General features: G+C 45.0%; 1 protein-coding gene across 3 annotated transcripts; it reads left to right on the forward strand.

Moving 5' to 3' along the window:
- The first annotated feature begins 5,926 nt into the window (after positions 1-5,926).
- On the forward strand, positions 5,927-236,446 carry MAGI3 (membrane associated guanylate kinase, WW and PDZ domain containing 3). Of its 3 annotated transcripts, XM_033918275.1 has the most exons (22): positions 5,927-6,462; positions 140,904-141,020; positions 149,543-149,662; positions 156,672-156,881; positions 157,356-157,530; positions 161,718-161,797; positions 173,949-174,006; positions 180,188-180,285; positions 187,763-187,951; positions 193,721-194,329; positions 196,184-196,215; positions 196,795-196,957; positions 198,876-198,967; positions 206,576-206,768; positions 212,268-212,453; positions 215,768-215,953; positions 218,644-218,746; positions 219,463-219,571; positions 221,600-221,743; positions 226,176-226,314; positions 231,549-231,639; positions 234,811-234,946. In XM_033918275.1, exons 1-21 carry the CDS (start codon positions 6,186-6,188, stop codon positions 231,596-231,598), a joined length of 3,330 nt encoding a protein of 1,109 aa, XP_033774166.1. In that variant the 5' UTR covers positions 5,927-6,185; the 3' UTR covers positions 231,599-231,639; positions 234,811-234,946. The 3 variants fall into 3 exon arrangements, with proteins under 3 accessions (XP_033774166.1, XP_033774164.1, XP_033774165.1); XM_033918273.1 differs by lacking the exon at positions 231,549-231,639 and having other exon boundaries at positions 5,930-6,462; positions 234,811-236,446; XM_033918274.1 differs by lacking the exons at positions 193,721-194,329; positions 231,549-231,639 and having other exon boundaries at positions 5,930-6,462; positions 234,811-236,446.
- Positions 236,447-242,044: the final 5,598 nt, after the last annotated feature.

Raw genomic sequence — 242,044 nt, forward strand, 5'->3', positions numbered from 1 at the left:
CCCCCCACATTTTACTGAAAACTTCACTTTTTCCCTGTTTTTAGGGAAAAAGTTCAGTTTACAGTAAAATGTGGAGGGTTACAACCCCCCAAACCCCCCATAACGCCGGCGCGATGTCTATTAAGTAAACTGGGGGGGTTCCCCAACAAAACCCCCCGTCTGAGCACCTAAAAACTGTAATTTAGAGTGGCGCGGCGGCGCGCGCTGTGCTCAATTGTCGGCGCACGCTTTTGTCTTTCGCGCCATTGTCTATGAACCGAATATATGCGCGCTAATTTTATTTTGAGGGGACATGATGACGCAGAGAGGAAGGCTACTACAATGGGGTGTGGTCTTCGTGATAAGGCGTGTGGGGACAGACTTAAAGATCTCAATCTGTATACTTTGGAGGAAAGGCGGGAGAGGGGAGATATGATAGAGACGTTGAAATAGCTACGTGGCATAAATGCGCAGGAGGTGAGTCTCAGTTGAAAGAAAACTCTGGAATGAGGGGGCCTAGGATGAAGGTGAAAGGGGATAGATTCAGAAGTAATCTCAGAACATACATTTTCATGGAAAGGATAGTGAATGCTTGGAATGGCCTCTCGGTGGAGCCAAATAGTGTATCTGAATTCAGGAAAGCTAGGGGACAAATACGCTGGCTCATTAAGGGAGAGGAGTCAGGAGGGGACCCTTAACCCTCATTCCCCTGCAATAAACTAATTCCCGCCCTCTCCCCCTCCTTCTACTCTTCCCCTTCCCCCCCCCCCTCCCCTCCTTTGGTTCTCTCTCTCTCCCTCTTACCTTCCAATCCAACCTTCGTCGTTGCTCGTAACCCTGATAAAATTCTGATAAAATGTTCCACCATATCCTTCCTCGTTGCTTGTAACTCCGACAAAATGTTGTAAATCCGTGTTCAGATCGGATCTTAATTAATTGATGTGAACCGCCTAGAACTCCTTGGGTATGGTGGTATACAAGAACATAATAATATCAGATGGCATGATTAGGCAGACCAGAAAGGCCATGTGGTCTTTATCTGCCTTCTTTTCCCCCTTACATCTGATAAGCTAATATTCCCACACAAGGATGCCCGTAGTGGAGGAACCACAAATAAGGAAAACCCTAAGAAAATCATAACCACAGATAATGCAAGATTATAAAACCATCTTGCAGCAGATATTAGGTACCTTGCCCCCCTTGACTCATCTCTTTGGGAATGGCCAGCCCTCAAAGTTGTGCCAGATCTTCATTCTATTACGAGCAGGTGAGACCTCGGCCTTTGAATCCCAGGGAACAGTCTAGAAACAGGGTCTTTCTATCTGGCATGCTGAGATATGACTGATGTATAGTGAAACGATATTGCCATTCTACATATTAATTAAAAAGCAAAGCTCTTTGCTGAGTGAAGGGACAATTTGTGGAGCTGCATTTTCGTCACATTCAACATGACTTTCATATCAGACACATGGATAGGACATGAATTAACTCCTCAGGGCCTTAAGCCCTCCTCCAAAATATGAACTCAGCTGCCTCGAAGCCCTTGCTAAGGGAAATCAGAGAAGAAGCATAAATTATTTAAAAACCTTGAGCTGGTTATATTATACTCCAGGCTTACAGACTGTTGTGAGTGTTATCCTTAATGATAATAAAATTAGGGAGGTGAATAGGGGAAAAAAATGTTTTCCTTTTTGGATTTTGGTTGCAATTTGCGACGTATTTTCCATATTCACACATTTGTGTTAATGCAGACAATGTTAACACGTGTGCGTGTTGACTTTAAAAACATCACGTTATAGGTTAACTTGCATTAAACTGCTTTTGCATGTGCTACGTTTTTAGAGGTTCGTATAACATAGTAGATGACGGCAGATAAAGACCCGAATGGTCCATCCAGTCTGCCCAACCTGATTCAATTTAAAAATTTTTTAATTTTTTCTTCTTAGCTATTTCTGGGCAAGAATCCAAAGCTCTACCCGGTACTGTGCTTGGGTTCCAACTGCCGAAATCTCCGTCAAAACCTACTCCAGCCCATCTACACCCTCCCAGCCCATCCTCCCCCAAACGGCCATATACAGACACAGACCGTGCAAGTCTGCCCAGTACTGGCCTAGTTCAATATTTAATATTATTTTCTGATTCTGGATCCTCTGTGTTCATCCCACGCTTCTTTGAACTCAGTCACCGTTTTCCTCTCCACCACCTCTCTTGAGAGTGCATTCCAGGTGTTCACCACCCTCTCCGTAAAGTAGAATTTCCTAACATTGCCTTTGAATCTACCACCCCTCAACCTCAAATTATGTCCTCTGGTTTTACCATTTTCCTTTCTCTGGAAAAGATTTTGTTCTACGTTAATACCCTTTAAGTATTTGAACGTCTGAATCATATCTCCCCTGTCCCTCCTTTCCTCTAGGGTAGACATATTCAGGGCTTCCAGTCTCTCCTCATACGTCTTCTGGCGCAAGCCTCCTATCATTTTCGTCGCCCTCCTCTGGACCGCTTCAAGTCTTTTATGTCCTTCGCCAGATACGGTCTCCAAAACTGAACATAATACTCCAAGTAGGGCCTCACCAATGACCTGTACAGGGGCATCAACACCTTCTTCCTTCTACTGACTACGCCTCTCTTTATACAGCCTAGAATCCTTCTGGCAGCAGCCACTGCCTTGTCACACTGTTTTTTCGCCTTTAGATCTTCGGACACTATCATCCCAAGATCCCTCTCGCCATCCGTGCATATCAGCTTCTCACCTCCCAGCATATACGGTTCCTTCCGATTATTAATCCCAAAATGCATTACTCTACATTTCTTTGCATTGAATTTTAGTTGCCAGGCATTAGACCATTCCTCTAACTTTTGCAGATCCTTTTTCATATTCTCCACTCCCTCTTCGGTGTCTACTCTGTTACAAATCTTGGTATATCAAAAGTGTATCCCTATAGCAGAAATAACTACGCTGATCTGACGATTAATAACGCAATGTTATCTTTGGCATTTGACTCTTGTCTTCTAGGCCAGTGTTCTTCAACCTTTTTACACCTATGGACCGGCAGAAATAAAAGAATTATTTTGTGGACCGGCATCGGTCCGCGGACCAACGGTTGAAGAACACTGGGTTAAGTCGTGGGCCAGACCCCGACCCCATAAAAGTATTAATTGTAACACTATTTTTTCCAATCATTTTTCATAGATACACAATATAATCTTATTAACAAGACATAATGGTTAACCACAAAATCAAACTACACAAAGCACACTGACAGCAGATGTAAATTCTCAAAATTGACATAATTCAATCACTAAGTTCAAAAATAAAATCATTCCCCCCTACCTTTGTTGTCTCCCAACCTCCATGCTATGCCATACCTTCTGGTCTGCTCCCGCCTGGCCATTTTATGCCGCCCCCCGGTGTTATCTTCAGACCGGCTCCCTCTGCCTCACTGTTGCAGTTCACAAAGCTGTGGGCAGCGGCTCCTTGCACGTCCCGCGTCTCATCTGGAACCCAAGGCTTCCGGTCCAGGCGCAGGACGTGCGTAGGAGCCACTGCCCGTGGCTTTGTGCACTGAATCAGTGAGGAAGAGGGAGCTGGCTCGAAGATAACGCCACATCGATCGCACCGTGGACCGGCAGTCGAAGAACACTGTTTTGGGCCTGATGCACGTGCCGGCCCTGTGGACAGGCAGGAAATTTCTGTGGACAGGTACTGATCCACGGTCCGGTGATTGAACAACACTGATTTTTTATTCTCCTTCTCCTATAATATATGGTAGCAGAAAAGCATCAATTGGCTCCATCAGTCTGAATGGTTCTTCCTGTGTTCGCTGTTCTAAGGATATCTTCCAGCTGTACTGTTACTATCACTACTTATAACTTCTACTGTGTACATAAACATGGAAGAGACAGTCCCTGCTTGAAAGAGCTTACAATCTAATTATGACAGATATACGTACAGGAGCGGCAGGAACAGGAAGAGCCAAAGCATCTACCACCCTTTCTGTAGAAAAGTATTTCCTTAGATTATTCCTGAGCCTGTCGCCTCTTACCTTCATTCTATGCCCTCTCATTCCAGAGCTTCCTTTCAAATGAAAGAGACTCGACTCATGTGCATTTACATCATGTAGGAATCTAAACGTCTCTATCATATCTCACCTACATGAGAAAGAGAGAGAGAGAGACTGCAGGTCCCATAATGCACCAGAGAGAATATGCAGACATGCAGGATTAGCTTAAAATCTATCTCTTTGGACTGGGTAACTTGACAGCTCTGTTTTTAAATTAGTGTTGTAGAAAGCATCACTTTTTTTTATTTTAAAGAACCTTTATTGCTGCAGATGCATTATAAAACTCGCCCTGCTGGTGACTTCAGATGAAAAAAGCAGGAAGAACAAATGTCCCACAATGAAACAGGCTGGACATATCATTTCTATAATGCTACTAGAAGGTCACAGTGTTTCCCTCCAGAAAAGCTGGTCTTTTGGACAGTCTGCGTTATGGAACCTGTGGACAGATTGCAGGTACAAAAACACCAGACAACAGTGTTGGGACACTGATGCCAGAATATGCTGGGAACCAAGCAAGAACCTACAACCGGGAAACTGATGCACTGGACTCCTCAGGTGTTTGAGCATGGAATGTTGCTGCTCTTTGGAATTCTGGAATCTGGCTATTCTTTGGGATTCTGTTCGGAATGTTGTTGCTCTTTGGAATTCTGGAATCTGGCTATTCTTTGGGATTCTGTTCGGAATGTTGTTGCTCTTTGGAATTCTGGAATTTGGCTATTCTTTGGGATTCTGTTCGGAATGTTGTTGCTCTTTGGAATTCTGGAATTTGGCTATTCTTTGGGATTCTGTTCGGAATGTTGTTGCTCTTTGCCATTCTGGAATCTGGCTATTCTTTGGGATTCTGTTTGGAATGTTGCTGCTCTTTGGAATTCTGTCAGGTATTTGTGACCTGGATTGGCCACTTGGAAACAGGATCCTGGGCTCGATGGACCACTGATCTGACCTCTATTATGTTGTATTTTTATGAGCAGATTGCTTTCACTCTGTCCATGGAGGGGTAGCGCGTAATGGGTTCAATACCCTCAATCATTTTCAACAGCAGCTTAGGGTGGAATTATAGTTTGAATGAAGAGGGTGAAGAGAAAAGAGCAGCGCTTTCTTTTCCCAGTGCATTCACACTCCCCTTTCCAAAAAAAATAATTGCCCATTGACTGCATTTGTTACCTCACTGTAATGGTCACCTATTTCTCCTTTTCTTAGATTTCCTTACACATCCAGGATGGGTGGCTAATGTATTTTGAGGATTAAAATTACTTCATTATAATATTGTAGTTTTATTGTATTAATTATTGGGAGGAGGGTGGGAGAAAATGATTGTTTTATGTATTACTTGTGTAATTAATAGTGCGTTTTATGCAGTATTTTATGTTCAATTAATTGTATTGCACTGTAAAAGCTGAAAATTAATAAAGATTTTTAAACAAAACAAACAAATAATTGCAATGTGTGTGAAAGGTGGTTTCAAAAAACCTGTGTTCTGGTCACACTGAAACCACTGCACTGTTTTGCATTAGCATTCTACCTGCTGTACGTTCAGGAGCGAACCAGAGCCAATGAAAGAAAACCAGTAAAGTAAGCGACGCTCCGCCTTCGTCCCTTCTCCAGCGCGAGGGGCGGGGCCCGAGCCGTGACATTCGAGAACCTGGGCGGGCGGAGGAGGGGCTTCAGAGAGGAGCGAACCCCGAGGTGGTCCGGGAGGCGGGGGAACTTCTGCGATGGGCGGGGTCGAGACGAGCCATCCAGAAAGGAGGTCGAGGAGGAGGAGCTTCTGCGATGGGCGGGGCCGAGACGAGCCATCCAGAAAGGTGGTCGAGGAGGAGGAGCTCCCAGAGAAATGGTCAGGGAGGCGGAGGCCTTTAGTTACTGAGCTGAGGAGGAGGAGCCTATGTTGGGGCGTGGCCCTAGTAGCGACGTCCTGCGGGGCGGAGCCGAGGATTGCAGTCTCGGCGCAGGTTGCCCTTCTGTAGTGCGCTGTTGTGTTGCTTCGCCCCTCCCTCGTCGCACCGGGGGTTCCGCCGCCTCCCGTGCGGGTGCCAGAGCGGCCTCAGCCGGCCAAGTTGGAGGCACGGCCGGCCGCTGTTAGGCGCGGGATGCGAGTCCCGCGGTCCCCGCCCTGAAGAGCCTCCTGGGCGCCAGAAACGGGGGATGTCCCGGACCCTGAGGAAGAAGAAGCACTGGCAGAGCCGGCTGCAGGAGTGCGTCCTGGCCGGGGAGCTGGAGGTGCGCGGCGGGGCCGAGCGCGGAGAGTTCCCCGTCCTGGGCCGCCTCCGCGACGGCTCCTGCTTGTCGGGCAAGGCGCCGGGCCCCGGCGACGTGCTCCTGGAGGTGAACGGGACCCCGGTGAGCGGCCTGACCCACCGCGACACGCTGGCCGTCATCCGCCACTACCGGGAGCCGGTGCGGCTCAAGACCGTCAGACCAGGTGCCTACTGCCCTTTCCTTTTGACGGGGTTATTTGCTTGCATGCGTTCAGGCTGTCTCCTTTGGGGGGTTGTTTCGTTTGTTTGCATTGCACTCTAGCGATTCTGCCTCTCTCTTTTGGGGGGTTGTTTCGTTTGTTTGCATTGCACTCTAGCGATTCTGCCTCTCTTTTGGGGGGTTGTTTCGTTTGTTTGCATTGCACTCTCTCTTTTGGGGGGTCATTTCGTTTGTTTGCATTGCACTCTGGCGATTCTGCCTCTCTCTTTTGGGGGGTCGTTTCGTTTGTTTGCATTGCACTCTGGTGATTCTGCCTCTCTTTTGGGGGGTTGTTTCGTTTGTTTGCGTTGCACTCTGGCGACTCTGCCTCTCTCTTTTGGGGGGTTGTTTCGTTTGTTTGCATTGCACTCTCTCTTTTGGGGGGGTTGTTTCGTTTGTTTGCATTGCACTCTCTCTTTTGGGGGGTTGTTTCGTTTGTTTGCATTGCACTCTGGCGATTCTGCCTCTCTCTTTTGGGGGGTTGTTTCGTTTGTTTGCATTGCACTCTGGCGATTCTGCCTCTCTCTTTTGGGGGGTTGTTTCGTTTGTTTGCATTGCACTCTGGCGATTCTGCCTCTCTCTTTTGGGGGGTCGTTTCGTTTGTTTGCATTGCACTCTCTCTTTTGGGGGGTTGTTTCGTTTGTTTGCATTGCACTCTCTCTTTTGGGGGGTCATTTCGTTTGTTTGCATTGCACTCTGGCGATTCTGCCTCTCTCTTTTGGGGGGTTGTTTCGTTTGTTTGCATTGCACTCTGGCAACTCTGCCTCTCTCTTTTGGGGGGTCGTTTCGTTTGTTTGCATTGCACTCTCTCTTTTGGGGGGGTTGTTTCGTTTGTTTGCATTGCACTCTGGCGATTCTGCCTCTCTCTTTTGGGGGTTGTTTCGTTTGTTTGCATTGCACTCTGGCGATTCTGCCTCTCTCTTTTGGGGGGTCGTTTCGTTTGTTTGCATTGCACTCACTCTTTTGGGGGGTCGTTTCGTTTGTTTGCATTGCACTCTCTCTTTTGGGGGGTCGTTTCGTTTGTTTGCATTGCACTCTGGCGATTCTGCCTCTCTCTTTTGGGGGGGTTGTTTCGTTTGTTTGCATTGCACTCTGGCGATTCTGCCTCTCTTTTGGGGGTTGTTTCGTTTGTTTGCATTGCACTCTCTCTTTTGGGGGGTCGTTTCATTTGTTTGCATTGCACTCTGGCGATTCTGCCTCTCTCTTTTGGGGGGGTTGTTTCGTTTGTTTGCATTGCACTCTGGCGATTCTGCCTCTCTTTTGGGGGGTTGTTTCGTTTGTTTGCATTGCACTCTCTCTTTTGGGGGGTTGTTTCGTTTGTTTGCATTGCACTCTGGCAATTCTGCCTCTCTCTTTTGGGGGGTTGTTTCGTTTGTTTGCATTGCACTCTGGCGATTCTGCTTCTCTCTTTTGGGGGGTTGTTTTGTTTGTTTGCATTGCACTCTGGCTATTCTGCTTCTCTCTTTTAGGGGGGTTGTTTTGTTTGTTTGCATTGCACTCTGGCATTCTGCCTCTCTCTTTTGGGGGATTGTTTTGTTTGTTTGCATTGCACTCTAGCGATTCTGCCTCTCTCTTTTGGGGGGTTGTTTTGTTTGTTTGCATTGCACTCTGGCGACTCTGCCTCTCTCTTTTGGGGGGTTGTTTTGTTTGTTTGCATTGCACTCTGGCGACTCTGCCTCTCTCTTTTGGGGGGTTGTTTTGTTTGTTTGCATTGCACTCTGACGACTGCTAACAAACAAAACAAAGCCCTACAAGAGACAGGCAGCAGTCGCCAGAGTGCAATGCAGCTTGTTGCGGTGGGCGTTATTTTCTTGCATTGTTCTGCGTTGTTGCCATGGCTGTCGATTACTTGGAAGTGGGGAGGGGGGGAGGCGGGCTTGGCCCGATCGGTATTTCCTGGTCGTGTGATCCTGCAGCCTTCCAGTTTTCTGGCCCGTGCCCTGTTTAGGGAGAAATGACTGGTTTGGTTAGTTTTTAGGTGATCTGCAGAATTTTCTTGGCCCTTATCTGCCGTCTATTTCTATGTTTCTATGGTGCCTAATCCCCACTGCATGTATCTCAAAAGGGCTGTGGCCAAGGGAGGGGCATGGGGGGCGCATTTACACCAGGTTTCAGGAGGCGTAAGTTTGACGCCCAAAGTTAGGAAATTGGTGGTTTTTTTTTTTTTTTAATAAAGGGAGCATTCCCCCACCCCATTTTTTTTTGCGTATCCATTTTGAACAACATTTAAAGATTCCCCCCACCCCCCTTAGGGCCATATACTGTATTAAAAATATCAGCGACGATTAAAATATCGGTGCCCGGTTTTATAAAAAGTGTGTGCACTTTATAGAATTACGCTAGTGCGCATCGCAACCTTTAAGCACAGCCGTTTAAGCCAAGGAAAACCAGGCCTAAATTCTTGCACCTAACTTTTGCGCGCATTGGGCGTATTCTATAACAGTGCGCATACATTTTAGGAACGCCCTCGATCCACTCGGGCTCCTCCCCCTGGCCACACTCTCTCTTCAGATTCACACACTTGAACTGGGGCTCACCATTTTCTGGAATACTCCTGCCAAGTTGTGCGCGTAACTTTTAATTGGTGCCACTTAGGGCTCCTTTTACGAAGCCGCGTTAGCGGTTTAATGCGCGCGCCTGTTTTGCCGAGCCGCTACCGCCTCCTCTTGAGCAGGCAGTAATTTTTCGGCTAGCCCTTAATGCAGGGGTGCCCAATACGTCGATCGCGATCGACCAGTAGCTCAGGAAGGCAACGTGAGTCGATCGCGGAGCCCATCCCGGGCTCTGTGATAGACTCGTGTTGCCGTCCTGATCTACGGGCCGATCAGCCTTCCTCTCCAGTGTCCTCCCTAGGGCTTTTTAGCTGGGCGGTCCGCCAGCTGTCATCTGCCGCTGCTGAACATTAAAATCCCCCCCAAAAAACCGGCTTGGAGATTTCAGCCCGTAGCGAACTTATGCTCCGGGCTCTAACGTGTGCGTGCCGGCTTCTCTTCTCTTCCCTCCGAAACCGGAAGTTATGTCCGGGGGGGGGGAGAGAAGGGAAGCCGGCACGCACATGTTGAGAGCCCTGAAGCAAGCGTTCGCTACGGGCTAATGTGGGAGACAGGTTAGTGAAACATTTGTTCTTCTTCCTGCCGGGTCCTACCTACTTTCTGTTTCCGCGAAGGCAGGACCCGGCAGCATTTCCCCCAATAGGTTGATCACGATCTTGGGCTGATCAGCCTTCCCCTTCCCGACGGCAGAATTGACGTCGGGGAGAGGAATGCTGGTTGGCCAAAGCAGGGAGAGCTTGGGGCCTGTTATTGGTGGCGTTTGGGTCCTGGTCCCCGATGGCAATGGCAGTGGCAGTGGCTTGGGGGAGGGCAGGCAGGGAGACAGAAGGAAAGAAGAGAAACAGAAAAAAAAGAAAGGGAGGCAGAGAGAAAGAAAGGGCAGGGAAGAGGAAGGAAAAGTTGGGGGAAGGAATGAGGTCTGGAAGCATACAGGCTAAAAGAAGGGAAGAAAGATTGTATGCACAGTCAGAAGAAGAAAGTACAACCAGAGACTCATGAAATCACCAGACAAGGTAGAAAAAATGATTTTATTTTAAATTTTGTGATCAAAATGTGTCTGAATTTATATCTGCTGTCTATATTTTACACTAAGGTCCCCTTTTACTAAACCGCAATAGAGGTTTTTAGCGCAGGGAGCCTATGAGCGTCGAGAGCAGCGCTGGGCATTCAGCGCAGCTCCCTGCGCTAAAAACTGCTATCGTGGTTTAGTAAAAAGGGAGGGGGGTATATTTGTCTATTTTTGTATGGTTGTTACTGAGGTGACAGTGCATAGAGTCATCTGCTTTGACCTCTTTGAAAAAACCCCGGAATAGGAATGATAATTAACATTTTCTATGCGTACAGTGTGCGTTGTGGTTTTTTTTTAATTTTATTGTTGGTAGATCATTTTGACTTGGTCATTTAAAAAGTAGCTTGCGAGTCAAAAAAGTGTGGGCACCCCTGCCTTAATGTAACTAGGAGGTGTTGCCAATTAGGCTTATTAAGTTGTGGGCACCAATTTGTAAGGCACCATGTACAGAATTTGGAGGTTAGGGTGTAAATTTGAGGGAGCCCATAAGTGGGCAAATTATGTGCATGTCTTTGAGGTATGCATGTAACTTATGGAATGCTATAAGTGACGTACACTTCAGGGTTGCACTGGGATGCCAACTTTTACGACGGCCATTGTCTGCCTTATTAACGATAGACGCACTAGTGCTAACTTATTCTAGCTTGTATAATGGAATATTGGCGTTCGGATGCTGTTACAGAATTGGTGGTAAGCGCACAGCACTGGACCACCTAAATCTCGGTGTCAGTTTATAGAATTGCCACCTTTTGCTTTTATTCCCCACCCCCTTCTGGTTTTGTCACACTTCGTCCCTGTCTTTCCGTTCTTTCCTCGGTGAACCAAGTTCTGTCAGGCCGGAGAAAATATTTCTTCAAACAACGTATAATTAAACTTCGGAATCTGTTGCCGGAGAATGTGGTGAAGTCAGTTAGCTTAGCAGGGTTTTAAAAAGGTTGTGGGTTCCAACTCACGCTGCTCCTTGTGACTCTGGGAAAGTCACTTAAGCTCCCCATTGCCCCAGGTACATTAGACAGACAGGGAAGAATGCTTGAATACCTGAATAAATTTATGTAAACCGGTCTGAGCTCCCTTGGGAGAACGGTATTGAAAATTGAATAAATAAAAAAAATGGTTTCCTAAAAGAGAAGTCATTATTGAGATGGCTTGGGGAAATCGGTGTCGGGTCAAAAGTGCGCCGGGACAAAGGCGCGCACAGACAATTGAGCGCAGCACGTGCCGCCGCGCCGCTCTAAATTACTGTTTTTAGTGCTTCGACGGGGGGGGGGAAACCCCCTCCCCACTTTACTTAATAGACATCGCGCCGCGTTGTGGGGGGGGGGTTGTAACCCCCCTCATTTTACAGAAAACTTCACTTTTTCCCTGTTTTTAGGGAAAAAGTTCAGTTTACAGTAAAATGTGGAGGGTTACAACCCCCCATAACGCCGGCGCGATGTCTATTAAGTAAACTGGGGGGGTTCCCCAACAAAACCCCCTGTCGGAGCCCCTAAAAACTGTAATTTAGAGTGGCGCGGCGGCGGCGCGCTGCGCTCAATTGTCGGCACGCGCTTTTGTCTTTCGCGCCGTTGTCTATGAACCGGGGAAATCTACTGCTTTTTCCCAGGATAAGCAGCATAAAATCTGTTTTTACTTGGGATCTAGCTGGGTACTTGGAACCTGGGTTGACCAATGTTGGAAACAGGATACTGGGCTTGATGGACCTTCGGTCTGTCCCAGTCTGGCCATTCTTACGTTAAGATTCTCTGCATATTTGGAAGTCGGCTTCATTTCCTTTAAATGAAAGCTAACGTTGGAATATTCTGATCTGCAAAAGGCATCTCGAGTCTGGAAAGCTGGTGTTTGTGTTTTAATTAACTCTATTGTAAATACATATGCCATCCAGAAGAGAAACAGAAGCTTATAAGTGAAATGACAGAGGAAAACAAAAAAGGTGAACTTTGCAGAAAGTAAACAATTTTCTGTATCTTTGGGTATTCCGTCCAGGTCTGTGGGAGGTGATCATGGAAAATGTTATAGATAAAAAAATGGGAAAAGGGAAACTACTGGTTTTATGATGTTACTAGGATGCAGGAAACATGAGATCAGCTCAGCAGAGAAACAAAAACTGAAATGCTGGGATGTTCCTGCTGATCTTATGATGGTCTGTAGAGTCTTGCATCCTGTACGCAATCAGTTCTTCACAGGATGTGGCCGGTTCAGGGATACGGCCTGGTAAGAATGACACCGATTTTTGTGGGAACTAAGGGGCTGTAGCTGTGAAGCTGTAGCTGTGAAGCTGTAGCTGTAGCTGTGAAGCTGTAGCTGTGAAGCTGTAGCTGTGAAGATTGCGAGGGACTAGTTCTCCAGAGAATAGAAATTTGGGTGGGTCGCTCTCCAGGGATTGGGAAGAGTTTGCTTTGCTTTGTGAGGATTTTTGCCGCGATTGTTAATGTGGAACTCTTTTCAGTTTTGCATTACATTAGTGATTTCTATTCTGCCGATACCTTGCGGTTCAAGGCGGATTACAAAAAGGATCTACCTGGCCATTTCCAGAGGAATTATAGAAGAGTTAGGGAGTAGTCAACTTGGTTCATAGAGATGAGGTGGTTCTTGTGGTGTTAGGTTGTTTTAGAGCAGTGGTCTCAAACTCGCGGCCCGCCAGGTACTATTTTGCGGCCCGCGGCCTCTACTAGTGCTGCTCGCTCTTTGCAGTGTCCTCTGGCTTCCCCCCTGGCCTCCCACTCTTACCTTCAGATAATTAACGCGGCCTGCAGAGAGGATTGCCGGTGCTGCAGCGATCCTTGCAGGCTGCCGTGGTCCTCGGCAGCATGTTCTCTCTGCCGCAATCCTGCCCCTGACGTCAGAGGAGGGGGGCGGGACTGCAGCAGAGGGAACATGTTGCGGAGGCCGATGGCAGCCTGCAAGGAACATTACAGCACCGGCGATCCTCTCTGCAGGCTGCGTTAATTAGCTGAAACTAAGACTGGGAGGCCAGGGGGGAAGCTGGAGGACGCTGCAAAGAAGTGGGGAACATGCAGGCCTTCAGGGGAGAGGGGGGAAGATTTATAAACTATAAGGAGTTTTACCTCATGCAAAATTGTCATTTCTTTAATAAGACATTAACTATTTTTTCTGCGGCCCTCCAAATACCTACAAGTCTAAAATGCGGCCCTGCAAAGGGTTTAAGTTTGAGACCACTGTTTTAGAGAGTGGGGAGGCGTTAGGTTGCTTTCGATTTTTAATGGATGAAGTGAGATGTTAAGTCAATTTGGGGACAAATCAATGTTGTCCTTGGGTCATCGATACCAATGACTTATGAAGCCATAATTTGTGGTTCTCTATTACATATCAAACCTTCTTTGGATCGACATAAAAGCCGGCTTTTCTTGATAATGACGGGAATAGCCATCCAGATCGACTGAATCACACTTTCTGGTGGTTAAACCTATGTTCCAGTTACAAGTATGAAAGAACGAACGCGGAATGTTTGGGATATAGTAACGCATTCCAAATGGCGTGGAGCCCATTGACTGCATTTATTGAGCCACAATAAATTTTTATTTGATTTCCTTACACATCCAGGGTGGGGGGGGAGGGGAACGTATTATTGTTTGCTATACTTAATTATCTATATTATTGAAATTAAATATGTACTTCTATTAATTATGGGGAGGGGGGAGAAAATGATTGTTTTTTGAATTATTTGTGTATTTAAAGTGCGTTCTGTGTAGTGTTTATATTTAAATTCATTGTATGACCCTGTTAACATTTGAAAATTAATAAAGATTTATATTAAAAAAAAGCATTTACGTGAAATTACAATAAAAAAGTTATACAGGATGAAGTGAGATGTTAAACTGATATAAATAGATGCTGTTACCAGAAACCTTCTGTGCCTTGGGCTTCTTAACTTTGTTTTCCATGTTACTTGCCACTTTTGCTTTGGGTCATTCCTGTGTTCCTTCAGTTCTCAAATGCAGTTGTGCGTTTCCTAGATGGAGGTGCTTCCTGCCTTCCTTGGCTGAAAAGCACACCCCACTGAGTGTTGTAAATAAGCCAGGCACAGGATGTGTTTGTGGCTGCTTTTTTTATCTTCGGCTTTAGTGCAGGGGTCTCAAAGTCCCTTGAGGAGCCGCAATCCAGTCGGGTTTTCAGGATTTCCCCAATGAATATGCATGAGATCTATGTGCATGCACAGCTTTCAATGCATATTCATTGGGGAAATCCTGAAAACCCGACTGGATTGCGGCCCTCAAGGAGGGACTTTGAGATCCCTGGTTTAGTGCTTCTCTTTAAGTTTGTTTGTTTTTTGTTTTAAGTTATCAATTTAACCTCCCCATCTTGTCCCACAGCAAATTGTAGGCCGAGTTTCATAATCCTCACCTCCAACGGACGAGTTTCATAATCCCCACCTCCAACGGACGCCTGAAAACAACATTGGAAACTGTAGAATAATGGATGACGAACCACAAGTTAAAACTGAATGCGGAGAAAACCAAATTCCTACTACTAGAGAAGGAACAAAAACCATCCCTAACAGAACTAGATGTAAACACAATCAAATATCCAATACAGAATACTCTCAAAATTCTGGGAACACACCTAAATTCTGGGAACACACCTAATAATTGAAAATATTCCACTTCCATTAATTTCAACTACAAAAATTTTAGGTGTTTTAATTGACAATAAGCTAACATTCCGTCCTCAAATAAGTGCAATAGTAAAAAGTTGTTATTATAAATTAAGAATGATTAGATCACTGGCCCCTCTTTTAGATATTAATTCCCTTAACATTCTGATTCATTCACTAGTAATTTCAAAAATGGATTATTGTAACTCTCTACTAAATGGTATCTTTCACAAAGATTTAAAACGCAGCTTATTCAAAATATGGCCATTAAAATAATCTCGGGAGCAAAAAAATACGATCATGTTACCCCTTTGCTTCAAAAGGCCCACTGGTTGCCAGTCTCACACAGGGTAACTTATAAAATCGCTCTTCTGGCATTTAAAACAACGCAGACCAACACACCAGCTTTCATAGATAGACTTCTGATTCCATACGACCCCCCAAGAACTTTAAGATCCATCTCTCAATATAACCTTAATGTTCCCTCTTTAAAAATCATTGGCACGCGTCGCACCTCCAAGTTTTCTGTTACAGCCCCTACAATCTGGAACGCTCTCCCTTTGTATATAAAAATGGAAAAAAACCTAAAAAATTTTAAAAGCAATTTAAAGTGCTTTCTTTTTAACGATGCTTTTAACTGAGCTTCTTTCCCTTAACTATTAATTTTATACTGCTCCCCAGTTCCTAAGTGTTTTTCCCTTATATGTTCCTCACTTTTCTATTACAAGTGTATTTCTTCCCCCTTTTCCTTATGTTTCTATGGCCTACGGGTCAACATTTACCCAGTTTGTACGGTCTGTTGTCTTGTAGTTTACTATAGGAAAGTACGTTTAATTGTCATTTTTGTTAAATGTTAATATTTTTTACTTTGTACAACGCTTTGTAGTATCGAAAAGGCGTTTAATCAAAAATTGAATAAACTATAAACTATAAACCCAGACAGAGGCTGCACAGTGCAAACACAAATACACAAAACCATAAAAAAAAAAGCATTCTTCACCATGCGAAACCTAAGAAAAATAAGAAAATTCTTTTCCAAAGAACACTTCAAGATCATTGTACAATCCCTCATACTCAGCTCCTTAGATTACTGCAACAGCCTCTACCTACCTTGCCCAAATACTATGATAAAACAACTACAAACCGTTCAGAACACAGCCATCAGACTCATCTACTCTCTCAGCAAATTCGACCACGTCACACCCGCCTATGTAGACTCTCACTGGCTTCCGATAAAAGCAAGAACTCAATTCAAACTCTACTGCTTACAAAGTAACCCATGGTATGGCCCCCAATTACCTGAACAACCGTCTTTGCCGCTACCGACTACCCAGATCAAGAAGAACTCAGAATCTTTTCACCTTCCCCCCTCATAATGGTACCCGACGTAAGAAACTTTACGACAGCCTTCTAGCAACTCAGGCAGCGAAAATTGACCCCACCATCACCAAACTGATGATCAAAACAACAGACATCAAAGTGTTTCGGAAAGAAATCAAAACATTTCTTTTCAAAAAACACGTCCTTACTTAATATTCCCCTCCCCAATCGCACATGCACTCTCCCCAGCAAATAACACACTAGTCATCCCCTTGAACCTCATTTACGAAAAATATCCAAACTCCTAAATAAGCATCTCCCTTAGGTATCCACTTAACTGATTCCTTCAAAGTTAGGTATCTTTCTTCAGTTGCCTATATTGTTTTCCCCACTGAACCTTGTAACTACTTGAACCCTGTCAAGTTATTCTATCGATAAATCCAGATATCTTATACTTGTATTTCTATACCACAACATGTAATTTACTTAAATCGTTGTAATGTAATTCTCTCGGTAATGTCCTGATCTCTTTTAACTGTAATCCGCTTAGAACCGCAAGGCACAGGCGGAATAGAAATCACAAATGTAAATGTATGTAAATTTAGAGATGGTCTGGTTTTGAATAGGAGGCGTAGCCTCGTGCTTAGTGCAGCAGCTTGAAAACCTGGGGACCTGGGTTCAATTCCCAATGCAGCTCCTTGTGTCACTTCGCCCTCCGTTATTGCCCCAGGTACCAAAAAACGACCTCCATATAATTGGTGGCGTAGCAAGGGGAGGGGGCACTAATTAGAACTTAGACACACAACTTGAACTTCAAAAGGGGGCGGGTCCAGGAGGAGGCGGAGCATGGCCATTCCTAAAGGTTAGGCGCACTGTTATAGAATATGCCTGATCCGTGCACTACCATTACTACTACTGTTGCTGTGTATTATTTTTATAGCGTTACCAGATGCACCCAGCGCTGTACATTAAATATGCAAGGGAAGGTCCCTGCTCAAAAGAGCTTACAATCCAATTATGACAGACACACAGGGTTGATCAACTTAGGTATTTAGGCCTGGCTTACATGGAAATTTCTAAATGTGAAGTCACACTTGTGGGCACTAACTGTGATTCTGTACATGGCGCGTGCAGAGTGGCCTGGTGGTAGAGCTGCTGCCCCAGCGCCCTGAGGTTGTGGGAATGATTCCCAGCACTGCTCCTTTTGACCCTGGGCAAGTCACTTAAACCGCCGTTGTTCCTGGTACAAAAATAAGTACCTGTATGTATGTAAACCGCTTTGAATGTGTAACCACAAAAAAGGCGGTATAGAAGTTCCATTCCCTTTCCCCCTTTATAGAATCATGCGTTCTGATTTGCCCTGATATTTTTTTTTTTTCCTTTTTTTTTTAAGGTGTCGTATATAAAATTTGGCCCTCAGTGTATAGGAAACATCTGTGTTAGGACGTGCTAAGTCAGTGGTCTCAAACCCTTTGCAGGGCCACATTTTGGATTTGTAGGTACTTGGAGGGCCGCAGAAAGAATAGTTAATTTCTTCTTATTAAAGAAATGACAATTTTGCATGATGTAAAACTCTTTATAGTTTATAAATCTTTCCTTTTGGCTAATAATAATATTGTAATTTATAGGTAGAGAGACATATGATCAAAACGGTTTTATTTTACTTTTGTGATTATGATAAATATACCGAGGGCCTCAAAATAGGACCTGGCGGGCCACATGTGGCCCCCGGGCCGCGAGTTTGAGACCACTGTGCTAAGTCCATTTAAGAGCACAGCTTAGGAAAAGACCCCATAGTAAAAGACACCAGAGAAACACTAGCGTAGCTCATTGGTACAGAAACATGATGGCAGATAAAGGCCAAATAACCAATCCAGTCTGCCCATCTGTACCATCTACTATCTCCTCCTTCCTATAGGCTAAGGCTCTTTACACCTGCATTGTGATGTCATAGGGCTTTGTGGTTATAGAAACATGACGGCAGATAAAGGCCCATCCACAGCATCCACTATCTCCTCTCCCTAAGAGATCCCACGTCCCTGTCCTACGTTTTCTTGAATTCAGATGATTATTTAAAAATTGTATAGGCCGCCCCAGTTTTGCAAGCTGCACCCACTGGGCTGGCTTGCAAAATCCATATATAGTCCTTGGCCTATATATGGGGAAATACAGTATATACCACTTATACTCTACTCAAGCATTATAGCACTTATAGTACTCAAGCATTTTTCCCTATCTGTCCCGAGGGCTTTACACTCTTATCTAATGTACCTGGGGCAATGGAGGACTTGCCCATGGTTACAAAGAACAGCATGGGATTTGAACCCACAGCCTCAGGGTTCTGAGTCTGAAGCTTTAACCACTGCACTACTTAACCATCATAAACCATAAATTCCTCCCTCGGGCCTGAGGTGAGTCTAGGAGTCCTGATTTTACTAAAGCAAAATCTGGTAACCCTAGGCCAGGGGTAGGCAATTCCGGTCCTCGAGAGCCGGAGCCAGGTCAGGTTTTCAGGATCTCCACCATGAATATGTACGAGACGGATTTGCATGCGCTGCCTCCTTGAGATGCAAATCTAGCTCATGCCTATTTATTGTGGAGATCCTGAAAACCTGGCCTGGCTCCGGCTCTCGAGGACCGGAATTGCCTACCCCTGCCCTAGGCACACAGATCCCCAGAGGTCCTGAAAAGCTCTCTTGAGGCAGCTTTCTAACAAGGAGCTGGGCAAACTGAGTGGCTCGACTGCCAAAACATTGCTTCTTTCAGTCATCAGAATGGCATTTCTTCCTCCCACCCTCTTCTTCATGTTCAAATGATGTACTTTGCCTGCTGGTTTTTGATCTTGGCGTTCTGCTTTTTATCTTCTTTCTAGCTAGGAACAGATATTCATCTGGGACCTGCCTTGTGTAGCTATTTCTACGAAGCTGCAAGGCTGGCTGGGGCTTCCTTTTCCCATTTTTGGGTGGAACATGGTGTACTCGTCAGGAAATTTTGTCAAGACAATCTAATGCCGTCCCTTAATTATCCCCGATTTTGAATGTCGCAATCTTATAATTAGGACCTGATTCTGGAAATGTCCAGTGAACCTCTTTTGTAATCCGCCTAGAACTGCGAGGTTAAGGCGGAATAAAAGTCACTCATGTAATGTCATGTAGTATTTGTACATGGAATATGATTTCATACAAAAAATCCTGCTGTTGCATAATTTTCTTCAACTTCAGTTGATAGTACAATGGAGAAAAATTCATATTTTTGCATTAGGAGTAATCTGAATTTTGTTAAAAAGTGTAACTATTTTAACTTTGATTTTCATTCACTTGGGGGTCCTTTTGTTAAGATACGCTAAATTCTAAGTTATCCATTATATTCAGTGGATGCCTTAATAAAAGGACCCCTTGGATAGCATTGTTTAAACGCTGTGGGTACCCTTCCTATACATGCAAACCTAGGGCTAGATTCACTAAGCCCACCGACCAAGTTACGACCACTTAGCGACCTGATTTCCCTCCAACCCGATTCACTAACCTCTGTCCCGATCATCCTCCAATCCGCGCATGCAAATGAGGGGGAACGGCGTTCAAATGTAGGCAGGCAGGGATTCACTAAAAAAACCAACAAAAAACCCTGCAACACCGACTGGGCTGGCCGATCAGCAAACAAGAGACTGCTGGAGAGCAGCAGTCAACCAGTATGGAGATGATATGGTAGGAAAGAACCAGAGCCACAGAGAGCAACCAACAGCTGTTGAGTCCGTTATCCCCTAATGTTTCCACTCTCCCAACATCAAATAAAGTATAAAGAGCGTAGCTGAGGGTTATTAAAAAAGGGAATGTTATAATTCCCCTGTATCACTCCATGGTGCGACCTCACCTGGAGTACTGCGTTCAGTTCTGGTCTCCTTATCTCAAGAAAGATATAGCGGCACTAGAAAAGGTTCAAAGAAGAACGACCAAGATGGTAAAGGGGATGGAAAGACTAAAAAGGTTAGGGCTCTTCAGCTTGGAGAAGAGACGGCTGAGGGGAGATATGACCGAAGTCTACAAAGTCCTGAGCGGCGCAGAACGGGTACAAGTGGATTGATTTTTAACTCCGTCAAAAATTACAAAGACTAGGGGACACTCGATGAAGTTATAGGGAAATACTTTTAAAACCGATAGAAGGAAATATGTTTTCACTCGGAGAATAGTTAAGCTCTGGAACGCGTTACCAGAGGATGTGGTAAGAGCGGATAGCGTAGCTGGTTTTAACAAGTTCCTGGAGGAAAAGTCCATAGTCTGTTATATTGAGAGACATAGGGGAAGCCACTGCTTGCCCTGGATCGGTAGCATGGAATGTTGCTACTCTTTGGGTTTTGGCCAGTTACTAGTGACCTGGATTGGCCACCGTGAGAACGGGCTACTGGGCTTGATTGACCATTGGTCTGACCCAGTAAGGCTATTCTTATGATTTTACTGTTTAACCCCCAAAATGGCAAAAGGATCTCCGTATAACTAAGTTTTACCTAGCAGGATAAAATGACAGGTTGCCCCTGTATCTGCATTCCATGCTGGTAGAAATTTGTGTATAGGGTCATGTTTGGGTAGGCTGAGACCCCTCCACTTTGGAGTCAGGCCCACTCAACTAGCGGCCGCAGCACAGGCATGAAAGCATATAGGAAATCAACAGTGTGTGTGTGTGTGTGTGGAGGGGGGTAGTCTAGCTTTTCTGTCCTTCTCCCCAGTCCTTTTCTGCAATCAATTGAAACTCCCAGAATGTTTTGTTGTTTTTTTTTTTTACAAGTGAAGCAAAAGCAGCCCCAAGAGACAGAGGCCAGGGACAAACATCTTGTTTCCATTCTAGCCCTGAAAAGAACCTCCCGGGTGACAAATGCCAGAAATATTTCCAAAATGTAAACAGAATAGTTAACATAATTCTCTGAGAATGTGGGCAGCTCTCCAGATGCATAACTCTCGCTCTTAATAGTAATGTTGATACGGTGAAGTGTTTTCTCTAGGCCGTATCGCTTTCCATTCACAGGCCTTGACAATGTATAAGCAGGAGGTGAACGGTTGTAACTAGTAGATTCTGTTGTAAATAATCATTTCGGGGTTGATCAACCTTGCAGTATTTGGAACATTTTTCACACCTTTTATTTTATATATATATATATATATATATATATTTTTTTTTAATCAACTGTAGGGTCAGTATTCAAAGTGAATTAACTGCAGGGATCTCAAAGTCCCTCCTCGAGGGCTGCAATCCAGTCGGGTTTTCAGGATTTCCCCAATGAATATGCATGAGATCTTGCATGCACTGCTTTCATTGTATGCTACTAGATCTCATGCATATTCATTGGGGAAATCCTGAAAACCCGACTGGATTGCGGCCCTCGAGGAGGGACTTTGAGACCCCTGCTTAATATGGTCTCTTAACGAGGAACGGTAACTGCATTGGGCCAACTGTCCATGCATGCGATAAGCCTCTGTAGTCCTCACGAGGCTCACTGTCCTCTCATGTCAAGGTTAATCCTACAAACTATAAACTATTGTGATTCCCCCTATCTGTGCATCGTCTTGTAGAGCTCTTGTTTTCCATGGAAAAGTCTGCCCTTTGGCACTGTTGGCACTGGGTCGTCCACGTCTTTCGCATCCCTGGAGAATCACACGTGCGTCCATCTCAACAGCTGCTTCTTTGTTTCCCCCTCTCCCTGTTTGCTTCTGTCTCTGACTGGTTTGACGATAAAAGCTGTTTTCTTGATTGTCTTACTTGCAAAAATTAGGTAAAACAATGATCTCCAAACCTGGTCTCAAGGATACCTGTAACTGCAGATCTCTCTCTTGGATCGTGTATAGTCGATTGGGGAGAGGGGATTACATTTGTAGGTTGGAAATATCTAGGAATGGGTGGCGGTGAAGCCCCAGGTTCGTCACCTTGAGAAGTGTTTTTGGTTCACCGATGCCCTCGACGCATTCAGTGATCTTGGCAAATGATTCTTAACTTAAAATTGTTGCCCTTTGTGGCAAGGCAGGCCTGATGGGTGTTTTCTAATTTACTTCATATTAAAAAAAATATATAGTTTAGACTCCCTGTCTTTTTACAGGAATGCAAGGTGACATCCATAATGATCAAATTGTAAAAAGCGATGCCCTCTGAGAAGTCCAGGTTCCTTCTTCACAAGCCAAGGCTCCTGTCGGCTTTGTCTCGGCTGTGGCAGTAGAAGGGCGTGTCCGCCCCTTCACCACTATTGTGCCAAACCTCATTGAGCGATGCTTTTTCCCCCCCTGAGGTTTCACAAATTAATGTTGGTTAAAAGTTACTTCATACTACTTCCAGGAACGTGTAAAGTACGTCGTGCTTCCGTTCTGCGGGAAAGGAAAAAGGCCTGTGCCAGCCCTTTTATGTGGGCACAGAGTGGAAGCAGAGGGGTTTTTGATATCTGAACAGCGCTGGCTATTGAAGCAGAGCAGTAGAAAACATTTTTCCCCAGTAGAATAATTGGCGCTTAGTTTTACAGAAAGTTGCGCGCTCATGAGCAGGTTGGCGCTGTACTTGTCCTAATGGAGAGTATGAGGTGGGGGAGGGAGAACTCTCGACTTTAATGGGAGTTTGTAACTTTGATGGTTCCTTTAGCCTTTGGTAGTCAGGAGTCTAATTTGTTCAACTGTTTCACAGTGGTCTGCGCACTTTATATATAGGGAGCCCATAAAAAACACTCTTTGGTTTTAAATGGTTCCAAAACCAAAATGTATTGGAATATTCTTTTCACCTTTGAGGCGACAGTTTCATCAACTCATAAAGTTTCATATGGGACGTGCCAGAGTAAATCAGGGCAGTAGAAGGCCCCGAAGCAGTGTGTGTACAGTGCTGCAGACGCTGCTGGAGTTGCAGGTTTGTTGGGACCGTGGGAATGGAAGGGGGGGGGCGGGAAGGGACTAAATGAGCCGGTCGGATCGCGGGAACGAAGGGGGGGGGGGGGGCGGGAAGGGACTAAGTGAGCCGGTTGGATCGCGGGAAGGGAAGGGGGGCGGAAAGGGAGTAAGTGAGCCGGTCGGATCGCGGGAAGGGAAGGGGCGGCAAGGGAGTAACTGAGCCGGTCAGATTGCGGGAAGGGAAGGGGGGGCGGCAAGGGAGTAAGTGAACCGGTCGGATCGCGGGAAGGGAAGGGGCGGCAAGGGAGTAAGTGAACCGGTCAGATCGCGGGAAGGGAAGGGGTGGCAAGGGAGTAACTGAGCCGGTCAGATCGCGGGAAGGGAAGGGGGGGGCGGCAAGGGAGTACGTGAACCGGTCGGATCGTGGGAAGGGAAGGGGCGGCAAGGGAGTAAGTGAGCCGGTCGGATCGCGGGAAGGGAAGGGGCGGCAAGGGAGTAAGTGAACCGGTCGGATCGCGGGAAGGGAAGGGACGGCAAGGGAGTAAGTGAACCGGTCGGATCGCGGGAAGGGAAGGGGTGGCAAGGGAGTAACTGAGCCGGTCAGATCGCGGGAAGGGAAGGGGGGGGCGGCAAGGGAGTAAGTGAGCCGGTCGGATCGCGGGAAGGGAAGGGGGGGGAGGCGGCAAGGGATTAAGTGAGCCTGAAGCCGCGAGTGTGGGACCGTTTCTGCAGCCGCGCGAGGTGGGAGCAGAGAGGTTTCTCTGGCGCGCATACGCACTCTGACGGCCACATCCCGACAGATCAGGACTCAGGGAACACGGGATAAGAGTGCGCCTGCGCGCTTAGCATATTATTATATAGCTATAAATTAGTATACTCAACCTACCTCAGCATTCTCCATTTTTCTCCCAGCACCCTTATATATATATACAAAGCCACTTTCTAAATTGGACTTTTCTGGTCCCCTAAGAGAGAATTTGTGAGCCTACAAAAGTGAATGATTTATTTAGCAATCAAGTTAAGAACTTTCTGGCTCTTAGCTAGGCCATCGGGAGAGTGACTTGGTTGAGTCCACACAGTGTCCATAATAGAGCGGAGTTTTTTTTGGCAGTCCTGTCCCAGGTCCTTCTCTTGTTGGAACTGCCGAACTTGGCTGTTCTTCCTCTCCCCTCCTCACGCTGTCCCGTACGTTGACGCATTCAGCTAATATAGCGGACGTGCTGGTGTAAGCAGAATCTGATTAGGGCACTGCTTTTGGTTATCTTTCACAGGCTCAGAATTTTGCTCATAAAGAACGTTCCGACATGACAATAACAGCCTGACTGAATTAGTCATATCAGTGCATTTCTCAAGGGCATGGAAGCATTTCTCGGTTCTGTTTACTTTAAGCTGTAATCGGAGTTAAATGGTTTGGTTTTTTTTTAAGGTTTAAGCAACAGGAAGCCACTGTTGAATTTTTCTTTTGGGCCTTACAGTTTTACTTGTGCGAGAATAAAACCTTTTTATCATTTTAAGATCAGCCTCTCCTGATGGGTTGATACTCGTTCTGCAATGCAGAGTGAAAGACTCCCCCCTACTCTCTGCTCCCCCCACCCCACCTCCCACATTTCCCACTTTCTGTTTTCTTTCCTGACCGGGGCCAAAGTGCCTAAGATTTTGGCTCATTGAGAGCCTGAACTCCAGACTATTGTTGGAAGTAACTTTTGAGGGAGCTGCATCTTTAACACAGGTGGTTGTAGTGGCACTTGCTTGGATGGGAGGGTATCAGTACAGTGGGCAGATAAATAGTTTTTTTTGCTTCTTTTCTGGCTGAAAAAATACAGTCAAATCTCCCCCCCCCCCTTTTTTTTTTCTCCCAATGGTACAATAGTAACTGGGGTTTATTGTTCTGGTTTTAATTGGCAGTAATTACATGACATTACATTAGAGATTTCTATTCCACCATTACCTTGCAGTTCAAGGCGGATTACAAAAGAGTTATAAACGGTGGGTTACAATGAAAGATCATTGGTGATTTCTAGAGGAGGTCGGGAGTAGAACAGATAGTATCTGTGTGGCAGGAAGAAGGAGGGAGGAAAGGAGATATTTTGATGTTAGGACTGTTTCAGGAATTTCGTGAAGGGTATAGTTTTTATTTCTTTTCTGAACATCTTGTAGTCTGGGGTAGTTATCGGTAGATTGGAGATCTGATTATCTAGTTTTGCTGCTTCGGTGGCTAGGAGGCCATCGTATAGTTTTTTCCATTTAACTTCTTTGATTGGGGGGGGTGGGGGGGTTCGATGTCTGGTTGAGGTATTTTGGATGAGGCGGTTGTTCAGGTAGGTTGGGCTGTCTCCATTTAAGGTTTTAAATAATATACAGTAGAATTTAAATAGTAGAAACATAGAAATAGATGGCAGATAAGGGCCACGGCCCATCCAGTCTGCCCACCCTAATGTCCCTCCCCTACCTTTGCCCTGTGAATAGATCCCATGTGCCGATCCCATTTGGCCTTAAAATCAGGCACGCTGCTGGCCTCGATCACATGTAGTGGAAGACTATTCCAGCGATCAGCCACTCTTTCAGTGAAAAAGAATTTCCTGGTGTCACCTCGTAGTTTCCCGCCCCTGATTTTCAACGGATGCCCTCTTGTTGTCGTGGGACCCTTGAAAAAGAAGATATATTCCTCCGCCTCGATGCGGCCCGTAAGATACTTGAACGTCTCGATCATGTCCCCCCTCTCTCTGCGCTCCTCGAGCGAGTGTAGCTGTAATTTGTATTCTTTCTTGGGCTGGTAGCCAGTGTGAGTTGATGTATGTTTCTGTAATATGGTTGTGTTTCCCTTAAATTTACAAGTTCAATTATGGGGTGGGAGGGGGGTATTTTTATTGTTACATGTTGTATAAGTATTGATTATATGATAGATAAGGGTGGGGAGGGGGAAGATAAGAGAATATTTTATATGTATCATTGTTGATTATTAAGTGATATATTTATGGTTATTTGTATGGATATGTTATCACACTTATTATAAGTTTAAAAATGAATAAAGATTAAAAAAAATATATATATATGGTTGTGTTTCCTCAATGAGTAGATGAGTCTCAGGGCTGTATTTTGGATTGTTTGTAGTTGTTTAGTCATTGTAGCAGGGCAGGGGAGGAAGAGGATGTTGCCTAGTGCAGAATGTTCTGGCAAGGTGGAGTCCTCTGATTTTACCCTGAATTATTTTCCAGTTTATTCTCTAAAGAGTTGTTTGGGAGTCAAGAGTTGCCTTTACCAGGTTTTGTGAGAGAAGGTATTAACCTTGTCATATTATGTTATATGTAATCTTATATCCCACAAAATAGTCACCAAGTGGAGTTTCAGGCGGGTTACAATCAGCATTATCGCTACACTCGTATTTATTTAAAAATTTTCTTATCCGCATTAAATCAAAGTGGATTAAGAAAGGTTTGGACAATTTCCTGGCGGAAAAGTCCATAGTCTGTTATTGAGAAATATACGGGGGAAGCCACTGCTGCCCTGGATCGATAGAGCGGAATGTTGCTACTATTTGGGATTCCGGAATATTGCTACTCTTTGAGATTCTGCATGGAATATTGACACTTTTTGGGGTTCTAGAATCTTTTGTTACTCTGGGATTCTAGAATCTTGATACTCTTTTGTTACTCTTTGGGATTATTGAATGTTTCTACTCCTTGGGTTTTGGCTAGGTACTAGGGACCCGGATTGGCCACCATGAGAACGGGCTACTGGGCTTGAAGGACCATTGGTCTGACCCAATAAGGCTATTCTTATGTTCAATAAAACATCCAAATTCAAATATACATGCAAAACACACTTACATAAAAGGCATCCTAGAATCAAGTAAACATACTCTAAATTATAGATCTCCTTTTCTGCAGGATGTCATTAGATTTCTACAAATGTAATTCAGTTAATAAAAGGCCTGAACAAAAAAGTGTGTCTTTAACAACTTTTTAAAATTCATCTTGTCAGCACACAATCATAAAACTCCAGGCAATAAATTCCACATCTGTGGACCTACAGTAGAAATAGCAGATGTCCATGGGAGTCACATTAGACACTCATTTGACTATGGTCGAACACACGGATATAGTGGTGAAAAAGTGCTTTTATGCACTATGGAAATTAGAGACCATTAAAAAATACTTTGACCCTTTATCTTTTAGATTATTGGTGCAGTCTTTGGTTCTATCAATATTAGACTACTGCAATATCGTTTATTTGGGCGTACCTAAAAAAAAATGGTGATAAAATTAAGAATAGTACAGAATACGGCTGTCCGCCTGATATTTGGATTGAAGAAAAGCAACCATGTTAGTCCCTACTATAGACTTCTGCACTGGTTGCCAATGGAGGCGCGAATAATGTCTAAGTTCTCTTGCATTTGTTTTAAGCTGGTTTGGGGATTAGCTCCTACCTATCTTCTACCTCATTTTGTGCTATATAGCCCTACAAGGACAACCAAAAATTGTAATTTATTTGCTTACCCAAGGATCACTGGCTGTAAATACAAGTCCTTTTTGGATAGGTCTTTTATGTTTCAAGCAAGTAAACATTGAAACATAGAGTATGACGGCAGAAATGGGCCGGCAGCCCAACAAGTCTGCCCACTCCAGATCCCACTCTCCCTCCCTCAAGCCTACCCACTTAAACAATGCGAACCCTCCTCCCTGGGGTATCCATCTTTAGGCATAACTCTGTGGTACCCCCACCTGTTTGTCCCATCGACTCTTGAAGTCGAGCACGCTACTGGCCTCGACCGCCTGGCGAGGAAGACTATTCCATCGATCAATCACCCGTTCGGTGAAGAAGTATTTCCTGGTGTCACCATGAAATCTTCCCCCCTTAAGTTTTAGCGGATGCCCTCTTGTCGTCGTGGGACCCTTTAGAAAAAAGATTTCTTCCTCCACATCAATGTGACCCGTGATGTATTTGAATGTTTCTATCATGTCCCCCCCCTTTCTCTGCGCTCCTCGAGAGAATATAAGCGCAGTCTGGTCAGACGTTCTCCATATGGGAAGTCTTTAAGTCCTGAGACCATCCTAGTGGCCATTCTCTGTATCGACTCCATTCTCTTCACATCCTTTTGATAATGTGGCCTCCAAAATTGGACACAGTACTCCAGGTGAGGTCTCGCCATGGCTCTGTAAACAGCAGTCGTGGTTAGGTAACTACATCAATGGTGCCAGGTTAACATAGAAACATAGAAGATGACGGCAGATAAGGGCCATAGCCCATCAGGTCTGCCCACTCTACTGACCCACCCCCAAGTCTACTATCCTAGGGATCCCACTCCCGGTGCCAGGTTCCCTTGACTTATCCCTCTAAGGGATCCCACATGGGCATCCCAAGTCTACTATCCTAGGGATCCCACTCCCGGTGCCAGGTTCCCTTGACTTATCCCTCTAAGGGATCCCACATGGGCATCCCATTTGCTCTTAAATTCTTGCACGCTGTTTGCCTCGATCACCTGCACCGGGAGCTTGTTCCAAGGATCAACCACTCTCTCGGTGAAGAAATATTTCCTGGTGTCGCCATGAAATTTCCCACCCCTGAGTTTGAGCGGATGCCCTCTTGTGGCTGAGGGTCCTTTGACCTATGGCGCCTTTTGGAAAGAAATTAAAACGCTATTGTTTGACAGATGTATCTCCTAAACAGAAGTCGGACTAAACTTAATTTTATTCTGCCTATTTCGTGAGTAATATGTTGTACTTTCACTCTTTGCAGTTTGTAATTTGCTGACCGTCCAGCTCTCTTCAGCGTGAACCGCCTAGAAGTCGTCTGATCATGGCGGTATAGAAGAACAAAGTTATGTTATGTTTTCATATGTTTTCGCTTCCATTGTTTTCAATTTCATCGCACTGTCTGGTGTATATCTCTGCAATATCCAAACGTGATACCAGGGCGTGACCCCATAAATCACATGACGAATTATCATCAAAATTTAGCAATCTATACGGTATAGAGCCGGAAGCCAGTGCAGATGTTTTAGTACAGGGGTAATATGTTCATATCGTGATACCCCTGTTATTAATCTTGCTGCAGTATTCTGGATAATCTGCAAGGCGTGTATCCTCGTCTTGGCCACCCCTAGCAGCAAAGAGTTACAAAAATTAAGTCTGATAATCACCAAACTTTGTACAATCGTTCGGAAATCTTGGCTAGGTAACAGTGGTTTTATCTGTGAAAATAACTGTAGCTGAAAAAAACTACTTTTGATCACCTGTGGTATATTTTATTTATTTCTTCCATTTGTGCGTCGCACATGGCGACATTACAGAGGAAGGGGTTGGAAGAGGGTAGGGAGGACAATGGAGGGCAGGAAGATACAGGAGGAGAAGAGGATACAAGTGATTAAGTGTCAAATAGATGAGTTTTCAGTTTCTTCCGGAATTTGATGTGGTTAGGTTCCGTCCTGGTCATTTCAGTAAGGTCATTCCTAGTTTTTACGCCTAGAAAGGTGAGCATGGAGTGGAAAACACGCTTGTATTGCAGATTTTTTGTGGAAGGGAGATTTAGAAGTACACTTTCCCCTTCCCCATTCGCAGTTTCCACACTCACGGTTTCACAAATTCGAGATTTTTTTTGTTTGTTTGTTTTGGGGGAGGAAAACCCATATTTTATCATGTTCCCCCCTCTCTCCCGCCTTCCTCCCGGCATCCCGGCCTTACCTGGTGGTCTAGCAGGCTTTCAGGGCAGGAGCGATCTTCCTACGCTCCTGCCCTATGTAGATCGCCAATAGGAAATGGCTGCCCTGAGCTCCCGCCGTAGTCTCGAGAGGGCAGGGGTGGGGTGCCTCTCGCCCTCACTACGCCATTGGCAGTGATCAGTCTTTGATGGTGAATGAGACGTCCTTGCACTTCCAGATAGAACACCTAAGTGGAAAGCACAGAGTCAGATGTCCTCACTGGGGAGGAGTGTAGATTAAAAGGAATGAGCCACTGAATGAAGGCACAAGTAGAGAATGACACAGGAACAAATTTGTCCCTGTCCCCGCAGGAACTCAATTTCCCCGTCCTGTTCCCGCACGTTTTGTTGCCTGCCCTGTCACTGCCCAATTTCTGTAAGCTCTGAGCTCTAGAATGTTGCTACTTATGATTTTAAAGTCTTTGAGGCTTGTGCGGTTGAGAACGGAGCTTAGGCATTGGTGGAATGAGGCATTATGACATCACAATCTGAGCTCTAGAATGTTGCTACTTAGGATGTTAAAGTGTTTAAGGCTTGCGCATATGAGGACAGAGCTTAGGCATTGGTGGAATAAGGCATTATGACATCACAATCTGAGCTCTAGAATGTTGCTACTTAGGATTTTAAAATGTCTGAGGCTTCTGCAGATGAGGACAGAGCTTGCAGGAATGGGGCAGGAAAAGAACTCATGGGTCCAGGATGGGAAAATGAGTTCCCATGGGGACGGGGAAAAATTTGTCCCCGTGCCATTGTCTAGGCTCAAGGTGGTACTCGTAAATATGAGAGGAGAGATAACGACACCCCCTGGCACCTGCTCCTGTTCACTGCTGGAGCTGAAACTTTTGGGCCTTGTGGACGTTGTCGGCCGTCCTGTCCTGTCTGGGCAGCTTTGAACATTCTTATCCTTTTTAATCTGAACTGGTAACAACCTGCTTTTGTAAATTAGGACTCGTCCTGTGGAAGGGTGGGGTCTGCATTCCTAGGAGCTTTGTAGGCTTTGCCTTGCTTTAAATCTGCCAGGCAGGTGTCCTGCCAAACTTGTTTTCTTTTCAGAAGCTGTGAATGGATTTAGTGGAACACCATGGCTTAGAAAAATGGGGAATCCGTTTCCTAAATACCGATATTCGTGTAACTCATCATTTCTTTGCAATCATCCAGTGAACAAGAGTTTTTGAGTGAGGCTGGCCTCCCATTCCTCTTTGTGTGAGTTTATTTTGAACGGGAGTTATGTCTTCCTGTGGCCCTGTAGCAAAGAAACACAGGCTGAATGAATTTAGCTGGATTTCATTTTGGAATCCTGTCATAAAAATAAGAGCATAAAATGATAGTATTGTAAGCTCACTGGGACCAATAGGGAGAAATACTTGAGTACCTGAATGTAAACCACTCTTAGGCTATAAGTCAGGGATCTCAAAGTCCCTCCTCGAGGGCCGCAATCCAGTCAGGTTTTCAGGATTTCCCCAATGACTATGCATTGAAAGCAGTGCATGCACATAGATCTCATGCATATACATTGGGGAAATCCTGAAAACCCAACTGGATTGCGGCCCTCGAGGAGGGACTTTGAGACCCCTGCTATAAGTGGTCTATAAATACTTAAATATAGAAAATATATTTGCACCTGGCAAAAATGGACCTATGAGGTTGTTTTTTTGACCAAGTTTTGTTTCGTAGCCAGAGCATGACATGGGGATGGGGACAGAGCCTGTGTGGACAAGGCAGGGATGGGATAAGGCCTGGTCCCATGGGGACAGGGACAAACTTTGTTCCTATGCCATTCTCAAAAACTTTAGACTAGTATTGGTATTTAAAAATGTTAATACATCTTAGACAATTGGCAACTGAATTCAGTGATTTAAAAAAACTTCAGAAGTTGCTTTTGGATTTCAATGAAATCATTCGTGTCTTGTCTGCCATCTGCAACGTCTTTCCATCATGTGCCCAGCTGCTCAGGTATTTTACTGTTACTGCAACAGATTCATCCATGGTTGCTGGCATCGAGGAACGTTTCCAACATTTAATAGACACTTATTTTCCTGTTCATCCACTACACAGTTTAGGTTCTCTTCTACATCGATGTCTGAAAGACGATCCAATCACCTTCCCAGATGATGTAAAAACATAGGCAACGGAATCTTTGGGAAGGTTTTACCCAAACCAGATAGAAATGGTGGAAGGCTCTATTGTGATTTATGAATATTGTCCATTTTTTATACTTTAATAAAAATATTTAAATATAAAATCATAAGTGTTCGAATCTTGTACAAATGAGGACAGAGTCCGCGGGGACAGGATGGGGACAAATTTTGTTTTGGAAAATCCATCCTGGAGCCTGGACAGTCCTCTAAAAAGAGCACGCGTCTGGGTTTTCTCAGATGTCTGGTAATCCTAAATATATGCATTCTGAGTTTGGCCAGTGTGTGTCGCCAGAGTGTAATAGGTTAAACTCCCTTGCTGATTCCTGTGGTTGTTTTCCTTTCTAGCATTCCTGGTTTGATGATTTGAATGAACTTTCCTGCATGTCAGCAGGCCTCCTGCCCATCCTCATGGCATTCCTATTCCTTCCGGAAAGGAGACTCTGGCATTGTTTTCCCTGAATATGTTTTTCATAAAACGATGAGCTGAACACATTGTTCCCTGAATTACGTACACTGAAATATTATTTTGCAGCAGCTGTGTTGGTTGATTGGTATTCTAACCAGGTTTCCTTTCCAGTTGCTAGCATATGTCTCCTGAAAAGGAGGGGGGGGGGGGGGTAGAATTTTAGTCTGTGCTTGACATCAATTTGGGCTTACAACTAGGCAGTTTTATAGATCTATAATCTTTTCTTCATATTTTTATTCTCCTCACCCATAACAACCATTTGGGTTGCCTTTTTAATCACATATATATGAGAGGGAAGATTCACAGTTGGGTTTTTCTTTTTTTGTCATTGTATATCATTTGTTGAGCTGCTTGTGCTGTCTGGGCCACCCAAGGGCTGTTGTGTGCATTGAACAATTTGATTTTTTTTTTTTTTTTTTTTTTTTTTTTTAAACGTCTGGCCTAAATTTTATATTCCTAAAGACAGCTGGTACTTGTTAAAAAAACAAAACAAAAACCCCCCCCAGAAGATGAAAATCTGCAGGTAAGACTCGGGAGGAAGATTTGCAGAACGGACATTTTAATGTTGCTTCAGACATGCAGCAGAAGATCCAAAGCTGATTCTTTTTTTGACACCCTAGGTGCAAATTACAACTGATACAGACTGGTCGGCCAAAAGGCCGTTTATTTACAGAGGACTAATGTGTTATGAAAAAAGACACATTACCTTCATCCTGATCTTGCTTCTGTAGCTTTAACCTGGTATTTGTCGATGTCTGGTTCCCTTAAGCATATCTGAAGCGTTGATTTGCTGTTTTATGTATCCATTGGGCAAGTTTTCCGTATGAAAAAGGAATTTTCATAAGTTTCACTACTTACTTTTGCCTCCCTACTACTATTTAACACTTCTATAGCGCTGTATTTTTTTGACATTAGACAGTCCCTAATCGGAAGAGCTTACAATCAAATTTGGACAGACAGACGTGACATAGAGGGTTGGGGACGCAGAACCCAAAGTGACAAGGAGTTAGGAGTCCAAAGCACTCTCAAAGAGGTCAGCTTTTAACTTGGACTTGAACAAGGCCATAGATGGAGCCCGCCATAGGGATTCAGTCAGCAAGACACAAAGGACGGAGTCTGGAGTTGGCAGAGCAAGAGAAGGGCACGCAGATAGGAGAGATTACCAGTTGAGTGGAGCTCGTGGGGAGAACAAAGGGGGAGAGAAGTGAAGCGAGAGAATGAGGGGCATTTGTAGGACAGTAAGAGGATTTGAATTGTACAGTATTTGGAAATGGATGGGAAGCCAACAAAGTGACTTGAGAGATGGTTTCTCACGGAATATGAGCCATGCAGCTAAATTCTGGACAGATTGAAGGGGAGAAAGATGGCAGAGGAGAAGACTTAAGAATGATGACCTGAGAACATGACTTGAGTGCGTGTCTTTGGGATAGGTGTGAGGTTACTTGGGGGAGGGGGCAGGGCTGGGCGTGAGCAGGATGAAAGCTGGTGAGGGAGGGTCAGGCCTGAGATAGGGAGGAGCCAAGCTATTATGGTAGGGGAATTCATAATATTGATCTATAGTACCAGTCTTGTGGAATAATTTGCCGATAGAATTGAGAAATGAAGATTCTTGGTAAGGTTTAAAGCAGGGGTGTCCAACCTTTTGGCTTCGCTGGGCCACATTGGCCGGAAAAAAATGTTTCTAGGGCCGCACAAAACGTGCAAACGCTACAGCAAGACAGAGGAGGGAGCCGGCAAGACGGTAAACACCCGGGGGGGGCAGCAGAGGAAAACACTGCATCGCCCTCGACCGGGGTCGCACAAAATACTTCACTAGGCCGCAGGTTGGACACCCCTGGTTTAAAGGGAGTTTAAAATCAGAATATTTTAAGCTGGCCTTCTCTGTAGACTTGACAGTCTGAATTTCTAGGTACACTCCCCCCTCCGTATTCGTAGTGGTTAGGGGAAGAGCCGGCCTGCCAATAACTTTTGGGCCGACTCTGACCCATCCCCGCCTCCCACCCGCGTCCTCTAGCGGTGACGCGGGGCAGGACAAATCTTCTTACACTCCTGCCCCGTGAAGAGCTGTCATCGAAAATGGCCGTTTAGTCTCCGCTAGACCACCAGGTAAGATCGATTCACTAGGGGGGGGGAGGGTCCCGATACAAAAAACCCCATTAATAGTCAAATAAGGAGGGAGGAGTGTATCATCTCCATATGAATGTTTCTGCTATGTTTGATTGAGCTTTTCTATCTGAATGGAATTAATTTATTACTATATTCTATTATTTTTTTTAAACTACTTTGTTCTTATTTATAGTTTAAGCAGTATAGCGAGAATTTTAATAAACATAAAGCCAAACATTTTATTCTTACCTATTATTAGGATTTAATTTGCCTGTCTCCAAGCTCATCTATTTCATCGTATTTATGCTTAGTTTGTCACTAGCTTTGAGTTGTAAATTGTAAGAGTCTTATGTGGCTTTTTTTTGGTTTGTTTTTGTTATAACTCAGATTTTACAGAACAAATGGGTTTACTTTACATGTCTTACCCTGTTAACAAAATGTACCTGATTTTCACCACCTTGTGTGACTGTAAAGTCAATGACTTAAATTCTGTCATTTTATTGACTTGAGATTAGCTTCAGTAGTTTAATGTCTTAGAACAGAAAATTTTGCTCTTTGAAGGACATCCCGGGGGGGAGGGCAAGGGTTGAGGAAGCTTGACGTTGCTCCCGTGTTCCTCAGTGTAAATTGTCTGTTCTGTGTGCGCGAGACGAGAAACTCGGGTGCCTTAACGCGTCGGCTCTGCTTTCTACTGATATAGGATTTCGCAGGTGAAAGGTTTAAAAAAAAAACCCCATTTTTCTCACCTATCTGAAGAGAGGTGAGGAGAAGAGGACAGTCTTCTGGACTGATTTGGATTAACTGCATCATCTGGTGACGTCAAGATTTGAAAAGGGGTGGAGGTGGGGGGAGGGGGCATCATCCCAGATCAATCAGGCACGTCATAAGAGTGAACAAGCGATTCACATTTACCATTTCCACTCCACTAGCATATCCCCCCCTGAGCCGTTTCTTCTCCAAGCTAAAGAGCCCTAGCCGCTTTAGCCTTTCCTCATAGGGAAGTTGTCCCATGCCTTTTATCATTTTTGTTGTCTTTCTCTGTACCGTTTCTAATTCTGCTATATCATTTTTGAGCTACAGCGACCAGAATTGCACACAGAATTCTGAGGTGTGGCGATTATAAGGGCATTATATCATTTTCATCTTTGTTTTCCATTTTTTTTCCTGATAATTCCAAGCATACTGAGCTGAGGGCAGACTTGCAGGTCTGTGTCTGTGTATGGCCGTTTGGTGGAGGATGGGCAGGGGAGGGTTTCAATGGCTGGGAGGGTGTAAATGGCTGGAGTAAGTCTTAACAGAGATTTCGGCAGTTGGAACCCAAGCACAGTACCGGGTAAAGCTTTGGATTCTTGCCCAGAAATAGCTAAGAAAGAAAAATGTTTTTTTAAAAAAATTTAAATTGAATCAGGTTGGGCAGACTGGATGGACCATTCGGGTCTTTATCTGCCGTCATCTACTATGTTATGTTACTATGAGGGTTACAATGTATCCTCAACCATGACACCTATATTTTTTTCCTGGACAGCGACTCTCGCATAGCTGTAGTTCGGGTTCCTCTTTCCCACATGCATCACCTTGCACTTGCTCACATTAAACATAATCTGCCATTTTGACGCCCAGTCTTCCAGTCTCACAAGGTCCTCTTGCAATTTTTATAATCCTCTTGCGATCTAACAACACTGAACAACTTTGTGTCATCGGCAAATTTAATTATCTCACTAGTTATTCCCGTCTAGATCATTGCTAAATATGTTTAAAAAAGCAGCGGTCCCAGCACAGACCCCTGGGGAACCCCACTATTTACCCTTCTCCTTTGAAAATATTCACCATTGTGACGGGGAAAAGCACGCAAATGGCTTAAGGTGCAGGCTGAGCCTAGCCCTGTCATTAAAGAGAAGCCCAGTAAGAATGTCACTCAGGTTAAACATGAGGCTTCCAAAGTCAGAGACGACCCTGTAACAAAAGCTTATTTGCCTTGAGTCAGCAGTTTATTCCAAAGCCCACTTCTCCTTGTAAAGGGAAAGCCCAGAGAGGGGGTGGGGTGGAAACAATTACACCTAAGAATACACTGGGGAAAACTTTACTCAAAGCAGGCAGGCTAGTTAAGGAACAACCAATGAGAACTCTAGCTGTGCCTTCAGGTGTAAATAAACAGACAAGAGAACAGAAGCTAAGGGGGAACGGCTCCCATTCCCAACCATGATTTCATTCCTGAAACGGCACAGGAGTCGCAGGGTAGAAGCCTGTTGTGCTCAGGAGGTCAAGCGACCGGAGGAACTAATCAGGACTTCTGGCAGGGAAACTTTCCAAATCCAGCTCTCTAGAAAGGTCTGGTCCAGGTTTTAACCCAAGCAGCAGGTGGCCAAATATAGACCTAGTTTCTTTATCTGGGGAAAGTGATATTCAGCCAGAGTGTGACGTGTGCATGAGTGAAGGGGAATGTGATACAATAAGCTTGTTAGAAGATACTGGCCACTCAGGCAGCGAAGATAGACAACCAAGTCTCCAACCTATTGACAACAACCCCAGACTACAAGACATTCAAAAAGGAAATAAAAACTATACACTTCAAGAAATCCCTTAATAAAGTTTAATACCATGATAAAGCTTAACCCCCCTTTTACCATCCCCTCCCTAACCCCAGATCCTACTTTTCCCTCTCTTGGAAACCTTCTCTGATCTAACGTTGTAACCCTTCTTCCATAACTCTTTTTGTAATCCGCTTTGAACCGAAAAGTAATGGCGGAATAGAAATCTGTAATGTAATGTAATAATGAAATGCAGTGGGAGCCAGGGATCTAAAACATAAGGAATGAGTGTGGTATTAGTTTGAATGTGTACTACAGTGAGAAACACTGAAGAGTAAAACCGATTTACTGTGGGGGAAGGCAATCCTTAACTCTGTCCCTCTTTCATCGACAAGCACAGCTGCAGCACTACTAAAGCTTAAAGATAAAGCCCTATTCTTAACTGAAACTCACCATGGGGTTTTGTTTAACGTGAGGGATGCAGCCAGGCAAGTTTGCCCTCTTTTTGAACCCAGGCATTTCCAATTAAAGGCTCAATGACTAGATTTGCCAATAATCGGGCAAGCTTTAGTGCAAAGGCACAAATGCTGTAAGAATGATTCAAGCTTAGTTAGCAAAACCTAAAATGAACTGTCTGAACAGCACCATTGCATAAAGTTTGGCAGAAAGCCACCATATTTGATGGACCTAAGACTCATGGGAGTTGTAGTCAAGTTGCTGAATTGAAAGTGGAACCGAGAGGAAAAGTAATCCTGTGTCTGCAGATGGGAAGACTGGATGGGTCATTTGGCCTTTATCTGTCGTCACGTTTCTCTGTTTGTAGCAACATGCCTTTCATTTATGACGAGGAATTTTATGTTTTTGTTTTGAGACGTTTTGAATAAATCGGTGCATGGTGGAACCACTGAACTGAATGTGGTTACACTTGCTTCGGCACCCCAGAGTTTGGGGAAATAAGCCTTTAAGATTTTTTTTTTTTTTCTGAGTTTGCAATCTTCTTTGCCACTCCAGTAATACCGCTCAGCTGGTGCAGTACTGAGGATTAGACTGTCCTTACTCCCCGCCACACCGTTTCAACCCACTCTCCTGCCTGGCATTGGGCTTTCCTTGACTGACTGGTCTTGCCCTTCATGTCCTGACCTGAGTTTATTTAAATTTCTCCATTGTTTTCCCTATTTGACCGCTGCAGGGATTGAAAACTTAAGATCATTTTAATCTGGTGTGACAGTCGGCATATGTTTTTCGTCTCCTGCTCCTTTGCACTAATCAAGTCAGCTTTACTCATCATTTTGCTCTTAATTGTGTGGGTCCAGCTACTCGGCTGGTTTCCTACAGTTTTGTGTTGATTGAAGGTTAGGGGGTGGGTATTGCAAATACTCAGCTCGTCATTCTCTGTGATTTGTGTTCTACATTTTTTTCCCTTAATTTTATGGTATGGTGAAACATTATATCCCACACAGTTTAAGTCATTTTAGAGAGTTTGAAAGAGACTGCCTGTTCATACTGCAGATTTCTCCTTAATTCTCCTTCCCTTAGCTTCAGAGTTCTCAGTTTAACACATCCCTCCTCCCTTTCCTCGGCAATAAGCCCACTTCACTCCTTAATTCTGCTCAGGGTCTCCTGATGTCGCTGGTTTCGCTCCTCTTGTTCCTGCCTTTAACACTCGGGGTCTTCTGATAATGTCGCTGGTTTCGCTCCTCTTGTTCCTGCCTTTGACGCTCGGGGTCTCCTGATGATGTCGCTGGTTTCGCTCCTCTTGTTCCTGCCTTTAACGCTTGGGGTCTTCTGATGATGTCGCTGGTTTCGCTTCTCTTGTGCCTGCCTCCACCTTCAGTCCTCCGTCTTAGTTTATTTGAATTTCTTGATATTTCCACATCTAGCAGTATTGTAAACTACTCACTAGAGCAAAACGATGGCCGTGGCCAAGGAATGAGATTTTGTGTGTTTGTGTATAATATGAGAGAGAACTTGAGCAATTGATTTCATAAGGGCATTCAGTAGTTTATCTACCCTAGTATGAAAGAAAGTGGCAAGTGTGTTGAAACAACCCCTCCTCAAGTCCGTTTCCGTACACGCTTCAACCATCTCTTGCAGGCTTGCAAGCGCAGTTGGAACCCAAGCACAGTACCGGGAAAAGCTTTGGATTCTCGACCAGAAATAGCTAAGAAGAAAAAAAAAAAAAAATTTAAATTAAATCAGGTTGGGCAGACTGGATGGACCATTCGGGTCTTTATCTGCCGTCATCTACTATGTTACTATGTTACTATGTCATTCCACAGCTCCTCAGTACCATTCTACTCTTCTCTCTCCTTACGTCCTTCCCTGGGAGCTCTGTTCATTAGGTAAACCGCTCCCATTCCTGCAACACCATCTCCAGACTCTCTTCCGTCTATCTTGCTTCCTGACTCCCTGCAGCATGCTATGTTTCTGGCTCTCTTCAGATCTACGTGAAAGGCCCACCTTCTTGATGTTGCGTTTAGCTCTTAACCCCTTATTCTTTTAATCATTCCCATAATCAGCGAGACCCCCCTCATCTCTTCTTTGTCCTATTTGTTGAGCAAGGACTCTCTCCTATGTATTTGTGGTAAGTCCCGTAGCACTATGGAAATAATTCATAGCCGTAATCGTTTCTGAAGGTAAATGAATCCTCTTCGGCACATGAGGATCATGTACACATCTGGAATGTGTACATGATCCTCGAGCACCCCCAACTCAACACTCGCTACAGCTGCTCCCTGGATGGGTGGCATGGAATGCTGCTACTATTTGGGGTTTTGCCAGGTACTTGCGACCTGGATTGGCCTCCGTGAGGACGGGATCCTGGGCTAGATGGACCATTGGTCTGACCCGGCAATTGTTCTTATGTTCTTTGTATTCAAGCAAAGGCCGTGGTTAGAAAAGTCCATTGTTTGAGTAATTGAACCTTAATTGGGTGGTAACAAATGGTGCACTGTCGCTGTTTCTCTCTGGGCGGAAGCTGTTTGTCTTGGCAGCGAAGCATTTTTATCAAGTCGCCCCACCCCTTGGTGAAAAGAGCCCTAAAATTCTGCAGTTGTAAATTGTTTGGATGTTACCTGTAACCCAATATTATTTATTTCCTTTGTCTTAAGTAAAGCCTGAGGCCAGAGTATAATTGAATTTGTTTTAATTTCATTCTGTTTGTTGTTTCTAGAATGTTTTGATTAAAAATACTGAACAACTTCGCCACTCAGGCAGGTGAGATTGCCTAAGGTGTAGGAGATCCCTAGCCGAGTCTTACAATACCAGTCCCTTGTCTACAAATCAGGGCCTGCTGTTGGCTATGTCCGCGCATCCAAACTGGGTGGATGTTTGAGTGGAGTTTTTTGGCCAGATCAAGCTGAACTGAGGCCTTTTTTCTCCACTTCTTTTCGTTTTCCTTTTTCCCTTTCTCTTTGGGGAGTGTGAATGTTGTGGGTTGTAAGTAAGGCCTTGTAGTGTTGCTGGGTGTGTGTATCGTTTGTCCGTGTGGGGCTTGTTTTTGAGTGAATAAGGGATAGATTCGGGCCCTAATCCTTGAGTATTTATTTCTAGTGGATGTTTGATCCCCATGGAACCTTGAAGGTGGTACGATATCCAGCCACCACCCTAAGAATTTATTTTAAAATTTTTATGCATCAAATTTCAATTATTTATCAAGCACTAGCTGATGCCCCGGCGTTGCACGGGTATTTAATTATAGCAATAACACTGTAAATGGATTCAAATAAAGATACTTTATAGTGGTGAATGAAAGTATTTTTTTACAGCTTAATAAAAAGTACAATATTCAAATTATAAAGTGAAATATTTGACAAAATGAATACAATACAACTAACGCAAAACGTGATTATAAACAACAATTTTAGTTTCACCTCCTGGAGCAAGAACATATAAATTGTTGGGTGAACCCACCCTTGAGTAAGCAAAATAGAGTTGTGGGCCGTGAGACCCCCAGAACATATCACCCCAGGTAGTGAGGGATCTGCATACCAAGTTTTGTCCAAATAGGTCACAGTGAGAATGGCAGCTTTTTACATTTTTTCCATTGACATGAATGGGTGAAATCTGATTTTCTGTTTGTAGCTCTGCCCACGTGTGCAGGAGGGCCGCGAGACCCCCAGAACATATCACCCCAGGTAGTGAGGGATCTGCATACCAAGTTTCGTTCAAATCGGTCAAGCCGTTTGTGAATTACTGTGAGAATGGCAGCTTTTTACATTTTTGCCATTGACATGAATGGGTGAAATCTGATTTTCTGTTTGTAGCTCTGCCCACGTGTGCAGGAGGGCCGCGAGACCCCCAGAACATATCACCCCAGGTAGTGAGGGATCTGCATACCAAGTTTCGTTCAAATCGGTCAAGCCGTTTGTGAATTACTGTGAGAATGGCAGCTTTTTACATTTTTTTCCATTGACATGAATGGGTGAATTCCGATTTTCTGTTTGTAGCTCCGCCCACGTGTGCAGGTGGGCCGCGAGACCCCCAAAACATATCACCACAGGTAGTGAGGGATCTGCATACCAATTTTTGTTCAAATCGGTCAAGCCGTTTTTGAATTACTGTGAGAATGGCAGCTTTTTACATTTTTTCCATTGACATGAATGGGTGAAATCTGATTTTATGTTTGTAGCTCCGCCCACGTGTGCAGGTGGGCCGCGAGACCCCCAGAACATATCATCCAAGGTAGTGAGGGATCTGCATACCAAGTTTCGTCCAAATTGGTCACAGTGAGAATGGCAGCTTTTTACATTTTTTCCATTGACATGAATGGGTGAAATCTGATTTTCTGTTTGTAGCTCCGCCCACGTGTGCAGGAGGGCCGCGAGACCCCCAGAACATATCACCCCAGGTAGTGAGGGATCTGCATACCAAGTTTCGTCCAAATTGGTCACAGTGAGAATGGCAGCTTTTTACATTTTTTCCATTGACATGAATGGGTGAAATCCGATTTTCTGTTTGTAGCTCCGCCCATGTGTGCAGGAGGGCCGCGAGACCCCCAGAACATATCACCCCAGGTAGTGAGGGATCTGCATACCAAGTTTCGTTCAAATCGGTCAAGCCGTTTTTGAATTACTGTGAGAATGGCAGCGTTTTACATTTTTTCCATTGACATGAATGGGTGAAATCTGATTTTATGTTTGTAGCTCCGCCCACGTGTGCAGGTGGGCCGCGAGACCCCCAGAACATATCATCCCAGGTAGTGAGGGATCTGCATACCAAGTTTCGTTCAAATCGGTCAAGCCGTTTTTGCGTGATCGCGGCACATACACACACACATACATACACACACACACACATACCTCCGATTTTATATATATATATATATATATATATATATATATACATATATATATATATATATATATATATATATATATATAGATTTAAATCCTTGTACATAAAAGATTTATACAGTCACATAGGATTCAGGAAAATACAAATACATAAAGGAACATTATTGACTAAATCATTCTCAAGTCCACAATTAGGATCCAAGATTAGAGTAAAGCAGAATTTTAAAGGTATTACTAGAACAATCTAGGAAAAAACCCCAAACACGAAGAAACAAATCATCTGATGCCTGGTTCCGGAGACCACAAATCTTTTTTAAGAGCACCTACTTGGTTCTCCCTCAAAACGTTTCATGGATAGGAAAGCAGTGAAATGAGAAGGTTCAAAAAACCATGTACTTCATAGATTGATAAGTATCTAAAAAAAAAGACCCTCCTGTGTGACTTCATATTTCAAGAGCAAGAACTGACGCCCTTCAGTTGGATATTTCAGCTATCTTGAAGACCTTCGATAATGAGGCAGCCAACCCTTCAACACTGGTGGCTTCAGTGGCGCTTTTGCCAGACAAAATGTGGATTTTGAAAATGTTCTTCAAGAACAGACATAAGGAGTTTCTAGGGCTTAAGACTCAAATCTTTCCCGATGTATCCTGCGATACACAAAAGCAAAGTCGTCAGTGCCCTAAGAATTTAAGTGTTTGGGTTTTGCTGGGGCCTTGTAGCTAAAGGTGGGCTCGGACATGTACACAGCATGAGCTGCCCTTAACAAAGAACCGTGTGTGATCCTAGGTGTCTGTTCTTTGCAGTTCTGTTGTCTGTGTTCTCCACCTTTTTCCCCAAGACAGCTCTTTACGGCTGTGTTAAATTTCACAAGTGTTTGGTGTGAGCCCTGAACGGGATGCAGTAAGGATTAATAGACCTCCGTCTTCATTTAAGCTCGTAGTGCACAGAGCAGTAGAAGGCGATCTGGAAGAAGCACGATCCACGTCTGAAGAATTCAATTAGAAAAACAGGATGAAGAAAAATGTTGTGCTTGCTTGAATGGTCCGGTTTGCTTTGTTTTGGTACTCTTGCTGTAGGTAAAACTGACAGAGTCTGGCAGAACCTTTGTCCTAATAAAAAGGGGGATCGCTATATTTTCTTATGCATAACACAAACATTATATGCGGGTTTTGCAAAGCAGCAGACCTCCCCCGCGCACTATACAGAATTAATTTTTTTTATACAGCTGCCAAGTATCTTATTCTTTTCCCTTCTTCTCCCCCCGAAGCCCTCCAGCTAAATCTAGTATCTCCTCCCTTTCATTTCATTTTCTTCCCCTCCCTCCCTCCCCAGAGTTCTGTGTCTGACATCACTCCCTTCCCCCCCTTCCCTACAGTCCTTTGGTCAATTCTGGCATCTAGTATCTCTCCCTTTCACTTCCTTTCCTACCCACCTTCCATTTCCTCAGTTTTCCTTCCTTTCTTTCTGGTTCACACTTTCAGCCTTGGCCTGTGGCTTTTCCTCTGGCACAATGCAGGAAGTTATGTCGGAAGAGGCGGGACATACTAGAGGAAAGACCCCTGATATCACTTAAAGCTGAATGTGCACATGGGAAACTACGGAGGACCGAGGGAGGGAAGGAAGGTGGGTGGGAGAAGAAACAGAAGGGGGAGATACTAGATAATCGAGAAGATTTCAGGTGGTGCCTGATACTACCAGACTTATTTTTATTAAATGACCACAATTTGTGGGTACACTGACAATTGCGCACATGGACAAGTGTGTGTATGAAGAGAGCGGAATTGTCTGGGCGCAATTGTAAGTTTGTTTTATTGCGGCAATCTTCTAAAGAGCCCGTCAGCAAAGCATTGCACCCCGCCCCCCAAATGAGAGCGCAAGTGTAAGGGGGGGATTCCCCCACACTCCCCACACTCAGAGCACAAACGGAAAAGCATAGGATGGCAGAGGGAGTTGTAAGTGTAGTGGGGGGGGTTCCCCCCATGCCCCCTGAACAAGAGCTCCAGGGAACCCTCCCCCCCCTCCCCCCGAGTGGAAACAGGAAGTAAAAAGGCGGTGCGCATTTGTCCTGCACGCAAATGTTGGGGTGGGATTGGCAGTGTACCAATATCCTGCGTGCATTTAATGGGTCACCAAATTTGTGCAGATTATAAGGTAGTCTATGAGCTTTAGAGGACCAGAGTCCACTTTAGCAGAATCCGGTCCTAACGTATGTCTCAATAAATTGATTTGTCTGTAGGTGCCTCCTGCCTCTCTGTCCCTTTGCTGCTTCAGAGTAACATGGCTTCTCCTGTGGAAGTTTTGCTGCAGGGTAAGGGTTGAAAGTTTTCCTAATTCTCTCTCTTCTTCCTGCCGAGCTAGGCTGTTCTCAGACAACTGATATTTCTGGTTGGCAGAGGTAAACAGAAACCCAAGCTCTGCTTTAATAACCGCCTTACGGTTGGGTGTTGGAGAGGGTGTGTCCTTACAGACAGTCGGAACCTCTCGGACCGGTTTCAGTGTTGTCGATACAGGTATTAGGTCAGAGGTCATCAGGCAGCAGAGACTGTCCGTTCCGGGTTGTGTTTGTAGGTGAACTGACTGCTTTTCACGCCTACCCTGAGGAGTCGATGCCACAATGTTTAAGCAGTTTGTGTCCCCCCCCCCTATTTTCAGGAACTCACCAGGGCTATGATAAACAGAAGTGACGTTACTTGGTCTACACTTTGGGTTGAAGGTTATCTCATATGTCTCGTGTGAGGGCTACTCAGTTCGGGTCCTCGAGGTTCAGAGGCAGGCCAGGTTTTCAAGACAGCCACAATAAATATGCATACCAAGGAGGCAGTGCATGCAGATCTCCCTCATGCATATTCTGTATGGATATGCTGAAAACCTCAAGGACCAGAATTGAATAGGCCTGATATACAGTTTATGCTATTATGAGTGTGTGTTTCTGGCTACTTATTAAAGTGATTGCATTTTTTAAATAAAATAAAGCCTTTGATAGGGGAGACACTACTTGGAATCTAGCTAGTTACTTGAAAACAGGATGCTGGGCTTGATGGACCTTCAGTCTGTCCCAGTATGAGAATTCTTATGTGAGCCAAGTATAGGACAATGAAGTTTTGCTCTTAGCCACTGGTGGAATGAGGCATTATGACATCACAATCTTGGTTCTGGAACGTTGATGCTCTTTGGGTTTCTACCTGGGTTGGCCACTGTTGGAAACAGGATACTGGGCTTGATGGATCTTTGGTCTGTCCTAGTATGAGAATTCTTATGTGAGCCAAGTATAGGACAATGAAGACATTGTGATATCACTGAGTTTTGCTCTCAGCCACTGGTGGAATGAGGCATTATGACATCACAATCTCGGTTCTGGAACGTTGATGTTCTTTGGGTTTCTACCTGGATTGGCCACTGTTGGAATCAGGATACTGGGCTTGATGGACCTTCAGTCTGTCCCAGTGTTTCGGACAACCTTCATCAGGGGTCCATGGTAGAAAAGGGAAGAAAAATGTGTCACAAAACGTTTTTTTTACTGCAATCTTTTCTACTGCAATTTTTTGTGACATATTTTTCTTCCCTTTTCTACCATGGACCCCTGATGAAGGTTGTCCGAAACACGGACCGTGTTGGGTCCCTTGTTTGGTAAAAAGGTTTTTAGATATATTTTGGTTGTCACAATACATTTTGCCTACATCGTTGTACATATCTGCAGTTTTGGTTTGTTTGTTCCTTTTGATATACAGTAAATGCAACTTTGAAAAGATTAAATAGTATTGGCTTCCCTGCTCCCCGACACCCCGTTCATTCTTTTTCCAGTAAAAAAAAAAAAGAATGCATCCTTGCTCTCTTCTGGCCTTTTCTTCATTACCTGTCATATTTTTTTTTTTTTCCTCCAGGGTTGGACTAAACTCAGATTCTAGACAAGTCTTGTCATCTACAAGAAGTTGAATCGGTCGATGCCTCTTGGTGGAAAACGCTGAACTTTAATGATAAAGCCCATTCAGAATGGGACTTTTTGCGCACTAGAAGCACTTATTAAAATCTCTTTGGTTATACTACAGAGAGGCAGTATAGGAAGAATTTCATAAACCTACACCCAAGCTTCACTAACTCCATCTACTTTGGGCCTTGCTGTTCCCCAAGGCTACAACTCATGTTTTGGTCCTTGTGATTTTATGCAAATGAACAGCTCCTCAGTAGAATCTGGTTTGCATACCTTGATAAGATCCACAAACCCTTAGCTCTATAAATAATAGAGCTCTACCAGACATTGCAGCGCTGGATAGAGTCCCAAAGGAGACGGTCTTGGTTCAAAGAGCTTCCAGTCTAAACAGACAAAACGGACAAGCCTCATCCAAAGAAGCTCTTCTCTAGTTGTATCCCCCTTAACTGCAGGACCATTTCCACTTATGCCTCCTTTGGACACTTCCTCGTTTGCTAGATTTTTCAGCTGCCGAGATACTGGACCTGAGCCAATCATTCTTCACCTCTCGACCGTCTCTTTCCATCCATCTCTCAATCTTCTCATTCTGTTGGGTCTTCTATTTCCTTGTATGACTCCTTTTCACCTATGGGGCGACGGGATAATCGCATGCCAGCGCGCCGACAGTTCGGCGGAAGACAGAAGCGCGTGGGGGAAAAAGTAATTTTTAAAGAGCTCCAACGGGGGTTTTGGGGTGGCAACCTCCCCCACTTTATTGGTTAGTGTTCGCGCTGCCGTTGCGGGGGTGTGTGTGTGTGTGTGAAACTCCCCACATTATAGAGAAAACGGAACTTTTCCCGAAAAAAATCAGAGAAAGTTCCGTTTTCGCTACAATGGAGGTTTCCAACCCCCCTCCAACAGCAGCGCAAACACTAACCAATAAAGTGGGGGGGTTGCCACCACAAACCCCCCCGTCGGAGCTCTTTAAAAATTACTTTTTCCTCCGTGTGCTGATGTCTTGCGCTCCACTGTCTATGAATCCACCTATGGTCTTCCTATTTATCTTACTTGGGACTACTGCCTTCTCTAAACTCTTCTTATCATCCAGACCTACCACATGTGCACTTGACCTGTTCTTCTCCTCTTGGCTATCCTGGAGGAAAAGTTCATAATCTGCTATTGAGACAGACGTGGTGGAAGCTACTGCTTGCCCTGCCTCGGTAGCATGGAATGTTGCTACTGCTTTGCTTTACTTGGATTGGTCATCATGAGGATAGGCAGCTGGGCTAGATAGACCATTGGACTAACTCAGTGTTTCTCAACTCAGTCCTGGAGTACCCCCTGGCCAGTCAGGTTTTCAGGATATCCACAATGAATATGCATGAAATAAATTTGCATATAATGGAGACAGTGTATGCAAATCAAGTTTCTGCTTATTCATTGTGGAAAACCTGACTGACCAGGGGGTACTCCAGGACTGAGTTGAGAAACATTGGTCTAACTCAGTAAGAATATTCCAGTAAGGTTTTTGTTTAGGGAAGGATATCGATGCTGATTTTCTTAAAAAAAAAAAAAAAATGTTTTGAAGTTTATTAAGTAATTGTTTTAATGTATTTGTTATAAATTATATATGTTTGTTGGAATGTTGATAGAGCAGAATATACATTTTTTAAGTAAATAAATACATGTTCTGTTGGAGATAGTTTTCAGATTTATTACATTTTAATTAACCGCCTAAGGGTACTAGATCCATCCACATGAAATACAATAAAATAAAAAAGGAGCTCCATTTCACAGCAGGACAGAGAAAGAAATCAATGTCTGCTGTTTCCGATCTCCTGGGCCCAACTCACACACTTACCGACAGGTGCAATCAGGATAAGAAAAGCTCCCCAAAAGTAATGCATCTTAAGATCACGCATTGCCACTGGAAGCTGACTCCACAAAACTGGGCTTACAGCAGGGATCTCAAAGTCCCTCTTTGAGGGCCACAATCCAGTCGGGTTTTCAGGATTTCCCCAATGAATATGCATTGAAAGCAGTGCATGCACATAGATCTCATGCATATTCATTGGGGAAATCCTGAAAACCCGACTGGATTGCGGCCCTCAAGGAGGGACTTTGAAGACCCCTGTAATGTAGCAGGTGTTGCTGAGTTGAGCAAAGAGCTCTGGATGAAACATAGGGTGTTCTATATTGGAATGAAAATACTGGGGCATTACCGGTACGAATCTGAAACACCATGACCAGAATTTTATATAAAACTTGAGAACAGACTGGTGGCCATTGCTCAGTGTTCAGTAGGGGCATGACGTGTTCATACAGAATACTGGGCTTGATGGCCTTTGGTCCCATGACATAGCCACAGGTGGGCATAGGCCCACCCACGTTGGACTCTGGACCACCCTGCAGCAGCACAACAGCGAATGTGGCTAGTAAGGATTTTCAGTCCCCACTAGCTGAAGACTAGCTTCTCTCCATCCAAGAGATTGGGGTGGAGGGAGGGGGATTGTCACTTAATGCTACTCCCCTGACCCTTCATCGGCAGTGAGCAGGAACATATTCCCTCTGCTCATGTTGGCCTGAGCCTTCCTTCTGATAGTACTTCCTGTTCACGGGACCAGGAAGTTATGTCGGAGGGAAGGCTCGTAGCCAGTGCCAGGAAGGGAAATGTGTTGCCGGCAAAGACCCAAAGGATTTAAAGGTACTGAAGGGTCAGGAATGTGGAGGTAAATGATCTCCTGATCTGAGAGGGATGGGGGGGGGGAGAGATGCTGAGCGGAGACTGGGGTTGTCATGCCCCCACTCACTTTGGGCTTGGGCCTGCCCAAAATTGAATATCTGGCTACACCCCTGCTTTGCTGTGAGCCAGCATGGGAGGTCTTAATTTTTAATGCATGCATACCAACCTGAGGTGGTTGAATATGACAAAACCAGTTCTGAATTGGAAGCATTACATTACTGATTTCTATTCCACCTCAACCTTGCAGTTCTGGGCGGATTACAAAAGAAACAACTGGTCATTTCCAGGAGAAGTTACAAGAATAATGGAGCTGTATATTTCAAGAGCTACAAGATGCTGTACAAATAGGAAATAGTGCAGATCCAGTATATATACCGTTAGGGAAGCAGTTGACATGCTTGAGGCTAAAGAGAAGGGAACTGGTGAGGGGGGGGGGAGTTGCGTTGAGGGGGGTCCGGTTGGGGTTAAGCCATCTGTATAAATTTTTTGAATAGGTGGGTTTTGATTTCTTTGCGAAAATATTCGTAGTCGTTTGTTATCAGCAGGTTGGAGATAGTGTGGTCCAGTTTCGCTGCATGTGTCGCCAGCAGACTGTCGAATATCTTCTTGCGCTGGGTGCCTTTGAGTTGGGGGGTAGATAAAAGGGGTCTTAGTTCTTCTTTGCCTAGTGGTGGCATTTTGGTACAGGCGGTTGTTTAGGTAATTGGGGGCTGTGCCATTTATTGCTTTGAATCATAGACAGTATAGTTTGAATTGAATTTGTGCTTCTATTGGTAACCAGTGTGAGTCCAGGTAGGCCGCGGTGACGTGGTCAAATTTTCTCAGTGAGTAGATTAATCTGAGTGCAGTGTTATCTGGCAACTGAGATTTACGCTTAGCAATGTGGATTGGGTAACCTGTCATTCTCCGTGTGAAAGGAGGTTGACTTTTCCAAGCGTGATAGCTTGCTATCGCACTGGATGCTGAAACTGCATACTGCGGTGATTTGGCTATATCAGAAGAAAGTACCGTATTAAGTTAAGTGCTCCTTCTTTTTTTACAAAATACAAAACGTTGAAAAACTACGAGTTAATAAGTGATAAAAATGAAACTAGTGAGAAGCGGGGTTGTCTGAGACCAAGGATGTTTTTCTCTATGACAATTTTATTATTAGAAACATAGAAACATAGAAATAGACGGTAGATAAGGGCCACGGCCCATCAAGTCTGCCCACTCCAATGACCCTCCCTATCTATCTTTGCAGATAGATCCCACATGTCTGTCCCATCTGGCCTTAAAATCTGGCACGCTGCTGGCCTCAATAACCTGAAGTGGAAGACTATTCCAGCGATCAACCACCCTTTCGGTGAAGAAGAACTTCCTAGTGTCACCGTGCAGTTTCCCGCCCCTGATTTTCCACTGATGCCCCCTTGTTGCCGCGGGACCCTTGAAAAAGAAGATATCCTCTTCCACCTCGATGCGACCTGTGAGGTACTTGAATGTCTCGATCATATCTCCCCTCTCTCTACGTTCCTCGAGTGAGTAGAGCTGCAACTTCCCTAACCGCTCCTCGTACGGGAGCTCCTTGAGTCCCGAGACCATCCTGGTGGCCATTCTCTGGACCGATTCCAGTCTCAGCACATCCTTGCGGTAATGCGGCCTCCAGAATTGCACACAGTACTCCAGGTGCGGTCTCACCATGGATCTATACAGTGGCATAATGACTTCCGGTTTACGGCTGACGAAACTCCTGCGTATGCAACCTATGATTTGCCTTGCTTTGGATGAAGCTTGCTCCGCTTGGTTTGCAGATTTCATGTCTTCCCTGACAATCACCCCTAAGTCTCTTTCTGCTTCAGTTCTTGTCAGGATCTCGCCATTTAGGGTGTAAATCTTGTATGGATTTTAGCTTCCCAGGTGCATGACTTTGCATTTTTTGGCATTGAAACTGAGTTGCCAGGACCTAGAGGAATTTCCTGAGAAACACTGAGGTCTCTTCCGCTGTCATATCTTGAAGAAGAGAAGTACTTGTTTTCTGATATTAGAAATTTAAGAATATCATTTTGAGTGGTTATTATTTTTTAAGATATTCAGCTTGTACTACGAGAACAGTGATAACTAATTCTTCTTTTCTGCCATCATCTACTGAAATCAGAATTTAGCGATGGTACTTGGCTGAGGCTTGTAAGATTTGTTAAATTCACCAATTTGTATTCTACCAAAGTTCCTCCTATAACCTGCTCTCCCCCCCCCTCTCGCCCCCCTCCGTCCACCCAAGAAGACAGGAGGAGGACAGGAATTTATTAAAGGAAGAGTCTGTTCTGAGAGGTATTGAATGAGGGTTAGCTGCATTTACTGCCTTGGATATTAACTGTGACACTTGGGGGCTGTGTCTCCTACTGTTTCTGTAAAGGACTGGAATGAAAAATGACTTTAATATATTGCAATGTTCTTCTCAGTTCAAGCATCTGCTTGCATTCCAGCTGAAAAGAGGAATTTTCTGCTAAGCTATTTGAACAAAAACAAAATAAAATACTTAATTAAGAAAACAGAGTTAGGCTGCTGTGGTTGCCTTAGTGATTAAGACACATTTCTGCCTCTTATATCTTTAAGACCAGGTTTAAGATTTTGATGCCTGTAGACAAGATTGGACAGTGCATCCCGGGGGAGGGGAGAGAGAGAAAGGAGCAGTCGGTTTCAAAAGACTAGAGAGCCAAATAGGAGCAGCATTCAACAGCTAGACTTGGGGAGTGTTGATCGATGAGTTGATGAAGCCGTCCACACAATGCGTGGCGGCGGCGAAAAGGGCGAACAGGATGCTAGGAATGATTAAGAAGGGGGGATCCCGAACAAATCGGAGAAGGTTATCATGCCGCTGTACCGGGCCGTGGCACGCCCTCACCTGGAATATGCGTCCAGCACTGGTCGCCGTACATGAAGAAGGACACGGTACTACTCGAAAGGGTCCATAGAAGAGCGACTAAAATGGTTAAGGGGCTGGAGGAGTTGCCGTACAGCGAAAGATTAGAGAAACTGGGCCTCTTCTCTCTCAAACAGAGGAGATTGAGAGGGGACATGATCGAAACATTCAAGGTACTTAGGAGATAAGGACAGGTTGTTCACCCTCTCCAAGGTAGAGAGAACAAGAGGGCACTCTCTAAAGTTAAAAGGGGATAGATTCCGTACAAACATAAGGAAGTTCTTCTTCACCCAAAGAGTGGTGGAAAACTGGAACGCTCTTCCGGAGTCTGTTATAGGGGAAAACACGCTCCAGGGATTCAAGACAAAGTTAGACAAGTTCCTGCTGAAGCAGAATGTACGCAGGTGAGGTTGGACTCATTTAGAGCACTGGTCTTTGACCTAGGGGCCACCGCGTGAGCGGACTGCTGGGCAAGATGGACCACAAGTCTGACGTCCTGTCATTCTCAGGTGCACACTCTGGAAGAAGGGGGGATTTCTCCTTGCGGAGGGGGATGATCCTACAGCGGCATGCTTGTTTAGGAGAGAGGATTTGCCATCCCTCATAGTGCACACATTGGAGGTGCTGAAGATTTCTTCTCCAGAGTCTCTGACGCTGACGCTGTGCTCAGTTGTCGGCGCGCACCTTTGTCTTCCGTGGTTTTGACCTGACTCCGAAACTTCAAGTCACATTTAAAGGCCTACTTTTTCACAATGGCTTTTGAGTGGACATCTTCACAAGCTCAACTTTACTTATAAACCGGAGGGGGATTTTTTTTTACTTATCATTTTTTAAATTTTTTTATCCTTTTTATGTTCAAATCTGTTTTTATTACGAATAAAAGATATACAAACAACATAGGTTAGAACAAACAGAAACAAAACAAGCAACAAGGCAGAACAGTTCCAGCATAACACAACCCTCCCAGGTCCCCCCCCCCCCGGACACCCTCCCATCAAAACAAAACACCCCCCCTCCCATGAGAGCAGAAGTGATGGCTACCTATAGGTGACAAAAACGCCAGAGGCCCAAACTCTTGTGGCCCCTGGATGACCAAAAAAGTGGCTCAGGGGAAAGGGGAGAAGAGAGAAAAAAAAAAACTGTGTCTGGTCCCGAACTAGAGCTCAATAACCACCTATGAAATAGTATTCAAAATGAGGCTAAGCCCTCTTGGGGACAAAGAAGCTAGATAAGCTCCCCAAATGAGTAAAAAAAGACTTCATTTTTTGTCCTTTAAAAAAAAAAAAAATTTCCATTCTTTTTTAACCTAGGATATTTTGTCATCTTTCCTCACTTCTTACCCCTTTTGCGTTTGTTGGTTTGATTTTACTAAGGGCCGTCCGAGCTAGCGGCTGCCGCACGGCAACGGCCCCAAAGCCCTTTAAATCTCTGGGGGCTTCGGGGCCGTTACCGCGCTCCAGCCGCTAGCGCGACTTTGTAAAACAGGCCCTATATCTCTAGTGTTTTTAGAAGCGTCCCCTACCTCGCTTTTTATATTGTAAACTGCCTAGATTTGGCTTTTGTTAATAAATGTGGTCTATCAAAGAAACTGAAGCCAACGTGGTTGCTTGAGGAATCTGCTGATTCTAAGGAGTCTCGGCTTAATTCGAAAATTAAAGGCAGAAAGGTGCTGTGTCCAGAGCCTAGGTGAGCATATTACTTGAGGACAAGATTTTTTTTTTTTTTTTTTTTTGGGGGGGGGGGGGGCAAATTAATGTTATACTTGGGTCATCGATACCACTGATTTATGAAGCCATAATTTGTGGTACTTTATTACGTTAAACCTTCTTTGGATCGCTATAAAAGCCGACTTTTCTTAGTAATGAGGGGAGTCGCCATTCAAATGATAACACGCAATTGCAAGAGCTATGACCGACTTAATTATACTTTCTGGTGTGCAAACTTATGTTCTAGTTATAAATATGAAAGAATGAACGCTGAAATTTTCGGTTATAGTAATGCTTTTAATATGGTGTGGAACCCATTGGCATCATTTGTTGAGTCACCATAGATGTGTACCTTTTTCTTTTTATCTGACCTCCTTACACATCCAGGGTGGGAGGGGGGTGATGGGAAATACATTATGGTTTGGTATACCTAGTTCATCGGACCTTTATTCCCATAGAAGACGCACTAGCTGTACACAGTGGACCAGAACTTGGAGGATAGGGAGGAACCCATGCACTAAACATTTCTCCATAGAGACACAGTGAGAGAAACCCTGGGGAGTCCTTTTTCGGGCGTCAAACAGCTGATCTGATTGCTGTTTTGAACTGGCATGCTGACGAGTCCCGACTATGAAGCAAGTTAACTGTAATTGACAGTGAGCAAAATTCCCGACACCCCTCTCCGTTTTAAAAATAGTGGCGACATCTAATAACGAAAAGAAATTGCTCTAACTGATTTCTTAGTAAGTGTACGTTTTGCATGATAAAATATTTGTACAGCAACATAAAATGTACAAGCCCTCCTTTTTTTGTTATGCTTTGATAATGTATCATTAAACTAATTAAAGATTCCTCCCTGGGATCTTTTAGCATGCAAACAGTGTGTGCTCAAAATGTTTTCTGAGTATTCATTATAAAAGAAAAAGCAGCATTTTGCTTCAAGGTGAGTTTTGTTATTAAAGAGAAGGCTCATAGTCCCACTTCTAATGGTCAGACCCCGCCCCACCTTTTTTTCTTTTTTTTTTTTTTTTGGGGGGGAAGCCGGTGTTAGAGAAACCTATCTGAGAGCAAAACTGAGAATTTTTATTTTCAGTATTAACACATTTGACATTAAAATGCATTCTGATAGGCCTTTACCCGCCCTGTCCCCCTCTTGTGCGAGTTTACCTATAAATAATAGGGTTTTTTCATTGCAGTAATGCAGGGGTGCCCAATAGATCGATCGCGATTGACCGGTAGCTCGCCAAGGCAAAGTGAGTCGATCACCCAGGACTCACTTTGCCTTGGCGATCTATCGGGCCGATCAGTCTTCCTCTCCCCGACGTCAATTCTGCCTGGCTGGGCGGAACTTTCTCTCCGACGGCAGAATTGACATCGGGAAAGGAATGCTGGTCGGCCCGAAGCAGGGAGAGCTTGGGTCGGCGTTGACTTTGGGGCCTGTTATCCATTGGTGGCGGTTTGGGTCCAGTTCCCCTATGGCAGTGGCATGTGCCTTGGGGAAGGGCAGGGAGACAGAAGAACAGAAAAAAAGAAAGGGGGCATGAAGAGAGAAAGAAAGGTCAGGGAGAGAGGAAGAAAAAGTTGGGGGAGAGAATGAGATGTGGAGGAGAGGAAGCATACAGGCTGAAAGAAAGATTGGATGCACAGTCAGAAGATGAAAGTGCAACCAGAGACTCATGAAATCACCAGACAAGGTAGGAAAAATGATTTTATTTTAAATTTAGTGATCAAAATGTGTCTGAATTTATATCTGCTGTCTATATTTTACAATATGGTCCTGAGTTTCTGTCTTGTTATGCTTTGCACCTAGAAAAACTTGTTGACACAGGAATACTGTAATTTAATTCTTCACTTCCCTACGGTAAAGACCTTATGTTACAAAACAGGGATAAACATCATTTTTTCACTTACCAAGCTGACTTATTTTGGAATATCTTGCCCAGAGATCTTAAATTCTCAGCTTCTGTACAAACGTAAGGAAGTTCTTCTTGACCCAGAGAGTGGTAGAAATCTGGAACGCTCTTCTGGAGTCTGTCATAGGGGAAAACATCCCCCAGGGATTCAACAAGTTCCTGCTGAACCAGAACGTAAGCAGGAAAGGCTAGTCTCAAATAGGACATTGGTCTTTGACCTAAGGGCTGCCGCGGGAGCGGACTGCTGGGCACGATGGACCACGGGTCTGACCCAGCAGCGGCAATTCTTATGTTCTCATGAGAAAGACATGGGGGAAGCCTCTGCTTGTCCTGGAATGTTGCTACTCTGGGGATTCCGGAATCTTGTTACTCTTTGGGGATTCTATTTAGAATGTTGCTACTCCTTGGGTTTTGGCCAGGTTCTAGGGACCTGGATTGGCCACCAAGAGGATGGACTGCTGGCCACGATGGACCACTGGTCTGACCCAGCAGCGGCAATTCTTATGTTATTTTCTGCTTTTTACAACAAACTAACCCCCCCAAAAAAAACAAACAAACAACCCCCTTTTAATTTAATAGATTTTTAGGATGACTTTTTCTTCCTATCAGGCTGAGCTGTTTTTCATGTTTGGACCTGATTAATATTAGTTGCTAAGATTTTAGTTTATTGATCCCCCTCCCCCTTTTATGAAGCCGTATTATGCTTTTTTTTCTCGCCTGCCGTGGCGGTATTAGCTCCAACACTCATAGGAATTGTATGAGCGTCGGCGCTAATAACCGCTGCAGCCGGCGATTTATAAAAAGAAGCCTAACGCGGATTTGTAAAAGGAGCCCTGAATTTGGTTTATTTTTTCTGTTGCGTTTTTTTTGTTCTGTTTCATCTGTAACTAGCTTTGGGCCTTCTAATAAAGAGTTGATAAAATATAAACATACTGATTGGACTGGAATTGTTGAAACCACAGGCTCAAGCAGCCAGGATTGTTCCCAGAGGTGGCTGCGTTTGGAAACATGAGTTAAAAACTGCCTCTAGACTCAGGACATCGCTTGGTGGCTTCTGCTGACCCGAGATTTGTCTCTTCCCCTGTAGGATGTTAGAACGAGTCGTAAATATTCGGAAACCTTCCTGAGTGCGGCCTGCTGGGTTGTGTTGTGCTGGCACACTGCCAGCTATTAGAATCTTACTCGCAGGGGATAGCTGTTGTTTTGTTTTAATCCTTTTCTGTGCATCTTGATACTTGCGAGCAGGGGGGATTTGTTTATTCTTTTTTTTTTTTTTTTTGCTCTGCAAAGCTCATGGAAAAAAAAGTGCCAAGTTCCTCTGGAAAAGCAGAAACAGATTCGTGGGTCGCATTTTTATATGTGGTTTGCCTGTCTTGTCTTTTCAATCTTACTTTCTTAGATTTAAAAATACAGGTTTTGATATTCCACCAGTGGCATTCCACCAGTGATTTTCTGGCTGCCGCTGGCTTTATTCCCGGTTCTGGGTCATGTGTGGGTACTGGCATTGACTGGCCAGGTGTATGTGGGTAGCTAAAACATAGGCTAAGTTCAATATTTAGTTCTTACCCAGCTACGATGAGCTGCATAAAGACAGGACTGTGTTTTATGCGGTTATGTTGGTTGGTTATGAGTAGAATACTGGTACTTAACCGCTTAAGTGCTGATTCTACCCCTGTGCCCACATGCTTGGGCATTAACTGGGTATATTTTATACCCAGATGTTGTTGGTTCAAATCCCCCACTGCTCCATGTCGCAGAACAGAAAATAAAAAGGAATTAATACATAAATAACATACACTTCCCCCTCAATATTCGTAAATTCTGTATCTACGGATTCGGTTATTTGCGATTTTTGACCAAAAAATAAATTTTAATTTTTCGGGGTTTTTTTTGCCCTGTAAGCCTCCCCCTTAAGTCTTACCTGGTGGTCTAGCGGGTTTTCAGGAGCGATCTTCCCACGCTCCTAATCCGTGCAGATCGCTCACAGGAAATGGCTCGAGAGACTACGGGAGCTCAAGGCAGCCATTTCCTGTGAACGATCTGCACGGGGCAGGAGTGTGGGAAGATCGCTCCTGCCTGACCAGTGGTTCTCAACCCTGTCCTGGAGGACCACTAGGCCAATCGGGTTTTCAGGCCAGCCCTAATGAATATGCATGAGAGAGATTTGCGTATAATGGAGGTGATAGGCATGCAGATCTGCTCCATGCATATTCATTAGGGCTAGCCTGAAAACCTAATTGGCCTAGTGGTCCTACAGGACTGGGTTGGGAACCACTGTGCTAGACCACCAGGTAAGGCTTAAGGGGGGGGCTTACAGGGCTAAAAATAGTCGTGGGAATCTGGAGATAAGGGCTTAACCGGCCCGAATATTATTTGTGGTTTTTCCATATTCGCGGGCCGGCTCTGCCCCTAACCTCCCGCGAATACGGAGGGGGAAGTGTATAATAAATAGTGCCGTCAGCATTTCACTGCATGCAATTTGGGGGAAGCCACTGCTTGCTCTGAATCGGTAGCATGGAATTTTGCTTCTATTTGGGTTTTGACCAGGGACTTGGATTAGGCACTCTGAGAACGGGCTACTGGGCTTAATGGACCATTGGTCTGATCCAGTAAGGCTATTCTTATGAGCCTTTTAAATCACTCTGGATATCGACATCCGTTTTATTGTACCTTGTGTATGTACACAAGAAAATCATATGGAAATGTGGGATACCCCTTTTAGGGCGCGGCAGGGATCTCTGGAGCAGCTGCTCCATTTCTGATGCCTTTACGTAGTGGTTCTTTAATCACGGGGTGGGGTGTTTTTGAAGAGAGCAGAATCCTTGGTACAGGCATCAGATAACTCTGTTCAGAGAATGTGAAGTGAGGCTGAAAGGCTGTGTTTGGTACTTGTGCCACCTGCCAAGGAAAGGTTTACGACAGCATTTACAAACCTGATTGATTTTTTTAAAAAACAGATGGTGTGTATATGAACCTCATGTCTGCAGCAGTGTCAGCCAGGTTTGGGCTGGGTAACCCTCTCCTGAGAAACAGAACCAGCTGGAGCCTGCAGCTGTCCGACTGGTAGCAACATTGCACTTTTATAGAGTAGGTTGAATGTTGGCGCATTGGGCTCCTTCTCTGGTCATTTCAAATGTTCCCTGAAACACTAATTTTTAGGTGTCTCACCTATAGCTCAGGGCAGGGGTAGGCAATTCCGGTCCTCGAGAGCCGGAGCCAGGTCAGGTTTTCAGGATATCCACAATAAATATGCATGAGAGAGATGTGCATCTCAAGGATGCAGTGCATGCAAATCCATCTCATACATATTCATTGTGGAGATCCTGAAAACCTGATCTGGCTCCGGCTCTCGAGGACCGGAATTGCCTACCCCTGGCCTAGGGGCAATGTATCTCAAAAACTTTTTTTTAGCTCTGTCACACTAAACAGAGAAAATGTTTTTCACAGCACATTATAATTGAAATTATAAAATTGGAAAACCAACAAAAAATTAAATTTGAGAGTTATTCATTTAAAGTTCTTTAAGTTATGTATGGCTAATTGTGACAATGGTGAAACTAAAGCAGATAGAATAGAATTGCTAATCAATGCGACGGATGTGCTTGTTTTTGAATGCAAATTAACTCAAAACGCGGCTCAATAGTCGACAAGCAAACACGCATTTCATCATCCACCATCTGCAGTCGTTCTCTCTTTTTTTTTTTTTTTTTTTTTAATTTAATTTTTGTCGGAGCCGAAAATCCGAGTTCGCAAAGATAAGAAGATCCGAACGGTAGCAAAGCCTCGTTTGCATTGTTGCTCAAGTTAGGACCAATCACGTCAAAGAATGATGCTTGTCTGGGTGGTTGTATCCTTACACACACGAGCGCTAACATTGACGATCTCTTGCATACCTGACATACGCGTCATCTATTCTAATGTATATTTCCCTAGCAACAGATGAATCCAGAGACCAATGGGATAGCTCACATCTACCAGCAGGTGGAGATAGAGAAACTGATTAACAGGTGGTCCTATTGGCTGGCACTCCTCCTGTTTATCCAGTATTCTCTATCTCCCAACAGGAAAAGGTCGCTATTCAACTAGCTCCTGAATTCTGGCTGTGACTGGAACTTTATTTTCTCCTGTTGAGGTTTCTCTTCAGTGAGACTGCCATTCTGTTTCTCCTGTTGAGGTTTCTCTTCAGCGAGACTGCCATTCTGTTTCTCCTGTTGAGGTTTCTCTTCAGCGAGACTGCCATTCTGTTTCTCCTGTTGAGGTTTCTCTTCAGCGAGACTGCCATTCTGTTTCTCCTGTTGAGGTTTCTCTTCAGCGAGACTGCCATTCTGTTTCTCGTGTTGAGGTTTCTCTTCAGTGAGACTGCCATTCTGTTTCTCCTGTTGAGATTTTCTCTTCAGTGAGACAGGGGTGTCCGGCTGAACGGTGCCGGCTTTAGGGGTTACACCTGGGCCCCCCCAGGTCCCTGCCTCACCCTCCCTCCATTGCTAGAGGGTCTGACTGGGTCTCAATTTTTTTCTTCTTTCCCTTCTCTGTAAAAAAAAAAAAGAGACCACAGTTGTTACATTCTGCCATGCTTTTGCTGCAGTGGGGGTGACATATAAGGGGTAGAAGGTTGAAATATACAGTGGGGGGGGGGGGGCAGGGAAGAAAATACCTAGAGCCAGAAAACACACAAACAAACATAGTCCCTGCTCTATGGAGCTTACTATCATTGTGTTCCAGTGGAGTACACTGGGACCCAGTGTGGTGATTTATTAGGAAGAGAGATTATCAAAGAGCACAGTTATCCCAAATAACCTTTGAAGGTGATTGTGAATTTCTGCTCTCCCTCCACCTTTTCAAGTGAGTGACTGGTGTGTATTATTTAAATAGCTCTCCAAATGCATTTATTTTTATTCTTATTATTTTAAAGTGAAAGGAAGTGCTTTTGATCTTGTCTCGGGATTTCTTTATTAGAAGAGACGGGTGCGTAGATGCATTTGCTGGTGAAAACGAAAGCATTGATTTTTGGGAAGGGCCGAGGAGAGGCGCATGCTTCAGGCTGCGCGGCATGTGGCCCAAGATGCCATCTCGAGATGCAGCGGCCAAAACCGCAAAAGCATCTTGAATGCTTTTTGCTAAAGGAAGAAGGAACCTTTTGTTTTCAATAAAGGGTGGGGGGGGGGGAGGAACCTGGAGAATGAAATCTCCTCGTCAGTCTCTCCCTTTCCTGGCACAGAGAGTTCCATCAGGCACAGTTATAAATGTTTAAAAGGTTCCTAGGAATCGATGTTCCAGTCTGCAGCTTTTGCTAAACTCTTGCTTCTAGCTTGCTTCATTTCAAGGCCGGCATGCTCAGAAGTATTGGGGATGCGGGGGGGGGGGGGGGGGGGTTTCAGTAGAGGAAAGAGAAAGGAAGACGGGAATGTGTAGTAGGCTCCAAAGAAGAGCAGAGTTGTGCAACCTGCCATGGGAAGAAGGCCAAGGACCTGTTTCCCCCTCAAGAAACTTACCCTCTGTTTTACAATGGTGCGCAAACCGCTAACGCGTCCATAGACTAACATGCATGCGTTAGCGTTTAGCACACGCTAATCGGTTAGCGCACCTTAGTAAAACAGGGCCTTAGAAACACGGCAGATAAAGGCCAAATGGCCCATCCGCAGCATCCACTATCTCCTCCTCTCCCTATTGGCTAAGGCTCTTAACATTTGCATCTCCTCTTCCTATAGGCTAAGGCTCTTTACACCTGCATTGTGAGGTCATAGAGCTTTATGGTTATAGAAACATGATGGCAGATAAAGGCCAAATGGCCCATCCACAGCATCCACTATCTCCTCCTCTCCCTATTGGCTAAGGCTCTTAACATTTGCATTTCCTCTTCCTATAGGCTAAGGGTTTTTACACCTGCATTGTGAGGTCATAGAGCTTTAGTAACATAGAAACATGATGGCAGATAAAGGCCAAATGGCCTATCCAGAGCATCCACTATCTCCTGCTCTCCCTGTTGGCTAAGGCTCTTAACATTTGCATTTCCTCTTCCTATAGGCTAAAGCTCTTTACACCTGCATTGTGAGGTCATAGAGCTTTATAGTTATAGAAACATAGAAACATGATGGCAGATAAAGGCCAAATGGTCCATCCGCAGCATCCACTATCTCCTCCTCTGCCTAAGAGATCCCACGCTTTCTTGAATTCAGACACGGTCTTTGTCTCCAACACTTCTACTGGGAGACTATTTCTGTAAAAAAGTATTTCCTTAGATTACTCCTGAGCCCATCGCCTCTTAACCTCATTCGATGGCCTCTCATTCTGGAGTTTTCCTTCATTTGAAAAAAACTCGCATAATAACATAAGAATAACCTTTCTGGGTCAGACCAAAGGTCCATCTACCCCAGTCCTCGCAATGGCCAATCAGATCACTAGTACCTGGCCAAGACCCAAAGAGTAGCAACATTCCATGCTACCGATTCAGGACAAGCAGTGTCTTTCTCAATAACAAACTATGGACCTTTCCTCCAGGAACTTGCCCAAACCTTTCTTAAAACCAGCTACGCTATCCACTCTTACCACAACCTCTGGCAACGCATTCCAGAGCTTAACTAGTCTCTGAGTGAAAAAAATATTTCCTCCTAATGGTTTCAAAGGTGTTTCCCTGTAACTTCGAGTGTCCCCTAGTCTTTGTAATTTTTGACGGAGTGAAAAATCGATCCACTTGTACCCGTTCTACTCCACTCAGGATTTTGTAGACTTCCATCCTATCTCCCCTCAGCCGTCTCTTTTCCAAGCTGAAGAGCCCTAACCGTTTTAGTCTTTCCTCATACGAGAGGAGTTCCATCCACTTTACCATCTTGATCGCTCCTCTTTGAACCTTAACTAGTGCCACTATATCTTTTTTGAGATAAGGAGACCAGAATTGAACGCAATACTCTGGGTGAGGTCGCACCATGGATCCATAAAGGGGAATTATAACATTCTTAGTCTTGTTTACCATCCTTTTTCTAATAATTCCTAGTGTCTTGTTTGCTTTTTTGGCTGCCGCCACACATTGAGCAGAAGATAGTTGAAACATCTCTATCGTATCCCCTCTCTCCCATCTTTCTTCGGGAGTATGCATATTAAGGTCTCAAAGTCTGTCCCCGATATTCGTGGGGGTTCCGTTCCAGGAACCCCTCGAATCTTGAAAAACCGCGAATACGGTTTTTCATGGGGGAGACTGGAGAGGGCAGTGGGAGAGGCAGGAGACAGCAGCCGCAGCGCCAGCAGCTCAAAGCAGCTCCTGATTGGATAAGGCCCGACTTAGTGCAGGAAGAGGCAGTCGGAGCATACAGCGAGTGATTTCCTTCACTCGCCAGCGCTCCGGCTGCTCTCTCCTGCCTCTCCCGCTGCCCTCTCCTTGTCGGCGGTTTGCAGTTGGAAAATACCACGAATGACCGGGACCGCCGACCGCGAATGACCGGGGGAACACTGTATGACAAAGACCACTAACCAATTTAGTATCGGCCCTCTGAACCGACTGCTTCCAACCTGGGTGGGTTATGGCTTGAGATTACAGATCTTTAGCTATAAGAAAGGGCAGAAAGCAAGAGAAATGAAACACCTTCACTTTTCCTGTTGACAGAGCAGAGAACAGCAAAGGAAAATGATTTTCTAATTTCCCCATGTTCAGCCAGCGTAGCAGAGGCCACCTTTGATGCTGCTGTTGGCTTTCTGATTGAACTTTTCTCTTGCTGCATTCTGATTGATTGCTTTGGCCTCCAAAGCCTTATCTCGGGAGATAAATATTTCTTTTCCCTAAGCTTGATTGCATTCCACGCCTTCCTATTCCCCCCCCCCCCCCCCCAGTGCTAACTCTGGAGCGTAAAAGGAGCAGCATAAATGTAGTACCGGGCCCCAGAGATAGGAGGCAATAGGGTTACCTGCCAGTTGCATGCCACAGACTGATCTAGGTCTGATTTTTATCCCAATCAAGATGTCCAGTGTTTGTTTATTTATTTTTACTTTTTGCCATTCTGAGACCGACTTAGGCCCTGTTTCACTAAGGTGCGCTAATCGATTTAGCTTGCTCTTAACGCGTGCGTGCTAGTCTATGGACGCGTTCTGAGAACTTGGCCTTACTGACGACGACTGTGAATCCAAGGTTGGTCGATACTGGCAAAAAGACCTTTTGTTGTGTAGGAGTTAAGATTTGGAACTCCCTGGTAGGGCAGATACGGAAGTGTTGCGAGAGGGGTATGTTTAGAAAATTAAAGGACAGTTAGTTGTTGATGCTTTCTTTTAGACATATCTTTTTTTTTTTTGGTGAACCTGATAAATTGTTTATAATCTACAGATACGCTATTAATCTCTATCTATGATATGCTATTAATTTTTACCCATGTCTCTTAAGCTCTGTTTTTATGCAAATTTATGTTAGTATTTTTTAGCTATGAATTTTAAGGCTTGTTTGTATGCTTATTTTATGATGTTTTTAAAACTATGTATCTATATCCTGTTAACCGTTTAGCTGTAAAAGGTAGAGAAATTTTTAAATAAATAATGGGTTAACACACCTTAGTAAACCAGGGGGGTAAATGTCCATTAAGTCCAGTATCCTGTTTCCAACAGTGGCCAATCCAGGTCACAAATTAGAAACATAGAAATAGACGGCAGATAAGGGTCACGACCCATCTAGTCTGCCCACTCCAATGACCCTCCCCTACCTTTCTCTGTGAATAGATCCCACGTGCCTATCCCATTTGGCCTTAAAATCAGGCACGCTGCTGGCCTCAATCACCTGAAGTGGAAGACTATTCCAGCGATCAACCACCCTTTCAGTGAAAAAGAATTTCCTGGTGTCCCCGTGCAGTTTCCCGCCCCTGATTTTCCACGGATGCCCCCTTGTTGCCGCAGGACCCTTGAAAAAGAAGATATCTTCTTCTACCTCGATGTGGCCCGTGAGATACTTGAATGTCTCGATCATGTCACCCCTCTCTCTGCGTTCCTCGAGTGAGTACAGCTGCAACTTATCCAGCCGTTCCTCGTACGGGAGATCCTTGAGTCCCGAGACCATCCGGGTGGCCATTCTCTGGACCGACTCCAGTCTCAGCACATCCTTACGGTAATGCGGCCTCCAGAATTGCACACAGTATTCCAGGTGGGGCCTCACCATGGATCTATACAATGGCTTAAGGACCTGCTCAAACCTTTTTTAAAAACCCTGCTAAATTTAACGCTTTTACCTCATTTCTCTGGCAACAAATTCCAGGATTTAATTATACATACTTTGAAGAAATACTTTTGTTTATTTTAAAATTTACCACTTAGTAGCTTTGTGTGTCCCCCTCGGTCTTGGCCAGTCAGGTTTTCACGTTATCCACAAGGAATATGCATGAAAGAAATTTGCATATAATGGAGGCAGTGTGCAAATCGAGTTTCTGCATATTCCACGTGGATCTCCTGAAAACTTGACTGGCAAGGGGGGACTCCAGGACCGAGTTGAGGAACACTGCCCTAGTCTTTACGCTTTTGGAAAAAGTAAGCAAATGATTCACGTCTACCTATTCCGTTCCACTCAGTATTTTTTATAGCTCTCCGTCACATCCCCCTCAGCCGTTCCTTCTTCAAGCTGATGAGCCCTAAAACCTCGTTAGTCTTTCCTCATTATCCCACACTGTGTTGCAGTTAAAAATACCAATCTAAAAAGACAGAATGCTACCGAGAGCAAAGGCGAACAGCGTAATAACATTAAAAGACTATTTATTTAAGTATTTATATACCGCCTATCAATGGAGGTTGTCTAACTGGTTTATGTTCAAGTTCTCAAGCATCTTTCCCTGTTTGTCCCAGAGGGGTCTTGATCTATATAATCTGATCTAATCTGGGATTTATGAGTCACACTATGTCTAAATAGGTTCAAGGCAATTTATAGTACAATTTAAGAGATATAATTTAGTACAGTACAGGGATGCAACAGGAGATAATATTGCAAAACAGTTTGAGAGATGGTAAGAGCGGATAGCCTAGCTGGTTTTGAGAGGGGTTTGGGCGATTTCCTGGAGGAAAAAGATGTTGAGACAGACGTGGGTGAAGCCACTGCTTGCCCTAGATCGGTAACACGGAATGTGGCTACTATGTGGGATTCCGGAATCTTTTGTTGCTCTTTGGGATTCTGGAATCTTGCTTACTCTTTGAGATCCTGGAATGCTGCTACTCTTTGGGGATTCTGCTTGGAATGTGGCTACTATGTGGGATTCTGGAATCTTGCTTACTCTTTGAGATCCTGGAATGTTGCTACTCTTTGGGGTTCCGAAATCTTTTGTTGCTCTTTCGGATTCCGGAATCTTGCTTACTCTTTGAGATCCTGGAATGTTGCTACTCTTTGGGGTTCCAGAATCTTTTGTTGCTCTTTGGGATTCCGGAATCTTGCTTGCTCTTTGAGATCCTGGAATGCTGCTACTCTGGGGATTCTGCATGGAATGTGGCTACTCTGTGGGATTCCGGAATCTTGCTTACTCTTTGAGATCCTGGAATGTTGCTACTCTTTGGGGTTCCGGAATCTTTTGTTGCTCTTTGGGATTCCGGAATCTTGCTTGCTCTTTGAGATCCTGGAATGCTGCTACTCTGGGGATTCTGCATGGAATGTGGCTACTCTGTGGGATTCCGGAATTTTGCTTACTCTTTGAGATCCTGGAATGTTGCTACTATTTGGGGTTCCGGAATCTTTTGTTGCTCTTTGGGATTCCGGAATCTTGCTTACTCTTTGAGATCCTGGAATGTTGCTACTCTTTGGGGTTCCGGAATCTTTTGTTGCTCTTTGGGATTCTGGAATCTTGCTCTTCTTTAGGATTCTGAATGGAATGTTGCTGCTCTTTGGGTTTTTGCCAGGTGCTGGTGGCCTGGATTGGCCACCGTGAGGATGGGCTACATGGCCCATTGGTCTGACCCAGTAAGGCCATTTTTATGTTCTTAAGTACAATACAAGAAGAAAAAAACTAGTTCTGTTTGAAGAGTGGTACTGTCATGTGGATGACGGTGTGTGTAGTTTCTTTGAGCAGAGTTTCTCAACACGCGGTACAATCCGCTTGTTAGGGGTACGCAGCACTGCACGGGTCTCCCGCCCCTTTCCTCCTCAGTGGCCGCTGCTGCCGTCGCCAGGGATCCCATGCCCCTCCTTCCTGTCTGCCCCCTCTACGCCAAAGCCACCGCTGGGGATCCCATGCCCACCTTCCTGCATTCCCCCCACATCAGGGAAAAGTTGGGGTTTTTTGACCACAAAAAATAGCGTTGATTACTGAAATATGCTTTCAAAGCCAAAGTTTTATCTAAATCGGATAAGAAAGTCGCCATTAATGTTGCTCTTTTAGAAATACAATCCAAAAATGCTGTGAGAGATATCGGAGCATCAGTAGCCCCCTCAACATCCACCAATTTTGTCTTTAAGGAAATATAATATAGTCTGGAAATCACTATTTCACTAGCGTTTGAAGTTTCAGGATATCAGAAAAACACTGTAAAAATTTTGAATGGCTGCAAGCAAGTGGCATCGTTAGTGCATTTCCATTAATACTGATACAAAATAGCTATTTTTACAGTTGTGGTAAATATGACCTTACTACTGCTATTATTTCTATAGCGCTACCGACGTATGCAACGCTGTACAGAGTCACAAAGAAGACAAGTCCCTGTTCCAAAGAGCTTACAATCTAAACAGACAAACAGGATGTCATGGATACAGTTAAGGGGAAGGGTTAATCTACTGGCTGGGATGGAGGGATGAGGGGAGTGCAGAACAATCGAACCATTGTGATATCACTGATGAGGTTGGCTCTTATTGGTGGAATGAGGCTTTATGACATCACAATCTCAGCTCTGGTTCCAAAAGACTGAAATTCTTCACACTACTACTATGAATTATTTCTAGAGTGCTACCAGACACACGCAGCGTCACAAGGAAGACAGTCCCTGCTTGAAAGGGCTTATAATGTAAACAGACAAGACAGACAAACAGGATGTCATGGGTACAGTTAAGGAGATTAGTTAATCTGCTGGCTGGGTTGAAGGGCAGTGAGGAGTAGGTTTGTGGAATGAAGGCTATATCAAAAAGGTGAATTTTCAGTCTGCTTTTATAAAAGGGAAGGGGCTTGGCGGACAAACTCAGGTAATTTATTCCAGGCATACGGGGCAGCTAGATGAAAGCGAAGTGTAAGGGTGCTCTAAAAAGAGCAGCTTAATATTTGCCTTGTTGGTGCCTCTGAAAGGGTAAGGATGGAGGACAGTTTTCAAACAAATTTGCCTCGCCCTGGGTAAATTACCCTTTACTTGGTATGTGCTGATGTTTCATAACACGTGTACTGCAGGGGAAAAGGAGAGGGGCAAGGAGGAGGCAGGATATGCTTGGAGATTTGATTATGGATTTTTTTGTTTTGGTGATCACAGCCTTACTATTCCACCCGTGACATTTCCTTGGCAAAATAACACACTGCACCCCATCTTCCCCAGTGGTCGTCATCTCCGTTGGTCCTCCATGCCCTGCAGGTCAGGCCTCCCCCACTCAGCTTCTGAGGTCGAATGCATTCAGGCTGATCCAAGCTGCTTCTCTGCAGATACCAAGTTTAGGCTTTTCCACCCTAATTCTGTGAACTTGCAGGCACAAAGTTGTGCGGACCGGAATTGCCTACCCCTGACCTATTCCAAAGCAGGTTTCTTTTTGCTCATCTTAGGACAATCCAGTTCCGGTGTTTCTATCTCGCATGACACGGAATTTGATTCATCAGACACCATCATGTTCTGAGAGAGGCACACTTGTGTTTTATAGCCTGTGGGAATGGGAGAAAGAGAGCCCGTAAAGCTCTGAAGTGCAAAGCTTTGTAATGTGCGTAGTTGGACCCGCGAACTCTGATATGTGCAAGAAACCCTTTGTGAACGCTTAGCCACAGAGCAGCCCGAAAGCCCATCAGACTGCAGACTACCTGGGGATAATGAAGGATTTGGACGTGCTCCGCTTCTCTTCTGCTTAAGTGTTGGTGCTGAAGAGCCATTAAAAATCCTTTTACTGATTGCCATGGGAGCATTGGAAAAACCACAGTGGGGGGAGGGAAAAGGGTGATCAGGTGACTCCTCAGATATCCACTGCAACATTTGAACTACCAATGTGCTAGATTAGAATGTGCATGACTTAAATTCCTAGAAATTGAGACCAGTAACTATACCCATGCATTTTGTAGAGTTGAGAGGGAATAAAGCTTATGCCGGTTGCAAGCTTAGAAGTAGAGAATGACACGGTGACAAAATTCATCACTGCTCCCGTCCCCGCAGATAACCGTGGGAAATAATCCCATATCATTTTCTAGTGTCTATTTCATCCTCGGTCCTTCTACACCAGCGTTCTTCAAAGCAAAGCTTGCGGGTCAGTGGTTGTGGCCATTCATACTCTGATTCTTATGGGAGCCAAGGATAATGAAGCCATTGTGACATCACTGATGTGATTGGCTCTTAGGCACTGGTGGAATGAGGCATTATGACATCACAATATCTGCTCTGGATACCAGAGACTGTCATTCTGTAGTGTCTGTTTCAACCTCAGTCCTTCTACACCAGCATTCTTCAAAGCAAAGCTTGCGGGTCAGTGGTTGCCCAATTATACTCTGATTCTTTCCTCTCTCCTTAAAGAAGTTCCGCTTGCGGTGGCTTGCAGCACATGTGGTGGTGAGAGCAACGGCTGTAGGGTGTCCTTTGAAATATAGAAACATAGAGTGTGACGGCAGAAAAGGGCCGACGGCCCACTCAAGAACCCTCCCTCCTCGAGAATCCATTTTTTTAAGCATTCCTCTGGAGCGACCCCACCAGACAGTCCCATAGTCCCTTGAAGTCTAGCGTGGTACTGGCCTCAACTACCTGATGTGGAAGACCATTTCATCGATCAATTACCCTTTCGGTGAAGAAGTATTTCCTGGTAGTCCCCATGAAATCTTCCCCCCCTGAGCTTTAGCGGGTGCCCTCTTGTCGCCGTGGGACCCATAGGATAAAAGATTTCTTCTTCCACCTCAATGCGGCCCATGACGGATTTGAATGTTTCTATCATGTCCCCCCTTTCTCTGCGCTCTTCTAGAGAATATAAGCGCAGCCTGTTCAGACGTTCTTCATATGGAAGATCCTTGAGTCCTGAAACCATCCTAGTGGCCATTCGCTGAATCGACTCCATTCTCTTCACATCCTTTTGATAATGTGGCCTCCAAAACTGAACACAGTACTCCAGGTGAGGTCTCACCATGGTTCTGTATAACGGCAATATAACTTCAGGCTTTCGGCTGATAAAGCTTCTTCTAATGCATCCTAGCATTTGTCTAGCCTTTGCTGACGTTTTCTCCACCTGATTGGCAACTTTCATATTATCCCGGATGATTACTCCCAAGCCCCATTCTGCTGCAGTTCTTGTTAGGTTTTCACCATTCAGGGTGTACGTTCTGCATGGATTACCTTTACCAAGGTGCATTACATTTTTTGGCATTAAAATTCAGTTGCCAAGTACTGGACCATTGTTCTAGTAAAATTAGGTTCCTTTCCATGGTGTCAGGCATGGTTGCGCCGTTAGGTGCTGCCGCGCTGCCCACAACATTGCATAGTTTAGCGTCATCTGCAAATAAAGTAATTTTGCCTCGAAGTCCCTGAGGCAGATCCCTTACAAAGATATTGAATAGTACTGGGCCTAAGACTGAGCCCTGCGGTACTCCACTGGTCACGTCCGACATGTTTGAGGGAGTACCGTTCACCATCACCCTTTGAAGTCTGCCGCTAAGCCAGTCTTCTACCCATGCTGTTAGTGTTTCTCCAAGGCCCATCGCATTCATCTTGTTCAATAACCTCCGGTGTGGGACACTATCAAAAGCCTTACTGAAGTCTAAATACACGATGTCCAGGGACTCTCCCTTATCCAGTTTTTTTGTCACCCAGTCAAAGAAGTTTATCAGATTGGATTGACAAGACCTTCCCTTAGTAAATCCATGTTGGTGGGGATCCCTTAGTCTTTCGTCATCCAGAAACGTGTCCAATCTGTTTTTGATCAACGTTTCCATAAGGTGCTGCGAGGCGTCCGGCTGCTACTGCTGCACTTGGAAGTGGAGGGGGAGAGGGAAAAGGGGCTGCTTTGGGGGGGAGGGGTGTCCTGGGGGGGCAGGCAGCAATCTTGATTTTCTCGGGGGGGGGGGCAGAGAGAGACGGGCAGGGGGCCAGGGAGAGAGACAGAGAGACAGACAGACAAGGGGCCAGGGAGAGACACAGACAGAAAAAATGACAGACAGGAGGCCAGAGAGACGGACAGACAGCGGCCAAGGAGTAAGAAAGAAAGAAAGAAAGACAGACAGACAAGGGGCCAGGGAGAGACAGAGCCAGAAAAAATGTCAGACAGGGGGCCAGAGAGACGGACAGACAGCGGCCAAGGAGCGAGAAAGAAAGAAAGAAAGACAGACAGACAGACAGCGGCTAAGGAGACAGAAAGACAGAAAGAAAGACAGGCAGACACATCTATTCTGGCACCCGTTAATGTAACAGGCTTAAAGACTAGTAAAAGTATAAAATGATAAATTTACCATACATTATGTTTATTGAACAAGTTATAAACCAGCAAACAGTCTTTCACAAATAGCAGAACAATCTCCAAGGAATAAACAAATAAACTAGGCACATATAGACTATATGCTCAAAATTTTCAACAGAATCCAACATCCGAGCCACCCAACTAAACCACCCAGCCCCACCCCCTCAAGAGAAGGAGAAGAGAGAGAAACCGGGACTAAAACAAAGCAAACAAACCACACAAAAAAAAATTGTTTTAACCATATATTATTATAATATTGGGTTTTTAAAAATTTTGAAGTTGGAGTTGGTACATTTTTACCAACTCCTCTCTCCCCCCTCAGATTGCTTCTGACGCCATGACACCATCTCCGACTCCACAGCTCTGCTTGGACCAGGTTGGAGCCAGGAAATATCTTTAAAACAAATAGGAGGAAATATTTTTTCACTCAATGAGTAGTTAAGCTCTGGAACTGTTTTTGGGTGGTAGGATGACAATTTCTCACTTCTGGATTGGTGACGCTATGTTTGTCAGTGGGGGTGGTGGGGGGGGGGTGAAGCTTTGGAACGCTTTGCTGGGAGCTCTGCGCTTATGTGCAGTTAGACTGGGTTTCAAGAAAACACAATTACTTGTAAATGCTTTCATGTGAGGAGATAATGTGGACAGTACCTGCAAATGTCTTATTAATGTGAAAGATATTTTGAATTGTGTGAGGTGGCTTTGAAGATCTAAGTGGAGGGTTTTTTTTCTTTTTATTGAACATGTATGCAGGGCTGTGGAGTCGGTAGATAAATGTTCCGACTCCTCAGTTTTTTGTACTTCAGACTCCGACTCCAGGTACCCGAAATTTCCTCCGACTCCGACTCCACAGCACTGGTTAATTTTCAGATCGTTAAAATGGAATGTCAAGTTGAGAGAAATGAGCATTTTCGACACCACCTTCTTTTTGCTTTTAATCAAGGTTCTAAGGCCGCAGAAGCTGCTCGCAACATTTGTGCTGTGTATATAGTGGGTGCTATAGCTGAAAGAATCGCTCGTGATTGGTATGCCAAGTTCAAAAATGGAGCCGGTAGATAAATGTTCCGACTCCTCCGTTTTTTGTACTTCTGACTTCCAACTCCGACTCCTTCCAAAACCCGGACAAACTGCGGGGTTTTGAAAATCCATCTGAACGTGCCCGGGTTTTTCCCGACGTCGGGTAACCCCGTGCCATGGCCTCTCGCTCAACTTGTGAGCAGTTTGCAAGCCCACGAGGGGACTTCTCGTGAAAGGATGTGATGTCGCCTGGTCACAGTCTGCTGAAGGAGCTCTAGGAAACACACAGAGAGAGCTGTCTTGCACCTTCTGCTGTCCTGCATGAGACATCTGTATCAGCTTGCGCCGACCTACCTGGATTTTTGCCAGGCTAACAAGAGAGCTGATTTACATAAGGGTTCTAGGATTGTGTTTCTTGTTGCTTTTGTGTTTAAGCCTTTCTTAGTGTGTGTGTGTGGGAGGGGGGCGGATATTAATTGCCCGTGACGGGGTTTGTGTTCTGGGTCTAGTTTTGAAATATCTTGTTGTGGAGATGGGAAATTTGCTTTTAAAACATTCCCTTCTCGGGGTTTTCAGCATTTTGGTAGTGTGGAGGTAAATCCATTAGAAAATTTGTGTGTTTTGGCAGCCATGGGTGGGCATGGATTTTATTTTGCAAAGCGGGGAACATAAACATTTAAAGCCAGTAATACTTTATGAGACTTTGCATGTAAACTAGTTTGGACAGAAGACATTTATATAGTACACTGCGTAATCTGTGCGCATTTTTCTAAAGTAATGCTTTTATGTGAGAGAATAGCCTAAGTTAGAGCAGTTGGAGAGAACCAGGGGTATCATTTTAGGGCATGCCGTCAGTAGCGCACACAGGACATTGGCGTTAGTCCTGCGCTGACATTTGCGTGCAGGACAAATGCACGCCACCCTATTTCCTTTGTGGCCGAAATTGTAAGTGGTGTGTGTGTGGGGTGTTTGCGGCAATGGTGCATGTCGGCATACTCCTCATTGTAGTGGGGGGTTTTCCCCCCAACACCCCCCCTCAGAGTGGAAAATTGTAAGTTTGGAGTTCAGGGCGAGGAGACCGGGTCTTGCAAGTGTATTGGGGGTTCCCCCCCTACCCCCCGCCCCTCAGAGCGCAAACGGGAAGGCAATAGGGCAGCACGCATTTGTCTTGCGTGTGAATGTCGGGGCGGATTTGTCCTGCGTGCTTTTGACGGATCCCCCCATTTTAATCTGGTCTAATAACTGATTTCTGTGAGGGAAGACCAGAAAGACAGGTGGGCAGAACAAATTAAACATTTTTCTTAAAATTAGCTCAAAATGTTGTTGGAATCATGCGCAGTGCAGTTGCCAAACGGGATGTCCTGGAGCTGCAGCTGTGATAGGAGAAGATTTTCACAGAAATGGCTAAATCGTGTTCTAATTTTTTGGTAATGTTAGGTTGCAGGATGTTGTTGGCTTCTCGGAGATCCAGCAGCTGTTGTCCCCATCCCAACGCCTCCCTTCTTAGTTCTCTGAGATCAGCCTCCCCATATTGCTGACTAACCACAGATTAATGTGGAGAAGAATGGATGACTGGTCACCATTCCAGCCGGATGGGTCTAGGCGCTCATTTCCTGGCATGCTCTAGCCATTATTAATGGGAGAGTGCTTGTGGGACTGTGGGATGCCCCTCCGCAGTCTGGAATTTTTTTTTTTTCTCTTTCTTATCCTGTTTTGCTGTTTTCCATTTTACAGCTAAATTAAATCAACTTGTGGTAATTAAAACCTCATTTGAATAGTTGCACATGTGTATGCAGTAACTCCTGGTGGGGTGTTCATCCCCTTTGAATTAATGGCAGAAAAGTATTAATGTGGATAAGCAGAACAGAGGGAAAGGGAAGACGATAGGACTTGATATGTACTGGCTTTCTGTGATTACAGTCTGTTTATACTATGTAAACATAAGAGCAGCCTTACTGGGTCAGACCAAAGGTCCATCAAGCCCAGCAGCCTATCCTCAGAGTGGCCAATCCAGGGCCCTAATACCTGGCTAAAACCCAAAGAGTAGCAACATTCCAGAACCCCAAAGAGTATCAAGAGTCCATGCAGAATCTCAAAGAATAGCAAGATTCTAGAACCCTAAAGAGTAACAAAAGATTCTAGAACCCCAAAGAGTATCAAGAGTCCATGCAGAATCTTAAAGGATAGCAAGATTCCAGAACCCCAAAGAGTATCAAGAGTCCATGCAGAATCTCAAAGAATAGCAAGATTCCAGAACCCCAAAGAGTATCAAGATTCCATGCAGAATCTCAAAGAATAGCAAGATTCCAGAACCGTGTCATTCTCTACTTTGGACATTTGGTTTTTTGATTACGGGCCCCGTAGTGTGTTCCATTGATGAATAGAGAAAGTGTCAATGAATTTCTTTGAAGAGCAGGAGGGAAGCAGGAGTGTGGTATGTCCCCCAAAGTGGATGTGATGAAGGAATACTTTTTGGCTTGGTGATGGCCTTATATTGGATTCCTTCCATGGGCTGCAGAGAGCAGACGACGCTCTTCCTACACCTCATGGATGAATTTAATTTGCTCTGTGGAAGATGGGAAAATTCTGTATTCATCCACCTTGCTCCCTGTGAAGTGCTGTGGAGCTGTTTTGGAATTCAGTTGGGTGTCCTCATGCCATGGTGCTTAATCGGTTTTGGGGGATGGGGGGGATGTAAGCCATTATTGTGATGGTAACATTCTTAGAGAGCATTTCTCATCCATCAACAGCAACGGAGGAAGAAAGGCAAAGTAATTGGATGTCTGAAAAATGATTCTGCCCAACTGTTTCAATATCTGAGCTTCACAGATGTGTTTCTGCAATCTCCATCCCTTGAAAAATATCGCCAATATGATGATACAATGCAAAAAAAAAAAAAACCTGCTAAAAAAAAATCTAATGACTATTCATTATTTTCCTTTGCTCAGGGCTATTCAGAGCCTGCCTGTGATTGGACTGGGATTTTTAAAAGCTTCAAGCATTTCTGATATAGCGTTAGAGGTTACTGATACTTTGCAGTGGCGAGGAAACATTGGAAGGATTGTAGGCTTTTCTTTGGGGAGAGGGAGAGTCTCCTAGGAAAGGCATTGGGCCTACCTTCCCTTTCCATCCAGAAAATCTGGCATTTGTCTTTTTAAGAAATCGGCCTGTCTGTTAGGTATGAGTTGCGATATAGGTCATGTCCTCTGTCGCAGTCCTGAAAACTGTCCTTTTTCTTTTTTCCTTCTGAGCCTTGCTAAGTAGCAGAGTATCTCCTTGCTTTAATCCTAAGGTTTTCTGAAGATCGTGTTCCAAGTTCTGGTACTGGGCTTTGTGCTCCTGCAAAAATGCTATTTCATAAGTGCTTTTTGAACCAGTGTGTTCCTTTGCTGTATTTAAAAGCTCTTATATTCCACAGAATCCAGTCGTAGTTCACTGTCCTTTTTTTTGTCTCGAGCATTTTTATTGAATATTTGCAGAAAACGACCATAATTGTGCACAGGGCAGGATTAACCAATAGGCCAGGGGGGCCCAATGAAGGAGGGCATCAACATTGTTTTTTCCAAACGGCAATGGGCCCCTCCAACATCAATTGGCAACGTGGGCCCCCCCCCCCCCGTTCAGCAACGCAGGCCCCCCCCCCCATTGGCAATGCAGTCCCCCCCCCCATTGATGGAAAGTAAGACAGCAAGCAACGCGGGTAAGAAAGGCAACGGGAACTGTAATTGTGCAAGCGGTGCTGCTTGCCCAAAGCTTCCCTCTGACGCATCTTCCTGTTTCCGCCTGGGCGCATGATGGGGTGGGGCGGGGCAGGGGGCCCAGTGTACTTGTGTGCCTAGGGGCCCTTGACAAATTAATCCTGCCCTGATTGGTCAAGTAGGACAGCAATCGGAGGCACAATGTGCAAGACATTGTGCATATGATGGGAAAATCACAAGTTAACTTCTCTGGATAAATGTCTGTCAAAGCAGTGAGTCCCCTAGAGAATAACACAGTATAAGAACATAAGAATTGGCGCTGCTGGGTCAGACCAGTGGTCCATCGTGCCCAGCAGTCCACTCACGCGGCAGCCCTTAGGTCAAAGACCAGGGCCCTAACTGAGACTAGCCTTACCTGCGTATGTTCCCGTTCTGCAGGAACTTGTCTAACTTTATCATATCCCTGGAGGGTGTTTTCCGGTTTAACAGCCTCCGGAAGAGCGTTTCAGTTTTCTACCATTCTCTGGGTGAAGAAGAACTTCCTTACGCTTGTACAGAATCTGTCCCCTTTCAACTTTAGAGAGTGCCCTCTCGTTCTCTCTACCTTGGAGAGGGCCCTTTAATATCGTGACAAAATTCATCACCGTTCCCGTCTCCACCGATAACCGCGGGAAACCATCTCCATGTCATTCTTTAAGGAGAGAGGGAAGAATCAGAGTCTGAATGGGCCCAGCCACTGCAGTGAAGAATGCTGGTGTAGAAGGACTGAGGTTGAGATTGACACTGGATGGTTAGAACATAAGACCATACATATTGCCATACTGGGACAGACCAAAGGTCCATCAAGCCCAGTATCCTGTATCCAACAGAGGCCAATCCAGAAACCCAAAGAGTAGCAACATTCCAGAGCTGAGATTGTGATGTCATAAAGCCTCATTCCACCAATGCTTATGAGTCAAACTCATCAGTGATGTCAGAATGGCTTCATTATCCCATACTTGGCTCAAATCAGAATCAGAGTATGAATGGGCCCAGCCACTGACCCTCAGGCCTTGCAGTGAAGAATGCTGGTATAGAAGGTTTGAGGTTGAGATAGACACTAAAGAATGACGCAAGATGTTTTCTTGCGGGGACAGTGATGAATTTTTCAGTGCCAAGCTTGTCTAATGCCCTTAATAGAAGCTGCTCTTTCATACTCTTGGACTCAGCAGACTGTGGGCCGATTTTGTCCTTCCAAAATCACTTGGCAGTAGCCAGTAAAATGTCTAACAAAGCAGAAGTAAGTGGCATAGCGGTTAGAGCTATAGCCTCTGCACCCCGAGGTTGTGGGATCGAGCCCAGGGCTGCTCCTTGTGACCCTGGGCAAGTCACAAACCCTCCATTGCCCCAGGTATGTTAATTAGACTGTGAGCCCTCCAGGACAGATGGGGAAAAATGCTCGAGTACCTGAATGTAAAAACTGCTTAGACAACCTCCAGTAATAGGCAGTATATAAATACAAATAAACAAAATATATGCGATAATTCTGCATTGATCGAAAGCACATCCAAATCCATTTACAATCGTGAGAGAGGTTCAGACAGAAAAAGAGTACGTGGGGGGAAACTAATCATAAACTACATTAAGTTAGTCCAATAAAAAAGATATTGTTTTTATTTATTTATTTAAAAAATGTATATACCATCTATTACCTATACGGTTTACATAGCCACAGTCATAAATAATGGACAGGACATACAGATTAAATGGTTACAAAAAACTTTGCTATAAGAATCAACTCATCGGTCGAGTAAAACATATTTCCTTGAAGAGTGGACTAACACGGCCACCACACTAGTTGACTCCAGAGCATAGAAACCAGCTTTGGTAGCTGCTGTGGTGTGCAGGTGTGTTTCATCTGCCGGGGGAGGAGGGGGGGGGTTTGCCGCCTTTAATTTTGCAGAGATGTGCATCTGCTAGTTTTCTCTCTCTCTCTGGGGAAGAGAGGTGGAGTCATCTTTCCATGGTGTTGAAGTCCTTGATCTTTGCTCGAGAGGCAGTTTAAGATGGTTGTTTTTTTTTCATTATTTATTGAAATTTCAATTGTATATGAAATAAGTGGTCAAGCAGAAATAAACAGTGCAAATGCATAAACAATAACATATATTTTCTAATAAGGAAGAAAATAAAAAATATAGCTAGAAAATACTTTTTACCTACTGCTATTTTCCGTAGTCCCCAATTTATGAGGGAGAAGCACAAAAAGAAAGGCAGAAAATGTTTTATAGCATTATTCAAAAACTAGGGAAAAGAAAAACAGCCCGAAACTGAACCTAAGGCTCCTTTTGTGAAGCCGCGTTAGGGCTTTAACGCATGGAATAGCGCTCGCATGCTAGACCTTAACGCCAGCATTGAGCTGGCCTTAATTCTAGAAGCATAGCACGCGGTAATTTCCTGCGTACGCTAAAAACGCTAGTGCACCTTAGCTCACATTCGAACTTCATTTCCCCCCCAGTTAGAGGTTGTAAACTGAAAAAACACCATGAACACCTTCTCTCACATCAAGCAGCGTTATGGGGTAAAGATCTAGAACAGTTGCTTTCGCCAGCTACTTATGAGGAATTCAGGAAGCGTCTAAAAACATACCTGTTCCTGAAGTATCTAGACAACAGACCCATATTTCTCTCTCTCCTCAAGAATGGTTTTCTTGACCTATTATTCACTTTCTTCTACCTCTCTTAAGTTCAATCAATTTGTACCTTCGTTTAATATTTTGTAAACCGCATAGAACTTCACGGTACTGCGGTATATAAACTGTTATTATTATTATTATTAATAAAAAGAGCCCTATGTTTTTCATTGCAAATTTCTGAGGTTCTAGAGGAAGATAATCTGCCAACAATAAAGGTAGTCATATTTCCCCAAAAATAAGACAGTGTCTTATATTAATTTTGGGTCCAAAAAACGCACTAGAGCTTATTTTTTTTCATGTACAATGACCATCTCTCCTTTCCTCTCCTCCACCCCAATTCTTTTTTCCTTTCTCTCTCCTACATAGGCAGCATTTGTCCTCCCCTCTCACCCATCCCCTTGTGTCTTCACTCTTCAGCATCTTTCTATCCTTCTCTCTCTCCCTCCCAACCCCCCATGCAGCAGAACCCTTACACAGCATCTTTCTAGCCCTCCCTTCCATCTCCCCCGCACAGCAGAACCCTGCCGACCCTCTCAACGCGAGACTGACATACCTCCCTCCAAGCAGCAGCGTCGGCAGCACTTTAAACAGGCTGTTTTGTGGCCTTCTTCCGCCGGGTCCTTACCTGTGCCGCGTCGCTGATGGTAGTCCTATTAAGTTTGAATTTGCTGATTTTTGAGTTTTCCTCATTCATTGTATTTGTTTATATTTGGCCTTTTTTTTTTTTTTTTTTTGCTACTGTTAACGATGTTAATAAAATTGAAAGCTTTATATTGAATTGTACTTGCTGGACACCAACTTGGATGGATCTCATCATAAAAGTGGTTAATAAATCCCGATAAATAAAATTTAGCAGCATAAAAAGTGGGGTGATAATGGGACAGATTTTAGAGGGGGAGGGAGGTGAGAGTTAGGAACTAGCACTGATTTTCACCACTAGGCTCATAAATTCAATTCTCAGCTGAAAATGTAGGCTCCCAACTTTGGCTGAAAATAGGGAACAGATTGAGATTTTTCAATACCAAGCTTTTAATTTTTCTGACAACTGGCCGAAAAACCTGGATTCGCCGGCAGCAGCCCCCCCCCTCCTCCCGCTGTGCAGCAGAACTCCGCCGACCCTCCGACTGTGAGACCTACAAAGAGCAGCGTCGGCAGCACTTTAAACAGGCTTTTTTGCGGCCTTCGCCCGCCGGGGCATTCCCTCTGTCACATCACTGATGATGTCATCAATAACGTGGCACACGGAAGGCTCCGGCAGGAGAAGGCCGCGAAGCAGCCTGTTTAGAGTGCTGCCGACGCTGCTCTTTGTAGGTCTCAGGGGTTCGGAGGGAGAGATGGAAGGATGGGAGGGTCAGTGGGGGCAAGCTGGGCAAGGGTTCTGCTCCACGAGGGATAGGAGGGAGGGAGAGATAGAAAGATGCTGCACATGTGGAGGAGAGAAAGGAAAGAGGAAGAATTGGGGTGGAAGAGAGGAAGGGAGAGATGACCTATCCCGAAAATAAGACCTAGTGCATTTTTTGGGCCCAAAATTAATATGACACTATCTTATTTTCGGGGACACACGGTAAGTAATGATCATGACTTCGTTGGGGAAAAATTTGCCACCTCAAGATTTGACTGCTCTTTTGGAGGGAAATTTCTTCAGCATCAAGGCCTAGAATGGAATTTTCTTCCAGTTACAACTCCTTTTCATTTGAACAACTTGATCATGGTTGCTGGCTTTATAGACTCGGGTATCAGTTCTGTGGGTCTCATTTGTTCCAGGGAAGGTTAACACCCCTACTTGTTATTTTGAAATGTTTGTCTCCTGTGTTTCTGAACACTCTGGCATAACTTCCCTTTGTATATGTTTTTAAAGAAGTTTAATGCATATTCATGAGGGATAATTTACATCCATTTCTGGTCTAGTAGCCAGGTTTGTCTGCTTTTTGGTTGCCATAGTAACCAGCGTATTGGGTGACCTCAAGCAAGACGGTCGAGAGCCGTTATTGTGTGTAGTGGCAACCAGCTACGGGAACCTCTCTGGGCCTTTTAATTTTTATTCTTTGAAATCCAGTGGAAGTTGGAACTAGAGAATGACACGGGGACAAATTTTTCCCCGTCCCCTCAGGAACTCAATTTCCCCCCTCCCTGTGAGTTTTGTCGCTGTCCCTGCCCTGTAAGCTCTGCGTTAACCGCATAAGCCTCGAACACTTATGATTTTAAAGTGTTCGAGGCTTGTGCAGTTGAAGGACAGAGCTGGCAGGAACGGGACAGGGACAGCGACAAAACTCACGGGGAGGGGGGAAATTGAGTTCCTGAGGGGACGGGGGAAAAAATGTGTCCCCCTTGTCATTCTCTAGTTGGAAAGAATAATATGGAAGTGGTTGAGACAAAATAACTGTCCAAAATTTTTTAAAAATGTGTCATTGGGATGGGGAGACAGATGAAAAGATTGAAAATGGGCCAGATTGGACTGAAGGTTCTGCCAGTGGGGGGCGCTGTTTCACATTCACTCAACCTGCTACACTATTTGGAGAAAGCCACTCTACTACCCTGTTTCCCCGATGGTAAGACACTGTCTTATTTTTTTTGGAAGGCCAAAATATGCTCTAGGGCTTATTTTCGGGGGGATGCCTTATTTACCCATGAAGAAGACTACAGTACACAGTTATTGTTGAAAAAAAACAGAATTTTATTACGTTCGCGATAGGTACGTTCGCAATGCGTTCGTTGGAGGAAGAAAACGGTCGGCTGAAGAATCGGTCGGCCGAAAAATCGTACCGTGTATGGCCAGCTTTATCCATCATACCATATATTGTACCATTTAATGTCCCCAATGTTCTCCATCAGGGAAACACAGTAAAGAGATTATTCTGTAGTGCAGCATCAGAGGGGACTTGACAATGTGAAACCATTGTTTATATACCGTATGCATTTTAAACAGGCTTTATATACAGTAAGTGGTATTGCTCACAGCAAAAGAAACCTGTCTGCGTGTCTCACTTTTGGATGTTCTGGCCGTGAACAAACTCCTGCAGTCTCCGTTAGGGAGGGATAAGGGAAGCTGCCTGTGTTTCCTTGCGCGGAGTCACGTGCGCGCGCTGCAGTCCTGTCACTTCCTCCTCTTCACTTCATGACGAGGCGCGGCACGCAGCCATGGAGGCAAATACGGTAGACGGAGGGACCACACGGAGTCACCCACCGTACCACCCAATTCGGGTAAGCGCAGGTATCGGTGGGTGGCTTATTTGCGGGGGGGGGGTGCCTTATTTTACATTTTTTTCTAAAAAGGGGGGGCTGTCTTATTTGATGGCCCTGCCTTATCATCGGGGAAACAGGGTATTAAATCAGTTATTTACTTTATTTGTGTAAAAATTTCTATACCACACAATCGTACAACCAAATGACTAAATGCAAATTCCTTCAAAGGGAACCTTGACCATTATACTGTCAATAAAGGCTGCGTCTCCCTCTTGCTTGGCTCAGTCTCCTCCTTAGCGTTCAGCTCCTACGCCTGCAGAATGCATGTGGCTGTTGTGCTTTGGTTGACGGACTCGGATTTAGTCACGGCACGGTCACTCTGATTGCTTTTCTGTCTAAGGCTCTGCGACCATTGATCCGTTATTTGTTTCTGCATATAGCTACAGACTCCAGGAGCAACAGACAGCACGTGAGCAGCGATAACGCATTAAGCTTCTAACACGTGCTTTGTTTGCTGCATTGGTGGCACATATGATGCAAGGGATACAAATTGACAGCTTAAAATCTGTGTAACTTTTGCAGTGGCATAGTAAGGGTAGTAGGCGCCTGGGGGTGGTGCCCCCCACTCCTTCCTGCTTCACATCCCACACTTGCACTATCTTTCCCCCCCCCACCCGATGCCTCTTAATCTTCATCCGCAAGCGTGGCTTCTGCAAGCATGCTTCTCGTGCCAGCGTTGGATTCCCTCTGATGTCACTTCCTGGCTCCATGACCCGGAAGTGATTCATAGGGGAACCAGGCTGGCGTGAGCAACAGGTAGAAGTTGCTTACACAAGCGAAGATAATGCGGAGGTACCGGGTTGGGGGAGGGAGGGGAGGCATGGTGCAAGGGTGGCATGGTATGACTGGGCAGGACAGAGAGGTGCAGGTGCCCCCACCGACTACCAATGTTAGATGCTGTTTTGTAGAATCACACCTAGAGGCATCTAAATGGACTTAGGCACAGGTTTATTAAGCCAGGACTTTCTTGGTCTGAATTTCCCCACAGGAACTCAATTTCCCTTTCCCCATGAGTTTTGACACTCTCCCTGTCCCTGCCCCAGTCCTGTAAGCTCTGCCTTAACCGCACAAGCATCGAACACTTATGGTTGTGCAGATGAGGACGGAGCTTAGGCACTGGTGGAATGAGGCATTATGACATCACAATCTGAGCTCTAGAATGTTGCTACTTAGGATTTTCAAGCGTCTGAGGCTTGTGCAGATGAGGACGGAGCTTAGGCATTGGTGGAATGAGGCATTATGACATCACAATCTGAGTCTTAGAATGTTGCTACTTAGGATTTTAAAGTGTTTGAGGCTTGTGCAGATGAGGCAGAGCTTAGGCATTGGTGGAATGAGGCATTATGACATCACAATCTGAGGTCTAGAATGTTGCTGCTTAGGATTTGAAAGTGTTTGAGGCTTGTGCAGATGAGGACGGAGCTTAGGCATTGGTGGAATGAGGCATTATGACATCACAATCTGAGGTCTAGAATGTTGCTGCTTAGGATTTGAAAGTGTTTGAGGCTTGTGCAGATGAGGACGGAGCTTAGGCATTGGTGGAATGAGGCATTATGACATCACAATCTGAGCTCTAGAATGTTGCTACTTAGGATTTTAAAGTGTTTGAGGCTTGTGCGGATGAGGACGGAGCTTAGGCATTGGTGGAATGAGGCATTATGACATCACAATCTGAGCTCTAGAATGTTGCTACTTAGGATTTTAAAGTGTTTGAGGCTTGTGCAGATGTGGACAGAGCTTAGTCATTGGTGGAATGAGGCATTATGACATCACAATCTGAGCTCTAGATTGTTGCTACTTAGGATTTTAAAGCGTTTGAGGCTTGTGCAGATGAGGACGGAGCTTAGGCATTGGTGGAATGAAGCATTATGACATCACAATCTGAGCGCTAGAATGTTGCTCAGTGGTTTTAAAGCGTTTGAGGCTTGTGCAAATGAGGACGGAGCTTGCAGCAACGGGGCAGGAAAAGAACTTGCGGGGATGGGAAAATGAGTTCCCGCCGGGACGGGGGAAAATTGTCCCCATGTCATTCTCTATTTATTCCCTGATGTTTCGAGAGCTCCTTGTGCTCAAGGAAGTTCATTCAGATGAGAGAGATAGTGTGTTGGCTGTTGGCATCATTTTTCTCTTGGTTTTCTTTGTAATGTCTTGTCATATACCAAGGAGTGACATATGCTCATACAGACCTTGTGGGTTTGGAAAATTTCCTGTGAGAGAGTGTTCCATTTCTAGAAGATTCTGAGGCTGGCTAGTTTCCTATTTCCTAGCTGATTTTCTTTAATTTGAATGTATTTATGAAGGATAGTCCATTGTGTATTGTTTTCTGTAGCTCTGCTTCCAGATTGGTGATCTTTTATCCTGCTCCACACGGGGGCTGAGAAATATATATGATTTTTCCTATTTATCTTGTGTTTTCTATAAATAAATTATTCATATATAGTTGACTAGCAGATTACCCGGCGTTGCCTGGATATTTATTTATCCCCCAAATGTCACCCCCAAGTCCCCCCACCCCCATATTCCACCCCCCATGTCGCCCCCCCATGCCCCACTCCCCACATGCCCCACAGGAATGTTCCTCTCTACGGGCCTGAACTTGGACTTAAGCAGCATTGGTAGTGGCAGTATTCATCTCTGCAAGCCAGAAAACACTATGAGGTAGACCCCAAAATCTGTTGTTTTCAATCATTTTTACATGTCGCCCCCCCCTTCCCACCCCACAGTATTTGTTCCCAGATAATAAGTGATATGTATACCAAGTTTGATTGAAATCTGTCCATGCGTTTCAGAGTTAAACTGGAACAAACACACACACATCCGATTTTATATATACTATATATAGATTATTTCTTTGTTGTAAAATTGGGATTTTTAGAGGTGGAAATTGATCTGTTCTGTTCCACTCTCCTCCTATCCCTTGGTTTTCATTGACCACCAGTGGCATATCAAGGGCGGGGCGGGTGCACGCCCTAGGGGGGTGCACAGCAGTGTTCCCTCTAAGCGGGCGGGTGTTGTGAGCAAACTTTTTTCACTGTGAGCTAAAAATATCGGGCGCCAGCAAGTTATGAGCCAAATAAATATGTTGCTTTCTACCACAGAACTTCCTTACGTTTGTATGGAATCTATCCCCTTTCAACTTTAGAGAGTGCCCTCTCGTTCTCCCTGCCTTAGCTACTAAGTCTATTCCCTTCAGTACCTTGAATGTTTCTATCATGTCCCCTCTCAATCTCCTCTGCTCAAGGGAGAAGAGGCCCAGTTTCTCTAATCTTTCGCTGTACGGCAACTCCTCCAGCCCCTTAACCATTTTAGTTGCTCTTCTCTGGATCCTTTCGAGTAGTACCGTGTCCTTCTTAAAGTACCAGTGCTGGACGCAGTACTCCAGGTGAGGGCGTACCATGGCCCGGTACAGCAGCATGATAACCTTCTCTGTCTCTTCAGTCCAGCATCTGCCCCTTCCATTCACTGTCTGTCTTTCCCTGCCATCTCTCCTCCTGCCCCCTCCCCCACCCCCCAATTTGGTCTAGCATCCATCATCTTCCTTCTGTTCCCCTCATGGTCTGGCATCTCTATCCTTCCCTCCCCCCTGTGGTTTTTAGCATATCTCTCTTCTCATTTCCTCCACTCAGATCTGATCATTCTCTGCTCTCTCTTCCCTTTTCTTCTCTGGTCTTCCTTCTCTATTTTCTGCCTCCATCTAAATTAAATTCTTTCTTACTATTTAGTCCCGTTTCCCTCTTTTCACTGTGTCTACACACAGCTTGTCACCCCTTTCCCTCACCCCTCCATTATCTTACTATTTTCTTCCCCCTTTATTTATCTCCTCCTTCCATCCAGTATGTGTTCTTTCCCCACTTCCATTCAGCATCTGCTCTCCCTTCTCAACTGACATCCATCTGTCTTCTGCTCTCTCTCCCTTCTTCTCACTTCCATCATCTGTCCCCTTCTCTCTCTCTCTCATCTCCTCTATTCCATCATCTGCCCCTTCTCTCTCTCTCTCTCTCTCCCCCCCCCAACTTCCATCATCTGCCCCCCTTCCCCTCACCTTTGTGGGTCACTTTCTTTCCCCTGAGGGTGGCTCATGTCACAGGGGAAGCTTTGGCCGAGCAGAACCGCTTGATTAACAGTGGAACTTACTTGATTGATGTCGATGCTGGGGCCCGTTGCCGTTTGAAGGAAAAAAAAAAAGGTGGAAAAAAAGGAACCTGTAAAGGCGAGAGGAAGGGAAACCTCCAGGACAGCTGCTTTTTGCCCTCCTTCAGCGGCCCAAGAGTTCAGACCAGCAGCGGCAGCTCTGTATGCTTTTAACTTCGGCACAGAGCTGCCCCTAATCAATAGTTTAGCGCGGTTTCATGAGGCAGCCTCGGGGCCTTTGATAGCCGGCCCGCTTCGATGATGCGATGTGGGCCGGCCTAGCAAAGGCCCCAAGGCTGCCTTATGAAACCGCGCTAAACTATTGATTAGGGGCAGCTCTGTGCCGAAGTTAAAAGCATACACAGCTGCCGCTGCTGGTCTGGAGGTGCGGAGACAAGGCAGGAGGCAAACGCGGTGAAAGGCAGGAGTCCCGGCGAAGGCAGGAGTCCCGGCACAGCGACTGCAACAGGAAGTTGCAAGTCAGCTGACGCCGGCCTTTCGTTGCGGCGGGGACCGAATCCTTCGCGGACCGGCAAGATTTTGTTTGCGGACCGACGGTTGAAGAACTGTGCTCTACACTGTGTGCGCTGTGACGAGAAACATGTGCGCTGCGAGGTAATATTTTGTGCGCCAACGCACCCCAGCGCAGCTTAGCGGGAACACTGGCAGCCGGCCGGGTCCGGAACCTCCTGGGATCTGCACTTCAGCGCGGCTGCCGGCCCACCCCCGCGGCCAAGAAAAAGGCTAAGAAGCTGGTGGGAGCGGCGAAAGTGTCCTTTAAGGAACACCCTCCCGATCTGGCTCTATCCCGTCCCCTTCGTGACGTCACCGGACAGCGTTCTCAGCCATTGGTCGACCTTGCCTGGGCACTGCCTCAAACACTTATGATTTTATTTTAAGCATTTCTAATCCTCCTTTATCCAAGGCGGTTCAGAGTATTACATACATATTTAAGGATTTTCTCAACATAAAGATCCCATGCATCAGCAAAAATCATAAGATAATTCCATCTCAACCTATAAATTACTTCTCAATCTCTCATTACTTCAATCAAGATGCATAAATCTAATAACCTGCAAAAAAAATGATATTCAGAAAGTAAAATATTAATTCAAGAAGCTTAGAAAAGCTGGAACAAACAAATAAGTCTTAAGCAACTTTTTTTTTTTTTTTAATTCTTTATTGGTTTTTAATCAAAAACAGTGTTGTACAAATGAAAGAACAAAAGATATTCCACATATTCCACTATTATCTATACAGGTAACATAAATATCATTCAATAATTTCATTTTCCTGCATATAATAATATCTTAATATATCCTAATATACAATACAAATAAAGAATAAAGTTACCCAATTATCACTATCAATATTTATTCCCCTCCCCACCCCCCCCCCCCCCCCCCGGATGTGTAAAGATAAATAAACCAAAGAAAAGAAGAGATATGATGAAAATACATTATTATGTTTTTACAAATTTAGTCAATGGGCTCCAAATTTTATTAAATACCTCACTAAAACCCCTACATTCTGCGTTAATTCGTTCGTATCTGTAGTACACACATTCACCCACCAAAATGTATAATTAATTCTATCATGGTTTTTCCAATTACTTGTAATCAATTGAATGGCTATACCAGATCTTGAGAATTTTGATCGGGTGGTCACGTCGTGAGAAGCCAGTATTAAAAAGGGATAGTAGCCCTGAGGAAACCCCCCTCTAAGGGTGAAACATGTTGGCTTTTATATCCCTTGTCAACCACCACCTCGGTTAAGCTAAGTATTGATTTAAAACTTCTTAGCAAATTATGATATTCACCTTAAGTTATTAAAACAATAAGAGAACACAAAATAATTCACTTTAAGACTCAACTAGTTTTATATTTAAACTGACCCAGTGACGATTGGGTGCATAAAGCCAGGGGTTATGATCTTTTATTGAACCCTTGGTGGCATCTCTGAGGGCCGTGAAGACAAACGAAAACTAAATTGTTGATACAAGGTATTTAAGGGAGGTTTAGAATACCGCCCCTATTCATAATCTGTATACCTGTTAGGATCATAAATAGACGACTCTTATATTTGTATAGAGTGGGTTTCACATGTAAAATTGTTCTAAATTGCAATTGATTTCTACAAAACCGTAAGGGACCGGACAATGTGTTTGAGGCTTGCAGGAATTCGGCAGGGAGAGGAAAAAAACGTGACGGGAAAATGAGCTTCCGCAGGAACGGGGAAAAATTTGTCCCTGGGTCATTCTCTAGTGGGACTGACTGGCTTTTATCATCCTCCCAGTTCTTCTGCTATGGGCCTTCTAGGGCTTTGGAATGAATTGCTTTATTCCCCATTGCATTAGACAGGCTGGTTTGAGATCTTGCCATGCATTTCTAACCTGGCACTGTTGGAAACAGGATACTCGGCTTGAGTTTTGGTGTGTCCCAGTATTGCAACTCTCATGTTCAATTTCAAGCAGTTTAGAAATGGACCTCAAATCTGTTTTAAGTGGGTATGCCCTGGATGAGTCTTAAGGACCCAGTTTATGAGCAGACTTGATTCTCCTGAAATGCCAGGCCTGACTTATTTTGGGTGGGTTTTTGAGGGGGGGGGGCGGGTCAGTTTATAGCTTCATTTTGCCATGTGTACCGGTTATAGGTCATCGGAATCTGAGTGGCGAACATGTTAAAACGGGTCCTCAAATCCGGTCCTTGAGGTCCACAGCCTGGCTTTCAGGATTTCCACAATAGAATGGATGAGATCCGTTTTCATGCATCGCATGTATTGTGGGCCTCTTGAAAATCAGGCTGGGTTGTGGGCCTCGAAGATGGGATTTGAGGTCCCCTGCCAGAGAGCAATGCTGTCCAGTTAGCTGGTAATTCTTGACGAATGCAAGTTTTAACTGACACGTCTTCAGTCAATTTGCTGAATCGTGAGGTTTTCTGGGGAGGGGGTGGAGGTAGGCAAGTATTTCTAGAGCATATTTTAGTGATCTGAAAAGTCTGTTATTCCTTTGTTCTCACAATGGGGTTTTACACAACTGTGCCATCCTCTTTATAAATGGTAATTAAATAATCTGCTCCTGCTTTAAATGAAGTCCCTTTGGCAGGGTTTTTGTTTAATTCAATAGTAAATCATATTTTTTTTGGACGCTAAGTATTTGATAACATGTTAGCAGTCTAAGCACTATAAAATGAAATTGACTGAAAACAGATCATTTAAGAGCTGTTTAATAGACGAGCCGAATGTTGTAACAGGGAGATTTGATTATAGTTCGGGGATGTTATAGGAGAGAATATTGACTAGGGGGGGGTCAGTGAATATGAATGAGTGACTATAATGTTACAGGCTATTTTTATCATGCGGTCTGTTTTATCTTGTGGAGCAAAACAGCTTATTTTGTGCAAAATTGCCTTCCTTATTACAGAATTTTAAATGCATACTGCAAAGAATATTTTAAAACTACTTAGACATTGGGGGGGGGGGGAGGGTTCATGCAGAACTTAATAGCTTGATTTGATTTTCTTCTCTTTTCCCCACCCCCAACGGAGACGAAATGGCCAGAGGTCTATGATTCAGACGGTTGTGCTTTGGCTATGATGTTTTGCCGCTGATTTGTCAGGCTGCAAAAAAGCTTCAGTCGTTAATTAGCAGACAGGTGCTGCCTTCTGCAGTCTATTTTTATTTGAAACCGTATGAGTTTTGGAGCATTGGTGCGCATGGAAGCTTGATGGAAGGCTGCTGTCAAAATGAATTTGTTTTGGAATTACCAGCGTCTTCCTTTTGAAAGAGAAATGAAACGCAGATGAAATCTAAGCCTGAAATGTTGGGTTGTAAATCCTTTTTTCTTTTTGGGATGGTCTTGGACCACATTCTTGTTGAATGAGGTTTCCGGTTGCCGGCCACCGCATGTGTGTGCTGCTTAATTGGAAAAATCATTTTAAAGAGGCAAACCTGTAAATCCAGTGGCCCAGTTCTCAGTTGTGCGAGCTTAGCTAGCCGAGAAAGAGGCACGGTTGTAAATGGAGCAAAATCCAAAGTCCTGCCAGCACCAAATAGACGGTTGGGCGGCAAGTCCAAAAATTCGGACTGCTTGGGGGATGGTCAGTCTGGATTTCCCACATTGGCAGGCAGTACTTTTAAAATACAAATTTAAAGAATCAGGAGGAGCTGGACAAGCCAATTTTGTCGATCTATTCACTAACAAAAACGGAATGCTTCATTTATCAAAATGGGTATTTACAGGAAAACATGCAAAGAAACTTAATTATTATGTCTCATTGAATTAGATCATACGTATTAGGATAGTCACAGAAGACATAGGTATTGTACTATAAAACGTTTTTGAATGTTAATTTTTTCCTGTTTGTAACATTTACTATAAAAGCTTCAGCATTATTCTCTCTCTCTCTCTCCCTCCTTCCCCCCCCTCCCTAATTCTCAGGTGGTCTGGATTTCTGGCATCCAGATTTTTGGACTTGAACTGCACAATTGAATGCTAAATTACCATTGGGAACTCTTTGAGGACTAATTCTTTAAACAGAACATGTTACCATGTTATACTGTTTTCTGTCTAGACCACCTTACTGTGCAGACTGAATAGCCCGTTTTGTGTTTTTCTGCCATCATCTACTGTGTTTTGAACTAGAAAGAAGCCAACAAATGCTGTTTGGAAACTGGTCTGGTAAAAGACTTCATTCTAGACTTGCTAATTAAAAGCTGCCTCGCATCTGTGGAGAGACTTAAGTATCCCCTTCCCTTCCTGCCTAAGCCATTTCCAGCAGCTTTGTCTCTCTTCTGCCTCCTGCTGACCCCCTTTTGCTGTTCCCGCTGGCTCCTGTGGTCATCACCATACAGTACATTTCTAGACCGCAAAACCTTCCAGATCGATGCGCTTTACATAACCAGCAGTGATTTCCAAAGAACCATCATGGACATTAGTCCCCTAAGGATCTTACAAATAAAGTAGATTTCAGTAACTTTCGAAAATGCAAATATGAACCCGAATAAGCAAACCTGGATTGGCCACCGTAAAAATGGGCTACTGGGTCTGACCCAGTAAGGCTATTCTTATGTTCTTAAATTACGAAGCTCTTATTAACTTCTGTGTCGAGAATGACATCGGGATAAAATTTGTCAGAGAACACTATTACTTATTTTTCTCACTAATAGAATTGCTTCTAAAAATAAGCTCTCGCAGTCTTAAAATTGGGAGAAAAAAGGCCTCAGTTCAGCTTCATATGGCCAAAAAACCTCCCAGCTTAATCTGTGAAAAGCTTATATCATCTGTTATCATTATCAGTTCACAATCCAATCGCTGAAAAACAGCTCCCTGTTGAAAAATCTTCCAGTCGCCTACTAGGGCATCCAACATCAAAGAAACGCCACTTAGCTTTTGCTGATAGCTGGCCATTCTCCATTCCTCCAGTAAGGGTCTCCCTTGCGGCGTTTCTTTCATCCGTTTGAGTTTCATGTCCTGAGGAGGAGCCGGAAGCAGCAGGAAGTGTTTCTCCTGGGTAGCGATCGGGAACTCAATGTCACTCTGTAAGTTTGTGTAGCTTGACGTTGAACCCGTTCCATTTGCTGCTATGGATGATTCCTGACGAAGCTGTGGAGGCGAAACAGGGACTGACCCTGTAGGATCTATGCGTTGACTTTAAAACCCAAGTGGATCAAAGAAACGCCGCAAGGGAGAACCGTTACTGGAGGAACGAACGGCCAGCTATCAACAAAAACTAAGTGGCATTTCTTTGATGTTGGATACCCTAGTAGGCGACTGGAAGATTTTTCAACAGGGAGCTGTTTTTCAGCAATTGGATTGTGAACTGATAATGATAACAGATGATATAAGCTTTTCACAGATTAAACTGGGAGTTTTTTTGGCCATATGAAGCTGAACTGAGGTCTTTTTTCTCCCAATTTTAAGACTGTGAGAGCTTATTTTTAGAAGTAATGCTATTAGTGAGAAAAATAAGTAATACAGTGTTCCCTGACAAATTTTATCCCCATGTCATTCTCGACACACAAGTCAATAAGAGCTAGGAATGCTAGGAAGTTCTTCTTTACCCAACGTGTGGTGGACACCTGGAATGCACTTCCAGAGAGTGTAATAGGGCAGAGTACGGTACTGGGGTTCAAGAAAGGATTGGACAATTTCCTGCTGGAAAAGTGGATAGAGGGGTATAGATAGAGGATTACTGCACAGGTCCTGGACCTGTTGGGCCGCCGCGTGAGCGGACTGCTGGGCACGATGGACTTCAGGTCTGACCCAGCGAAGGCATTGCTTATATTCTTATGTTCTTACCTGGCTAGTAAAAGGACTCCTGCATTTATATGAGTAAGGATTATTGATAGAACTGTTATTGCGAACTTACTTGCTCTCCAATATATTTGGGATAAAATTTGTCCCTCTGTGCCCGCCCCGTGGTTAATCACGGGTATCCGATCCCATGTCATTGTCTACTTCTGTGGCTCTGCACTATTCTCTGCCACGCCCTATTGACTATGGACCCTGCTGCTGCCAAGTTTTCACAGTAGGATTTCCATGCAGACACACCCTACCACTTGCCAGCAGACACCATCTGCTCTAAAATCATTTATCTATGTCTCAGAGTCCATGACGAGCGTTAGTGTGCCAGTGGGTATTTGCTCTACTGAGCCCTGGATTTAGATTTGAATTGATAACCCACTTCCTACAAATAATTACATCAAAGTGGTCAGAATAAAATGGTAGGAGACCTGAGCTTAAAAGTTTGCAGTGCGGATGTGTGGAGGCCAATAATAGATTATTATAATGATTAAGGTTAATTTATTATTCTTTTTCCTTATGTGACAATTTGAAGGAGTGGGAGGGGGGGTTATGATAATTGAAATAAATATTTGCATTAAAAAAAAAAAAGGTTGCAGTGCATTTCCTAGTATATCCCAAAACAGCTAATATAGAACCTAAATCAAACATCCATTCGTGTTTTCAATTTAAAAAAAAAATTTCTCGTAGGTCCTCGAGTAAAGAATTTTACAGCGTGGCACCAGCAAATGCTCTTACTGATGAAAGATGAATAGTAAAGCCAAAAAGCTGCTACGAGATGATCAAAGGAGGGGACTCTTCCTTTGCGGACTTGAGTCGGTTCAGCGAATGGCCACCCGGATGGTCTCGGGACTCAAGGATCTCCCGTATGAGGAACGGCTGAATAAATTGCAGCTGTACCCACTCGAAGAACGCAGAGAAAGGGGTGACATGATCGAGACGTTCAAATATCTCACGGGCCGTATTGAGGTGGAAGAGGATATCTTCTTTTTCAAGGGCCCCACAGCAACATGAGGGCATCCGTGGAAAATCAGGGGCGGGAAACTACTTCTTCACCGAAAGGGTGGTTGATCGCTGGAATAATCTTCCGCTACAGGTAATTGAGGCCAGCAGCGCGCCTGATTTTAAGACAAAATGGGATCGTCACGTGGGATCTCTTCACAGGGAAAGGTAGGGGAGGGCTATTGGGGTGGGCAGACTTGATGGGCAGTGGCCCTTATCTGCCGTCTGTTTCTATGTTTCTATCTTAGATGGATCAAAAAGTTAGAAGAGTGAAAAATCTTAATATTAACCACAACTGATCAAGATCCTCACAAGGTTAATAATATAAGATAACTAAATGAAGGAAAGAATCTCCGAATTGCCACTCCAAGGATCATAGTAATATTGTCCAGTTAGGAATTGTGGCATTGGGTATCTTTCATCGATCCAAAACCTTCATATATTAAAAAGACTTTTTTTGTCAAGTCCAATCAATTGTTACTACTCTAATTAATTTTTATCGAAAAATTTCCATTTAAAAAATTTTTCTTAGTCTTTTTTTATATATCTTTTTTGGGGTTTTATACAAAAACATTTTCCTTAATGCTAATTAATATGCATAGTATGAGACCTCACACAGTTTATCGTGTTGACCGGTATATCTAGTCTCAACTTTGTGACATAGCTATTTACACACATTAACCGTTCATAGCATTAATTTTGTATTGCTGTCAAGTACAGTAAAACCTTGGATTGCAAGTAACTTGGTTTGCAAATGTTTTGCAAGACAAGCAAAACATTTGATTAAATTTTAACTTGATATACAAGCAATGTCTTGCAATATAAGTACATACAGTATACACGCGTCACGTCATCACAACTGAGCCGATGGTTCTTCTCTCTCTGACGCTGCAGGAGCGACTGTTCTAAACAAGCGAGGTCTTGCAATGCGAGTACATACAGTATACACGCGTCACATCATCACAACTGAGCCGATGGTTTTTCTCTCTCTAACGCTACAAGAGTGCAGTGACTGTTCTAAACGAGCGAGGTCTTGCAATACGAGTACATACAGTATACACGCGTCACATCATCACAACTGAGCCGATGGTTCTTATCTCTCTGACGCTGCAAGAGTGTAGTGACTGTTCTAAACGAGTGAGGTCTTGCAATACGAGTACATACAGTAAACACGCGTCACATCATCACAGCTGAGCCGATGGTTCTTCTCTCTCTGACGCTACAAGAGTGTAGTGACTGTTCTAAACGGGCGAGGTCTTGCAATATGAGTCCATACAGTATACACGCGTCACATCACAACTGAGCCGATGGTTCTTCTTTCTCTGATGCTGCGGGAGTGTCGTGACTGCTCTAAACGGGCGAGGTCTTGCAATACGAGTACATACAGTATACACGTGTCACATCATCACAGCTGAGCCGATGGTTCTTATCTCTCTGACGCTGCAAGAGTGTAGTGACTGTTCTAAACGAGTGAGGTCTTGCAATACGAGTACATACAGTATACACGCATCACATCATCACAGCTGAGCCGATGGTTCTTCTCTCTCTGACGCTACAAGAGTGTAGTGACTGTTCTAAACGGGCGAGGTCTTGCAATACGAGTACATACAGTATACACGCGTCACATCATCACAGCTGAGCCGATGGTTCTTCTCTCTCTGACGCTACAAGAGTGTAGTGACTGTTCTAAACGGGCGAGGTCTTGCAATACGAGTACATACAGTATACACGTGTCACATCATCACAGCTGAGCCGATGGTTCTTCTCTCTCTGACGCTGCGGTAGTAAGTGTTCTAAATGGACAAGGTCTTGCAATACAAGTACGTATAGTATTTTGTATTAAAGTTTTTGGGTTTTTGGGTTGTGGTTGGGTTCGCTTTGATATGAGTGCTTTGGATTACAAGCATGCTTCTGGAACGAATCATGCTTGCAATTCAAGGTTTTACTGTATATCTAATAGCGATACAACTTGTATGACTAGATATATTGGTCAATACTATAATAGAAAAACCCACTTAATTCGAGAAGTGCATTTCCTTAATAATTTTTTATTCTTTACTATACTTTTTGAAGTGGCATTTCTCGAGATCAAACACTGTGCTAAGCTAAGTTAATTTAAATGACAGTTAAGTCACTTTTTTCAGGCAAATAAGAGTTAATAATAGTAGCAACATTCCATACAGAATCCTGAAGAGTAACAAGATTCTAGAATCCCAGATAGTAGCAACATTCCATACAGAATCCTGAAGAGTAGCAAGATTCTAGAATCCCAGATAGTAGCAACACTCTGCTACCGATCCCAGAGCAAGTTATGCTTTGTTTGCATTGCAAGATCTTGTAAATACGGGTTGGGTACAAGGACAGGAAAGAAAACTGTGGCCAGGGGTGAGGGGACAGTAGAAATATGATGGGGATGATTTGAGGATGGTGGCCAGATTATGTCCCTGTGCAATCTTCTAGCCCAGTGGTTCCCAACCCTGTCCTGGAGGACCACCAGGCCAATCGGGTTTTCAGACTAGCCCTAATGAATATGCATGAGAAAGATTTGCATATAATGGAAGTGATAGGCATGCAAATCTGCTCCATGCATATTCATTAGGGATAGCCTGAAAACCCGATTGGCTTGGTGGTCCTCTAGGACAGGGTTGGGAACCACTGTTCTAGCCTGCAGTGTGCGCAGAGAGCTCGCGTGCATTCATTACTGATGTCCTGGGAGCTGGATGCACTAAAAACGGTTGTTAAGACAGTGCAGGTCACTGTGGGCCGATTTTGGTTGGGTTTTTTTGGGGGGGTGATCGATGTTCAAACGTCTTCCCATGCAAATGAGTTTTGCGGAGGGCAGCTGTAATCCCATCCAATCGCTTGTTTAGAAACCGGCTCTCACTTATGTGCAGAGCCAGTTTGGGGAAACCCCAAAGCAGAAGGGGAGCCCCAAAGCAGCCTCCTGCCACTCAGCTCTTGAGGCTTTTTTTTTTAATGGCACAGATGATGTGTGTGTGTTACCCCATAAAAAAACCAAATCAAGCTGTGACACCCCCCCCGATAATGATACCCCTCCCCCAAATGACCCCCCCAGAACAAAAATAGAGATAGGAGGGATATCCATGCCCTTCTGCTGCCATGACCCCCCCCCACACTGAACTGACTCCTCCTCCCCCACTCCCCATACTTTACAAAAAAAATCAGCCTGTAAATTTTGGGGTTGTACAAATCCCCCCCCCCCCCTTCGCGCCTAGTGTACAATGGGTACAAGTGGATTTTTTACTGCATCAAGATTTACAAAGACCTAGGGGGCACTTGAAGTTACAGCGTAATACCAAAAGGAGGAAATAATTTTTTTCACTCAAGTTACCAGAGGATGTGGTAAGAACAGTTAATGTAGCTAGTTTTAAAAAAGGTTTGGACAAGTTCCTGGAGGAAAAGTTCATAGTCTGCTGTTGAGACAGACATGGGGGAAGCCACTGCTTGCCCTGGATCGGTGGCATGGAATGCTGCTACTATTTGGGTTTTTGCCAGGTATTTGCGACTTGGACTGGCCTCCGTGAAGACGGGATACTGGGCTAGATGGACCATTGGTCTGACCCAGTAAAGCTGTTCTTATATTCCAGTCTGGCATAGGTTGAGCAGGTTTGCCTAATTCTTGGTATACATGTCTAGTACATGAAGAATGGAAAGCAAATTTACCTTAAAATCACGAACAGCGTTGACCTGATTTCTTGTCTTGAGTCTGCCGCTGGACTACCTCTCCGTAGCCCCCTCCCCCTCCCCATTTGTACTGCCAGCCTTTGCATCCCTCGGCCCCTGCGATCCTGCTGCGTCTGGTGACAGGTGCCTTCCATGCTTGGTGAGAAGGTATTATCTGTTGCCATGGAAGCGCATTGACATCTCCTGCGCGCGGAACAACGCCAGTTGGCTCCACAGCCCTTTTCTCTTGAAGAGTTCAAAGACGAGCTTCATGAGTTTGATGCATTTTCAGGTCTGCAGCGAGGGAAAATGACAGCCATTGAAGGAAAGGAAATATAGATTCTGAATTATGGTTTACTTGGGACAGATACAGAAGGCATGAATGGGTGAGGGTGCCTGGCCAGAGATGGGGTACATGGAGGGTAACTGGGTGATCTAGACTGGCCAAGAGGTCCTTTTCTTTGTGGTTATACACACAAAAAATGTTTCATTTTGTCATCCTCCACCCAATGTTTCATTATGGTGTGTTTTTAATGCTGTGAAATTTTTAAAGGTCTGTTTGGGGCAGGAGGGGAAAGAGTTTAGTGAATAAGATTCAAAATGAAATATATCTGCTTTTCTGCAGACTCCCCCCTTCCTCCACCCACTTCCATGCCCTGTAATGCATTTTTACCCCAGGTAGACATACTAGGGCAGGATTAATCTTTAGGTGGACTCTTGATATTGGATTACATCCTCAAACTTACTCACATAATAATAAAACAAATTTTTAAACTCCCACAAACATGCGAATGTCTGTACCTTAACTCTCGCTTAATCGCATTACTTCCCTCGTTCGCCACCCCCGCGTCCCTTGTCATAATCATCTTCAATATGCCTCTGCTGACTTTTCCCGTGCAGTTCAAATGGGATGGAAGTTGGCGTGAAAAGATGCGAAAATGGGCTCCATCAGAATCGGAGGATCCAGAAAAATAAGCCCCTCCCCCCCCCAAAAAAAATGTCCCATCCAGTTCCTGTAGAATAGATAACAGGGACAACTCTTACCTATGGACCAGGCGAGGCACTGACCTAGGCCGTTGGTGATAATGGATGCTAAAACCCCAGTTCAGCCTGCCTTCAGACTCCTAGAGGGGATGAATGCTGAGCTAGGATTATGGCGTCTTCCTCGCCGGCACCCTGGTCCAGCGGGCGGGAACTTCTGAGAGAGGGGAAGATACTTGATCACAGGTGACGGAGACATAGATTATGTGTGTGGGGGGCAGGGCCGGATTTAGATGAAAAGAGGCCCTAGGCTATTCCACTTATGAGGCCCTTTCACCTCCCATTTTTAAGTTTGTAAATTACATGAGAGATAATAAAATACATCATTACTGTGATATATATCAATATGTTAAATGAAACATGTTGTTATTGGTACTAACCTTTATAAAAAATGTGACACGGATCTTGAGGCCCTAGGCTGAAGCCTAGTTAGCCTATAGGAAAATCCGGCCCTGGTGGGGGGGGGGAGCAGTTTCAATGAATATGTTCACTCAGGGTACGACAGTCCCTTGAGGCAGCCGTGCATAGAAACTTACACACAGTGTAACATTAGTTGGGGAATTTAAAACTGCCTTCTCCTGATTTAAACTTCGCCCTGTATGCTCACTTAAGCAAGAGGAATAAAGGGTAAAGGGGATGAGATTTGATATACCACTTTTTCTGTGTGGCTTACACAATCAAAGCGGTTTACATGAGTTAATGACGTGTTAAGTGACTTGCCCAGAGTCACAAGCGGCTGTAGTGGGAATCGAACTCGCAACTTCACTCAATTCCAGGTTTTAAATGGTTATACCGTCTTTCCTCAAATATAAGACATTGTCTCATATCCAAAAAAAATGCATTAGGGCTTATTTTCGGGGGATGTTTTATTTTTTTTCATATGCAATCATCTCTCCCTTCCTCTCCTCCACCCCAATTCTTCTTCTTTCCTTTCTCCTCTCCCCCCCTCTGTGCAGCATCTTTCCTCCCCTCTCGCCCATCCCCTTTTGCAGCATCTTTCCTCCCCTCTCACCCATTCCCTTTTGCAGCATCTTTCTATCCCTCCCTCCCATCCCCCTGTGCAGCAGAACCCCGCCGACCCTCCCTCCGTGAAACTGACATACCTCTGCTTCGAGGTCTCCAAAAACAGCAGCGGCAGCAGCTCTCTGAATAGGCTGTTTTGCGGCCTTCCCCGCCGGGGCCTTCCCTCTGCTTCAGGGATGCGGCAGAGGGAAGGTCCCGGCGAGGAAGGCCTGTTCAGAGCGCTGCCATCGCTGCTGTTTTTGGAGACCTCGGGGCGGAAGTTAGTCAGGTCTCAATGGGGTGGGGGGTCGCTGAATTGTCAAGTCCAATTTTTTTCATCGAATCGAACAGCGCTAGTGTCAGGGATGAAGTTGGGGACATTCAGGAGGAGCTTTGGGGGTTGATCTTAACTAGGGCTTATTTTTGGGGGCAGGGCTTATATTAGGAGCATCTTTAAAAATCATGCTAGGGCTTATTTTCGGGGAAACACAGTATTGCGTATTGAATGTGCCTGGTGCTTTTGACTGGATAAGTAACTTCTAAATTAACATGAATAAATAAAAGATGTATGCATATACCGTCCCAGTGTTTGCCTTGTGCATGAACAGGAATCTTACCATAAAGCAAGATCTGGTCATGTTCCGTAGAACAAAACAACAGAGAGAAAAGTCCACTCTGCACAAAACCCAAAGAGTCCAAAAGAAGCAGCAGAGAGGGTCAGGCCTTCGAACAAACCACACTTTAATGGCTACCAATATAGCCTATACAAATGACATCTAACCAAACAGGACTCGAGACGGGCCGTGTTTCGGCGCTTGAGCCTGCATCAGGAATCCTAAAACATATATAGTAAAAAAAAATATATAATTAAATTAAAAATCAAAAGAATTGTAATAGAATAAAATATAACAAAAAAAACAACAACACGTAATTAAAGCTAGGATACAGGGTATACTATACCAGGATGTTAGTGTGAAGTAAGTCAAAGCCCACAAAACAGGGCCACATCACATAATACAGTAAACCCTTGGTTTGTGAGCATAGTTCCTTCCAGAAGCATACTTGCAATCCAAAGCACTCGAATATCAAAGCAAATTTTCCCACAGGAAATAACGGAAACTCAGACGACTCGTTCCACAACCCCAAAACTTTAATACAAAATACTATACGGTCTTGGATTGCACAACCTCGCTCATTTAGAACAGTTGCTCCCGCAGCATCAGAGAGAGAAGAACCATCGGCTCAGTTGTGATGATTTGATGTGTACATACTGTATGTACTCGTATTGCAAGACCTCGCTCGTTTAGAACAGTCACTAGACTTCCGCAGCGTCGGAGAGAGAAGAACCATCGGCTCCGTTGTGATGTGTGTATACTGTATGTACTTGTATTGCAAGACTTTGATTGTATATCAAGTTAAAATTTAATCAAATGTTTTGCTTGTCTTGCAAAACACTTGCAGACCAAGGTTTTACTGTATACTGTAAAAGAAAGTTGTATTAAAATGTTATTAAATAGAACAATGGCAATACGGTACAAGGCAGATGACGGGGAAAACGATCACATATCTTAAAGCACAGAAAGTGCCTTCGTAACAATGCAGTGGCATACGGGTGGGGGGGGAAGGCCTTAGTACAGAACCGCCATGGTGGAGCTGATGCTGTGAGCTGTAGCCTGACAGTTCCCCCGTACAAATTTTCTCTCATGTCGGGTCAACAACCCCTGCCGTCCCACCTTATCCTGCCTGCGGCAGCACTTCTGCTTGAGCTGTGAGCCTTGATGTCATACCGAATGTGACTGAACCGTGACTTCCAAGCGTCATGGAGCTCCCTCGCTCTGCTGGAGAGAGCTCTTTACCAGCAGTTGGCTTCGTGTCTGTCCACAGCCCCTCTGCTTCTTTTCTGAAGTTTGGACTGGCCTTGATTTTGCTTCAGATTTACTCGGCGAGGTCACCCGCCTAGTTCTCCTTTCGGTTGCACAGCCCCACATTGCTTCGGATGAAATGAGCGAGGTGTTTTTGCTTCGTCTGAGCCATCCTTCAGCGTCGCGCACAGCTGCTGCACATCCAGAGGTAAGGGCTGGCTTTTGCTGACTTCCAGAAATTCAGCAGACATAAATCTTTATTATTTTTTTTTTTTTTTAGTTCTTCACTTTTTTTAGCCAACACCTTCAAGAAAGAGCTTCATGGATCTCTTTGGCTGTGACTAATGCTTAAGTTTTCTTTGGCCGTTAGCTCTAGCGTGGGAAGACCTATAGAGTAGGATTTCGGAAAGGGGACGGGGGGTGAGGAAGCAGGACTCATAGCATTTCATCCGTGCTACGTCTGCGATAAATTAAGTTCACACTTGTGTTTCTGGAATTTAAAAGGATGTTTGGTATAGTCTCTTTCACCCTTCCCCCCAGTTTATAAATGTGGATTCTGTCAATGTTAATATTCTTTTTGTTCTAATTAATTGTACAAAAGTTCTACTAAGTTTTACCCGATTACCTGCTTATTTGTCGTTCAAAGCAAAACTGAAAATGAATTTAATCGCGGATTTGCTTTTAATGCTAATTCTATTTTTAGGTAATTGCCTTCTTTCATTATAACTTATTTTTACATTTTCCTATTTCTGTGTATCAAAGAATTTAGTCAAACACGGTAAAAAAAATTGTCTCAGCATGTTGTTAGACTTGGGGGAAATGATGGAAAGAAGTGAATTTAGTTATGGAGATGGGTGATTAGGGGGAGGGAGGGAGGGAGAGGGGAAAGTGGGAGTCTAGGGGGTGGATTATGATGATTGTTTTATGATACTCCACGCTGCGTGATGTTGGTTTGAAAGCAGCAGGTTAGAAGTCTTTGAATTAATTAAATTATAATGTGTATTTAGGACTGATTCTTAATGAAGAGTGGTTTCAATGCTAGACTGGACTCCACTCGCACTGACTCTGTACAGCGCCTCCTTTATGTAGAGCAGGGGTGTCACAGTCCCTCCTTGAGGGCCGCAATCCAGTCGGGTTTTCAGGATTTCCCCAATGAATATGCATGAGATCTATTTGCATGCATTGCTTTCATTGTATGCTACTAGATCTCATGCATATTCATTGGGGAAATCCTGAAAACCCGACTGGATTGCGGCTCTCGAGGAGGGACTTTGGCACCCCTGATTTGAGGGATTGCCTGGGTCCGCTGCCTTAGAAAAAGCTACCTCCCCCATCCCTTACTAAAATAGGAACTATCCCTGCAGGAAAGAACCCCACATTCTTTCAGCTGTTTCAGTGTGCCCCCCCCCCCACCCACCCAGCTATGTCAACTGGAGAATCCTTGAACTTGAGGAGAGACGATGATAGTGCATGTGTGTTGGAGGGATGAAACTTGGCTCTTCTGTCCCCATACTAGTTCAGAGCTGGGAGATGTGGGGGAAGCAGCTTTGCCGATCAGTCCAAGGCTGGGGGTGGGGAGCAGCCAGAGTAGGAAGAGCATAGTGAGTCCTGCCCCAGCATGCCACAAGCCTCAGAATGGTAGGGTTCCATGCTCGCTGCAATTCCAAAGGGCTGTGCCCTGTTTTCCTAGTGGGGACCTCAATATTGAACTCCCGCAACTTTCTGTCTCCTATTCCAGGAGCTGTAAAACCGAGGCTTCCATAAGAACTGCAGGAGACATGATCGAAACATTCAAAATACTGAAGGGAATAGACTTAGTAGATAAAGACAGGTTGTTCACCCTCTCCAAGGTAGGGAGAACGAGAGGGCACTCCCTAAAGTTGAAAGGGAATAGATTCCATGCAAACGTAAGGAAGTTCTTCTTCACCCAGAGAGTGGTGGAGAGCTGGAACGCTCTTCCGGAGGCTGCTGTAGAGGAAAACACCCTCCAGGGGTTCAAGACTAAGCTGGACAAGTTCCTGCTAAACTGGGACGTACGAAGGTGAGGCTGGACTCATTTAGAGCACTAGTCTGTGACCTGGGGGCCGCCGCGTGAGCGGACTGCTGGCCAGGATGGGACCACTGGTCTGACCCAGCAGCGGCAGTTCTTAGGCTCTTCAGCTTGGAAAAGAGACAGCTGAGGGGAGATATGATTGAAGTCTACAAAATGCTAAGTGGAGTAGAACGGGTACAAGTGGATCGATTTTTCACTCCATCAGAAATAACAAAGACCTAGGGGATACTCGATGAAGTTACAGGGAAATACTTTTAAAACCAATGGGAGGAAATATTTTTTCACTCAGAGAATAGTTAAGCTCTGGAACGTGTTGCCAGAGGATGTGGTAAGAGCAGTTAATGTAGTTGGTTTTAAGAAAGGTTTGGGCAGGTTCCTGGAGGAAAAGTGTAGTCTGTTATTGAGAAAGAGATGGGGAAAGCCACTGCTTGTCCTGGATCAGTAGCATGGAATATTACTACACTTTGGGTTTTGGTCAGGTACTAGTGACTTGGATTGGCCACCGTGAAAACGGGCTTCTGGGCTTGATGGGACTTTTGGTCTGACCCAGTAAGGCTAGTCTTAAGTTCTTATCTACGTCTCAGATCTTTCTGCTCAACATTGTGTTGTGAATGACCTTAATTTGGCCATTGATTTATTACGAAGAGAGCTTACTTTTTCCAAACATCTCTCTAGCTACACATTCCACTAACGCAGTGGTTCCCAACCCTGTCCTGGAGGAACACCAGGCCAATTGGGTTTTCAGGCTAGCCCTAATGAATATGCATGAAGCAAATTTGCATGCCTATCACTTCCATCATATGCAAATCTCTCTCATGCATATTCATTAGGGCTAGCCTGAAAACCCGATTGGCCTGGTGTTCCTCCAGGACAGGGTTGGGAATCACTGATCTAACGAACTGTTCTGCAATTTTTCTAATCTAACCGAATCTCCTAGGTTGCTTGATATGTTTCTTTCCCTCTACTAATACACTGGATCAATAGTTCTCTTCCAAGATAACCCTTAAAACTTGTATCGTGTTGAACTCTTCTTGTCAGCAAATCACCTTAGCGACTCCCAGTTCGACTTGAGATGTGTTCAACAGACCATCACCAGAAGCTTTTTCTACTTGCAAATAAATACCACATACTGTAAACTGGATCCCATCCTTTCTCATTGATATAAAGCAGTGTATCACAAAGTGTGAGCCGTTGCACCATAGCAAGATTCTGGGTATGCCGCAAGAGGCACGGCGTGTAGGCGAGTCAGCCAGCGCCTCTCCTGCTGTCCGCACCTCCCCACTGGTGTAGTCATTTTAGGGTTAATAAGCTCAGGGGCTAGAGAATGACACGGTGACAAAATTCATTACCATTCCCGTCCCTGCGGATAACCGCAGGAAGATCGCTCCTGCCCCGAAAGCCCTCTAGACCACCAGGTAAGGCCGGGAAGGCGGCAGGGAGGTGGGGTGGGTCAGAGCCGGATAATTGCGGTTTTTCGGCATTCGCAGTCCAGCTCTGCCCATATCCCCCACGAATGACGAGGGAGAAGTGTATATCGCTTTGAAATATTAATAAGCATTTAATCAAATTTTAAATAAAACTTGAGTACATATAACTCAGGTTAGCCACTATTGGAGACATGGTGCTGCGCTTGACAGACCTTGGTCAGCCCCATCATGGATTTTCTTGTTTCATTATTATTATTATTATTTTTTGTATTTGTACATTATATTCCAGTATAATTAATGCTCAGTGTGGTTTGCGAATAATGTGGTTTGTGAGTGTTTTGCAAGCCGAGCAAAACACTCCCTCAAATCTTACCACGCAAAACGAGCGCCGTCCCGATACACGAGCGCTCGGCTCCTGAATTAAGCCGTCCCAATAACGCGTGTGTCATGTGTAAGCACAACGTCGATGAGCCGCTGTCATGTGTTATCGGGACGGCGGACGGCTGAATTCGGGAACTGAGAGCCTGGCAACGGGACCAGCGCCCGAGCTGGCGGATGGCAGAGGCATCGTACGGGGACTCCGAGGGAAGGAAGTCACCCTGCTGAAGGAGCTGTGGAACATGGGCATCATCCAGGCAGGTACCCACCCCTGGGCCACCATAGCAAACCTTGGTTGTGGAACGAATCGTCTGAGTTTGCATTATGACCTATGGGGAACTTTGCTTTGATATGCGAGTGCTTTGGATTACGAGAATGCTTCTGGAATTATGCTCGTAAACCAAGGTACCACTGTACATTGGTGTCAGTCAAAAGCGCGCCGGGACAAAGGCGCGAGCAGACAATTGAGCGCAGTGTGGAGGCGCGCGCTGAAGAAAATTACTGTTTTTAGGGCTCCAACGGGGGGGGCATGGGGGGGAACCCCCCCACTTTACTTAATACAGATCGCGCCGCGTTGTGGGGGGTTTGGGGGGTTGTAACCCCCCACATTTTACTGAAAACTTCACTTTTTCCCTGTTTTTAGGGAAAAACCCCCACAACGCCGGCGCGATTTGTATTAAGTAAACTGGGGGTGCTCCCCAACAAAACCCCCCGTCGGAGCCCCTAAAAACAGTAATTTTCTTTGGCGCGCGCCTCCGTCTTGCGCTCAGTTGTTGGCGCGCGCCTTTGTCTTCCGCGTTGTTGTCTATGAACCCTGTACATCGATAAAAGCATGGAACAGCTTTTCTTCCATTTGTATGCTTGAACAGCTCGGTTTGAAAGGATTAGAATATACTTCCCCCTCCCTTTATGACCTGAGAAAAACACTGAAAATGATATGGTTTTCTGTACACTGTTTTTCCTGATATCTCCATTGCCTTTATACAAAATCAAATGAAAAAAAACCCAACAACCCCCCTCACTCCGTTTTTTTATCGCTAAACTAGTAATCTGTCACTCTGGTAGTTAAAATTGTAGCGGTCTTTGAAGGGTTTAATGCACAAGGACTTTGATTTATCAAGCCTGTTAGTTAACTTGTCAGCTGGCTTGAAGACCTCACCGCCAGGGTCTTTTGAAACAGATTTTGCCAGTGAAAGAAGCTGAGGACTCTTCCAAGCACAACCCCAGGGAAAGTTCAAAGCTTGAAATAAACCAGTGGTCTCAAACTCGCGGCCTGGAAGGGGGGGGGGGGGGGCCACAAGCGGCCTGCTAGATACTATTTTGAGGCCACTCCTTGTGTTTATCATAATCACAAAAGTAAAATAAAACCGTTTCTCGATCATATGTCTCTTTAGCTATAAATTACAAAATTATTAAGACTTAGCCAAAAGGAAAGATTTATAAACTATAAAGAGTTTTATCTCATGCAAAATTGTCATTTCTTTACTAAGACATTAACTATTTTTTTCCGAGGCCCTCCAAGTACCTACAAATCCAAAGTTTGGTCCTGCAAAGAGTTTTGAGTTGGGGACCACTGAAATAAACAGTTTTAACAAAATGTGGTGTGTTGTCTTTGGAGAAGCCTGATTTCAAGGTCTCTGCGTCCTTGTGTTGAGAGAGTATTTCTTTATCTGTGTGACGCTGCTGTGAAATACAGTGTAAATCAGGGGTGTCAAAGTCCTTCCTCGAGGGCCGCAATCCAGTCGGGTTTTCAGGATTTCCCCAATGAATATGCATGAGATCTATTTGCATGCACTGCTTTCATTGTATGCTAATAGATTTAATTTAATTTAATTTAAGCCTTAAGTTTATATACCGCATCATCTCCACAAAAGTGGAGCTCGACACGGTTTACAAATCTTAAATATAGGAGAGAGGAGAAAGAATTACAAGAGCATTTGAAAAGAGGGGAAGAAACAAAGAGAAGAGATGTTAAGATGAATTGAATAAGATCTCATGCATATTCATTGGGGAAATCCTGAAAACCCGACTGGATTGCGGCCCTCGAGGAGGGACTTTGACACCCCTGGTGTAGATGCAGAAGATGCCAGAAAGATCCAGTCTTTCCACTTAATCCTTTTCCATTGTGCTAAAGATCGTTTGTTCCTAACTGCAGGGCATAAGCTTTTGTTCATACCCTGTCCTCCACATTTTTGTCGTGGCACTGAAAATACAGTGGTATTACACCACCCGACTTTTTGTCTCTTGGTATTTGGTGATCAGGTGAAAGGAAAAGTCATTTGTCTTTATCAGTGTTGGTTTTCTCTAAGCCAGGGGTGTCCAACCTTTTGGCTTCCCTGGGCCGCATTGTAACATAGTAACATAATAGATGACGGCAGATAAAGACCTGAATGCTCCATCCAGTCTGCCCAACCTGATTCAATTTAAATTTTTTAATATTTTCTTCTTAGCTATTTCTGGGCAAGAATCCAAAGCTTTACCCGGTACTGTGCTTGGGTTCCAACTGCCGAAATCTCTGTTAAGACTTACTCCAGCCCATCTACACCCTCCCAGCCACTGAAGCCCTCCCCAGCCTATCCTCCACCTAATGGCCATACACAGACACAGACCGTGCAAGTCTGCCCAGTAACTGGCCTAGTTCAATATTTAATATTATTTTCTGATTCTAAATCTTCTGTGTTCATCCCACGCTTCTTTGAACTCAGTCACAGTTTTACTCTCCACCACCTCTCTCGGGAGCACATTCCAGGCATCCACCACCCTCTCCGTAAAGTAGAATTTCCTAACATTGCCCCTGAATCTACCACTCCTCAACCTCAAATTATGTCCTCTGGTTTTACCATTTTCCTTCTCCAGGAAAATGTTCAAACCTTTCTTGAAACCAGCGACGCTGTCTGCTCTTACCCCTTGAAGCCCAAATGACGAAGTTACGACTGTCTTATTTTGGTCACACCATCAGAAGAGAAAGATCATTGGTGAAGGACATCATGTTTGGGAAGACTGAAGGAGCCAGGCAAAGAGGGTGATTTGCAACCAAATGGCTTGTTGAAAACAACCATGGGGATGACACTGGAGGACCTTATTGGAGTACCAGAAAACCGAACTCTTTTTAGATCTCTAATTCATCACGTTGCTAGGACTTGAGCACGAGTCAGTGGCACTAACTAGGATGGTGACTGCGCGATATGACCTCTCAGAGCTTGTCACTTTTTGTGGCCTGCGCTAGGTGCAAAGCCAGACTAGGTGCATCTGTTTCATCCCTTTCCCCCCACCCCATCCTTTTTCTTCACTATTTCTGGACCAGAACCCAAAGCTCGTTGCGAGAGCTCTGAGAATGGTGGAAGAGTGGACAGTGACCTTCCCGCATACACCCATTTCAGTCTCCACATCCACTGGCTTAACTTAGGCTGTGAAAAGAAAAATCCGAGTCTCTCTTTTCAGTATTTCTGCAAGTGTTGTAACTGTGTGACCCTTTAGCGTTTGGAATCTAGAACAATAAACGTGTGTATCAAATTCAAAGGAAATGTCCTGGCCAAGTTTCAGTGGGAGTCCAGCCAAACCCACAAAGACTTAACCCCTATTTAACCAGCGCACAACCCTTTGTTAGCACCGATAATATACTGTGGGTCTTTGATGCGCCAAAGCCTGAGGCAGAGTAACTGTGGCCCGTTGCCTGTTTGAGTCTCACATCAGAGAATGTGTAAGTCATCGCAGAACAGCTGAATTGTAGAGGTGTAGAAAAGTTCAAGGAAGTAAAAAAAAAAAAAAAATTGAGACCCTGCTTGTAGTTACATTTTACTGTAGTGGAAAAGAAGGTATTGTTACAGGTGTGAAACCTGTAGACAGCACCGTATGCACAAGTGAAAAATGTTCAATCTTACCTGTGGCACACCGCATTCTCTATAAAATATCTTTACTCACCTTTAAATCATTGCTATATAAAACCCCTTCATTTATTTATAAAGTTTTAATCCCATACTCCTCTCAAAAAACTTTAAGATCAAACGAACAACTTTTATTGGTTATTCCTACCCTTAAAATGATCAATACACAAAGGCAATTCATTTTTACAGTTACAGCACCGCAAACGTGGAACTCCCTCCCGCTATACTTACGACAGGAGAAAAACCTTGATAAATTTAAAGGCCAACTTAAGAGCTTTCTTTTTAAAGACGCTTTCAATGTTTAATTGAAAAGCCAATTGCTCTTTATAGTAATAATTCATTCTACTTATTTATGTATTTTATTCCCAATAAACTAATTTTCCCCTTCCCTTTGTATATTACCCTTAATTGTTCTTCCTTTTCTATCAGACAATGTAGTTCTTTCCCCTCCATCCTAATGTATCATGTTGTATTTTGTCTATGTTTAAAGATTTTATCTTTTTACTCAATTTTGTTCTTGTTTACCCAATACTAATATTTTATGTACATCGCTTAGTAATTATTGATAGGCGATTGATCAAATATTGAATAAACTTGAAACTTGCTCTTAGCATGTGCTTGTCACTTAAGTGAATAGAGTGAGTCAGGTGAGACACATAGAACCTCAAAACCCCAAAGAAGACGTGGGAGGAGACATGTGTTCGACTGTATGGTTAGGTTTACTAGACATCCGGATTCCCCTGGACATGCCCTCCTTTTCAAGGACATGTCAGGGGGGTGGGGTGAGGAGGGGTCTGGACAGCTTTTCAAAACTTGGCACTTTGATTTATGATTTTAAAGTGTTTGAGGCTTGTGAGGATGAGGACGGAGCTTAGGCATTGGTGGAATAAGGCATTATGACATCACAGTCTGAGCTCTAGAATGCTGCTACTTAGGATTTTAAAGTGTTTGAGGCTTGTGCAGATGAGGACGGAGCTTAGGCATTGGTGGAATGAGGCATTATGACATCACAATCTGAGCTCTAGAATGCTGCTACTTAGGATTTTAAAGTGTTTGAGGCTTGTGCGGATGAGGACGGAGCTTAGGCATTGGTGGAATGAGGCATTATGACATCACAATCTGAGCTCTAGAATGTTGCTACTTATGATTTTGAAGGGTTTGAGGCTTGTGCGGATGAGGACGGAGCTTAGGCATTGGTGGAATGAGGCATTATGACATCACAATCTGAGCTCTAGAATGTTGCTACTTAGGATTTTAAAGTGTTTGAGGCTTGTGCAGATGTGGACAGAGCTTAGTCATTGGTGGAATGAGGCATTATGACATCACAATCTGAGCTCTAGAATGTTGCTACTTAGGATTTTAAAGTGTTTGAGGCTTGTGTAGACGAGGACAGAGCTTGCGGGGATGGGGAAAATATGTCCCCGTGTCATTCTAGGAAGATGCTGTGCTGCTTCCAGCTTTTTCAACTAGAATGAGTCGAGCTGTTTCCTGGCTGTTTCCCATCTAATTCAACAACTGGCATCCAGCCATTCATTTAGGTGTCAGCCACATCAGGGTCGCCACTACTTACGTACTGTTTTACGAGCACAGCACTTTCAGCTTCAAAGCACAATATGTAAACTGACTGAACCCTCGAGGGATATGATGTATAGCGGCCTTGGATAAAGCGTGGCGGAACCAAGTGGAGACTCTTTGGCTAAGATAAATACTTCTTTACAGAAAGGGTGGTGAATTTGTATAACAGCCCCTCCTGGTGGAGAGGAAGAGAGAGCATAGGATAAGCCCAGAGAGTCTCTAACGGAGTGGAAAGGATGGTTGTTTGAGATGTTTGTAATGGTAAACCTACCCATTTTTACTGTTTCTATAACTAGCCTCGTCTACCATAGAAACATGATGGCAGATAAAGGCAAAACTGCCCGTGTGCAGCATCTACTATCTCCTCCTCTCCCTATTGGCTAAGGTTCTTAACATTTGCATCTCCTCTTCCTATAGGCTAAGGCTCTTTACACCTGCATTGTGAGCTCATAGAGCTTTATGGTTATAGAAACATGATGGCAGATAAAGGCCAAATGGCCCATCCAGTCTGCCCATCCGCAGTACCGGTAACCATGATCTCTTCCTCTCTCTAAGAGATCCCATGTGACTATCCCAGGCTTTCTTGAATTCAGACACAGTCTCTGTCTCCACCACCTCTTCCGGGAGACTGTTCCATGCATCTACCACCCTTTCTGTAAAAAAAAAAAAAAAAAGTATTTCCTTTGATTACTCATCCTACGCCCTCTCATTCCAGTTATGTTAAACATAAGTTGCTTGGCCAGACTTGGAGCAGTGAAATTAGTAATTCAATAGATTGAAGAAACAACAGATTAGACCTATTTCACTTCACTTGCTTCAGTGGAGATTTCCAGTAGGCAGATGTTGGCATCAATTCAGGTCATTTCAACCCCCATAATAGAGTAACACAACAATAAGTTTTTTAAAAAATCATGTTTTCTCTGTTACTGGTAAGGTTCCCGTTGCTTTCCATACCTAGGAGACGCCCATGGTCACAAAAAGCAGCATGGGTTTTAAACCCACAACCTCAGGGTGCTGAGGCTATAGATCTAACCACTGTCACCCACACCCTTTTTGAAGGTACAGTCTCCAAAATTGCACATAGTTCCAAATGGGGCCTGTTTTGCATTGGTTACCTGTTTATAATTTTGTCATTAATTGATGGGTTTTTTCATTGCGTACCTTAAACGAAGACTACTGAATTGTTTGCACAATTTTTATAGACCATTGAGATATAGCATTGTAAACTACGTAATACTTATGTCATAGCTTTGCGCAGTGGCAGTATCGTAGCCGATGAGCGATTATTGCTAATTGAAACCTTTTCCCAATACTTATGTCATAGCGGTCTATAAAGAACAATACACTTCTCCCTCCGTATTCACTGTGATAGGGGATTAACAGAACCGCAATGCAGAAAACCCACAAATAACTTTTTCATATGTTATTCGCTGTTTTCTATTAAAAACCATCATGAATATGGTGAAACCGCGAATAACATGGTGGGAGACCTGGCCTGTTCCTGAAGGAGAGGCAAAACATGGTGAAGAAAGTGCTGGGAATCAGCGATTTCTCTATGCAAGCTGAAGTAATTTGGGGGGAGGAGCCAGCAAGCTAAAAACCGTGAATAATCGAAACCGTGAATGCTGAAACCGCGAATATGGAGGGAGAAGTGTAAATCAAACCTTCCTTAGGAATTTCCTTGTGTGGATCTGTGCGATCCATCAGGTCTCGGGGAGTAGGGAGGGTGTGGCGGCTGTCGGAAATGTGGCTGCCATTTCTCATAGACGCTGTTTTTATGGTGCACTTTTGTAAGTTGTCTGTTAATCACACATCTGTTTGAATTGCTTTCTCAAGCTGGAAATTCATGGGTGTGTATATTTAAAATGTGCATCAAATTAGCTACAAATAATAGATTCTGAAAAGCCCCTACTGTGCATCTCCGCTGTTATGGTTATTAAATCTGTCACAGCAAAAAGCACATTTTGAGCAGTCTTCGTGTGTAGTATGTGATCTGCTTCCAGCGTTTTAACCCTTTAACTGCTGATAATATTATGCCTAAAATAAAATAACATGATAGCTGACTGTAATATGCAATTACAAGGTTGACTGTGTTAGCTCATTTTTTTAAAAATCCAGGTCCTTTTCTAAGTGCTGTCATCTCTATTTGCTGACGTAATGGGGGGAGGGGTGGGGGACAGTACGACCCCCCCCCCATCGCACGCGTGCACCCCTTCCCTCGTATCTCTTTAATTTTTCCTACGCAAGCAGCATTACAATCTTGCTGTGTCGTCTCTCTCTGATGTCACTTCTGGGCCCCGCGCCTATGTAATGACCGTCAGAGGCATAGCCGACACGACGCAGGCAGCAAGTTCGTGCTGTCGCTTTGGCCTGGAAAATTAAAACGGTACGGGGGAAGGGAAAGAGGGGGAGGGTTGCCACCATCCCTAGTGCCATTTACCCTCGCTGTGCCGCTGCTTCTTGCTTCATATTAAAAGGTGCAGAACTGCCTCTTATTTGGTTTGATTCTCCCCTCACCCCCTACACACCATCCTAGTTCATGATACCATGAGGGGCAAAAGGTTCGTTAAGTCCACCCAATCCCACTGTCTTTGCTTCATGCACAAGGTCCCATATCAGCCCAGAAACACAAGCTGGGCATTGGGAAGGGGGGTTTGGAAGCTGTAGGATAAGCAATGTCACTAACTGAAGGAGGTAGAATGGGGGACCAAAATGGTTATCACGGGGAGGAGAGCTGGAAAAGAGAATTGGTCTATGACCTCACAATGCAGGTGCAAAGAGCCTTAGCCTATAGGAAGAGGTGATGAAATGTTAAGAGCCTTAGCCAATAGGGAGAGGAGGAGATAGTGGATGCTGTGGATGGGCCATTTGGCCTTTATCTGCCATCATGTTACAATGTTTCTATAACCATAAAGTTCTATGACATCACAATGCAGGAATAAAGAGCCTTAGCCTATAGGAAGAGGAGATGCAAATGTTAAGAGCCTTAGCCAATAGGGAGAGGAGGAGAAAGTGGATGCTGTGGATGGGCCATTTGGCCTTTATCTGCCATCATGTTACAATGTTTCTATAACCATAAAGTTCTATGACATCACAATGCAGGTGTAAAGAGGAAAGAAATGATGCTTCTATTAATCACCCACCTTAAACTTCAGAAAAGTTGGTGTTTCTAATAATAGCCTGGGCGATTATTAGAAAGAATATGGTATCTGGTCGTCCTAGAGACCTGGAGTCAGGTTGTTGTTTTTTTTTTTTTCCAGAATATCTACAAGGAATATGCATGAATAAATTTACATATACTGAGTCTCCAGAGCATATAGAGTTTTCATTTATATTCCTTGTCAGCATGCTGAAAGCCTGACTTTCTCAGAGAAAACCCCGAACAGTTTGGGGAAACCCTGCAGATTCCTCTTTTCCAAAGCAAACCTGCCACCTTTGGTGCCTGTACAACTTTGTAATCGGTAGTTAGTTGTAGGAATACAAGCAGTTTAGGGATTTTTTAAAAAATTTTTTTGCTGTTTTGCTATAACCAAAAGCACAGTGATTTTGGCTGCATTTGCTTTCCCAGAGATTAAGCTTAACGGGCCTCATATTATCTGCTTGTGCAGAAATTAAACGATGCAGAATTGATTTTTTTTTTCCACATGTCGCTGGTGCTTGAGTGTTTTCTGGGCATAAATATTGCAATTTATTAACTCTCTTTACGATCAATCCACCATTTTGTGCTTGTCCGCTTCATTTGACTTTGCTCATTACCCCAATCGTGTTGCATTAGTTATCCGGGAAGCGCCACCAGCAGATTGAAAGCAAACCATTTAAAGTATTTTTAATGCAGTGCCGAACTTGTTAGGGAATCTGTTGCCAGAGAATGTGGTCAAGCTCACTAACAGAGCCTCAAAAAAGGCTTGAACAAATTCCTGGAGGAAAAAAAACATGAAATTATTAGCCAAGTAGACTTGGAAGAGCCATTGTTTATCTTGAGACAACGAGGGGAACTCCCTACAGCTATTTCCTAATGGCGATCTGCACGGGGCAGGAGCGTAGGAAGATCGCTCCTGCCCCGAAAGTCCGCTAGACCACCAGGTAAGGCTGGGATGCCGGGGGGAAGACTTAAGGATGTTTTTTTTTTCTTTCTTTCTTTTTTCCCCCTCCCCAAAAAATCGCGAATATGTGAAATCGCGATTACTGAAACCGCGAATGAGGAGGGGGAAGTGTACATTTGAAATACAATAAAAGCAAAGAGAATTAGAGAGTAAAAACCTATAGCTAAAAACCCTAAAATCTAATAATTACATAATATAAAATTTTTACAAATTAACTACCTAAGTACTTCAAAAATAAATGTGTTTTTAGATGTTTTCTAAGTTCCCCATAGATTTCAGTAAAAAGGAGCAGTTGATCTAAGTCTTTGTCTCGCTCGTGCGTATTCATTAGGGATATCTTGAAATAATTTTTAATCTCTATCAGGTGCCTCTCAACTTGTTTTGTTTTTTTCACTGATCCTGTCACCCCCCCCCCCTCCCTCCCTTTGAATAAAGATCTCTTGTTGGGAGTACAGTACGACTGGAACTGCAAGGTATGCGAAGGAGGATTTGAGTGTTGTAATTGACATGAAAGCAGGTCATGTGACACAGGTAGGTATGTAGTGAGACCAGTTCCATCTTGATAAGGCCTGAGCTGAGCCCGTAAAATTGTTGATCTTGGGTTTACTCAGGATGCTTTAGGAATGTTTGATGTGGTGGCTGTGCTGGTCCCTTTAGACACATAGCAAAAAGGTAAACAAACAAAATCTGTTTTCTTGGACTAATTCGATACATCTGTGAAGAGGTTTTAGTATTTAATTGATTGGATTAAACCAGCTTCCGTGCTGGACAGGAAGACGATGTCGGCATAAAAAGGGGAATAAAAACAAGTGACAACATATCTAGAGATGTAAGATGAAACCCTAAAGGAAAACAGAAAGTGGGAAACAATACAGTAGATGAATTCCAGAGCAATACAGTAGTTGAGTTTCGGTTACGATGTGAGCAAACTTATAATGGACCATTTGGCCTTTATCTGTCATCTTTCTATAACCATAAAGCTCTATGACCTCACAATTCAGGTGTAAAGAACCTTAGCCAATAGGAAGAGGAGATGCAAATGTTAAGAGCCTTAGCCAATAGGGAGAGGAGGAGATAGTGGATGCTCTGGATGGGCCATTTGGCCTTTATCTGCCATCATGTTTCTATAACCAAAATGCTCTATGACCTCACAATGCAGGTGTAAAGAGCCTTAGCCTATAGGAAGAAGAGATGCAAATGTTAAGCGCCTTAGCCAATAGGGAGAGGAGGAGATAGTGGATGCTCTGGATGGGCCATTTGGCCTTTATCTGTCATATTTCTATAACCATAAAGCTCTATGACCTCACAATGCAGGTGTAAAGAGCCTTAGCCTATAGGAAGAAGAGATGCAAATGTTAAGCGCCTTAGCCAATAGGGAGAGGAGGAGATAGTGGATGCTCTGGATGGGCCATTTGGCCTTTATCTGCCATCATGTTTCTATAACCATAAAGCTGTCTGACCGCACAATGCAGGTGTAAAGTGCCTTAGCCAATAGGAAGAGGAGATGCAAATGTTAAGAGCCTTAGCCAATAGGGAGAAGAGGAGATAGTGGATGCTGCGGATGGTCAGACTGGATGAGCCGTTTGACCGCTATCTGCCATCATGTTTCTATGATAGCCCAACCATCCTGCCCCCTAGCCTAAAGCTTAAGAATAGGGAATGTGACTCCCAGCTGCTGATCCCAAGGCCTGAGAACAACCCATTACACCCCCTTCATCCTAGTCCCTTACCATAGTCATCCTGTATCTCTTCCTCGCCCCTTTGCAGAAACATCCCAGCTTTGAGAATGAAGATTTCCACTGCACCACAGAGAGCAACCTACAGTTTTTCATGTCTGTTCAGTCTACTTCATGCTCGGCAGAATAAAGGGAGGGTTTTGCTCATAAAAATAGTTATCATGAGGTTGCTGCCTTTGCTACGAAGGTCAGCCACTCTGCTGCTCTAGACTTTTCTCAGTTCACGGCATTGTGACTTCTTATCCATTTCTGATTGTGGTTTGGTATTTTGTATTAGCCCAGATACATTTGATAGATTGTGAGCAGATAGCGAAAATGCTTGAGTACCTGAATGTGAACTGCTTCGATTGTCGTTGTATAGCTATACAAATCGCTCTCCTTTATCCCTTTCTGTACGGTTATGTACAGAACACTTGACTGTAACCTTGAAAAGCTGTTGTATTAAGTGGACAAAAGACTTCTTCCTCAGGGGTCCAAGGGGTCATAAAACCTCATTCATGGGAAACCAATTAGAGAATCCAGCTGAAATGTAACAGCGCGATTATGGCAGTCCGTTACAGGCTTCTTCCTCCTCCGGTTTCAAGTTTCAAGTTTATTCAATCTTTTGATGGATCGCCTATAACAGTTTCTAAGCGATGTACATAATATAATACAAAGAAATAAGAAACTTAACAAAATAGCTATATTAACATAACATAAAAACATTTAAAACTTACTTGAGGGGAAAGGGAAAAAATAAAAGTTACAATTTCGGGTTTTGTAAGAATAAGGGGAAAGAACAAGAGGTAGGGTAAAAGAGGTAGTACAAGGTGGCTCAAGCACACTTCATAAGCAATAAAACCAAAACATAAGAAATTTAAAAGAGCTGTTAAAAATCAAAAGCATCTTTAAATAAATATGTTTTTAAAAGTTTTTTAAATGTTGTAATATTTTTTTCTATTCTAATAAATTGAGGGAGTTTATTCCACCTTTGTGGACCAGCGACAGTAAATATATCTGCTCTTCTAGTGCCTATGATTTTTAGAGATGGAACAGCCAATAAGCATTGATCAGTAGAGCGAAGAGATCGATGAGGTTTGTATGGAATTAGAGATTTGGAGATGAATTGCGGTTCATTGGATGTTAGAGTTTTGAAAATTAGGAGCATTAGTTTAAAAAAGATCCTATGATTTACATTTCTGTCTCTGTAGCCCAGTTCACAAGCAACAATGTTGGGCAAGTGTCTGAGGTAAATGCGCGCTCGTTTCCCCTGCTCCCATTCCCCCCACCCCCCCTCCTCCCAGTCTCCGAGCTGGGGAACTATGAATGCTGCCCCTGCCACTTCAGTGAGCTGAAGACGGGCTGAAGTTGGGTCCAGAGGGCAGCTACTGAATGCTCACTGGCCTTCGTCAGAGAGCGTATGGAGGACAGACTTAGATCTCAATACATATACGCTGAAAGAAAGGCAGGAGAGGAGAGAGAGATGTTAGACACATTTAAATTTCTCTATGGCATAAGTGCACAGAAGGCGAGCCTCTTTCAAGGGAAGGAAGGTCTGGAATGAGGGGGCATAGGATCAAGGTGAAAGGGGACAGACTCAGGAATAACTCGGAAAATACATCATGGAAAGACTGGTGAATTTGTGAAACGACCACCTGGTAGAGGTGGTGGAGACGAAATCCGTAACTAAATTAAAGAAAGCTTAGGACAAATAGAAAGGATCTCTAAGGGAGAGGGTGGGATATAGTACACGGAGTACTTGAGAGCTACAGGCAGGTCAGGTTTTCAGGATATCCACAATAAATATGCATGAGATGGATTTGCATGCACTGCCTCCTTGAGATGCAAATCTGTCTCATACATATTCATTGTGGATATCCTGAAAAACCTGACCTGCCTGTGGCTCTCGAGGACCGGAATGGTCTACCCCTGGGATAGGAGATGGTATGGATGGTATATGGCGGTGTCGCTCAAACGTTTTCAAGCTGCAGCGCACGCAACTCAAGGCCGTGGCTGGAGAACCACCAGAAATTGGTACACCAGTGGGGGGAGGGAGGGGAGCGGAGGAGAGGTGCCATGCCGGCTGACTGCCTTCAGGACGTGCCTCTCCTCCTTGCTGGCGTTTCACAACACACCCAGAATCTCACCGCAGCGCATAGTATGCGATACACTGCTATACGGTCCGCCTGCCTTCACTTTTCTTTCTTTCTGTTTCGATAGCAAAACATGAATAATTTACCAACATATCGGATTTATAATTCGTGTTTATTTTTTAAATTTTTTTTAACACGGTGGTTCCCAGACCTGCCCCAGGGGGCTCTCCAGCCAGTCAGGTTTTCAGGATATCCACGATGAAAATATTCATGAGAGAGATCTGCATGCACAGAGCTTTTGCATTTCTCATGTTATAACCTGGCAGTGACCAGCCCAGGCCACTTGCAATAACAAAAAAAGTGGTGGTCAAACTTCATATGTGCCTGCCTGCATGAAAATTAAAGCTGCCTTGTTGAGGAAGCTGGAGGTCCATCCATTTCTCATCTGCCTCTTTGTACAGAGATATGGGTACCACTCTTTGTTTTGGCTTTAATTTGATTTTCAGAACATAAGAATAGCCTTACTGGGTCAGACCCATGGTCCATCAAAACCAGTAACCTGTTCTCACGGTGGCTAATCCAGGTCCCTAGTATCTGGCCAAAATCCAAAAGAGTAGCAACATTCCATACAGAACACCAAGAAGTATCAAGATTCCGGAATCCCAAAGAGTAACAAGATTCTGGAATCCCAGAGAGTAACAAAAGATTCTAGAACCCTAATGAGTATCAAGATTCCATGAAGAATCTCAAAGAATAACAAGTGTCCAAGTTTATTAGTTATTAATATACCGACCATCAAACAAATGTCTGGCCGGTTAACAATAAAATTTAAAAAGGTAGATGAAAATAATAATGGCGTTTAAAAAATAAATAGAGTGAACATAGATGACAAAGACTAGACAAACTTGAAGGTGAGGGAAGGAGGGGGAAAAGTTACATAATTGAGAAGAAAAGGAGAAAGTGGGGTGGGGATAGAACATTCCATGCTACCGATCCAGGGCAAGCAGTGGTTACCCCCATGTCTTTCTCAATAACAGACTATGGACTTTTCCTCCAGGAACTTGTCCAAACCTTTCTTAAAACCTGTCATATTTCTTCTAGTAATAGTTAAAAAAAAATTGAAAACTAAGTGAGATATAGACCAACAAACTCACAGGTGGTCGATGAAACAGAATGTGTGAATTTTAGTGATCTAGGTCAGGGGTAGACAATTCTGGTCCTCAAGAGCCACAGGCAGGTCAGGCTATCACCACTAAATATGTATGAGATGGATTTGCATGCACTGCCTCCTTGAGATGCAATTCTATCTCGTGTGTATTTATTGTGGCTATCCTGAAAACCTGACCTGCCTGTGGCTTTCGAGGACTGGAATTGCCTAGCCCCTGATCTAGGTAATACCTTAAATACAGATCTGCCTGATTAGGCCCCTGGAGCGAGGAAGAAGATGTACAGATGGCACCACCTGCCTTTCTCTATTGATTTAAACTAGGGTTTGTCTTGGTCATTTTCGCTTTATGTGAATTTCTTCGGGGTGGGGAGTAGAGGTCTGCACGGGAATGGGGATCGCGGGAATCCCATGGGTCCTGTGGGGGTCCCGCGGGAATCCCCCCTAACCCACGAGATTCCCACGGGGATCCCCCTCTAGCCAACGGGACTCCCACGGGGATGGAAGGCTTTGGAAGCAGGGTTCGTCCATATAATATAATGGACACATCAGCCTTAGTAAAAGAGGGGGTTTATAAGTTAATTACCTGAACAGAAAACTAAAAAAGGGTTGCACCAAAGAGATTCCACAAGGAAAACAGCAGCGCAAACACAAAAGAAACTGTGGAATTGATGATCCTGTCAGAAGTAATTGCTGCTTTTTATGGGGACGGGCGGGGATGGAGGTAATTCCTTGCGGGGATGGGTGGGGACGGAGAGGATCCTGACGGGGACAGGTGGGGACGGAGAGGATCCTGACGGGGACGGGTGGGGACGGAGAGGATCCTGACGGGGACGGGTGGGGACGGAGAGGATCCTGACGGGGACGGGTGGGGACAGAGAGGATCCTTGTGGGGACGGGCAGGGATGGGTGGGATTTCTGTCCCCGTGCAACTCTCTAGTGGGGAGAGGACAAAATTCTGTCACCTTTATTTTATTCCCACTGTGTTATGGATGTTAGAACACATTGTTATTCCTCTTCAGATTCTCTCTCGCAAATATGGATCTGAAGGCGTTGAGGGTTTTCTTTTTCTGTTGTTGTTGCTGTTCTCAGTCTTTTATTTAACAGAGCTGTCTGGCATGCATCGGTGGGCAGAAGGCTTATGTTGACAGATGAGAGAATGCATCCCGCTGAATTTGTTTAAGTGTTATCGCTGTGAAACTCTAGTGGAATTCTGTGCAGAAGTGTCCAAAATATAGCCCGAAACGTTTCCTGTTTTACAGAAGATGGTTGTGCATTGTGATTTGTGACCGTTCGGTACCTTGTGCCGTCCCACATGGTAATTTGTTTTGGCCACATTCGGTGCTCTGGAAATGGTCATCCTTTTGGGTTCTCAATGCCAGAAAAAAAAAAAAAAAATCCAAATCACAGGTGTTAAAAACATGATGTATAGGAGTAATTCTCCATGAGAGAGAGAGTCGAATACCTGCTTTCCCTTAATCTTTGTTTTGCATGATGAGTAAAAATACCTCCTGGGTATGTTTCTAATCTGTAAGCCATTCAGACTCGGGGAATTTTGCAAAGCTGTGGATTTTGCCGGGATCATATTTTCCTGAAAGTTAAATCGCATTAATCGGTCATTACTCCACAAAGGCACAGTAGTTTTATAAAAAGCGAGATCAGCTCTGAAGGGCTTATGACCTAGGGGCCGCCGCGAGAGCGGACTGCTGGGCACGATGGACCACGGATCTGACCCAGCAGCGTCAATTCTTATGTTCTTATGTAACTATAGAAATAGACAAGTTGGTAACCAGCTGTTGAATGTTATTCTGATGGGGGAAAAAAGCACCTGATAAAAATTCCCTAGAAAGGAACCTGTGTACTCGTTAGATTCTTGAACATATCAGCTATCTTGTTTTCCGTGGTTGCTTACTTTCTTACCTTTTATTCATAGTAACATAGTAGATGACGGCAGATAAAGACCCGAATGGTCCATCCAGTCTGCCCAACCTGATTCAATTTAAATTTTTTTTTTTTTTTTTTTTTTTCTTCTTAGCTATTTCTGGGCAAGAATCCAAAGCTTTACCCGGTACTGTGCTTGGGTTCCAACTGCCGAAATCTCTGTTAAGACTTACTCCAGCCCATCTACACCCTCCCAGCCATTGAAGCCCTCCCCAGCCCATCCTCCACCAAACGGCCATGCACAGACGCAGACCATGCAAGTCTGCCCAGTCTCTTGTTTATTTAAAAATGTTCTATCCCGCTTACAGTTCTTACATAAAAATAATAACAAATCCATCAACACAAATGAAAAGACAGTTTACATTACATAGAAACATGATGGCAGATAAAAGCCAAATGGCCCATCTAGTCTGCCCATCCACAGTAACCATGATCTCTTTCTCTCTCTCAGAGATCCCATGTGCCTATCCCAGGCTTTCTTGAAATTGGACACAGTCTCTGTCTCCATCACCTTTGCTGGGAGATTGTTCCATGCATTTACCACCCTTTCTGTAAAACAGTATTTCCTCAGATTACTCCAGAGCCTATCACCTCTTAACTTTAACCTATGCCCTCTCATTGCAGAGTTTCCTTTCAAATGAAAGAGACTCAATTCATACGCATTTACGCCACATAGGCATTTAAACATCTCTATCATATCTCCCCTCTCCCAAGTATACCTACTGAGGTCTTTAAGTCTGTCCCCTTACGCCTTATCACGAAGACCACACACCATTTTAGTAGCCTTCCTCTGGACCGACTCCATCCTTTTTATATCTTTTTGAAGGTAAGGGCTCCAGAATTGTACACAATATTCTAAATGTCTAAGAGTCTTATACAGGAGCATTAATACCTCCTTTTTCCTACTGGCCATACCTCGCCCTATGCACCCTATCATCCTTCTAGCTGTCGCCGTCAACTTTTCAACCTGTTTGGCCACCTTAAGATCATCACAATCACACCCAAGTCCCACTCTTCTATCGTGCACATAAGTTCTTCATCCCCTAAACCAGTGGTCTCCAACTTGCAGCCCGGGGGCCACATGCGGCCCGCCAGGTATTATTTTGAGGCCCTCGGTATGTTTATCATAATCACAAAAGTAAAATAGAACCGTTTCTTGATCATATGTCACTTTAGCTATAATTGACAATATTATTATTAAGACTTAGCCAAAAGGAAAGATTTATGAACTATAAAGAGTTTTACCTTATGCAAAACTGTCATTTATTTAACTATTTTTTCTGAGGCCCTCCAAGTACCTACAAATCCAAAATGTGGCCCTGCAAAGGGTTTGAGTTTGAGATCCCTGCCCTAAACTGCACCATTCCCTCAGCTTTTTGCAGCCCAAATGCATGACTTTGCATTTCTTAGATTCCCATTAGAGAATGGCACGGTGACAAAATTCATCACCGTTCCCGTCCCCACGGATAACCGCGGGAAATAGTCCCATGTCATTTTCTAGTGTCTATTTCAACCTCGGTCCTTCTACACCAGCATTTTTCAAAGCAAAGCTTGCGGGTCAGTGGTTGTGGCCATTCATACTCTGATTCTTATGGGAGCCAAGGATAATGAAGCCATTGTGACATCACTGATGTGATTGGCTCTTAGACACTGGTGGAATGAGGCATTATGACATCACAATATCTGCTCTGGATACCAGAGACTGTCATTCTGTAGTGTCTGTTTCAACCTCAGTCCTTCTACACCAGCATTCGTCAAAGCAAAGCTTGCGGGTCAGTGGTTGTGGCCATTCATACTCTGATTCTTCCCTCTCTCCTTAAACAATGACATGAAGATGGTTTCCCGCGGTTATCCGCGGGGGCGGGAACAGTGATGAATTTTGTCACCGTGTCATTCTCTAATTCCCATTCTCTTGTTTCCAGTATATATAGAGAGAAGCTGAAACATCTGCCATTCTTCAAACAGTCAAATATGAAAGGCTTTTACAAAGAGAGATTTTTTTTTTTAAGACTTAAAGTCTGCCCAAAGTCTCAATGAACCTTTCAATGAGTTCCACATTTAATTAATTTTTGGCCCATTGCTGGGCTTCAGGGTCTGAGATCTGTTGCCAGGGGCCTTAATTCATCAGTACCCTACCCAGACATTTCACCACCTGTTTTGTATCCCCTTCAAGTTTCAAGTTTTATTAATTTTGATATACCAACCATCAAGTTAATATCTGGCCGGTTAACAATATGTTTAAAAGATAGAGAAACTAAAAAAAACTAAAAAAAGAGGTATTGTGTATATACAAATAACATTACAAGACGAACTAGCCAGTGAGGATAAAAGGGAAGGGAGGATGAAGTTACATATTTAAGAAGAAAATGGAGATAGTGGGGTTAGGATAAAACATAATGAAGAGGGACGCTTTAAAGAAAGCGGTTATTGTTGATAAATAGAATTAAAAAAAAAAAAAGGGGATGATGGCTCTAAGTGTTAGCGAAGGCATCGCGAAATAAAAAAGTTTTTAAATCTGTCTTAAATTTATCGAGTCGTGATTCGTCGCGGAGTTGCTGTGGCAGGGAATTCCAGAGGGTAGGGGCAGTTACTGCGAAATTTACTTTACGTGTATTGTAGAATTCTTTTATGGAGGGGATAAAGAGAAGTTTTTGATCAGTTGATCTTAGAGTGCGTGAGGAGCAGTAGGGAATGAGAAGTTTGTCAAGGAATGAGGGTAAATGAGAAAGTTTTATTTTAAAGGATAATAAGATAATTTTAAAGGTGATGCAGTGAGTAATAGGGAGCCAGTGTGCTTCTTTCTTAATTTAGTCAGTCGTATCAGTGACAGGCTTTGGTCAGGTGCCAGTACACCGAGGCTTTTTTTCTGGACCCTTGAAATCATGGACCCTAATTGGGTGTTGCGCAATGTGGAGTGGTTGCCATATTAGTCTACGTTAAAGATTAAGTAAAAATGCTCTCTGCTGGCCTCCCCTTCGGATGGTGCCTCCCCAGCAGCCCTATCCCCGACCGATTCAGGGTACAAAGACCTAAACTGGAATCAAACTCGGACTACACCACATGAACATAACAATTGCCATACTGGGAAAGATCGAAGGTCCATCACTCCCAGTATCCTGTGTCCAACAGTGGCCAACCCAGGTCCCAAGTGCGTGGCAGAAACTCAAATAGCAGCAAAATTCCAGAGCTGAGTTTGTGATATCATAAACCCTCATCCGACCAATCCCTAAGAGCCAAACTCACCAGTGATGTCACAATGACTTCATTGTCCTATACCTGGCTCACATAAGAAGATAAGAATTGCCATACTGGGACAGATCGAAGGTCCATCACTTCCAGTATCCTGTTTCCAACAGTGGCCAACCCAGGTCCCAAGTACGTGGCAGAAACTCAAATAGCAGCAACATTCCAGAGCTGAGTTTGTGATATCATAAACCCTCATCCGACCAATCCCTAAGAGCCAAACTCACCAGTGATGTCACAATGACTTCATTGTCCTATACCTGGCTCACATAAGAAGATAAGAATTGCCATACTGGGACAGACCGAAGGTCCATCACTCCCAGTATCCTGTTTCCAACAGTGGCCAACCCAGGTCCCAAGTACCTAGCTAGATCCCAAGTAATAAAACGGATGGCTGTGCATTGTTTTGCAATTGAGCCAACCCACAGCAGTTTGTTTCGTGTAGCGTGTTTGATGCATCTTGGCTGCGGCTCTGACAGTAATCCAACCCATAAGAGAATTCCAAGAGAGTTTGGGAAGGTGACCAAGGGATGGAGGAGGGATGCCTACATGCACTTATTCGCTGAGGAAGGAAATGGTTTGAACCAAACACAGCTCTAGAGCAGTCATCGGTCAACATATTGGTATCTTTGATGCATGTCCAACTGAGTTTGTCCTGGTACCCTGCCTGCTAAGTGGATTAACAGGGTTCGTTGCCCGTGGTGCCATTCTGCTGTGGTAAGAATTGTTGCCTTCTCAGAATAGTAGGAAAATTGCTAGAGCTGCTTGTTATGTTTACAAAATAATCTTTGGTGCTCAGCTGGATGGTAAGATTGATGTCTGCCTCCAGGGTGGCCTAATTATGCTGATACATGCTCTCCTTCTTCATCCTGGAACCTTTCAGCTGTGATCATCTCCCTGTGATAATGGGCTTTTTTATTTCTCTCCTCGCAGTTGGGTTTCTTTGACTATTAGTATCGGGGAAATGCTGCTCCTAGTGTGAGAGGCCATCTTGTTGGAGAGGGGGAGGGGGAGACGGACAATGTGCATATGACTAAGCAAAAAAAAGTTTTGTTTGGGGTTTTTTTTTTTCTTCTATTGAATACGATGCTTTGTTTTGTAGAAGGGAAGGGACACCATTTTGTGAATCTTTTAGTATATTAGGGTAGCGAAGGAGGCAGACAAATAGAATTGCTTTTGATTTCAGAGCGGTTGTAGCCGAACAGTGCCGAAAGGTTCCTTGCAGAAATTCTTCCCCCCCCCCCCTCTCTGCATTGTTTTGCATCCACGAAATGCGTGCGCAGAGAACGTCTGCCGTTGGGATCTTGCACGCCTCCGTGTGCACTGCGCCAGTGTGCTGCTTGAAGCTTTCGGGAGTCGGGCTAAGCATCTTGCAGATCACTAATTGAGTTAATGGAAGTCTGGCGCCGAGTCTCTGGAGTGTTTCTGCAGTATTGTAAGACTGTAAACTGTTACGGGTTGCCAGCGAGTGCAAGTAGCATCGAGATTCAGAATTAATTACAAGGAACAGAAAAGCGAATCCTAGGGAAAGCAGCCTTCGCCGGGCGCTTTGGGTTCTTTGCTGCTGCTGTTCTTTGCAATTCCTAAGGGTGCTGAGCTGACACCCAGAAACATTTTGCTTTCTTATTGGCTTTTTTTCGGCTATGTACAGAGTGCGTATTATTTTCCTGCTTAGCCAATCTAAGTCCCTAATAGAGAGTTGCGCAGGGACAGAAATCCCACCCATCCCCACCCATCTCCGTCAGGATCCTCTCTGTCCACCACCCGTCCCCGTCAGGATCCTCTCTGTCCCCACCCATCCCCACCAGGATCCTCTCCATCCCCACCCATCCCCGCACGGAATTACCTTCATCCCCGCCCATCCCCATAAAAAGCAGCAATTACTTCTGACAGGATCATCAATTCCACAGTTTCTTTTGTGTTTGCGCTGCTGTTTTCCTTGTGGAATCTCTTTGGTGGAACCCTTTTTTTGTTTTCTGTTCAGGTAATTAACTTATAAACCCCCCTCTTTTACTAAGGCTGACGTGTCCATTATATTATATGGACGAACCCTGCTTCCAAAGCCTTCCGTCCCCGTGGGAGTCCCGTGGGCCAGAGGGGGTCCCCATGGGAGTCCCGTGGGTTAGGGGGGATTCCCACAGGAGCCACGGGATTCCCGCGATCCCCGTTCCCATGCAGACCTCTAGTCCCTAACTTAAGAACATAAAAAATAGCCCAATCAGTGATGTGGCGAGGGTGAGAGGCCCCTACCCCACCCTCGTCTCTGCTCTCCCCCCCTCCCCCCGGCTCCATCCCCAAACCCACCTGCCATGTGCACCCTCCTTCCCCCATATATCTAGTTGAAGTTGTTGCTCGCAGCGGTCAACAACGTGCTCCTCACGACCCCGTCAGCTTTCTCTCTCTCTGACGTCACTTCTGTGTGCGGCACCTGGAAGTGACGTCAGCGGGAGAGCTGACGGGGTCGCGAGGAACACGTTGCTGACCGCCGCAAAGAACAACTTCAATTAGAGATGGGGGAAAGGAAGTGGGGTGGGGGGGAACGTGGCAGGGAGGAATGGGAAGAGGCGGAGGAGGGGTGTTGGTGCCCGGGTTAGGACCTCCCTCCCTTACTATGCCACTGCGACCAATGGTTCATCTAGCCCAGTATCCCGTCTTCACGGAGGCCAATCCAAGTCGCACGTACCTGGCAAAACCCCAAAAAGCGATCCAGGTCAAGCAGTAGCTTCCCCCACATCTGTCTCAAAAGCTGCCTGTGTGTGCTTTGTGTAATGTTTGAGTCTTAGCAAGTCATGAAATGTAATAAGACTATGTAATAACCAGCTCACTTAGTAAGCCTTAATCGGTATTAATCGCAACTAATTAGATGGTAGGCACCTAACTTGGTTGGCGTCTACTCCAAGGCGCCTACCAGAAAGTGGGTGTGGTTGGGGGCGGATCTTGGGGGGTGGCTCTTCACCTAGGCGCACTCATTTAGGCCAAGAAAACCCTGGCAGAAATGGAGTGCCTACCGGTGCCAAAGCACGCTTTAGGTGCCGCTAGTGCTCCTTGGCGCCTAAGTGTTACGTGCTGTTTATGGAATCAGGGCCATAGTACGCACTCTGTCCTGATGTGAACATGTGTCATGCACCTATTTATTTAATTCCCCAAGGAGCTCAGAACGGGGTACAGGTTTAACGTGCAAAACAAGTTTACGACATGAATATGTCTAAAACGGAGCTGCTTATCTTCCCGCCTAAACCCACCTCCCCGCTTCCCTCATTCTCTGTTGCTGTGGACAACGCTATTATCCTCCCTGTTTTGTCTGCTTGCAACTTCGCTCCTCTATAATATTACCAAAATTCAACCCTTCCTCTCCGAGCGCACTACCGAAACCTTATCCACGTCCTCATCACCTCTTGCTTAGATTACTGCAACTCGCTACTCTCAGGTCTTCCGCCCTGCCATCTTTCTCCCCTTCAATCTGTCCAGAATTCGGCTGCATGACTGGTATTCTTGAGAGCTGCTATAATCAGGTTAGCCCTCTTCTAAAGCCACTTCATTGGCTGCCCATCCATTTCTGAATACAATTCAAACTCCCACTGACCTACAGATGTGTTCTGCGGCTGCCTCTCACTACGGCCTGGATTCACTCACCTGCCTGATCCGGGCAGGTCCAACGAATTCGTCGAGACAAAATATGCAGATGAGGGCGATCGGAGGAACGCCCCCATCTACAGGCATGGATCGCGGTTAAGCGATCCCCATGCATGCGCAGACCATCCGTAGATGGTCTGCGCATGCCTTTCCAGCCGCAACTTTTTGTTTTGATTTTTTAAAAAAAATCCTTCGTGCAGACTGGCTCTCCTGCTCCCCCCTACCAGGCAATCTTGCCGCCCAGACTTTCCTGCTCTCTGCCACCTTTCATGCAGTGCGAGCCCGCGGGTTTAAAGTGGGGCCAGTCCACTCGGTATTGCAGGGTTTTGCTTTGTGAATCGGGTCCCTGCCTACTTTGCATGGCCGTTGCCCTCATTTGCACGGTCGGCAGAGAGGTAAGTGAATAAGACCGAGGTCGCTAAGGGCTCGCAAACCGATCGGTACACGATCAGTTTGCTTAGTGAATTTGGGCCTATCTCTCTCCACTTATCAACCTCCCTATGTCCACCCCCCCCCCCCCCCCCTGCTCATCTGATAAGTCCCTCTTATCTATGCCCTTCTCCTCCTCTGGCAACTCCAGACTCCATCCCTTCTGTCTTGCTGCGCCGTATGCCTGGAACAAACTGCCCGAATCCCTGTGGCGTGCTCTGTCGCTGGCCGTGTTCATGTCCAAGATATAGGCCCACCTCTCGGAGAGTGCTTTCAACTCCTAACTCCTCTCACTTTAGGATCTGCATCCCAATCCCTATATGTCATGTCTTGTTTGTCCAAGTTAGATTGTAAGCTCTTCCGAGCAGGGACCTTCTACTAAATGTCAAAATGTACAGCCCTGGGGTGGTTTTCAGAGTCTTAATGTACTGTAATAAGAACAGTTTGCATTTGATGGAAGCAGTTTAAAATTTTGAATTCAGCTTATCGATTTTTATATGCAGGAGAATCTTCATGCATTGGCAGCAGGTCTAACGGTACATATCTTTCTGATGGGTTCAGGAGGGAGTATCCAGGTCCCTTCATTTGCATACAAATCCTAAATGACATCACCAAGACAGAGAAGCTCTGCTTAATCTTCTGAGCCGCAGAGTGAGCTGAGATCTCCCTGCACAATTTGTTCATTGATTGGGGGGGGTTCTTTTCTGTCCCTCCCCCCCCCCCTTGAAACAGAAAACCTAAAGGAAACATTATAGATTTTTCTCTTTTCTGATTCGCTTACTTATGTGTTGCGTGCCCCGAGGGGAGAAGGTGTTTTGTAATTAAACCGTGCAAGCTGATTGCTGTGAATACCTGGGAAGTCTTGAATAATTTATGAAGTGGGGGGGGGGCAACTGTACGTGAAGCAAATGAAATTCTCCCTTTAGCGGTATCGGCTGTGAAGGTGCCGTGCGCTTTGGCATAATGAGGGAAGGGAGGAATAGGAGCCGAAGGCTTTTATTTCTGGTTGATAGAAAGATATTAAATGCACAGTCTTTCAGGGGACGGATCGGCGCCACGGCAGCTGCTCCGCGGTCGCTTCTCTTGACTTTATTAACCGGAAAAGATGCTGGTCGGGTGGTTTCTAGCGACTCGAGTCAGGATGCACTGACAGAAGCAAGAAACACAAGAATTTACAGCCTCTTGCTGGTTGCGAAGGGTGGCTGGCAACAGCCGCGGAGGTGGTGCGCAGAAAATTATTTGAGAATGATCAGCTCACGTTCTCCGTCGAATGAGCAGGCGGCAATTGAGTTTGAGCGTATTGAAGAGTGGACGTCATCGTCCGCCTATGACTGGGACAGTGTCCACAAGGTCCATCTGGTTTGCCCATCAACTCCTGCTTGCAAGCCTTATGCTTGATAGACTCTCTTTGTTAACTGGAACTCAATTATCACCTGCAACTCTGTCTAATCCTTAGCAACTTAAAAAATGTACAAACTACCCCTTATGTACTTCTAATGCCCTAACAATTCATATGTAATCCGCCTTGAACCGCAAGGTGGGGCTGAGGTGTCCTATTGAGAAAAATTATAACTCTGACACTCCAACTTAGTGTTTTTGATGTATCTACATGATTTGATTAGGTTGGTACATCTGCTAAGTATTTGCCATTGTTATATAAGCTGTTATCTTATCAGAAAAAGAAAAAGAAAAAATCACTCTATAGACCTGTTCAAAGAGTAACGTTGTATGAATAATGTAACTCAGTTCACCAAAACTTGCTCAGAATCAAGGAGGGGAAAACTGGGGCTAGCCCCAGAAAAACCACCTCACAGCCCAATCATCGCATGAAGGGTAAACAGAAACGTTATATCATTCCGTGTATGCTTTATATGTTGTAAAAAGTGTTGACGTTAAGCACTATAATGACTAGATTGTTTTGTAGTCAACGAACTAGGCAAACTTAACTTGCAGCTTGCGGGTTCCGACGTGCACGTTTCGATCCTGCCTCAGGGAACACACAGGAATAGGTGAAAAAACTCATGCGATAGGTACAGAGATTCAAGATGGACTATTGTCTCCCATGTAGAAGCGCAAGTGGCGCAGGTTAACTGCTTTGAGAGGTAACCAGAGCGGAATGACCGCCATGGTTTTAAAGGACTCTGAAAAAACGTGATCACGCGCTGAAACGTGATGACATCATAACACATATAGAAAAAACAAAGGTGCCAAAAGACTGAAGAGACACTGTCAATCAAAAAATACTGAAAAAATAAATAAATAAAGATAAAAAATAAATAATGAAAAAATGTATATAAGTGGCATCAAATAAATGATAACATGAATTGCAAAAACAATACTAAAAAAATGCAGAATAAATGCTGAATTACAAGAAAGCACGCCACTCGATTTCACTGTTAAGGCCTAGTGGGTGCAAAGTATTTAATTTAAAAATCTGTGAGGTGGTTTTTCTGGGGCTCGCCCCAGTTTTCCCCTCCTTGATTCTGAGCAAGTTTTGGTGAACTGAGTTACATTATTCATACAACGTTACTCTTTGATCAGGTCTATAGAGTGATTTTTTCTTTTTCTAATATATGCACTTTTTCACTCTTGTTACATTGTTTGTAACTTGTTCCCCAAACTTTCATATCTGTTGTTATCTTATCAGAGGCATAACTTTCTCTGGAACTTTTATTATTCAGCCCTCTTGGACTTTGTTCTCAAAGTCTTGTGTGTACACACAAGCACATTCCTCTACCTTTGGACATATGTTTAGAAACAGACATTATGAAATTCGGGAATATGGTTAAATCCTGGCTTTTAAGCTGCACAATTACCTTTTTAATTGTACTGTTTTATGTAATTTTGGTGCTTTTGTAATAGCGTTCTAGGTACCTAATTATCTTGTCTTAGTTGAAGGGGTGGGTTGAAACGAAAGAGGGGGAGGTTTGCTTATTTACACTGCTCATATCATGCATGAAGAATTTATGTTTTTTTCTTAAGTGAGTAATCAAACGGAATTAATGCGTGCTCGCATTTCAAGCTTATTTTAAGCAACGTCCCTCTTTCTCTTTTTTTCCCTTAAAAACGATCTTAAAAATAAAAAATGATAGTATGCACGTGAGAGAACATAACAATTGGCACTGTTGGGTCAGACCAGTGGTCCATCGTGCCCAGTAGTCCGCTCACGTGGCGGCCCTTAGGTCAAAGACCAGCGCCCTAACTGAGACTAGCCCTACCTGCATACGTTCTGGTTCGGCAGGAACTTGTCCAACTTTGTCTTGAATCCCTGGAGGGTGTTTTCCCCTACAACAGCCTCCAGAAGAGCGTTCCAGTTTTCTAACACTCTCTGGGTGAAGAAGAACTTCCTTACGTTCGTACGGAATGTATCCCCTTTCAACTTTAGAGAGTGCCCTCTTCTTCTCCCTACCTTGGAGAGGGTGAACAACCTGTCTTTATCTACTAAGTCTATTCCCTTCAGTACCTTGAATGTTTCGATCATGTCCCCTCTCAGTCTTCTCTTTTCAAGGGAGAAATGGCCCAGTTTCTCTAATCTCTCGCTGTACGGCAACTCCTCCAGCCCCTTAACCATTTTAGTCGCTCTTCTCATAAGAACATAAGAATTGCTGCTGCTGGGTCAGACCAGTGGTCCATCGTGCCCAGTAGTCCGCTCACGTGGCGGCCCTTAGGTCAAAGACCAGCGCCCTAACTGAGACTAGCCCTACCTGCATACGTTCTGGTTCGGCAGGAACTTGTCCAACTTTGTCTTGAATCCCTGGAGGGTGTTTTCCCCTACAACAGCCTCCAGAAGAGCGTTCCAGTTTTCTAACACTCTCTGGGTGAAGAAGAACTTCCTTACGTTCGTACGGAATCTATCCCCTTTCAACTTTAGAGAGTGCCCTCTTCTTCTCCCTACCTTGGAGAGGGTGAACAACCTGTCTTTATCTACTAAGTCTATTCCCTTCAGTACCTTGAATGTTTCGATCATGTCCCCTCTCAGTCTTCTCTTTTCAAGGGAGAAATGGCCCAGTTTCTCTAATCTCTCGCTGTACGGCAACTCCTCCAGCCCCTTAACCATTTTAGTCGCTCTTCTCATAAGAACATAAGAATTGCCGCTGCTGGGTCAGACCAGTGGTCCATCGTGCCCAGTAGTCCGCTCACGTGGCGGCCCTTAGGTCAAAGACCAGCGCCCTAACTGAGACTAGCCCTACCTGCATACGTTCTGGTTCGGCAGGAACTTGTCCAACTTTGTCTTGAATCCCTGGAGGGTGTTTTCCCCTACGACAGCCTCCAGAAGAGCGTTCCAGTTTTCTAACACTCTCTGGGTGAAGAAGAACTTCCTTACGTTCGTACGGAATCTATCCCCTTTCAACTTTAGAGAGTGCCCTCTTCTTCTCCCTACCTTGGAGAGGGTGAACAACCTGTCTTTATCTACTAAGTCTATTCCCTTCAGTACCTTGAATGTTTCGATCATGTCCCCTCTCAGTCTTCTCTTTTCAAGGGAGAAATGGCCCAGTTTCTCTAATCTCTCGCTGTACGGCAACTCCTCCAGCCCCTTAACCATTTTAGTCGCTCTTCTCATAAGAACATAAGAATTGCCGCTGCTGGGTCAGACCAGTGGTTCATCGTGCCCAGTAGTCCGCTCACGTGGCGGCCCTTAGGTCAAAGACCAGCACCCTAACTGAGACTAGCCCTATACGTTCTGGTTCGGCAGGAACTTGTCCAACTTTGTCTTGAATCCCTGGAGGGTGTCTTCCCCTATGACAGACTCCAGAAGAGCATTTCAGTTTTCCTCCACTCTCTGGGTGAAGAAGAACTTCCTTACGTTTATACGGAATCTATCCCCTTCTAACTTTAAAGAGTGCTCTCTTGTTCTCTCTACCTTGGAGAGGGTGAACAACCTTCAGTACCTTGACTGTTTCGATCATGTCCCCTCTCAATCTCCTCTGTTCGAGGGAGAAAAGGCCCAGCTTCTCTAATCTCTCGCTGTACGGCAGCTCCTCCAACCCTTTAACCATCTTAGTCACTCTTCTCTGGACCCTTTCGAGTAGTACCATTTCCTTCTTCATGTACGGCAGCCAGTGCTGGCCGCAGTACTCCAGGTGAGGGCACACCATGGCCCGGTACAGCGGCACGATAACCTTCTCTGATCTGTTCATGATCCCCTTCTTAATCATTCCTAGAATTCTGTTTGCCCTTTTTGCCGCCGCCACACATTGCATGGATGGCTTCATTGACTTGTCGACTAGTACTCCTAAGTCTCTTTCCTGGGGGGGTCTTTCCGAGTACAGCACCGGACATCCTGTATTCGTATATAAGATTTTTGGTACCGACATGCACCACCTTACACTTATCCACGTTGAACCTCATTTGCCATGTCGCAAGCCCATTTCTCGAGCGTGTTTGTCACGTTGCAGGCCTTTGCAAGCCTTCTGTGTCTTCACTACTCTGAATAACTTTGTATCGTTTGCAAATTTAATCACCTCGCTCGTCGTACCAATTTCCAGGTCGTGATGCTTTTTCAGTCCGAGTATTGTCCGTTTACCCACACTCTCTGTTTCCTATTGCACTTATCATGTTTTGTTTTTTATTACCACATAATAAATATATTTATATCACGCTGATTTAAATAACATATTACCAAATCACACTACACAACTGTTTGGGGTTTTGTTTTTTGTTTTTTTTATAAAATAGCTTAACAGGAATACCCCATTGGGCCAGAAAACCTGGACTGGCGCAAAGCCTTTTTAGTTCCTTTCAACACCACATTGTCCCATTTTGAAAATTATCACACGTCCTCTTGCTGTACTGCAAATTGTTACCACAGTTTTCATGTTGCTCAACCGCAATGATGATAGCTTATGGTTTCTGATATCACCATTGGACTCTACAATCATGTTATTCAGTCGGAGGGGAGGCTATAAGGTTCATCTTCTCCAGACGACTGGGATAGATGAGGGTCTTTGGTTTCCTTGGTTGATGCACATTCCTAATAAGATAGCTGAATGATCTGTTCTCAGTGGTTTACTGGCCTGACGTGACTGTTGTTTCTTAGACCTAAAAAATCACAGTAATAGGACAAAGTCAGTTTGTCTTGGGTGGCAATTAACAGTGGAATGTTAGTTATGCATACAATATTTGCTGGTAGTCTTCCTGAAGTGCCTGCTTCCTGGAAGGATGACATTCTATAGGGGCTAGGTCAGACATGGGCAAACTACGGCCCGCAGGCCATAGCCGGCTCGTTTAGTTTTTAAATCCGGCCCGCCGACCGCGAGCCCTACATACCTACCTCCAGAGCAGCGTGGGGCCAGCAGCACTCCAAACAGGCTGCTTCGCGGCCTTCTCTCGTCGGGGCCTTCCGTGTGCCGGGTTACTGATGACATCATTGATGCGGCAGAGGGGATTCCCCGACGAGAGAACGCCGCGAAGCAGCCTGTTTAGAGTGCTGCCGGCCCGACGCTGGTCTGGAGGGAGGTATGTAGGGCTCGCGGTCGGTGGGGGTTCGGATGGGAGGAAAGGATGGAGGGTCAGAGGGGGTTTGACTGCGCTTTGGGGGCTCAAGGGTTCTGCACAAGGGGAAGGAGGGAAGGATGGAAGCTGGGCAAGGGTTCTGCTGCACAGGGGGATGGGAGGGATGGAGGGATAGAAAGATGCTCTTGGTCCGGCCCCTCTGTCAAATTTGAGAACCCATTGTGGCCCACGAGTCAAAAAGTTTGCCCACCCCAGGCTAGGTGATCAGTCAACCCTACAGAATTGCTTATTCATCCACAATAAACGAAAATCTCTCTTTTGAACATTTTAATCTTATGAGTGAGTTCCTTAAGTCCTGTTTCTAACAAGGCACTTCTGTTCATAGAATTCCTTCTAATATCTGCATTGAAGTTATTTCAAATGTATTCAAGAGTGTACTTTTAAGCGTACTGCAAATCATAGACAGGGCCGTCCTCTGGTCTATCATACCTGTTTAGCCCAGAGGATTCTCTTTCTCACCCTCCCTCGCACACTTTTTCCATCTTTGGTTCTGCTTCTCCTGGATTTGAGAATTTTGTCTTCAGTCTTCCCAAGAGATCTATTTATAAAATTATTATTTAGTGATTGTGTTGCCGAGGCCAAAGGCGGCTTCTGGCAAAACACTGAAGTTCATTTGCAGGGCAGAGTTTGTCTCTCTGCATGTACGGGGGGGAGGGGAATTATGCTCTGCCGCTTATTCACGGAGCGGTGCTGTCAGTTTAGTGCATATTGCAAGCGCCAAGCTCACAGCGTTCATTCGCTATGAGCAGAAAAGTCCAGTAAGCGCCAACGTGTTCTGTCAGGATCTAATATTCAGTAACCTTTTTCTGTGGTGTGCTGAGATCGTTGTAGCGTCTCATTCCGTCGCGGGGGGTTCCGGTTATTGGAGGAGGACATATTTGTTTTGCATTAGAATGTGGCATCTGGAGATCATTTTCTCATGCTTGACACAAACTGCTGCAGCCTGTCACACAGCGAAAACTGGCACCTGGGAGATGCAGGTGACAGGCGCAGAATCTACCAGGAGTTTTAGGACGGATGAAGAGCAATTCATTTTGTTTCCTGACACTAAAAACCACATTAGCCCAGGCTATAGGCTGATGAACCTCTTGGACTGCATCCCTTAGGGCAGGGGGAGGCAATTTCGGTCCTCAAGGACCCCAGATGGGTCAGGATAATCCACAATGAATATTCATGAGACAGATTTGCCTACATTGTCTCCTTGGTATGGAAATATCTCTCAACATATTCTTCGACTACGACGACTATTTATTATTTCTATAGCGCTGAAAGGCGACACAGCGCTGTACATCCTCTATAATAAAACCCTAAGCGCGCATGTGCACTTACAATGCCGTGATCTTTGCCGCCGTGATGTATGCTTCCGTGCCGCACATGCGCACTGCCTGCCTTCTGCCCTGATCTCTGATGCCGACTGACTTCCTGCGCTGCCGCTGCCAGGACGCCTCTTCTCACCCCCGGACCAGCAAGCGCAGCAGCCGCAGTTTCATCTTGCAGCCTTGGGGCATTTGCTAGGCCGGCCCACTTCGATAATGCGAGGTGGGCTGGCCTAGAAAAAGCCCCGAGGCTGCCCGGGTTAGCGGATGCTGGACAGGGGGAGCAGGGAAAGTAGAAGGGGTGCTGCTGGACAGGGGGGAGGTAAAAGGAAGGGAGAAGGGCTGCTGCTGGACAGGGGGAGCAGTGAAGGGGTGCTGCTGGACAGATATTGATGGACAGGGGGAGCAGGGAAGAGGTGTTGCTGGACAGGGGGGAGGTAAAAGGAAGGGAGAAGGGCTACTGCTGGACAGGGAGAGCAGGGAAGGGGTGCTGCTGAACAGATATTGATGGACAGGGGGAGCAGGGAAGAGGTGTTGCTGGACAGGGGGGAGGTAAAAGGAAGGGAGAAGGGCTACTGCTAGACAGGAGGAGCAGGCAATGGGTGGTGGTGGACAGCCGAGGAAAGAGAGAGAGACAGAAAGAAAGAAAGACAGGCAGCGACCAAGGAGAAAGACAGACACACACATCTATTCTAGCACCCATTAATGTAACGGGCTTAAAGACTAGTTGTAACATACAATAGACAGTCCCTGCTCAGAAGAGCTTACAATCTAATTTAGACAGGGCACTTCAAGATTGGGGAGGTTATAGTGGGTCTAGGTATCTGACAGCAGTGAGGGGGAGTTAAGAGTTGAAAGCAGTTTCCAAAAAGTGGGCCTTTAGCTAGGATTTGAACATTGCCAGGGACGGAGCACGACGTAATGATTCAGGCAACCTGTTCCAGGCATACGGCGCTGCAAGAAAGAAAGGACAGAGTCTGGAGTTGGCAGTGGAAGAGAAGGGTACAGATAAGAGGAGCTTGCCCAACGAGCGGAGATCAAGCAGGGGGGGGAGCATAGAGGGAGATGAGCGAGGAGAGATATCGAGGGGGGCACTTGTAGGTCAGCAAGAGGAGTTTAAACTGTATTCGGAAATGGACGGGGAGCCAGTGAAGCGACTTGAGGAGAGGGGTCATGTGAGAATAGCAACTCTCACGGAATATGCGTCGCGCAGCAGCATGTTGAACGGATTGAAGAGGCGAGAGACAGGCGCGCCGGAGGCCCAACTTATCCTCCTATAGCGCTTCTAGCTGAACATGTTGCCTACAGGCCCTTTCTCTGTCCCTGCTGGGCTCACAATTAGAGAATGACACGGTGACAAAATTCATCACCGTTCCCGTCCCCGCGGATAACCGCATGTCATTTTCTAGTGTCTATTTCATCCTCTGTCCTTCTACACCAGCATTCTTCAAAGCAAAGCTTGCGGGTCAGTGGCTGTGGCCATTCATACTCTGATTCTTATGGGAGCCAAGGATAATGAAGCCATTGTGACATCACTGATGTGATTGGCTCTTAGGCACTGGTGGAATGAGGCATTATGACATCACAATCTCTGCTCTGGATACCAGAGACTCATTCTGTAGTGTCTGTTTCAACCTCAGTCCTTCTACCCCAGCATTCTTCAAAGCAAAGCCTTTGGGTCAGTGGTTGTTGCCATTCATACTCTGATTCTTATGGGAGCCAAGGATAATGAAGCCATTGTGACATCACTGATGTGATTGGCTCTTAGGCACTGGTGGAATGAGGCATTATGACATCACAATATCTGCTCTGAAATGTTGCTGCTCAATCTCAGCATTCTTCAGAGCAAAGCTTGAGGGTCAGTGGTTGTGGCCATTCATACTCTGATTCTTCCCTCTCTCCTTAAAGAATGACATGAAGATGGTTTCCCGCGGATATCCGCGGGGACGGGAACGGTGATGAATTTTGTCACCGTGTCATTCTCTACTCACAATCTTTAAGTTTTATACCTGCGACAATATTCATTGTGTGTATCCTGTGGAGACTCTGAAATGAGGATGAAGGTGAAAGGAGAGAGTTTCACAAGTATTTATTTATTCATTCAATTTTCTGTACCGTTCTCCCAATCTTCCTAATGTACCTGGGGCAATGGGGGAGATTAAGTGACTTGCCCAGGGTCACAAGGAGCAGCGTGGGTTTGAACCCACAACCCCAGGGTGCTGAGGCGGTAGCTTTAACCACTGTCCCACTCTAGAAATCGAAATGTAGTCAAAGTGAACCAAGTGTAGGACATTCCAGCTATTGTGACATCACTGATGAGGTTGGCTCTTATTGGTGGAATCAGGCATTATGATGTCACAATACCAGCTTTGCTTATCAGAGGCTGAAACTTTTCACACTATTCAGTTTTCTATACTATTCTCCCCAGGGAGCTCAGAACGGTTTACATGAATTTATTCAGATACTCAAGCATTTTTCCCTTTCTGTCCTGGTGGGCTCACAATCTATCTAATGTATCTGGGGCAATGGGGGGATTAAGTGACTTGCCCAGGGTCACAAGGAGCAGCGTGGGTTTGAACCCACAACCCCAGGGTGCTGAGGCTGTAGCTTTAACCACTGCACCACACACTCCCCACACGTCTTCTCTCCTGTTGTCCCCAAAGAGCTCAGAATAGGGTACACAGACATAATTTCAGTACAAGTTTACGATACAAGTTTTTATCCTAATTTTGACACTTGCTAGGGGTCTAATATTAATATATGCAATATACAGTTTACTGGTTACGATTTGCTATAGTTTTCCTTGCAGTGCAAGGTTGTCAGTACAAGTTTTATCCTTTTTTTTTTTTTTAGGTTACCCTTATATCCTAAGTGGTTTTACATTCAGGCACTTTATCATATTTCTCTATCTGTCCCGGTGGTTAGATTTGCCATAGTTACAGTCCAAACTTTACAATACAAGTTTTCCTTTTGTGATACATACTGGTTCTGGTACCAATATACAATTCTTTGCAGTCCATGGGTCAAGGGCGGGGGGTTAAGAGGGGATTTTTAATTGCTTTTCTAAAGCTGAGGAGTCCTTCAAGGGATCTTATCTGGGGGGGGGGGCATCGAGCTTCATGGTTCTGCGGTATATAAGCTCATTGTTAATGTTTTTTATCCCAGGTCTATAGAGTTTTGCACATTTATGGTTTTGATATTACTAATGTGGCCCGCTAGGGGTGCTCCGACATTTCCAGCGGCCCTCTTTATAACGATTGCTCTCTCCTGCATTAGTCATAAGGTAAAGCATCCAGAAAACCTGTGTATGTGGCTTTATAATTAATCCAGTCTATATAAATTTTATCCTTGGGCAGCGAGGAAAACGTTCGCCCTGGAGCCTGTAATGGGAATCGTCTAACTGGCATTGTGTCGCTCACTTGGACAGCCCTGCTGGAGCGTAAGCACAGGTTGGAAGCATAGATAGGAACGATAATTCTGTTGCCAAGACAGAGGGTGACATTCATGCTAGAGACCTGCACAGTCCCATGTGTTGTAAAATTAATAGTCGGTGTGAGCACTGAGGTAGCATAACAGATTTTTAATGCTCCAATAGCAGACGGCGCTGGCTGTGAGCATTTTTTTAATTACTTGGATAGAAATTTGAAAAATAGCTTTCTGTTGACAGAGTTGAGCTTGGCCGTGAATTTTGAGGGTTGGGGGGACCTAATTTAGTTGTTGTTAAAGGGAGCAGTTTGACTGAAACACTCTTTCATGCCATGGTGCCCTCACAGAATAGTGTTTTCCCTGCTCTATCCTTCCAATATAAGAAGTTAATAAATCTTGAAATTGTTTTTTTTTTTCTCAGTTGGTTCTCTATAGCATTGGTAACCAACCCAGTCCTGGAGGACCACCAGGCCAGTCGGGTTTTCAGGATAGCCCTAATGAATATGCAAGGAGCAGATTTGCATGCCTGGCACTTCCATTATATGCAGATCTCTCTCATGAATATTCATTAGGGCTAGCCTGAAAACCCGACTGGCCTGGTGGTCCTCTAGGACAGGGTCGGGAACCACTGCTCTATAACATTGTAACACAAACTATGTGCTGCGGCAAGATTCAGGGTGTGCCGCGAGATGCCGGTGAGGTGGAGAGGTACTGGCACCAGCTGGCTCTCTACATGCTTCTCGCAGTGAGAGGCATGTCCTTTTAGGCAGTCAGCCGGCGCCCGCACTTCTTCTGCAAGGGTTAGCAAGCTCGGGGCCTCATCTGGAGGGCCTCCGCGCAGACGTCGACGTGATGATGTCGCACATGGGTGTGATGTCATCATATTGATGTCTACTCATGGCCAGAGGCCCTCCAACCACAGCTTCAAACGGTTTGCGAGATGCTGCTCTATATATACACTCCCATTTTCCTGGAAAGAACTTCCCTTTCTTTAATCACACGGTGTTCCCCAAATTCTGGAAACCCGTCTAACTTCTGCTCCATTGCCAGAACTCTGGAAGTGGGTTGTTCCAGCCTTTGAGAAGGTTCCACAATATTTTTCTCCTGCAGATAATGTAGAATTGTTGGGAAGTGTGTCTGTAGATTCTGGAGATTCAGTGGCACACAGAAAATAATTGAGTTGGGCTGGTTTAGAGATTCCAGATCTTCACTCTGTCCCGGTTGCTTGTCCTTCATAAACTTTCTTGTCTCCTAGGGAGAGGAGAGTTAAGGCAATGAAAGGGCACTAGGTCTGGGAGTTGGGTTGGATTTGGTTTTTTCAATCCAGTGAAATATCTTCTGCTTACTAATGGGTTTTCTTGATGATCTTTGGTTAAGACATTGATAGAAATAAGCTCAGCTAGATTTTTAATGTACTTTAGCTGCCAGTATTTACCCCCCCCCCCCCTTGGATGCATTTAGGCAAAGTACAATATGTATAGACTCATATATATGTTTTTGTATGTATTTCCAGGGAAAGTGATCAACAAAGACCTGCGCCATTACCTGAGTCTCCAATTCCAGAAGGGATCTATTGACCATAAACTCCAACAAGTGATCAGGGACAACCTGTACCTGAGAACTATCCCATGTAAGTAATGCATTGTACTAAATCTTTGCCCTTGTTAGCCCTCCTTCAGAGCGAGTTGCTGAGATCAGCTGTAATGATCGTAACTTAAAGCCTGCTGAACTCTCATTTCCCCCCCCCCAGCGATCCAGCATTCCCCCCCCCCACTCGCGTCGTCGTCCTCCTTGCTCGTGTCCCCCCCCCACGATCCTACATCCCCCCCCGAGCACCGAAATGAAATCCCTTATCCCGATTGGGCACCGGCACCAGCACCGACGCATAGGACGTGCCGGTGCCCGAAGATCCTCCCTCTTCTGGGCTGGGCGGTGCGTCGGAGATCCTCCCTCTTGCCTGTGCTGGGCTGGACTGGGCTTTGAGCATTTGCACATGCTCAAGGCCTTCTGGTCTTGCTCTCGCCAAGATTCTGAATCTGAGAATCTCGGAGAGAGCGAGACCAGAAGGCCTTGAGCATGCGCAATTCTGGCGTAGCAATTTAGCGCACGATATTCCCTACGTTTAGGCCCTAACGCACCTTAGTAAAAGGAACCCATAGTAATCCAAACTTGTCATACATATAGCTAACGACATAAGAAAAACGCCCTTAATAATACTTTCAAGAAGTTCTCGTGAACTGTACAGTAAAGGGAAAGCAAACCAATTTCAGAGGAATGATTGTCATACCGTTTCATAAATAAGCATCGACGAATAGCTTACTTTTAAGCAGTTTTTAAAAAAATAGAATGTTCCACACGTAATCTTATTTGACCCGGATAAGTTATTCCACCGAAGCATTCCCGCAGTCGTAAACATTTTTCGTTTTTGTAGAGACACATCTTATATTCATAGCTGATTGACTTACTAACGTCACGCTACCGGGTTGGAATTTAGCGGCGTTAGATTCTTCTCTCGTGTGTGATGGAAGAGAGTTCCACAGCGTGGGAACCAAAATTGAGAAAAAAGTCTTTGCGGGTTGAGTCATAAAATATCTGGCAAACAGAAGGAATTGATAAGAGCTGTTGCTGTGTTGACCGAAACAATCTGGAAGATGGGATAAGGAATCTCTCGAGAGAGGCTGGAGAATGGGCTGTTTGTACTTTAAAGGTTATGAACAGGATTTTAAATGTAATTCGTTGAAAGATGGACAGCCATTGTGCCTTCTTTAAGAGAGGGGGTGACGTGATCATATGTTTTTTTTTGCTCCATAAATGATTTTGTCGGCCTTGTTCTGTATTATTTGAAATCTTCTAATTCCTTTCTGTGTCGCTCCCTGGTATTAAATTCAAGTTAAATTTATTTAATATACCGCAAAAATAAAATCTAAGGTAAATCTAAGCGATTTGCAATAAAAATTTAAAATAAAAAAGTAAAAATTAAATAGAGTGGAAACAAAAAAAGGGAAACAAAACATAAAATACAATAAGTTTGAGATGACCAAGGAATGTATGAGGATATTTAGTGATTTGGGGACCAAGAGGGGGAAGAGAGAACGAAACATCCTCCAGTTAAAACAAAGAGTAACTAATGCACAGCCCTCTCAGGTTCCAAGATGGCTGCCGTGCGCGTCGCGTCAGATGAACACCTGAACCAGAAGTATCTGTCTTTTGTTCTGAGCAATCTCTGATACCTCTGCAATGGGGAAGAAGAGGAAGGGGTCCTAAGTGTAAAGTTCCCTCTATCTCCACTTCTACCTTTGGCAAACAAATCTTGAGGATTTTGGCGCTACAGCGGTCTCCACGCTGCTTCCTCCTTTGGTCAAGCAGGCGGATTTTACCACTTGCAGCGATGGAGATGCGGCTTCACTGAGCCTTGTCAAATGGTCACACTTCAGAGTGCAAGCTCGGCCGGTAGTGAGACTATTCTGACTCTTTGTACGGGGGGAGATGCCACTTCTCTTTCGGTCTGATAACCCAAGGCCAGCATTTTGGTCAATGAGAGTTAATTTTGCTAGTAACTGCTCTTCTCTGATTTTTTTTTTTTGAAAGGGCAGTAAGGTTTGCTCAGTCAGAAATATACTTTACTGTCTGTTGTGTTTTCCTTGGAATAATAATTGAAGCTGATTAAAGACGAATTAAATTTATATTCCACAGATTCTGTGAGAGTCTCATGTGAATTGGAAAAGACTATGCTAGATATTTCTTAAGATGTGCAGGTGTTATTTAGAAGCTCTGTTCCTGTTTTGGATGTCTGAAAACCGGCATTTAGCCATCCATATTGTATTGACATTAAAATCACAGTTTTATAAAGTCAGGATATGAAAGTTTTTTAAATGGCAGTATGTCCCCAGAAAATTCTCCATAACGTAAGATAACTTTATTTTTCTGTATTGCCTCAATCAGAAGAATTCTAGGCAGTTGACACAAAAGAGAAAACTGGACAATCGGCGAAATGCAAAATACAGTGGTACCTTGGATTACGAGCATAATCCGTTCCAGGAGCATGCTCGTAATCCAAAATGCTCGTTTATCAAAGCGAGTTTCCCCATAGGAAATAATGGAAACTCGCTTTGATGCGTTCACCTCCCCCCCCCCCCCGAGAACCGGCATTGCTCCCCTCGAAGGCCCCCCCTGCGATCAGGCACCCCCCCTGCGATCCGGCACCTCCCCCTGCCTCGAACCGGCACCCCCCCCTGCCACGATCCGACACCCCCCCACCACGATTTGGCACCCCCCCCCCGACACGATCCGTCACCCCCCCCCCCCCGACACAATTGGGCACCCCCCCGCCACTTCTTACCCTCATCTGGGCACTCTTGAAGATCGACCTACTCATCTGCTGGGCCTTGAGCATCTGCTCAAGGCCTGTGAGTTCACGTTCACGTTCAGAACGTGAATTCGCAGGCCTTGAGCATGCTCAGATGCTCAAGGCCCAGCAGACGAGTAGGCCGACCTTCAAGAGTGCCCAGATGAGGGTAAGAAGCGGCGGGGGGGTGCCCAATTGTGTCGGGGGGGATGTCGGATCGTGTCGGAGAGGTGCCCAATCGTGGCGGGGGGGTCGGATCATGGCGGGGGGGATGCACAATCGTGTCGGGGGGGGGGGGTTGGATCGTGGCGGGGGGTGCCGGTTCGAGGCAGGGAGGGTGCCGGATCGCAGGGGGGGTGCCGGATTGCGGGAGGGGGGAGGGGTGCTCGTAAATCGAGCCATGCTCAGTTTCCGAGGCACTGATTTTGCAAATGTTTTGCTCGTCTTGCAAAACACTCGCAAACCGGTGCACTCGTAAACCGAGGTACCACTGTATTAATGGTAAGAATACGGCATATTAACTAAGAAGACAATTAAAATATTTAAGTTAATACAGTTAAAATTATGTTGAGAATAAATCCTCAAATTAGGAGATAAATTTATCAAATAGTACTGTCTTAATTTCTTTTCGGAAGGCGCCGTACGACAACATGGCTCCGCTAATAAAGTTACCCGACCAGGACTGTTGTTTGCTTGCTCGAAATGTGAGCAAGCATCCTGTCTAAGAAAGACCTAAATTTACAGCCTAAAATCTTCGGCTATGCAAATAAGTTACAATTCCTGGTTACCCTCACGGGGTTATATAGCATGAAATGAGAGAAAAGATAGGTAGGGGCCAATCCACGGACCAACTTGAAACAAAGGCGTGAAAATTTAAAATTTACTCGTGCTTCCACTGGTAGCCGGTGTAATAATCGATAATAAGGACTGATATGATCGCTTTTCTTCAGCCCAAATATCAGGCGAACTATTCACAATTTACTCACAACATTCTTCAATGCTATCATCAAAATTAATACCGTATTTTCGCGGATATAACGCGCGCGTTATACGTGATTTTACGTACCGCGCATACCCCTCGCGCGTTATATGCCTGAGCGCGGTATAGAAAAGTTTTTAAACATAGTTCCCACCCCGCCCGACGCCCGATTCACCCCCCCAGCAGGACCGCTCGCACCCCCACCCCGAACGACCGCTCGCACGCGCTCCCACCCGCACCCGCATCCACGATCGGAGCAAGAGGGAGCCCAAGCCCTCTTGCCCGGCTGACTCCCCGACGTCCGATACATCCCCCCCCCCCCCGGCAGGACCACTCGCACCCTCACCCCGAAGGACCGCCGACTCCCCAACAATATCGGGCCAGGAGGGAGCCCAAACCCTCCTGGCCACGGCGACCCCCTAACCCCACCCCGCACTACATTACGGGCAGGAGGGATCCCAGGCCCTCCTGCCCTCGACGCAAACCCCCCCCCCCCAACGACCGCCCCCCCCCAAGAACCTCCGCCCGTCCCCCAGCCGACCCGCGACCCCCCTGGCCGACCCCCACGACACCCCCACCCGCCTTCCCCGTACCTTTGTGTAGTTGGGCCAGAAGGGAGCCCAAACCCTCCTGGCCACGGCGACCCCCTAACCCCACCCCGCACTACATTACGGGCAGGAGGGATCCCAGGCCCTCCTGCCCTCGACGCAAACCCCCCTCCCCCCCAGCCGACCCGCGACCCCCCTGGCCGACCCCCACGACCCCCCCACCCCCCTTCCCCGTACCTTTGGAAGTTGGCCGGACAGACGGGAGCCAAACCCGCCTGTCCGGCAGGCAGCCAACGAAGGAATGAGGCCGGATTGGCCCATCCGTCCTAAAGCTCCGCCTACTGGTGGGGCCTAAGGCGCGTGGGCCAATCAGAATAGGCCCTGGAGCCTTAGGTCCCACCTGGGGGCGCGGCCTGAGGCACATGGGCCAAACCCGACCATGTGCCTCAGGCCGCGCCCCCAGGTGGGACCTAAGGCTCCAGGGCCTATTCTGATTGGCCCACGCGCCTTAGGCCCCACCAGTAGGCGGAGCTTTAGGACGGATGGGCCAATCCGGCCTCATTCCTTCGTTGGCTGCCTGCCGGACAGGCGGGTTTGGCTCCCGTCTGTCCGGCCAACTTCCAAAGGTACGGGGAAGGGGGGTGGGGGGGGTCGTGGGGGTCGGCCAGGGGGGTCGCGGGTCGGCTGGGGGGGAGGGGGGTTTGCGTCGAGGGCAGGAGGGCCTGGGATCCCTCCTGCCCGTAATGTAGTGCGGGGTGGGGTTAGGGGGTCGCCGTGGCCAGGAGGGTTTGGGCTCCCTCCTGGCCCGATATTGTTGGGGAGTCGGCGGTCCTTCGGGGTGAGGGTGCGAGTGGTCCTGCCGGGGGGGGGGGATGTATCGGACGTCGGGGGGGGCATCAGGCTTTCAGGATGGGGACAGACCTTCAAGGGGGGACAGGACTTCAAGGGAGGACAGTGCACGGAAAGTCAGGGGGGGTGAACGGAGAGTCGGGACAGCGCACGGAAAGTCAGGGCAGTGCACGGAAGTCAGGGGGGGTGAACGGAGAGTCGGGACAGCGCACGGAAAGTCAGGGCGGGCGAAAGGAGAGTCGGGCAGCATGCGCGTTATATGCCTGAGCGCGGTATAGAAAAGTTTTTGTACATATCATCGTGATTTCTGCGCGCTATACCCCTGTGCGCGTTTTACAATGGTGCGCGTTATATCCGCGAAAATACGGTACTTTAGCTTAAAAATCTAATTTGGGGCAGACTTTTTTTAAAATATTTCAGAGATTGTTATAACATTTACAACAATCATTAGAAAATATAGCGAAAATGATAATTTTTGCATTATACGGTTCTTTTGCCAAAAATCAGTGGGTTATACCGAAAAATTAAGGTCGGTTTTGAATTCAGCGACCCCAAATCACTATTGTTGTTTTCCCCTACTTGTATTTCTTTCCCCATTTCTTCCTCTTGTTTGATATGTTTTAATAATAATAATAACTTTATTTTTTCTATACCGCCACAATCTTACAACTTCTAGTAACATAGTAGATGACGGCAGTTAAAGACCCGAATGGTCCATCCAGTCTGCCCAACCTGATTCAATTTAAATTTTTTAAATTTTTTCTTCTTAGCTATTTCTGGGCAAGAATCCAAAGCTCTACCCGGTACTGTGCTTGGGCTCCAATTGCTGAAATCTCCGTCAAAACCTACTCCAGCCCATCTACACCCTCCCAGTCCATCCTCCCCCAAACGGCCATATACAGACACAGACTGTGCAAGTCTGCCCAGTACTGGCCTTAGTTAAATTTTTAATATTATTTTCTGATTCTAGATCCTCTGTGTTCATCCCACGCTTCTTTGAACTCAGTCACCGTTTTACTCTCCACCACCTCTCTCGGGAGCGCATTCCAGGCATCCACTACCCTCTCCGTAAAGTAGAACTTCCTAACATTGCCTTTGAATCTACCACCCCTCAACCTCAAATTATGTCCTCTGATTTTACCATTTTCCTTTCTCTGGAAAAGATTTTGTTCTACGTTAATACCCTTCAAATATTTGAACGTCTGAATCATATCTCCCCTGTCCCTCCTTTCCTCTAAGGTATACATATTCAGGGCTTCCAGTCTCTCCTCATATGTCTTCTGGCTTAAGCCTCCTATCATTTTCGTCGCCCTCCTCTGGACCGCTTCAAGTCTTCTTACGTCCTTCGCCAGATACGGTCTCCAAAACTGAACACAATACTCCAAGTGGGGCCTCACCAATGACCCATCAACACCTTCTTCCTTCTACTGGCTACGCCTCTCTTTATACAGCCCTAGGCTGGACAATCAGTGAATTACAGAATACAAATAGTAAAAATACACATATTTCTCAAAGTTATCAGCATGGTGTTATTAGTTTTAAAATGATATCTGATTAGGAGATAAATCTGTCGAACAGTGCTGTCTTAATTTCTTTCCGAAATGCGCCATAGGTCAACCTGGCTCCGTTGATGTAATTGCCTAGCCAGGTCTGCTGTTTACTCACTTGAAACTTAAAAGGACCTGTATTAACAATTGTGAAGTGCATAATGACATTGTTATAATGTGCTCCTTGTTGGAGCACGCATATTGTTGGCTTTGTATTTCATCTTTTATAAAATCAATAAAACTTTTTGAACTAGAAAAGGACCTGTATTTGCAATCAGTGATCCTTGGATAGGCAAAAAAGATTACAATTTCTGGTTGTCCTAGTGGGGATGTGTAGCTCAAAATGTGGTAAGAGATAGGTAGGGGCCATTCCCCAAACCAGTTTAAAACAAATGCAAGAGAACTTGTCAGTTTTGTCTTATTCCCCCAGAAATTTTTAATTTTACTATGTTTTTGTACATCGCTTAGAATTTTGAATAAGCGATTAATCAAATTTTTAATAAACTTGAAACTTGATAGAACACCCACTACAATTCATGCCCCAAAACCTCCGTTGCCTGGTTAACTCCTTGCAGGCTGCCCAGTATCTGGATGTTTAGTGCTGGTACCTGAATACTGGCCCCTAACGTGAAGCTAGACAGCTCAAAGGAAGAGAAAAATGACCTGAGCAACTGATAAGACGAGACGTTCCATGCTTTAGTGAAGGGAGCTTGGTCAAAGGTGAGAGCTGGGACGGACAGCATTTCTCGTAAGTGACTGACGGTCCTCGCCATACCATTTAATGGAAACAAAATAGTGCTTAGGAATTTACTGGCATAGAAATCTGCCGCCAGTTCCGTGATAGTGTTAAGCTTTATTATGTTTTTATAACTGTTTTAATGATGTAATTATTCTAAATGTGAAGCCTTGTGGTTTAGCAGATAGGTACTAATTATTGCAAGCTCTTGTATATAATTCAGTTTGATTCTCCTGCTCTATAGTTTTGAAATTTTTTTTTTTTTTTTTTTTTTTTTAAATCATGGTTCATCATGTCTGCAAGTTTTCCCTGACAAAATAGGGTATCCTAATATGACACTTGGCTGGGTAGCCATTATGGTGGAGAATGGCTTTTAAAAGACTTCTCGGGGGTGCATTTGCGGCCTTTGCAGCTGAGCTGGTTGAAGAGCAGGGAGTGGCCTGAGGATAGTAAGAGCCCAGGCGCTAGGACTCTGCTAGAGTTGAGAGAATTGGTAGCTCTGAGGCTAGAAATTTCTCATGTACCTTTGTGTTCTAAGAAATGCATTGATCAAGGCTGAATGCTGAGACCATAAGGACATAATAAGAATAGCCTTACTGGGTCAGACCAGTGGTCCATCTAGCCAGTATCCTGTCATCATGGTGGCCAATCAAGGTCACAAATACGTGGCCAAAACCCAAAGAGTAGCAACATTCTATTCAAAATCCTAAAGAATAGCAAGATTCCAAAATCCCAAAGAGTAACAGAAGATTCCGGAACCCCAAAGAGTAGCAACATTCTATTCAGAATCCTAAAGAATAGCAAGATTCCAAAATCCCAAAGAGTAACAAGATTCCGGAATCCCAAAGAGAAGCAACATTCTATTCCGAATCCTAAAGAATAGCAAGATTCCAAAATCCCAAAGAGTAACAAGATTCCAGAATCCCAAAGAGAAGCAACATTCCCTGGTCCCGATCCCAGGGCAAGCAGTGGCTTCCCCCGTGTCTTTCTCAATAACAGACTATGGACTTTTCCTCCAGGAACTTGTCCAAACTTTTTTTTCTTAAGACCATCAGGGAGGGGTACTTTTCCAAAGCAGCAGGATGAAGAAAAAAATAGGAACTAAACTGCCTGCATGTGATTGATTGATTTGATTTTCACTATTTCAGGCACAACAAGGTCGCCAAGAGATGGGGAGGTTCCTGGAGTCGATTATAACTTCATTACCGTGGAACAGTTCAGAGCGCTGGAGGAGAGCGGGGCCTTGCTGGAAAGTGGAACATATGAAGGTGTGTTGGGAAAGACAAAATGATACGCAACTGTAATAGTTATTGCTTGTTTCTTCATAGAAAACCTGTAGGTCTGTGTGGAAATGTTGAAAGGACTATGCATTTGTGTGACCCTTTGAGAAGTAGAAGTTGTATGCTTTATAAAATTTTTGCATGTTTTGCTTTAATTGTTTGATATATTTATGAAAACTACGGGAATAGTCTGGGCAGCATTCAGCTGAATGAGGCCCCAGTGTTTAGTGCTGGCACTGAATATCCAAGCAAAAAACAAAAGGAATTGACCTCAAAATATCCACAAAAAAGAAAATCCAGAGAAACCAAAAAAAAAAAAAAAAAAACTCTGTGGAGTGACGATGTTCCGAAATGGACTTTATTTGAAAGTGTCAAAGTTCCAAAGGTAAACTAAAATCATCCACATAAAATAATTTCATCCACATAAAAATAAATCATCCACAAAAAAAGCCTTTAAAGGACCTAGTCCGCTAGGAATACAGGACCCAACATGGTCTGCATTTCGACAAAAAGTAGCTAGGGACCCTTTCTATTGCAAATGCAAGCAGTGTCTCACTTCCGGCTCACCACACAATTGTTTCCCACGTATTCACCTTTATAGGACCCCCCAGGGACCCCTGAAGAAGACTTTTTGTCGAAACGCAGACCGTGTTGGGTCCTGTATCCCTAGCGGACTAGGTCCTTTAAGGCTTTTATGTGGATGATTTATTTTTATGTGGATAAAATTATTTTATGTGGATGATTTCAGTGCACCTTTGGAACTTTGACACTTTCAAATAAAGTCCATTTAGGAACATCGTCGCTCCACAGAGTTGTTTTTTTTTGGTTTTCACTGAATATCCAAGATCTGGCTGTACCCAGAATGCAATGAGTCAGGTGTGATCTTCAGCCAGCTACCTGGTTAACTGACTGGGTAGTGGGCTGAATATGAGGTTTTCTCTTCCATGTGCTTCTCCTTCTGAACCCTCCCCTGAACCCTTTCCCTTCCTGAAGGACCCCCCCACTCCTCTGTAGTTCCCCCCACCCTACCTTGGAGCTCCTAGTAGTTTTGAGGAGGAGTAGGCTGGAAAGGTGTGAATGCCAGTTGCTCCTTCCCATACCGGCTCTGGACACAAAATGGAGGCATAAGAACATAAGAAGTTGCCTCCACTGGGTCAGACCGGAGGTCCATCTCGCCCAGCGGCCCGCTCCCGCGGCGGCCCACCAGGTCCTTGACCTGTGAAGTGAATTCTTGACCTTTATAATCTACCTCTACTTCTATAACCTACCTCTGCTGCTATCTGTACCCCTCAATCCCTTTATCCTTTAGGTACCTATCCAAACCTTCTTCTAGCAGTAATCTAGCTTTGATATTGCTAGGAACAGCCACATTTGTCCTTATATGGACGTCTGACTGCTAGAGGTAGTATCACAAGACTTTACTAGAGGCCATGGCTGCCATGACGCTTGGCGTTGACGTGAGTAGGAGAGACTGCGGTTTGGCCTACTTCCCCAGACCACTAGGCCCCTAAGGTAGGCTTGAGAAGCAGCATTTTGGGAGGGGGGAGGGAGAAGAATTTGGGAAGTTGGATGATCTTAGGAGGGGGGAGATTCTTTTGAGGTGGGGTTATCGGAAACGTTCTTGGGTGGAGAGAACAAATGGATACTCGAGCTGCTACCTAGAAGTTATACAGGCGCCAACACTCGTATAGCTAAGCAGCCAAAGATAGGCCAACCTTTTATGTGGTCCTGTAAGGACATATTGAGCTGTGCAGGCACCGACATGTATTTATTTATTTTAACCGTTTATATACCACTTATAGTCTAAGTGGTTTACATTCAGGTAGAAACATAGAAAATGACGGCAGAAAAGGGCCACGGCCCATCTAGTCTGCCCACCCCAATGGCCCATCCCCTAACTACCTCCATGAAGAGATCCCACATGCCAATCCCATCTTTTCTTAAAATCTGGCACGCTGCTGGCCTCGATTACCTGTAGTGGAAGATTATTCCAGCGGTCAACCACCCTTTCGGTGAAGAAATATTTTCTGATGTCGTCATGAAATTTCCCACCCCTGATTTTCAGCGGATGCCCTCTTGATGCTGTGGGTGTTTTAAGAAAGAAGATATCTTCTTCCACCTCACCTCTTTATCTAATGTACCTGGGGCAATGGGGGGGGGATTAAGTGACTTGCCCAGGGTCACAAGGAGCAGTGTGGGATTTGAACATTGAATTTGGCCCAGATATGCCAACCGCTTTTACCACATCTTCTGTAAACAAGTTTTCTCCTGTTAGTTTTTTTTTTTTAAGTTCAAGAAAATTTTATTGGTTTTAGAAAGCATAAAGACAAATAGAAGAGCTTATGACCATGTAACTTCGTTGAGTTGTCTAATCTATGCCATTCAGGATTTTGTAGGCCTCTGTCGTATCCCCCCCCCCCAGCCGTCTCTTTTCCAAGCTGAAGAGCCCCAACCTCTTTAGCCTTTCCTTATCTGAGAGGACTTCATCTCCTTAACATTATGGTCGCTCTACCTTTCTTTGGACCTTGTCTAACTCCGCTATATCTTTTCTGAGATAAAATTGGGGCTGTTTTCAAGAGCTGTTTGCCTGCTTAAACTGGCCACCTGAAATTCGCCCTTCTTTCCCCGAGTAAATATACGTGGCTGTATCTTGGACAGCTGATTGTAAAGAGTGGCCAGGAGTTCAAGATGTTTTCCATAGGTTCCTTCCTACCCCAGGGAAGATGAAGTCATGATGATTTCCTTCAAAACAGTAGGGATGCTTTCAAGCCAAGGAGACTGTTTCATGTATGCTCTTGTGAGAAGGGGGGGGGGGGGAGAAGGCAGCTCAAGCTGTGTGGCAAACCTTTTCCGCTTGATGGCTCCGTAATCGGAAAGCAGTACATTAAAACCTAGGCATGCCGCTGCTCTGGTTATTAAGTTACTCAGCAGGAGAGCGATGAGACGTCATACAGCTAGAAAAGGCTGTAGGGTTTTTAAGCAAGAGCTGCAATTAAACAAAAGGAGGAAGGCAAGTTCGGATTTTTACAAACTTGGGATGATTTAAGTCCTGTTGGTGGTGCTGAGGGCCCGTGACGTCTGATGATCAAATTTGTTCTGCATGCGCTCATCTCCGTTCCCCCCCCTCCCCCCAGATGTGTGGTTGAGCCGCTGCCTCTGCATCCAGAAGATGCGACATCAAATCCCGGTGTTGCTCCTTATGACCCTGGGCAAGTCGCTTAATTCTCCAGTGCCCACCCCTTTGAATGCCAAAGCCACAAAAAGGCGGTGTACAAGACCCCCCCTTCCCTTTCCCTAATCTTCTTGTCTACTATTTCAACTATATCCACCACCACAAATTTAAGCAAACAGGAATCGGATGTACATCAAAATTGATCATGGTGGTTATTCTGTAGTGCCATAGCAGCCAAAAACAAATGGGATGCTGGGAATTATTAGGAAAAGGATAAAAAAATAAAACATACAATATTATAATGCCTCGACTTCACCGTGAGTATTGTGTGCGATTCTGGTCGCCAAATCTAAAAAAAAAAAAAAAAAAAAGAAATGGCAGAATTAAAAAAGGGTGGCCAGAATGATTAAGGGGCTAGAACTCCTGTCATAGGAGGAAAAGCTTAAGAGGTTAGGATTCTTCAGCTTGGAAAAGAGATGGCGGAGGGGGGAATATGTAGAGGCCTAAAGAATCCTGAGTGCTGTACAACGAGTATATTACATTACATTACTATTCCGCCATTACCTTGCGGTTCAAGGCGGATTACATAAGAATTGTTATGATGTTAAGAAGTACATAAGGAAAAGTCCAGGGCTGTGGAGTCGGTAGATAAATGTTACGACTCCGACTCCGACTCCAGGTACCCGAAATTTCCTCCGACTCCGACTCCACAGCACTGGTTAATTTTCAGATCGTTAAAATGGAATGTCAAGTTGAGAGAAATGAGCATTTTCGACACCACCTTCTTTTTGCTTTTAATCAAGGTTCTAAGGCCGCAGAAGCTGCTCGCAACCTTTGTGCTGTGTATATAGTGGGTGCTATAGCTGAAAGAATCGCTCGTGATTGGTATGCCAAGTTCAAAAATGGAGTCGGTAGATAAATGTTCCGACTCCTCAGTTTTTTGTACTTCTGACTCCGACTCCTGGTACCCGAAATTTCCTCCAACTCCGACTCACAGCCCTGGAAAAGTCTGAACATTTTCTAATTTGCTAAGGAGTAGATAGTGTTTCAGGTGACGCTTGGGACATGTCTGGTTGTGTTATATTGGTTTTATGTTTGTTTGTTTTTTGAAGAGTAGGGTTTTTGTTTCTTTCTTAAAGATTTTGTAGTCTGTGGTCGAAATCAGCAGATTGGTGAGTTGTCTGTCCAGTTTCCCTGCTCTGGTGACCAGTAGGTTGTCTTACAGTTTTCTTCGTTTGACATTTTTGGTTGGCGGGTGTGTGAATAGTGTGTGGGATCTCCTGTGTCTTGTTGAGGTGGATTGAATTAGTCGATTGTTCCAGTAGGTTGGGCTGTCTCCGTATATGTGAATTGATTGGTTTTTTTTTTCAAAAGGTTACAAGGCTAGGAGACCCTCAAGTTACATGATAATACTTTTAAAACAAATAAAGAGGAAATCATTTTTCACGCGATGAATAGTTAAGCACTGGAACTCATTGCCAGAGGATTTGGTAACAGCAACTGGCATATCTGGGTTTTAAAAAAAAAAAAAAGGTTTGGACAAGATCCTGGAGGAAAAAGTCTATGGAGGAAGCCACTGCATTTCCTGAGATCCCTAGCATGGAATCTCGTTACTCTTTGGGATTCTTGTGACCCGATTTGGTCCCTGTTGGACGCAGGATACCGGGCTAGATGGACCGTTGATTTGCTGCAGTGGGGCTGTATCTTATGCTGCCGGTTTCACAGCAGCAGACTGCAGCAGAATTGATCTGTGTGGTATTTTTTAATTTTTTTCTTCATCCTTTTCTCTTGCTGCTGCCCAGAGCCTATTTGTTTAATTATGCAGGATGTCTTGTGATCAAAAGCAGCCAGTTCCCGGGAGCCTGACACAAAATATGCTTGTATCCCACTCACCCGCCCCTGGGCCATTTTTTTTTTGCTTCGGAGAAAGGTCTATTTAGGTTTGAGACTGACTTTTTCTTGTGCAGACTGAGGAGTTGTAGCTATGAGGTCTCCCGCTATGCGGATTGTGCTTGCTTAATCCACCCTGAAGAAACACGATTTCGGTCACCATCACAGCTTGAGTACTGTTCCAAATTTCTTCTTTATTTCATCTAGTGTACCTGGGGCAATGAGGGGATTAAGTGACTTGCCCCAGGGTCACAAGGATTTGAACCCAACTCAGGGAGCTGAGGCTGTAGCTCTAACCATAAAGTTCTATGACATCACAATGCAGGGGTAAAGAGCCTTAGCCTATAGCAGCGGTCTCAAAGTCGCAGCCCGCCAGGTACTATTTTGAGGCTGTCGGTATGTTTATCATAATCACCAAAGTAAAATAAAATTGTTTCTTGATCTTATGTCTCTTTAGCTATAAATGACAATTTTATTATTAAGACTTAGCTAAAAGGAAAGATTTATAAACTATAATGAGTTTTACCTCATGCAAAGTTGTCATTTCTTTAATAAGACATGAACTATTTTTTCCTGCGGCCCTCTTAAGTACCTACAAATCCAAAATGTGGCCCTGCCAAGGGTTTGAGACCGCTGATCTAGAAGATGCCACCTGCCTCTGTTATTTTTATAGAAATGAATGTCCTACTAGTCAGGGAACAGTGGGTACTGGGGAAATGCATGATTTATTTCTATTTCTTTTAGTATTTATATACCACTTAATGGCCTAAGTGGTTTACATTCAGGTACTCAAGCGTTTTTCCCTATCTGTCCCGACAGGCTCACACTCTACCTAATGTACCTGGGGCAATGGGGGGATTAAGTGACTTGCCCAGGGTCACAAGATGCGGTGTGGGATTTGAACCCACAACCTCAGGTTGCTGAGGCAGTAGCTCTACAACCACTGCACCACACACTCCCTGGTGCCACACCACGCTTGCGCCATCCCTCCCCCCGCCACCCCGTACCTCTGCAGATCGTTGCTAGCACGAGCAACTTCTCCTGCCTGTTGCTCACGCCAGCCTGGTTCCCTCCTGGATCACTTCTGGGTCATAAAGCCAGGAAGTGACCTCAGAAGGAAATCCAACACTGGCATGAGGAGCATGCTGGAGAAGCCGCTCGCCCTGGCAAAGATTTAAAAGGGGGTGGGGGCGCCTCCTGCCCTTACTATGTCACTGCCTATATTACATTACATTACAGATTTCTATTCCGCCATTACCTTTCGGTTCAAAGCGGATTACAAAAAGAGTTATGGAAGAAGGGTTACAACGTTAGATCAGAGAAGGTTTCCAAGAGAGGGAAAATAATAATATGTACTCTGCTGTGTAACCGCAGAAAGGTGGTATATCAAGTCCCATCCCCTTCCCCCATATACCACCTTGGGTTTAAGCTTGGTTTAACGTGTAAATGTAAAATAGCTTGACGTAATCCATCTATCTCTCTGTGAATTAACTAGATGCAAAATGTACCGGGTAAAGCTTTGGATTCTCGCCCAGAAATAGCTAAGAAGAAAAAAAAAAAAAAAATTTAAATTGAATCAGGTTGGGCAGACTGGATGGACCATTCGGGTCTTTATCTGCCGTCATCTACTATGTTACTATGTATTGGTGATTGTATAAAGAGTTTTCTCTTACATAGGAGATCAAACACCTTTTCCCCCCCAGCAGCCACGCTCCGGCCTTTCTAAGTTTTCAATTGTACACAGAAGCTGCCAGCTGTAAACTTGATGATGGCTGGAGCATGCCTAATGGGGGGGGGGAAGTTATTGGCAGTCTCCTGTGCACTTTAGAGGGACTGTTTTATTTGGTATCGAGGTTGCAGCTTTGAGCAAACTTATGACTGGTAGATTCTGGTGCTTAAAATGTATGATTTGTAACATTTTTAACTTATCTGCAGGTAATTTTTATGGCACTCCGAAGCCACCAGCGGAGCCCAGCCCTTTCCAGCCGGACCCTGTAGACCAGGTTCTGTTTGACAGTGGCTTTGATTCAGAGTCCCAGAGGAAAAGGACCACGTCGGTCAGCAAGATGGACAGGACGGACAGTTCTCTCCCCGAGGAGGAAGAGGAGGAAGATCGTGAGGCCGTTAACGGCAGCGCGAGCACAGGTTGGCAGCATGCTCTTGCCGGATTTTTCGGTTTCTTGTCTTCACACAGAACAACGGGTCTGGATTGATGCCCAGCTCACAAATGGGTTTGATGTTCATTTGGATAACAGCTCAACGCAGCCCAGCAGGTCTCCTCCGTCTAAAACTCACAGCAGAAGAGAGTCTTTGGAACAAGGCATTAAAAAAAGCGCATAGAGGGGGCTGTTGGCATCATTTAACGGGGGCTTTTAGTCTCAATGTGGCAGCCGACGTGTCTCAAGGCTCCGGGCCTGCTGGCAGTTCACCAGGTCCCTTGGGGCTGTGCCCATTTCAGTCTGCAGCAGGAGCACAGAATAAGTTGCAGCCATTTGTAGTAGAATTTGGGGCAGTCTGGCAGCTTCGAAGCGTAGTTTTGCCACTCAGGAATCTTGTCGATAGGCAAAAGGATGGATGTTCAACTTTGCCTCAAAACCTCTCTCCTTTCCGTTCTTGCAGAGCACAAAGACAGATACCCGGGCCCTTCAAACGGAGTGAGGACCGTTCCCAGTTACAACCAGACAAACAGCTCCATGGATTTTCGAAATTACTTAACAAGAGATGACAGCCTGGAGCCTCTACCCAAGAACTGGGAGATGGCCTACACCGACGCGGGGATGATCTACTTCATCGAGTAAGCTGACGTTCTGGCCTGGTGCACTGGTAATGCTCATTGAACTCTGAACCCCTCAGGTTCAGCACTTTTGTTGATTTTATTGGTCATACTGATATTTGCTGTTAAATCGCTCATTGAATTTCATTTGCGATGAAAAGGCGTGCGGTGATATTTGTAAGAGCGATTTAACGTTTGCAGGTGGCACAATAAACCATGAAGTGCTGTAACAGCCGTTTACAGGGATAAAAAAAATGCTCTAACCGTCAGCGTTTATCCTTTTTCAACACAACTAAAAATTGTATTGGGAAATGTTCCCAGGGATAAGAACATAAGAAGTTGCCTCCACTGGGTCAGACCAGAGGTCCGTCGCGACCAGCAGTCCGCTCCCGCGGCGGCCCATCAGGTCTATGACCTGTGAAGTGGTTCCTGACCATTTCTATAACCTACCTCTGCTTCTATTTGTACCCCTCGATCCCCTTATCCTTTAGGAACCTATCCAGCCCCTCCTTGAACCCCTGTTCTGTGCTCTGGCCTATCACAACCTCTGGAAGTACGTTCCATGTGTCCACCACCCTCCACTTCCTAGCATTTGTTCTAAACCTGTCCCCTTTCAATTTCTCCGAGTGACCCCTAGTACTTGTGGTTCCCCACAGTCTGAAGAATCTGTCCCTGTCTACTTTCTCTATGCCCTTCAGGATTTTGAAGGTTTCTATCATGTCTCCTCTAAGTCTCCTCTTCTCTAGGGAGAACAGCCCCAGCATTTTCAACCTGTCAGCGTATAAAAAGTTTTCCATACCTTTTATCACTTTGGTCGCTCTTCTCTGGACCCCCTCAAGTACTGCCATGTCCTTCTTGAGGTACGGCGACCAGTACTGGACACAGTACTCCAGATGTGGACGCACCATTGCACGATACAGCGGCATGATGACTTCCTTCGTCCTGGTCGCGATACCCTTTTTAATGATACCCAACATTCTGTTTGCTTTCTTTGAGGCTGTCGCACACTGTGCCGATGCTTTCAATGTTGTGTCCACCATCACCCCCAGGTCTCTTTCAAGGTTGCTCACCCCTAGCAATGATCCCCCCATTTTGTAGCTGTTTAGGTTAGAGAAGGAAATGAATACTCACAGGGCCTAACCGTGTCTAACTTGCAGGTGCTGGTCCGCACAGTTGTCAATCAACCTAAACTAAACTAAAACTTAGTTTTATAGACCGAGTCATCAACCAAGAGGAGCTCGACTCGGTTCACAATAATCTAATATAATAAAACGGTAAGCCGCGCATGCGCACTTCCTATGCGTGCGTCCGTTTTCCGTGAGCTGAAGCGACCCATAGGAAGTGCGCAAGCGCGGCTTACGGTCTGGCCTCACAAGGCAAGACAAGTTGATGTCGGCCGCGACGGCTGCTGGCCGCCCGAAGCTCTCTCTCTCTCTTCCTCCCCCCCCCCCAGGCGGATGTCGGCCGCGGCGGCCCGAGGCGGATGTCGGCCGCGGCGGCTGCTGGCCGCCCGAAGCTCTCTCTCTCTCTCTCTCTCTTCCTCCCCCCCCCTGGCGGATTTCGACCGCGGCGGCTGCTGGCCGCCCGAAGCTCACTCTCTTTTCCTCCCCCCCCAGGCGGATGTCGACCGTGGCGGCCCGAGTCGGATGTCGGCCGCGGCGGCTGCAGGCCGTTAACATAAGTAGGCCATGGAGTTCAGCAGGAAGGTATGGAGGGGAGGAAAATACTGCACAAGGAAGTGGGGTGGGAGGGAAATGCTGCAACACACGGAAATGGAGAGGCAGAAAAGGGGTTGATGGACAGGGGAACAGGTGCTGATGAACAGGGAGGGGGGCAGAAAAATGAAGACAGGGGGAACAGGGGGAACAGGAAGGAGATGATGATGGACAGGGGGAGGTAAAACAAAGGGAGAAGGGCTTCTGCTGGATAAGGTGAGCAGTGATGGGGTGGTGAAGGACACAGGGGAGGTAAAAGGAAGGGAGAATGGACAGGGGGAGCAGGCAAGGGGTGGAAGTTGACAGCCAAGGAAAAAAAACACAAAAAACAGACATAAATACAGAAAGCGGCTAAGGAGAGAGAGAAAAAAATATAGACAGACAGACAGACACACACATATATTCTAGCATCCGTTAATGTAACGGGCTATTAGATACTAGTGTAATACATAATATATAAACTTGACAAGGAAAAATAGACTGAAATAGTTAATTTCTAAAATGTTTAGCAAACAAAAAAGTTTTCAGAACTTTCCGGAATAAAGCAAAAAAAACCCTTTATAGAATCACACCTAACAGCGCCTAGGCATCCCGACAACCATCGAAACGGATCCCTATTATCTCAAATTTTGAAAGAAACCATAAAGACTCTCCTCTTCAATGCAATATAGTCCTTTGAGAATCCGTAGCTTGTTCTTTTTTTTTTTTTTTGTAAATCTTTATTGACATTTCAAACTTTTATAATGTATACAATTGAAGAATCAGAAAAACTATATGAAAATACATTGTTAACATCACAATTATTACATTAAACAATTTTTCCTCCCCTTCTTATCCTAGTTATAAACAATAATATTATATCTTATGCTATCAATATAATAAAAAAAAAATAATAATAATTTTACTCTTCCAAATAAATATTCTACCCTCCCACCCTCCCTGGATGTGTAAAAGAATCTAACGAAAACAAAAGAGAATCATAATTTAATTATAACGTAATAAAATTACTTAATGGACCCCCATACCTCATTATAGGACTTGCTAATACCTAAACATTCTGCCATAATCTTTCCATATTTATATGTTGTACACACAGTTGCCCACCAAAAATTGAAATTAATCCTATCGTGATTTTTCCAATTATATATAATCATTTGAACCCTTATTCCTGTCAAAATCATGAAAAGGCGACTTTTATTTTTATCTAAAGTGGGTTTAACATGAAGAATCGTTCCACATATTATCGCCTCGTATGTCAAGGGGATAGATGCTTCAAGAATAAGATTAATTTGTCCCCAAATTGACTTCCAGAAACTAAGAACATAAGCAATGCCTCCGCTGGGTCAGACCTGAGGTCCATCGCGTCCAGCAGTCCGCTCACGCGGCGGCCCAACAGGTCCAGGACCTGTGCAGTAATCCTCTATCTATACCCCTCTATCCCCTTTTCCAGCAGGAATTTGTCCAATCCTTTCTTGAACCCCAGTACCGTACTCTGCCCTATTACGTCCTCTGGAAGCGCATTCCAGGTGTCAATGGACCAAAATATATCAGATGGTCCAAAGTCCCTATATCAATATGACAATGACAACATCTATTAGATTTAGAATTATCTAATTTATTTAACCGAACTGGGGTCCAGAAAATCCTATGCAATAAAAATCACCGTGGTTGTCTCATAGATGCTGACATTGTACATTTCAATCTCCCAAGTCCACAGATTTCTTCCCGTCCAATGCAAATTGTACTTCAGATATCTCCTTAATACTTCCCTGTGGAGGACTTCACCCCTCCCTCCTCCCCTGCTATATCTCCTTTCACCCATTTCGCCTACCTTTTGCCCATCACTTGATTCGTACATCGCCTTGAGCCTACTCAGGCACAGAGCGACTCACAAATCGGAGATGACATTAGTATATAATGTGATATGTTAGATTAGAATAAAGCTTCTACCAACATAATTCCTAAGCAGGGTTCTGTTGCGTGAGGTTTTTCTGGCTGTGTAACAATATTCCATTGCACAAAGCACGTCTTGTTTTGTTTTAAGGACTGATTTTAAAAAAACAAACCCCAAAACATGTCTTACTACAATGAAAACTACACATGCCACCTAAAATCCAAGGTGTAGTGGCCTGTGTTTGAGCGAAGTCCTTGGGAGGGGGTGAAGCGCTTAAAGCAGGAACGCAGAGGGTGGTGCAGTCCAGTGACCCCTTTAGGTCTGTCATTTTCATCCCTAATTAAACCGACTCTGGCCTGGGAATTCTGCTTTTGGGAACGGCCCAACGTGAGTTCAGATTTCTGCTCATTAAGGCACTGGGACAGGACACTTTCTATACTTCCTAGAACTTGAGCAATTTCACTGGCGCTCACAGCGGTGACTGGCGAGGTTATGATTCGGAGGGGGGGGGGGTTGTTAGATTCTGCTCCCAAGACTTCTGAGCCACATTGATTACTGGGTGTGGGGTTAACATCCTTTTAATGCCTTTCTTCCAATAGCCACAACACCAAGACCACCACCTGGCTTGATCCCCGGCTCTGCAAGAAGGCCAAAGCCCCCGAAGACTGTGATGACGGAGGTGAGGACCGCTGTAAGACCCAGCCTTGATTTCTCGATTCCTAATTTTTTGCTTTTCTCGATGTGAAAAATTGCTGTTGGGAGTGGTGGGAAGAGGGCAGATAGTGGAGAGCTCAGCTCAGTTAGTCAGGTTTTCAGGGTACCCCCAATGAATATGCATGAGATGAATTTGCATGCACTGCCTCCTTTGTATACAAACCCGATTGGCTGAATCTGCCCTGAAGACTGGGCTGAGAACCGTTACTCTAGCTGATGTCTCTCAAGCCAGCATCCACCCACGTCTCCACGGGCTAGCAGGGCTGCTCACTTGTCCTCAGAGCAGTGGCGCCCTCTTCAGAATGTTTCCTGATGGTGCCACTTTGACTTCTTCTCCTCCTGCTTTTCTACCTCCCTAGTCCCTACCCCGTTCCCTAAATACTTGAAGCTCATAAGAGAGGAGTGGCTTACTGTTTGGAACTGCTGTCTCGGCATCCTGAGGTTTCAGGAAGAGAATGACACGGGGATAAAATTCTCCCCATCCCCACAGGAACTCAATTTCCCCGTCCCCATGAGTTTTGTCACTGTCTCTGTCGTAACTCCCATTCCTGTAAGCTCTGCCTTAACTGCACAATGATTTTAAAGTGTTTCAGGCTTGTGCAGATGCAGCGGAGCTTAGGCATTGGTGGAATGAGGCATTATGACATCACAATCTGAGCTCTAGAATGTTGCTACTTAGGATTTGAAAGTGTTTGAGGCTTGTGCAGATGAGGACGGAGCTTAGGCATTGGTGGAATGAGGCATTATGACATCACAATCTCATTTCTGCTTCCCAAAGACAAACTCTTCACACTACTACTATGAATTATTTCTAGAGCGCTACCAGATGCACGCAGCGCTGTAGAGAGTCACAAAGAAGGCAGTCCCTGCTTGAAAGAGCTTACAATCTAAACAGCCAAGACAGACAAACAGGATGTCATGGGTACATTTAAGGGGAAGGGTTAATCTGCTGGCTGGGTTGGAGGGCAGAGGGGAGAACAGGACAATCAAACCATTGTGACATCACTGATAGGTTGGCTCTTATTGGTGGAATGAGGCATTATGACATCACAAGCTCAGCTCTGCTTCACAAAGACTGAAACTCTCACACTACTACTATGAATTATTTCTAAGTGATACCAGACATACGCAGTGCTGTACAGAGTCACAAAAAAGGCAGTCCCTGCTCGAAAGAGCTTACAATCTAAACAGACAAACAGGATGTCATGGATACAGTTAAGGGGAACGGTTAATCTGTTACAATCAAGCCATTGTGACATCACTGATAGGTTGGCTCTTATTGGTGGAATGAGGCATTATGACATCACAAGCTCAGCTCTGCTTCACAAAGACTGAAACTCTCACACTACTACTATGAATTATTTCTAAGTGATACCAGACATACGCAGTGCTGTACAGAGTCACAAAGAAGGCAGTCCCTGCTTGAAAGAGCTTACAATCTAAACAGGATACAGTTAAGGGGAACGGTTAATCTGCTGGCTGGGTTGGTGGGCAGTGGAGAGTAGGGTTAAGGATTGAAGACTATATCAAAAAGGTGCTTTGACTTTTGAGGTTTTACTGCTGGGAAAAGATTTGTTTGTGATACGAATGTCTTGGTGCTCACAATCTATAAGCTTCTTTTACAAAGCCATGGCAGAGATTTCTACTGCAGGCCGGTGAGGTAAATGTCCCGATGAGCGTCTAATCTAATCTAATCCACAGCTTATTAATCACGTTATACCAAAAATGGTTCAAGGTGATTTATACTAAAATATACTCGAGAGGGTGCAAAGGAGAGCGACGCATCTGATAAAAGGAATGGAAAACCTTTCATACGCTGAGAGATTGGAGAAACTCGGGCTTTTTTCCCTGGAAAAGAGGAGACTTAGAGGGGATATGATAAAGACCTACAAGACCATAAAGGGCATGGAGAAAGCGGAGAGGGGCAGATTTTTCTAACTTTCGAAAAATACAAGAACGAGAGGGCATTCGGAAAAGTTGAAAGGGGACAGATTCAAAACGAATGCTAGGAAGTTATTTTTTACCCAACGTGTGGTGGACACCTGGAATGCGCTTCCAGAGGACGTAATAGGGCAGAGTACGGTACTGGGGTTCAAGAAAGGATTGGACAATTCCCTGCTGGAAAAGGGGATAGAGGGGTACAGATAGAGGATTACTGCACAGGTCCTGGACCTGTTGGGCCGCTGCGTGAGCGGACTGCTGGGCACGATGGACCTCAGGTCTGACCAAGCATTGCTTATGTTCTTATGGGAGAGGAGGAGATAGTGGATGCTCTGGATGGGCCATTTGGCCTTTATCTGCCATCATGTTTCTATGTTTCTATAATCAGAAAGTTCTATGACCTCACAATGCAGGTGTAAAGAGCCTTAGCCTATAGGAAGAGGAGATGCAAATAAGAGCCTTAGCCAATAGGGAGTGGAGGAGATAGTGGATGTTCTGGATGGGTCATTTGGCCTTTATCTGCCATCATGTTTCTATGTTACTAAAGTTCTGTGACATCACAATGCAGGTGCAAAGAGCCTTAGCCTATAGGAAGAGGAGATGCAAATGTTAAGAGCCTTAGCCAATGCGCTTCCAGAGAGCGTAATAGGGCAGAGAACGGTACTGGGGTTCAAGAAAGGATTGGACAATTTCCTGCTGGAAAAGGGGATAGAGGGGTTTAGATAGAGGATTACTGCACAGGTCCTGGACCTGTTGGGCCGCCGCGTGAGCGGACTGCTGGGCGCGATGGACCTCGGGTCTGACCCAGCGGAGGCACTTCTTATGTTCTTAAAATCTACGGGAAAATACAAGAGCAATCAATAATTAAAATATCATCATTGCATAAATATTACAACAAGTCATATAAAAAAAAAGTTTTCAAATTTTTACGTAACTTACCTCGCTGGCCCGCAGTAAAGACTTCTACTTTGGCCAGCGTAAGTTTGTACCTGAGGTAAGGGGAGGGTTAGGTAGCTTGTCCCAGGCCTGAAGGAGTGCCAGAGGGATTATTAAGGTATGCCCCCCTCCCCCAAAGGGTTATTACTGCCCTCGTTTAGCCACTGAGGGGGGAGAGTTTCAAGCTCAGCCACAAAAGCCAGTGTTTTCCCTAAAATCAGGAAAAATTCAGATTTTTGTTTGCTTTTAATCGTGCAACAATTTTTTTTGTGTGTACCAAGCAAAGCTAATGTGTTTTCTTCCCCCTGCTAGCTCACAGCGTGTGGAACATTTTTTTTGTGATGTTTCACTGCTTCTCTACGTGACAGAGGTCCTTTGTAAACTGTTATAGTGGTAGCAGCGCTCGGTGGGCAGGAAATTCTTCGCCCCTTGTTCATTTTTCCTGCAAGCCCAAAACAGATTGACTCTTCAGATAGCCTCTGATGGAAGAGAAATGTGCCAGGCTCGACATGCTGTGTGAGTTAGCATTTCAATGTGTGTTCTGTTGAGAAACATGATGGCGGATAAAGGCCAAATGGCCCATCCAGTCTGCCCATCCGCAGTAACCATTATCTCTTCCTCTCTCTAAGAGATCCCACGTGCCTATCCCAGGCCCTCTTGAATTCAGACATAGTCTCTGTCTCCACCACCTCTTCCGGGACACTGTTCCATGCATCTACCACCCTTTCTGTAAAAAAGTATTTCCTTAGATTACTCCGGAGCCTATCACCTCAACTCCATCCTATGCCCTCTCATTGCAGAGTTTCCTTTCAAATGAAAGAGACTCGACTCATGCGCATTTACATTACGTAGGTATTTAAACGTCTCTATCATATCTCCCCTCTCCCGCCTTTCCTCCAAAGCATACAGATTGAGATCTTTAAGTCTGTCCCTATGCATCACACCTTATAGAAACATAGAAAATGACGGCAGAAAAGGGCCACGGCCCATCTAGTCTGCCCACACTAATGGCCCACCCCCTAACTACCTCCATGAAGAGATCCCACATGCCAATCCCATCTTTTCTTAAAATCTGGCACGCTGCTGGCCTCAATTACCTGTTGTGGAAGATTATTCCAGCAGTCAACCACCCTTTCGGTGAAGAAATATGTTCTGGTGTCGCCATGAAATGTCCCACCCCTGATTTTCAACGGATGCCCTCTTGTTGCCGTGGGTCCTTTAAGGAAAAAGAGATCCTCTTCCACCTCGATACGGCCCGTGACATATTTGAACGTCTCGATCATGTCTCCCCTCTCTCTGCGTTCCTCGAGTGAGTACAGCTGCAGCTTACCCAGTCGTTCCTCATACGGGAGATCCTTGAGTCCTGAGACCATCCTGTGGGCCATTTGCTGAACCGACTCAACTCTCTGCACATCTTTTTGGTAATGCGGCCTCCAGAATTGTACACAGTATTCCAGATAGGGTCCCACCATGGATCTGTACAACGGCATTATGACCTCGGGCTTACGGCTGACGAAACTTCTACGGATACAGCCCATGATTTGTCTAGCCCTGGATGAAGCTTTCTCTACTTGATTGGCAGTCTTCATGTCTTCGCTAATAATCACCCCCATGCACCATTTTAGTAGCCTTCCTCTGGCCCATTCTGGACCACTTCCATCCTTTTTATATCTTTTTGAAGGTGCGGTTTCTAGAATTGTAAATGAGGTCTTCCAGAATTCTAAATAAGGTCTCACCAGAGTCTTATACAGGGACATCAATACCTCTCTTTTTCCTACTGGCCATACCTCTCCCTATGCGCCTAGTTTTTGCCATCGCCTTTTCAAACTGTTTGGCCACCTTGAGGTCATCGCATACAATTGCACCCAAGTCCCGCTCTTCTGTCGTGCACATAAGTTTTTCATCCCCCCCTAAAATGTACCGTCCCTTTGAGATTTTGCATCCTAAATGTGTGACCTTTGCATTTCTTAGCATTAAATTTTAGCTGCCAAAATTCAGACCGTTCTTCAAGCTTCGCCAGGTCTTTCTTCATGTTATTCACACCGTCCGCCGTGTCTACTCTTATTGCAGATTTTGGTGGCATCCAAAGAGGCAAATTGTACCCGACAGCCCTTCGGCAATATCGCTTATAAAAATGTTAAAAAGAACAGGCCCAAGAACCGAACCTTGAGGTACGCCACTGGTAACATCCCTTTCCGAGGGGGGGGCTGCTGCTGCACCCGCGATCGCTGATCAGGAGGGATGGGAAGGGAGGCAACTCATGGCAGATCATTTACTGACGGGACAAGGCCATTCACTGCTCTACAGGGCAGTGAATAGCCTTGTCCCCATACCCGCGGCAACCAGTCATTTTGGGGGTGTTTTCCCCCCCCCCCCCCCCATTCCTGCAGGTTACCCATTGCTATCCGCGGGAAACAAGTCACGTGTCATTCTCTAATCCTAACCCTACTAACATATGTAATCTCCCTAATAGTTCACTGCTCTACAGGGCAGTGAATAGCCTTGTCCCCATACCCGCGGCAACCAGTCGTTTTGGGGGTGTTTTTCCCCCCCCCCCCCATTCCTGCAGGTTACCCGTTGCTATCCGCAGGAAACAAGTCACGTGTCATTCTCTAATCCTAACCCTACTAACATATGTAATCTACCTAATAGTTCTAACCGCCTTGAACTCGCATGGGTATGGCGGTATATAAAAATAAACTATTATTATTATTATTATTACCATCTCTTTGGCCCTCTCTAGCCCTTCTCTAATTCCTTTCATAAGCTCTATGTTCTGACTCCCCTTTTGTCTGTCATAATGATACTCGAGGTCCCCACTTACCTCGGCTTCAGAAAATTGCTCAAAACTTACCTATTCAGCAAACAAGACACTTAACCGTCCCCCCCCCTCCGGCGATCGCCTGGCCCTTCGCTCGGCTCATCTCCTCCTTCACAATCGCTTCTCTCTTCCCTTTCTTCTACCCTCTTCCTTCTTCATCTGCCAAGTTCGGCTAAAATTGTTGTAAATCTGATAAACTGTTGTAAATCTGCATGTCAATGCGGATCCCAATCTAATTGATGTGAACCGCCTAGAACTCGCTGGGTATGGCGGTATATAAGAATAAAATTATTATTATTATTATAATTAGATTGAAAGCTCTTCTGAGAAGGGACCGTGTCTTGCGTGTACAATGTGCGGTGCTTTGCGCGTCTGGTAGCACTATAGAAATAATAAATTGTTATTGGGGGGGGGAAAAAAAAAAGAACAAAAGTAGTGCCAGGGACACCCCCCCTGGCGATGGCCCCCTTCCCCTCCCCGAAGTTAAAAAAAAAAAAAAAAATCGACAGGAGGGATGCCCGGTTCAAAGACAAAATCGCACGAGACAACGGCGCGCCGACAACTGAGCGCAAGGTTGACGGCGCGCCGAAGAAAAGCACTATTTTAAAGGATTCCGACGGGGGGTGTTGGTGGGGAACCCCCCTATTTTACTTAACAGACATCGCGCTGGCGTTGGGGGTTGGGGGGTTGTAACCCCCCTCATTATACTTGAAACCGAACGTTTTGCCTGTTTTTTAGGGAAAAAGTTCAGTTTTAAGTATAATGTGGGGGGTTACAACCCCCCAAACCCCCCCCAACGCCAGTCCAATGTCTGTTAAGTAAAGTGGGGGGTTTCCCCCCCACACCCCTCGTCGGAGCCCTTTAAAATAGTGCTTTTCTTCGGTGCGCCGTCAACCTTGCGCTCAGTTGTCGGCGCGCCGTTGTCTCGCGCGATTTAGTCCCGTCAACGGGATGCCCACTTCCTCCTGCCTTGAACACTTGGAACCCCCCCCCCCAACTTCAGCAGGAGAGATGTCTAAATCGGCACATCTAGATGATCCAGGTGCCTAAGATTATTCTTTTTAATTGGCTTAATCAGCGCTGATAAATGAAAGTGCCATTATAAAACAATTAAAAAAATGATTTTAAAAATTAGTTTGCCAGTAGGTTCCTCCTACTTCGATGTAAGCATCCACTCCGAGGCGTCTACGGGCAAGTAGGCGTGACTAGGGGGCCGATTCAGGATGGAATTTGGATGTGGATCAAGTTAGATTCCAGTAGGCACCTATCTTAAGCGAATTCATTTAGTCCAGGAGTAGGCAATTCCGGTCCTCGAGATTCGGAGCCAGGTCAGGTTTTCAGGATATCCACAATAAATATGCATGTACAATTTGACACGAACTAGAGGACACGGAATGAAGCTAAGGGGGGACAAGTCCAGGACAAATATCAGGAAGTTCTGCTTCACACAACGAGTGGTGGACACTTAGAACGCTCTCCCAGAGGAGGTTATTGCGGAATCGACCGTTCTAGGATTTAAAAGCAAACTAGACGCACATCTCCTTACGAGAGGCATAGAGGGATATGATGACTAAAATTACGCCAGGTGTACACCTGGCTGGGCCTCCGCATGTGCGGATCCGCCGGACTTGATAGACCGAAGGTCTGATCCGGAGATGGCGCTTCTTATGTTCTTATGAGATAGATTTGCATCTCAAGGAGGCAAGTGCATGCTTATCCATCTCATACATTTTCATTGTGGATATCCTGAAAACCTGACCTGGCTCCGGCTCTCGAGGACCGGAATTGTCTACCCCTGATTTAGGCCAAGGAAAGCCAAATTTTTCCCCGTCCCCGCAGGAACGCTATTTACCCGTCCCATATCCACCCCTGCCCCATTCCTGCAAGCTCCATCGTCATCTGCACAAGCCTCATTCACTTTAAAATCATAAGTGTTCGAGGCTTGTTCGGTTGAGGCAGTGCTTGCAGGAATGGAGCAGGGACCGGGACTGAACTCACGGGGACAAATTTGTCCCCGTGCCATTCTCTACTTAGCAGGTCTCGGATCAACTTTTCACTTTTATTGTAGACATTACATATTTGCCAAGCATGAAGTGTTAAAACATGAAGTTTTGAGCAATGTGAGCATAAACATTTAAAAAAAAAAAACCACCTAAAAAACCTTAACACGCTCAAAAGATAATCCATTCCTGTTGTATAAAGTTGTATAAGATTGCCAAGTTTCTTTTGTTTAGCTGCTTCAGTGGCCAAGGAAATAAAGTTGCCAACATTGTGCATGCTTGTGGTATGGTATAGCTCCGCAGGTTTTCCACTGGCGGATCTTAAACTTTACACCAAAACCGGGGTATTTATCCAACTTCCTGGCAATCTTATTTCTTACCGCAAGAGCAGAGGATGGGAGGAATTCCCAGATGTGGGGACTCGCAGCAGTGGACGAAGCGTCTCCTGGCCTTGCCACCTGGTTGTTTAAGCGGGAGAGACGAGGCGGAATTGTCATTGATTGCTTTACTCGCGTCATTCTGTGTGGTACCTTAGCATAGCAGATTCGGGCATGCCCTGCCATTCTTAGCAGATGAGATAATTAGCTGGTATTTGTTTTTATAGTGGGAGTGTGGTCACATGGCTTGGAGCAGGTGCAGGCAGAGCAGAAGCTGGTGAGCAAGACCGTCTGTTCTGGGCAGCAACCACATAAACATTTACGTCCTTCTCTCTTCAGCATTTCTGCTTTCTTCAGCCCCATTCCAATTACTCATATATAAATCCAGGCCTGGCTCCAATTAATTATTTCTATAGCACTACCAGACATAGGCAGCGCTGCACAGAGTAGCAAAGAAGACAGTCCCTGCTCAAAAGAGCTTACAATCTTTACAGGATGTCATGGATACATTTAAGGGGAATGGTTAATCTGCTGGCTGAGTTGGAGGGCAGAGGGGAGTACAGGACAATCAAGCCATTGTGACATCACTGATGAGGTTGGCTCTTATTGGTGGAATGAGGCATTATGACATCACAACCTCAGCTCTGCTTCCCAAAGACAAAAGGATGTCATGGATACAGTTAAGGGGAATGGTTAATCTGCTGGCTGAGTTGGAGGGCAGAGGGGAGTCCAGGACAATCAAGCCATTGTGACATCACTGATGAGGTTGGCTCTTATTGGTGGAATGAGGCATTATGACATCACAACCTCAGCTCTGCTTCCCAAAGTCAAAAGGATGTCATGGATACAGTTAAGGGGAATGGTTAATCTGCTGGCTGAGTTGGAGGGCAGAGGGGAGTCCAGGACAATCAAGCCAGTGTGACATCACTGATGAGGTTGGCTCTTATTGGTGGAATGAGGCATTATGACATCACAACCTCAGCTCTGCTTCCCAAAGACAAAGGGATGTCATGGATACAGTTAAGGGGAATGGTTAATCTGCTGGCTGAGTTGGAGGGCAGAGGGGAGTACAGGACAATCAAGCCATTGTGACATCACTGATAGATTGACTCTTATTGGTGGAATGAGGCATCATGACATCACAACCTCAGCTCTGCTTCCTAAAGCCTGAAACTCTTCACATTACTACTATGAATTATTTCTATAACGCTACCAGACTCATGTAGCACTGAACAGAATCACAAAGAAGATGAAAACAGTACCTGCTCAAAAGAGCTTACAATCTAAACAGGATGTTATGGATATAATTATGGGGAAGGGTTAATCTGCTGACTGGGTTGGTGGGCAGTGGGGAGTAGGGTTAAGGATTGAAGGCTATATCAAAAAGGTGGGTTTTCAGTCTTCTTTTAAACAAGGGAAGGGGCTTGGTGGACAAACTCGGAACATAGGTGGTAGCTAGATGAAAGGAGCAAAGTCTGGAACTGGCAGTGGAGGAGAAGGGTATAGTTAAGAGCAGTTTATCTTGCAATACCAGTATACCTGCAGATGTACTCCAAGCTCTAGATATCACCATTCCCTTCCTCTCAGGGGCTGTGAATGTTATCTTTGTGCCTCTAGGGCAGGGGTGTCAAAGTCCCTCCTGGAGGGCCGCAATCCAGTCAGGTTTTCAGGATTTCCCCAATGAATATGCATGAGATCTATTTGCTTGCACTGCTTTCATTGTATGCTAATAGATCTCATGCATATTCATTGGGGAAATCCTGAAAACCCGACTGGATTGCGGCCCTCCAGGAGGGACTTTGACACCCCTGCTCTAGAGTATCCTCACTCCCTGCCAGTCTGGGGAGCAGAAACGTGAGCAGGGACAAAAAAAAAAATCTAGTCTTCTCCTCGCAAGTGCTTGACACTTATCCCTAGGCCTTGGCCGCTTTCCCTACTCCAGCCACTGTTGTAATAACTGGGATGTTCTACCCGTCCCCCTGTCAAACAAAGCTGTAGACGCTCAGAGCCCCAGCCTCATTGCGCCAACATCAAGCCCCAAATGAACCCCAAATGAAGGAATTTAATTTTTCAAAAGGAAGGAACAGGTCTTCAGTGAGCTATCCATGTACCGTATTTGTCAAATCTTGCTGTTCGCTTTTTGCTGTTAATAATTGGAAGCCGGCTATCTCACACTCAGAAAATTGCTGCTACATCAGAGCTGGGGGGGGGGGGGGCTGAGACTTGTAAAGAACAAGCACAGGCTTACCTCAGAGCTGCGGGGAGGGGGGGGGGTGGGAGACTTGTAAAGGGTATTAACGTAGAACAAAATCTTTTCCAGAGAAAGGAAAATGGTAAAACCAGAGGACATAATTTGAGGTTGAGGGGTGGTAGATTCAGGGGCAATGTTAGGAAATTCTACTTTACGGAGAGGGTGGTGGATGCCTGAAATGCGCTCCCGAGAGAGGTGGTGGAGAGGAAAACGGTGACTGAGTTCAAAGAAGCGTGGGATGAACACAGAAGATTTAGAATTAGAAAATAATATTAAAGATTGAACTAGGCCAGTACTGGGCAGATTTGCACGGTCTGTGTCTGTATATGGCTGTTTGGTGGAGGGCTTCAATGGCTGGGAGGGTGTAGATGGGCTGGAGTAGGTTTTAACAGAGATTTCAGCAGTTGGAACCCAAGCACAGTACCGGGTAGAGCTTTGGATTCTTGCCCAGAAATAGCTAAGAAAAAAAAAATTTAAATTGAATCAGGTTGGGCAGACTGGATGGACCATTTGGGTCTTTATCTGCCGTCATCTACTATGTTACTATGTTAGAACCAACACAGGCTTGCTGAGGCATTTGTACCCTCATATTGACATTCTTGATGTCTCGGGGTAACAACATTTACACGCAAGTTGGTGGCTGCTCGCACCGAAGTCGAGAAGGTACGGGGGAAGGGAAGGGGTGCACGAGCATGGCAGGTGCCCCAAGCAAGTTAGTGCCTGGGGCATATGACCCCCCCCCCTCACCCCCTCCCTTCACCACTGGCTAGTTAACTACCACTGAATATCTACGATTAGTCCCAGGCAAGCAATTTTAAAGGCCAGGAGCTGTTTCTGGAAATCAATTCTTTAGTTCAGTGTCTCTCCAACTTTCTCGAGCCGGGGCACATGAAAGGTTGTGGCCGCGGCTTGAGGCACCCAGAAGAACGCGGACGTCGCCGTGATGACATTGCACATACGCGTGACATCATCACGTCCGCGCATGTGCAGAGGCCCTCCAGATGGGCCCTAGGCCGCCAGTAGGGGGTGCAAGCAGGGAAGAAGGTCAGCGAGACGGAGAGGCACTGGTTAAGTACCCCCTAAGTCTAACAAATATCAACTGAGTACCCCAACCACTTCAAGCTAAGCACCCCCTAAGTCTAACAAATATCAACTGAGTACCCCAACCACTCCAATTAAAGCACTCCCTAAGTCTAACAAATATCAACTGAGTACTCCAACCACAGACCACCCTAGGCCCGCCCAAGCTCTGCCCCAGATCCCATCCCCTTTACTAATTGTAATGCAATTTTTTCCATTCATTTTTCATATACACAGCAGATATAAATGCTCAAAACTGACACATTTCAATCACTTTATTAAAAAAAAAATCATTTTACCTACCGGTGATCCTCTGCAGGCTTCTGTCATTAGCTTTAAAGGGGAGGCCAGGGGGGAAGCCAGAGGATGCTAGAGAGAAGGAGGAAGCATGCATGCCTTCGGTGAATTTGACAGAGCTGGCTCTGTACCATGTAGGGAAGTCAGCTGGCAGGCGCTTCTCTTCCTGCTCAGCGTGCCACGGCACACTTGGAATCTCAGGAGGCATACAGTTTGAGTTTATAGGTCTGTATAAGAGGGTCAAAGAGGGTTAACCCTATAAATACTTGGTTAGTAAGACCTCTTGCATTTTCTCGAGTTTCATGTTATACTTCGACTTTGAGTAATATGCTTTCATGTGCAAAGAACTGTTAAACCTTCTTATATAATTCACACCTGTGCATTTTTCTCCTTTCGTTCCCTTCTTTTTGCAGAGCTTCCATATGGTTGGGAGAAAATAGAAGACCCCCAGTATGGGACGTACTACGTTGAGTGAGTATCTTCCGGGGCTTGTTTTGCGATAACCTCATTCAGACGAGAAGGATAGGTTGCGAGGAATAGGGTGTAAATGCAGTAAATTGTTTAGGGGCAGTGTATATTTAAAAAAAGGTAGAACGGGGGGTAGGGATTATGGTCAAGAGTAATTCCTCTCACTAACAGGAGGCTGGAGGAGTTAACTAAGATTTCTTGGTGTTCCTCCCCAGCACTTGGAAATCAAAGATCCACTGCAAATTAAGTGTAACGTTTATGAAAAATCTTTTTTTTTTTTTTTTAATTTCTTCATTTTAAAGCCATAAGAAAGTGCAAAATAAAATACAATCAGATAATTCTATAAAAGCACTTAGGGGTCCTTTTATCAAGCCGCGCTAGCGGGATTAGCGCGTCGGACATTTCATCCCACGCTAACCCCCGCAGCAAACAAGAAACCTAACGCCTGGTCAGCGGAGGCGTTAGCAACTAGCGCGGCAGGCGGTTTAACGCGTGGTATTCCACGCGTTAAACCCCCCTACCGCGCCTTGATAAAAGGACCCCTTAAATACAATTATAATCTATGACAAAAAGATTATCACCCCCCCCCCATAATTATTTCTAAGAACTACACTCTAATTGAGAATTGAAAAATACATTCCAACCCACCCACCCTGGACATGTATGACCAAAGGGCATAATCAGCAATCGCTCTTTGCAAAATTTTGTCAATGGCTCCCAAATCTCCAGAAACTTCTTTTAATATCTCTGATGAATGGCTATATTACGTTCTTTATATAAACGCTTAACTAGCCAAAAAAGGATCAAAGCGGTTAACAATACGATACAATCAAAGTAATGAAAAGAACTCCATTTGAATAGTAAAGAAAAAATGCATTTCTAATACATAATACTTGATATAACAATCTAAAATAAAAAAAAAAAGAATTAACCTTTTCCTATTGTAATAAATTTTACGTTACGCTGGTTCCAATCGTAATTATTTTAGCAAAGTTTTGTATTATTCACCGTTATCATTTACGGCTATTGTAAACATAATGTAAATAAGTCATAAGTCTGTAAATTCAAATATTTTGTGTTCCTGGCTCTTTATTAGTCCATACAGACTGTTTATCCATGATGGCGATGACATTTTTGGAATGTCCCGTCATCCGGATCACGCGATAGGAAAAGGTTAATAAAAATACAATTTAACTAATTAATACGGATTGAATTACTGAAGCGCTGAATTCAAGTCCTGTCAATGTAAAAAAGCCAATTGAAAATAATGTGTCTTTAAGGGCTCCTTTGACTAACCTGCGATAGCGTTTTTAGCGCACGCTAAACCCACGCTACCCGCTAGAACTAACGCCACGTTAAGGTCTAGCGCGTGCGGCAATTCAGCTATCGCAGCTTAATGAAAGGAGCCCTAAATGTCGATTAAAATTTAGGAAAGATTCTCCCGTTCTCAGTTCTACAGGTAAAACTATCCCATAAAATTGGAACCAAATAAAAGAGCGCACAATTTCTGGCTGCGGCAAGATGAGCCTTCGATATGTGAGGTATAGCTACTCCGTTATCGTTCAGTGATCTCCGTAATCGCCTTGGAGCATAGAAGGTCTCCTTTTATCAAGCTGCGCGAGCGGGGGTTAACGCGTGCGACGTTTCATCACTCGTCAACCCCCCGCGCTGACCAAAAAATTACCCCCTGCTCAAGGGAGGCGTTGGCGGCTAGCGCGGCCGGCGTTTTAACGCGCGTTAAAACTGCTAGCGTGGCTTGATAAAAGGAGCCCTAAGTTAGATAGATATGATGATTGTCGTTCAAATAATGCTCTGTGTGCTAACATCAAGATCTTAAATTTAAAGTCAACTCCGCTTAAGTGCACGCTCCTCGGACCGGGTCGCCACGTGCGCTTAAACGGAGTGTGCGCTTAATAGGAGTGAGGGGAGGCTGTAGTTAAGCCGGCTCAGTTTAAATATGGCGCGTGGGCTGCTGGAGCTCTGCCGTACAGCTTGAGTGGAAGCGGAGCGCTCACTTTCCCAGCTGTCCCAGCGCTTAAGCTGCTGGGTGAAGCCTAGCCATTCCCAGTCAGAACGTGATTGCATCTAACCGGAGTGAACGTAACGTGAAAGAACAGAGGTTGGACCTATGACATCAGTGCGCATAAGTGGATTGCAAATATCCGAAGTTTACGTCCATTGACTTTAATGTAAAAAAAAAAAACCCGGGACCATGGTGGTAGGGTGCGGATAACCGAAGCGGGCGCTTAACCGACATGCACGTATGTGGAGTTGACTGTAATTCAATTTAATCCCGTTAATAAATGAAACCATAGGCGACATAATGGGGTGGGCTTTTAAGACCGGGGTCATGGCCTGACACTGTTTTACTGAACAAAGCATTGACAACTCGAGAACTTGGCGGTTCATGGTAAAGATTAGTTAGGTTGGTCGTCTCCTCTCACCAAACAGGTGTTCTGTTGACGCCTGAATGAAACAATTAGTTGTCGACATGTGTTCTTATGCAACTTCCTTCCTTCAGCTTTCTTGCCGAGGGCACTCGGTAATTAAACGATGGTGGCTTGATTCATCAATAAACAAAAACACATCTTCCAGCAAAACATTGTGTAGGGAAATGACTGTCCCCTGACTTGTATTTTATTTGTTTTTAATCTTGGAGATGTTTTTGTTGACACTACTCAAGCAGTCATGTTGATTATGATATGATTAAGACTTGGTTGTACTCTCTAGGCGGTAAACCAAAGTTCTCCACATCATAATAGTTGAAGGTAGCATGATAAGGAATTTTATCTTCTTCTCGGCAAGTGGTGCAGCCACTCTGGACACCCTTCTTGTCATTCAGCTGATCTTGATCTTGATTGGTTTGGCTCTACCTGTCTCAGATCCTAGTGGTGGCGTTAGGGCTCAAAATTTTATTGAAGGCAAAGTTGAAAGAGTCAAATGAAGTAGATATCTCATGGCGCTGCTTGCCCTGATCAGTAGCATGGAATGTTGCTACTTCTTGGGATTCCGGAATCTTGCTATTCTTTGGGATTCTGTATGGAATATTGCTACTCCTTGGGTTTTGGCCAGGTACTAGTGACCTGGATTGGCCACCAAGAGAATAAGAACATCAGAATTGTTGCTGCTGGGTCAGACCAGTGGTCCATCGTGCCCAGCAGTCTGCTCACGTGGTGGCCCTCTGGTCAAAGACCAGTGCCCTAACTGAGACTAGCCCTACCTGCGTACGTTCTGGTTCAGCAGGATCTTGTCTAACTTTGTCTTGAATCCCTGGAGGGTGTTTTCCCCTATAACAGACTCCGGAAGAGCGTTCCAGTTTTCTACCACTCTCTGGGTGAAGAAGAACTTCTTTACGTTTGTACGGAATCTATCCCCTTTCAATTTTAGAGAGTGCCCTCTCGTTCTCTCTACCTTGGAGAGGGTGAACAACCTGTCCTTATCTACTAAGTCTATTCCCTTCAGTACCTTGAATGTTTCGATCATGTCCTCTCTGTCTCCTCTGTTAAAAAGAGAAGAGGCCCAGTTTCTAATATTTCGCTTCATAAGCCTTTGGTCTGACCCAGTAAGGCTATTCTTATGTTCTTAAGCAAACACTGAAATGAATCTTGGTGCCTCGTTCACAGATGGCTTGTGTGTTGCAGTTTCTTGAATCGGCTTTAATATGATCCAGTAGCAGAATGCAGCCTGTGAAGAAACAGCTTTTCTGCAGAGCATCTTAGCCGTCGGAGCTTTGACTTGCAGAGGGTAGCATGCATTGGCACAAGGTGAGTGGAGGATGTTTTCAGAAACTCGGGAATAGGTCAACATCCCTTGGTGACAGTGAGCAAGGAAAGCAGCTTCTGATTCTTTGCCCTTATTTATTTGTCATTCTGTTCCTGCCAAGGATCTAGACCAGGGGTATCCAACCTTTTGGCTTCCCTGGGCCGCATTGTCAAAAAAAAAAAATGTTTCTGGGGCCGCACAAACACTGCAGCAAGACAGAGGAGGGAGTCGGCAAGACGGTAAACACCCAGGGGCAGCAGAGGAAAACACCGCATTGCTCTTGACCGGGGCCACACAAAATGCTTCACCGGGCCGCAGGTTGGACACCCCTGCTCTAGAGTTTTGTCTCATCACAGAGAAGAAAACAAACACAGTAAAGGTGAATGCTGTTTTGGGAGGAAAATAAAAGGCTGTGTGATTATTTTTACCCTGAATCGGCAACGACAAGAGCAGTGAACCCTTTCAAATTTTCTAGCCAAAAAGATTAGTCTAGCAGCTGACTTGCTGGGGTTCCCCAGGTTTGGGAACCAGTGATGTAGAAGCATGGTAAGACTTAGGGACCGATTAAGTTTTCATAACTCACTTATCAAGTTTCTACCTGGCTGAACTCAGCTCATTTATTCAAGAAATGTATAATTTATTTTAGGCTTAGAAGGTTATTTACTAATGGCTTAAGAAGGAGCTCACTTAGCAAGAGAGAAAATGCGATTTGACGGGATAGGCATTGAGATTCAATGGTTATGATTTTAGGTTTGGATTTCACTCCATTTAGGTTAGGACATATGTCAGTGGTGGCGAACCTATGGCATGCGTGCCAAAGGGGGCCCTCAGAGCCCTCTCTTTGGGCATGCACGCCGTTGCCCCAGCACAGAGTTTGCAAGAGTTCGTTACTAGAAAGCCAAAGGCCCACGGGGCCAGGCCGCTCCCCTCTCCACGTGTGCCCGCGGACATTTCTCACATCACCTGCCCCTCTGCCCAGCAGCCCAATGTGAGTGCTTCCTCCCTCCCCTGTCTGGGGTAAGGCGGGTGGCTCACATGCGGCATGAGGGTGCGGCATGGACGGCAGCCTGTTGAGTCTGTGGCGAAGGTAATTCCCGCGGTGGGGTTTGGAGAGGAGCTAAGTTGGAGGGGGAGCATAGCTCACAGTGTGGCACAGCATAGGGGAGCAGATTGTTGATTTAGGGATTATCCATTTCTTACAAAGTATGAGCCAAGGTTAGACAAATTGTTCAAAAGCATGCCAGATTCCTCAGTATTCGGGTTAAATTACCGTGTTGGCACTTTGCGTAATTAAGTGGGTTTTGGGTTTCAGTTTTGGCATCACTGACGTATATGAATTGAAGAAGGACACGGTACTACTCAAAAGAGTCCAGAGAAGAGCGACTAAGATGGTTAAGGGGCTGGAGGACTTGCCGTACAGCGAAAGATTAGAGAAACTGGGCTTCTTCTCCCTCAAGCAGAGGAGATTGAGAGGGGACATGATCGAAACATTCAAAATATTGAAGGGAATAGACTTAGTAGATAAATACAGGTTGTTCACCCTCTCCAAGGTAGAGAGAATGAGAGGGCACTCTCTAAAGTTGAAAGGGGATAGATTCCGTACAAACAGAAGGAAGTTCTTCTTCACCCAGAGAGTGGTGAAAAACTGGAACGCTCTTCCGGAGTCTGTTGTAGGGGAAAACAGGGATTCAAGACAAAGTTAGACCAGTTCCTGCTGAACCGGAACGTACGCAGTTAGGGCTAGTCTCGGGGCGCTGGTCTTTGACCAGAGGGCCGCCACGTGAGTGGACTGCTGGGTACGATCGACCACTGGTCCGACCCAGCAGCGGCAGTTCTTATGCTCTTAATGATTTGGTTGTGACATGTTTGTTTGGGACTTGCTCTAACGCTTTCAGTGATTGCATCAAAGCAGTGCACAATTTCAGCGATCAAGAAACTGGCACAGGGAAGGAATAGATAGTACAGTAGGAATTCTATCAGATGTCAACTACAGAGAATGTTGAATTGGCAGTAATTGACTATTTGCTAAAGAAATGTTAAAACCGCTGGGACAACCCAGCAGGGCATGCCTGGCACTGGGAAGGAGGCTGAAAGCTCCTTTTAGTCGCGAAAACCCAAACCACAGCTGTGGAATCAAGACAAATGGAAATCCTTAGTCTAGCGACTGGCATTACATTTATTCAAAATAACTATTATGATTTGGATTTGCAGGATTACCGTTCAGAGGGTCATTTACCAGCTGCCACAAGACTCTTAGGAATAAAATAGGCCCTTCAACAGATAATGCATGATAACTGTTAATAAATGGCCCCCTTTAATGTTTAACGTCTCCATAAAAATCTATAAAGGCTTTTTTTCATACTTGCTTCTAAAATGGACCTTTGTTATTTTTTTTTTTTTTTCCTCTCCTTAATCTTCTCAGCCACATTAACCAAAAAACGCAGTTTGAAAATCCGGTGCTGGAAGCAAAGAGGAGAAAACAGCAGAGCCAGGGACAGACGGACGGCACGGCAAAGCCAGGTACATATTAGTGGTGTTCTGCCCCCTCTCCCCTCCCAAAATACAACCTTAAATGACTTTGTTTTTCTTACAGATGTAGAGTGAAACATAACACAAAGACGCTACGGCTTATATGTGGTGGTGGTCGTGTGCCGGGGAGACACCGATCTGCCTCCAGTTGAGACTTTGATCTTGGGAACTGATGGGTGGCTGAATAGTGGGCCACACATATAGTGCCACATAAACACCGGACACCGGATTTTAGGTGCACGGATGCATTGCGCTGAGCATTAATTTTATTCTGGCATCTAGGCACTAAAGAATGACACCGTTGCCATACTGGGACAGACCGAAGGTCCATCAAGCCCAGTATCCTGTTTCCAACAGTGGCCAACCCAGGTCCCAAATACCTGGCAGAAACCTAAAGAGTAGCAACATTCAAGAGCTGAGATTGTGATGTCATAATGCCTCATTCCACCAATGCCTAAGAGCCAACCTCACCAGTGATGTCACAATGGGTTCCTTATCCTATACTTGGCTCATATAAGAATCAGAGCATGAATGGGCCCAGCCACTGACCCTCAAGCCTTGCATTGAAGAATGGTGGTGAGGTTGAGATGGACACTAAAGAATGGCATGGGATGGTTTCCCATGGTTATCTGCAGGAATGGGAACAAATTCAGTCCCCGTGCCATTCTCTAGGGCAGTGTTTTTCAACCACCGGTCCATGGACCAGTGCCGGTCCACAGAAATTTCCACAGGGCCAGCACGTGCATCAGGCCCAAAACAGTGTTCTTCAACCGCCGGTCCACGGTGCGATCGATGCGGCGTTATCTTCGAGCCAGCTCCCTCTTCCTAACTGATTCAGTGCACAAAGCCACGGGCAGTGGCTCCTACGGGCATCCTGCGCCTGACGTTGCAACGTCAGAGGGAAGGCTTCCAGATGAAGCACGGGACGTGCAACGTGCAATTAGTACTATTATGGGGACGGGGTCTGGGGTGCAGATTGGGTAGAGATGGGCGGGGTCTGATGGCTTAACCCAGTGTTCTTCAACCGCTGATCCACGGACCGATGCCGGTCCACAGAATAATTCTTTTATTTCTGCCGGTCCATAGGTGTAAAAAGGTTGAAATTCACTGCTCTAGGGCATGTCCACTTATGCCAAATTTAACGGAAGGTATAAATGTGCTGCCTCAATATGGCGGTTATGAACATAACTTACGGTTTTCTGCCCTCATAACCATTAGACACACCTGTGGCTCACCCATGCTCATCCCCTGTGAACATTTACTTAGTACGCAAGTTGCGTATTTCCATTATAGATTAGCGCTGAGCGTGTGGCTTCCTTTTGTGTGCGTAATATACACGTAACCTGTACGGTTGACTGAATTCTATCAATGTAGGCATGGAGATGGTGCCGATGATCAAGCAACCAGTTACAGAATAAGGAGGGGTTGCTGCCCCTCAATATCTCTCCTCTCGCCTTATACACCTCCCGGAGAACTCCGTTCCTCAGATAAGTCACTCTTAGCATTACCCTTCTCCTCCACTGCCAATTCCAGACTTCGTTCCTTTCATCTAGTTTCCCCCTATGCCTGGAATAAATTACCCGAGTTTGTCCGTCAAGCTCCTTCCCTTGTTTAACAGCCGACTGAAAACCCACCTTTTTGACACAGCCTTCACTCCTTAACCCTACTCCTCTGATGTCATAATGCCTCATTCCACCAATAAGAGCCAACCTCATCAGTGATGTCACAATGGCTCGATTGTTCTGCACTCCCCTCGTCCCTCCATCCCAGCCAGCAGATTAACCTTTCCCCGTAAAGCAGTGCATGCACATAGATCTCATGCATATTCATTGGGGAAATCCTGAAAACCCGACTGGATTGCGGCCCTCAAGGAGGGACTTTGAGACCCCTGCTGTAACTGTACCCATGACATCCTGTTTGTCTGTCTAGATCGTAAGCTCTTTGGAGCAGGGACTGTCTTCTTTGCGCTGTGTGCATCTGGTAACGCTATAGAAATAATTGATAGCAGTAATAGTAGTAGAGCTGCTAACCAATGGCGGGGCAGTTTTAATAGCTAAGTGACCTCACAATATGCTCTGATTGCCCTGACAGGGGTAGGCAATTCCAGTACTGGAGAGCGGGAACCAGGTCAGGTTTTCAGGATATCCACAATGATTATGTATGAGATGGATCTGCATGCACTGCCTCCTTGAGATGCAAATCTATCTCATGCATATTTATTGAGGATATCCTGAAAACCTGACCTAGCTCCGGCTCTGCAGAACCAGAATTGCCTACCCCTAGGTTAGCTGACACAGGGGAGGGCAAGTTCCTCGAGGGCCAGAATCCAGTCAGGTTTTCAGGATTTCCCTAATGAATATGCATGAGATAGATTTGCATCTCAAGGAGGCAGTGCATGCAAATCCATCTCATGCATATTCATTCTGGAGATCCTGAAAACCTGGCCTGGCTCTGGCTCTCCAGGACCGGAATTGCCTAACCCTAGGTTAGCTGACACAGGGGAGGGCAACTCCGGTCCTCGAGGGCCAGAATCCAGTCAGGTTTTCAGGATTTCCCTAATGAATATGCATGAGATAGATTTGCATCTCAAGGAGGCAGTGCATGCAAATCCATCTCATGCATATTCATTGTGGAGATCCTGAAAACCTTGGCCTGGCTCCGGCTCTCCAGGACCGGAATTGCCTACCCCTGCCCTAAGATATGAACTGGCCGGGGATGGGCAAGTAACCTATTAATAACGTGACTAATGCTTCACAGAACAAAACTTTTAACGCTGAATGCATTTTTTTTTTTTTTTTAACGCTGACCCTCTCCTGCCCATGTTTACCTTAGTATGTCGTCCCAGGCAGCAGCAGTGATTACCACAGCTCGTGTTCAGCTGACCTGGAAGCCTCGCCTCTGCTGCATCTGCTCCCTCCCGACACTACTTCCTATTTGCTGAACTTCATAGACAAGGCTTGCAGGCTCAGCTGAATGCGGCATGTGATAATGGCTGCCACTGCCTGAGACTGTTTTTTTTTTCTTTTTTTTTTTTTTTTTTTTTGTTATGAAGAAAGCTATTAAATGTTTAACAAAGCTCTCTCTCCCATGGCAGCCCTCCTCACTTCTCACTGCCTGAAGCCTCTCAGCTGTAGCTCCCTGGCTTCTCTGTTAGAACCCTTCCAGGTGGAACACTATGGCTTCAGGCAGTGAGAAGCAGTGTGCCTTCGGCGCTGCAGTGTTAAAGGTCCTCTAGGTGGGAGGGAGAGCGAGGGTGGGAGAAGTTGGAGCGAGTGAGTGCACGGGACGGGAGGGTGCAGCAGAGTAAGAGATGCCAAAGCGTGAGGAAAAGGAAGAGGCAAGCTGGATTACTGGGACCGGCAAGAGAGGGAGAAAGGTGGTCCGAGGAAGGGGGCGGGGAGCTGCTGCAGAGCGAGAGATGCCACAGTGTAGGGCAGTGAGAGAGATGGAGATTGGCTGGTGGGGAGTTGAGAGGGAAGATATTAAAGAAATAGGGGAGGGAACAAGCAAAGAAGGGAGATGGTGCCCGTGGTGATAAAGGAAGGGAAGAAAGAAGAGACGAGATGATGTCCATGGAGGGGAAAGGAAAGGACTTGGGGTCCGTGGATGAAGGCAATGTCATATTAAGGGGAGAGGGGCAGTCCGCCCTGGACGCCAAGTTGGGTGGGGATAGTGGCACCCCTCCTCCGCATCTTCCCACTCCTCACCACGCATGTGCCCACCTTCCCTTCCGCCCACTCCGCCTCATCCCACTCCTGCCCTTCCCTTCAACGTTTTCCTCGCGACCCCGTCAGCTCTCCTGCTGGCGTCACTTCTGGGAGCTGCGCTAAGGAAGTGATGTCAGAGGCAGAGCCGCTGGGTTGCGAGGAGCACGTTGAAGTTTTGTTACTCGCGGCGGTGAACAACCAGAGTCGATATTAGTCACTTAAGCGGCCATGGTTTTACCACATAAAAATAGGACAGATGTTTGTGGCTCATTTGTGCAATAAAATTGTCCGCTTAAGGACTGACTCCACCCCCAGAACACCCTCAACCTGGTCTGCTTTGAGTTCAACGCTAACTGTGATATTCAGTGGCGCTGAGCTGGTTAATTACCACTGAATATTAGCGTATAAGAATTGCCGCTGCTGGGTCAGACCAGTGGTCCATCGTGCCCAGCAGTCCGCTTACGCGGCGGCCCTCTGGTCAAAGCCCAGCACCCTAACTGAGTCTAGTCCTACCTGAGTACGTTCTGGTTCAGCAGGAACTTGTCCAACTTTGTCTTGAATCCCTGGAGGGTGTTTCCCTTATTTGAATCCCTGGAGGGTGTTTTCCCCTATGACAGACTCCGGAAGAGCGTTCCAGTTTTCTACCGCTCTCTGGGTGAAGAAGATCTTCCTTATATCTAGCCCTGACTGAGCAATTTAACTGATCGGCAGCTAACCAAATCGCTTTGAATATTTGGCCCTATATACATGTATGTTTGCAGAATAGCACTTAAGCAGAGTTTTGGCACATATGCACATATAAGCCAAATATGCATATATTTTATAGAATGGTTCTGACACTGACTCCTGTGACCGGATGTACTTCAGAGTAGGATTTAGGGGGGGGTCCCCTAAGCTTTGGCGGACATAACATAAGGCCATGCAGAAATTTGCTGGTTTGGATGCCAAGGGGTCTCGCTTCCTTTTGGGCAGAGGCACGACCTAATGCTTGGGGCAATTTCCTGAGCCTTAGCCCCCCCCAGCTCCACCGTAGATTCTGTCCTTGGATTCGCCCGGTGGCTCTGTTTTCAGCTCAGCCAGTAACGTTCTGTCATTTGTACCAGTATTCTCCATCCTTCAGTTTGTATAGCTAATTGAATAGTGATGGTTTTGAACCCAAGGGGTGCTTGCTCGCATATATCTGAGGTAGCAAATATTGAAATATGTTTGGATTACCTGTGCTGAATAAATCCAAAGGTTTTTTTTTTTTTTAATCATTTTGAAGTTGCAATCATTATAACGATTTATTTTGCAAATTAATTTCCCAAGCAAAGGGTAATGTGTGTGCGTGTTGAGAGAAACATCTATCTCCTCTTTGTGTTACTGGGGGTTATCAATCACTGGCGTTGATTTGCAGCTGCAGAAGCCCCTTGTGCTCTGTTCCTCCGGGCTGCTTTCGTATGCGCAGAATTAAAAAAAATGATGCCTCATTAAGGTATGATTTGTGAATAAATTTCTACAAACGCATTCCTCCCTTCTCTTTCCCTTCATTTTAAGATTGGTGTAGCTGTTAGATTAAATCAGATGTGCTGTCTGAATTGGCCCGCTCGGCTGGGAGTGAACTTGGCGGCGCTGCCAATCTGCCCTTGTTCGTCTTTACAGATTTGGGGTGATTGGGAATGGCCATGGCTAAGGGAAGAACATGGCGACGTGGTAGTCTATGAAAATTCCCAGGTCCCAGAGCCTTGGGGGGGGAGGGGCTTCTATGTTAGAGACTTAACCATTTACCATGGGTATACTGGTGGAGGTATTCTACGCAAAACATTTGAAAATTCTGCATTGATTTTTTTTGTTTTTTCACAGAATTTCCCCATATTAAATCTCCAAATCCCCTCGTGCCTTTCTTTCCTCAGGCTCCAGCTTCCCCTGTTCCATTTCTCACTCCAACCGCGGTTCTCTCGCTGTCTAACTCCCAGCAAGAGCCCTAATTTCTATCTGCTCCCCACCTTTTATTCTTCCTCTCCTCCAGACATCCCTATTCTCATTTTTTTTTCTCCTCATCTCTTTAGCTCACTTTGTATCTCTCCCCCATGGCACACCCTCAGACTTGATCTCATTGCACACCAGTGACACACTCATCTAACTCTGCTCTTTCCCCCCATACCACGGAACAATCTGTGTTCCATCCCACTTCCCCATCCCTAAAGTAAGCACTCAGCTTTCCCTGTCCTCCCCCTAATCCTCGTGGCACACTCATTAACTATACTGTTCCCACTCTCTATTCCTAATCCCTATCACCATGTCGCACACACTGTCGGCATCAGCTATCTCCTAGTTGTATCTCCTGTATGACCACAGAGAAGGATGTCGCCTGGTTCTGTCTCCTCTATGACCACAGAGAAGGATGTCGCCTGGTTCTGTCTCCTCTATGACCACAGAGAAGGATGTCGCCTGGTTCTGTCTCCTCTATGACCACAGAGAAGGATGTCGCCTGGTTCTGTCTCCTCTATGACCACAGAGAAGGATGTCGCCTGGTTCTGTCTCCTCTTTGCCCACAGAGAAGGATATCGCCTGGTTCTGTCTCCTCTTTGCCCACAGAGAAGGATATCGCCTGGTTCTGTCTCCTCTATGACCACAGAGAAGGATGTCGCCTGGTTCTGTCTCCTCTATGACCACAGAGAAGGATGTCGCCTGGTTCTGTCTCCTTTATGACCACAGAGAAGGAGGTCGCCTGGTTCTGTCTCCTCTATGACCACAGAGAAGGAGGTCGCCTGGTTCTGTCTCCTCTATGACCACAGAGAACGCCTAGCAAGAGGTGCAAGAAGTTAACCACCGCACATCGGGTCACTGCCGATACCCGACTGCTCATTTGAGCCAGAGGATATGCTAATGGCAGTTAATGTATCTGGGTTTAAAAAAGATATAGACGGGTTCCTGGAGGAAGCCTCCATAGTCTGCTATTCAGATGGACATGGGGGAAGCCATTGCTGTCCCTGGGATTGGTAGCATGGAATGTTGTTATCCTTTGGGATTCCAGAATCTTGCTTCTCTTTGGTAGTCTAGAATGTTGCTGCTTTGGGTTTCCACCATCGGTCTGCTGTAGAATTGCTATTCTTATGTTCTTGTGGTATGGAGAAAACTAACCCATCTGGAGTTATTAGCCCAAAAGATTTCCAGGAGTGGTCGGTGATCATGATTGATTTTAAAATCAGGTATACGACAATGATAGGTTGTAGGATTCAGTTTAATCCAGGGTTCTGTTCGTTTGTCATTTGCAGAATATCGGATTCTGGTCTTCCCTTTTCTCCTTCCGCCCTTTGCTTGCCTAAGTTGAAGCCAAGTTGCCTTGGCTTGAAACACACACGAGTTCCGAAATTCCTCCTTTATTAATGTGATAAGCCAGGAGCATTATTCGTGCTAACTTAATATATTCCACCACTGTTCCCCCACATCAGACTAAGGGCAGATATTCATCATTAAGTGGCAAGGTTAGGGTTGGCCATGACGCAGGGTTGTCCTAAAGGTTTCTGGCTAAATTTGTCTTGTGTTTCTGAAATGGCCCAACAGACCCTTCTCTGGTGGTGGCTTTATTTGGTCAGACAACACTCAAATGATGTGGAGGGAGAATTTTAAAATACATTTTTCCAAATAAAGCCTGGAAAGTTCTGTTTAATATCTGCCTCTTAATTCGGTACGATGTGTTAAAAGGCCCCTGAGTTGTGTTACTGTATTTGTCCCTAAACCTTACTGCTGTTTTTCTTGTTCGTTTCATGTGCTTACAGATGCAGAGAAGTCTCTGTTCACCAGAGACCCCTCCCAGCTGAAAGGTGCACTGCTCCGGACCTCTCTGAAAAAAAGTGCCATGGGCTTTGGGTTCACCATCATTGGAGGGGATCGACCAGATGAATTCCTGCAGGTGAAAAATGTGCTGAAAGATGGGCCTGCGGCTCAGGATGGGAAAATCTGCCCAGGTGAAAACATTTTTATGTTCTCTCTCTTCTCATCCGCTCTGAGGAAGCTGCTGTCAGATAAAAATGCAGCTTGTTCGATGTTCATCGTACACGTATACTTTCTGGTAGTCCAGTATGATGATAAACGTTTGTCCGTGACAAATTTGTGCTTCAGAAGTAGAAAGCAAACGCCAAGCTATGGCGATAAGAGATTCATCATTTACCTCAAAATGCGCCCTAAATCGAAGATTCAAGGGTCTTATGGGACACTGCAAGGCCACTCACACATCACACATACACCCACAGTCTGAAAAAAGAAGTCAGAAAAAAAGTGGAGAAAAAGCCTCAGTTAAGCTTCATATAGCTAAAAAAAACTCCACTTATGTGTCTTCATTATATCAAAACCAGTGGTGAAAAAATGAGGCACAATAGCAGCCCCCCAAAAAACACCTCACATCCAGCACGCCAAAATCTCATTCGAACATTGTGTGAAAAAAGATTGCAGTCCAGAGGCACAGTCAGAAATACTGCAACTGGAGCAAGGAAAAAAGAAAAAGTCCCAGCTGTCTCCAATTAGGCTTACTCCCTAATGTGTGCGTGATAGGACAGAGTACGCTATTGGGTTTCAAGAAGGGATTAATTTCCTGAAGGAAAAGGGGATCGAAGGGTATAGATAGAGGATTACTATACAGGTCCTGGACCTGAAGGGCCGCCGCGTGAGCGGACTGCTGGGCGCGATGGACCCCTGGTCTGACCCAGCAGAGGCACTGCTTATGTTCTTAATATCCGGGCCTCGTGGATCAACAGCCCACCCGTCCAACAATCAGAAATTCTATATTTGCTATGCCTCATTTGCCTTGGTAAATAAATGCACTTTTTATTACATTACATTAGTGATTTCTATTCCGCCATTACCTTGCGGTTCAAGGCGGATTATATCCAAACTAAAAACAAGAATTACATTCCAAATTTGAAGTAATAGAATAAGCGATGAGATAAAACATTTAAGTTTACCAGTGGGAAGTAGAAGTCTTTAGGAGATAAGAATAGGGTGAATTATGGGGTTTTAGATAATGTTTGGTAAACAGAAGAATATTAGAGCGTACTAAGGGTATAGAGGGTGCTGGATGTTGTGCTGGATAGGTTTTATGTGTTTTTTGAAGAGTATGGTTTTAATATCTTTCTTGAAGGTTTTGTAGTCTGTGGTTGTAGTTTACAGAGTGATTTGCTGTGAAAGTGAAGCCTCTTGCATCTTTTTTTTTTTTTTTTTTTTTTTAATTAATAAATGTTTATTGAAAAATTTTGAAATATACAAACCTTAATGTGAATATCAGAGACTTCACACATACAAAACTGCCAAACAAAAATCCAGACAATAAATTCACTGAACACAAGAAATGAATCCAGCAGTACAAAGAAGTCTCCAATACTAGCCCACAACCCGAACTCCACAACCCGCCCCAAACCCCAAAGCTCTGCAAACACCAAGGAGGAACCCCCTGTAACCTCTTGCGTCTTTTAACCAAATGAAAAATAAAACCGAACCCATTAAGTTGTGGCATGGGAGGTTCTTGGAAGCTTGGATTGTTGCTAGGTGAGTTGCGTCAGCTCTTGGACCCCAGGGACCGCTCATGTATGAAGGAGATGGTGGGGAGTCTGCTCTCGATCCCACTTGTCTCCTGAAGGCAGACGCCTGATATTCAGTGGATTTATTCAGTAACAGGTTCTGCTGACTGGAGCAATAGCATCATCCCAGATCTTGCGCTAAATCTCTGCAGGTCACCTCGGTACTAGCCAGATAGTGCGGAGGCAGAGGTGGGAGTAACCCTGAGACCAGCAATATTCAGCACAACTCTGGATATTAAGGACAGGGGAAAAAAGCCCCAAGTGGGTTTTTTTTGGGGGGAATAGTGTCACTGAATATTAACAGCACCTGGATAAAGCCACCAGCCATCTCCTGTTCCCACATACTTAGTGCCAATATTCAGTTACGTCTTTAAAAGCCGTAGATGATATTTGCAAGGAGCACCAACCACAAAGTGTTTTAAAAATTGGCCTGAGTATATTTTAAAGGTTCACAAAAAAATACCCCAACAGAAGCAAAATAATACTTCAAAGAAGATCCAAAAAATTGCTTATCGGGGAAAAACAGGCACGGGGAAGCAAAATTTATCGAGCTTGAACCCACTAATTACCAATATGCAAAAATAAATAATAATAATCAATAGAGGAGAGCGACACGTCTGATAAAGGGGATGGAAAATCTTTCATACGCTGAGAGATTGGAGAAACTGGGTCTCTTTTCTCTGGAGAAAAGAGACTTAGAGGGGATATGATAGAAACTTACAAGATCATGAAGGGCATAGAGAGAGTAGAGAGGGACAGATTCTTCAAACTTTAAAAACATAAAAGAACAAGAAGGCATTCAGAAAAGTTGAAAGGGGACAGATTCAAAACGAATGCTAGGAAGTTCTTCTTTACCCAACGTGTGGTGGACACCTGGAATGCGCTTCCAAAGGACGTAATAGGGCAGAGTACGGTAACGGGGTTTAAGAAAGGATTGGACAATTTCTTGCTGGAAAAGGGGATAGAGGGGTATAGATAGAGGATTACTGCGCAGGTCCTGGACCTGTTGGCCGCCGCATGAGCAGACTGCTGGGCACGATGGACCTCAAGTCTGACCCAGCGGAGGCATTGCTTATGTTCTTAATAGTGTAGAAGGGGGCCTTCAGTGTGAGGTCATAAGCCCAAAAAGCAAATTCACAGAACCCACTCTATTGCTTAAATAATCCAGAGGCAACAAATCTCTGGTTAGTGCTGGAGGTGGGGGAGGAAAGGTGGGAGGTGGTAGGGTAAAATTTGTCAGATACAGGGCTCCTTTTACGAAGCCACGTTAGCGGTTTTAACGTGCACTAATTTGCCTCCTCTTGAGCAGGCGGTACTTTTTTAGCGAGCGCAGGGGGGGGGGGGGGTTAGCGTGCACTAAAAAGTTGCATGCGATAAAGCCGCTAACGCGGCTTCGTAAAAGGAGCCCGCACTGTACCTGGCCTTTATTCCTTATTCCACACACCAGCTGGATTATTGTAATTCACTATACTTAGGAGTTGTGAAAGGGACGTTGAGGGCTCTGCAAATGCTTATCAACTTCGCTGCAAGATCGATCGCAGGGGTGTCAAGGAGTAGCCATAAAGCTCCTGTGTTGAAGAAACTGCACTGGTTACCTATGCAGCAGAGAGGGCAGATTATTGGGATGATGCATCAGACGCTGTATCCTGCTTCCCCAAAAAGTTTACTAGAATTTTTTTTGAAATCTATAAACCGAGAAGAGAGCTTAGAGCTGTAAATGGGGTGAAATTAAACTTGGAGGGAATTACAGTGGTGCCTCGCATAACGGACGCCTCGCACAGCGAACGCTGCGCACAACGAACTTCAGGTCTTGCTTCCCACAACGAACTTCGTTTCACACAACGAAGTCGCCCGAGCTGCATCCTTCCGCGCAGGCACTGCGCTTAACTGCCCTCTCTCCGCCTGGCTCCCATATTTTAAACCCCCCTGCCGCCGCTGCTGCATATTTTTAAGCCTCTGCCGCCACCGCATATTTTTAAACCTCCCCCCCGCCGCCGCATATTTTTTTTAAAGAAGCCACCACTGCTGCAACTTTAATCTCACCCGCTCACTCGTAACTGGTGGTCTAGCAAATTTCCCAGCCAGAAGCGCAGAGATCAAGAGCAAGCCTTCTGTGCTACTGCCTGGGCCTGCGCTGATCTCTGAATGGCTGCAGTCAGCTCTCGCGGGACTCACAAGAACTAACTGCAGCCATTCGGAGATCGGCATGGGCCCACACAGGCGTGCAGAGGAATTGCTCCTGATCTCTGCGCTTCTGGCCTGTACGCCACTGGCTGGGAAAGATGGGAGGAATTAAAAAAGGTACCGAGGGGGGATGATTAAAAAGGTACTGGGGAGTATGTGGGGGGTGATTATAATACACAGCAAGGATCGACAAAACCCCTGTCTCCCCTCCCCTTCACATATATCCCCTCTACTATCAAGAAAATTGAATAAGCCAAATTATTATAGAATGCTACACAGAAATATCATGCTAACAGAATACCACAGTCACACATAGCAGGAATAAATTTATCTTTTTTTATGTCATCTTAGCATATTTTATGCTACAGAACGAATTATTTTTTTTAACATGTATTGTTATGGGAAAACGCGTTTCACATAACGAACTTTTCGCATAACAAACTTGCTCCTGGAACCAATTAAGTTCGTTGTATGAGGCACCACTGTATGTCTATTATGCACGTTAGAATTGGAGCATCAATGCAATCTGTGGCCGGTGTAGAATTATGGAACGCCTTGCCTGGTATCTTGCGATTCTGCATGGAGAGGATGAATTTTAAGAAAATGTTGAAGACTCAGTTATTTGCCAGTGCCTTCCTATGCTAATTCCAGCTGATAATCTGCTCTTTAGATTTTTCTGACAGTAATGTATGATTTAAAGCCTCTTTGTATTTCTTGAATTTGATTTGCTTTGCATGCAAATGTGAATTGATTTGTTTACCTACTTTGGAATCGATCATTTGCTCTGATGTCTTTTGTTTTTTTAATCGATGAGTTTTGTCTTGATTTGATTTATTGATGTTTTATTGGGGGGAACTATTATGATGTTGTCCAGACATGTCTATGTTATATATGTAAATCGTAGGAAAATAAAGATTTTATGTATGTGATATGGAAACCGCATAGTTGTATGCGGTATATATGGCAATAGGCCTATCGTGCCTTTTGTGAATGCTGCAGCCTGACACTGGGGCAGCGACTGGAAAGATTTTTCTGCTTAAGAAGGACTCGTCTGTTAAGGGTGGCAGTGAGACATGTCTGCCTTGACTTTAATAAAGTTTCCTCAGGCGTCTTGTAGTCTAACCTCTTCTTCAGAGCCAGTGCAGTGATTGGGATGTTCTTATATTAGTACGTTAGAAGGTAGGTCCTCCTTGAAAGATATTGCAATGACCAAAGCCAGTGGTATTTTTCCTTGGGGCGAGTGGTGGGAATAAAAGGTTGAAGCCACTAAGGGGCTGGCTCTATTGTCCACTCCACGTACAAGAAGGAAAAGATAGGCTGAACCAGCTGTCTAATCTAATTCTCAGTCATCTCCTAAAAATAGGAGCGCGATTCGGGTATACATCATTAGATCTCAAAGATCGATCCATTAACATTCATTGGAGCTATAGTCTAAAAAGCGATGAAGCATAGTGGTTTTTAAGGTTTAGCCAAAGATCTGAAGAAATAAACAAGATCTAATTTGAGGAGGTCGTCCATTCCATATCGCAGTTAGTAAGTATGGAAAGTGTGAAATTTTACCAATGGACTTGATTCTTCTCAATGATGGAAAAGAGAGCTTATTCATAAGAGTTGTTCTCTTGCCCCAAGATCTAAAGGCATGTAAAATTTTAAAGGCTATACGGGCACATTTAATTATAATTCTTAGTCTTATATACCGAATCATATCCTTAAAATAGGGGCTCGATTCAGTTTACATAATTAGATCACAAAGAAAGATCCATTAATATTCATTGGAGCTATAGCCTAAAAAGCGATGAAACATAGTGGTTTTTAAGGTTTTGCGAAAGATCTGAAACGATCAACATGATCTAATTTGAGGAGAGAGTCCATTCCATATTGTAGTTAGTAAGTATGAAAAGGAGTATGAAATTTTACTAATGGCCTTGATTCCTGCCTTATATTCTAACAAGGTCTCTCGCTCCTTTTGTGTTTCGATAGGCGATGTCATCGTAGACATAAATGGCACCTGCGTCCTTGGCCACACCCATGCTGAAGTGGTCCAGATGTTCCAGCTGATTCCTATTAACCAGTTTGTCAATATGACCTTGTGTCGAGGTTATCCACTTCCTGATGACATTGAAGATCCTGTAGCAGACATGATCACCTCCATTCCGATCGTTAATGGCCAGCCAGTAGCCAAAGGGGACATGGGCGTAAGCAGCCAGGACTTGAAACCCGGGACGGTCATTTTGGACCACAATGGGAAACCAGGCCATGTTGTGGTCAATGGTCGCCTGAACGGCCCTTCCTTGGAACCACTTGACCAAAGGGTCTCTTTGGCATCATCGGGTAGTTCCCTGCCTGAACTTTTCACCATCCCTCTCGTAAAAGGTCCGAAGGGGTTTGGTTTTGCAATAGCGGACAGTCCCATGGGGCAGAAGGTGAAGATGATTCTAGATAGCCAGTGGTGCCAGGGTCTTCAGAAAGGGGATGTGATTAAGGAGATCTGTCATCAGAACATCCAGAACTTGACCCATCTCCAAGTGGTGGAAATCCTGAAGCAGTTTCCGGTGGGAGCAGAAGTGCCGTTGCTTATCTTAAGGGGAGGTGGGTAACGTTCCTTTGCATGCCCGTGTTGTCTTGGAGCTGATGTTGGGGATTGGAGCTGAGGGTGTCTTGGCTCTGAATGGGTAGGTTGCCAACTAGCTGCAGAGTTTGAAAATTGCCAGCATTTGTAATTACATTTTTCTAAAAAGAAGGTGAGACTTGAATGGCGGCGCGTTTAATTCCAAATTAAAAAGTAATATTTGAATAATTTATTGGGGGGGAAGAAATACTTGAACTCTAAAGCAGTAGCAGTGGCAAAAGACACAATTTTAAGATAGTCCGCTTGACTGCTTTAACATTGTACTCTGCTTTTAAGAGGTGCCTTAAGTTTCTCTGTTCCCGCTTGCCTCTATTTTTTCCCTTCCTCCTCCTGGATGGTGAGTGGGGGTAGGGTGAGGCTTTAATTTGCTGGGAGTTGCACTTAAAGTCCCAAGCTGTATGTAGGGTGAAGAATGTTCAAGTTCATGGCGACTTAAATAATGATGTTTATGGAATGACAAAATGTGCAAAAGATACAGATCGTGCACAACTAAGGGCCTGTTTTACAAAGCCACACGGCGACAGCCCCGAAGCCCTTTAAATCTCTGTGGGCTTCAGGGCCATTACCGCGCTGCAGCCACTAGCGCGGCTTTGTAAAACAAGCCCTAACTGATTAGTCCAGTGGGAGATCCATTGGAATGGTTGTACACGCCTCCCTCCGTATTCGCAGTGGTTAGCCACGAATACGGAAAAACTGCGAATAACTTTCTCATATGTTCGCAGTTTTCTGTTAAAAACCCTCGAATATGATAAAACCGCGAACAACATATGAGAAAGTTATTTGCTTCCTCCTCCCGCCTGCCCGGGTCTCTCCTTAACCTTGGCAGGAGAGAGAGAGAAGCCCACCGCCAACTCCCGTTGCTTCAACCCCTCCCACCCCAACAAGCAGCCACTCTTACCTCCGGGTCCCCCTCGCGCCCAGCCCGTCTCCTCTCCTCAGAGCCGCGGACCCAAATTCCAGCGGCGCTCACATGACAGTCTTGGCCAAGGGCTGGGCGGCGCTCCAGTCCGGGCCATGGCAACAGGAGCTCGAGGGGTGCAGCGGAGGCCACCGCCTGGCATGCGAGGGTCCCTGCGGAGATGAGCCCCAGTTGCACTTGGCCAGGTAGAAATGAGGCTTAAGCCCACCCCTTTGCAATGTCAGGTACGCACCCCTTTACTTGATTTGGAATAGGTGTTGGTGGCATGGATGACGTAATTTGGGGGGGGGGAGAAGCCAGCACGCTAAAAACCATGAATAGTCGAAACCGCAGGTACCGAAACCGCAAATAAGGAGGGAGGAGTGTAAATCATAAGTTTTTCCTCATTTCAGGCAAAGGGAATTGTTTGAGATCATAACATGGGTAGGGGGGTGAGCAACGAGGGCCGCTATTCAGTCGGGTTTTTAGGAGTTCCCCAACGAATATGCAAGAGATCCATTTGCCTACAATGGGAGGCAGTGCATGCAAATAGATCTCATGCATATTCATTGGGAAAATGCTGAAAACCCAACTGGATTGCAGCCCTCGTTGTCCACCCCTGCACTAAACCCTGAGCTGCTAGTAACCCCCCCTCCCATCTGCAGACAGCTGTTTCCCGTGTGTGACTGTGAGGAAAACTGGGGGAAGGAGAGAGCGGAGGGCATACTTGAAGCTGAGCTAGTCTAGTCAGTTTTTCTTCTCATGTCCAGTGAGTTCCAGGTGATAACAGGAGGGATACAGGTGAACTGGACCTTTTTGGACTGTATGGGTCTTTGTACTGAAGCTTCAGCAGGAAGAAAATTCTGCATGTGAAGTGGCCGTAAATGTTCATTTGCTTTCTCTTCTCTTCCTGTAGGTCCTCCCTCACCTGCTAAGACCGTCAAAGGGGTGAGTACGGGCGCAGCTGTTAATTTGGGTGTCGACGAGGGAAATGTTAGGGTCGCAGAGAGGAGAGGGGGCATTGGACGTTAACTTGGTGAAAGAGGGTCAGTTACTTTTCCCCACGTGCTGCTTTTTTCTGAGCCAAGCATCGGGTGACGTGAAACACTGTTGTGTAAATAAATCGACACCAATCACAGCACGTGAGGTTGTCTTGTAGAAACTATGGCTTACAACCTGGGCAGCACATGGTGACTCATGTCACTGCATCAGCGAGGTCAGACAGGAAAAACAGGGTTCTGAAAGCTAGGAATGCTTTGAGGGCGGAGCCTTCACTCTCCCGGAGCTTTCCGTGCGGATTTTAAAGATCTTCCTGTGTAACAGAAGCTGAGCCTCGGATCTGAGACGGGAGATGGAGGAAAAATGTTTCTACCTGGTGAGCAGCTGTGTCGGTACTCGTATTGTGAGCCTAGTGATTTGGGGGCATTTCTTGTCCGTTAATAAGGACCCAGGCTCCGTACCTGCCTAAACCTTCTTGTGAAACTTTATTTCTCTGCCCTAGTAATGCTTTTCTGTTTCTGATTTCAGAAAGCGGATAAGCAAGACGTTTCCAGCAGCTCGGAGGCCATTGGGCCGAACGAACCCGCACCGCATCCCCTGCCTTTCCCACCCAACGTCGTCAGGTCAGGTTCGCCGAAGCTCGACCCCTCTGAGGTTTACATGAAGTCCAAGAATATCTTTGAAGACAAACGTAAGTACAGCCGGGGGAGTAGGTGACCTCCCCAAGTTCACTTAACCCCGTAACCGCCGGTGACTGGAAGTGGAAGAGACGAGGGACCCCCAGCTGCTTTGCAAAAATACAGCCAAGCAATTGAAAGCAAGTCTCGCTTAACCCTTTCAGGACCATAAGGATCGTAGGCCAATTTTTGTGGTTTTGACGACATTTTTATGGTAAAAAGGGCTTGCAGATGCCAAAAAATTGATTTTTTTTTGTGAAATATCATTATTTTTTTTTTTTAAATATCACACTTCTAGCTTATGGACAGTGTGGCAAGTGAATCTTCTCGTCAATCTGGCAACGACGCTAATGAATGAATGTCGGAACCAGTTTGTTTACATAAAGGCAGTATCCTATGGAATCCGTCCATATCAAATTTAGAACTGTAGACTATCCCAATCAAAATTTATAGGATTTTAAAGTTATGGGACAAATATGTCCCTTGGTCCTGAAAGGGTTAAGAGAGGCATATAAAGATATGGTGGACTATAAATTACGCCAGGTGTACACCTGGCAGGGCCTCCGCGTGTGCGGATCGCCGGACTTGATGGACCGAAGGTCTGATCCGGAGATGGCGCTTCTTATGTTCTTATATGTTCTAAGGACACGGGAATAAATTTGTCGCTGCCCCTGCAGGAATTCAATTTCCCCGTCCCCGTGAGTTTTGTCCCTGCCTCTGCCCCATTCCTGAAGCTCTGCCTTAACCCTTTCAGGACCATAAGGATCGTAGGCCAATTTTTGTGGTTTTGACGACATTTTTATGGTAAAAAGGGCTTGCAGATGCCAAAAAATTGATTTTTTTTGTGAAATATCATTATTTTTTTTAAAAAAAAATCAAACTTCTGGCTTATGGACAGTGTGGCAAGTGAATCTTCTCGTCAATCTGGCAACGACGCTAATGAATGAATGTCGGAACCAGTTTGTTTACATAAAGGCAGTATCATATGGAATCCGTACATATCAAATTTAGAACTGTAGACTATCCCAATCAAAATTTATAGGATTTTAAAGTTATGGGACAAATATGTCCCTTGGTCCTGAAAGGGTTAACAGGGTACTAGATGAGAGTTGTGCTGGACTCTTAGATCCGCTGATCAAATTCTCCGTGAAAAGCATTACCACAAGAAGAGCAGACGGTTTTTCTGAAACTGCGCCACAAACTTGGAACCTTTTGGCCGTCTTTTATTAGAGCTGAAACACGTTAAGATAAATTCAAAAGCTTCCTTTTCAATCTTGCATTCGAGAGCTGAAGTTATAGGCAAACATTCGAACTCAGTTCAATTAAAAATAATTAACGATCTCCGTAGTGATAACTTAACCTTCTAGCCCATTACTTTTACCCACCCTTACGTATTTGCCCATTTAATGTCACTTTTCTATGATAATTGTAATTCCTCCCTCCTTTTCTTCTGTTCCCGTCCGTGATTGTTTTGTTTGTCTTGTATGACCTGAGTGCTTTGTATTTACTTAACCTGATTCTTTTAATTGTAAATCGTTTGCCTCTACTGTGCTCCATAAACCAACAGTTTCCCGTACACATATCAATCGGACTATGGGATATCAGCTCCGTATTTTTTCACACTATGTTTATTGATATTATGGTCATTTCTTTCACCTTTGTCCTTTGCTACTCTGTTTGTTAGACCTTTTTTTTTTTTTTTTTTTTTTCCTAATAAAAAAAGACTTACACTAATTGTAAATCGCTTAGAAATTTTGCGTAAGTGTTTTGTCAAATTTTAAATAAAACTTGGATCAGAAAGTGTGCACGGATCTGTTTCTCCCATAGGACAAACCAAGAGAGTAAGCTATGAATTATAACCCAGGTTTTCCTACCTTCTGGTTGCGGCCTGTTCTTCACCATTCTCTGCTCTGTCTGTGCTTCTGTCCCCAGCTCCCAATGCCAAGGATCTGGACGTTTTTCTTCGAAAACAAGAATCTGGATTTGGCTTCAGGGTCCTTGGAGGGGATGGATCCGACCAGTCAGTAAGTGACTTCACGCTGCAGTTCGTAGCATTTCAAATAGTGGTTTCTGCATTTTGGAGTTGGTCCTCGTATTTCCTGCTTATTTGATTCTTGTGTTCACTTTGAGACATTTTGCTGCAGAAGGGGGGGGGGGGGCATTGGCCAGTGGGATGGAAACAGAATTACCAGATGGCTGGTAGTGGTTTAGGATAGGTTAGAAAATATATATATATATATATATATATATATCTGATTGAAGTCTTAGGCTGTGAAGATTGGAGAAGCCGGCTAGAAATACAAAAGGTTTCCTGTATTATTGGTTATCTTTTTTTTTTTTTTTTATATATACCGCCTTTCCTCCATGAATATCAAAGTGGTTTCTTGGAAGGTTCTATACCGCTACGAATGACTAAGGAGTCAATTCCGAGCGGTTTGCATGAGCTTCAGTAAAGGTGTTAACAATCGATCATTCTTTCGAGGTTGGACTATTGTAATTCAGTCTAGTTAAGTCTAACCAAGAAAAAATCTTCAAAGACTTCAGCAGATCCAAAATACCGCGGCTAGGTTGATCTTTGCAAAGAGCACGTTTGACCATGTTTCCCCGCTTTTGGTAAAACTTCACTGGCTCCCAGTAATCTCTAGGGTTCACTGCCTAACATTTAAGATCTTGCATGGCCCTCTTCCTCCTTTAAGTCCTCTATCTTGGAACTCTGTGAGACCTGATATTACCAGTTCTCTCCAAAAGCCTAAATTATCTTTCTCCTCGTTAAAATGGGCTGGGGAGGGCTTCAATGGCTGGGAGGGTGTAGATTTTTATTTTATTTTATTTTTATTTATTTATTCGATTTTTAGCCTGTCCTCTCAAAGGAGCCCAGAACGGGTTACAAAGTACATCCATAATAATCCAGACAGAGCAGAGATGACAGTTTACATAAATTACAATATAGACATGACAATAAAACATATGTACTAAGTAGCATTTGCTGAAATTAAGTGACATAGGTGCGTTGACTGGGTGGCATTTCAGGGTGAATGACTTTAAGGCGCTGGGTTAGTAAAGAGGAAGGTTTTCACGGCCTTCCTGAAGTTCCAGAGTCCATCTAGTGATCTGACAGATGGAGGGATTGTGTGCCAAAGTTTGGGTATGAAATGTGAGTAGGAGCTGGAGTAGGTTTTAACGGAGATATCGGCAGTAGGAATCCAAGCGCAGTACCGGGTAGAGCTTTGGATTCTTGCCCAGAAATAGCTAAGAAGAAAAAATTTAAATTGAATCAGGTTGGGCAGACTGGATGGACCATTCGGGTCTTTATCTGCCGTCATCTACTATGTTATAAATTAGGGAAATCTCTTTACTTTAAAAATCACTGAGCTTCGGAACAATTTTCCTGTCCAGCTGCGTATCTTGGGCTCTTTCCAGTTATTTCGAAAACATCTGAAAACTTGGCTATTCTCAAAAATGTAAATTTCGCTGCTTTCTATATAATCACTAATTCTTATTATATTTTCCTTTCTTTAAATTTCTTGCAAACCATGCCGAGCTCTGTCTTTATAGAGAAGATGCTGTATATAAGCTCAAGGTTTAGTTTAGTTTACATGAGCTAAATATATGTGAATCTTATCTATTTATACCATCTATATATGATTATTGTATTGTCATTTACTCATCTTTCTTTATATTATTTCTGAGTTCACCTCTGCTGTTTCCACCATGTTGCTATTCTATTCCCCCTAAATGTTTCTTTATTTGCTAAAGTGTTCTGTGAAGAGTTATCGCCTTTATTCCTTTTATGAACTTTTTGGTGTCCTTTTCCAGTTTTAATTCCTTCGGAAGGGAGTTCCACCACATTGCGGCCGTCACCGAGAATATTCTTTCCCTGACGCTTTTGCATTTGATGTCTCTGAAGGAGGGTATTTCCAGTAGGTATTCTTGGCTCGTTCGTAGGGCACGTGTCCGTGTATGGTTGTCTAGACTAGTTGTTAGGTATTGCGGTTCTGACAGATGAATGATCTTGAATTTCACCCTGCTTTTATTCGGGAGCCAGAGTAACACTTTCAGTAGTAGGGTGGCACTGCTTCGATTTTCCCAGCAGAAATCTAACTGCTGCGTTTTGTACTATTTGGAGCAGTCTGTATGTTGGAACGCCCAGCAGGATTGCATTGCAGTAGTCGAAAATTGAGAGTACCAGGAATATTACTACGTTGGACATTGCTTGATGGGTTAGGTAGCGTTTTAGTCCTCTGACTTAGTAGAGTTCGTTATAAGCCTTTTTCACAATGTGTTGGTTGTGTATTGTCTTGTCCAGGTTTGGGTCTAGCCATACTCCTAGGTTTCTCACTCCCTTACAATGCATAGAATAGTAAGCAGGTACTCAAGGATTTTTCCTGTCTGTCCCAATGAGCTCACAATCTAATTATAGTCCCTGGGGCAATAGAGGGTTAACTGACATGCCCAGGGTCACAAGGAGCAGCGCTGGGATCAAACAGGACCAGATGGTTTTCCTGTCGTAAGAGGCAGGTTGGTCAGTTCTGTGTTTATTCCATTACATCCAGGACTGTATGACTTACAGCATCTTTCCTCCCCTCTCACCCATCCCCTTGTGCAATATTTTTCTATCCCTCCCTCCCATCCTCCTGTGCAGGCAGAACCCCACCAACCCTCCCACCAGAGACACGGCAGAGGGAAAGCCCCGGCGGGGAAGGCCGCGAAGCAGCCCATTCAGAGTGCTCATTGATCATGGGTCTTATCAAGATACCCGTGTCGCCACGCACCAGCCTTGCTTTCTATCTTGAGACGTTCCGGCAGGCCTCTGTTAGAACTAGGGAAAAGAAAGACAATCTGCCCATTTAAATGCTCACCACCGCCGCAATCCTAGGTATAGGATAAGAGGGGATACATAGTTAAAACCGTGCGAGACAAAGCCGGGCCGACAACCGCGCGCAGGACATCAGCGCGCTGGATTTAAATTCAATTTGAAAGCGCTCCAAGGGGGGTTGTGGGGGTGGAAACCACTGCACTTAGTAGTGTTGGCGCTGCTGTTTGGGTGGGGGGGGTGTTGTAGGGGGGGGGAAACCCCCCATTGTAGAGGAAATAGGCATTTCCCCTATTTTTTAGGGGAAAAGTTCAGTTTCCTCTCCCCAACCCCACCCCCCCAAAAACAGCACCAACGCTACTAAGTTAATTGGGGAGGTTTCCCCCATCCCCCTCAGAGCGCCTTCAAATTGAGTTTAAATCCGGCGTGCTGATGTCCTGCGGGCGATGGCCGGCCCGGTTTTGCCGCGTCACCGGATGAGAATAACCTACAAGGCAGTGCTGGGTCATTATTACCTTGCATCTAGGTGGAAAAGAATGACTTTCCAGGATAACTGCGGCAAATGAAACCCGTTTGTGCCGCCCGGTTTCATGTCTCTGATCATCTGCCGAGGTTACCGAAGAAATGACATTCTTTGCTCATGGTGGGAAGACAGAGTTTTCTATGTGTTAGGCCTTGGGCACCAGGAGCCGTTTGACTCCATCACAACAGCATCTTGAGATGCGACGCTTCGTTATTCTTTGATTCCAACTGAGTGTTCTATGGTTCAGGTCACAGAAGCGTAAAAAAAAAACATAGGGCATAATGTCTGCCTCCGCAGGAGACCTTATTTGGCCTCTCTAATCACCATTACAGATCCTCTTTGCTTGTCTCGTTCCTTTGTCATTTCTTTCCTGGTGGTGTCCCCCACTTCACCAGCCCTCCTCTCCCCTCTAGCGGGCGTTTCTTCCATACAGCCTCTGGTCTTACTATAAAGAAATGATTCTCTATTATGATGACTATCATCTCTATAGGGCGGCTCTAGAATTAGAACATTTAAGTCACGGTCCGTTCCTCAGAAGAGCTTCCAATTAGAGAATGACACGGGGAAAAAATCTGTCCCCGTCACCGGCCCACCATCCTCTGCACCGCCCCGTCACCGCCGATCCCTTCACCGCCCCGTCACCGTCACCGCCATCCCTTTCACCGCCCCGTCACCGCCACTGCCATCCCATTCACCGCCCCGTCACCGTCCCCGCTGCATCCATATAAGCCTTTTTCCTTTCACTCCCTCCTTCCAATTTGAGCCGGGAACACTAGCGATCGCACGGTCCCCGCGGCCACTACCTGCCTGCCCGGTCCATCCTGGTGTTTGGCCGGCTCTCTCCCTTCTCCTCGCCTTGGTTTGTGGGTTTTCTTTTGCGGCAACCTGCGCGCTTTCCCAGGGAGCCGCACACGCGCGGCTGCTCAGTGTTCGATCTTCTGCTCTGCTGCAACTTCCTGTTCCCGGTTGCGTCAGAGCAGAAGATCGAGGCTGAGCAGCGGCGGGTGTGCGCGGCTCTCTGGTAGCGGGCGGGTCGCCGAGGAGGAGGATCTGCGGACTGGGGTGAGGAGAGGGGAGAGAGCTGGCTGGACACTGGAATCGATTGGGCGGGCGGGTGTGAGCTGCGGGGACCGCGCGATCCTTCATGCCTCACTGCGGGGGACAAGACCATTCACCGCCCCGCGGGCGGTGAATGGCCTTGTCCCCGTCGCCGCAGCGACTGCTAGTTTTCTTCCCCGTTTTCGGCGGGTGACCCGCGGCTAAAATGCGGTGGCCGCGGGTAAATCGCCACCGTGTCATTCTCTACTTCCAATCTCCTCAACAGATTAGCATGGCAAGTAGGGAGTTCATCATGAATTCATGCCTAATAATCCAAACCCCCCTTCCCAATGATTATTGAGTCTCCCTCTTTTTCACCTATCCCTGACTTCATTTCATGATCCCTCGATGTGTTTGTTTATTTAAAAATTTGATGATACTCTTCGCTAATAAAAGGTCAACCTCACTTTCCGTCAAATTGGGGGCAAGGCTCGTGTACATTGTACGACCTGATGGGATGGGTTGGTGTAAAGACGTCGGTTCTGGTTTTCAGTCTGTCTAATATGGGAATTCTCTTCCAGAAGAATTTGAGAATGACTTCTTGTTCAAAATTTTATAAATTGTCAAAAGCATATCTATTTCAAGAATATCTGATGTATCTAGGAATGTTGCTGCTATTTGGGTTTCTGCCAGGTTCTTGTGACCTGAATTGGCCATCTTGAAGACGGGATACTGAGCTAGATGGACTATTGGTCTGACCCTGTAAGACTGTTCTTATCTAATTCCCCCTATCTGTCACTAGTAGATCTCTCTTTGAATATGAGGGGGTGCTAAAAAGTTCTCAGCCCCACCAACCAACTTCCTAAATTCTGAGCGTTATTTTGCCACTGTAGCTGAAAAAAGTGTTATCTTATTGGCCAATTTGCAGAAACGATATTCTATGTTTTTGACATTGTTTCACATCATTGATTGAACCATATCCACGTCATTCTCTTCTTGGTTAGGCTGAGATCTTTTCAGTGTGAAGAGTTTCAGTGTCTGGTAACCAGAGCTGAGATTGTGATGTCATAATGCCTCATTCCACCAATAAGAGCCAACCTCATCTGTGATGTCACAATGGCTTGATTGTCCCATACACGGCTCACTTTTATTACATACGAGGGGGTGCTGAAACGTTCTCCACCCAACCGACCAACTTCCTAAATTCTGAGCTTTTGCCATTGTAACTAAAAAGAGTGTTATCTTATTTGTGAAGTGCCAATTTGCAGAAACGAAATGCTCAGTTTTTGACATTGTTTCAGATCATTGATTGAACCATATCCACGCCGTTCTCTTCTTGGTTGGACTGAGAACTTTTCAGCGTCCCCTCATACTGTGTTCTGCTACAATTGCATTTCAGATTGTAATCCACCCCGATCCAAATTTTTAGGCATGTAACAGGATATAAATGCGTTTGTAATTGCAATTGTTAGGATACTGGTGAAGTTAATTCCTTCTGTTTAGGGGCTCAAAGACAGGGGTGGTTCTTGTGATGGGGGGAGCAGGGGAAGACTTGCCTAGGAAAACTGCAAACTTGTATTTTGTGGTCCTGCTGCCATTTCAAGGGCTTGAATGTATGATTCATTTTAAGAATAATACCACTTATTGTCCAGCCAGGGGATTCAGTCCTGTCCTTAGGACGCACCAAGCCAGTTCAGTTTTTGAGACATCCAGAGTAAACAGGCATGAAAGATTTGCATGCAGTTGCCTGTATGCAAATCTATCTCATGCATATTCATTGTAGGTAGCCTAAGAATCAGACTGGCCTGCACAGCCCTCAAGGTCTTGTACCAATCTCTCTACCAGCTCTCTGAACCGCATTTGCAGAGATTGGCAACATGGTGGCCTTCTATTAATATTCTGCTAATTAGAAGAATACTTCAGAGCACTGATTACTAGCACATTGACGTCTTGAAGATGGAATTATTTGCTCCTGTAGTGCCTCAAGAGTTTCTGTAATAGATACTGAGCCCACTAGAATCTACTCCGTACGCTAGTTCTCAAAAGTAATAAGAAGCGTCTTGTTCACTGGTGGCAAAAACCCATTAATTTCTAAATGCAGTATTGTCTCTTAGCAGCCCGTGGTTTCTTCCATGACACTTCCCAATGTAGGAGCTGTCTTTTAATTGAAGTGGCCTTGGTCTTCTCCTCTTCCCATGGCTGATCATGTCTCTGATTTGCAGAAAGGAGAAGGCGTTCCGGGGCCTCCGGAGAATAAAGTCTTTCGTTAGTGAAGGACAATTTCCCCCACGTTCTTATGAGATTATGTTGGATGCAACCTGGCTTTTATTACTTTGTTTACCAGCTTGAGTAACTCTACAGCAAAGGCATTCTGGGGATAGTACAGTTCTTGCAGGAAGCTGGTATCATCCAATAGAGGGCAACCAAAACCATTTTTTATCGGTTTCAGCCAAAGCCAATTCTGCAACTGAAATTTGCCGCTTGGTTTCGGCCAAAACAGAAACTGGCTCTTGTCTCTAAACCAGTTGCTACCTCCACTCCCTCCTCCTTCTTATCCCCTTCCAAACAACAACAATCTCCACCATTCTTTATGGAAAGGGTGGTGGATGTGTGAAACAGCTTCCCTGTGGAGGTGATGGAGATAAGGACTGTATCTGAATTGAAGAAAACTTTGAACAAGGCATGTGGGATCTCTTAGGGGGGAGGAAGAGATGGAAGGTGATATGGATGGGCCATATGGCCTTTATTTTCTATGTTTCTAAATAATGAATGTTTTGCTGAGGGAGGAGGGGAGTGTCTCTACTTTTGTGTGTTATTGTGGGGTCAGAATGAAAGATGTGAATCTCAGCTCCTCACTCTAAAGCCACCCAAAACAGGTCTGTGTTTTGGGGTAACCAAAACTTGCAAATTACTTTGGTCTTTTGACTAAATATTTCCCATTTATGTCCTAAACTGGTTAAGTTCATTATGAAACTCGGATCTCTTTGACTAGGACAGGGGTAGGCAATTCCGGTCCTCTAGAGCCTGAGCCAGGTCAGGTTTTCAGGATATCCACAATAAATATGCATGAGATAGCTTTGCATCTCAAGGAGGCAGTGCATGCAAATCCATCTCATACATATTCATGGTGGATATCCTGAAGACCTGGCTCCGGCTCTCGAGGACCGGAATTGCCTACCTCTGGACTAGGAGAGCTGGCATGGAGGGCCCCTGACTTGGCGCGAGCTGGCAAATGACAGTGACTTGTTGTCTGTTCAGATTTATATAGGAGCGATCATCCCATTGGGAGCAGCGGAGAAAGATGGCCGTCTCCGTGCTGCTGACGAGCTGCACTGCATTGATGGGGTGCCTGTCAAAGGGAAGTCCCACAAGCAAGTCCTGGATCTGATGACCAACGCCGCACGAAATGGCCACGTTCTACTCACCGTCAGGCGCAAGATCTACTACGGTGGTACGTCACACATCTGTTCTTTTGTGCCCGACTCAAGAGTTCCACATTGTGGCCAATAGACTTTGAAATCCATGAACCTACTACCGTGTTTCCCCCCAAATAAGACCTATCCCGAAAATAAGCCCTAGCATGATTTTTAAAGGAGCTCCTACCCCAAATTAATCCCTAGTTAAGATCAACTCCCCCCCAAAGCCCCTCCCGAATGTCTCCCGACACTCCCCGACTCCATCCCTGACACCAGTGCTGCCCGATTCGACTAAAAAATCAGACTTGTCAATTCAGTGACCCCCCACCATCCCAGTGAGACCTGACATACCTCCTCTCTGAGGCCTCCAAAAACAGCAGCGGCGGCAGCACTCTGAATGGGCTGCTTCGTGGCCTTCCCTGCCGGGGCTTTCCCTCTGCCGTGTCTCTGGTGGGAGGGTCGGTGGGGTTCTGCCTGCACAGGAGGATGGGAGGGAGGGATAGAAAGATACTGCACAAGGGGATGGGTGAGAGGGGAGGAAAGATGCTGCACATGGGGGGGGGAAGGAAAGAGGAAGAATTGGGGTGGAGGAGAGGAAGGGAGAGAGAATTGTTGTACATGAAAAAAAATAAGACATCCCCAAAAATAAACCCTAGTGCGTTTTTTGGACCCTAAATTAATATAAGACGCTGCCTTATTTACAGAGAAACACAGTTACCTCTACCATGCAAACCATCCTCAACAGACACACTAGTTCAGAGCAGCCCAAAAACAGTCTCTCTGACCCAGCAGCCGGTTTGGCTTTCAGAGTTAAACTATACATACTTTGGAGACAGTGCATACGAACTTGTCTCGTACATATTCAGTGTGGATATCCTAAAACTGCCATTGGGTGTGAGATTAGAACAGATTTGGAAGCCCTGGACTAGTAAACCCATTTCTTCTCCTGTAACATCGTATGGCTGTGAGATATCCTGCCGATAACTCATTTCTTCTCCTGTAACGTCGTAGGGCTGTGGGACAGTCTGCCGATAATCCATATCTTCTCCTGTAACATCGTAGGGCTGTGGGACATCCTTCCGATAACCCAGTTCTTCTCCTGTAACGTCGTAGGGCTGTGGGACATCCTTCCGATAACCCAGTTCTTCTCCTGTAACGTCGTAGGGCTGTGGGACATCCTTCCGATAACCCAGTTCTTCTCCTGTAACGTCGTAGGGCTGTGGGACATCATTCCGATAACCCAGTTCTTCTCCTGTAACGTCGTAGGGCTGTGGGACATCATTCCGATAACCCAGTTCTTCTCCTGTAACGTCGTAGGGCTGTGGGACATCCTTCCGATAACCCAGTTCTTCTCCTGTAACGTCGTTGGGCTGTGGGACATCCTTCCGATAACCCAGTTCTTCTCCTGTAATGTTGTTGGGCTGTGGGACATCCTTCCGATAACCCAGTTCTTCTCCTGTAACGTCGTTGGGCTGTGGGACATCCTGCCGATAACCCATTTCTTCTCCTAAAATGTTGCCATGAGACATCTGCCAGTAGCGAGGTTGGTTGCCTCTTCTGGCCACAGCACTCTCTGTTCAGTCCAGCATAAGGCAGAAAACTAATCCTTAGCAAAATAAATCAATAGAGCTCGCTGAGCCTTGCAGCAGACAGTGAAATGGAGCCTTGGATCAAGGGGGCTGATAAGCATTCCTAGCCATATACCGTGCACAGCTGTGATGACATTGTTCCCTTGTAAGATTCTAGTTGATTCCGCCGTACAGCTGAAAACATTGTGAATAATTCATGCCAGCTCAGAAGGTGATGAAGGAGAGAGCATCTCTCATGCCCAGAGATCCGTTGCATAAAATCCAGGGCATACTGTTCCGCTGCTCAGGTGGTTGACGCACCCTCCAGGCATGTAATTGAGGGGCCAGCTGTGTGTGGCTTGCTAAGAGAGCTGAATATTTTGTAGAGGGACCGCAGCACAAAACTTCACAGATGGGTAAGAACCCATGTGGCTATCCATCTTCGTCGTCACGGAGCGCTACCTTCCTCCCGTCTACAATGAACTGTAAAATCTCTTAAAAGCAAGAAAGCATTGTCTCTGAGCATACAGACGTTCTGTGGTGGGTCCTCCGTGGTGCTTTAAGATGAGTTCTTAAAAGCTTACTGTTAAGAACAATAGCGGTTATTAGCGTAGGGAGCTGCGCTGCTCCCGACGCTCATAGAGTTCCTCATAGAGTGCGTCGGCAGCAGCGCGGCTCCCTGCGCTAATGACCGCTATCACGGTTTAGTAAAAGGGTGGGTTGGTTAAGAATAAGCAAATGAGAAGTAGAGAAAAAGATTAACCAAAAACAAATAGATCCACAAAAGAGGTTAATCAGAAGAGCAAAAAGTCATCAAAATAAATGACCTGCATAACTAAATCAACATGAAGGAAAAAGATCTCAGAGTTGCCACTCCTGCGGATTATAGTGTTATAGCTCACATATGGAATTGTGGCGTGGTTGTCTTTCATCGATCTAAAAAACCTTCATGATGAATGTGTGACTTAATTCGTCAAAAATTTAAATATATCACTTCACTACTCTTTATAGTTTAAAGTATCTATCCTATATTTTTAAAATTTATATTTAATAATTTTTTAAATTTTTCTTTTCTTTTTACTATATAAAGACTGTGCAAATTTGCAAAAATATAAAAGGACAACTGCCTAACAGTAACTTGGAATGTGCAAATAAGCAATGATTTTACTGTGCAAATGAGCAACAATTAAACTGTGCAAATATGCAAGGCACAGAAAAGAGCAGCAAAACTGGTGCAAATAAGCAAATTACAGCAAAGACATATCAAAAAAGCCAAAAAGGCACTTATCTTGTGATTTCATGTTACAAGATAGAATGCTTAGTTCCCATAACTAGTATCCAACGGGAACCCGTTTCGCCGCAACATGCGGCTTCATCGGGGTTTTAATTGATTTACGGGCTGAGAAAAAAGCACAAAAATCAATTAATATTAAAAAAACGCAAATAATATTCGGGCCGGTTCTGCCCCTAACCCCCGCTTCCCCCGGCTATTTTAAGCCCTGAAAGCCCCCCTTAAGCCTTACCTGGTGGTCTAGCGGGTTTTCAGGCAGGAGCGACCTTCCCATGCTCCTGCCCTGTGCAGATCGCTCGAGCCATTTCCTGTGAGCGAAACTGCTAGACCACCAGGTAAGGCTTAAGGGAGGGGGGGGGGGCTTACAGGACTTAAAATAGCCTGAAAAATGAAAATGCTTTTTTTTTTGTTTGTTTTAAAACCGCAAATAAGCGAATCCTTAAATACGGAGGGGGCAGTGTAGAATGTTGAGAGATGAAGGTTCCAATAGATCTAGTGACTGACCTGATCATTCTTAGTTTGTAGAAACTCTTTCTTACCACTAGCAATCGGAGAGAAACCCACCACTGACAGGATACCAGCCAGTTGCCAAGGACTGTAAAAAGCAAGGTGGGTGAGAGAGATGGCTGCATAGGGTGCAGAGCCTATAGGGAGCAAAGCAATGGCTGAAACACAAGACTGAGCCTTCAGCAGGTGAAAAACCTGGAAGAATGTTGAGTTTCATGACATTCTGGGTAAGGAAGGGGAAAGGAGACATGGAAATCAGTGTGGAAGAGAGGAACTGGAATCTGGACGAACGCAGGAGTGCACAGACCAGATTATTCCTAGCATGGACTCTGCAACAGCCTCTTCCTGATCCGTCACTGCAGGCCCTTATCGGCCCTTCCCCCTTCTGTATCCGTCCTAAGTAATTCTGCCGCTGGATTAACTCCACACCGCCACCTGCTGGTTATTTATTTATTTACTCAATTTTTTAAATCCCATCCTCCCAAAAGAGCCCAGAATACCCAGGTTACAGAGCAACATACTATAATGTAAATCAATAGAGATCAGCATATATAGAGTAGAGCAATACAGAGCAACATACAATACAAGTCGGCATACAAAATGTAAATTTGTATCATTTTTCAGCAACCAGGCATTGTAGAATTTGGATTTAGGAACTGTATTTGTGAGGCTAGGAGCCTCTTGATTATCGGTTTAGGTCAGTGTCCTGCAAACTTTCCCGAGCCGCGACACGCTAAAGGTAGTGGCCGTGGCTCGAGGCACCTGGAAGTGCACGGATATCGCCGTGATGACGACATGCGCGTGCGTGACATCATCGTGTCGATGTCGGCGTGTGTGTGAAGGCCCTCCAGGCAGGCCCTGAGGCGCCAGTGGGGGGGGGGGTGCCAGACAGGAAGAGGGCCAGAGAGAAGGATAGGTGCTGGCGCCCACTGATTGCCTCTCGCCACGAGAAGCACATCCTGTTTGTCTTTGGGAAGCAGAGCCGAGATTGTGATGTCATAATGCCTCATTCCACCAATAAGAGCCAACCTCATCAGTGGTGTCACAGTGGCTTGATTGTCCTGTTCTCCCCTCGTCCCTCCAACCCAGCCAACAGATTCCCCTTAACTCAGTGGTCTCAAACTCGCGGCCCGCCAGGTCCTATTTTGAGGCCCTTGGTATGTTTATCAAAATCACAAAAGTAAAATAAAACAGTTTCTTGATCATATGACAATATTATTAGTAAGACTTGGCCAAAAGGAAAAATTTATAAACCTTATGCAAAATTGTCATTTCTTTAATAAGACGTTAACTATTTTTTCTGAGGCCCTCCAAGTATCTACAAATCCAAAATGAGGCCCCGCAAAGGGTTTGACTTTGAGACCACTGCTGTAGGCTGTTGGCTGGTGTCGGTGCCTCTCCTCCTCCCTAGTGTACCGTGGCACACCTGAAATCTCAGGAGACACACTAGTGTGCCTTGGCGCCCAGTTTGAGATACACTGGTTTAGGTCAAAGTTTGCATTTGTGTAATTTTATGTAAAAAGAAAAGTTTTCAAAGATCTTTTTTTTTTTTTTTTTTAAATATCTTTATTCATTTTCAAGTGTACAGACATCAAAAACAACAACATTAAAATACAACACTTGCAAATCTTTCTAATGTATCTTATAATATGTATAATTATAATTATCCCTCTTCCCTCCCACCCTTCCTACATTAGATGGTGTATATTTCAATAGAAAAATGGCATTTAATCATTACAATAAGCAGTTAATGGCTCCCAAATTTTAATAAAATTCTTATAATTACCATGTTGTATAGCTAATGATCTTTACATTTTATATATGTGACATAATGAAATCCACCCAAACTTATAACTGAGTCTACTATGATCTTTCCAATTCTTAGTGATATGTTGAATGGCGACTCCACTCATGATCAATAAATGTTCCTTTTGAGGATTAGGTTCCGCAGTCTAGGCAAAACGTAAACTCATCTCTGGGCATTTTCTAAGTGAAGGGATTATCTTGGTGAAAATACATGCATGACTCCCACTTATTTTAAACTAGATCGGGGAGGGGGAGGCGGGGCCTTCCTGCTAGGCTGCCAGTCTAAAAATCAGTTTGATGAAATATTTGCATTGTTCCTGGACACGAGCATTCACCCTCTTCGTTGTGGCCTGTCTTAACAGAGAAGCTCTCGGAGGAAGAAGATCCTCAGCTGGTGGTCTCTGCCCAGAACGGCTCCCCGAAGCTGAACCGCGTGGAGGCAATGCACCGGCCGCCTCCCGAGACCTATGACGTTGTGCTACAGCGGAAGGAGAGCGAAGGGTTTGGTTTTGTCATTCTCACCTCCAAGAACAAGCCTCCACCTGGGGGTAAGGGACCACTTGCTTGCCATGGAAAGGATGATGATGATGATGATGGGGGGGAGGAGATTTAGGAGGACTGCGTTGCACACAAGGAAGGAAGGGAGAATCAAGGGCACACATTGAAATGATAAATCTAAGTGAAACATCTTCTGCAGGTGTAGTTTAAAGATAAAATGAGCATGTGCTTAGCTTTGAACTTGGTAAATTTGTGACCTACTTTTGAGATGCTACCTACTCTCTACCCTGCCTCACATCTCTCATCATTGTTGGCAGCAGAGAGAGCAGGTATCGGCCTGTAATTTAGAGGGGTTTTTTTTAACGCCTATTAACACAAGAAAATGAATAAGATGGTTATTGGGGAGGGTGAGGCCAGGGCAGAAATTTGGAAGGAAGCTCCAAAGCGTGCCAGGTGGCTGTGCCTTCCTCAGTCAAGGGGCAGGCTTGGGGGCATCCTATTGAATTGGAGGAGGGGGTATCCAGGGCGCATGCTGGCTGGGGGGAAGGGATTTGCATCCATCCAAAGGACAAAAATGAGCACAGTTCATGGTCATTGAAAATGTTTTTAAAGAAACCTGTCTAGTTTAATTATTGTAATTGCTGAGGGGAGTGGGGCGAGACAGACCTGTGCTTGTTTCAAGCTGAAATGAAAGGATAAATGACTTTTTTTACCTGGATGACACGTCAAAAATTGGTTTTGAATAATTTTAAAACAGAATTATTATTGGTGGGAAGGATGGAGGATCCATCGTGGCCTGAAGTTGTTGAAATAGATGATATTAAAATTAGTTTGGAGAAAGATGAAAGTTTGGAGTGGCTGCTTTGCTGTGGCGTAGTGAGCGTGAGAGGCGTCTGGGGTGGTGGTGCCCCTCCCCCGCCCTCTTCTCTGCCCGCCCCCCCCTCACCTCTACACGCACCATCCCCGCCCCCTCCTGCCACGTCCCTCTTTAACGTTCCCAGCGCTAGCAGCAGCAGCAGCACCAACTTCCTGCCCGGGTCAGCTCTCCCTTTGACATCACTTCCTAGGTAAGGGGTCCAGGAAGTGACGACAGAGGATGAGTCTACACTGGTGTGACAGCAGGTGGGGGGTTGCTGCTCGCACCAGGAACGTTACCAAGGTACAGGGGAAGGGAAGCGGTGAGCGCGCGTGGTGGAGAGCAGGATGGGGGCCGGCGTCCCCGCCATGATGACTCTCAGGGTGGACTGCCCCATCCTCTTAACTACGCCACTGCTGGTTAGATTCCATTTTATCTATGAGTGAACACGTGTTAATTATCAAGTCTGATTTTTTTTTATTTTATTATTTTATTTTTTTTTTCCAGAGGTGTGTTTTGAACAGATTAAAATCAATGTTATCCCCTTACGATTTTTGTCTGGTAGTTCAAAGCGTAGTTTAGCAGAGACTGGGCTATTGCAACGCCCTGTATGTAGGAACGGCATCATGAAAGATGCAGGGCGTTGCAGGCAGTTCAGAATAGTGCTGCACGTTTAATTTGTGGAGGAAGTAGAATTGAGCAAGCTACCTCTTTGTTTCGGAAAGTGCGTTGGTTGCCTGTTAAAATGCGTATAACATTTAAGGTGCGATTTTTCAGGCCATTCATCAAAAGATGAGAACATAAGAATCGCCTTACTGGGTCAGACCAATGGTCCATCAAGCCCAGTAGCCCATTCTCACAATGGCCAATCCAGATCCCTAGTACCTAGCAAAAACCCAGAGAGTAGCAACATTCCAGAATCCCAAAAAATAACAAAAGATTCTAGAACCCCAAAGAGTATCAACATTCCATGCAGAATATCAAAGAATAGCAAGATTCCGGAATCCCAGAAACTAACAAAAGATTCTGGAACCCCAAGGAGTAGCAACATTCCAGAATCCCAAAGAGTAACAAAAGATTCTAGAACCCCAAAGAGTATCAAGGTTCTATGCAAAATCTCAAAGAATAGCAAGATTCCGGAATCCCAGAAAGTAACAAATGATTCCGGAACCCCAAGGAGTAGCAACATTCCGGAACCCCAAGGAGTAGCAACATTCCAGAATCCCAGAGAGTAACAAAAGATTCTAGAACCCCAAAGAGTATCAACATTCCATGCAGAATCTCAAAGAATATCAAGATTCCAGAATCCCATAGAGTAGCAACATTCCAGAATCCCAAAGAGTAACAAAAGATTTTAGAACCTCAAATGGTATCAAGATTCCAGGCGGAATCTCAAAGAATAGCAAGATTCTGGAATCCCAGAGAGTAGCAACATTCCATGTTACCGATCCAGGGCAAGCAGTGGCTTCCCCTATGTCTTTCTCATGGACTTTTCCTCCAGGAAATTGTCCAAACCTTTCTTAAAACCAGCTACGCTATCCGCTCTGGCTACTATCTATATCGTACTTTGTAATCGTACAGTAATATATCTAAGGCAATAATCACATTAATACAACCCACTATAGTAATCTATTTAGTTAGCAGATATTTTATATATATATAGTGATCACCTTCAATTATTTTACCCAATCTAATACTACTTAGGGGAAAAGGGCCTCAGAGTTTCGAGCCATTAACCCGTACGGGTCACAAGAGGTGACAAAATTCACCCAACTCACATTTCAGTCATAGGCAGAAAAACCCCTTGATTGCTTTTGCTTTTTTTTCTTTATTTAATTTCTTCTATTCCTTTCACTATTTCACTTCTTATCTTTTATGCCTTTCATTTTCCTTTTGTTAAAAGACCAGTCATAATCTTGAACCCGTGTTTGTATCCTATCAATAAACAGGAGCATAGTTCTGTCACTTATTATTATTCACTGTTCGATCGTCTCCTTTATATAGACAAGATATAAGAGGTTCAACTTATCCACTGCCCTGAGAAAAATCAAAATGGTGCCAACGTGTCACCGAACATTAGCCAGTGTGAAAAATACCCTGACGCAGTGGGGAAGTTTAAACCCCCACAAAACGCAGGCCGCGTTGGTTGTTGGATAGCGGCCAGAAGAATACACTTTAAGTTCTGTGATGCCATCGGGATAGAAGTGTCCGATGCACTTTACCAAAACAGGGAAAGATAAGTTGAACCTCTTATATTTTGTCTATATAAAGGAGACGGGGACAGGAATGGCAGGGACGGAATGGGGATATTGAGATCCCCCGGGGACAAGTTTGCAGAATTTCACATCCATCACCCGTTTACCCTTTTGTTGAATTGTTCTGTGCGTCAAACTACAAAGTTTTTCATGCTTAGAAGCTGAAAGTTATCACTGGTGTAGCGTATAGAAAGCAAGTGGAATAGACAAAAATAAACAGACCTTTGTTTTAATTTGTGCTCCTGTAATCCAGTGATTCCTCATAAGATTGGGCGTGTAATCGAGGGGAGTCCCGCAAGCCGCAGTGGGAAGCTGAAAGTGGGGGACCACATCTCGGCAGTGAACGGCCAGTCTATTGTAGAGCTCTCCCACGACAGTATCGTACAGCTGATTAAAGATGCCGGAAACACTGTCGTTCTCACCGTCCTCGCTGAGGAAGGTATGTACATTAACATGGCATGAAACCGTAGACTGGGGTCAAAACGAAACGCAGAAAAATGTTTTAACTCGATAAGTTATTAAAATCATCAGGAACGAGCCTCAGATTATGGAGTAAATATTCCCATTCTGGGATTTCTTACAAGAGAAAGAGGACTTCTTTTCTCTTCCTCCTAATTACATCATTGGCTTGAATCTACCTTCCCTACCAAGACTGAAAAAATACTAATTATGTGTTAAATTAATATTTATTTCTTCAATTAATACCTAATTTTCATTAATTCATTTAGAAAAGTCTAAAAATCCTCTTTAATTCATTACTTAAAATTCTCTTCAATTCATTATTCTTCAATTCAATTCATTGTTCCTGTTGATTTTAATAACTATCGAGTTAAAAAATTTTCTGTGTTTCGTGTTGACCCCAGTCTATGGGTTTTTAAAAAATATTTTTATTCAATTAATAGATAACCATTTAGGGCTCCTTTTACAAAGCCGGGCTAGGGCCTTAACGCACGAATAACACGTGCTATATTGCCGCGTGCGCTAGCCGCTACCGCCTCGTTTTGAGCGGGTAGTAGATTTCCGGCTAGCGTGCGGTAATCCGGTGCATACGATAAAACCACTAGCGCGGCTTTGTAAAAGGAGCTCTTAGTCCTTTTGAGTTTATTGTGGCATTAACATAAAATAACGTAAATGTTTACTTGCCGCATTAGCCTTTCGGTTCAAGGCGGTGGCCAGGATAGTAGAAAACCTCAAGGAACGGTAATTTTTAACAAATTAGAATAATACAGTTTTACAAACGCATAAAACCAATCAACAAAAAATTGAGGTTAGTGACGGGGTAAGATGATGAGTGAAAGTTGTCTAGTCTTGGGTCAACAAGGGTTAATTTAAAACTGGAGGTTGCCATGTTTGGAGTAGAGGTCTGCACAGGAACGGGGATCGCGGGAATCCCGCAGGTCCCGCGGGAATCACCCCCTAACCCACGGGACTCCCACAGGGACCCCCCTCTGGCCCACGGGACTCCCACAGGGATGGAAGGCTTTGGAAGCAGGGTTCGTCCATATAATATAATGGACACGTCAGCCTTAGTAAAAGAGGGGGTTTATAAGTTAATTACCTGAACAGAAAACAAAAAAAGGGTTCCACCAAAGAGATTCCACAAGGAAAACAGCAAAAGAAACTGTGGAATTGATGATCCTGTCAGAAGTAATTGCTGCTTTTTATGGAGACAGGCGGGGATGGAGGTAATTCCTTGCGGGGATGAGTGGGGACGGAGAGGATCCTGGCGGGGATGGGTGGGGATGGAGAGGATCCTGACGGGGACGGGTGGGGACGGAGAGGATCCTGATAGGGACAGGTGGGGATGGAGAGGATCCTGATAGGGACAGGTGGGGATGGAGAGGATCCTGATGGGGACAGGTAGGGATGGAGAGGATCCTGACGGGGACGGGTGGGGACGGAGAGGATCCTGACAGGGACAGGTGGGGACGGAGAGGATCCTGGTGGGGATGGGTGGGATTTCTGTCCCCGTGCAACTCTCTAGTTTGGAGAAGAGGTGAGTTAGGTTAAACTAGGCTCATTTCCCCTCTCCCTTCCCCCCAATATTGAGCAAACTCTTTGCGTGTTACCCTTTGAGTGGTGATTTTCATTGGGTTTAGCACCCGCAGTCATTTCGGAAAGTTGGCTCATATGCACAGTTGATTTTTATGCTGTGGATGAGAAGCCTGGTTGTTGGTCTTTTCAGTTGGAGAATTTAGTGAGGAAGAAGGGGGATGTTTTGATTTCTAATATATTTATTGAGTTTTAGTAACCAAAACAGAGTTACATAAAGAACAAAAAAAATGATGAACAAGTGAACAAAGAGGTTCAGACGAACCATCCAGATATCAGAAAAGTACATAGTACAAAATGCATATAATAAGATATTTATGATATTTTGTTACAAAAGAGGGAAATAAAAAGCATATGTAAAATGTTTTGATTTTTTTTTGCCAAGATTAATTATATCGAGGTTGTATTAATGAGTTTCTATTTCCAGTTGCCGTTTGGAACTGTGAAAGCGCATTTCAGTGCTGCGATCCGTTTAGAAATGTTTTGTATAAGTGGAATACAAATACATAAGTGTAATAGTTAAATTTTTGTAATATAGGGTACCTTGGTGCATGCTTCTCTTTCTCACGTTGGATTGCTGAGTTGGACCAACCAGGTTGCTGTCCCCAAATTGGAAGGGGAAGGTGGTGCATTTCTCTGAAAATGTGGGAGAGCTTCTCTTACCACTTTTCCATTCCGGCAACATACTCGGTCCAGAGCCAGAGCTGAAAGAATACAGGAGACCTTCAGTATTCGCGGGGGTTAGAGGCAGAGCTGGCCCACGAATATTGAAATATCGCGGACAACTTTCAGGGCCAACCCCTGATTCCCTTCTGTGTCCCGGACCTTCCCCAGACCTTACCTGATGGTCTAGTGGCGACGTGGCTCAGGATCAATCGTCCTACGCTCCTGCCCTGTGCAGAGCCGTCATCAAAATGGCTGCCGCGAGTTCCAATTGCAGCCTCAAAGACTTCCTATGTTTTAAAAATGCTCAGCCTGCCAGTTACCTTGTGCCTTTTAACCTCTTAATGTCTGATTACTGTTGTCTCTTCAGTTGTTTGTCACTTCATACTGAGTTTTGGTTTCTGCTTTTCTCAGAGCACCGAGTACCTTCTTCTGGGAACAACTCGGCCAGACAAAGTCCAGCCTCCCAGCACCGAGCCATGGGACAAGTACAGCTCAACCAGGGGACTCTCGAGAGGTGAGATTTTGTTCCCGTCCTGTTTTCAGAGTTAACTCATTTTCTGTAGCAGAGAGAGAGAGAGCGCGCATAGGAATTCCTCAGGTTCATCTTCTCAGGGGATTAATGTCTGTGGGCTTAATGAAGGGAAAATATTTTAATGGAAAGCACTTCGGTTACTTAACCCCACGTAATCAAATGGTGTTTGGCAATCGTGTCGTTGTGCTGTGGGGATCAATTTAGTTCCTTAGCAAACAAGGTTGTGTAGGGAGCTGTTTTTATCATCCACCCTGGACGGTTCATCAGTAGGGATGGCCCACTGGGATCAAAACAGCCTCCGATTGTGTCTCTTTTCTATCGGCTATGTAGTTCTTCCCTTGTGTATCAGTATGTCATATCGTTAGTGTCCCCTAGATTTTACTTCCTAATGTAAATTTACTTGTATTCCGCTTAGAAATTCAATAAGTGGAATATCAAATTTTAAAATAAAACTTCTCTTCTTTGCAACAATATGCTAGTTTAAAATAAGTAAGTTTTACCACAGAGCACAGGTGGCTTAGGGGGTTGATAAGGGTGTTTGTTCTCTGTCACCTGTGGAGACAAAGAAATTCAGAGCCCCTTTGGGTCTGAAATAAGAAATGTTTAACTCCTAGGGCTAAACGCAGAAAGACTTCTAGCCCCCCACCTTCTCTAAGTGTCTATAAAATGATACCCCTGTTTCTTTCTCCTCCCTGCAGAAGTCTGCAAGAGATAGAGAGCGGGAAAGGGCTCTCCTGGTCTGACCAGAAGCACCTGCTGCAGGCCGAGGCTGGTCTGGGCTTAGCCACAGGGAGTCGGCACTCACAGGTACTGAGTACTGCCAGAGGGAGGGGTTGGGAAGGTGAGATTTTCTTAGCAGGCCTTCAGGTTCTGGACTGTCCGTATTTATCTGTGTATTGTGCTGGAATGAAATGATTCCACACCCCTGTGCACTAGAGCCGTAACATGGCAAGAGAAGAAACGATGCATGTGCAGGATTAGATTAGGGGAATCTGTGTCCTGAGGCAATGGCGTAACAAGGGTGAGAGGCGGCCCTCCCTCACTCCCCCCCGCATCCACACGCCGCTTCCCCTCCCCCTGCATCCACACGCCGCTTCCCCTCCCCCCCGCATCCACACGCCGCTTCCCCCCCCCCCCCCCCGCATCCACACGCCGCTTCCCCTCCCCCTCCGCATCCACATGCCGCTTCCCCTCCCCCCCGCATCCACACGCCGCTTCCCCTCCCCCCCGCATCCACATGCCGCTTCCCCTCCCCCCCCCGCATCCACACGCCGCTTCCCCTCCCCCTCCGCATCCACATGCCGCTTCCCCTCCCCCCCGCATCCACACGCCGCTTCCCCCCCCCCCCCCGCATCCACACGCCGCTTCCCCTCCCCCCCCCGCATCCACACGCCGCTTCCCCTCCCCCCCGCATCCACACGCCGCTTCCCCTCCCCCCCGCATCCACACGCCACTTCCCCTCCCCCCCGCATCCACACCGCTTCCCCTCCCCCCCCGCATCCACACGCCGCTTCCCCTCCCCCCCGCATCCACACGCCGCTTCCCCTCCCCCCCGCATCCACACGCCGCTTCCCCTCCCCCCCCGCATCCACACGCCGCTTCCCCTCCCCCCCGCATCCACACGCCGCTTTCCCTCCCCCCTCATCCACACGCCGCTTTCCCTCCCCCCTCATCCACACGCCGCTTCCCCTCCCCCCACATCCACACGCTGCTTCCCCTCCCCCCACATCCACACCTGAGACATAAAATAAAATATAGGTACCATATATACTCAAATATAAACCGGGATTTTGGGGCCAAAAAATTGGCCCAAAAATGTGGGTCCCGGTTTATATTCGAGCCAACACCCTGTCCCCCCTCCCTGCCCTATCCTCATTCCTCCTCTGCCGATCCGAGCTCCTGTGCTAACCGGCTGCCGCAGAATGAGTTTCTTCGGCCACTGAGCGGCACGAGCAGGAGCGGCTTCCTTACTGGCTCCTGCAAATTCTCGGTTGGAGTAAGGGCCCTAAGAATATGAGGATAGGGCAGGGAGGGGGGGGGAAAGGGTACAGAGCCTGACAGGGGAGGGAGGGAAGGGGGCTGGGTGCCGAGCCTGACAGGGCAGGGCACTTGAATATTAAGCCACCCGACATATTCAAGACAACCATTTTTCCTTCTTTTTCGGGGGGAAAAGGGGGTCTCGACTTAAATTCGGATCAACTTATATTCGAGTATGTACGGTAATCGAAAATTAATTCAACAATCTGCTGTGGGCCAGTGATGTTAAGAGTATCCCCAAATCCTTATAATTCATTTATAGCATGTTTTGACTCAGAGTCCTGGGGGCCCTGATGCACTAAGACATTTATGTGCTGGGGCTCCACGTCCTGACACAAAAGTAATCCTATTCCTTCCCCCAAGTGATTCATAGAAGTCAGCCTCCGCTACACCTTCTTCACGTGCTGTTCAAATACTTTGGTTTCTCTTCAGCTGGACTAAAATGATACATCACTCTCGGCCTTTTCTTGGCTGGGATCTAAGTGAAAGTCCTATGCTACGAGGCCATGGGGGTCCCCTTTTGACCCTTTTTCCTGATATTGAGAACTTGTGCAATAGGGAGGATGGAGTTGGCTTAAACATCCTTCCACCTGTTCCTCCCCCCCCCCGGGGCCATGATGTAATGATATTGCCAAAATTTAAACTTACCCCAAAAATGTCTTGTTAAGAGAGAGGGCCTGGAATGTAAAAAAAAATGTGAGAGACATGTTTTAAGAAGCAATATTTTGCACAGGGTATTGACATTGCATGAAAACTTGTTAATTGGTCTTAATTCTGTTTGGATTTTCCTCCTCTTAGAGCCTCGGCTGCTATCCGGTGGAGTTGGAGAGGGGCCCCCGGGGCTTTGGGTTCAGCCTGCGAGGCGGAAAGGAGTACAACATGGGGTTGTTCATACTGAGGCTTGCTGAAGATGGGCCGGCTGTCAAGGATGGGCGAATTCATGTAAGTTGGGCTTGGAAGATGCTGCTTATCACTTGGAGATCAATGAAATTGTTCTGTCCTGAGAACAGCTGTGTACGCAAACAATGAGCCGACTCAACGGCCTTCATGGAAAAGATGAACTCTCTGGGTTTATGCAGCCAGCTGTCTCTTACATAAAAGAGTTGCCATACTGGGACTGACTGAAGGTCCATCAAATCCAGTAATTGGTTTCCAATATTGGCCAACCCAGGTTGCAAGTACCTGGCAAGATCCCACTGCTTATCCTAGGAATAAACAGTAGATTTCGCCAAGTCCATCTTTAGTTGTTTTAGGAAGTTATCCGAACCTTTTTTTTTTTTAAATCCTGCTAAGCTAACTGCTTTTATCGCATTATCTGGCAAGGAATTCCATAGTTTAATTACTTATGCAATTAAGTGTGATATTCATCACTTAACCACCTAAGCGACATCACATAAAGATAGGACCGACTTTTATGCCATCCAGTTTGACCACTATACTTGGACAGTTAAGTGCTGTATATTGACAACTATAAGCACCAACTGTGCACCGGACTGCCTACAAAATAGCCAGCTTTGAGTTTAGTGGTCAGTGGTGATGGTCAGTGGCACTAACTAGTTAAGAGGCCGTGAATATCAGTGGTTAAGACCTGTACAAACCAGCCAGGAGCCATTTCCATGTTCCAAGGGTCACTATTGTATGTTTAACCTGTAACTTGTTCTGAGCTCTTTGGGTTCAACGGAGTAGAAAAGAAATTAAATAAATAATACATAAAGTGGTCCAAATGTCATAACATTCATGGATTCTCAAAGGAAACATAAGTGTTGCTGAGCGGTTCAGAGACTGCCGACTGGTCTCTCTCTCTCTCTCTCTGGTCTCTTCCAATCACTACTGGTCAACTCGGGTCTCTTCCGGTCATGCGGGTCTCTTCCAGTCCATTGGTCCCCGCAGACCCATTGGTTACCAGTCAGTTGGGGTCGGAGCTTACCGGGGGTTAGGCGGGTGCCAGCAGATAGCCCTGCTGTTAACTCCCTCACTAAAAATTATTTATTCAAGGAGGGATTCGATCTTTTCTGTTACAGCTCCCCAAATTTGGAACTCACTTCCTCTCAATATAAGAGAAGAAAAATTACCTACTAAATTTAAAGGCCTACTAAAAAGCTGGTTGTTTAAGGACGCCTTTAACCGACCCTTTTCATAATCACATTATCTCATTCCCTGGAATTTATCTGGACAAGGAACACAGTTAAGTAGAAATTAAGTGGGTGCCGTTCCCCAACCTTTTGTTTCCTTACCCTTCCTTTTTATTTATTTTCGAATTGTATTTAATCCATTTTTTTCTCCCCCCCCTCCTCTTCATCAGTGTTTTTACGTCATAATTGTCATTAATGTCCTGTTTGTTGGAAATTTTTTATTTTTTTTTCTATTTTTAATTTTGTAAATCGCATTGGATTTGGATACTGCGATTATATCAAATATTTTAAATAAACTTGAAACTTGAACTTGAAGATAAATGGAGCACAAGCCAATCCAATCCTTAGTTTTATACACCGGGTCTTTCCCTGAAGGGGACTCGATCCGGTTCACAAAATTAGCCCAAAAGGGTAGGATAAAAAAATAATTAAACAGGAGTTACAACTGTTACAATCCATTATTCATCAGTTAAAAATTTCATGAACAAATAACGTTGAAATGAATAACCTGGACATACAGATGGATCAACTGGACATACAGGCCTCACTTGTTTATGCTGGACACTACAGAACAATAAAAATCAACGTCTTCAAAATTTTTCTGAAACAAGTCAAAGAGGAAAGGGATCTAATTTCTGGAGGAAGGTCGTTCCAGAGTTTTACCAAGGCATATGCCAGAGAGTGGGAGAGCCTTCCTAAAGTTCGAATAATCTTAATAGACGGAAATGCTAATTTAAATTTATGTATTCCTCTAGTAGAGAAGGGGTATTGGCGAATTGAAGACAAGTGTAAGTAATGGGGGGGAAAAAAAATTCCCATATAGACTTTTAAATACCACGCTAGCACACTTGAACTGGACTCTCCAATACACCGGAAGCCAGTGTAACGCCCTCAGCAATGGAGCGACACGATCACATCTTCTCTTGCCAAAAATTAATTTGGCAGCCGTATTCTGAATAAGCTGCAATCTCTTTAAATTGCCCTTACTCAAACCAGAGACTAAGTGCTGAATCGGGGAGGGAGAGAGTGAACCAACAAGAGTGACCCACGCTGAATTGTGTGTAAGGTATAGCTTGTTTTAGCCATGAGTTTTCTGTGTGTGGTGTGTGCAAATTTACAGATAGAGGAATAGAGCGAGTTTCTAGCCATTGCAAATCTCGGGAACCTGACACTCGGCGATTGTCCGACAGGCACCACTCAAAGTTCAGAGGCTTTAGAAAGAAAAATGCACACTGGATTCAACCTGTCCCAGGGAAGGGATGAGATGCGTTACAAAATGAAATGCTCCCCCCCCCCTAATTTTATTAAATGTAGACGGTATGTAAATACAAAGTTTTTAATGTGCAAACTACATTTTATTTAGATTCCATTTTGTGCGAATGCTTTAAGGGTATCCAGAAAACGCCAGTGGCGGGGCCGATCCTACCGTTGAATTGTCACGCAAGGCCCTGCTTTTCATCCTCTCTTCAACGCGTTATTCAAATTAGGCCCTGCGTCAAGTCTCTTGTTTCTTCAAGTCCCCAAAGGCTGCCTCTGCTGAGTGAATAGCTGTCTACAAGGGCTGGAGGCTTCCTATCCCTCGATTGGGGCACAGGAGTTTTTCCCTCCCCCCCCCCTTTGCACGCTCCGTATTTAATATCCTGTTCTGTAATTATTTGGATTTATATATTGAAAAGCGCCTGTTTACAGCCTTTCAATACCACTGGCTTCATGGAAACTCAATATGCTGTTATAATTTATATATATTTATTTCATTAACAATCAATAACAGGTTACAAGAACAAATCTTTACAGCATATGGAGCTGACAGACAGTATGCCTCAAGCGCTTGAGTATACCTGGATGTCTGTCCTGTTTTCATAATCACAAAGGCTGTCTCTTATACAATTCTTGACAGCTTGAGGCCACGTTGGCACATATCATATTGTTCGTTTTTATTGGTCACTTACAAACGTCATTACATTTATCAGTTTATTAATTGGTTCATAATATCTGTGTCATACCATACGCATGTCCTGTTTACCAGAAAATCTATCTTTTCCCACATATGCCGTTTTAATTATCATGTCAGCAATTTCAAGCCATCGGCCAGTAAAAGCCTGTTTGTCACAAGGTATTCTTGCAAAATAATGTACTTTTATATTCTTGATCAAGACATGTTCTCATCCTTCTTAGATCCACTTTCCTGGCATTACTGCAGATGTGACACCAGTTGCCATGTAAAAGAATAAGTTTCGTTTCACTCGCTCATTTTGAGCATAAGTTTCGCTTAGCTTGCTGATTTCAGCAAGCATAGATTGTGCAAAGGCTTGACAGTTTTAGTTAGAGCATTCTCAGCCATCTTAGGCCTTTAGTTGTGTTTATGGCCTAATATGTTAGGGGATTTTTCAGGGAAGGCTCTTCACCTATCACCTGTACAGGTCTCTCTCTCTCTCTTTCTTTCTTTCTCTCTCTTTCTCTCTCTCTCTCTCTCTCTCTCTCTCTTTCTCTCTCTCTCTCTTTCTCTCTCTCTCTTTCTCTCTCTCTCTCTCTCTCTCTCTCTCTTTCTCTCTCCTTTCTCTCTCTCTCTTTCTCTCTCCTTTCTCTCTCTCTCTTTCTCCTTTCTCTCTCTCTCTTTCTCTCTCCTTTCTCTCTCTCTCTTTCTCTCTCCTTTCTCTCTCTCTCTCTCTTTCTCTCTCCTTTCTCTCTCTCTCTTTCTCTCTCCTTTCTCTCTCTCTCTCTCTTTCTCTCTCCTTTCTCTCTCTCTCTTTCTCTCTCCTTTCTCTCTCTCTCTCTCTTTCTCTCTCCTTTCTCTCTCTCTCTCTCTTTCTCTCTCCTTTCTCTCTCTCTCTCTCTCTCTCCTTTCTCTCTCTCTCTCTTTCTCTCTCTCCTTTCTCTCTCCTTTCTCTCTCTCCTTTCTCTCTCTCTCTTTCTCTCTCTCCTTTCTCTCTCTCTCTCTCTCTCTCCTTTCTCTAGTAGAGCACTACCTACAGTTAAGTTGATATGGCTGTTCACATTATTTCTGCCTCTTTTGCAGCTGCCATCTTGCACCATGTATGAGAAGACTGTTATTCGTCTGCTAAGCCCTTTGGCCCTGGTGCATATCGGCATAATCTTGCTAGTGGGGGGCAGAGGGGTCTGAGATGGTGTCGCTAACGGACCTGGGCAGTAGAACGCAGACAAGGCAAAATAAGTTTGTGTGACTCTGTACCCGCAGGAAAATAATAAAATACTTCTAAAAAGGTTCTATTTTGTTTTGTCAGGTTGGTGACCAGATCGTGGAAATCAACGGTGAGCCCACTCAAGGGATCACTCACACTCGGGCCATTGAGTTGATTCAAGCTGGAGGCACCAAAGTTCTCCTCCTGCTGAGACCCGGGACAGGCTCAATTCCAGATTATGGTAAGGCGACAACAATGACCTAGAGTAATGCAAGTGAACATGAATGAGGGAGAAGGGGGTTGGAGGGAGCAAGAATGGGCTGGGTGGGTGGGATGATTTCATTGTAATATTTTTCCATTTCAGTACATGAGGAGTCACCAGCTGAAAAATGTTTGGAACAGATTATATAGCTAATGATACTGGAAGGTGTTGCAATGCTTCCGTTTTCACATAACCAAATTGGGAGGTTGCCCTTTGTACAGTAGTCTCTTCCTGTAGCCATTGAAGTTGGCAATGAGGACACTGGTGCCTGCTGCTGTGCTTTTGTGCCCATTTGACGTGAAAATAAGATATATATACAGTGGTACCTTGGATTACGAGCATAATCCGTTCCAGGAGCATGCTCGTAATCCAAAATGCTCGTTTATCAAAACAAAGTGGCAACAGCAACGATTGGTTCCAGAACCTGGGGTCTGTACCTGTCGGGACCGGGTGCTGCAGCACTGTCTCCTCGTCTGCTTCCTCCGTCCGTCATCAGAAGAAGAACCCGACAGTGCCGCTTCGGGGGGGATGCCAGCCGCAGGAGAACCTCGCAGTGCCTTCAGAGGGATGCCTCCTCCATCCGCCGGCCAGCCCTCTACGTGGGATGCCCCTTGCATGCTGGAGAGCCCCCACCCGAGCCCACGCAGCCGAGCGCCGCCCCCCCCCCCCCCGCACGCCGCGCACGACACGCACAACGCCGATGATTGACGCTGTGCGCGTCACACGCAACGCACAGGAGGGACAGCACCCGGCCGCGCAGGCCCAGACAGAGGTCCTCCAACCTGCGGAAGGCACCCGATGTAAAAGGCTGGCCGGCAAGATGGAAGAGGAATCCCCTGTAAGTGCTCGTTGATCGGGACAGTGCTCGGTTTGCTAGTCAAAAGTTTGCTGAGTGTTTTGCTCCTCTTGCAAAACACTCGCAAACCGGGTTACTCGCAATCCGAGGTACCACTGTATATATATGTTTTTTTAAATTTTTTTTTGCAGAGAGGAGGAGGGAAGAAGGATAGCTTTTAAAAACAAGCAGACTATGAAATGCATCAACGATGTATTTCATATATAAAAAGGCTGCGGTTGACCTTGTGTTGTCTGGGGGAATTTTCTTTCCAAAGAAATACCTGGCCCGTAAATTGTACTATTCAAAGTGTGCTGTATACACAGGCAGGTGACAGACGCACAACTCTACCTATCAACATATTTTTGAGTTGTTAGAAGGGCCAGATTTTATCCATAGTAACACGTTAAAACAGCCGGGGCCTGATGGAAAAGCTGAGCTCATAAATTTGGGCCCTATTTTCAGCCCACTTAGATTGCTCCTGGCCGCCAAACTATCGATAAGTTTGTGGCACGTGGCAGGGCACCGCATCAGATGTGTGAAATAAAAAGGTCTCAACTACAAATTTACAATTTTTTCATAATCTCTAAGACAGTGTTAGTAAAACTGTACCATCAGACCCCCAGACTCCCTCCTCACCTCACCAGAACCGATAGGAGGAAGAGACTATTGGCCATGGAAGGGACCGCGTAAGAAAATCCATCACAACTGGCGCTAGAAACTGTGTGATGTCATTGGTTTGGTGATAAACTGTTCTGTGATAACGCGAGACGTTCTGGGCTCATAGTGCAAGTGTTGAAGTTTGTGAATGCTTCTCAGTCGGATCGGAAAGTGCTACAGCAGCAAGTCGGTCCCGAGGGAGAAGTTTGTGAATTTATTAAAACTTAATATACCGCCTGGCGTCACGGCGGTTTCCAAAATTCTTTAGGATGGTCTGCGTTTCACCACAATTTATACTGAAAACATGCTAAACTTTAATAAGAGAGTAAAGGAGGGGAGGGGATTCCACCACCGAATGAATAACTCAGACAAAAAAAAAAAAAAAAGAGAATTTTCTGCCTATTTATTGTGCCAAAAGATTCAGCCATAAATATCCTCCTGTAACTGGTGGCCGTAACTTATTTTTAAACATTTATTCTAGCTGCTGTTCAGTCTGTCACATCGCCCTGAAGGAGTTTGCCTTATTCCTCCGTGAAAAATTGTTGAAGCTCTTAACGGTTGAGGGTTTTCTTGTGCGAACTTGCTTGCTTCTGATTTTGACACGACAGTTCAATAGATCTTAGGCCGGAACGTTAATTTGGCCAATCTAAATCTCTTGTGGGACTTGATTTACTTGAATCTTTAGGGTCATTGTTTTTTCTGCGTTGAATTACTTTTGGCATAGCTTCCGCTTGTGGATGGAGGTTTGGCGTTCTCCTCTGGAATTTTCCGATATAAAAGCAGAATTTATGGTTCCACGCAATGATCTGATCTGGCAGAGCAGCTCCAGACCGTGATAGCTCCGCGACTATAGGTGGATAGGGTGGGGTTCTTTCTTTGGAACATAATGTTTGGTTTCTGCTACACAACGGCAGTTGTGACCCAAAAAACTGATCTATCCAGAGGACGTTTCCAAAGTTTTGTGGGTTATCTGTATAACAATCCTTACAGAATCCTCACTAGTCCAATATGCTGGTAACAGCCTGCCCCCCCCCCCCCTTCCTGAGATGGCTCCATTATTACTGCCCGCCATTATAGAAGTCGGAGACCCCCAGAGAGCGTGTGGCGGTGGCAGTATATAAGATTCTTTGATGGGAGCAGTGTGTTGTGTTTAGGGCTCAGCCCTTAGATCTTGTGTCCTTCAGCTATTGAGTTGTGTCTGGTGTGACCGAGGTTTTATCTACCCCTCTGCCTGTGGTCAAGGAGTGGAGCTGTAACTTGGCCCTCAATCTGACCAGACCAGGAGAAAGACACCTCACTCCAAGAGCTGGACTACAGGAGTTGTATCCGAGATACAGCTCAGTGGAAAAATCTACGTGGAAGTACCGTATTTCTCCGCATATAGGCTGCCCCTCTGCAGAGGCTGCACCCATGTAAAAGCTGCAGAAAAGGGCGGCCTATGTTTAAAAAAACAGAAGATAAGCTGCCCCATGGTATTAGCTGCGACTTATCTCCCACCCACCCCCACCCCCAGTACCTTTTTCGGAGCCCCCTGGACGGCGACCAGCTAATCTCCAGGGCTGCAGGGCAGCCGCGATCTCTTTGGCATCTGGCCTTCCCCCGCACCGCCCACTGAATGGCTGACATCAGCTCTCGCGGGACTCGTGAGAAGTGACGTTAGTCACTCAGCAAACGGTGTGGGGGCAGGCCGAATGCCAAAAAGATCACGGCTGCCCTGCACCGCTGGAGATTCGCCATCCAGGGGGCTCCGAAAATGGTACCAGGGGGTGGGGGGATGATTAAAATTTTTTATGTAGGCCACCTCATATAACTAGGCCACGTCCCATACACAGGTTTGTAAAACCCATGTATAGGCCACAGCCTATATATGGGGAAATACGGTAGATCCCAGGAAGAATAAATTACTACTACTACTAATAATAATTATTATTATTATTTCTAAAGCTCTACCAGACGCACACAGCGCTGCAGAGTCACAAAGAGTAAGAAAACAGTCCCTGCTTGAAAGAGCTTACAATCTAAACAGGCAAGACAGACAAATAAGATGTCATGGATTCAGTCAAGGGGAACGGTCAATCAGCTGGCTGGGTTGGAGGGTTAAGGATTGAAAGCTATATCAAAAAGGTGGCTTTTCCTAATAATTTCCAACGTCCTGTTTGCCTTTCTGGCTGCTGCCACACACTGAACAGAAATGTTCAACATTTCTATGATGAAACCTAGATCTTTTTCCTAGACAGTGGTTCCTAATGTGGAACCCCAGCATCCTGTAGCTATAATTTGGGTTGTTATTACCAGTGTGCATTATAAGAACATAAGAATAGCTTACTGGGTCAAACCAACGGTCCATCAAGCCCAATAGCCCGTTCTCACGTTGGCCAATCCAGGTCCCTAGTACCTGGCCAAAACCCACGGAGTAGCAACATTTCATGCTTCCGATCCAGAGCAAGCAGAGGCTTCCCCCGTGTCTTAATAAGACTATGGACTTTTCCTCCAGGAATTTGTCCAAACCTTTCTCACAACCAGCTACGCTATCAGCTTTTACCACAACCGTAGGTGTCACAAACCCAGAGAAAAAGATTTAAGTGCCAGATGATAAGTAACAGTCCAGTAAGGCATCAGGTCTTCTTTTCCTTAGGTCCTCTTGATCATGGAGGCTAACATCTATAGAGAAGATAAACTTCAAAACCTTTTTGATCTATATATAGGACAGGGTGTCCATATTCAGCTATACAGATTTATTTGCTGAAAAGTCAATTAATTGTGTTAAAGAAATACATTCTTTTTGTCTGGGTTATTTAGTGGTCTTACCTTTCTCTCGTGTTAGGATTAACAAGCTCTGCTAAAATATTTCCTAAATGGTTCACATATCAATTAATAAATGGTCATATCTCAGAGCAGCTTAAGTAATTACTGTTGTCTCTAGGACTGTCAGAGTAATTACTATTATCTGAAATCACATCTGGGGGGGAGGGTGTTGACAGCCCCCCACCCCCTCCCAATGATATGATTTCAGATAAGTGCTGAATTTTTATTTTTTTTTGGTGCTAAATGTGGTCAAATAATGTTGGCTGAATAAGTGAGAAAATATTTTGCTAAATTCATGAAGATTCTTTATTAAAAACGATAAAATGAAACATGATAAAAATATATGCCTAACAAAATTGAACTAATGAAGATATATGGTGAAAAGCGTCTTTGAACTAATATTGAGAATATCGCCTCTGCCGGTCCCGAAGAGAATAGTAATTACTTAAGCTAATCTGAGATATGACCATTTATTAACTGATATGCTGATAATCTGTATCTCTAAGAATATCTGAATGCCTGCATTGCTTATCTAAATGGTTCACAAACATTTCCTCGACACTTTTTATCTGTCTGGGGAGGCCTCGTCCTGGCAGTTACTCTGTTAAAACTGTGTTGATCCCAATTAAGAGTGTGAGGCTTTTTCAGTAGGGTCGTGGTTGACATGTGCAGGTTTGTCCCCATTCAGAGAAAACTGTGGTGGTGGGACCTGCTGTGAGCCCCCTGTCTTTTCTGGACCTACTGCATATTACAAGCTGTTCCTATCTATCTTGTTTCGCTTCCATGGTTTCTGGTGGGGTCTTTTTGCTGACTGTGCTTTGTGATTTTTTTTTTTTATTATTTTTTTTTTATTTTTTAAAAATTTTTTTTGTTTTATAATGTAGTTCTAGGGCTTTTTCTCTTCCTCCCTTAGGTGCGGCTCCTTCCGGTTTCTGCTCCTACCCGAAAGCTGAGCAACATTAAGGGCTTTCCATTGCTTTTCTTGGTCTTTCCTTTGAAACTTGGTAAATCTGCATGTCTTGTGATTCACTTTTTTCTATTTTTCTGGTTTTGTTTGTTTTTTAATTTTAGCCAAAAAAAAAAATGCTTTTAAAGATAAATTAACCTAATCAACATTTTGCCGTCTTTCATTTCCTTTTGATTTGATTTTGATCATCCCGGAGCTGGGGTTGAATCCAACTTTTAGCAATGCCCGCTTCAAAACTTAGTACCAAGACCATAGACAAAGAGGGTGGGAGCAATGGATGAAGGGAGACGTTAATGATTTGAATGGGTTCCTGTTTAGAGAATATCTTATTTATATATTCAATTTTCTATACCGTTCTCCGCAGAACAGTTTACATTAATTTATTAAGGTGCTCGAGCGTTTTCCCCCGTCTGTCCTGGTGGGTTCACAATCTGTTTAATTTACCTGGGGCAATGGGGGGATTAAGAGACTTGCCCAGGGTCACAGGGAGCAGCGTGGGTTTGAACCCACAACATCAGGGTGCTGAGGTTGTAGCGTTGACCACTGTGCCACACTCTCGCCTGAGAGTTTGTGGCCATATTGGATCACAGAACACTTCACTTGCAGATCTGCAAGACCCAAATGTGCCCCAGGCTGAAGGATAAGGTGAGGTGACCAGGCAGCACCAGATCATAAGACAGCAGGCCGATCACTGCATGCCACAGAGAGGGTCTGCATGCATGCCAGATTATGACATCACAATCTGAGCTCTAGAATGTTGCTACTTATGGTTTTAAAGTGTTTGAGGCTTGTGCAGATGAGGACGGAGCTTAGGCATTGGTGGAATGAGGCATTATGACATCACAATTTGAACTCTAGAATGTTGCTACTTGTGCTTTTAAAGTGTTCGAGGCTTGTGCAGATGAGGACAGAGCTTGCAGGATGGGAAAATGAATTCCCACGGGGATGTGAAAAATTTTGTCCCCATGTCATTCTCTAGTCAGGAGCTCCTGCCCATGTCATCTCCACTGTCCAAATGACTGCTGCAACCTCAATGTGCAAGATCTTCCCTTGAGGTCATAGCAGCCATTTTGGGGTTGGGGCTGAAATGATCAGCAATCTCCAGCCTCATTAGATTGTCGCTGGAAGTCGCAGCAACCATTTTGAGAGTAGAGATAGCATGGGCAGGAATGGCTCCTACCTCGACTATGTCACTACACTACCAGGGACGTAAGATAGAACTTGGGGAGAGGGATTGGGGGCTACCTCTGTGGGGAGGGAATGGAGCCTGCTCCTGTTATTTTAGGGGGAAGAGGTTGAAGGGAACACAATAGTAAGATTCACTTTCAGCCTACAATGCACCACCATTTTTAGCCAAAACTTGGAAACAAGACAAAATACAAATTTTAGGCCTGTTTCAGTGCCAAATTCGGTTACAAAAAACTAGTAGGAAAAAAATAGATGAAAGGAAATTTCAATTTTTCAAAAGGGACAGGAAAGAAAAAGGAAAAATTCTGCATCTTGCAAATTCTGACGCCATCCCTCACGTTCATTGCAACGGTTTGGAGGTAAAAAGTTAATCGGATGCATCACAAAAAAAGGTTTTTAAGTTTGCTTGAATTTCTCAAAAGAAGGTTGCAAATGCACCTTTATATCTTACTTTTCTTTAACCATTGTAATTCTACCCTTTCTTCCCGCTCTTACCCGTTTGTCTAGTCTAGTATGTTATAGTTTTGTCGAGTATGTTTTTTTTGTTAAAGTTATGTTAATTTGTATTAATTGTTTTACCCTATTTTAAAATGTATAACCACCTTGAAATAAATTGATACGGTGGTGTATCAAATTTGTATTAAACTTGAAACTTAATGAAAGGGGAAGAGCGTGAAAATGCTCACTCCAGAAATCAGAGGCTGGTTGGCCCTTAAATGCCCCTAAGAAAGGGGAAAATATTCTGATTCCTAGGCAGTGGCCTAGTCAGTGGAAGATAGATAGAGAGCTTGTGTGCATCTGTTTGTGTTGGCAGGTAAAGTCAGCAAAGCCTGTGTTGTCGACATCAGTGTTCTTAAACCTTTTCAAGATATCCCTAATGCAGGGGTGCCCACACTTTTTTGACTTGCGAGCTACTTTTAAAATGACCAAGTCAAAATGATCTACCAACAATAAAATTTTTTAAAAAACACAACGCACACTGTACGCATAGAATTGTTAATTATCATTCCTATTCCGGGGTTTTTTCAAAGAGGTCAAAGCAGATGACTCTATGCACTGTCACCTCAGTAACAACCATACAAAAATAGACAAATACCCCCCTCCCTTTTTACTAAACCACGATAGCAGTTTTTAGCGCAGGGAGCTGCGCTAAATGCCCAGCGCTGCTCTCAAAGCTCATAGGCTCCCTGCGCTAAAAACCACTATTGCGGTTTAGTAAAAGGGGACCATATTGTAAAATATAGACAGCAGATATAAATTCAGACACATTTTGATCACTAAATTTAAAATAAAATCATTTTTCCTACCTTGTCTGGTGATTTATGAGTCTCTGGTTGCACTTTCTTCTTCTGACTGTGCATCCAATCTTTCTTCCCTTCTTTCAGCCTGTATGCTTCCTCTCCTCCACACCTCATTCCCTCCCCCAACTTTTTCTTCCTTTCTCCCTGACCTTTCTTTCTTTCTCTCTTCATGCTCCCTTTCTTTTTTTCTGTTTCTCTTCTTTCCTTCCCCAAGCCACTGCCGCTGCCTTCGGGGAACAGGAGCCAAACCGCCACCAATGGATAACAGGCCCCAAACCCGACGCCGCCTCATGCTCTCTCTGCTTCGGGCCGACCAGCATTCCTCTCCCCGACGTCAATTCTGCCGTCGGAGAGGAAGTTCCGCACAGCCAGGCAGCGATTGGCAGAATTGACGTCGGGGAGAGGAAGACTGATCGGCCCGATAGATCACCAAGGCAAAGTGAGTTTTGGGTGATCGACTCACTTTGCCTTGGCGAGCTACCGGTCGATCACGATCGACCTATTGGGCACCCCTGCCCTAATGAATATGCATAGAGATGACAGGCATGCAAAGCTGCCTCATGCATATTCATTAGGGATATCTTGAAAACCCAACCGGCTGGGGGGTCCCCCAGGACAGTTTTAAGAGCCACTGGTCTATATATTTTGGCCTTCCAATTGCTATAACTTCTTGATCTAGAAAATTATTTTGTAGTCACCCTGTCTTTATTCACTTTCAGGTGATCTGGATACTTTTAACCCTTTGTCTGCAAGTGTAATATATGATGAACCGCCTCCATCTTCATCACAGCTACCGTCTGCTTCCACATCTGACGGCTCTCATGTAGCGACACCTGACGAAGCTGTAAAGAAAGCTCAGCTGCCGGAGAAACAGGATAACTCCAAGGGCAATGCCCCCGAGAAATCGGAGAACAAAGACAAAAATGCTTCGACTGGTTCGAGACCACCTGAAAAGCAGCGTGAATCAAAACGTACTACTTCTGTCCAGAAGAAGATTACCAAAAGGGAGAGATCCGTTAGCCCGAGGACTGTTGAGAGAAAGAATCATTTGGAAGTGAAAAAAGTAGAGGCCTCAAAACGAGGCAGATCAGTTAGTCCAAAAAAGCTGGATGATAAAAGTTCAAAAGACCGCCATGAACGTTTCCTCAGCCCTGCAATAGGAGACGGCAAAAGAAGATCTAAGGAACACAAAGACAGATCTGTGAGTCCAAGAAAAGCTGTTCACAAGCATTCAGAAGCTGATGCCAACCCAGTAATTCATGCACCAAATCAGTCCAGGGGAACTCGAGGCAGGTCTGTCAGCCCCAAAAAGCCTCTGAAACCAGATGGAAGTAAAGACAAAGGTAGGGACCGAGACGTAAAATATCAAAGTCGAACGACGAGTTATGGTAAGACTGAACATCCTGAACAGGTAAAAGAGAGAAAAGAGAAAGAAAGCTCAAGGAAAGACCACGCTAAAATTAACAGGCCTGGAAAGAATGAAAAGAGGTCTCCAGAGAGGAAAAGTAAACGTCCACTTGAACAACCACTTGCTGCTAAAAAGGCCAACGAGGGCATCATAAAAACCATTGAAGATGAATCATCGAAGAAAAGCAACATGGAGGAACCAAGGCCAATCAAATCCAAAGCACCGGAAGGCAGCAAATTGTCTGAAACTGTGCCAGAGGAGAAGACAACACCTAAGGAAAAGACTGCCAAGAAGAAAGAGCCAAACAAAGGGAGAGCTGCAGAGACGGTGGACAGAACCAAAGATGAAACGCCACCCAAGCCCGACAACAGCTCTGGGTTGAGAAAAGCACCTATAACCCCTGGGCCTTGGAAGGTCCCAAGTGCAAGCAAAGTGACGGGAGCAACAGATGTCGATGATTAAAGAAGTTTGATGGGTGGGGGTGGAGGGACATCTTTACTTGTACAAAGAATTGTTTATTAATCCGGTTACTACAGAGGTTAATGGAAGGCATAACTCTCCAGAAACATTTTGACTCTTCAAAACATGTAAATAGAGAAGGTGCGTAAGTTGTGTATTTCATTTGATGGCAAGGCGGACTGGCCGGCATGAAGGACATTTTAGGATTTGCTTCTTGTCTTCCACAAATTCACGAGGATTCTTCGTCCTTTGAAGGAACCATCTAGCTGCTCCTCTGACATTGCACTGCTGTAAGGCCACTTCTCGGATAGTATTGTGGAGTTTTTCCCGAACAAAATAATTTAAATGCCTGTGTTTTGTCATGACTCATGACTTGTTTTGTTTTGTTTTTTTATTTTGTGCCAAGTTTTCTGCCTGGGTCAGTTCTTTCTTCATGTACCATAAACATGTAATTCACAAACACAAAAATGGCAGATGAGCTTTTGCTATGTAGCACGTTGCATGTCTTTACATAATGATAGGGAGATATCGGCACGTTCTTGCCAGATCAAGGAATGCAAAAATGGGAGTGGCCTCACATATGCCACAGCTGTCATTGGAGGGGGGGGGGGGAAGCTAATTTGCTTTGATTGACTTTCACCCTTTACTGTACAGTTACTTTCAAGAATCAAGGTTTCTTGCAACATTTTTTGCTATCAGTCTTACCTGTTCATTTGGTTTCGGTCTATATTAACTAATGTTTTTGGTGGATCACGGGCAGTTTTGGAAAATAAGAGTTCGTCCCCTTCAGAGTATGTTAACTTGCTGAGAACAAAATTGATTAAGAGCAAAGGAGTCGGGTGATTTGCCTTCTTTACTCGGGTCGGAGAATGCGTTCAACCTACTAAAATTCCTTCCCCAGTCCAGCATGTTACTACCTTCCAGGCTGGCTGGCATTTGTTGAGGTTTTGGGTTTTTTAGTTTTTTTAGTTTTTTTTTGGGGGGGGGGAAGTTACAAGACAGAAAGATTCCTCTTAAAAGATTAGACTAGAATATCTGTACGAGCAAGCCATCACAGTGAAGTCAAACACAACTAACCCCCCGTATTTCAGGCTTCAGGTTGGTGTTACCTTTCACTAAGACCATGGCCAGTGTGATTTATTTATTCCCTCCCCCCCCCCCCCATCTTGGGTTTTTTAAAATAGTCTCTAATCTCAATGTTCATATTTTGGGGGTTTTCAGCCTGTGTGGTGTTTTAAAAAGATGAAATACCTCATCAAATAGCCACGTATTTATGAAAGTGGCATCATAAAAACCCCCCAAAATTAAGATTTTAACCATTCGTAAGCAACCTAAAAGAAATGTTAGAACCACGTGAGATAATTTTCAACCTGGAAAAGGGGAAATATGTAAAGTGCCGTGCTTGGATCTGCACCTGTAACTTTAAGCTTATCCATTTCGAAGCTGTCTCAATAAATATGCACGAGATCGATTTGCATCTCAAGGAGGCAGTGCACGCAAATCCATCTCACACCTATTCATTGTGGATATCCTGAAAACCTGACCTGGCACCGGCTCTCAAGGACTGGAATTGCCTACCTCTGACCTAGACTAACAAGCCCCATTGGATGGCATAAAGCACATACCTTTACTTTATCTGGTTTTGCTTAGGCAGTCAAGGGGTGAATCTTGTACTGAACGGAATAAGAGATAGTCGGCCACACAAACCCGGATATCCATTGAAAGGGCCCAGACATGACCCAGCATTAAATATCCAGTTGCAACAGCTACGGCAGCCCCCCAACTATGCTGATTGTCGTCGGCTGAACATTTACCCCTTTATTTCTGAATGACGGCTTCATCGTGAAGGAAGCTCTTGAGGGTGCAGCAGGTTAACTATGGTGATGATCACTAGCTTGCTAGTGGATGGGATATCTGTTCTATTTGTTAGAAGTAACTTACTCCTGTGCAGAATTCCTCACCCTCTCAGAACGCATGGAATTCTGGGTTCATAGACAACACTGCGAAAGACAAAGGCGCGCGCCGACAACTGAGCGCAAGACGGAGGCGCACGCCGAAGAAAATTACTGTTTTTAGGGGCTCCGACGTGGGGTTTTGTTGGGGAGCACCCCCAGTTTACTTAATAGAGATCGCGCCGCGTTGTGGGGGCGTTGTGGGGGGTTTGTAACCCCCCCCATTTTACTGTAAACGTAACTTTTTCCCTAAAAACAGGGAAAAAGTGAAGTTTTCAGTAAAATGTGGGGGGTTACAAACCCCCCACAACGCCCCCACAACGCGGCGCGATCTCTATTAAGTAAAGTGTGGGGGTTCCCCTCCCACGCCCCCCCATCGGAGCCCTAAAAACAGTAATTTTCTGCGGCGCGTGCCTCCGCGCTGCGCTCAATTGTCTGCGCGCGCTTTTGACCTGACACTGGAATTCTGTGCAGACATAGGCAGTACAGGAGGAATTGAACAGCTGCAGAATAGGTCACTTCCTCTTCCTGTACAACAGGGGTGTCAAAGTCCCTCCGTGAGGGCCGCAATCCAGTCAGGTGTTCAGAATTTCCCCTATGAATATGCATGAGATCTATTAGCATACAACGAAAGCAGTGCATGCAAATAGATCTCACGCATATTTATTGGGGAAATCCTGAAAACCCGACTGGATTGCGGCCCTCGAGGAGGGACTTTGACACCCCTGCTGTACAAGCTTAGACCCAGCTGTTTATGCGAACTGCAGTCTCAGCATGCAGAATTACTTCCTGCACTGCATAACAATTCATTAAAACAAAGCCCAAATTCCCCAGCTCACATTGATTGTAATTGAGAGACGGTTCTTCATCCCCCCCCCCCTCTTTTCCATTAGTCATAATGTTGACCTAATGAAGCCTCATTACTGAAATGGCTGAACTGCTGCTCAATCCTGATTTGAGGCCAGATGTGGTTGTCTTTAGTCTGCAGCTGTACATTTTGTTTTGAAAGTGGGAGCTATCCAAAGTTGGACTGAGCACCAGAGGGGTGCTGAGTGCTTGGGAATAGTTTGAGCAGCGCTGCATCTGGCAGGGTTCAAACGCTCTAGATCAGGGGTGGGCAATGAGGGCTGCAATCCAGTCTGGTTTTTAGGATTTCCCCCGATGAATATGCATGAGATCCATTTGCATACAAGGGGGGGGGGGGAGCAGTGCATGCAAATAGATCTCATGCATATTCATCGGGGGAAATCCTAATAACCCGACTGGATTGCGGCCCTCGTTGCCCACCCCTGCTCTAGAACCATTACACATTTGCCTTCCAGAAAACTATTGATGCAACCTGTTTGATGATCTGTGTAAAATTAACTATAGCTGGTGAAACTCAACTGTGAAGATTATTTAGAACTTTAAAGCTTTACAGGAGCCACAGCCAGATTGCAAACTTGTATGTGTGTGTGTATATATATATAGATATAGATCAGGGGTGTCCAATGTCGGTCCTCGAGGGCCGCAATCCAGTCGGGTTTTCAGGATTTCCCCAATGAATATGCATGAGATCTATTAGCATACAATGAAAGCAGTGCATGCAAATAGACCTCATGTATATTCATTGGGGAAATCCTGAAAATCCGACTGGACTGCGGCCCTCGAGGACCGACATTGGACACCCCTGATATAGATAGATAGATAGATAGACATATAGATGGTTTCAGCATTCGCAGTTTTGATTATTCACGGTTTTTAGCTTGCTGGCTCCTCCCCCCAAATTACGTCAGCTTGCAAAATGAAATCACTGATTCCCAGCACTTCACCGTGTTTTGCCTCTCCTTCAGGAACAGGCCAGGTCTCCCACCATGTTATTTGTGGCTTCACCATACACTTCTCCCTCCGTATTCACGGTTCAGCATTCGCGATTTCGATTATTCACAGTTTTTAGCTTGCTGGCGCATCCCCCAAATTACATCAGCTTGCGTAGAGAAATCGCTGATTCCAAGCGTTTACAGAGAAAAATCGCTGATTCCCGGCACTTTCTTCACCGTGTTTTGCCTCTCCTTCAGGAACAGGCCAGGTCTCCCACCATGTTGTTCGCGGTTTCACCGTATTCACAATGATTTTTAATAGAAAATGGCGAATAACATTTGAAAAAGTTATTTGCGGTTTTTCAGTATTTGCGGTTCTGTTAATCCCCTATCACAGCGGATACGGAGGGAGAAGTGCATGTATAATACACAAACACACACTCTTATGCACTCACTTCTCTAGTTGTGTTATCACTAAGTACAGCACAGCACCAAATTGAAAATGTGCAACTGTTAATGTATGTTTGTTTAACTGTACACACCAGTGGTATAGCCACAGATGGGCCTGGCTAAGCAGGGGCCCACCTGACAGCAGTGCATCTCCCAAGCCCCGACAGCTGAAGACTTCAGGTATCTCACGCCCCCCTGCCCTAATTCCACCTCTAACAATCCTGCTTCGAAGTCTCTCAACTGTGCCCCCTCCTTTCTGATGTACCTTTTAAAACCTTGCTTCCAGAGGCCACCAGCAGCGAGCAACACCACACCTGCCAGCCCCAGAACCTTCCCTCTGATGTGGCCCCCCCAACTTTGTGGAAACAGGAAGTTGAGTCGGAGGGAGAGCGTGGGAGCCAGTGTAAGCAGCTTGGGTGACTCGCTGCTTGCTGCCGGCAACGTTTGGAAGTTAAGTTTTAAAGGGTACTGAGGGAAGAGGGTTGAAAGCTACCAGGATCTCCAGCACGGGAGTGGGGGGGGAGGAGAGAGGCTTGGATTACCAGTGGGGTAAAGAGTGGAAGAGAAGGGTAGGGAGTGGAGAGAGAAGGTTTCACACCCACCCAAAATTAGCCGTTTGGTTACACTACTGGTAGGTTGTCATTTGTGATATGAAAAGTAAATGCCAATATGCTGCTTCATGAAAGGAGGCACCCTTTAATTTTCACACAAGTCTGCATACAGCTCTATGCACTGTTTTAACAAAAAAAAAAAAAAAGCATCCATTTAATGGAGGTATATCCTGGATACATACCCACCTGTTTGTACAGAGAGAGACTGCGTTGTACACTCTTAGTGATACAGAAAGAATTTAATTCCCCTGAGGTCGATGATAAATAGGAATGCTTTTGCTGATAATCATTGTTAACACGACCATGTCTGTGAATATTTTTTTGCCTTTTCTGAACCTTTGAAATGTGCAGAATGACTTAGCTATGTGGCCTTGGAATGCTGTATGAAATGGATAAACCAGTTGTAAATGTTTATATCCCGTACAGCGGCTTTATACATACATCTATATATATATATATATGTATACTTCTGAGATTCTAATTAGGGACCTGTAAATCGCTCATTATTTTTTATATATAGATATATTAAGAATATTCGAGGTCCTGGCCTTCAGTTCTTGCATTGTACAATAAATTCACTGTATACTTAAAATTTGTCAGACTGCTTTATTGTGTTTGGTATATAATTACTCTCCTTCATTCTACCATGTAGTCCAGTTTTTGGAGTCACTGCGGAAGGCTGGAGAAAGGAGAGGCTGCTGTCAGCATTGAGTGATCAGCGTGGGAGAGACATTTAGCCACTTGGGCAAGCTGTCTGGGGAGAGAAAAGAGGAGGGAGGGGGAGCATGGGCTGGCAGGAAGCTGGTTCTCATCCCTTCCTCTTCATAAGAACATAAGAATGGCCTTACTGGGTCAGGTCAATGGTCCATCAAGCCCAGTAGCCCGTTCTCACGGTGGCCAATCCAGGTCACTAGTCCGTGGCCATAACCCAAAGAGTAGCAACATTCCATGCTACCGATCCAGGGCAAGCAGTGGCTTCCCCCATGTCTTTCTTAATAAATATGGACTTTTTCTCCAGGAACTTGTCCATACCTTTCTTAAAACCTCTTGGCTATCCGTGGAATTAATTTATGTAGCCATAAAAATTGAAACAGTTTTGTTTAAGTAGTTTATAAAAATTTGGAGTAAGTTTGTCAATTTTTTTGAAATAAGTAAACATAGAAACATAAGAGTATGACGGCAGAAAAGGGCCGACGGCCCAACAAGTCTGCCCACATCGTCCCTTGACTACCTGACGTGGAAGACCATTCCATCGATCAATTACCCTTTCGGTG

The sequence above is a fragment of the Geotrypetes seraphini genome, chromosome 13, assembly GCF_902459505.1.
Source record: "Geotrypetes seraphini chromosome 13, aGeoSer1.1, whole genome shotgun sequence".
In the NCBI taxonomy this organism is placed as follows: domain Eukaryota; kingdom Metazoa; phylum Chordata; class Amphibia; order Gymnophiona; family Dermophiidae; genus Geotrypetes; species Geotrypetes seraphini.

Coding starts and splice junctions, on each gene's coding strand:
- MAGI3 (XM_033918273.1), top strand. CDS start 6,186: ATGTCCCGGACCCTGAGGAAGAAGAAGCACTGGCAGAGCCGGCTGCAG. Junction 161,798..173,948: donor CGAAGACTGTGATGACGGAG/GTGAGGACCGCT, acceptor TTCTTTTTGCAG/AGCTTCCATATGGTTGGGAG. Junction 212,454..215,767: donor GAACAAGCCTCCACCTGGGG/GTAAGGGACCAC, acceptor CCTGTAATCCAG/TGATTCCTCATAAGATTGGG.